The sequence below is a fragment of the Pteronotus mesoamericanus genome, unplaced genomic scaffold (assembly GCF_021234165.1).
Source record: "Pteronotus mesoamericanus isolate MK-2021 breed Mesoamerican mustached bat unplaced genomic scaffold, CSHL_Meso_final scaffold_705, whole genome shotgun sequence".
NCBI lineage: Eukaryota > Metazoa > Chordata > Mammalia > Chiroptera > Mormoopidae > Pteronotus > Pteronotus mesoamericanus.
Genome location: NW_026555326.1, coordinates 1,388,743 through 1,677,100, shown reverse-complemented (window position 1 = coordinate 1,677,100; position 288,358 = coordinate 1,388,743). Strand labels below are relative to the sequence as shown.

General features: G+C 38.0%; 1 protein-coding gene, 1 non-coding gene and 1 pseudogene across 2 annotated transcripts; 2 read left to right on the top strand and 1 right to left on the bottom strand.

Moving 5' to 3' along the window:
• Positions 1 to 17,096: 17,096 nt before the first annotated feature.
• LOC129062511 (U6 spliceosomal RNA) lies at positions 17,097 to 17,203 on the top strand. Its single transcript, XR_008528297.1, has one exon. It is a non-coding gene; the product is annotated as a U6 spliceosomal RNA (small nuclear RNA).
• A 31,391-nt stretch (positions 17,204 to 48,594) lies between these two features.
• On the bottom strand, positions 48,595 to 49,167 carry LOC129062049 (deoxyhypusine synthase-like; annotated as a pseudogene).
• Positions 49,168 to 112,175: 63,008 nt separating this feature from the next.
• On the top strand, positions 112,176 to 253,329 carry SYT14 (synaptotagmin 14). Its single transcript, XM_054563448.1, has 6 exons — positions 112,176 to 113,100; positions 116,927 to 117,142; positions 188,611 to 188,882; positions 192,764 to 193,213; positions 248,139 to 248,328; positions 252,126 to 253,329. Exons 1-6 carry the CDS (start codon positions 112,176 to 112,178, stop codon positions 252,437 to 252,439), a joined length of 2,367 nt encoding a protein of 788 aa, XP_054419423.1. The 3' UTR covers positions 252,440 to 253,329.
• Positions 253,330 to 288,358: the final 35,029 nt, after the last annotated feature.

Sequence of the window (288,358 nt, the reverse complement as noted above, 5' to 3'; positions counted from 1 at the left end):
CTCTGAGCCACACCGGCCAGGCAGTGTGCTCAGTGCTGTCGTGGAGCCACTGGTCCCAGGCCATCTCAGTGGTCCGGCCTTGGGACTGCTTGCATGTGTGTTCATTTATACACACATGTGCACACAATATCTACACTTACTTCTGTATCTACATATTGAAAACTGAATTTGCACCATGCCTCCGAATCTGGTCGGACACCACCGATTCCTTTTAGTTTTCTCCCTTTTCAGATCTCTGACTCCCTCCTCAGATAGTGAGACATGTGGCTCCCATTTTCCTCAGTGAACAACCCCTAATTGGTACAGACTTTCTTCTACTTAGACACAGTTAAAATTGCATATCAAAAAAATGAAATCACTTTTGAGTCTTCCTGCTATTTCAATAGGCATTTTTTTCTCTCTCAACATGGAAAGTAGAATTATTTGTTCCATATGTAGATGGGTTCCTAAAGTTGTGAAAATTTAGGTGACAGTCATAAGCCTACAGAACCCATGCTACAAAGAACTTGATATCCATAGAGTGTCCTGTGCCTATTGGCATATTGGTGCTGCTGTTTACCATCGAGCTTGTATATTATGCGGAAAGGAATGAGTCTATTTGCCTTGTTCAGAGATAGAAGGAGGAAGGAATGCTCATTACCCGCATCTTCTATTTCCGTATTTTTTTCCCTGTGAACTAGCTAATCTCTTGGCTTTCATGATCAGTATTCACCAGACTCCCAAATCTTCAGCTCTGGGCATCTGCTCACATGTGAGCCTAGATTTCAAGTCCACGATGTAGCCTGGGGAATACACATTTTAGTGAGCATCCATAGCGATTTTGATGAGGGTTTGTAGCCAGCTGACTGCCTCTTGCCTGCAGAGAACACTGAGGATTTCGGGTGTAAACAAAGTATGGCATTTGTTCCTGGCTCAGCACCTGGGAAAGAAAGTAAGCTCAGCAGTAGGTCCTGGCTCCTGAGTTACTTGCAAAGAGTTGAGTCTCTGGAATGGTTTCATTAAAAGGATGCCTTAACATCAGGTTTCTTGCACACACAAAATAAAGGAGAGAAGTGAGTCTACTGGACCTTGGATGATAATGCCTGAGCTGGAATTACACACCATCTTGCAGCAAGTGGTAATATGGTGCCTGCAGAAAATGGACAAAGGAATGGTTCCAGTCCTGGGAGAAGCTGGATTTATAGATAGGAAGAGGAACTTAGTAGAAAGAAAGGCTTTTACACTTTTTTTCCCTTTCCCATAGTAATAACTAGCTTAGCACTTTTTGTGGCGGGGGGGAAGCTTTGAATCATGAATGCTTCCTACAGCTGGCTGCAGCATGTGCAATATTCAAAAACATGAACTAGCTAATCAGAGAGAACCAGCAGCAGCTAAACAGCCCTCTGCTGGCTTCCAAAGGCTTATAATTGAGTGCAGATGGCTCCGGTGGCATGGGGAGTGTGTCCCTGCTGACTCCTCACACCCCAGAGGGCCAAGGGCGGCTCAGGAAGACGCTCAGTCCTGTTTGTACCCTCGTGGGGGCAAGGAGCCAGGCTGCCCAGGGGGCTTAGGGAAGGCAGGTGGTGGGAGAGCCTGCGGCCACCTGCTGCCCAGCCTTCTGCAGGCCACAGGAGTGCAGCTGCACACAGCAGTTCAGATTCGATGAGTGCAGGGTCTTCCGATTACAGAGGGCCTGGGGTGAGCGAGCGAGTTGCAAGCTCTTTATAGTCACCTGAAGTGCCTCACTGGGCAACCTGCAGGTGGCTGTGAGGTGCCAGAAGCTTGGGGGAGAGGAATGTAGTGGAAATGCATAGACTGCTCCCTTCGGGGAGCATCCTCCAAGGGGGGACGGAGCCTTCAGAGCTGGCCCACCCTCTCCCACTATGTCGTCTTCAATCTCTTTCCCGATTTCTCTCTCTGAAAGCACTTATGGTAATGATCTTCATCTCCACATTTCTACTCCAAACTTCTCACTGAAACAAGATTTTCTGGAAGCTTAGCTACAGTCAGCTCGAGTCAGTCAACTGGGTGTAGATACACAGATAATCCAAAATGGGTCTAGTTTTTGGAGGATGAAAGAACTCATTCTTTCCTTTGGGCCTTGACATTCCCTCCCAAGTGAACCCCATCACGTTCAGCTGGCAGAAAGTGTTTCTAAAAACTTGCATTTTTTCCTTCCTACAGCATGTGCTCTAACCAGAGTTGCACTAAATTCTATGCATTTTCCGTCCTGTTTCTGAAGCTGACCACACGTCCCTCTTCTCTTTCACGCTGGCTTGTTTCCATTTCCCCTCAATGAGGAGGACTTGCCTCGCCCGTGGGAAGGACGCGCCCCTGCTTGCAGTGCATGTGTTCCTGTGGTATCCCAGGCTCCCCAAACACCTCGGGCCATTGTTCCCGTGGGAGCGGAGGGCATGAGGGCACAGAGCTTCAGGCTTTGATTTAAAAAAAAAAAAAAGATGAGCTGACTCTCCCAATGGTTGAAATGTGTGCTCCAAGGAGTCGGGACTGAGAGAGCTGGTCGCCACAAGGGCTCGTGCACCAGCACTGGGAAAGCTGCTCCTGTCTCTGGTGCGCGGCTCTGCCCGGTCTCCCCTCACTGCTGGAGACACATCTGCACTTGCTTGTCTTCCTCAGGGGCCCGCCAGTCGGAGGGGACGGCACATTCCTAGGCTGCTCCCGGCCCTGCTGTCACGTTCCTCGGTCTCAGGCCTGTGCAGCTGGCTGTGACCCGGTAGGAACTGTAGCCTCGCCGACAGAGTGGGAAGGAAGGAATCTTTGCCACTTGGCTGACTTGGAAGCTGCACTGGTTTCCTGCCAATCAGTTCTCCCAACTGAGCCACGGCCAGAGCAGGCTACCTCCTGCCAAGTGAGGGAATGACACGGAGCCCAGTGTCCTGCGGCCCTGTCCTCACTGCCCTCTGCAGCCCTCCGTCTGTCCCCTGGGAGAGACGGCCGTGGGCTCACAGCCGGGGTTTGCCACAGATGTTCATGGGCTGATGCCTTCTGTCGTCCTCCATCGTTTTTCAAGGCTGGCACTGAGCTGGGTGGTGAGACCCACATCACCACCAACCTACTGCAGGTCCTCCTGGCTATTTCCCAGCTTTTTATAAAGCAGGGAGTGATTTCCACGACCCTGCCAGGGGCTGAGAGAGACAGCAGGAGACTTGCTATAGTTTGCTCTGTGTTTATCTCCTCCTTCCCTCATAACACAGCCCTGGACTTCATTGCGGTGGCACAATGCCCAGCTAAAACGCTACATTTTCCAGTCCTCCTTGCAGTAAGCTATGGCCAGGGAAATGCACACTAACCACTGGCAGACTTTTAGGAGAGCTCTTTAAACTGAGAGCAACCCGTTTTCCTCTTGTTCTTGCATTTTCCAGCTGAAGCTTCTGAGGACAGAAGTTCTGAGCATAGAAGACGTGGCACAGAAAGTCAGAGGAGCCTGTTTTCTGATCACATTCTGCACCTGCCATGCTGGTCCGGCACAGCCTCCCTTCGCATTCCTGTAGGAAAACCTAAATCCCCACACTGTTTAAGCCACGGAGGCCACGCCCCTACTGTTAGGATTCCTTACTGAAACAGAAGACAAATGCAATCAATGAGTCCTGAAGTCCATAGACTGCCTGTTTTTTCTTCTGTTCTCTGCAGAAACCAACAGAAAGACTGAACTTCAGGGATGATGCTTGACCATTTGGGGGCAGTGGGGAATGAGCACTAAGGTGTCTGTGACTTTGCACTGTCACTTCTGTCATCTCCAATCCACACTGGGGGCACAAAAATAAGGGGGGACAAAGTGTCCCCTCATAGGACTAATGGAAACTGATAGGAGCAGAAAAAGAACTGGCAAGAAAGCAGGCTTTAATTCTGAAAGCTGGTGACCCCTTTTTTCATCTCTTCAGCTACATTTTAAAGTAAAATTAGGAGATGGATCAGGATCCCCAGCTTCGTAGGAACTTAGAGGTCTTGTGATCCAACCTGTCGCTTGACCCGTGTGTTTCACCCGCACTGGTCGTCTCCAGCCTCTGCTTGAATGCACTCCAGGATGGGGCGCTCACTTGGGTTTTTTTCATCAGCTCTGATTGTTTCGAAACTTTGTAAAAACCTCCACCCATCAGAAAGTCAGGACACGTCAAGTGTTATTTTGGATTATTCTTGCTTATAACCTGCATTCTTTTCAAATGAGTAAAAAGGAAGTATTTGAGAGAGAATGCTTCAGAAAATAGCTGGGGGGATTTTTTTACTGAGCAATTTCCAGCTCCTATGAATGAGGAAGTTGGGAATTTTTTTAGTTATAACCACCAGGTGGCGCTGAAAACAAGAGCAGCAGCAGGCGCTTCAACCTGCCTCTGGCTGCCTCTGGGTGGCTGCAGTCCTGGCCTCTGAGCGGCAGGGACCCAGGTCTGCTTCTCGCTCTTTCTCTCTCTCCGACACATAGGAAATGTAAACATTTAAAGACAGATACAAAAGCTCGTGGGATAACTTCATTGTTTATAAGTTAATACCTTATAAAAATGATTCCACAGATGGTGTATTTATTTCAGGAAAAAATTTCTGTAGAGTAGTGAACACTGTTTTAAGAAATAGAAAGTCTTAAAAATAGGTGCAGTGTATAATTAAACTCACACGTAACTTTTAAAATTAACATTTCTAACATAAGCCCAAAGTTATATAATAACTTTCTGAATATCTTCCTTTGGAGATACCACCAAATTTGTATATGTGAGGCCCAAGCCAAGCGTTCCCCGGGCCCCCCTTCACCAAGCTGTGGCGACACCCTTTCCGCAGAGAGGAGGTTGGCCACGATGGCCAGTGACTCAGAATTCTGGTTGCTCGTCTGAACCTTCATTCTAGAGGAGTCAGAGATTATGCTGCAGAGATGGGAGCTTTCACTGTTGGGTACTTTCCTGGCCTCTCCTCCATTCACTTCTCCCAGGCCTAGCTTGCTGCTCAGTTCCTTCTTGCAACTGTCCACCTCTTCACCTGTGCTGGGGCCAGATGTCCTAACACTTCGGCCTCTTTGGTCCTCCCCTGGGGAACCGTATTAGCCAGGCCATGAGGCAGCAGGACACCATGGGGAAGGATTTCTTGAACGCCTACTGTGGACCAGGAACCATCATGGGTGCTTTACGCACGTCATCTCACAACAACCTTAAATGTAGCTGCTCAGAGAAACTAGGTAACTCTCCCAAAGTTAGATACCTAGTTAGTGGCCAAGGCCACATGTCAGGGCCAGCGGCTCGGGTGGCGATGAACCTGCGTGGGGATGTCTCCCTTTCATGTCTGGTCACTTTCATCGGCGCAGGCCTCTCAGCAGGAGTCTGCTCTCGAACTCCCATTCCACGTCTGTGTATGTAGATTAGGCCTTGATTAGCCTCTTTCCTGGTACAGTCCTGACTTTGGAAATTGATGACCTGGCTTTGATCCCACTTTTACCTTTTACCGAGCATGTGACGGTAGACAAGTTGCTTACCTTTGTCTTACCTCAGTTTGCCTATTTGTAAGGTAGAGATAACGATGTCTTTCTTGGGGAATGGTATTGTAAGAATGAAAGGAAGCCACATGAACCCTTGTAGAGCTCATAAGAGTTCCCTTCTTTCCCTTTCCCATGCATGCCCATTGATTTATTCATTCTACAAATATGTACTGAGTACCCATGATGTGCCAGGAATTCTTTTGGGCATTAGGACACAGCAGTGCATGAGGCAGACATGCCTCTGCACTCAGAGGGTTATGGTGCAGCCGGAACGGGGAGACAGAAAATAAACCATTAGAAGTTAGATAAAAATATGATTCCAGATGGTGGTAAATGCTGGAAGAAAATGAAGCAGGCCAGTGGACAGAGACCTCTGGCCGCCCTGTTTCCTTTACAAGGAATGCCCGGTCCCACTTCTACCTGTTAACTCTGCTCATCTTTCAAGGCCCCCTTCCAATGACCATCCCTGGGAAATCCTTACAGTTTATAATCAAATTTAATCATGCCCCCCTCTAGACTTTTCCATTGGTTGTCTAAATCAACCGCTGAGGCTGAGGACCACCACCTTATTCTCCAAACCACTGTCCACCCTCAAGAGAAGCTCCTTGGATACACTGAAGAGGGAAACTGATACTATCGCACCAAGCGACTACCCAATGTGCTGGTTCGCAAGAGGCAAATCCTCAGGATGGGCATGGGGGTGGGGGGCGAAAAGGGCCAGGAACCTCTCCAGGGGCCAAAGGAACAAACCTCCAAGCAAATAACAAACTAAATATCACACTGTGTATGCGAGCGGGGTGTGTGTGTGTGTTAGAGGCAGCGGTGAAGGCTGACAGGGGGGAAAACCTGTTTTCTAGCAGGTGGGATAATGGTTTTCTGTTTTTCTAAAAAGCCCAGGAAGGCCTCCTGTAGGAGGCTGATTTTCGGAGGCACCGGAATGCAGGCACCACGGGCCCCCAGGGGCCGAGTGAGTCTACCGGGCCCTCACAGCTCCCGGTGGGCCCTCAGCCACCTGCATCTCCCCTCGCTCTAGCACCACGGTGGCAGATTCGCCTTTTTCATTAGATCCTCGGAGTGTGAGCCCAGCTTCTCCCAGGGGTCCTAATCCCTTCCCAGAAAGTAGCCACCCTGCACCTCAGACATGGAGTTTTTGACTGTTCTTTTCCTTTCTATCTCCAGCCACATGGGGTGAGGCGGTGTTGACAGGAAGAGGATGGATGTGTGACACCTGTCACCAAACCCTTCGGAGCCACTGTGGGTGGGCCAGGAGAGGCTCCGGGTTGGTTCTATCTGTTACCAACCCTGAGGCGAAGATGCCATGTGGCTGCTCTGACATAGTGAGGCGTCCTGGTTGGAAAAGCAGTTTGAGGCTCCCGGGCACTGAAAGAAATCTCACTCGGCAGCCATCATTGCTAGGATGGCCCCTTCCCGCTGCAGGAGTCTGAACTAGGAGAAAATGCCAGCTGAGTCCTGTTCTTGCTCCTTCCGTGACAGAATTCCAGCTGCACTGTGACAGAAGTCTGGCTCTGCGAGGGAGGAGAGCATGACAGTTTCCTTAAATTCCATCAAAACAAAGCAGGCTGACTCACCAAGACACTAGCTTTTGCTCTGTTTTTATTTCTCTAGCTGTTCCTGCAAGACCCACCAAAAAGCGAACCAGTCCTTGGTGTTTCCTGGCTTGGGGAGCTTTGGGGGGCTTTGGGCGAAGCAGCCTTTTCCAGGCCAAGAGAACTTTGTTGGCTTGTCCTGAGGGTGGAGGACATTGAGGCCAGTGTTGGAGGAGAAGAGGCAGAAGCAGACAAGGAAGAAGGGTTCTGAGGGTTCCTTCTAGATGGAGGCATAGGGCCTTGCACACCCGCCTCCACCCAGCACACACTCCACGCCCTTCCCAACACTTGTCCGTATTTGAACTTTTTATCTTAGCCATCCTAGTGGGTGTGAAGCAGTATCTCATAGCAGTTTTAACTAGAATTTCCTTGATGATGTGTGACGTTGAACACCTTTCAGTGTTTTTATTAGCATTTGTATCTTCTTTTATGCTCGCAACTATTTTCTCAGGTAGGCAGGTCATTATCTCCATTTTACAGATGAGAAGAATGAGGCACAGGGAGGTGAAGTGCCTTACCCAAGGTGTGCAGCTGCTGAGGGTTCGACTAGCATATGAACTCTATCTGTCGGCTCTCCTGCCCCTCGGTAGACCACCAGGCTGCCTTTGCGTAAAGAGCAAGAGGCTTGGGGGCAACAAGGCTCACTGGCCAAAGGACTTCTAAGGAGAGGACTATCTAGTACTTGATTTTAAATAGTTTATGTTGTGGCATATAAATGTCTTCCATCTCCACATGTGAATGGAAAGGGGGCCAAGTCCTTTCATCTTTGGGTTAAAGCCAGGTGAAAATAAAGGAAGAGCCATAAGATGTAGGGCAGAGAACAAGAACTCGGCAGGGGCAGAAAGTTGGAGGCAGAGCTGAACCAAGATCATACAGCTCCCTCATAATTCACAGAAATTTGCAAGAGGGCTCTAGCTTTTGAATAATCCTGGCAGTTCAAACAAACCTTATCTGGATCTGGAAGGATGGGGAGACCCCAGCTGGGTTTCATTTATAAAACAGTTCAACAGAAGTATGGACAGATTTGTCTCCACCTCCTCCCCGCTCTACCCCCAGCCAATCCTTAGCCTCTTAATCCAAATGAACATGTGGTGCCAACGCCCGCTCTTTCCTCCTTCTCCCTTTGAATTAACACTGAACACACGGGCCTTTGTTTCTGACCTTGAAGAAACTGTAAAATCAGCACCAGTCTCCAAGATATTTCTCAAAGATGGGCCTATGAGAATTAGAGGGGTTAGAGGACACGCCATTCAGAAGCTTTCTTCCCTCAAATGCATCCCAGGAATCTTCTATTTACTCCCACAGCTCCTCTCTCCCTCTCTCCCTCTCTCTCCCCCCCCCACCTCCCCCCCCCTTCTCTCCCCCTTCCTGGTTCACTGCCAGACTGCCTGATGATTCTCTTTGATGTGAGAAGCCAAGGTAACAAGAAAGAAGAAGAAATGAGTCTGTGAATCAGGTGTATTTTCTGTGTTTCCATCCTGCATCCCCAGCATCCGGCTGCTGATTTATCAAGAAGATGGGGGATGGTTTAGGGATGATGGGCGTCCTCTGAGGAAGCAATGCCAGAGCACGATGAGCAGAAATGGTGAACAAGACACTGGCTGGAGGGGATCTCGGTCTCCCAGGCTGATTAGTTTGGGTGGGAGCCAAGAGAGGCAGAAACTTGCTCCAGCTCCAATCATCTTTCTTGCTATCTTTCCCCTGTGCAGATCCTAGAATAAAAATGAGATGAGCCTCAGAGCTCAAGGCAGCTAACTGGTCTGAGCACACCATAGCGGCTTCCCAATGCAGATGACTGTTATTAACGAACACATATGATTCATCTCTCCGTTTGGTCTGTAAGACACGTAAGGACAGGAGCTATGACCCTTTTTCTGTAATTCATGGAGTAACCCGTACAACACTGGGCCCAAAAGGTCACAGAGCAACTTGCTGAAGTGAATTGGCTTCAAAGTAGAAATGAACATAACTTTTATTTTTAAAATGAAGAGACTTTGTCTAATCTGCCAGCTGCGAAATGGAAGCCAGCTGAATCCAATTTGTTCTGATGCACAGAGAATATAAACAGGGAAGCCCATGATGAATTTTGGAGGTGGGACGTTCTATAAAATGTTGAAAACACGATGCTCATACAGACACATAGCTGAAGATTTATTTAACTCATTAGTGAGGGAACCAGCATGACGACAAAGCCAAATCAAAGGCAAATAGAAGAAACTTACAAATAAAAGAAAGGATGAGGAAGCAGGTTTGCAAAGTTAGATGAAACTGGTTAACGTAAGATCAGACTTTGGGGTTATATTTTCTTTTTGTCGGAATTCATTTGCATTTCTGCTGAATAAAAGTCATTTGCAACTTAGCAATCTTCTCAAGTTCACATCTCACTTTACAGAGTCTGGCCCTGACCACTAGTAAGTCTTGCTCAGTCACCCCCCTGAGCATCACACGATTCTTACTTAGGTGGGCTTGTTAGACAGTGCAATGACATGGCATTAAATGGCACATGAAAAACTTTTGGGTGATTTTTCTTAACAAACAGCTTCTCTCTTTATAAGATTTATAGGCCATTTGCCTGTACATAAAGTCACCGTACAAGGTCATGCATAGGGCCAGAAAACGGTTTTCAGAAGTTACATTACCCAAACTGCAACCCCGGCCTACCTCCCTCCCATTTTCACACCTCCCTCCATGATCCTCGGAAATAACCACCCACGTGGAATGAATCGACTTACCTCTCTCTGCCTGACTTATTTTAAGCCCTATGTTTATAAGCCACTATTTCCTATTATGAATGGGAGTTGTAGTTTTTAAAAAAATTTTTTTTTCTTACTTTTCTCCATAGGCCAAAAGCCGTTTCCCTGGATCCCACTCAAGCTTGGGCTGGCTGTGCCAATACCATCAACTACAATGACTATTTATAGACAAGCGGTATCTGACAGTGAGGGAATTGCTTGTTGAATGGCTTGGAGTACAGCCCTGCCCTATTGAACCAGGGTTAATAAACTCAGCCACGGGCCTTCGGAGGCCTCACTGTCCACCTCTGAGGGCAGGGCTTGCGAAGGGTTCAAACTGGCCTCCGTGGCCTTCTAGAAGGGGCAAAGGCAGGTGAGAGGATTAGCATTTGTAACTGTTATCGCTACCTGCTCCACCAGCCAGAGATTTTAAAACAGCGTTTTTCTTGTTCAGCCCCATTTGCTACGGTGAACTTTCCAGCCTCCTCAGAGTTCTCCCTGCTGGTTCTAGAGGATTCTGAGAAGCATTTCACATCTGTACACAAAATAGTCCTCTTGCTCCGGCTTGGTGGCTCAGTTGGTTGAAGCCTTGTCCTGTGAACTGAAAGGTCTCAAGTCTGATTCCCTGTCAGAGCACATGCCTAGGTTGTGGGTTCGGCCCTTGGTTGGGGCACATACAGGAGGAAGCCAATCGATGTTTCTCCCTCACATCGATGTTTCTCCCTCTGCCTCTCTCTCCCTTCCTCCTTCTCCCCATTTCTATCCTTCTCCCCTCTTCCCCTCTCTCTAAAGTCAATAAGCATTCTCAGGCGAGGATTAAAAAATAAAAATAAAAAATAAATAAAATAGCTTTCTGGGTTATCACCAGCATCCCCCATTTTCCCCGCACCTTGGCTTGCTGGGCTGTTCTGTCACGGAGATCAAGTATGCCAGGGAAGCCACCTGGAGCCCACCACGCACCGCCACGCATGCGCCAAGGGCACCAGCGCCAGGACCACAAATCACGTGTCCTGTCTAAGGCCTCCACGCCCCTGCCGGGTCTGTGGAACGACTCATTCAGTCTTAATGCCCTCCTGATCGCAGCCCTTCGGACTCAGGCAGCTGTCCTTTGTGCCCAGAGGGAGAATTTTCTGTGTGTCTCTGCTCTTCTCCCATGGACCCGGATTTGTGCAGCTCTGCCCTTTGCCCCTTAAGATGAACTCTTCCCTGGCAGGCCCCTGCCAGGCGTCTCCGAACTGCCCCGGATGTCTGAACCCAAGGTACGCAGTGCTTGGGTTCAGGCTGAGACCCTGTCACCCCTTCGAATGGATGTGACTGGGAAGACAGAACACCCCCATCAGCTCTGAGAGGCTCACAGGTACTTCCTTAAGGAAGCAGAGAAACACAAGGGACCATTTTCTTGGCCCTTTTGAATCACATCTTCAGGTTGAGCATTTGCTATTCAGGTAAAGAAGAAAGAGCGGGATGTTCAGAAAGAGAAACAGGACAGTGGAGACCTCGAGTCCCACCTCAGCTGAACCGTTAATGAACCGGGGCAAGGCATTTCTTCTCTCTGGCCTCGCGTTCCTTATATACAAAATCACAGTGGCACTCTGTCCACGTCAGAGCTCAGCAAACTTTCTGCATAAAGGGCCAGACAGTAAATGCCTTCGGCTTTGTGGGTATACAGTCTCCGTCATAACTACTCAACTGTGTGGTTGCCGCATGGAAGCAGCCGTAGGCAAAATGTGCTCGTGTTCCAATAGAACTTGACTTACAGAGACAGGCCATAGAGCGGATCTGACCCAGAGGCTATAGTTTGTCAACCTCAGGTCTAGGTAACCTCCAAAGTACCTTAAGTTTCACCAGTTCCTGAGGTTAGAAGTGGATGACTTTGATATCACACACATAATAAATGTAATATCCCAAATATAATAACACCAACAGTTTATTTTTTTGTTTTTAGATAACGTATTTTCTTTTTTCTTCTCCCATAATAAATTGAATTTCAGCAGCATTTAGCAAGAACCTGAATGTGCCAGGTGATGCTCTTGTAGTAGTGGAATCTACTAATATACATGATTAAATCATATAACTCAAGTTACTCACTGCATAGTGAAAGAGACATACGAGTAGTTACACAATCATAAAACATTACAATTATTGCCATAATTGTTCTGTAATTGATTATCAAAACCTAAATCAAGTTCCATTACATGCCAATTTCAGATGCTAGTGGGGCTCAGGTTCAAGGACATTGCAGCGTAATATGTGTCGGATAGACCAAAAATTGGGTGGCTCATCCGAAGTACATTCCTATGGGACCTGATGGTTGTGACTTCTCAGAGACGTCCTGACTCAGACCGTGACTGGTCTGCAGAGCAATGTCTAGACAGATTACATTTCAGGCCTGTGTCAGGGGGGCCAGCTGTGGTAAAAATCAGACTTTTATCCAATCGCAAAGGAAGGTGTAGCTTACAGAGCAGAACATGCGAGGAGAACTTCGGTTCTGCAATATGGCACCTGACATAGTGTGTGGATGGGAAACAGCAGGGTGAACTGCATTTTAACGTGCACAAGGCACAACCCCCAGCTCCGTAAAGCTTTGGACTTCTTTTTTAAAATTCACACCATCTTTATAATAATTTTATTTTATTTATTTTTTATTGACTGTATTGGGGTGACGTTGGTTAACAAAACCACATAGGTTTCAAGTGCACCACTGAACAAAACATCATCGACACACTGCATCGTGAGCCCCAAGCAAAGTCTCTTTCTTTCCTCCTATCCACACTTTGCCATCTTCTGTTTACCCCCACCTCCCTTTCCCTCTGCCTAACACCAGCCTGTTGTGAGTATCTATATGTTTTATATATATTTAACTACAATGAAATATATATATTTATTGTCTTGCTTAATCCCTTCACCTTCTTTCATCCAGCCCCGCAAACGGCCTCCCCTCGGACGGCTGTCAGTTACGTGGACGGCTGGTCCATGTAACTGTGCCTCTGTTTCTATTTTGTCTGTCAGTTTATTTTGTTCATTTGATTCCACATATAAGTGAGATCATTTGGTATTTTTCTTTCCCCAACTGGTTTATTTCACTTAGTATGAAAATCTCCAGGTCCATCCATTCTGTCACAAAAGGTAAGATTTCCTTCTTTTTTATGGCCAAATAGTATTCCATTGTGTAAAAGTACGACAGCTTTTTTATCCACTCACCTATTGATGGGCACTTGGGCTGTTTCCAGATCTTGGTTATTGTAAATAATGCTGCAATGGACATAGGGTACATATAGTCTTTTGAATTAGTTTTTGGGTTTCTTGGAATATATTCCCAAAAGTGGGATCACTGGGTCACAAGACAGTTCCATTTGTAAGTTTTTGAGGAAACTTCATACTGTTTTCCACAGCGGCTGCCCCAGTCTGCATCCCCACCGACAGTGCACAAGGGTTCCCTTTTCCCCACATCCTCGCCAGCACTTGTTGCTTATTGATTTATTAATGATAGCCATTCTGGCAGGCGTGAGGTGATATCTCATTGTGGTTTTAATTTGCATCTCTCTGATGATTAGTGATGTATTTCTTGTGAAATTTCTTTTTCAAGAGAGATGAAGTGTTAGTGGACAAAATGCTTAAGCCACAAGCAAGTTCTTGTGCCAAGAATTTGGTCTTTGACATTTTCATTTCTAAAATGTCATCATGACTTGATATATCCTTTCCATAAAATCTGCAATAAACTTAAAGTACTTTTGACATGTGGCTAGATGGCTCAGGAGGCTTATTTTAGTCAAGACGTGGATGCCATTGGAGGAGCAGTTATGCAGGCACTCCAAAAAACCCTCAATCCCTTTCCAGTTGCCCCTGGGATGTAGAACATTTTTGCAGGAGTAGATTTATGTTTTTCCTGTGTTATGGAACCACAGAAGCTTAGAATTTTACCAGAGCCCTTCATTTTATACACGCTGAAAGAAAGTTTAGAGAAGGGACATTAAGCACCTACTTAAGGTCACATAGTTAATACGAGATTCAAAATTAGAACCTTGGTCTTCTGATGTCAAACTTGAGCTCTCTGAGGCGCGATAAAAACTACACTTTACACTGTGACCCTGTGCACGTGCAAAAGCACACCTCCAATCTTAAATGCGTGTTTTCTCTTCTTTTCTGTTCGATCATTTCCTTTCTAAAAGTGCTGGTCATGACTCACTCAATTGACTTCACAGCCTACTAAAAGGTCTTGTTTCAGCTCTGTTTTTGGTAAATGCTAATGACAGGATTACTGACATGCTGTCTTGACCAGGCACGAAGCAAAAAAGAACGCTTTCTTGAACAGTGGGGAAAGATATTTCTTTTTGAAAGATGACATTTCTATGCCACTTTTCATAGGTGAGAAGAAAGAACTTGTGATTATTTGGTTTTCTTGGACAAAAAAAGTTTAAATGTGCATAAAGAGAGCCACAAATCTGTGAAATATTTTCAAACCATGTTTAAAACTCACTTTCTCAGGAATTCTTTCCAGACTAGGCTTACTGAGCTCTGACCCATTCAGTACTGACAAACATTTCTGTAGTACATTCAGATACTAATTCTAAACCTCATCCTCATCCTTTTCCTTTTAGGAAAATTGCAACAACAACAAAAATTCCCATTGGTGTCTAGGGGGCTCTCGCCCTGCTTATTCCCGAATCTGAGGGGGATGGCGTTTCCCCTGCGTGATGGAGAATCACGTATCGTCTCTACAGACCAAAATCCTGTACGTCTGAGTGCTGAAAACGTGATGGGAATGCAACAAAGATGTCAAAATCAAGCTGGTCCAGAATGAAACCTAGGCTTTCAAAAGATAATCAGATTTCCAATGCCATTTTAGAAACTCTTCAGCCTCTGAACAACAGAAGGCCAACCGGATTCAACCTCACTCTAATCCTCCTCCAGCCAAAGTCCTTCAGGGTTACTTCCAGCAAGGATCCCTTTGAATTTCACTTTGTGTTCTCAGCCACCAGGGCGGCAGGCGGTCTGGCAAGGGGTGAGGAGCACAAGGGGGAACCAGAAGCAAAAGGCTTCAAAAATCCTTGTCCTGGAGAATCGGGCTACAAATTGGAAAAATCACAGCCTGAAACTGTGGGCTCTCAGAAGACCTTACAGAAGGGCCCTCAGGCCTGACCTGTCTCCTTTCCCAGCTTGAAATGTTTTTTCCTAAAGTGGTTTCAGTTTCCTCCTCCAAGAGGCAGAGGCAGAAAAGAGGGAGCCAGGAAAGCGGGGCCAAACGCTCTTCTCAGCGGCTGCCCCAGCCGCGCCCTGACAACTGCGCTGATGGGAAAATGGCTCCTAATTAAATCACTTCATAAAAAGAGAACGTTTTCCGTCTGAATGCACTCCGCAGTTCTCGTGTTGGGTAATTTGTTGTCCTAATAAACTGGAGAGGTCAAAATCCAAGGGTGCAGCCAATGACAGTTTACAGAAACGGGGACCACGCTTTGGCAATGCCCTTGCCCTATTGAAGGAGCCCAGCAAAGCTGACAAACAGTTCCTTGGAATACTTCTGTTCCCTGGAGATCTGGGGGCTGAGATTTGTGTTTCCCTGTCTGTGGGTTTAGGATATTTCTATGTCCATGAGATGAAACAAAAACCAGGAAAAGCCCCTGTGCCTTTTGTTAACTGAAAAATAAACAGGGAGGGCCTCCCCTTTGTAGATCTTGCTGGGATCGGGCGTGGAAGGAGCATGTTGCTTCAGCTGTATTTGAACAGGAGCAGGGAAATCCTCCGTCTTCCTCTTCGTTCAGCTCAGCGGTGTGGTTTTCAGACAGCGGGAGCAGGGAGGCCACCCAGTGTGAGGCCGTGGACTCTGAAGTTAGACCAAGTGTCAGATCCAGCCTGGCACTTCCCAGCTGTGTGACCTTGGACAAATCGAGGCAATCTCCCTAAGCCTCGTCTGTCAAAAGACAATGTTTACCACCTCTTCAGGTGGTGGTGAAAGAGATTGCATTTGTGGAGCACAGAGTGTCTAGCAACAGAAAACCCTTAGTAAATGACATACACAGAGAGAGGCAGATACCTCTACTTTACAGATCAGAAAATTAAAGATTAGAGAAATTAAGCAGCTTGACCGAGGTTGTAAAACAGGTGAGTGGGAGGGTCAGGATTCTGTTTGAAACTAAGTTCAGACACCATGGTTTTTTTGTTGGTACAGATGGAAGCAAGCATTTAAATGCATACAATCTTAGTGGCTGAGAACTGAGCAGAACTGTTTCTCATATTCTTGTCTAAAGCAGGCTAATCCCTGTGTATGAAGCGTGTACTTCCTGAGGCCTATCTCGACAAGAATGAATGCCAGTACCCTTTGGTTTTGGGGCTGATTTTGCTCAAGGATTCCATTGTTTTTAGAGTGCCTGAGCCCATTTCTCTCTGAATTCTGGAACATTTGGTCTCGGGTTCCCTGTAGCCAGAATCTGCTGCTTCACTTTTCTTCTTTAGCATCTGAAAAAGATTTCTTCTCTTATTTCCTGAGACCCAAAAGAAAATTGGTGGTTCTGGCTCCCTGCCTCTGACCTCCACTTCTCTCTCAAGTTTCTGTTTTAGTTTGGCCTCAGGAAAATTCCACTGCAGCCTTCTACAGATGAATGCAGACTCTCTAATTACATTGGACCAATTTTTATAACCCTAACGGGGTTAGTCCCTGAGTTCCTGGGATCGTTAGATATCTTGGACCCATTCTTCTGAATGCAGGGGTCCCTTGGGGAGGCTAATTGGTAGCGGCCAGTCATCTGTCATGAGTCATTTCTGTTGTGCTGGAAAGTGGAAATTTATGGCTTTGATCAATATCTTTCCTTAGCGCTCTGCAATTTCTGGCTCCATTCTCTTGTTGGCACTTTAAAAGAGCAGCATTTCCTTCCTTTCTACTGGAATAAATCCCTCCTTGCTAAAGCTTCTCTGAGGACCTTGTCTGCAGAAGAAATCGGAAACTATACCATAATTTGGGGTGTGTTCAGTTCTCTTTCTCATTCTGTTTCCCTTCTTTCCTCCCTCCTTCCCTCTTATTTTTCTCTCCCTTCACTTCCCTTGTTCTCCTTTCCTCTCCCTCCCTTCTCCAATGCCCACTCTCTGTATTTCTCTGCTCCTCTCAATTCAATACATGTTGGTTAGGTACCCCATTGATCAGGCTAGATGACTGAGCACCTCAAAATGAGATGCTCTCTGCCTTCAAGGAACCCACAGCTTACAACATAGTAGAAATTTTTCCTAGAGTACCTTCTTTTTTTTCAAATTTATACTGAGGACTGAAATATCGAGATATCATTTAGAGTCAGTAAAGATTTTCTTATAGAAGTGCTCGCTTTGGCAGCACATATACTAAAATTGGAACGATACAGAGAAGATTAGCATGGCCCCTGCGCAAGGATGACACGCAAATTCGTGAAGCGTTCCATATTTTTCTGCTACCTAAATCCGGAGGGGGTCCCTATTAGCTCTCTGTGTCTGTGATTATATAGACTAACAGTTCCTAACCCTATCAGTCTATGACTCTTTTTTCATGTTAAATATTTTGCAACTGTCCCTTTTCCATGCTGGCATTAAATGAATAGAAAATATAACATTAAGTACCTAATTTAAAAAAGATCAATTTAATGTTTACACTGTATATGAAGAAGAAATAAAGGGAAAGCAACTTATAATAAAATGTAGTATCAGAATGTTAAAAAAAAGATTTTCTTATAAAAACTCAAACTCTTTGAAGATTATGTGTGAATCAATCATTCATGCATTAGTATGAATTCATTCAATACGATAGTTTTCTCTCTCATACCTAGTTACGCAGCTGCCCAACCAGAATAAAGATTCTAGTTGGAGGAGGAGGAGAGAATTTGGTATCATAAAACAATTTTGGAGGTTGGCAGCCTCAGAAAAGCACTTTGAACAGCAAAAGAGCACTGTTCATCAAGAAAGAGATTCCTTTCACCTGAGGCTTGCCAAATACTCAGTGACGGATGGTGATAATGTGGACCAAGGCTGAATCAGAGACTCTGAAGAGCGTATTTCTTCAGCTGTAAAACCCGTTGGTCCTATTCTCAGCAACAACAGGTAGGACCGGTTTACTGGACATCACCCTCCACTGGTCTGAAGCTCCAGGAGATCGGGTCACTCCCTGTCCTGTTCATAACTGTGTCCCCACTCACTGCCTCACACAGCACCTGGTCTGCATTTAGTAAGTGCTCTTAGGTACTTGTTGAGAGAATGAATGACTGAATGAATGAGTGAAGCGACAGGAGGATACAAACTGATATAGGAGGACGTATGAGGGGGAGTTACGTTAGGTTGACGGGCTTGGCTTACAAAGAGCAGCACAGAGGAGGTTTTTCAATAGTGTCCTCCTAGAGGACGATGGATGCTGTCTCTCTGAAGAGTTGTCACTCCTTGAATTCAGGGCCGCTGCCCAAACTTGCTCTACGGGGTTGTGTCCACCTAGAAGAGGGATGTGGTGGCTGTGCTATGTCCTTTAAGAGAAGTCTTCCCGCCCCCGGCTGGCATGGGGTGGAGACAAGTCGGTCTGAAGGCAGGGGAGAGACCAATTGTCCTTCAGTGGGCCCATTCAACCTGAGGTGCCAGAGTCGCCGTGTGCGACTGGCTGCATACTGATGACCTATTTTTCAGCTCCGAGTGACGGCAGGTGTGGTTAACTCAGCAGTCTTTCACCTTCTGCTCTATCACTGTCCCCTCTCCCAAGCTCAACTTAGAGATTGTTCCTTCCTTCCTGGTGTCCTTTTTTCCCTGGTCTCAAAAATAAAGAAATGTCATGCACCCGCCATACATCTCCCTCTCAGCAGCAGGTGGCAACTTCTGATTAGCGGGACAGCACAGGAGCAGTGGAAGGCGCCGTGGCAACACTCGCTGCTCCGCCTGGCAGCCCCGCCATCCCTCAGAGACCCGTGCTCTCTGTGTGTCAACAAGAAGCTGTCTGGGGAATATTCATGTAGCCGGGCTTAATGAATTCAGCTGTTTGCCAGTGCAGCAAATGGGGTTTTTCTGCCAGTGATATTAGGATCAAGCTGAGTAATAGGATGTGTCCATACTAGAGTCATGTTCATTTATTACTTTCTGTGGGAACACACAGATTAAGAGAATCACATTTTGCCTGACTCTGTAGCTGAGGGACCTGCTCGTTAAAAATTTCCACTCAAGCAACCTTGAGCTAAGGATTTGTATTCCAAAGAGCTGGAATTATTTCACTAAAAGTATTAACTTGCAAAGTAGAAGAATCCCACAAGCTCAGTGAGCACAAATGACTCTGCCTTATATACAATCTCTCCGGGGAAGCTAACCTTAGTGGACGAGAAAAGCTGTAGGTGTGCAGAGTAGACAACCCAGGGCAGTGGCTGACACGGGCCATCCTTCACCATCACGTCAGGTGGCTTTTTAAAATGACAACATAGGATTGACTTTAATTGCCTTTGAAGTTGCACAGGGAGCAAGAGCAGCCTTCTAAGTCATTGGGAGACACAGCCATTATGTGATTTCAGGAACTGAGGGGAAGGTTCTTTCAGTCCTATTCAGAAACCTCTCATCTGCTCAACTGATGACTAAATTCCCACCATTTCAGAATCATCCCTTGGCCGAACCATCACTAGGAAGCGTCACACGTTAAGCCGCTCAGACTTGTCCGTGCAGCCTGCACACAGCTGTCTGTGGGGGCCCTCGTAAACACTGTCAGCACGAATGATGCTTGTAAAACGCGTTCTTGTCAATGAGTTTTAATGGAAAGCTCTGGGATCTGGAGGAGAGGAAGGAGAATACAGACAAGGTGGAGAGGGGATGAGTAGCAGTTCCAGCAAGAAAAATTGGATTGGAAGATGAACTTTGCCTATTTCATGGTCTTACAAAGGAAAAGTAGCAGAAGCTACTTAACAAGCAGAAGTCCCAGTCTTTGTCACTATGGAGTTTACAAATCTAGAACACTTTTTTAAGGTGCATTTCATGCAGCTTAAACACTTGGTCTCTGCAAAACGGAAACGATGGGCTTAAAAGTGCTATCCTGGTCTATTTTCTTCCAGTGGGGAAGGAAAAAGCAGATGTGAAAGTGAAGGTTTTGTGAGAGCACACAGACCCACCCCTTCTCTTCCCAGCATAGCGCGAGGCAGCCCTGGGGAGGGGGTGTTGAAGCCTTCCCTGTTCCTCTGTGGGTCTGTCCAGCCACATCTGCCTGGGAAGGAGGCTCTCTTGGCACCAACTTGGCATTTGTAGCAGTCAGTTGTTTTTTTGTGATCTGGTGATGTTACCCATATTCCCTGAAAGACAATAAGGCAATTCCTTCAGCTCAGACCCCCATGTCAGCAAACACAGGAGCCTTCCACCAGACAAGCACTGCCCTCAGCCCAGCTCCAGTGCCTTCCCATTGTTCCCCAGATGCTGCTCTAGGGATCCGCTTGCTTTTTCTTCTTCACAGACGTTCCTCATATCTACTCTTCTCAGACCGCTTCTCTTCTCAAGACTAACTTCTGAGTAGATTATTAGCTCCTCAGCTATACTCTTCCTTGTTATCCTCAAACGCAAACACAAGGGCCTTTTGTGTTTTTAACCAGTTGCCAGGATGCAAAGATGTTACAAGCATGAGGTGAACACACAGGTTCCAGAGTTTTACTCAGTTCCCCTGGGCCAATCACCAAGTTACGCTCCCCAGTACCACTCGGTTCTTAGTTGTCTTTTCTTCTTAGCCCTGGACAGTCACATGATCCCACTTCATTGCCGTCTTCAGGCTGAAACCTTCCAAGTCTCTGTCTCTGATCTCAGTTCTTTCTCTGAGCATGAATCCTCCCCATCCAACTGCACAATCAACAGTCTTCATTCAGGACGAAGTCAGCATGTGCAAAGCAAAACCCATTAAGAGTTCCCTCAGAGTATGCTCTTCCACTTGACTCTCTTTACTGGCATGCGCATCCCCCTAATCACTTAAGCCCCAAATCTGGGAACCTTCCCAGCCAGCTTCTTCTCTTTCATCCCCATGCTCCCTTGCCTACATACAAAATCTTATACCTCCTCACCACCTCTGTTCCTGACCACGCCCTTCTCTACCGCTGTCCTGAGCCTCAAGCTCTCACTACCTCTCCCTTGCACTTTCAATAGTAAGAGTTACCCCTGCTCTGTCTTTGGCAAGGTTACCACAGAATGTTTCCCGAGAGGCAGATGTGTTGATGTCATCTTCATGATTAAAACCCTCAGCATGTAATCCAAGCGTCTCAGGGTGGTTTTTGAGGTAGGTGGTGAGGTGTCTTTGCTAACTCTTTGCCTTTATCTCCAGTGAAGACCCCCACCTGCTCCATTCCACATCCCCTGACAATCTTCAAGACCATCCACCCTTCTTTATACCTCTATGCCTTATTTATTATGTGCCTTCTGCCACTCACTAATCCTGATGTTAAGTCTCTTTTTTCCAGAAAACCTCCCTCTCTAGCAGGGAGGTCTGAAGTTCAATTTAGGGTAGAACAATAACTGTGACGTAGCTGGCCAATAGTTCAGGGAAATTCAACTGCCTTCCCAATCTAAGGCCCGTTATGGTAGTTTGGCGCAGCACAAGTGGCCTGGCCCTTTATTTCTAGAATAAATATAAATACAGTTTAGCTTAGCTAATATAAAGAGCTTATATAGATAAGGAAGCAATCTCTGGAGTCAGAATGCTCAGGTTCTAATTCTCATTACTTAACCCTTAGTTTCCTCATCTTTAACACTGGAATAACAGTAATGCCTATCCCATAATACATTGTGAAACTAAAGGAATTAATCATGCAAGTAAAATCCTAGATTTTAGAACAGTTCCTGGCAGAGAATAAATACTTGGTAAATGTTAGCTATTGATGTTGTTATTAGTAGCGGTAGTAATAATAATAGAATTCCGTTATTCCTATCAAATCATCAGGAGGATTTTACCCCATAAGTGTTGAAGAGATTATGGGGTGCCTGGGTAATTCGGCTGTCCTGTTTGCATTCTGGTTGGTGGCAGAAACTGATTGGCAGGTGCAGCGATGCAAATGAAAACACAACCCATTCCTCCGCGCCCCACCCTGCTTTATATTTTAGAAAGGGAGCTCAGAGCCTGGTAGATCTGGTGTTGGGTAAAGTACTTTCCGCCTGTTTAGGCGTAAGGCCGCCCGAGTCTCCAGAATTCAGCCAGAACTCAGGCTGCTCTGAATCACTTCAGGGTCCTGATCCTAATGCTAAGCTGTAGGCTATAATTTATGTCACTCTTGCCTCTGTGATCTCCTGTGACTCCAACGGCGACCTCCCACCCACAGGCAGACTCTGTTACATGCCTTTGGAAATGCTCTAGTTGCTGCCATTTGGATGGACATTGAGAAAACACCTTTTTAAAAAATCTAAAATATTTGCTTTGGTGGTTTTTTGTAGACACAGCCGAAAGGGACCCTTGGCAAGTAGGCTTAACTCAAACCACTGGGCAGAGAAAATACCCTGGAATTTGTCCTGACTTTATAAGAAGGGCCATATTTCTCAGCTGACTAGGAAGAGCCTTAAACAGGCAATAAAGGGAGGAAGGAAACTAACGAGACATCTCTTTCCTCACAAATAATGGGGGCTGTCCGTGCGGTCTGCAGCGGCTATAGCATCTTTTACACTTTGGTGACAATCAAATGCCTTGGAGAGAAGGGGAAAAAAATGAAAGAAAACCCAATAGAAGGCAAATAACACTGCCATCTATTAACAAATTATTATAGGCGGAGGCAGGCTTTAATGAGATTTTAACAAAAGAAATGTAGTTGCATTCCTCTGGGGCAAAGAGATTTTATTATGATGTGAATGACTGAGCGGGTAAGAGGCCCTCCCTCGGAGCTTCAGCAAAGAGGAAGCGTGTGAGCCCTGCGCCGCACTCCCGAGGACCACTGTTCCACAGGAAGTTTCAGTTTGGTACGTGGCCTGGTGAGCCAAGCGAGTCCTTAGGAAAATTGTTCTAGACCTTTGTGTTGTGATTCCAATACTTCATTGTCCTTTCTGGCTATCTTAAAGGGCATAAGGAATAAGAGATTCTTAAGTCAGAGGGTATAGCGACAGCCTTAATTTGGAAGAATGAGGCTGACTGGAGTCACGACCTGCCTGCCAGTGACCTTGTAAAACCACTGGGGTGTCAGAAGAGTAGGTGATGTGAGTCTAATGGTTCAAGAGAGGAAAGAAAAAATAGACTGCATAGAGTAGGTCAGAGGGAGGGAGGAAGAAGTGCAGTTCAGGAAGTCTGAGTGCACTCTGCTCGGACGTGCTCAAGGGCTTGCATGCAATGGGTTTTTCCTTTACTTCTCCCATCCCTTTCATTTGGCCAAGTGAAAACTTAGAGGTAGTCAATAGTACCAGGGAGAGGAATAACCATTTCAGTGCTAATATTTATGCTACCCAGGAATTTGTTTTGTTTGAAATTTGTGCTTCTGATGCCTCTCTAAGGGAAACTGAAGAACAGCTGGGACGATCTGACAGTGCCTGGACTATTAAATAGCATCATTCCTTAGGAAAGGGACACTGGGCCACAGACGGGCTGCGGAGGAAGGGCAAGTAAGTGGTCTCCCTCTGACAAAGGTTCTTTGCTTGATCAAACTTTAGTCAGGCGCCTGGACTTCTCCCTAACCCTGCCTGGGCATTATCCTTGTAAAGTCCTGTTTTAGCAAGAACCCCTGACCTTATATCTGATCAGATTCCTCATCTCCCTCCATCCCCCAGGTGATGTCTGGTTACCGTGACCTGTCATCAGCAAGGACCTCATTAGGTCAGTTTAGCCACAATCCCCCGACCCCTGCTGCTTCTCTTAGCCATTTTTCTTTCACTGACGCCCTCCCTGCTCCTCTAAATTCCCAGTGGCCCAGACAGTATTTGGGAGCTGAGCCTGGGTCTCTTCCCTTATGGCAATAGTCCAAACAAAGTCTGTTTTGGCCACTGTCCTGTCTGGCTCTGGTTTTCTTTGACCCCTACCTGATGAGGGGTCAGGGAGACTGATCTCTCAGCGGCTGGGGCACAGTGTAAGACTATTACCTCTTGTGGCAGGATGACAACCAGAATAGCTCTGTACTCTGCTGGTTATACTCCCCTTGAGACTAATGGCAGACACTGGCTGTTAAAATATTTAGTGTCCGATAATATATGATAAATGAGTAAGAAGTATAATAGCACTTCCCTTAATGGCTCACACTGTAGGAAAGAGATTTAATAGAATTGAGGATCAACTTAAAATGACATGGAAGATAAATCTCAGGAATGAATATATATATATATATATCTCCCTCCACCAAAAAACACCTGGAATTATTTTCTGGCAGGTGGACCCCTTGTAGTGCAGGCTTCCCTGACTAGGGGAGTGTTCCAGGAACCCATCTGAATCAGTGCACCAGCTGGCGTTGTTGTGAGATGCTGAGTTTGGCTTCAGTGAATTTTTCTGAAGACTCTTTCAATGTATTTGCCCATTTCGTGATGGGTGATTTACAAGTGCACCTGCCCACAATGTGCTGAGTGTTCAGCAGTTTTTGACCGAAAATGGCATGACCCCCGTGCCCCACCCTCCCTGTTCACCTGATCTCGCCCTGAGAGACTTTTTGTTTGTTTCCCCAAATTAAAAAATCCTCAAAGGGGAACATTTTGCTGATGTGGAAGAGGTGAAATAAAAAACAGCAAAAGCACTAAAAGGTATCAAAATCAACTAGTTCAAAACTATTTTGAGCAGTGGAAATAAACATCTCAGTAGGGATATTGCATCAAAGGGAGAGTGCTTTGAAGGTGACTGAAATTTAATCATGTAAGAATAAATACACACTTTTTTATAAATAAATTCTGTTCTTTGCAGGGTCCCTCCTCATATATATACACACATATATTTTTAATACAGAGAGCTCATTTTGTTAGAAAATAGTGCGATTGTCACTACTAACTGACATTTGTTAACTACTTACTCGAGGCCAGGGGCTGTTGTAAGTGTCTGCACCTGTTAACCCTATGCTTCCCATGCTATCTGTGATGATGAACCAGTATGTTTTAAAATTTTCCTGTCTCTCATAGACAAATACTTTTGTAGAGTTCAATAAAAGCTAATTACTAAAAAGTGATTTTTTTTAAAAACACAAAAGTTAAGCTCAGTTGAAGAGCCTAAATGTACTACTGATGTTTTTTAGGGGGGCACTCTTGCGTGTGTCGTAGGATAGCAACATTCTTGGCTTTTACCCACAAGGTGCCAGTATCATATCCTCCTGTCTTGAGCCCTTGCCAAATGTCCTCTGGAAGAAAAAATTGCCCCCAGTTGAGAATCACTGTTATAGAGAAAAAAAGAATATTAATAATAGTCTCATATTGTTACAGCTTCAGTTCAAAAAGGCTTCTGCATGTTTTAACTCAGCTGGAAAAAAGAAAAAGAAGGAAAGGATGAAAAGGTTAGTAGAGGAAAAGAGAGAGGGAAGAAAAAAAGGGAGGGGATGCAAAGGGCACACAGAGAGGGAGACAGGACAGGCGCTGGGCGAGGAAGGGAGGGCCAAACAGGTGTGTGTTAGTGGGCTCTCCCCTGAGAGCAGCCACATCTGCGTATCCTGCCCGCAGCCCCAAGTCCAAGTGTTCAGGTCTGAACTCAGCGGGTTTGCCCCTAAACATGCTCCTTCGTTGTCATTCCAATTTTTGTTACTGATCTCACCGTTCACCCAATCCCCCGCGTGTGGAAATACGTGTCTTCTTCAAAGGATACCTCCCAGCAGCCCTGAAACACTTAGGTATTAGGTTTGCCGACGCTATTTCTGTTCTTTCCCCCAGGGTTAAAGAGTCTCGCATGCACCTGATGTGAGTGCTAAGAGGGACCTCAGACCTGGTCCATCGCTTTCATTTCATGGATGAGGAGGCCGAAGCCCGTGGAGGTCTCGGGCGTGACCTTGGGGAGATTACTACCCTAAGTCTAGTTGCCTTGGCTGTAAAATGGGGACAGCACCACGAGCCTTGTAGGGTCGTTGTGAGCTGGCCCAGAGCCGACCTGTCACCATGTATCCCCTTGTCTCCTGGATCCTCGTGCTTATCCCAAGGCTCAGATTCCAGTGTGGAGGTGAAAGTCTGCACTTGGGCATCAGTTCTAGGCAGCTTTCTCTCTTCTAAGTTGTACCATGGATCGCCGTGTTGTGGAGATTGCAGTGCACTTGCCAAGCCATTAATAAACCGGATGCTTTTGTCCTTCACGGCTAATGGTTCTTATACACATTAGCTAATAGTTAGAGTGTAGAAGGAGAAAGAGGGTCATTGCAGGGTCGGAACTCCTGGCTCCATTGCTGGGTCAGAGTCTTCCTGCAGGGCTCTAAGCTTTTTCTCCTGGTCTGTAGCAAAGGCAAGCTTACATTCATAGATTAGCTCACCTGCAGGACTCCTCAGGGATTTTAAGCCATACACATCAATGCTTTCTAACCTCCCTCAAAGGTGGCCTACCACGGCAAACCTACTCATTTTACACTTAACAAAGAATGAAAAGGTGGGGGTTCTTTTGGCAATTTTTGTTTAGGGGCCCAGAACTGAAAACTAAAAATCAGTTATTCTAATTTTGTGAGAAGTAACTCATACATGTTAACCAAGTTAAATGAGTAAAGTCAGCCCAGGTAGGTTCACTTATATCTCTACTTAGCATTTTAAAAATAAAGTTTTAGTTCCAACCTCACCACCCCACCCCTGAGCCTTGGACAAGGTCTTTTCCTGGGCCTCACATCCCTCTTAGGAACAACGGGTGATTGGATCCGGACCAACGACACCCGTCCTACTCTCATGTTCTAGTTATATCCAGAAGTTAGTATTTGGGCCTAATTCCTTCAGGGTGTGTCTGTGATTCTGAGACATTTTGGGAGATGAGTGAGTCTAGAGGAAAAATCTAATAAATAAAAAGGGAGAAACTTGCCAGATGCAAAGTGGAAGTTAATTCCAGGCATATTAAATTATCATGAAACACATCTATCTACATTTATTAAGAGCAGGAAACTCAGCTCTGCTTGCCCAAAGCCTTCATTTCCAAAGCAGTAACAAATTATTCATTTCCTTCATAAGTTCTTTAGTCCTTGGGGTATTTAACACCCAGAGTTTGACTATATTATTACTTATTCTCAAAATGTGATAAAGCCAATACTAAATATTTTACACAAATGACAGTGGATATGGCTTATAAGTCCTCATTAATTTATTTTGCTTTTAGCATAATAGCTTAATACTTTACCATAGACATTTTTTTTAACCCAAAACAGAACTGATGTCTCAGATTTGCAGTATTTTTATAGATAGGTACCACTAACCACTTAACAAAAACATTCTTTTATGCAAATTTGTCAAAGATCATTCATATTAGAAAGCATTTTACTTTCTAAGGCACTTCAAAAAAAAAATAAGACTTTAAAACAAGCCATGTCACTAGCGATATACTCAGTTTTCTTCTGCTGCATAACATGTTACCACAAACTCTTGCTGCTTAAAGTAACAACTCTTTATTAGTTCTTTCCGGCTGTAGGCAAGAAGTCTGTATGAGCTCTACGGAGTTTTCTGCATAGAGTCTGACAAGGCCAAAATTAAGACGTTGGCCATGTGCCTCCTGTCTGGAGGATCTGGGGAAGAATTTGCTTCTAAGTTCATTTTGCTTGTTGGCAGAATTTAGCTCCTGTGGCTGTAAGACTAAGGTTCCACTTCCTTGCTGGTTATTGGCGGGAAGCAGCTAATAATGCAAGGCTGCTCACATCTTTGGTACATGACCCGTTCCTTCCTCAAGCCAGCCATGATGGAACGAGTCCCCTTCATGCTTTGAAGCTCCGTCAGCAGGAGACAACTCTCTGCTTTTAAAGGTTCACATAATGGGCAAGGCTCACCTGGGCAATCTCTCTATCTCAAGGTCAACCAACTGAGGACTTTAATTATATCTGCAAAATCCCTTCTCAGCATTTCCTGGATTAGTGTTTGACCGAAGAACTAGGGGACGAGAATCCTGAGCGGCCATTTTTAGAATTCTATTACATACTCTAAGACAATTAAGCAAACTACCTCATCTCTATAAGCCTTGGGTGTTTTAGAATCCTACTCTGATAGTTTTGATGACTACACAGTCCAAGGGTTTACACTTACTGTAATTTTACAGCATTAGCTAATTAAAAACAAAACTAAACTAAAAACAAACAAAACCCTCTCTGGCTGGGTCTACAAGATGTCAAAACATGAATGAAAAAGATTCAGACTTAATTATTATCAGTTTTACTCATGGCTATTTGTCTAGTCCTTATAACAGTACCTGACACAAAGTAAATGCTGATTAAACATAGTGTTTGCTGAATGAATGAATATATAGCACTAATTAGAGTCCTTTAGTGAACTCTTTATCAAGTGCTTACTGCACACAATGCATTTGTGTTGGGTTCAGTGAAGAATACAAAGAGTCATGAAGCTCCATCCTCACCTGTGGTAGTTGATTAGGCTTTGGTGTCCAGTTTTTTTCCTCAAACACTAGTCTAAATGCTGTTATGAAGAGATGCTTAGATGCAATTAACATTTAAATCTGGAGACATTAAAAAATATTAAGAGACTAGAATGGTGTTTACCAGGGTCTGAGCATGGGGGAAAAGGAGAGATGCTGGCTAAAGAGTACAAACTTCCAGTGATAAAATGAGTAACTTCTGGGGATGTAATGTACAGCGCAGTGATTACAGTTAATAATATAGTATTATATACTTGAAAGTTGCTGAGCAACTAGATCTTAAATGTTCTCACCACAAAATAGAAATGGTAATTATGTGACATGATGCAGGTGTTACTTAATGCTATGGTGGTAGTCATTTTGCAACATACAGGTGGATCATATCAACATGTTGTATACCTGAAACTTTCACAATGTTGTCTGTCAACTACATCTCAATAAAACTGGAAATTCAAACAAACAAAAACAAACACATAAACCAGCACACAATGAGTAAAGCAGATTACCCTCCATAATGTAGGTGGATATAGGGACAATGGAGCCAGCTGGGCTCTCTCACCGGATATCTGGGTGACCAGGACTCAGCAGCATTCTTACAACCATGATAAGGGCCCGCATGTGCAGAATCAAACCCTGTTACATAAACAATACTGTCATATGTTGGCACCCCGCCGGCTTTGTGTTTGCTTAGTGTACAAGGGAGTTGGAACTTGCCGCCAGCGTAGATCGCCCCACCCTGAAATAAAGGCCTGTCAGCCATCCTCACGGCTCTGCGTCTTTTCTTCCGGCCGCTCGAATCCCATGTTAACCTGCTGGGTCCTGAACGCTTGCAGGACAGTGGACCTCATCCAATCAGTTGAAGGTCGTAGAGAAAAGACTGCAGTTTCCAAGGAGGAGAGAATTCTATTTCCAGGCCTTCAGACTGAAGACTGCAACATCAACTCCTCTGCAGATTTCAGGCTTGCCAATCCCCAAAATTTCTTTACCCAAGTTCTTAAAATATATCACTTTCGCTATATGTATACATATGTAGAAACATCCTTTGGTTCCATTTCTCTGGAGAGCACTCACTAATACAGCACCCTTAGGAGGTTAGAATAATATTGGGAAGATTGAATAAATGGATGGGAATAAACTGTCTTAGGGTTAGGAGGATAAGTGGTCAAAGAGGGCTTTATGAGCAAAGTGGGATTTAATCTAGAGCTCAAAGAATGGATGAAAGATGAACAGATGGAAAAAAGAAAGGAGGGAGTTGCACATAGGTAGGCCTGTGGAGGTGGACAGAGAGTGGTCTGTTCTGGCTACGGAGAGAAGGACAGCCTTGCTGAAGAATCTTAAAGGATAGAGGGAAATTCTGTCAGAAAAGGAGCAGAGAGCCCTGGTAGGCCAGAGCAGCACGGAGCATAGAACACAGGCTACAAAGAACCTTAAAGATTCTTCCTTTAGACACACATCATTAAGTGCCTCCCCTGTGACAGGCTAGAGTGCACATCATCTTGCCCAAGCCTCTGATCTTGCAACAGGAAACTGAGATCCAGAGAGACTGTCCTCAGGTCACACAGGACATCAGTGGCAAGGCCTAGAGGAGAATGCAGTCTCCCCATGCCTCAGCCAGTGTCCTGGCTGCCCCATCTTTCTGCTTCCTACTTCTCCAGACTCACCTCCTACCTCTCCCTGTGCTCACTGCACTCCAACCACACCAGCTTTCTTGCTGTTTCTCAAATGCTCCAGATCCATTCCCACCTCAGAGCCATTGCACGTATTCCCTCTGCCTGGAAGGGTCTCACCTCGGGTTGTCACATGCTGGAGCCTTTTGACTCCGATCTAAACTCAGCTGTTGTCTTCTCATAAAGCCCTCCCAGACCACCAGCTCGAACGATGCCTCCTTCAGACCAGTCCTTGTTACCCTGATTGACTTTCTTTACAACACTCTTCAGTAGACAGGATCATTATTATTTTTTAACTTCTCAATTGTTTGTTTCCCCAATTAGAATGTAAGTCTCATGAGAGCAGGATTTGTTAACTCATGTGATTCATTCACTTTAACTCCGGCATCTTGAACAGTGAGTGTCTAGGATGCGTGTTCGGCACTCTCTGAGTATGAATTGAACAGACGAATGTTGAGTGTAGATCTCAATATGTCTTTGCCAAGTGATTGAAAGGGGAAAAGAGATAAAGAGAAACAAAGAGGTGCACTTGTGGGGTATGTATAGCAGGGGAGCCTACAGCCATCACATCTGGTCTCAGGGACTTGCTCTTTGCCTTCGTTGACGTTTTCTCCAAAGCAGGTGCCTCTAGATTACACTAAAGAGGTAACAGTTCTTGCTGGATAAAAAGCCCTAAAAGTACTGACTACAGCTGGTTACTCAAATTCCCCACAATGCTACTCGCACACCAAACTGCTCTCCCCAAGATGAAACATTGTGCTCCTCTCCTCCTGTCTCCCTCTTACCTGAGAAGTTGAAGACCCTCTAAAATGAACTCTCCCGCCCTGACCTGTGTAGCTCAGTTTGTTGAGCATTGTCTTGCAAAGTGAAAGATTGCTGGTTGATTCCCCGTCAGAACGCATGCCTAGGTTGCGGTTTCAGTCCCTAGTTGGGGCACGTCCGAGAGGCAACCAATCAATGTTTCTCACCCTCTCTTTTTCCCCTCTCTTCCCCTCTCTCTAAAAAAATTAAATAAAATCATTTTTAAAAATTAAAAAATAAAATGAACTCTCTTAGCGTCCCGTGTCTTGCTTCAGTTTTCTGTCTCCTTTATCCTCAACTCTTTTTATTTTTTTGGTAAGTAGAGTTTTATTGGAACAGAGTAATAGTCATTCCGGACAAGTTCTCTATACTGCTCTCGCACTACGATAGCAGAGTTGAGCAGTCATGACACACGCTTATATGACCTGCAAAGCCCAAATACGGCCCTTGCAAACAGAAAAAGTTTGCAAAACTCTGAATATTAATACACTAAGGAGTAAAATTTGAGGGCATTTTAACTGCCTTTATCACCAGCTCTCCATTGTCTTCGTTTTCCCCTTTATGTTCTCTTTCTGCCTTAAAGGAGTGCGCTCCTCTTCACTTGTTCTCTTCACCCCTTTCCAAGTGACCTTTCCACTCCCCTCCCCCTTCACGTTGCTGTCCGTGGATTCTCATTTAGGCACATCTCCCCATGTTGCTCTCTTGCTCTGATACCTTCCCCATCTCCTCAAACTCAAACTCCTGAGTAAGGCAGGCAAGGCCTTCCTGCTGGGCAAGGCCGGCTTACCTCTTCAACCTTATTTCTTCTGCCTCCTAGGCTTCAGCTGGTGTCAGAACATACAGGATATAACCAGTTGCCTGCAATTTTAATGGAGTGAAGTAGTTGGCCTGCAGCTGTGACATTAAAAGACATGGGACACAGGGAATCTGGTGCAAAGGCTGCTGGCGGAGAAAACGCTACCGCATCAGTTTGCCTGTTTTTCATGACCAGCTAAGTCACCCTGCAGAGTCTGAATCAGTTGACTTCTTCCTGTAAACCCTTCCTAGGGGCCTGTTTGTGTGTGGGTGTGTGACTGCATTACTGAGCTTACGAAGCCTTCCTTCCGTCTCCCCTGCCTTCCTTTCTTCCTTCCTCCCTTCTCCCTTTCCTTCCTTTCTTCCTTTGTCCCTATCCTAGCCCAAGGATACATTTTTTGATTTTAGAGAAAGAGGAAGCAGGTGGGGGCGCGGGGAAGAGAGAGCAAGAGAGACACTGATGTGAGAGAGAAACATCAATCGGTTGCCCCCCATATGCAGCCCTGACTGGAGGGGACCTGAGCCCACAGCCTAGGCATGCACCCTGACTGGGAATCAAATCCACGAATTTTAGGTGCGTGGGATGATGCTCCAAGCAACTGAGCCACATCGGCCAGGGCTACAAAGCCTTTCCAGTCAAGGACTTGGGCTTTCAGAACTGTCAATTATCTTAGGTCGGCCTAAGCCTCCCTTCCCCTTCATTAGCTACTGAATATGGCATCCCAAATATGCTGTTTTGGTACATTAATTACATTGAATTAAATGTACTCCAAAAACAGCAGGTTCCAGAAGGGCTCTCTGACCTCCCCTTTTCTTCCTGACAGCAGATCAAATGCCCATGTGTAAGATGCTGTCCCTACACCAGGAGGAAAAGACCATTCTTATTACCAGAGACGGGGAGTTGAGGCCGAGAGAAACCTGTACCAACAAGTCTTGTTACAAATAACTTGTATCTCTCTTTAGCCTCCTCATTTATTTTAGTTATTTTCCCATAGGTCCTACTCCTTGTTCAACCTAATATATAAACACTTAGGCCTAAATTCTCTTTTGTCTTCATTTTTCTGTGAAGATTCCCATGTTCATGTAGAAGATTAAATAGACTTTTTGTGCTTTTCTCCTGTTAATCTGTCTCATATCAACTTAACTCTTGGTCCCAGCTGCCCTAAGAGGGCAGAGGTAACGTTTTGCTTCTCTTAAACTACAGTGAAGAGCTCATAGTATAGAGAGAAATAGAGACATGCAAATGTCATTACTTCAGAAGAAGAACTGCTGTAATAAAGGTCTGTGCAATGTTATACACACTGAGGAAACATAGAGACAGTGCCTCTCATAGGCTGGGGAGGGCAGGGGAGGCTTCATGGAGGAGGTGTCAAGACACAGAAGCTACAACTTTGAGCTGAGGCTAGAGAGGGAAGTAGGTTTTCTAGACTGCAACGATGTCATCAATATAATTTGAGTATATACATAACTGCATGACAGAAAAATTTTTTAGTGCATTATTTTGGTCATACTGCATGCCATTTTACTCCTTTGACCTAAATGTCAACAGAGGTTTGCAAGCAAAAGCTAAAGGACCATTTACACAGTATATCAGGAGGAAGTTCTGAGTGAGACACTTTTAGGTCTTGTAAGCTGAGAAAACATGTTGCTAAATCTCTGCGAGCACATGCTGCTAAATCGCTGCGAGCCGAGTGGAAGAAAACACGGCAGGGCGCTAGGAGGAAGCCCAGGGCTGCCCTGACACTGCGGACGTTTGCGGCTGGAGCCTGAGTCATTCAGCGATTTTTTAGTCATCATGCTTTTTTGGAAAGAGCATATAATTTAACTGGAAGGACCCCATACACTTGTAAATTATAAGGCTATGATTAACCGCCCAGACAAGGAGGAAAGGTGTCTACTGTTAGAGGCTGGCTATGTAACTTTATTTAACAAAATGCTCTTGGTTCATTTGCAGGACTCAAGGTGAAAAGGAAGAACAGGAGCCATCAAACATGGCTTCTGGGTCAAACCAATTTTTTGCCAAAGTACAGCTGATGGCATCAGTAATATGCCGCTCAATTTATTGTCTAAGGTCATTGAGATGCCCTGTACATTCCTATTGTACAGGAATTCATCCTTCTATGAATTTCAATTTTTAAATTACTGATTCAAAATAAAATAAGCATTTAAACCATTTCTGACAATGATCCCATATTGCTTTTCAAAAGGGCTGTACTCACGGACCATGCCCCAGGCGCTGTCCTTGTATACCAGGCTCGCCCCAAGCTGGGCTGCACTCAGCTACTGCGGCGGAGGGAAGTTATAGTTAAGCGGATCTTAAAGGGTACCTCAACACTGGTTTAAAATGCATTCCTTTGATCACTGGAGTTATTTCTTTAAGCTGGCACAAAGCTACTGAAAGGTTTTTATGAGAAGGCCTGAGCAGTTCCATATGAATAGGGTGCCTTTGAACAGGTCACTGATTTGATCGTTTCTCCCTTTCTTTCGTTTATCTTCCATTGGAATCAACACATCCAGTCCTGGAGTTCTTCTTTCTTTCAAGGGGGCTCTGACATCTATCCATCCATGATTTTTATTCTTACTTCATCAGGATAGTTCAGGTCTTTAAAACTTATATCCTGTGCTACTACCATTGCCTCCCACAGGCCTCTCCACCATCTTTCCCATGGTGATAATCGTAATTTATTTACTGAGCAATCACTAGGAGCTAAGCAGACTTATTTAAAAACAACCTCATGAGGCAAATACTATAGATTCCATTTTACAGATGAGAAAACTAAAAACACATACAATTAAGATAATCACCAAACTTAACAACCTCTAAGCAGAAGAGAAGGTTTCGCCTGAGCCTGACCGATTCCCAAACCTGTGGCCATGCTGGAACACTTCTCTAGTGGGTGCTCTAACCCATCCTATGCATTTCCATACTCATTTTCAGGTCCTTGTCTCTCAGCGCCAAACCCACGTGTGGAGCTGGAGCGGAGACCCTGCGGCCTGCATCTGCTCTGCCAGCGGTCTCTGAGGGACTCAATCAATAGGGGCGCGCAAGAGAGAACCCAGGCTGGAACCTGTAAGCCTGTGAGAGCTTCAGTTCCTGTGAGCTTCATCCTGGCCGCAGCAGGTCCTTCCCATGAAAGCCATTACACTTGCTCAGCAGTTTTCCAACAGTTGTGGAATATGTCTCATCACATCCTCCCCAGAGTCTCCAGCATCTGCCAGCAGGCACCCCTTTTCCGAGGCTTGGGTCCCAGCTCCACAGAGCCCCTCCTCCTGGCTCAGAGACCCCTGCCTCCCCTCTCCTGCACTGGCCAGGCAGTATCTCTTCCCCAGGGCTGGAGTTTCAGCTCACAAGGGTGGCTCCTCTAGTTTCTATGATTTACCAATACCAGCCTCTTCCATTTGTTCCCGAAGCCCTCGGGCTGGTGGTACTTCCTGCTACTGCTCGCTTCAAAATAGCTTAGAGTTCTATATTTACCCTTTCAGGTACCTACTGACAAATTTATACCTCTTTCATTCTGGAGAAGCTGTTGCCAGGGAAAGCTTACTCTGGGAAGCAAGTGAACCTGAGGAAAGCAAGGAGTGAACCATCTTGGATGCTGTGTCGATCCACCCAGATACCCTCTTGCAGGGTCAAAGCAACCGGCTGCCAGCAGCTGGGAACAACAGCGGCTGATGTCTCAAGGCTGTGTCTCCATGGGGAAAGTGCCTTGAGCTTCAGGGAACTATCTCACCTAAGGCTACACCACTTGCCAGAGGTGGCATGGCCAATGACTGGCTGCATGAGGGGATATAAAGGCAAACCCCACCTTGCCTTATCGTGGCCTCCACGTTCCCTGCAGGATCCACAGAAGCCTCAAGAGCTACCTCACTGTGGGTCATTTTCCGCCTCTGCCCAATCGCGCTTCCCTCAGTTTCTTCCGTCTCCCTAGACTACTCCCAATAAACCTTCTGGAGGCAACTGACTGCTCAGATTTTTTCCCAGTGTCCCCAGAGGGCCAACCTAAATTAAAGAAGTGTGGCTCCAGGGTCTGCAGAGATTCAGATGGGCACCATGCTTGACCTTGGAGTGGTGGGGGCAAATAATGAGGGAAAAAACATTGTAGTTACAGGGTCATTTTATAACTGCAGTGCCACGAACCCAAAACAAAATGAAAACAGAGTACAGGATTACAATTCCTTAAAAATGGCTTCATACAGAGATGGTGTGGGTAGTCGTACTCCAGGAGCACCCAGGATATTTTTGTGGTTGTTTTTACTTACTTTCCAGCTCTAGCAAGTCAGGCTGCCTCGCTCCCGTGGGGCCCCTCTGAACGCACATGCCAAGCAGGCCCTGCCAAACAGCACGTCTTGTTTCTTCTTTTCCATTGCCAATAATTCCATAAATAAAAGGGAAAATGATGGGTGAAACTGCTGTTTAACTTCAATTCCTATTACATAGAAAAGCATTAACTTTTGGTGAAAAGGAGTAATTAAAAAATTTTAAAACCCTAAAAATGCCAATGAACAAAATAGTCATCTCCCATAACATTATATGTTTTAAAAAGTTGCTACTTGAGTTTTTCAAAGGCTTATTCATCGACCGATTTTCTTAGTCTGCAAATAAATATGTTTATAAATGTCATTAAAATTCTAAATTATATCTTGCAGTTTTGAAACAATGTTCAGTTAGTTTTTGATGAAAGGGAACTTATACAAAGAATAAAATATTCTTCAATTAGTAGCTTAGCTTATACTTTCAAAATGTCCCTGAGACATTTTTTTATTCAAGAGAATTGACTACTTTTGTTTTGTTTTCAGCATCATTTTAAATTATAACTACATTTTTTGGGGGGGAAATAAAAGTTCATTGTAACTAAATATCTGGCTATTAGATATTTGGTTATTGGAACAAATTCAGGATGAGGAATGTTTCATATGCCACTTAAAATGAATGACTTAATTGGGGAGAAGTCTCAATTAAATCTTAGATATAATGATAAGCTCTCATGCTTTAACTTGATATATTACTTGTGTCATTCTTAAAGACTTCAAATAGTGCTACAAAGCAGTCTAGTTTGTATTTTTAATACAGTCTGAATTTTGTTTGGATATATTTTACATATGCTTATTTATACAATGGATTATACACCCTGCAGTTTTCCATTTCAAATTTGATTATAAATATCTTCCAAGTAATAGTCTCTTATTTTTCTCTTTTCCATTCTTCCACATTTTCTCTTCACAATAAACTCTCTTTCTCTTTGCCTCCATGGACAGCACTGGAAAGACACGCTGAACAAGGGGGAGGAAGGAAGGGACGACAAGGAGCACAGGCAAGGGGCACAGGGGTCAGCGGGGTATTCTTGCCATCTAGCATCTCTTCGAACATTCAGAAAGGTGTGGAAAGGCAGCTGTTCTGCAAGCGTAACAAACTGAAAAGACTAAACACATGTCAGCATTGTTGAATTATTCTAACCAAGTGAAAACTAAATTTATGTACAAATACAAGATTAACATGATTACTTGTTAATAGGCTCCATACCAACTTAATCACATTAATATGATTAAATTAACATGATTATTGTCAATATGTACATAGCGACTATGCCTAGCTGCTAAGTAGTACATATAAGTAATTTGTTTGAACTGGGTTGGCTCCTTGAACTGTGTTTAACACCCTCTGATAATATATATGTGTGTGTGTGGATTGATTTAATTGTGTACGTGAACATTTATACTGCTCCTCAGTCTGCAGTGGATTTGAGGAGGCTTTCCAGAATCACATATAAAAGGAAAAAGAACAATTGAATTAAAAAAAAACAAAACACCCACTGTGTTGGTGTTTGCTGGCTACATAGCAACCAGCACCCTCTTCCTTTCTCCAACCACTACTATTTTTTTGTTTGGTTACACAACACTCCCCCATGTGGCTGTGAAAACTGGCCCTACTTCCAGGTCCAGGTTGATTGGTCTAAATCAATCAGGGCTAAGTCATCTCTCTTGCAACAATGAATGGCATTCTCTTGTTCACAGGTATAGATACAGACAATTTTAAAACATGGGCTCCAAATTGTTTGCAAGCCCAAGACTACACACACGTGACTCCCAGAACTGGCAGAACTGTTCTCAGAGAAGGGGAGATGTGTCACGCAATAGGGAGACATCTCAAAAGATTTGTTTCTCTAGTGTTTCCTCCTGAGACACTGAAAAAATAGTCTTCAGTACCTTTTTTTTTTTTTTTAAGAGAGAAGGGAAGGGAAGGAGAAAGAGAGGGAGAGAAACATCGATCGGGGATGGAACCCACAACCCAGGCATGTACCCTGACTGGGAATCAATCCTGAGGCCTGTTGCTTTGCAGGACGACAGTCAACCGACTGAGCCACACCAGTCAGGGCTCTTCAATACTTGCTAATACTTGCAAAGCTTCATTAGGTGTTAGATTCCTGAACTTAAAATCATCTATGGAGGGGAAAATATTCTGCATTTAAAAATCAGTCTTTATGGACTTACACTTTGCCTCTGTAAGAATCACTTGGAGGGGTTGCTTTTTAACATGTGGACCCTGCCTTCAAAGGTTCACATCATTGGATGTGAAGTGGAGCATGCGAATTTGTGTTTTTAACAATTCCCAGATTGTACTGATGCAGTGTTAAGGTGACACTTTGAGAAACACCTACAGAGGTCTTTTTTATCCTATGGTACAAAAAAATCTGATTTTTATTTTAGGAGTCAAGAAAACACATGACTTCATTAAGGCAGGTATTTAAAAGAAAGGCAGGTATTTAAAACCTTTTGGGGGACATTTTGCTTAATTCACTAGTTTGGATGGCCACCAGGGTACACTCCTCTGGGCAAGAGTTATGAGGTTGCTGCCAAAAGTTCTCAGTGAAAAATGCAGGTCAATGAGAGCATGGTACAATATGATCGTTAGCACAGCCGCCTCCTCACCCACTGGCCTAATCAATTTTCTGAGAAAGAGGTTCTTTATCTCTTATTAAGGAGAAGTCATCTATATATTTTTAATGCTCTGTATCTTTAAATGTACCACTGTTATAACAGTGACAGCGGACTTAATATTTCTTAAGGGAAGCGTAAGATACGTTATCATGAGACTCGGAAATGGCATCCATGGAGGTAAATATTTAAAAACTGAATCCATTGTTGCCTTAGCTTTATGATGAGTTAGCTTTCCAGTTCCTCTTTTTCCTGGTTCAGGTGATTTTAAGTTCAGGAATCTAACACCTAATGAAGCTTTGCAAATATTAGCAAGTGTTGAAGAGCCCTGACTGGTGTGGCTCAGTCGGTTGATTGTCGTCCTGCAAAGCAAAAGGCCTCAGGATTGATTCCCAGTCAGGGTACATGCCTGGGTTGTGGGTTCCATTCCCGATCGATATTTCTCTCCCTCTCTTTTCCCTTCCCTTCCCTTCTCTCTTAAAAAAAAAAAAAAAAAAAAGAAAAAGAGGTACTGAAGACTATTTTTTCAGTGTCTCAGGAGGAAACACTAGAGAAACAAATCTTTTGGGATGTCTCCCTATTCAATGACACAGTCCATGTTTGTTTGTTTGTTTGTTTGTTTTAAAAAGGTGAAATGACACATCAGTAGAATATTTTCTTCTCACTCTACATTCACATTCTTTTAGATACATGAAGTTGCAAAACTAATTATAACTTTGCTTTGACTTCTCCTCCCCTGGAAACATTTATAATGTACACCATTGTTTGTGTTGTTCAACCATTATTTTGTTTTTAACCTTGTTTAACCTCTGTTAAAACAAATAAAAATGTAGTTAACTTGAACTAATTGCCAAATTACATTAATGAAGAATATTCACAGTAACAATTTCATAGAGGTTATGTACAAGGATACAAAAGAAAAATAGAGGAAATAATCATCTCATTACACCGCAAAAGTTCAATGTACTACCTTGGTGAACTGAATTTACATTCTTGTTTCAAGTAGCAAGGCACACTGTGTCTGTGTCTTATTGCTGAGACCTCTCACTAAGGCTTCAATCTTTTTATTAACCTCACTGAGCTGTAGCGCATTTTTATTTGGGTATCCTGTTGGGACTTAATCATCCTCCATAAAATGGTTCTAATCCTTATGTTTCTGTGAATAGCTCTGTATTTTGGTCTCTTACTCTTATAACATTAGAACTATTTTTTTTTTCCTATCCTTAACCTGTATCTGTTTTGACACTGTACATATTAGTTAGGACTCTTTTGGTTGAAAATGATAAAGTTGAAACTCTATTTAGCTTAAGGAAAAAGAGGAATTTGCTGGAAGCATCCAGGGGTAATTCACAAAATCAAAAAAAGAGCTGTAGGAAGTAGAACAAGTCTAGGGACATCTGGAACTGGAACCAGCAAACTGGGCCACTAGAATGTGCTCTTTATATCTGAAAGATAGCTATAGTTTCTGGGTATTTTCCATAAGCTTTGGATGCCAGAGGACTTTATATCATGCACCAACAGCACAATGTGCATAAAGAAAAACTAAGTATGGCCTCCAATTTAAATTCAGCCAGTCTAAGGGAGGCATTCATATTGGTCTAGGTTGGGTCTTGTGCCTATTTCTTGGACCAATCACTGTGGCTGGTGGGATATTGTACTGGGTTTGGGATTGGCATTTCTATTAGTCCTTGTCCTCTAAGAAGCAGATGTCACCACAGGATTAAATGTATAAGGTTTTTATTGGGGGGAAATGTCTGTATGTCATGGAAATGGCTGGGAAGCCATCAGACCATGATGCAGTCTAACCCTGAGGAAAGGAAAGAGAGATAGGGCTGGGTTCAGGTTACTGGGCAGTGTATGGAAGGTTCAGCAAGGCTATCAGGTAGTTCTTGAGCCAAAGTTAGCTGAAAACAGAGCCCGTTGTCTCCCAGAAACTGACCTGCCTTGGAATTCCAGTCATACTCATCGCGGGAGCAGCCCGTGGGAGGTGTGGCCTCAGTGCAGGCTTGGAGGTGGATTTCAAAATGTGGTCCCTGGGCCCTTAGTCACCCGAGCCTTGTCACGACTGCAGCTCAGTCCTCTCCGGAATTATACGGCTCGAGTGGGCAGCTCTTCAAAAGAAGGGGTACATTTTTTCTAGACAGATGAAACAATAACCTCTAGTACAGTGAGTATTGTCAAAATTCTTCTAATACGCCTCTGCAATCCAACTCTTGTTTTTCATGCCCATTGCTGCTACCATTGTCCATACTTCCATTATCTTATTCTTGGACTAACAAAGCATCTTCTAATTAGTTTCTGCCTTCTTTCTTAACCAATCCTATTCTGCCTTATCATTTTATGACCACAACCTTACTGTGAACATATCACTTTCTTACTAAAAGCCTTCAAATTTTGGAGATAATCTCAAATTCTGAGAATAGCATTCAGAACCTTCTAATTTGACTCTTACTCTCCCTATGCAACTTTTGTATCTTGCAAATATTACCATCCCTCAAAACACTCCAAGCTTGTTTTAGAATCATAGAATCACAGGGGTGGAAAGTTTCTATATGAACATCAATTGTTCTTTACTTTAGTGTCTTGACCTTAGGGAGGGTATAGATGAAGCTCTGCAGATTAAAACAAAAGCATAAATGGAGAGGAGGGATATGCAAGACATGAGGGAAAGGGAAATAGAGATACATGGTGGGTTGGCGTGAAAAAAATCTAAGGTCTGGTCTATGTGATGAAACCAACATACAGTCCTTAGGTTTCAGAGAGCAGGTAGGTGGGATAAAATGAAGTCTACTGGGGGGCTGAGCTGTACGAGAAGAAGGGATGGAGAGAGTATGGGATGAGTTCTAGGAAGAGTCTTGTAGCAAGAAGAAAGACCACCTCAGAAAACATCATCCTCTTCAATTATCCTAAGGGCCCCCACCAACACAAGGTAACAAAAGGCAAGTGAATAAGAGGGGAAAGGGGTAAAAGGAAAGGAGGGATGGCAGCTTCCCAAATCTGCCATCCACCTAATGTTTTTGTTGACTAGGCCTGTTAGCATAATTCTGTTCCAATAGTGCGTACGTGTAGGGTATGATTACAGTCTGGTTTACAATGGTAAAAAATCCAATTACTTTATACACTAAACCAAGAGGGATTACCCGTAACAATAATAATCTGGGCACCAGGGCTCATAACAAGCCAAGATCTGTTTCTGTGCAGCTGCCACCCACTGGCTTTGGCTCTAACCCTTGCGATTACACAGAGCAAGTCTGATCCCTTTCCATCTGGCAACCATTCAAATATTTGAAAACAATTATCATGGAGTCTCTGAGTCATTTCTTTTTCAGACTAAACATTATCAGCTTTGTAACCTTTTCTCATAGAATATAATTGAAAATATCTTGCACAGAATTCACTTCAGGTATTTTCTTGCCAGAGCAGAGAAGAATGGGGTTACTGCTTTCTTTGTGATAGATAATAAAGCACCTAAAATTGCAGCCTAAAATTACATTAATAATGTTAGTAGGCCCCTTAGATATATAAATTAAAGCTACTCTCAGTGAAAACTCTAGGTCCTTTCTCTTTGTGCTGCTTGTGGCCTAGGTCTTCTCTATTCTGTTTTCATTCATTTATTCCAGGACTTTATCGAAGACTTCTCATTAATTAAGTACATTTTTACTAATGAGGAACCACTTGGAGCTGGCACTGGGAGTGAGAAATGTTTATCAGTACCGGGATCCTCTCCATTGCTTGACCCAGGGAAGCTGGATATGGCAGGATCCAGGCGCAGGGCTAATGGTTAGGTGAGTAAAATTTCAGGAGGCTCTCACTCTCAGGTGTGTGCACTTTCTGGACAGAGCCCTTCTCCAGTCCCCTCTGGAGTTTATTGCGTTGAGAACATAAATCAAGTAGATTAGTACAGGTGTTGGCCATTTTAACCGCAAAACAAAGTTTTAGAGTTAGTACTTTTATATTCTGCACAAATGACCCCAGGAACACATACTCATATTTGAGATAGACTGGGGTAATGATGGCCAGTATATGGTGCCTGGTCAGGGTGAGGGAGTTCAGAATCCAAGACTGGGTTTTTCCTAGCTCTTCCCATACAGTAAGAAGGGAGGGAAGAACATACCCATCCAACCTTTGCCCCCGGTTTGGAGGTATTTATACTCAGGGGTGTTCTTTGGGCTGTGGGTCTTTGATGTCACTGTCTAAATTTTTCTTTCAAATTATCCCCTGAATCCAGATTCTCCTCTTCTGCAGACAGGTAGCTCAGAACATTAAATGATTTCCCAGTGACCAGCACCAAAAGCAAAGCCCTGCATAGGAAACAGAGAGCTCTGGCAGTGATTATGTAACTAAGTCTCAGACATGAAAGGAGGCTACATCAAAAGGAAATGTTCCCTAACAGAGAACAGTTTAACACTTTCCAGAAAAACAAGGAGAAGAACAGGAAAAAGTGGACTGAATTCATACCTCCTCCCTTAGGTTGCTCGGTCTACCTCAAATCAAACCTATTGAAGGACCTGCCTCATTTTAACATTCTTCATGAAGGGAGAACAGGAAGATGAATGAAATGGGGTGACTAATTTAGGACTCAGTCTAGGGCCCTTTCAGTTATGAGGAGAGGTATTTGAATATAAAAATTTATATTTAAACTTTATAATGTATGTAAATGCAAAATGTCAGGAGAGTTCTTACTTCTGATTGGAGGAGGGGAGTTGGGGGACATCAAATCCAGGGGAGGAGCCCTTTGAAATTTTATTTTCAGAACTTAATTATATGCTTCTAATTTTAAATGTTATTTTTGCTAGGTGTGAAAAATTCAAAGACCACAGAATGATCAACTATAAAGTGAAAGTCTTTTCCATGTTCCTGGTCCCAGAGGAAACAACTGTTAACAGTTTGGTATATATCCATCCAACACTTCCTTGCCTTAAAAATGTTTTATTTCATATGTATTAGGTAGGGTTCTCCAAAGAAGCAGAGTCAATAGGAAATTTTATATATATAAATGGTCTGTCCAGAAGGTATCCAGCCATGTAATATGAAAAAGAGACATTTATTGAAGATGCCAGATACAAGAAATAATTGTCCATAAGACAATGACACCTCAGTCTCCTTCAAAGTAGGCACCTGGGGACCTGTCACTCTTCTCCCAGTCGCCATCGGTTGACCCATCATATTTTCCTGAATCTCATCAACAGTCTGAAATCTCTTCTCTTTCAAAGATAATTTTAGTTTTGGAAAAAGCCAGAAGTCACAGGGCACCAAATCTGGTCTGTAGTGGGGCTGAGTCACCTGGGTGATTTGATGTTTCATCAAAAAACTCTGCATGAGGCGTGATGCACGAGTAGGTGCATTGTTGTGATGAAGTTTCCAATCACCAGTTGTCCATAGCTGCAGCCTTCTGAATCATCTAAATAGTTTCTGTGAAGGAATGTGCAAGTTTAATGCAAAATTTGATGCAGATTTGTTGCTCTACTCACTCAGTCATTTTGAATACGATGGCCACATAGTACACATGCTCACTCAATGGCATCTACCGCCCCCCACTGACTAGTACAGTGAAGTCACCATTGTTCACACATGCGCATTCCAGTCCACTCTCTTTGGTTGTCAGGTTACACCAATGTTGCACCAACCATTCTTGTTACATTAACAATGACTGGAGTTTTTTCAGACAGACCTCATAGATAGATAGATAGATAGATAGATAGAACTGGCTTCCTTTTTTTTTTCTTTTAAATAAATCCCAATATCTGCAGTTAGCAAGCTGGAGATCAGGAGAGCTCATGGTGAAGTTCTAGTCCAAGAGCTGGGAGGCTGAAGTCCCAAGGAGAACTAGTATTTCAGTGTGAGTCTGAAGGCAAGAAAAGACTGATGCCCCAGTTCAAGACTCTTACTAAGCCTTTTGTTCTATTCAGGTCTTCAATTTATTAGATGAGGCATATTCATGTAAAGGCAATCCGCTTTACTTCATCTAACTATTCAAATGTTAATCTGATCCAGAAAGTTCCTCAAAGACATACCTGGAATAATTTCTTACCAAATAGCTGGGCACCCTGTGGCTCAGTTAATTTGATACATATCATCACAATGTATTTATTATAAGTAATAAATAGGCTCTAATTGTGTGAACTGACCTATAACTTATATGCATTATGGCATTGGCATTAAGAACATGAGCTTGAATGTCGCTGGGCCTAGGGTTGAGTTGTAACCTTGCTAAGTGACCAGATGGCTCTGAACCTTTATTTCCTCATTTGTCACACTGCTCTAATAACATGATATAACTTATAGAGTTGTGATGAGAATTAAGTAAAATGTTGCAATTAAAGTGCCTCATAGAGAATAAACCCTCCAAATGCTAGATTTTAAAAAAAATCTCAATAATTATCAGTATTTTTGTATATCAATAAATGTGGCTCTACTTTATCCATTTTTTGTAAATGCATAGCATTCTATTACAGGGATGAATCTTAGTTTATTTAACTGATTCCTACTGATGGACATTTAGGTTATTTCTAATTGTTTACTCTTCTAAATGAAAAAAAGATTGTTTTCCCAAATTATTTATTTAGGAGAAATTCATAAAATTAGGATGGCTGTGTCAAAAATAGACTACATATCTTTAATTTTGATTAATATTGCTACATTGGTCTTTAGAAATGTTATACCAATTTATCCCTGATATTCCCCTCCCACATCCCCACATTTGGGAGCATGCCCCCTTGCCTGTACCCTTGCCAAAATGAAGCCATAACAATCATTTAAATGTTTGCAATCGGATATCTGATAGAAGTCTCATTTGTTTTAATTAGCATTGCTTTCATAAATGGTAAACTTGAACAATTTCACATACAAATTGGCCTTAGTACTTTTTATGTGAATTGACTCTTCATATCGACAATCTCTTTTCTAGTGAATGCTAACATATTGTTTTCTTACTGATTCTAAGTGCTTTTTAAAATTCTCAACAACATAATATCTAAAACTTAGATGCTACTTAGTATATGTTACATGCTGTTCTTAATACTTTACGTGTACTTATTTATTTCTCAGAAATATCCTATAAAGTTGGCACAATTATTATTCTCACTTTACGGATGAAGAAACTGAGGCACATGCACATTAAATGCTCAAGATCTTGCAGCTGTTAAGTGGCGGAGCCAGTTGTTAGCAGGCATTTTGACTCATGAAGTAGTTAGGATCTCATACCCTACCCACTTTCTCTACTGCCTTCCAGCCCTTTGTCATATATGCTGCAAATATTTCTTTTCCTAATTTGTATTTATCTTTAAATTTTGTTTATAGTGTCTTTCTTCCAGACAGAAATTTTAAATTTTTATGTAGTCACATTTATCCTTCTTTTTAAATGATTTCTTGCTGATATTATTCTTAAATGACAAATAGAAATTTCCTCAGCACAGAAGATCTCTATCTTGCTCTGACTGGTGTGGCTCAGTGGATTGGGCATCATCCTGAGGATCAAAGGGTCACCGGTTGGATTCCCAGCTGTGCCACGTGCCCGGGCTGTGGGCCAGGTCCTTGACTCAGGGTGTGCGAGAGATAGCTGATAGATGTTTCTCTCCTTCTCTTTCTCTCTCCCTTCCCCTCCCTCTAAAAAATAAATAAATAAAATCTTAAAAGATAAAGGAAAAAGATCCGTATCTTCCACCTAAAGACAGAAAGATGATCATGGGCAAAAGGCAGGCATGCAGGAGTGAAAAGCAAGGCTCCTTCAGGATTAAGTGAGATGATCGGATGCATGACTTCTGGGAGACAAGCTCGAAAAGGTCATTTGGGACTAGATTCTCAAGAGCGTTGCATGTATGGATTTTATCCCGAGGGCAGTGGAAGTGGGAGCCACTTAACCTATGTTTTTTGTTTTAAATAGAAGTAAATCAACACAGGTATAGAATGATATAAAACAAAATAAAAATATTTTCCAATTGAGACTTCCATATACCTTGCATGTTCCCAAGAGGTAAGCTTCTTTTATATGCTTCTGTTTTTGGTTTTTGGGATTATCACCATAATTCTGAAGAATATACTTATAATTGTATATTTTTATTTCTAACTTTTGACAACACCTCTTGACTCCAGGTTATGAAAAGAGAAATTTGGCTCATGTATATTATTTCCTACCTTTTTCTCCATTAGCCCTCTATTTATTAATGGGAGAATATAAACATATACTCACCTGTTGCTCATTTATATCAATTAAAAATGTATAAAACTTTTACTTATTTTCCATCAATTTTTAAAAGTAACTTCTAATTCTCCCTTAGGTAAGATGACAGGCGTTACCACCAACAAACTATTTGTTTTCTTGTCTCCGCCCTTTGCCTCATTTCTTATCCTCCGATGGCTGTCTCCTACTTTGATGCTGTCAGGATTGACAACATTTACATTCTGTTCTGTAAATATTTCATGCTTTTCCAAACACCTTAGAACAAATACGTGGTATTTATAATATTAATGGTTAAATAAATATTACTTACTATAACCCAAGTTTATGATTAGAATCCTAAATTGGAAAATGTAATGCTATGTTGCTAAAACAGTGCTGCCCTAAAGAGAACGTCCCAAGTGTCAAGGTCAAGGTTCTTGTTTTAAACTCTGACAACTACTCAGAATCATGTCATGTTTGCTTTGCTTCACATGTCAACCAAATGGCTTCCTCCCTCTACAGTATCTAATTTCCTTTCTTTTTTTTTATTGAAAAAATGTCTTTTTAAAGATCTCTTGCTTTGGAGTAGATTAGTTGTTGAATGGAAAGAATTTTCTTCCTCAACATGTTCTTCAGACTTTCTGAGTATGTTGTTTTCTAGACCTGTTGCCCAAAGAGTCATCTATGATTTCTTTTCATTGTATTCATAGGTTAGTTTCACTGCTTCTTGGATCCATAGCTTCATCTTCCTTGGATTCTGTTCTTATTTTGTTGGGCAATATCATCAAATTAAATTTAAAAAATTAAATGTGCATGAGAGTAATGCATTTATTAAATAACTTAATTTTGTCTTCATTCTTTATTGAGTTTGATTGGATATGGAATTCTAGTCTGATAATCATTTTTTCCTCAGTAATTTTAGGCATTGCTCCATTCTTTTCTAACATCTTCTTTGTTGTTGAGATTTCTGATGCCAATTTGAATGTCATTTTTGAGAGGGAGTTGACTTTTTTGTTTTTATTTTCCTTTTTTCTGTCTCTGGAATTTTTATAATCTTCATTATCCTTGATATTCTGAAATTTGATGGGGAGTGTCTAGACAGGGTTTTTTTCATTCATCTTACTTAGCTCTTGGAGGCCACTTTCCATCTCAAGCCCAAAGGCTTTCATTAGATCTGGGAATTATTTTTCCATTGTTCTTTTAACTATTTGTGTTCCATATCCTCTATCCCTTCCCTTAGCTCTTATCAGCTAAACATAAGACTTTTAAGACTTATCTATGAATTTTAATATTTTTCTCATATTTGCCATTCATTTGCTAGTTTTTCTCTTCTAGCTCCTCTTCTTTCCTTCATATTCTGCTTGTGTTTTTTTGTTCAAACAGCTTTATTGAGAAATAATAGACATAAAATTGTAATGGACATAACTGTTTATATTTAAAGTGATTTGACAAGTTTTGACATGGGTATGCACTCATGAGACCACCACCACAATCTAGAAAAGGAACACATCTATCACCACCAGAAGCTTTCTTCTGCCCCTTTGTAAGCTCTCTCTCTTGCCCTTCCCTGGACCACCTTTCTTCTTTTGCCCCAATTACTCATTTGATTTATGTCACTCTAGATTACGTTGGTTGCATATTTTAGACTTTTATATAAAGGGAACTATAGCATGCATTCTTCTTTCTCTGACTTCTTTCACTTAGCTAAGTGAAAGCCCGTGACATAAGCTTATCTTAGCTTAGCATGTGAAGCCCGAGGGTCACTACTGGCGTTGAGATACTTGTTGCTGCGTCTTCCGCAGAGGTGAGTGCGGAATGCCGCCATCCTTGACCTTCAAGGATGTGTCAGTAGATTTCTCTGGGGAGGAGTGGGAGTGCCTGGACCCAGCTCAGCATTTTTTTTGTTTTGTTTTGTTTTTTCTGGACCACTGAGACCATTTATTCTAGCAGTGCCATGGACCAAGGAATGAAGAAGGGGCTGGGTCTGCAAATGAATAAATGGGGACGGGCCCTCCCTGGGGCCACAGCTGTTCAGTCCTTGTTCTTCTCATGCATGAAGGCATCTGCTTTCGGGGCAAAGGTTTCAGCCATGAGCAGGGGGAAGACCAGGGAAGCATCAGTAGAGACCTTGACAGGCTGTGCATCCACCTGGATCTTGCCCCAAGAGACAGCTTCATCCGGCTGGGCACCAGAGTGGGAGCCATCAAATTCCTGGGCCGTGTTGATGTAGACAGCATAGTCAGCCCCATTCAGCATGAGATTGGCATTTACAATGTGGTGCTTGATCACACCCTCGCCCAGGATGATCATGCCAGAGTGCTTGGCAAAGATGGCCTGGGTGTTGATGAGCCTTAGGTCCTCCACGATGTCCAGGACCAGGCCTAGGTTCTTGTAGGAATGGAAAAAGATCATGTCACCCAGCAAACCGTCTGTGAGTGCCGGGCTCAGTACCGGGCTGTGGTTCTCGGTCAGTGTAATACTCTCACTCTGAGTTGTTGATCTCCTTGCCAAGCCGGGCGATCATCTTAGAAGGCATCCACTTCACACCTCTGTGTTCTGCTCCAGCACCATCTGGTCAGCATATTTAGTTTGAGATTCATCCATGATGTTGTAGGTATCAAAAGTCCATTCCTTCTATTTGTCAAGTATTATTCCATTGTATGGATATGCCACAGTTTGCTTATCCATTTACGTATTAATGAATATTTCTGTTGTTTCAGTTTTTGGCAAATAAATCTGCCATGAATAGTCATGTACAAGTCTTTGTATGGACAAATGCTTTCTTTTCTCTTGGCTACATACCTAGGAGAGGTATGACTAGATCACATGGTAGGAATGTGTTTAATTTTTATGAAACTGCCAAACAGTTTCCAAAGTCCTGGTGGTACCATTTCCATTCCTTCTAATAACAATCATATTTTCAAATTTTAATAGGCTTCCTTGCTCTTAGATTTTTCTCTTTTCTCTCAATAGCACTATTGTTTAATGGTTTGTAATATCTCTTTGGAACTCTCTGAGTTTCACTTGGGATCATTTATCTAGTTGTTTACTTTGGTCCTTTTAAAATGTCTGGAGATTCTTGCCTCTCTATTCATATTTTAAAATAAAGGACCAGGTTAAAATAAGTATACAATGTATTAAAATATGGAGGATTTAATGTGGAGTGCCAACACTAGTAGCCTTAGTGCTTGTTAGGCAGATGTTCAGCTTCTTAGGAGTTCTCTGACTTTATCTTAGGTACAAATTCCACCTCTGGGATTAAGTTGGATAAATATTTAATAGTATAGGAATAAATTTGAAAAAGTATATTTTGGTTGGTGGATGAGTCTGAGTGGAGAAGAAAAAAGAGCTTAGCATCTGGAAAAGTACTTTCTTTATATAAACTGATAACAATAAGATGTAGTAGACAGAAAGTGGTAGAAGTAGCAGGTATCCTAATAAATAGCATATCTATTATTTTATATCATCTTTTTTATTGAAAGTTAAACAAAATATTTGTGATATGATTATAGGAGAGTAATTGGATTGCTTAGGAATTTAATAACATATATTTTAATATCTAATTTTGTAGTGTTTTTGAAATTCAGTGAGCATCTTCAGGAAATGAAAACTTCATCATAGCAATAGAAACATATATTATGCTTAGAGCCTTTCCTTACAAACCTTAGAATATCATGTAAAACTAAAAAATTGTATGTTTACAAATCATTGTCCTATAATTGATTGTTGGGGCCCATCTTCCTGAATCCTCAAAGATGTTCCATAATATCTTTAATAAATTGCTTCATTGTAAAGTAAAAGGACAAATAAACTTTTTAAATGTAAGAGCATGGCATGGCATACCATATTAAACTCTGAAAAATTTTCCTTTCATTTGAACAGTATGTGGTTAAGGAGGAAGAAATTTTATATTGGGAAAAAATAATTGGAAAGATGATAACGAAAGGGATGATTCTAGATAAGAGTTCTTTTAAGTTTCTATCACAGTTTTCAATGGTTATTTTATCTGGTTGTTGTGTAGATGAACATTTCAAAGTTTAAGAACTATTACTATAAAGGATCCATGAAACTAAACCTAGTATGATTTATTTATTCACTTAACAAAATTTTGAGTATCTAATTTCATACAAAGAATTATATTTGACATTTTGTATTTTATGAATGTAAGCAATTATATAAACTAAGGAAATCTGAATGACTTTTTCAGGAGAAGATGATTTTTTCATCTAACTCAGATTATCAATTTATTTTTCTTAAATGTAGAATCAATTTCCTTCCTGCATATGTACATCCTTGAGGCTTTGCCTCCTGCTTTGTGCATGCTTGGTGGCTGCATTTACTGGTGTGTGACGTATTTATGTCATTTAAAAGGTATGTGGCATATTTTTTTGACCTTTGAGTGAAAATTGTTATATAACTGTCACTTGTCAGTATCATGGGATGATCCAGCTGTGAAAAAAGGTTTTAAATATAATCAAGTACTCCTCCCTACAACAAAATAATATACTTCTTTGTTGTGCATAAGAACAGTTAGCTACTGTAGCTTGTATACTACTAAGCATGCACTTGGCGAGCATTTTGTGTTAAATTGGTCTACATGTTTGGAAGTTCTGTTCACTCCTCCATGGTGACAGGCCAGTATCATGCTATGTTGTAACTGTGTCAGCAAATCACAGTGTACTCCTCTATGCATTTAGCCAATATAAACAACTTCATGGACCCATAAGAAGTTATAACAGAGATTATACAAGAACACATCATATTTAGAGGAAAGGAAGGGAAGTGTAGGTGGCCCTGCATGAAAAGGCTCAGGAAATATAACGAAAATAAGTGTAGGGTAATACATTGGTGTCTGTGCCAAGGTTTTAGGTGACAAGGAAGAAAACTACCGTTTGACTTAAGCGAACAAAAACAAGTCTGGAATGCTCCATGTGTCGTTTTTTTTCTTAGTTATTATTGTGCTATTTATAGTGGAGTGATAAGTCTTGAGGAAAATAATTGCCAGAAGAAATGGGTGAGAATAAAAGATTATTCTTATTTATATTTTTATTTGTTTTTCTTCCCATTTCAATCTTTCATTATCTGCCCACAGCACGATGGACACATTTTTAACCACACCACGTCATCAGGTAGAGTATCTACACAGAGGAAATTACTACTGTTCTCCCCTCACCAGAAACATTATAGTTTACCCTACCAAGCACCCCTTAAGTAACAAAGACATTTCTTTGACAGTCTCTTCCTGAACATCACCATGCCATTTATATACTTCTAAGGCTGTGCTGTCTGATAAAACAGAAAATAACCACAGATGGCTAGTGACCACTGTATTGCACAGCACAGAGAAAGTTTTCATTACCACAGGCAATTCACCTGAAGAGCTCTGCTTTAAGGGAACCTTGGGGAAATGTGCTCAGGTAGAGTACCCTTGTAGTCATCGTTTAAGCGTTTTCTGTCCAAGTACCCCCTCTTGGGGACTGTTTTCCATTTCTCCAGTTCACCCATATACGCCCCATGGGGGCTGCTGTATTTTTCCATGGCCCTGTCATTGTTGGGTCAGAGGGATACCTGTCCATTGGCTGCATTTAGCTGGCCAATTTTAGTACCTGGCCTCCTGACTGGTCTGGAGTAGGGTGCCTTATTTAAGTAAAGATAGCCAATGACACCCCACGTTTTTGAAGTTTCTAGGCTTGGGGCCCAGAAAGTTGGCAAAATCTGTGAGCTGTAAAGCTTGGAATTTTTCAGTGGTCCTATTTTCCACCATATGGATAAAGTTAGCCTGTGGTGAGCAAGCAAAATGAAGCCAATGTAGAGAGAGAGGTAGAGATGAGGCAGAAAGTTATAGTAACAGCATGCAGGTTCCCAAGTCTACCTGATATTGAGCCCAACTTTATTTTTATACTTATTAAAAAAAAATAACATTCCATTTTTCCTTAAGCTAGTTCGGGTTGAGTTGTTCTCATTGGCAAAGCTACCGGAATAAATAACTAGCATTATATTCATTTCCATGACTTGATTTATGAAAGAAATCCAACGTTAATGGTTTTAACTAGATTTTTCATTAGATTCTTATATCCAGCTACATCTTCTTAGGTAGCTGGAACTGCTTAACAAAACTTAAAGTTTAAAATGTCTCTTTTGCTCAAAGACTCAAAATCCTTGGATAACATAATTTAACACCTACTAAATTTTCCAAAATATAGTTTTTTATTTTGATATAGGTACTTTTGGTAGAGGTTTTTATATATGCAATTATATATTGCTAGATTGTATTTTCTTCATTCTTGCAACTATACACATAGATTGCTAGATATTATTTCCTTTTAGTGACTTTGGTCAATTTTAAAAATCATTGGTTCCTTGAAAGTATATTGGGAACTTTAGTAACTTGGAACATACTTTTCCATCAAGATAGTATCACTATTAATGGTGGTAGATTAGTTTGTTTGGCACATGAAAACTACTTAACAGAAGAAGGTGAAATTACCACTTTCCCTTTGAGTTGGCCTTTCCACATGATTTGCCTTTAGTATTTTCTTTGTCCACTGATATTTCAGCAGTATTATGCAATAAATTAAGCTTTGTGGTCTTCCTGAAAATCAAACTATCATTTTAAATAATATTTCCATGAAATATTGAGCTGAAACTTGAAATACCAAAAACACATTTCCATTTCCTGGTCTCAGGGAAGGGAATTATTTTGACTTTTCAAAACTTTCTCTTTTCCCATTTTAGCTTCTAACTACCTCTATGACACATGACTGGAAAATTAGGTAATTGCTTGAGCTGTATGCTTGAAAACTGTTTTGAGAAATAATTAATTAATAGAGAACTAAAAATGAAGCAGTTCTTGAACATCCTCTAGTACATAAAGCAGTACAGACTAAAGATAGTTCACAGGAATAAGGTCAAAATTAGAAAAAAAATTGTGTCATTAGGTAGGATGTGTAGTTAATAAGATATAAAACATTTAATTTATAAATGATTGCTACTCCCCCAAATTAAAAGTATCAAACCAACAGCGTACTTTATAAATAGGATTGTACTTGTATAAGAAGCGAAATCTCAATTCCAAGTGGCTGCTAAGCAAACTCAGAAGCTATATGAAATGTTGGAAAGGTAAGTGAAGCCGTATGATATTGTGCAACACTAGTGTCCTAGAAATTTTCCCACTAATATTTGGAGAGCAAAGGGTTTTTTGTTTGTTTCTTTGTTTTCTTTTTAAAGGCAATTTTGGCAGAAAGAATTCTGCATTATAATCTGGGAAGGAAATGTCAACAATATAGAATAGCCTTGGCCTAAATTCCCAGATATGACAAGTTTGAAAGCTTAAGTTCACCTCGCACACAAACTAGTTCATGATATGAACCTGGGTTCTGAATGCTCACATAACTTGGTCACATATATAGTAATTTATGTAATTTGTGATGAAATAATAATTAAGTTTTTCTGACTTTCAACATTAAATTTTAAAGAGCCAGAAACCATAACCCAGATCTGTGGTTTTAAGTTTAAATCAATGCCTTGGAGTTCAAGACTGTTTTAAGGGAGGTTGCCTGGAAAAATATCTTGGCACTACACATATTTTACATGAATATCACAGATACTATTAGTAAACACACACACACAAACAGAGCTTTCCTAAAATATAGACATTTTAATATTTTCTGAGTAGAATCGTATTTCGATCCTTCCATAACACCTCTTGCTTTTAGCCAGCTTTCAGCACAGCACTTGATTCAATACTCACTGAACTAATGAAAATGATAAAGAAGGAAAGTCAACTGAACATAAACCGCGACAGAGGGAGAGATTATATAAAGGCAATGAAAGTTCTGCTCTAGATTTACAGTCCAACCTCACTTACATAAGTGCAAAATATTTTCTCTTTTGTGCTACTCCCCAATACAGCAGTTTTGCACCAGGAGTTAGCTTTTTGTTCACCAGGAAGAATCACTAGCTTCCTGTTCCTCAATGTTGTTCATGCCACTGATTGTCTAGGTCCTCAGAGAGTGAGCTGGGTACGAGGTTGAGCGGTTCAAGTCCCTCAGGTAAAAACTAAAGGGCCAATTTTTACTGTGTTCAAGGCTCAGCCTGTGACTGTTCATGATGCTCATAGGTTTGTGAAGTTGAAAAACCGGCATGTGGCATGCTTTTCAGGCCCATTGTCAAAACGTTTGTCTGATCTTTACTTTTGTATGGCCTTAAATGCGTGTTTCAAATGTGTAGACAAATGCCAACTCATATTTTCAAGGGGGAAAACCAAGCTCAGGGGAGTGGCAAGCCTCACCCGGAGCGAGGCTAAGGGGTGAGAGTGGCAGGAGACGGAGGAGAGGAGGCAAGGAGAGAGACAAGCTGCTGTCCTCAGGATCCCTCTCTCCGGTTTGCTCTTTGCCAGCGGGCTGTCCCTCCACCGCACGGCGGAGACCGGAGGCGAGGCAGGCAGAGCAAAACAAAAACAAAACAAAACAGACCTTCCGATTACAAAATCTCAGCGAGTCCCTGGGTGGGAATTCCAGAACCCAGTCTTCAGCAGAGGAGACCTGTCCATGGTCCTGACCACAGCCTTCTCCAGTCCCCTGCGGACTTCGGATGCACCCCGCACCCAAGAAGCGGGTCCCTCCGCGGTGGTCCAGGCCCAGGGAAGCCCCGGGCTGAGCGGGTCGCACCGCCCGCCCAGGCTCAGGGCACCTCCGGCGGGTCTCAGGTGCGGCTGCCAGGGCTTCTCGGACTGGGCACCTGTTTTGAATCACGGCGCGGGGCGCCCTGGGGGCGGTGGGGTGGGGGCGGGGCGGTGTCACGTGCGGCGGCGGCCTGGGAAGGTTCCATTTCTCCCGCAGCTCGTGCCCGCGGAGCTCGGGGCCCCTCCTCCGCCCCGCCCAGCCCTCCCCGCCCGCAGCCCCCCTCCTGGCCAAGCAGTCCGGAGATTGCGGGGCCGGCCCTGCCCCTCCCGCTGGCCGCCTCCGCGCGTCGTTCGCCCTCACGCCTGGCCGCCCGCGCCCCCGCGATCCAGTTGGTGCGGTCCATGGCCAGCACATCATGGCGATTGAGGGTAAGTGGAGGCCGACGACGGGGAGGGAGGAGGGTGAACGCTCCCGGAGCGGGGGCTCGGCGGAGCCCTGGAGGCCGCGGTACGGGGTGGGGCAGTCTCCTGGGGGCGGGGAGCGGGATCAAGAGGCGCAGGGGTCCCGACCACGTCCCGGCAGGCGGGTGGGCGGAGCGGCGCCGCGAATCGGCGCCGCGGATCCGGTAGACTCTGGCTTGCGGGCTTGGCCCTCGCGGGTCCTTTGGCCTCGGTCGGTGGCCCGGCGGGAGGGAGGAGCCGGTTCGGCTGGCAGGTGCTGGGCCAGGGCCGTCGCTTCTTCCTGGCGGCGCGTAGCGGGGATCCGGTGCGGTGTTGCAGACCTCGCGGGAGCTCTGGACCATAGGGTGTACCCGTTTCCGTTGACCTCGCTTCAGCTTCTGCAAACCATCCTCCTGCAATACCCGCCTTCCTACCAAACTGCTAGTCTAGTTTTGCTGCTGTCCCAATCCCAGCCCTCCTCAATCCTTGCTCTTGAGCGTTGGGCTGCACGCACTCTTCGTCCCTTTCCCTTCGGTTTGCTGTTGTGGGGGACCAGGAAAATTGCAGTGAGGTTAATTTCTTCTTCAAGCGGTTTTGTCCGCTAATATTCAAAACTGCTTTTTTCTCTAGAAAGGAGAAGTAAAAACATCTTTACAACAAATACACAGTCTTAGAATCCTGTGGACATTTCAGTTTATTTACTGTTATAGTGCCAACAGTACTCATGCTTGAAAAAAAAGCTTAATAAAGTTCCTAAAGAAGGTATTTGGCACTTAAGTGTATTTTTCCCTTGTTTCAAAAACGTGTAACTGGAATTAAGTGTCTATTCCACTTTTGTTTTGTTTTTGTGAAAATTAATATCACATGGTTAGGATACTTACGTGAAAGACCGCAACGTCTTCCAGCTCCTCTTAGATTAACTCAAACAATGAAAGTAGTTTGTAAAATTCACCGTGTGTATGTATGTCTGTTCATCTGTACAGGTGTACAAGGCACCTAATGGCTATGTCGTTATTAGCCTATATTTTATGTGCTCCTTTAAGTAAAACTTTTCAAAGCACTTTCCATTTCGGTGACCCACTAGTAGTATATATCTCGGGGGCTTCTTTTTGTCAGATCCTGTGGACTCCCGAAATTGCCTTAGCTGTGTGTTTACATTTATTTATTTGATTGATTGGACATTCACACAGTTTTAAATATCTACTTTAGCTAAAATTATGGAAAGTACCAGGAATAAGATTTACCTGTCATCTTTTAATAGTCTTGTTATCCAGATCAATAATTTCAGCCTTTTTTCCTCTCTATACTTTTTACTAGAATTTAAAAATCAAGAAGCCAAATGAAACGATTTATTTTTTGTACTTTGTTTCCCCAATTTGTGGTAGAATTTCTTTTGATGTGATAAAGGTAAAAAGGATTATGCAGAAGATGAGGAAGAATTAGCCAAATAGTATCCATATATGATTCTCTAACTTGTAATTTCTTAAAGTATTTTTCAGTTTTTCCTCTTTTTCTCGGCCCTTAGCAGTTAAATGTGATTGATTCCTTTTTCATATCAACTGATGCCATTTTGCTCTGCCTACAGCTACTTGGGTGCTTAAAGAACAAGATTGTTTAATTCCTATATTCTAGAGATTCTTCTGTGTTTGAGATACTCTTGTAAATAATGTCACACTTAAGCATAAGGTTTCAGAATACAAAGATCACAAACTGTCTTTCATAGTTTGGCAAAGGAACTATAGTTAATAACCAGTGTTTCAAATAAAGATGTCAGTTTAGGTTAATCTGAAAGCTGTTTTTCATGTACTAAAGCAAATTTTTTAATGCTGTGTTACGAAGCAATATGAGCTCTGGACCAGGACTTGGTACTGGGGATGTCTAAGAATATTAGGACTCCAAGAGGTCCTCTCGTCCAACATTCTTCCCAATGAAGTGGTTTGTAATATACCCAATTACTTCATTCACCTAATTCAGCAGACTCAGTGAGCACTACTTGTACTCAGTGTTCCGTGCTGGGCTGTATAAAAATGAATAAGACCACAGTCCTATCCTCAAGGAGCACTTGTTTTAGCGAGAAAGACAGATAATTATAACCATGCTATTACAATATAGTGTGAACCAAGAGATGGATCATCCTTCTTTTGTATAAAAACATTTAGTGGTATTGAGTTCATTGACTTGATATGCCAACAAACACTGAACAGTATATGTCAGTGTGAAACTATAATTCTTGTAGTTTGTAAAGTCTTTATTTGACCAGAAATCTGCTATTCAGTAATGTCTATTTATGTACTCATTCTGGTTCTGCTTTCTGGATCAATAAATTACAAGTCCACTATTCTCATGTGCGTGACATCCCTTCTCTCATGCAAATCCACATTATTTAAAACCTTAGGATAGAGCTGGTCTTTAATGATCTGGCCTGTGCCCTTCTTTCATCCAGCCCACATTCTTCTCTCTTTTCCATAAGAATATCAGAAGACTCCTTGAGAAAGTGTGTTGCTGAAGTAAAAATACTCATCTTTATTGTTGACTTGCTATATTTTAACTCTTAACTATTTAACCTCTCTGGGTAGCATTTTTAAAAATTACAAAAGAAGTTAGAATCTGTGTGTGCATATGTACGTACATATTATTCGTAATGCACCTTATAGTTAACCACATACTTTCACATATATTTTTAAAATCATCAGCACAGTTCTGAGATGCTCTTGAAGACTCGTTGTGACTCCAAGATTTCCAAGGCAGAATTTGGACTTCAAAAAGCCATTTGAAATACTGAATTAAAAAAAAACAACAGTGCAGACACAATATATTATTAGTCTTGAGGAAAAATATCACACTTTTTTTTGTGTCCCATGTTATTATTAGAAAGCTATCATTACATTGTAATAGGGGATAATATAATTAGAGAGTCACACCTATCCACAGTCTGGCAGAGTGAGGCAGTTTTTTGAATAGTTTATTTTTGGAGGATTTACAGTTCAGTTTGATCAGTGGATACTCTGGCTTTCAGCAGTAGTAAAATTTATGTTTCACAGAGATTTAGGATGTTTGGATATTAGGTAGATTTGTTCAGGGACCTCTGCAAGTACTTTTTAGTAATTTTTAATTTATTTAAGGTTTCTTATCTCATTCACTAAACAAAACTAGAAAAAAGTAAGGAACACTGGAGAAATAGTTGTATTTCATTTTTTGTTGTGTTAAGTAGTATTAGAATGCGACAGCACATGCCAGTGTGGAAAGCAGAACCTAGCTCTCTGACCTAGCCTGTTGAATAATATCTGCATTATTGCTTTTTCACAATTGAATACAATGTTAGTACATAGCCTATGTGTAGTAGTGTAGTAGAGGTCTTCATGGATTGATTTCCATTTAGGCTGACTTCATTCTTTCTGCCGCAAATCCTAGCTAGTTAATACCTAATTGAAAATGCCTACATAGGGTTGGACAAAATACTATAAATAAAACATTACAAGCTTTTGAATAAAATGATTGTATGTATACTTTGTGTATGTAGTAAAATCTTTATATGCATTTTTCGTATGTGGTAAAATCTTAATTCAAACCTGACAAATTGGAACCATTGATATGCCATTTTTTAGAAAGAGAAAATAGTGACAACACAGGAAGCTGTTATTAGGAATTTATTTTGAAACAAACTTCTAGGATCTGTATGTATATTCAAAAGAGTATCTTATCTTCACACTTTGAGGTCTGTATTAGAATGGGTATTTACAGTAATATTGTAAGTCATCAACAGGTAGAGGAATTTAATGAAATACTAAATTATCTTCAGTATTCTGACTTTACTAATGCAATAATGCATATTAGTAGTTTCAAAAATGACCTGGTGCAGCAATTAAAACACAAAGGTGTTCTCAGTTAACGAGAAAATTAAGTAGAGTACCTTTCTGTGAGCATATACTTATTCAGGGCTTTATGATATTATCTTAATGAGCTTCTAACACTCAAAAACATAATTAAAATACTGAATTAAAAAGTGGCTTAAAAGTGGGAAAACTGATTAATTTACTCATATGATAAAACTTAAACCTCTTAGAAAAAATTATCAAATAAATTTATAGGAACATAATGGATCAAAAGATAACTTATGGATCAAAAGTGTATGTTGCAAATTATAAAGTGCACTAAGATATTGTTTTGAGACGAGATATATTTAGTTATTTTATGTGATGTGGAAATGGTGAGTGTCTTAAAATTTAGGCTGTTATTGGGTAGGACTATCACAAATAAAACAAGTTTGTAAAAGTAAATATAGAAAATAATTCACGCCATTTTCACTCGACAATAATTACTTAGTATCAAAAAAAAAGTAAAGAAATTCCAATCTGAGAGGGAAATTCCCAGGGAGTTGGAAACCTGAATTTTTTTTTTTTTAAGAAAAATTCTAAAAAAAAGAGGACAAGTTAAGAGTGAAAAGATAAATGTTTTGGAATATTTACACAGGAGGGTGTTTGAAATTAAATAATTGATACTGTGGAAGGGAAGAAAACATACAGAGAGGGAGGTCTCTGTTTCCAGGGTAAATCTGAGTTTTCTCTGAATGTTGTGCTCTACTTAGGAGGAATGCAAAGGGAATTGACGTATTTTGGGTGCGCACCATGGGCCAGGCATCATCTCTCCATCATCTCGGTTGTGGACAGCAGGTGTCTTGGCACTCCTCCCTCTCTTGACTGTGGCAGGCACCTGTTTGGTTCAAGTATCTTTTTTCCCCACCAGTTGTGGACTTGGTTTCGGAATCATTCTCAACATCGCCCTCTACCCCCGTTCCACCAACTCCTTTTACAGAATTGGTATGCGAGATAAAAACTGTTTTCTATCCTGGGGAGGTTATTATTACTACTTCACAAATAGTTTAGTTATTTTTATTTTTTCATTACTCCAAAGGTTAAGTCACAAGCACAAGGTTTACAGAGACAATATTAGGTGATGCTGACTTTAAAATGGAAGAAACCATGGTATTTCTACAACACAGTGTTTTTTAATTAGGGACTAAAATTGGTGTTATTCCTTGAAGGACTTAATTAGGGACAAAACTAAAAAGTGTCTAGTGATTATTCACTGGTTTAAATGGGTTAAGTTGGTGGAAGTTAGCAGTATTAATAGAAAATATTTAAAATTTCATGCATCTTGTGTGCAGTGTAGGTGTCTGCTTAAGAATAAGCTGTAACAGCTTATCTGCGTAAGGTAGATAGTAATTTAAAAGCTGTGACTATGTTAATGCATGTGTTTTGGAGAGAGGTCTTTAGATGAGAGGGAATTTAAGATAGTTCGAAAGTAGCCTTACAGTGTTTGAGAAGAAATTAATAGAACCTGTAAACTGTAGTGATTTAGGCTAATGTTCAAAATAAACATGGTAGAAAAATAAGTCAGTTTTAAAAAGAACTCCTAGATCCAGTTTGAAGGGAATAAATTTTTGGGTTTAATTCCTTTTTTGTACCTCTGGCTGTATTTTGATGGGAATCCAACATCATACATATTTTCTTTCTGTAGACGTGGAAAAGTACATACTTCATAATAAGTCCCTCACCCCCCTTAAAAAATGCCCAGTTCTCAGGCACACTTCAGTATATGTGTGTTCAGATGCAAACACACACACGCACACATTCAGAGCACATGTCTGTGTGCCCACACACATTTATTTCCTCTTACACCATGTACTTAGGCCAACTGTAGAGGATTATGCCAATTTACATTATGTTCCTACATGGGTTTGCCTGAGGGAAAAGATGGTAACTTTGACTAAACTTGTTATTGTCTACCAATTTCTTATTTCCAAGTTGCTCAGATGATTATTTCAAGAGCGTTGCTACTGTTATCTCCAAGAATAGTTTTGAGAAATTTTATTTAAATTAACTTAAAGGGTTAGAAAACAATGGTACAATTTTTATTTTTTATAAGAATGAAGAAATATCAGTTTTTACTTTTTTACTCTGTTAAACCTAGTATTCAAAATATTTTTTCCTAACAATTAACTAGTAACCTTGGGCAACTTTACTTAACTTTTAGTGCTTTGATTTGTTTATCTATAATAAGCTAGGCAACTTTTTTTGAGTTCAAGAGTCTTATATCCCGCCATTCTTATATGGTCTCTAATTCTTCATTACCATTATGTCTTTGAAGTATATTTGATGTGTGAAAAATTATTCTTATACAAGAGTTAATTTTGTGGATGATTACATATTTTAGTGGAAGATGCATCTCTTTCTAAAAAGATTGACTAACTGATTATTTTAAGTAACCATTCTCTCAAATTGGTTTAGTCACTTCTTGGTTTTTGGAGGTTTCTCAAAAAACTAAAATTAAAACTACCATATGATCCAGCAACCTCTCTCCTGGGTATAATCTATCTAAAGGTAATGAAAACAGTATATTGCACATTTATTTAAATCTTATTCACAGTAGCTAAGATATGGAAACAACCTAAGCATCTGTCAGTAGCTGAATGGATAAAGAAGATGTGACACATATATGTGTTCAATGGAATGTTATTCGGACATGGAAAAGAGGGGAATTCTGCCATTCGCAGTAATGTGGATGGACCTTGAGCGCATTACTAAGTGAGATAAGTCGATGGAGAAAGACTTGTCAGATGGGTAGCACTCGTGTGTGGAATCTAAACAAAGCCAAACTCACATAAACAGAGAGTACCAAGCAGTGGTTACCAAGGGCTCGAGGGCACAGGAATTGGGGAGCTGTTGAAAGGGTATAAGCTTGCAACCAGTAGATAAATGAGTTCTGGAGATCAATGCACAGTATAGTGATTATAGACCACAATATTGTATTATAAACTTCAGAGAAGCTTAAGGAACTAGATCTTAATTGTTCCCATCACAAAAATGGTAATTATGTGACATTATCGAAGTATTACCTAATGTTAAGGTGGTAATCATATTGTAGTTATAACTGTATCAGATCAGCAGGTTGTATATCTTAAACTTATACAATGTTATATGTCAAATATAACTCAATAAAAATAATCATTCCCCTGTACGTTGGATATACATATTTGATTATGAGTGTATTAGATCACCACAATGTACACTTTAAATATCTTAGAATATTATCTGGTTAGTGTGCCTCAGTAGAGCTGAAATTTTTAAAAAATCGGTAATCATGTATTCTCCTTGTGCATTATACTCTTAAAATCAGACAACCACTTTTTAGATTACCGTCATATCTAAGTCAGGGTATGACTTGCCTTTTTCTTACAAATTGTACATTTTTCTTGGAAACATTTCAGATTTACTGTTAGACATTTTTAAAAAAGGCATAAAATTTGTAGCCTTTTGACTCCCAAACATATATATTAAAACATACATTTACTGTACAGAGTCCATATTTTTCTCTTACACTCTTTCTTCGGAAGGATTGAAGATAAAAAGAGCATTGATTTGAGTGTCTGACACTATAATAAAGTTCATTTAACTTTTGGAGAGTTATTTTTGTATTTTTAAAACTAAGGTTCTTTCCCCCCAAATTTTGCTTTATCGCCTGGCATTTCTTTATCTTTAATATGCCTTTTTATTTCAGTAATAATATTGATTGCTCTTGAATCTCCCATGTACATCAGTTTATCTTATAATCTCACTTATTGGTTAGAATTTTCAGAACAGATATCAAGAATAGTAGAATACACTCACTTTTTCTAGTTATGTGACTTTAGTGCGTACTTTGGCAGACTTGACAATTATCAATTGGCTCTAAATTTAAAATATACTAATTATTTGAGCTTTTTATTTTTGCAGTTCTTTTATTTGATATAGGTATATTGAATACTTTTAAAAGTGGGAGTTAGTTTTCATTGGCAGCCTGAAATGTGGAGAAATGTTGTAGAATATAATAGTATTTTAAAAAATATGATAGTATTTATTGTTACTGCTAATACTAAGCCTTATAAAAACTATGTAGTTACACTTAAGATTAGATGTGATAGTAAAACCTAACCAATTTATATTTAATATGGGGGAAAGTTTAGTTTTAATTACAGGCTTTAAAAAATGTAGCATTGTTACATGAATTAAGTGCATAACTCAAACTAAGCTCTGAGTGTTACCTTTTAGAGAGCAGGCCTTATGAGAAATATTTCTAAGCCTATACAAATATCAGTGATGGCATCAATATACATTATAGTTAAGTTATTGTTACTGCATGATCTTCTAAATTTCTTGAAGTTTGTTTCCTATAATTCGGTAAATATTTTCCTCCCAGTTATGTGACTAGTGTCTTCTCCATTTTAAAGATATGTGGTGTGTAGGTATAGTTCATTCTCGCCCTTCAGCAAGTGATCACTGGTTGCTTATTGGTAATAATCCAGTTAATAAGGTCTCACTGTATTTGCACTGAGGTTTGCAGAATAGTAATTCTTTTATAATCATAGGTAAGTTAGGAGCTTTTACTTGCTGAGTCTATATCCCTTATAACCAGTGATTATTCTGTAGTGTTGATAATAAAGAAGCAATGGCATTGTTACAGCCAAGTTAGAATGTAGCTCCAACCTAATTTAGTGATAGAAATACTGTTTTCTAGTTTTTTAGCTTGCTTCCCAGGTGACCTACTTTTCTTTTTTTTTTTAGTGGATATCATGGTTTTTATTTCTCATCTTACTGTTGTAAAATATTTCTTATAACATAACTGTTTATGATGAGCTTTATAATGAACTAAAATGATTAAATTGTTTAGTATTTTTATTATGCAGAGTTTAAACATAATTTACAGCATAATTATAAGATCATGGATATATAGGACACTACAAAATTTAATTCAGCTTACATTCATTAAAGTAGTGGCACTATGTTTCAGAGTGAAGGAAATACTATTTCTGTAGTAACCAATAATATTACTCTCATGATAAAGTAATTTTAGATAATTATGATAAAATAAATTTTCAGTTAAATGAGCTTTTACCATCATACTCTTTCTTTATAAATTTTGTCTTACCATTATAGATTTATAAGAGTGAGTAGCTGAAGAATGGGGAAAGGGTCGCGTTTCATTTTATGCGATGTGAGTATAGTGATAAAGTATAAAACATGTTTTTACAGGGTTGACGCTTCTATAATTACTTACCTGTATATATTAATGCTCAGACACAAACGTGGGTCCTCCCCTGCAGTGCTTCCTTCTAGGCGACTTGAAGAGGTGCTTAGGAAATGGTGTTATGTTTCTGCTCTTGGGAAGCTTGCCATTAAAAATAAATACTTGAATACAACTTCTTTATTCCAAGACTTTGTAAGATGTTAATTTTTTGCCTCAGGAAGATTCTCTATGTCAGGTTATATATCTGAGTATACCTATATCACTATGTATCACTATATATGTATACTCATATAGTGAAGTTTAAAGAGAAGAATTAGCAAACCCTTTTCCTGAGTTAATTTCTAGAAGCTAATTTAAGTGGTTCTTTTTAACAGTCAAAGTCAGATTATTTTCTGTTTTTAATTTCTAACAAAATTTTTTTTTACCAGGTGGAGAAAGAACCTGTGGAGTACATGAGCTTATCTGTATTAGAAAAGGTAAGTCAATGCTCTGCACGGATATTTGAACACAAAGTCAGCATTTTACAGTGTACGATAAATTTTAGTAATATGGCAGATAATTTGGACTTATAAAGTATGAAATTTAAGAAAAACTAATATTTTCTATTTGTATTATAGACATAAACATCCATAAAGTCCATATTGCTTTCATGTGGCAGTCGAGCGTTGCTACTTGTATTTAGCGTCGATGGGCTGTTAGAGCTGGTTTCCAGTGTATTGGCTGTTGGACGCGGTGAAGAGTGGAGGGTTTGATTTTTGTCCCCTTTCAGAATCTGGAATCCGAGTGCATGCTGATCGGCCACTGACTGCTGTTCTGTTACTGTACCCCATCAGAGTGATGTGAGGAGTTGTTGAAATTCAAATTGGGAACATGTCCAAAGACCATAACATCTTTTGATACCAACAACTGTCTTTGCTTCCTTAAAAGGAGCCACCTGACACCTGGGTGGCTCAACAAGGTGGCCCCAGGAAAGGTAATTCAGTTATTAGGTGGGAAGCAAGCAATTAGGCATTCTCTATATTTGGATGAGTCAGGAGAGGTTTGGGAGTTCGCATACTCATAAATAATCACAAATCTGTGATATGGTGTGAAGAAAGGAAAAGATATACCTGAGGAGGTCTGGGGAAGAAATCCTCATACATTTACTACTCTTTCCTTTTTTTAAACTCTTCTCCTTTCTTTTCCTTGTATCTGTCTTGAAAACTGACCTGGCCCCCTGAGCCTGGCCAGCCCTCCTCCCTAATATTTCACCCTGAGGAGGTTTGGTGTCCATGTGTGCGCGGCGTGAGGGTGATGGGCATGCCGGGGGGCGGTCAGTGTGTGTCCAGTGTGTCTTCCACAGGCCTGAAAAGCCTCAGCCTCGTCAGTGTCGGAGAAAAGCCCTTTTTAGGTGAATTTGACATGGCCATACTAGTTTAGCTATTGTCGCTGCTTGCAATTGCTGTTCATTTAAAAACACTCCATTCTCTTCTTATGAAAGCGTAGTTTACCTCTCTACCTCTTGTCTGCTCCCACAAAGGAGGAAACTGAAATCGGTTCCCTGAAATCTCACATTTAGGATTGTGAATTTCACACTATAACCATTGTTGATTTGTGCTTCTTAACTAAAATGAGGGAGAGAGGGGACAACTTTATACATTGTCCTTTCTCTTCATAAATTTTTTAGTCTTCTGTATCAATCCAGAATTAATAAAAATGTTTTGAATAATTTTATAGTTATTACCTGTCTCACTAAAACTTCTAAAACACAGAATTTATTTGACTGGACAACAAAAGGCACTATACAAATCAGTTGGAATCAAAAGCTATCAAAACTGGTGAGGTGAAGAAAGAATATGGACAAAAATAGGGACAGCTAGGAGGGAGGAAAATAAAAGGTGCCGAGGCCTTCTGTGGCTACAGTGGGCACAGGAAGCTGCAGTGGGGAAAATAGCACAGACGGGGATAGATGACGAGCACCTTCTTGCTGTGACTTGATGTTCTTTGTTGCTGTCTCCATTCCCGTCCACGTTGTTTGCAGACCACGCCTTGCCCAGGTATTAGTCCAGCCTTTCCACTTTCTTCCCCTTTTCTGTAGAATTCTAAATCTTTGATTAAAGTTAAAAAAAAAATTTATCACACTGTAGTCATGTCACGGAAAAGTGTCCTTATTCTAGAGGATGTTCCGTAAGTATTTGAATCTTTTCAAAATTAATGCTAACACTTCTGAATCTGAAGCTGGACTTTCATGGAGTAGAGCATATGAAGGTTACATAAAGTAGAATCATTGTAATTGGTCTCAAAGATTCTGGTAAAATGGCATCTCTGACATTATAGTCAATTTCTTTTCATTGGTGTGGCTGTTCCTTGTCCTCTTTGCTGGCTCCTCTCCTCTGTGAGACCTCTGCATATTGGATGGTAGCAGAGTTTGGTCCTGGGTTTGCTTCATTTTTCTATCTTTTCCCTCTGATTTTATCTGATTCCGTTGTTTTAAATGCCGCACACATTTATAAATCCAGCTCTGAGCTGTCCTTGAGCTCCCTGCTCTTAATGCAGTCTGCTTACTTGATATTACTGTCTGGAGGTCTGTTAGAATAACAACTTGACATTTCTAAAATGCATATGTTGAGACCTGGCTGGGTGGCTCAGTTGGGTGGAACCTGCTTCCTGCCTGTAAAATTTTTGTAGTTTGTCAGCCTTTTTTCATTTTGTCTTCTTTTCATCCCTTTCCGTTCAAGCTGGCGATGTTTCCGCTGGCATAATATTCTCAAAAAAGATTCTTGTGAGTCTCCTCGGTATGTCATGGAACTTTAGTTCATTAGACAAGATGCTCCTTCACAGGTCTTTCTTAGATAATTTCATCTCTGTTTTTGGCTTCTGCTGTGATGGCTGAGGGGAATCTGTGAGTCACATGTCTAATCTCTTCAGAGAGTCCTCTGCAGCACTGAATATCATGAACTTTTATTCATTTTGAGGCACTTGCAAAAGGTTGTCTGGCCGCCAGCTTATGTTCTAGATTTGCTTAATTGCTTATACATAATATAGGAAAAATATAAATAAGATACAGATAAGAAATATATAAATAATTATATATTCTTATTTCTCCTTTCTACAAAATGTGAAATACTATATATTTGTATTTTGCTTTAAAAAAATAAAACCTAACCATATATCCTAGAGTTAAGTTCAAATTAGTAGGTAAAGATCTCTCAGTCTTTCAGTTATCTGTATTGTACTACACTATGTTAAAAATACTATAGTTTATTCAACTAATTCTTTTTTAATTGTCCATTTTAAAAACCAGAACATTATTGTGTGACTAATCATTGGAATTCTTAAGATGAGCTGGATGTTGCACGCCTGCCCTTTTGGGTTTAGGTGTTGTTCTTTCATGGAGTCTGTGCCAGAATCTGTGGTACACAATTTTTAGGTGCTTCATTTAGCCAGTCCCAGTGGTATTTTGTCTTCTGGCCTGGACATTCCAGTTACTCTTTCTCCTCCGCTTGGCAGCGTAGCCACGCTGGCCACAGGTAGGCTTCCAAAGATGGCAGGCCTAGAGCCAGAGTGGTGGCACAGTGGGTACCCCTTACTGTGCGTCCAAATGACAATATTCTCATCAACTCGCTCCTGCTGTTCAGCTAATTTCTTACCAGTGGAAATTGCTTTGTTTTAAAACTTTTGCCACTAAAATAATGCCACACTGAATACCTTTCTGCATGTGGTATTGTGGTCTATTTTAAGGTAGATTCTGAAAAGTTGGGTTGCTGAGTTAAAGAGTGATGCATAATTGTATTAGAAATTGCAAAATTCCTGTTCTTATGTGTTGTACATTATGCATTCTTACCAGAAGTACATGAATTCACAGTTCTGCCAGCAGAGTGTGTCTTAAACTTTTGGATTTTTTTGGTTGTTAATCTGGTAAGTAAAAAAATTGTAGTTCAGTATCATTCAAATTTTCATTTCCTTATAAGTGACGTTGAGTATCAGATGTTTGCATGGTTTTATTCAAAAGACATTGAAAGAACGTGCTTCTTCCGAAATGTCTTTCCTATCAGTGTTCCATGGATTCTCATCCCCTGACATTTGCTGTAATTAGGATCTATCTAATCATAGAAGTTCATTTCAGAATATATTACATAGGGTGAGAAGGTAGGGAGTTAGTCTTTGTCCTCCGGCATTTTCATCTAAACACCCTTTGATAGTATATCAGATTATTTCACCTTCATTATGGAAAATGGGAAATTATAGACCTGAAGGCATGATACCCAGGACAGTGTGGGGAAGAGGTTGGGTCGGTGGGTGAAAAGCAGAAGTGAGACACTGTAGGATATTGCCCGGAATGGGCAGGTCTTAGATGCCAAGGGCAGTCTGACTAGAGGACGCTGAAGACAAATTGCATCTCTGCTGTAGGTTTACCATGCCTTGCTTGGCATTGTTTCTTCTTTTCCAAATATCGAGGAGAACGGAGCCCCTGGGTATTTTCATCTCTCTTTTGACTTGGTGTGAATAAGGGAGTCTAAAGTCTGAAGGGAAAGGCCAGGTTAGTAATGTGGTCCAACTAGTTGTGTGATACTGTAACTTCTGCAACACCTTCTCAACAATGTCTAAATCTAAGGCCCTAGAGTTGCAGGCAGGAGCTGGTCTTCTTGCTTGCTCTTTTGCTTGCTTTCTTGCTTTCCTTTTTTGAGTGGGCTCCTGCGACATTTTATTATGTCTCCAGTAACATTTTACTCCTTAGGGGAAGGGGTGATGGGCCCACAGGTTGCCACGCTGTGAAAGAGGAAGCAGCGGCAGGAAGGCAGCCAGTTTTGGAGTCATTCAGCGATCTCCCTGTGTCGTTGGTGGGAACCAAAAGTCTGGAGAATGAACAAAGTTCTTTTTTACCCTCTTCTTGTGTGTCTGTGTGTTCTTGTATATGTAATCTATTTAGCATATGATGATGTGCCAGGCACTGTTCTAGGTGCTGGAGATATTGCAGTGAATAGGACAACTTACCTGCTTTTCATTCTTGGGGCTTATTGGAAACAGGCAATAAACAAATAGAATAAGTCTCAATAGCTATAAATACTATGAATAAAATAGAACACAGTGGTGTGTGGGGAGAGGAGTCGGGGGGAGGGAAAGGGAGAGAGACTTCAGATAGAATATTCAGGTGAAGCCTCTTTGAGGCGAACATTTAAGCCAACATCTGCATGATGTGACATCCAGGAGAGGTCGTAGTTAGAGAAGAGGGCCATGGTGGGAAAAAGGCTTGGCATAGCTGAGGTAGCAGTGGGGAGCACGGAGAGTCTCACAAAACAAGGTGGGCGAGGGAGGAGGTATCCAGATCGTGTATAGACTGACCGGTCATGGTACAGGATTTGTGCTTAATTATAAACACAATGAGATCTAAAGAGGGTTTTAAGCAGGGGAGCGATGTGATTTGCTGCTCATACATGATTTGTAACGGGCCTAAAGTGCAAGTGAGGAGGCGCCTTAGGGAGCTATTGCAGGGGTCTAAGTAGGACGTGATGGGGCTTGGGTTACAGCGTCAGTTGTGATGCTGAGGAGCCCTTAGATTTAGGGTATATTTTGCAGGTAGAATTGACAAAGTTTGAAGATGGATTAGTGCTGGTGAGGGGGTGGAAGGGAAAGAGGATGCCTCAGGTTTTGGTATTGCTTTTGGATGGTGGTGCTACCTAAGTGCGAATGCAACGCCCAGTTTGTACAGCTGGTGGAGCAGGGCTGATGATACGTAGAAACCAGGTACTCTGGTTGGGGATGTGCTGACTCTGAGGTACCTATTTACTGAAGGTGTCAGGAAGACAGGTAGTTCGATACCTAAATATGGGATTCAACGGGAACGGTCGGGGTAGTAGGTATAAATTGGGGGCGGGGATATATCATTTTTAAAGTCATGAGATTAGTTGAGAACACCCAAGAGGTGAACTTAGGTAGAAAGAGATGACCAAGGAGAGCATTAACATGAATATAGATTTCATGTAAAAATTAAAGATATTTATGTTGGAGTTGCTGAAGATGAATAGTTTATTATCTTAATGAATTTATTATCTTTGGAATTAGTAAAAATTAATGATTGTCTTGCATTCTACTGGAGTAATTGTTTATTTTTCATTGACTCTTCACTAAAAGCGTCTTGCAGGAAGGAATAAGGGTTCTTGTTTGGTTTTAATATAGTTCGTTTAGAGGGTATGGTTTTGGCAGATAAAGGGTAAGCAAGAAAAGCTATAGTCTGTGTACTAAGAGAATAGAAGTGGTATAGGAAGGAACCTGTGGAATGATAGAGCCACTTTAAAAAGTAAAGCTACAGCAGCAGGTTTAGACCTCAGTAAAATTACGATGTTTGTAATATTTGTCTTACTTCTTTTCTTTAAAAGTGGAAGCTCTGATTTTTAAATGAAAGTAGTACTGCTTACATAGTTAATAATTGCATTCCCTTGCCCTTCCATGCTTCATACCAGTCCCCCTCCCCAGAGGCAACAGCTTTCAACCCTTTTTTTTTTCCTGCCTGCCTTTTTATTCTAAATGAAGTTTCTCTGCTGTTTCTTGATTTTAAAATCATTTCGACATCTCTTGCTCTCCTGCTGTGGTAGGTATAGTAGCACAGTGGGTAGGTACGGGGCTCTAGAGTCAGGACTGCTAGGTGTTCACAGTCTTTCTATCACCCGTGAACTCTGTGACCTTGGGCGGGTTACGGAGCCCTTATGTGTCCTGTCCTCAGTGTGTAGTTGTGCGGTTTTGTCTTCCTCATGTGTTGCCGTGAAGAGTAAGTGAGTTAATACACATGAAACGTATATCAGTACATTGGTTGTGTAAAACCAAGCAGTAAAAGTTAATAATAAAATTTAATAATTTTAATCCTTATGAAAATAATACAAATATTTTATCCTCCCCATGCATTTGTCCACATCCCATTTCCCCAGTACAGTGGTATTTCAATTTTGGTTAAGTCAGTTTTCAGGATTTACATTTTGATGATCAATACTATTTACAGTAAAGACATTATTATAGAGTAAATATATTTCGCTTTTTTTTTTGTACAATTTCACATCTGTTAAAATATCCTCTGTCTTTACTGTCTACTTTCAGACAGCCACCTCAGCTCCTCATTAATCAGAGTTCAGACTCCATGCCAGTTTCTCTGTCATTTCAGATTCTACTTCTGCCACCACCCTTCTTCTCATTGATGTGGAACTTCTGTATCATGTATCATTACTTCAGGTTTTTCAGCTTCCCTATAGAATAATTTGCCAACATAGGATATTACTTAAGGAACTGTTAGTTGCTGTACCAAGCAAACCCCCTAATAAGAATGACTTAACCATGATAAAGGTTTCCTTCTCACGGGGTAAAGCCTAAATCAGGTGTATCAAATTGCCACGGGACCCTCCGTTGGGCAGGGAGTGAGGGATCCAGTCTGCTTTTCCCTTGTGGCTCTGGCATCTTCAGTGTGTGGCTTCAGAGGTTGCTGGGTTCATCTGCATCAAGCAGGGGCGCACAAGAGGGCAGGGAAAAGGAGACCGTGCCCCGGAGATTACTGTGGACTAGGCCTGGAAGCAGGACAGATTGCCCAGCAGTCACATTTCATTAATAATTTGGTTGCACGACTACATCTCATCTCAGAACAAAATGGGAAATGTCAGTGAGCCAGTGGGCCCAAGACGTACAGTGAGTTCGTTCTCCCGCTTACCAGCTATTTCACCCTAATGTAATATGCCCACCTTCCCCTAGTCTTACATGTTCTGTTTGTCTTAATGGTCGTCATCTGGATAAATTCCCTCTAGGTGTAGTTGTGTAACTTAAAGGTGTGACATTCGTGAAATAATTTTAGTCCAGGTAGAAGAGGAGGGTGATATGGACAGATACAATAGTGGTGGGTCTGTTGTGCTTTGTTTTGGTGGGGAAGGAACTGTGAGTCCTCCGATTGTGTGCGTCTCTTTAGTCCCGCGGGACTCTGGCATTCTGCTGCTTTCCCCTTCCTCCGCCCGGCTGCCGAAAGACCGTCTCTCTTCTTGCCGTTTTTCTTTTCCAGAACCATGAGTTAGAAGCACTGCCCAACTACCCCTTGAAGCCATGCTTTGTCTCTTTAACTCACGGACTTTGAACTTCCCTCCCTGCGCTCTAATCTTCTCAATTATTTTTTTATTTTTTAATATTTTCAGATTCAGAATGGACTTACCAGTAGTTTCAGGTCAGCCTTTGGGCCCTTGCTGTCTTCCTCCTTCCGTCTCCTCAGCAGTTTGTCCTCACTTGTAACAAAATCGTTCCGTGGGGTTGCAGTGGGTGAGGGCAGCAGAGACTGGGCCCTACAGTGAGCAAGCTTTGTCCTTTTCCTAACGGTTCCTCTGAAATTGCAGCCTTCTCTGTGTTCAGGTTATTTTGAGGACATGGTTTTTATGTAGATTTACCTTTCCCTTCTTCTTTGTACAGTTTTGGGAGGAGAAATTGGGGAGGACATGGCTTCTATTTGCTTCAGAAATACGAGTGTCAAAGGTGTTGTGATGAACAAAAACGTTAATATTAACTCACTGTAAGGTCTTAAATATCTTTTCTCGTTTATTCTTCCTTTCTCTCTTTCACTCTCACTGTCATTCACACTTCTACTCTTTGAGACTTTGGGGGGAAATAAGAATATATTATTTTAAAAAGTTTAAAGTCTTGCCTTTAAACCTTAAAGTCATATTAAGTAATTAATCTACCTGAAATTAATGTGTGTGTGTATGTGTGAATGGTTAATATGTCCAACTCATATTAATTTGGTAGGTGGTGTCTAGATTGATGATACAGGACTCTCTATAGCTCTCTGTGTAATATATTTTATATACTCTAGATTTCATTACTGAATTGAGTTTACTTAGCACAGTTGACCCTTGACCAACTCAGGGGGTAGAGGTGCTGACCACCCATACAGTTGAAAATCAGCATGTAACTTAAGTATGTTCTCCACGTACACAAATTCCCAACCACAGATCAAAAATACAGTTGACCGTTGAACAACATGGGTTTGAACTGAGTCCATTAAACACAGGTTTTTAAAATCCACATGTAAGTGAACCTGTGCAGTTCAAACCTCGGTTGTTTAAGGGTCAGATCTACACACAATTCAATATATAATATGCCAATACAAATGACAATTTGTTTAGGAAAGTCTAGAAAAAATTCTTGTATTGGCTAGAGTATAAGAGACATAAATGGTGAAAAATATTTTTAACTTTAAAAATGAAAATGGCTATATTGAGTCCATGGGGGAAAATGTTGAGATGTTCACATTTATGACCTGCTGTGGTTTTTCTTGACTAGGAGAAAAATCCCTTATATAAACCAGTAAATTATAAACACCTGGTTGTACTTGAAAACTAGTAACCAACTTTTTTATCTTTTACCCCATTTGAACCAAAGACTGTATTTTTTTCCTATTACAGTTGTCCCAATTTTTCCCCCTCTTCCGGGCCAACGCCACCCCGCCCTGCTCCCACAACCAGTCCCACATCTTTGTCCATGGGTCATTCATACATGTTCTTTGACTACTTCCTTCCTCTTTCCACCATTCTCCCTCTCCCCTTCCTCTGGCAGCTGTCAGTCTGTTTCCTGTTTCCGTGTCTCTGGTTCTGTTTGTTACTTTATTTTGTTCATTAGATTCCTTTTATAAGTGAGATCACATGGTATTTATCTTTCACCAACAGGCTTATTTCACTTAGCATAATAGTCTCCAGTTCCATCCATGCTGTTGCAAAGGGTAGTAATTCCTTCTTCGTTCTTCTGCATAGTATTCGATTGTGTAAATGTACCACAGTTTTTTGATCCACCCATTTACTGCTGGACACTTAGGCTGTTTCCAGCACTTGACTATTACATATAGTGCTGCTATGAACATAGGGGTGCATAAGTTCTTTTGAATTTGGTGTTTCAGGGCTCATAGGGTATATTCCCAGCAGAGGAATCACTGGATCAAAGGGCCATTCCATTTTTAATTTTTTTGAGGAAATTTCATGCTGTTTTCCACAGTGACTGCACCAGTCTGCATTCCTGCCAACAGTGCATTAGGGTTCTCTTTTCTCCACATCCTCGCCAGCGCTTGTTTGTTGATTTATTAATGGTAGCCATTCTGACAGGTGTGAGGTGATACTCATTGTGGTTTTAATTTTCATCTTTCTGATGGCTAGTGATGTTGAGCATTTTTTCACATGTCAGTGGGCCATCTCTATGCCCTCCTTGGAGAAGTGTCTATTCAGGTCCTTTGCCCACTTTTTAATTGGATTATTTGTCCTCCTGGTGTTGAGATGTATGAGTTCTTTATGTATTTTGGAGATTAAACCCTTGTCTGATATGTTGGCAAATAGGTTCTCCCATACGATCGGTTCCCTTTTCATTTTGATGATGGTTTCTTTAGCCATGCAGAAGCTTTGTAATTTGATGTGGTCCTATTTGTTTATTTTTTCCCCTTATTTCCCTTGCCCTAGAGATAATATTGGCAAAAATGTTGCTATGTAAGATATCTGAAATTTTACTGCCTATGTTTTCTGGTAGGACTTTTATGGTATCATGATTTATATTTAAGTCTTTTATCCATTTTGAGTTTATTGTGGTGAATGGTGTAAGTTGGTGGTCTAGTTTCATTTTTTTGCATGTACTAGTTCAGTTCTCCCAACACCATTTATTGAAGAGGCTATTTTTATTCCTTTGTATTATTGTGCCCCCTTTGTCAAATATTAATTGACTGTAGAGACATGGGTTTATTTCTGGGCTCCCTGTTCTGTTCCATTGATCTTTGTGTCTGTTCTTGTGCCACTACCAGACTGCTTTGATTATGGTGGCCTTGTAGTATAGTTTGATATTGGGTACTGTGTTCCCTCCAACTTTGTTCTTCTTTCTCAAGATTGCTTTGGCCATTTGTGGCTTTTTTTGTGAACCGAAGATAGTCTTGAAGCTAATAGGTCACCTGCGGTTCTTTATGTGCTGCTCGTCACTAGCCCAGGTGACCTTTATGATTTCTTTCAAAAACGATCCTAAATAATAACTTAAACCTCATTAATTAACAAAGTAGGGATAGTTGTTATTACCCATCTGAGAGTAAAAACTTATATGATTGTTGACATAGGGTTATGCTTGGTGTAGGGGTAGGTTGCAAATTATGGGACTGGATTAGGCAGTGTCTGGTATCTGTTCAGTTCTGATAGTTTCTTATCCTAATGAAGTTATGGAGAGAGTAGAAGACAGAAGAAGTGAGAATGATTACAGTTTAACAGAGCTGAGGGTGAGGGGAACTGAATTTGGTGCTGCCTTTCCTAGCTATGACAATTAAAGTAATATTTCTGTATGGGTTATCATTTCTCCTTTGAGTTGGCTGATACGGCTTTGTGGATGGATGGTAATATAATTAAGTTTTCATCCCTTCTTGCCTGTGCCTGTAGCATCTTCCTTGTAGTTGGGTAGACAGATTTGTTTCTCTCTCTTCCTTCAGTGTATCCTGGACTTGTCTGTTTTTTGATGCTGTTTTTAGTGTCCCTTTTTTTGGGGAACATTAGGTATCTGAAAATGTAGATGATAATTTTGAATGTAGACCTTTATTGTACTCCCCAAAGCTATACATGTATAGGGGAATGAACTCTATTTTGACTTTTTGGGGGCTGGAGATGGGCAGGAACTTTTTGGTTAGTGACCAGACTTGACTTTTAAACCTTTTGTAGTGCTAATGATCTAGAGTAGAAGAACAGTAAGTATTTTTTCTTCTTCCTAGTATCTAGTGGAGCTAGTATTCAGTAGAAAGAATACAGGATTTGGAACCAGCAGACATGGCTTAAATTTTCTAATTTGTTTCATCCAGGCTCGGCAACGGGATAATTAAGTCACTAAATTATTTCCATCTCAATTTCCTTATACATAAAATGGTGATACAATTAGTGCTATCTGTACTAATCTCACAAGACTTTGTGAGGACCAAGCGAAATAAAGTATATGAAACCCTTTGTAGCTAGTACATTGGTATAGGCATGTTATTATTAGCCTATTGGAGTTAGGGTCACTCTTGATAGTTGTAGAATCATAGGGATGGGCCAGATGTATTCTGTATGTATAAATCTAGAGGGTATGTTCTGATTGCTTCTATTGCTCTTTCAGTGGTTTGGCATTTAGGATTTTGAATGTATGAGAATTACTAGTGAGTTGGTAACATGAGCCTTCCAAAATGTTTCAGTAATTTATTTAGATGATGGAATATGTATATAAGAAGCAAACTTGCTGATCTCTGAACAAGGAAATGGCTCCTAGAATGAAAAACTCTGACCACTAATCTTTGGAACTTGGCATAAAAGCAGACCTCGATGTTCAATTTCTCTGCAGATCCAGTAAAATCATTTTTCTATTGTTAGATCAGCACTCAAATGTGAAATACTAAAAATTTCGTAGAAATTGTAATTTTGTCCTATTTCTCTGCTTTATTTCTTTGTTCTGACTAAATAATATAAGTAATGTGTTCTTTATCTCAGCATATAATTTAGTTTGAATTTACTTTTAAAAAATATCAAGTGGTAATATAGGTCTCTCCATTTGTACTATTTTCAGTGTTTCTGGTTCTTAAGGTAGATATCTTTCCCTTTGATATAGTTCAGTGACTTCTAGACAGTGCTAAGGAGAGATTTCCTTGAACTGAGGGGACCAGGATATTTTTGCAGCTGTTTTGTTGGAGTACATTGTAAGCTTTTTATTTTTTCTGGCTCAAGAATTCCCAATTAGGTTGTGAATTTACAGAGCCTTGATGGGTAACAAAGAATAGGTCTTTTGCTACTATAATTAAAATGACATTTATGTTTACAGTTTAATAGAAGGCAGAAGTCATGGAGCTATATTTTCTGACTCAATCTCAGCTTCCATGAACTTCTTAATGAGAGGTTTATGTGCACCCAGAGGGAAAAAAAGCCTACCGCTTGTTATTTTTAGTTTTATATTCCAAATTGAGGCCGCTGTAAGTTCATATCAGCATTAAGCAAGGCAGACCCTCAGCATTTGAAGGGGGGTGGGTGGGTAAAGTTCCAGGGCTAAGGGGAGAGAATATACTTTGAAGGTCACAGGAGTAGGGAAGTGGGGAAGTCATGAAAATGGAGAGCAAAGTCACAAGGAAACCATTGTGAGAGCCAGTCCTGTCAAGTCTTGCCTTCCTCTGAAATACGTATGTCTAAAAGTACCATTCCCTCTCTCCTCCATTTATTTCTTTTTCTAAAGCCTGTATTAGTTGAAATTTTGTGAGTGTAAAACTGTGGTGTTTCGCAGAATGGTATCTGTGGAACAACTTCAGAACTTAAAGTTTGTTTCAGTATTTTCTAGCCCATATGCTGCATTTCATACTCTAATAATTGGCACTGGAAAAAGAAGTCCATTTATTGGTCCTAGGGCTGAAGGACCAGAATGTTTTTAACTGCCCAGCCCTTGGTCCAGGGGGAGTGCTCCATGCATATGTTTGCTCAGGATAGATGTTTCACCGATCAGAAGCTGAGATGCCCAGGATGGATGTACCTATTCTTTTTTAATCCTTGAGAGGAGCACTATGGGTGGATTCCTGATACTATCTTGAGAGAATTTATGACTTAAATACCAATCTCTACAGCCCCCTTTAATGATAAGAGTCCAGGTATTTTACAGAATATTGCCATTACCAATTCAGTTGGTTCCTCTCTTCTAACATTTTTTCCCATCAGGAGCAGGGTAGGAGAGAAGGCAGAATTTTCCTCTTATGGACCTGTTTCATCCTGAGACCCAGACAGAAGAGTGGAATATATGCTGATTAATATTAGCTTACATACTTACTTTACTTAAATGAATTTCATATATAAAAACATGTGGTTGGGTTTTTTGATCAATAAATTTAATTTTCTGGTTATTAATATTGGCCTGTGATCATTTTCAAGAGGAGGGAGATGTTGGCAGAGGACAGTTTCCATATATCAGCTGAAAAATGCTCTTTTTTCATCCTCTCTAACTTTTGGAGGTTTTTCCAACCTCCAAAGTTAGATAACCAAAACAAACCTTTAACAAATATATCCACAAAGTTTAAGTGATATATCTTGTGATATAACTTAGGTTTGCAGATGATTTCCCTAAAGAATTGGTTGTTCAACTCAGTGAATTTCTAATTACTGTAAAATGTGGACATCATTAAACATGTAAGTCTTTAATTCACTTGGAATTCATTTCATCCCACATTGTGAAGGAAGGATCTGGCCTTATGTTGATCTTTAACTGATTAGACAACTATACAAATACCAGTTATTGAATAATTCATTCTTTTCATGATAATTTAAGCATCACTATCATATTCTAAATTATTATACATATGTGGGTCAGTTTCTGTATTTAATTTTGTTGTTCACTGATGTGTCTTTTTTTAGAACCACTAGTACACGGCTTTTATTATTGTGGCTTTTGTTATCTGATAAAAAGGGCTTCTTGCATTAATGTTTATTTTAATCATTTCCTGGTTATTCTCTTATGTTTATTTTTCCAGGTGAACTTTGGAATCACTTTGTCAAGTATCCTCTTCTACAATTTATGTTCCACTTCATTCCCCTAAAATAATCCTAATGAGATTGAGTTAAATTCTTAAATACATTTATTTTCCTATTCAGAAACATGGCAGCCCTTTGTGTTTTCTCTGGTGTCTCCCAGTGGAACTGTATAGGCACGCACATTTCTTACTCTTACTGTTACTGCATTTTATTTTTTTATGTTAATGGGACTTTTTACTGATGTCTAGTTATTTTTGCATATAAAAGAATTATTGATCTATATATTTATTTTGGAATGACCAGGACTATAAATGAATGCATGGTTTAATTAGGGGAATGAAACAGCATGCTATAGTGTTTATTTAATATTTTTTGTTATAAGGTGTTGAGGGTGCTCAGAACCAACTCCTGTGTTTGATAATTTGCTAGAAGGACTCATGGGACTTAGCATTTACAGTTGACCCAGTTGACCCTTGAACAGCATGGGTTTGAACTGTGTGGATTCACTGATATGCAGATATTTTCCAATAAATATACAGCTGGCACTCCATGCTCTTGGATTTTGCATTCACAGATTCAACCAACCGGGGATTGAAAATGCTATTTTCTTCTGTTGTTGGGAATCCACAGATGTGGAGGGCTGACTGTATGCATTGTTCTGTGTGTGCCATTTTACAAAAGGACTTGAGCATCTGTGGATTTTGGTATTCAGGGGGTTCTGGAACCAATCCCCTCCAGATACTGAGAGGTGACTATAGTTGTTTTGGGGAATTCAGAAGTTGTATATGGGTTTTTGACTGCATTGTGGGAGTTTGGCATCTCTTACCCCCGTGTTGTTCAAAAGTCCACTGCGGTTTTACTCGTGGCTAAGATTTATTACAGTGATGTAATAAAGATACACAGTTCGGAAGATACACAGTTGGATTTTAAGGGAAAAATCCATGGGTAGAATCTGAGGAAGTTGATGTGCAGGCTTCCTTATGCTCTCCGCTCACATGAGGTGGTCACACAGAGGACATACTTCCCAAAGTGACAACAGAAAATTCAGCAACACACTGTGTGATGGTTCTTTTTGCCTGTTAGAAACTCCATTAAAGACTCAGAGCCTAAGGTTTTCTAGGGGACAGATTATGTAGAAACCTTTTATCTAGCTCGTAGCAAAATTCTAGATTCCCTGAAGGGAAACAGAGGTTCAGCATAAACCATAGTGTCTGCACAGTCGGCTCAGGGAACAACTCTGATCAGTTAACTGTTGATTGGGAACATTTTGAGAGCCATGTCCCCAGGTGCCATGAAGGGCCAACCTTGCAGTCAGGCCTTTCTAAGGATAAATCTTAGGCCTGCTGTGTTAACTCCTTTCTATACAGAAGGTCAGTGCCAAGGGGCATATTTTGAGGAATGATATATGAATCAAAAATCACTTTTTTTCATATGGATATCCAGTTGCTTCAGCATTATTTATTAAAAAGGCTATCCTTTCTCCATTGGAATATCTTTGTCCCTTTGTAGAAAATCAATAGGCCATATATTTATGGGTCTATTTTTGAACACTATCCAGCACCATTGGTCTATTTGCTTGCCTTGTTGCCATTACCAGACTATTTTGATTATTGTAACTTTATAATCAGCTTCTTTGTGAATTGAGGTATGTTAGACTATAACATTATATTAGTTTCAGGTGTACAACTTTATGATTGAATATATGAATATATATTGTGAAGCGATCACCACAACACCTCTAGTTAACATGCATCACCATGCATAGTTACACATTTTTCTTGTGGTAAGAACTTTTAAGATTTGCTCTCTTAGTAACTTTCAAGTATACAATACAGTATTATTAACTATAGTCACTGTGCTGCATAGTACAGCCACAGGACTTACTTATTTTATAACTGGGAATTTGTACCTTTTGACCACCTTTACTCATTTTGACCACTCCTATTCCTGCCTCTGGCAGCTACCAATATGTTCTCTGTATCTGTGAGTTCGGTTTTGTGTTTTGTTTTTGATTTTTAGGCTCCACATATAGTTATCATGCTATCCATTAGATTCCCCAGAACTCGCTCATCTTATAGCTTTAAGTTTGTACCCTTTGGCTGACATCTCCTCATTTTATCCAGCCCTCAGGCCCTGGCAACCACCATTCTATTTTCTATTTCTATGAATTTGGTTCTTTTAGATCCCACATATGAATATACGTGTGAGGTCATGTGGTATATGTTTTCCTGTCTGAATTTTCAGTTAGCTTAATGCCTTTAAGGTTCATCCATGTGTTACAAATGGAAAGATTTCATTCTTTTTTATGGCTGAGTAATATTCCTGTGTGTGTATGTATATATGTGTATCTGCATGTATACCACATTTTATTTATTCATTGATACTTAGATTGTTTCCATGTTTTGTCTATTGTAAATAATGATGCAGTGAACATGGGATACATACGAGGGGGGACCCAAAAAACCCAGAACTTATAAAAAATTGTGTATTTATTCTTACAGTTTAAACTTCAATCACCGTCAAAGTACTCTCCATTTGATGTGATACGCCTATTGAGACTTTTTTTTCCACTGCTCAAAGTAGTTTTTGAACTTGTCAGTTTTGATGCCTTTTAGTGCTTCTGCTGTTGTTTGTTTTCCCTCTTCTGCATAGACAAAACATTTCCCTTTGAGGGCTGTTTTCATCCAGAGAAACAAACAAGAGTCACTTGGCGTGAGATTGGGTGAATAGGGAGGGTGGGGCATGGGGTCAGAAAGTGCTGAACTCGCAGTGGTGTGGGCAGGTATGTTTGTGAATCACCCATCATGAAATGTGCAAATGAGCTGAAAGGTGAAGGGATTAAGAAGCACAAATTGGTAGTTACAGAATAGGCAGGGGGATGTTAAGAGCAACTGTAGGAAATGGATTTGCCAAAGAACTTATATGCATGATCCATGGACATGAACAAAGAAGCGGGGATCCCCAGAGGGAGTGGAAGGATGTTGGGTGGAGGGGGACAAAGGGAAAAAATTGGGTACAACTGGAATAGCATAATCAATTAAAAAATCTTCAAAAAATTCAGTGATGCCACATGCAGCCTCTCACAACACCACCAGCTGATAAACTGGTACTAGTGGGTTCCTGGAACACTCCCCTGGCAGGGGAAGCCTCTACTACAAGAGATCCGCCCTCCAGAAGATAATTTTGTTATTTTTTGTGGGGTCTCACCTTGTATATTTTTTTGAATTAGTGTTTTCCTTTAGTTCAGATAAATAGTTAGAAGTAGAATTGCTGGATCACATGGTAGTTTATTTTCATTTTTTTTGAGGAACTGCCATACTGTTTTATAGCAGCTGCGTCAGATTACAGAAACCTGGAGTTATTTTTGTGAGAAGGTTTTGAACTACACATTGAGGTGTCATTTTTTTTTTTTTAAAGATTTTATTTACTTATTTTTAAAGAGGGGATGAGAGGGAAACACCAATGTGTGGTTACCTCTTGTACACCCCCTACTGGGGACCTGCCTGCAACACAGGCATGTGCCCTGACCGGGAATAAAACTGATGACCTTTTGGTTTGGAGGCCAGTGCTCAGTCCACTGAGCCGCACCAGCCAGGGCACATTTAGGTTTTCAGTAGGACTGTTCAGGTTATCTATTTCTTCTTGAGTGAACTCTGATGGTCTTTAAAGGAATTTCTTCATTTCATTTGAGTTGCTGGATTTATTGACATGAAGTTGTCCACAATATTTCTCAGTCTATTAATATTGATAGTAATGTAATTTTTTCATTCCTGGTATTGGTTATTTCTGTCTTTATTTTTACCCTGGTAATTCCAGCTACAGATTTATCAGTTTTCTTGGTGTTTTCAAAGAGCTAGAGTTCATTGATTTTTCTCTAAATGTATGTCTGTTTTCTTTGTTTATTGATTTCTTCTGTAGACTTTATTATTTCCTCTCCTGTTTACTTTAGGTTTTATTTGCTGTTTTTTTAAACTTTTGCTTTCTTAAGGCTGATGCTTGAGATGTTGATTTGAAACCTTGTTTTCTAAAATAGGCATTCAATGCTATAGAATTTCCTTGAAGCACTGTTTTAGCTGCATCACACAAAATCTGTGTATTGTCATTTTCTTTCTTCGACTCATGGGTTATTTAAAAATGTGTTTTTACTTTCTAAATATTTGACTATTTTCCAGTTTATTTATGGGTTTGATTTCTAGTCAAATTCCGTAGTAGTTAGAAAATATGCAGTAAATGACTTGAGTCCTTTTAAATTTATTGAGATTTTTTTATAACTCAGAATATAGTATATCTTGGTAAATATTTGTGTGTGCGTAAATAAAAAGTTTATTCTACTGCTGCTTTGTGGAGTGTTTTTTATAAATATCAGTCATGTCAAGCTGATCAGTAGTGTTCCAGTCTTTTGTGTCCTTAGTGATTTTCTACTTGTTCTGTCAGTTATTGAGAGAGAGGGATGCTGAACTCTCCAGTGATAATTGTGATTTGCCTACTCCTTGCAGTTTTATTGTTTAATGTTTCACCTATATTGAAAATGTTATAAACATTTGAAGTTATTAAGTCCTCATTAATTTACCTCTGTCATAATAAAGCGACCCTTTCTTTTATATCTGGTGATATTCTTTACTTTGAAATGTACTTTCTGTGATACCAACAAAATACAGCTATTTCAGTTTTCTTTTGTTATTATTATGGTATCTTTTTCTTGTCATTTTACTTTATAACCTCTTTGTTAACTTTATATTTAATAGGTTTCTAGTAAATTGATCTGGCATTTTTATTCAGAAATTTACTCACAATTTCTTCTTAATTGGAATATTGAGACATTTACATTTAATGTAGTGTTTTATAATGGTTGGCTTCAGATACCTATCATTTTGCTATTTGTTTTCTGTTTGTTTTATCTTTTCTTCCTTTTTGTTTCTGTTTGCCTCCTCTTGGATTACTTTTTATTCTTCTGCTGCATCTAATTTTTAGCGTGTTATAACTTTTCATTATTTGGTGGCTTCATTATGATTATGGTATACACAGCTAAGGGTGGGGAGGTTAGGGGGTAGAGGGATTGAGCAGAAAAAGGAAAAAGGACTCATGGGCATGGACAACAGTGTGGTAATTACAGGGGGAGGGGGTTATAAGAGGACTAAATGGTAATGGAAAAATGCAATAAAATTTTTAAAAATGTGAAATTTTACTACCTCATGTATAGTATAAAAATAGTATAAAAAATAGTATATAAATTAATACTGTATATTTCTACCCAATTAAAAAAATGGGCAAAAGGAACTGAGTAGATACTTTTCCAAAGAGAACTTACAGATGTCCAGTAGACATATGAAAAGATGCTCAATGTCATTAATCATTAGAGAAATGCAAATAAAAACCACAACGAGATACCATCTTACACCTGTCAGAATGGTTATCATCAATAAATCAACAAACAACAAGTGCTGGCGAGGATGTGGAGAAAGGAGGGCCCTTTTGCACTGTAGGTGGGAATGCAGATGGTGAAGCCAGTGTGGAAAGCAGTATGGAGATACCTCAGTAAATTAAAAATTTACTGGGTCCTTTTGACCCAGTGATCCCACTTCTGGGAATGTATCTGAAGGAACCCAAAATACTAGTTTGAAAGAACACAAGCACCCCTGTGTTCATTGCAGTGTTGTTTACATCACCAAGATACGGAAGCAGCCCCAGTGTCCATCAGTAGAGTGGATAAAACAGCTATGGGACGTTTACACAATGGAATGCTACTCGGCCATAAAAATGATTTTACCCTTCGTGACAGTATGGATGGACTTGCATAACATTATGCTAAGTGAAATAAGCCAGAGAAAGACAAGTACCATATGATTTCACTCGTATGTGGAACCTAATGAACGAACTGAACTAACAAGAAAGATAGAGACGGACTCAGAGAGAGCAGGCTGACAGCTAAGTGGGGAGGAGGCTAGAGGGTGGAGGGACTGAGCAAAAAGGAAAAAGCACTCATGGACATGGACAACGGCGTGGGGAATGTGGGGTGGGGGAGGGAGGTATAAGGGACTAAATGGTAATGGAAAAAAATACAATAAAGATTAAATAAAAAAATAAAATGTGAAATAAAGCCATTAAAAAAAAATATTTCTATTCCTCCATCCCAGCCTTTGTGTTTTTGTTATATATTTTACTTCTACATATAATTTTCTATTACCATGTTATTATTGCTTTAAGTTGAATATCTCCCCCCTTTGTGTGGTAAAATATACATAATATAAAATTTACTGTTATAAAGACTTTTAAATGTACAGTTCACTGATAAGAAGTATATTCACCCTGTTGTGCACCACTATTTCCAGAATATTTTCATTACCTATTTAGTAGCTCCCAATTCCTCCTTTCCAAGCCCCTGGTCACCTATAAACTACTTTCTGTCTCTATATTTGCCTATTTTTAAATACCTGTGTAAATAGAATCATAAAGTATCTATCCTTTTGTATCTGGATTATTTCACATTACATAATATTTTTCAACTTCATCCATATTATAGCACGTATCAGAACTTCATTCTTTTTTTATGGCTGAATAAGATTCCATTGTAAATATATACTACATTTTGTTTATTATTCCTGTGTTAATGGGCACTTGGCATGTTTCCACCTTTTGGCTCTTGTGGATAATGTTGCTATAAACATTGGTAAAGATACCTGGTTGAGTACCTGTTTTCAAATTCTTTTGAGTACTACTTATGGAGTGGAATTCCTGAGTCAAATAATAATTCTCTGTTCACCTTTTGAGGTACCATCAAACTGTTTTCCACAGTGGCTGTACCCTTTTATAGTCTTACCAGCAATGCACAAAAGTTTAAATTTCTTCATAGCCCCACATACACTTCTTAGTTTCTGTTATTTTTTTGTAATAGCTATCTTAGTAGGTGTGAGGTAGTATTGCGGCTTTAATTTATATTCCCCTAATCATTAAACAATATTGAACATGGTTCCACATGCTTTTTAGCCATTTGTGTATCTTCTTCATAAAAATGTCCTAAGTATGTTGCCCATTTTTAAATTGTGTTTTCTCTCTTTTTGTTATTGGATTGTAGGGGTTCTTTATATATCTTGGGTTTTAAATCTCTTTTATATATTATTTCAAAATACTTTCTCCCATTCTGTGGGTTGTCCTTTCACTCTCTTACTAGTGTTCTTTGTTGCACAGAAGTTTTTAAAATTTAATTGAGTCCATTTTATCTATTTATTTTTATTTTGGTGCCCGTGTTCTTGGTGTTTTCTTAAAAACTCTTACCAAATCCTGATGGCATAGATTTGCCTCTGTATTTTCTTCCAAGAGTTCTACAGGTTTAGCTCTTAGTTTTATGTTTTTAATCTATTTTGAGTTAAGTTTTATATACAGGATGAAGTATGCATCCAGATGTATTCTTTTGCAGGTAGATATGCAGTTTTCCTAACACCAGTTGTTGATGAAAGTTTGCTTTCACCATTGGATGGTCCTGGTGCTCTTGGCAAAATGAATTGACTGTGTGTATATGGATTTCAGTTCTCTTCATTGATCTGATGGCTTACCTTATGCCAGTACCACACTGTTTTGATTATTGTGGCTCTGTAGCAAGTTATAAAGTTGGAGAATGTGGGTCTTCCAGCTTTGTTTTTCTTCAAGATTGTTTTTGCTCTTTGGAGTCCCTTGAAATTCCACATAAATTTTAGGATGTGTTTTTCTATATTTGCAAAAACAAACAAACAAATTGGTTAGGTTTTTGATACAGGCAGAGGTCATTGATTCTGTTGAGTGCTTTGGCAAGTATTGTAATCTTAGTATCAAGTACTTCAGTCCATGAACAGGAGACATCTTTCCATTTATTTCAATCTTTAATTTTTTTTAGTAGTGTTTTGTAATTTTCATTCTACAAGTCTTGCAATTTTTTTATTAAATTTGTTTCTAAGTATTTTAATCTTTTTTGATGCTATTCTAAATGGAGTTAATTTCTTTCTTCTCAGATTGTTGAATGCTAATGTGTAGAAATACAACTGATTTTTTTAGCATTAGCTTTGTATCCTGCAACTTTACTGAGATTTTGTTTATTAGCTTTAGCAATTTTGGATTTATTGGTGTTTTTTTAAGGGTTTTATTTGTATAAGATCATACGGTCTGCGAACAGATACTTTTAGTTCTTCTTTTCCAATTTGGATGCCTTTTGTCTCTTTTTCTTCCCTAGTTTCTCTGGCTAGATCTTCCAGTACTAAGATGAATCAAAGTGGCAACAGCAGGCATCGTTTTCCTGTTCCTGATCTTAAAAGGAAAGCTTTCAGTCTTTTATTATTGAGTATTATGCAAGCTGGGGGATATTCATATATGGCTTTTGTCATTTGGAGAAAGTATTTTGTATTCCTAGTTTGAGGCTTTTTTTAAAATCATGAAAATGTGTTGAATTATGTCAAATGCTTTTTTGGCATCAGTAGAGAGATGGTCATGTGTCCTTTCCCCTTCAGTCTGTTAATGTGATGTATCACATTGACTGATTTTAATATGTTGACAATTCTTGGAATAAATGCTACTTGGTCATAGTGTATACAGTTTTTTAATATGCTGCTGAATTTTGTTTGCTAGTATTTTGTTGAAGATTTTTGCATCAGTATTTTTAGGGACTTTTGGCCTGTAGTTTTCTTGTAGTGTCTTTGTCTGGCTTTGTTATCAGATGTAATGCTGGCTTCATAGAATGAGTTAGAAGTGTATCCTTCTCTTCTGCTGTTTTTGGCGTAGGGAAAGTTGGTGTTAATTATTCTTCAAATGTGTGCTGCAGTGCAGCGGGAAAGTCATGCAGTCCTGGTTTTCTTTGTTGAGAGGTTTTTGAATACTGATCCACTCTGCTTACTTGTTAACAGATCTCTTCACATTTACTGTTCCTTCCTAAATCTGGTGTTTCTAGCAATTTGTCTAGATGAAATTGAGATTATTAAACTTGTTGGTATACAATTGTTCATAATATTCTCTTGTAATTGTCTTTTTTCTGTAATGTTGGTAGTGATGTTTCCACTTTAATTTCAGATTTTGAATTTTCTCTTTGTTTTTAAGATCTTTTTAGATTTATTTTTAGAGGGGAAGGGAGGGAGAAAGAGAAGGAGCGGAACATCAGTGTGTGGTTGCCTTTTGCATGTCCCCAACTGGGGACTTGGTCTGCATCCCAGTCATGTGCCCTGACTGGGAATTGAACCAGTTACCCCCTGCTTCTCAGGCCAGCACTCAATCCACAGAGCTATAAGAACCAGGGGGTTTTTTTGTTTTCCCCCGTTAGTCAATCTAGTTAATGGTTTATCTGTTTTGTTGATCTTTTCAAACAACCGAATTTTGTTTTTATTAATATTCCTCTGTTTTGTTTTGTCTTTTTAGTCTCTATTTTGCTTATCTTTGCTCTGATCTTTGTTATTCCTTTTTCTGGCTTTGGTTTAGTCTGCTTTTCTTTTACTAGTGTCTTTAGATTTAAGGTTAGGTTATTGATCCTCTTTTTTTTTAATCCACACCCAAGGATATGTTTATTGATCTTAGACAGAGAGGAAGGAGGAGAGAAACATCAGTGTGAGAGAGAAACATCAATTGGTTGCCTCCTGTGTGTGCCCAACTGGTGTTCAAACCCGCAGCCTAGGTATGTGCACTGACCAGGGATTGAACCCACAGCTGCTTTTGGTGTATGAGATCACACTCTGAGCAATTGAGCCACCTGGCCAGGGCAAGATCCTCTTTTTTTAATTTATGTGTTTACAGCTATAACTTTCCCTCTTATCACTACTTTTGATATAGTCCATAAATTTTGACATATTTTTTTTAATTCATATTAGGGTATTTTCTAACTTCCCATGTGAATCACTGGTTGTTTAAAAATTTAATTCCCATTTATTTGTGTATTTTCCTGTTCCTTCCTGTTACTGATTTCTGGTTTCATTCCATTGTAGTTAGAGATCAGTTGTGTGATTCATTCTTTTAAAATTTATTGAGACTTAGTTTATGGCCTAAATGTATGGTATATCTTGAGAACATCACATACGCACTTGGGGAAAATGTGTATCCTCCTGTTACTGGGTGGAGTGGTTTGTGTAGCTTTGTTAGGTCTCACTGGCTTAGAGTTGGAATCTCCTGTGTCCTTATTGGTCTTCCATCTGGGTGCTGTATCCGTTATTGAAAGTGGATATAGAAAGCGATGTTTCTACTTTTGTAGAAGTATTTCTCCCTTGATTTCTTCCCATTTTTACTTCATATAATTTGCGACACTGTTGTTAGGTACACATATGTTTATAAGTCATACCTTTTCGCTCTACTGAACCATTTACTTAAATATTATGTCCTTCATTCTGAAGCCTCTTTTACCTAATAATGTGGCCAGTGACCTCAGCTCTCTTTTGGTCATTATAGCACGGCGTCTCTCTTCTGGCCTCCTACTTTTAACCTTTGTCTGTTTGTATTTAAGGTGAGTCTCTTGTAGACAGGATCATTTTAAAAATCCATTCTGCCAGTCTCTCCCTTTTAATTGGAGAGTTTAATTCATTTATATTTGAAGTAATTGCTTATACAGAAACATTTACTTCTGCCATTTAGGCATATGTTTTCCATATTTTAAACATTTTCTTCTTCAGTTCCTTCATTCCCACTTCTAAAAAATATTTAGTTTATCTTTTTGTAGTGTACCATCTTGATTCCCTTCTTTTCTCTTTTTTATATTTTTAAAGTTATTTGTTTTTACAATGGATATTACAATGATCATCTTAAACTTGCAACAAAGTAGTTAAATAATACCAACTTACTCTTAGTAGTATATAAACACCCTGCTTCTATACTGCTCTGTCCTTTCCCCTTTTAATTGTTATTGTTGCAGAATACATCTTCATGTATTGTATGCCCTTTAACTTAGATTATAATTATTGTTTTATGCATTTCTTTTTAAAATTACATGCAGTAATACTGGCTTTTACATTATATTTACTAGTGCTTTTAAAAATATTTTGTTTATTTTTAGAGAGAGGGGAAGTGAGGAAGAAAGAGAGGGAGAGAGGGAAAGAAACCCTGATTGGTTGCCTCTCGCATGCCCCCAGCCAGAGACCTGGCCTGCAACCCAGGAATGTACCCTGATGGGGAATTGAACCAGTGAACTTCTGGTCTGCAGCCCGTGCTCAATCCATTGAGCCCCAGCAGCCAGGGCATCCCCTCTTAATTCTTTGAGGGAGCCCCGATAGTTTCCTCACATGAACATCCCAAGCAGTCCTCAGCTCATGGATCACGGGGTGCAGACACCCAGAGTTCCCGCTCTGTACAGCTCCTTTTCCTCCGGTGCTCAGCCGTGTGGATTTTAGCCCCCTGACCTTTTTAACTCGGTTTTCCCTCTCCTCAGCTCAGGCAGATCGCTGGGCTCTGCTTTGGTTTCCTCTCTCTTTGCTGTTACTTGGAAACTTTCTCCAGGGAATGCCCTTTCCTTCCTATGTCTATTGTCTTGGTGCCATTGTTTTATACATTGTCTGATGTGTTAGTGTTTTTGGGTGCTAGGGTAAATCTTATCCCTGTTACTCTATTTTTATCAGAATCAACCAGACAAATCTCTCCGCCAACTAAGAGCAGACATGCACCACCACCCACAGAATCCAGGAGAGCTATCAGTCTGTCAGTCTTGTCTGTGTCCGGGCCTGTTAACTCTGTCTTCACTGGGTAAAGTGATGGTCGCAATGGGGTCATTTTTGGTATGTAAATAGACTACACAAAAACCTGAAGCAGAGGATTTCAGGGTAGAGGCTGGGACACTACTTTAAATTGATATGAATTGATAGGACAGGGTAGATTTATGAATCAAAAGTTTGAAAATGTCTTTAGATAGACAATTAGTTTTTGCTTAGGTTTAGCTGCCATAAGGAAGGGCATTCTCTTGCTTGCTGACATTTAACTTTTGAGTGGTTGTCTTAGAACAATACAGTTTGGTTTCTGAATGGGATTGTTTATTTTAAGTTGTAATATTCCAGAAATGTGATATGAATGTAGTTGCTTATGTTATTTTTCTTCACTTTAAAACTGAAATTTTAGTAATAGTAAAAGATAATGCTTATCCTATTTACTTAAAAGTTAAACATTTTATAATATTTTTTAAGCATGTTGGGGAAATTAGTGCACAGTTAACTGATAGGTATGTGGTGCCATCTAATGGCTAATATGAAAATCTGTTTAGTAAATGGCATAATGCGTAGCAGTTTGTTTATATGCTGATTAATTTTAACACTGAAATCATTGCTTTAAATGCCCAAGGTGCAATTTTATTTAAACACGTAGGCATATGTATATATACCTTTTATTTCCTTTTATAGTATTTATAATTTCAACTACAACAGTGTCTGATTTTCCATGACATATAAAGCATACATTTGCAATTATCATACTTTAAGTTATATTCAATATAAATTTTGCATAGAAAACCAATTATAATAAGCAAGTTGAGTTTACAAACCTTACAAACTGCTCTTTTTCTTTTTTTTCAGTTCCCATTTCCTCTTCCTAGTTCCAACATATACTTACAAATTAATGCAGTGCCGAACCTCACTTCTGTTGTAAACAGAGAATTCATCCTTCCTCTCTCCTTCCCTCTCTCCCTCTCTCCCTGTGTTTTTTATAAAATAGATCCAGACCATGGTAATGATTTATTAGATTGGCAATTTTTAAGTGGTTCTCCAGATGTTTGGATTTCTGTGGAGCCACTCCCGAGGCTGTCAGGGAGGTGACTCAGGTCAGGAAAATGAGCAGCTTAAAGGCCCTAGCAGCCCTGCAGTGAAGCAGAAGGCTGTTCAGCCTGGTGTTTCCTAACTGTGCTTCCCCAAGGAACTGTTGCTTTCCTTCGTTTAAAAAAATAACACCTTAAAACCCTGTTGACCTGGTGCTCTTTAGACCTTATTTTGGAAATTGTTCTACATTCCCTTTTTAAGAATAAAGGAGTAAGTATATACTGTTTGTTTTAATGGAATAAAATGTTTTGTATTTTATCAGGTCATATAATAATGCTGCATCATTCTCAAAAATTTAGAAAATTCAGAGAAAGACTTAGAAAATATATAAATCACATTTATAATTCCACAGATGGCAACTATTAATATTTAAAAGGTTACCATATAGTCTTTTTATATACACATATACATAAACAAAATGGTTATCATATTGTATAAATTGTTTCCTATCCAGATTTTTCACTTACCTGATATTATGGGTATTTACCCATATTATTGATCATTTTTTATTTTACTATTGTTTATATGACTCTTAATAATCATGTTATTCTGTTGTACAAACATACTATTCTTTAATAACCAACCTATGATTTCTGGATTTTAAATGTATAAGTTCTTGTACTGTTACTAATACTGCTTTAGTGAGTACAAAAATTTTATAATTTTGTAATGGCTCTGATTATTTCCTTAGGAAAAAATTCTGTTGCCAAAAAAGTCTTGGAAGTAGACTATCTGGGTCAAAGAATTATCCTAGTTTTCAGAGTCCTTTATGAAATACTTTACAGTTTACATTGATAATAATCTCATAAAAGGCTTTTAAATTTTTTTGGTTAAAAATTTTGTCAAAATGGTATGTTATTGTTTTACATTACATTTCTGATTTATTTGAGGTAATTTTTCATGTTTAATGATGATTTATAATTCTTTGGTGAATGTCCTTTGGAAATTACTCTTGTAGGTTTATTAACTTTTAATTTACAAATATTAAGGATATATTTATAGTGATAACTTTTTTTATATGTTAATTTTTGCCCTCTTTTTTAATTTTTAATTTTGATTTTGGCATATTTTGATACATAAGATTTTCATGTTTGTAATTATTTATTTTATAAGTTTTACCTAAAATTAAAATTTATTGGACTTAATTATTTTTCAAATAGCACATATTTTTCTGGTTATTAAAGAACTATAAATTTACTATCAAACATTTGGGAAATGGAGATTAAAAAAGAAATTTAAAACCACATGTGTTATCCCTGTTCCCAGGGAGCACAACACTATTTCTTGAATAACCAGCAAATTTATTTTTTTCTGCAGATACAAACTTTCTTTATCATATACCAAATTACTGTCTGCTAGGTTATATTTAATTTTCATATTGTTTCATTGTTTTGTCTTTTTAATATTGTCCTACTTAACTACAGTTAATATATTTTTTTATACTCTTTCTATTTTTGGCATGGCCGTTCAGTCCCCGTCTGCCCTGTCCCCCCAGCAGTCCCCGCGCTGTTGACCATGCCCCTGAGTCCTCTTTCTTCTTCGCTCAGTGCCTCCTCCCCACCCACTAGCTGTCATCTGTCCTAATTGTGAAATAGTCTCTATTTATTCCTTATCGTGAAATAATCTCCAAATCCATGGTTTAGTTTTTTAAAAAAACTTCTGAATCACTGGATCTACTTTAGTGTTTTTACACAGTTATAATGATATTTTTACTTCCGTTAATTTGTCTATTTTGAAAATTCTCAAAATTCCTTTATGAAGATGAACTTTCTAAATATCTTCATTACAATAATTTAGCCATTTGGGCAGTGTTTAAAATAGGACCTTCTTAGGCTTTCTCTCAAGCAGATTGTTAATCTCAGTCCTCAGAATTTTATACTTTTATAGCTTTTCTGATAGCCTGTTTCTGTCTTAATCCTCACAGTGTTTCTGTAACCAGTGTTTTGGATATCATTACAGGTCATTTTCTATATTCTCTAATCTGAGAGTTCTACATTATGAGGTCTAACTGATCTGTGTATACTATAACTTTGATAAATATCTTTTTGCCATTTCTCCTATAGTATAATTTCAGCCTTGGCTAAGGCTTTTAAATATATGTTTAGCGAATTTGTTTCTCTCTGTACCTTTTTAGTGTTCTCCATTTTATTTTGAAAGTCCATACTGCTTTAATAAGTATCTGATAGTGTAATAATAGAAAATTTAGTTTACACTTGTTAGCAACTTTACTGATACCTATTTAACATATTATACCATAATTTATTTTTAATATTTTCCTGACATATTTTACTAACCCATCATTTTCATTAACCTTTACTACTATTTGGTCCTGGTGGAGTAGTAACTTAATTTTGTTTTGATGTATTATTTCTTTAATATATTGAGGTCCCTCATGGGTCTGTCTTTTAATGAAGGAGCAACCATGCCCAACCTTGTGTTCCTAGGACCTTTTTCAAAATTAGTAACATATTCTCAATTCCTTCATCCAGGTTATTGGTAAAGGTATTAGGTAACAGTGTATAGAGTGATTTTCTTTAATCTCATTCTAGACATTGAGTTTTAGATGCAGTCTTAACATCCTTTTGTGCACATTCATTCTATGTACCTACCTGCCTGCTTTCCTTCCTATCTGTTACCCGCAATTGGTTATTTCGGATTCCCCAAGATATAAATCAAGAGGCAGAAGAGAGGGAAAGAAGGACCTCTGAACTGGGCTGGGGGTTGGCTCTGCTTAGTTGCTTTTATAAGCTGGGGACAAAGTGCACTTGCACATGGAATTTTCCAGATGGGGTGGGAAAAGCAAGTGGTTGGACCGTAGATAAAATTATGCTGTGTGTGTGTGTGTGTGTGTGTGTGTGTGTGTGTGTGTGTGTGTGAGAGAGAGAGAGAGAGAGAGAGAGAGAGAGCGCGCGCGCACGCGAGCGAGCAGGGAGTAGAGGGGTGGTGACATCCTTGTGGTTGGCTTATTAGTGTTTCTTCTTGCCACCTGGTGTCCTTGGGATCAGGGCTAGGGGCTGTGGGGAGGCACCAGCTCTTTAGTTTTTTTAAATCCAGTGTCTTGGGACCGTGGGCCCAGGTTCCTATGCCGTCTCCTATCTCTCTGTGTTCAGCACCAAGTCACATACACAGCTGTTTACTGTTTCCTGATTTTAACTTGCTGGGCTAGAAAAAGAATATTCAGTTAGAGAGGGAGTGACATGAATGCCCTTTTTGGCATTAGGCCTGATTGCCATTAGGGCAAATATGATAAAACAGCAAGATTGGCACAAGGCGAAGAATCAAAACTGGTTCTGTACCAGTGTGTGTCTGAGAGAGAGCCTAGGCGGTACGGCCTGCCATAAAGCCTCCTGACTTACCTGGGCTTTCACATCTTAACCTAGAATCTATACCCTATGTCCTAAGTTTGTTGATTAAATGGAAGTTTTGTTTTAGGGAAAATTGTGAGGTTTATTTAGGAAAGCTAGACATCATATGTTTTCCTTATCTGCATAAGTTATCATTCTTTTCACACAAAGAAATTAGTAAATTATCTTGACATTTTTCTGAGACATAAAAGTTGCTCCTTGGTATCACATGTTTTTCTAGATAATTGAAAATTGGTATTTTGAAAACTTGGACTCATATTTTCTCATACAGCTGCCACGATTGTTTTGAAAAAAATAACTGCTACTTACCTGCTTATTCATTTGCTTAACTTACTACTTATTTAAGAGAGGGGAAGGGAAAGGAGAAAGAGAGGGAGAGAAACATCAATGTGAGAAACATCGGTCAGTTGCCTCTTGTACACACCCCAACCAGGGACCGTACCCGCAACCCAGGCATGTGCCCTGAGCAGAAATCAAACTCTGGGGACCCTTCGCTCTGTGGGGTGATTCCCATCCAACTGAGCCACACCGGTCAGGGCACTGCTTTTTAAAATACGTTCACAAAATCAGTAAGTGCTCAGTAAATAATGAATCAGTAAGTAATGGATATTTTGTTAGATGATTGTGATATAATGCCATGGATTGGAATGTCTCCTTTATTGGAACTATAAGCATTAATGAAGTAAGTACAGAAAAAGCATTTTAAAAATTATTGTAGGATAACATGTGTGCGTTTATCCCTTTACAAGTTTGTGTATGTGAGACAACCTAAAAGGTCTAGTTCTCCATTCCCATCCTTATTTCTACCAGAGTGATCTTACCACTTCCATGCTTAAAATACTTTATTGAATCTGCACGGAATCCTTAACAATTTTTCCGAGGACTTTCATGGTTTTGCTCTTGCTTGATATCCAGCTTTCTCCCTTGACACTTTACACCTTTTATTCTAGTCCCTTAGTGTGTCATTATCTCTTGCCTCTGGGCCTTTTAATATAAATATTCTTTTTTTTTTTTTTGCTTTGTCCCTCGCCCTTTCTTATTTTAGAATCTTCTTACTTCAGTTTAGGAGTTACTTCCTCCAGTCAGCCTTCTCTCATTTCCCAAATCAAGGGTAAGTGCCCCTGTAGTATTTTATTGAGTCTGAGTTCAGGGACCAATTTGTTTTGTTCGGACTTTATTGCTTGATATTTATTGAATAACACTGTAAACTTAGTGTTTTTCAGACTTTTCCACTGAAAGAAAAGAACATCTATCCCGATGGGTATATAAAGATACCTGCTAAAAATTAGCATGAAAATTCTTAAAGATTTGTATTATATTTTTTAAATTTCAGCAAAACCTTTAAATTTTGTTTTTTATCACTTAAAATATAAAGACCTTTTCTTATTAGTTAAATTATATAATAATTCCTAAACCTCCAACTAAAATAGACCCTACTGAAAGTTGTGTCATGGTATCCCATCAAATTTATTTCTTTCAGTTTTATCAATCCATTGCTTTTCTTTTATGATTAACAGATTCTTCAGCTATGTGACCAATGCTGGTTTTGTTACCGTTGTTTTAGTTAACCTGCAACACCACTCCTTCTTTTATAAAGCAGTTTAAATTGAAATACGTTCTTATCTCAGCGGTTTGAAATTTGCATTTCCAATCTCTAAAGACCAAACACTCTGCTTTATACTTGATTCTGCTCCAGCACTGCCATGCTTGTTTACTGTTTGTTCAGTAGATCCATCTACAGCTGAAGTTGGAGGGAATGTCTTAGAGCTCTTTGGCAAAGCTTTTAGAATAACTTTTTTAAAAAATTCAAATATTTTTGCTTTCATGATGTCTTTGGGTATATATGTCAACAAAAATGGTAGAAAGACATCGCTTTTCACAATGGAGCTCCTTTCACCACTATCATGTGCTGGACCTGTTTAATGGTAATAAGAATACACAATATGCTTTTAAGATGGAAGGACTTATGATTGCATACGTATGTATTCAGATACAGTAAATCCGTATGTCTTAAACTATGCATTATTTTCAGCAAAGACCGTGTCTTCTCAGAATGGACCAAGTTTGGGGAGGAAAAGGTGTTTCTAAGGTGAGCAAAGGATATTATATTCATCAGGAAGAGAAGTAGTTAAGAGAGTGACATCAGCAAGATGATGGACTGACTAGAAGGTCACAACACTTATTCCCCCCAACTGCACAGCACCCCCCCCAGCACACACAAATGATTAAACAACTATGGATGAAAATAGTTCTAGGACAGCTCTGGAGTACAGTGAAGAAGGTACAGCAATCCAGTGGGTCATAAAAACTGAGAAAAGCCACATAGAAAAGCATAGGAAGCATTTTACTTGCATTACCTCATCCTCTAGTCCTGCAGAGCTTGTCACCAAGAGGGATTTCCTTGGCTATGACCTCTCTTTAGAGGGGAAGTCTCCAGCAACTTTGGCCACTAGTATCGAGGAACCCAGTAGCCCTTGCCCCCGCCACGGACACCTGCAGCTTTCACAACAGAGGACCTCCACAGTCTTTGCAACACAGACTTACGCTGAAGGTGCTGCCTGGAGTCCACCCCACCGTATCCCCCTGGAGCACACACCACTGTGTCCCACTACTGCTCAGGAACAGAGCCACTGCAGCACCCTCACATGTGGTCTGAAGCCATCTCTTCTCCCCACTCCCAGGCTGGAGCCAACATTATCCCTGTCACCCCACCCCCGATCCTGGTGCCACTGTATTAATGCCCCAGGTCCTAGCTTCACAACCATTCCTCATGCACCCAGACACAGGGGCTGCAGCTGATCTGCCTGTGCGGCACCCCAGGCCTTGACACTGCTGTGGGTGTGTCAGTACAGCTGTGCCTTGAACACCGTTTCCACCACTAGACTCATGTTAACACTCTGGTGTCAAGAGAGATCCTGTTGACCACAACTTCCTCCCACTGAGGATAAGGGCAGCAGAAGGACCCTAGCAGCATTTAAAATTATCCCATCAGAAGGGAAAGAAAATAAAAAAATAGTGAAAAAGTCTGTGGGATTTATGGGACACCATCATGGGAGCCAGTATGTGCATTATTGGAGTTCATATGGAGAAGGTGGTTGAGGGAGAGGACAGGGAGCTTTCCTAAATAATCATTAAAACCTTCCTTTTCTGAGGAGGGAGATAGACATCCCAATTCATGAAGCTGAAATATTCCCAAACAGGATAATGCGAAGAAGGCTTTATTGAAAGGCATTACAATCAAATTGTCAAAAGTCAAGGATAAAGAATTTTGAAAGCAGCAAGAGAAAACCAACTAGTCACATACAAGAGAGCCCTCATAGGGACTATGAGCACGTTTCTTAGCAGAAGCTTTACAGGCCAGCAGAGAGTAAGATGTTATATATTCAAGGAACTAAAAGAACTATCCTGCCAACCAAGAATACTATACCTGAAAAAAAAAATACTGTTTAAATACTGTTTAACCAGGAAAGTGAGATGGTCTTTTCCAAATAAGCAAAAACCAGAGATAATTAATCACCACTAGAACTGCTATATGAGAAATATTTAAGGAGTCCATAAAATTAAAATAAAATCTCACTAAACATCAACACAAAAGTATAGGAAAACATACATTAAATTTTGTTAATGGATACACAATATACAAAGCAAGCTCTGACTATAAGAATACAGCTGGGGGAGTAAAAGTGTAGAGGAATTTTTACATGCAATTTAAGTTGTCATCAACTTAAAGGATTATAACTACAAGATTTTTTATGCAAACTTCAAGCTAACTGCAGAGATAAAACCTGGAATAGATGCACACGGATAAAGAGAAATAACTAACAAAAAAATTATCAGATAACCAAGAAAGTCACCAAGAGAGGAAGAGAGGGACAAAGCATCTGTATAACAGGTAGAAAATAATTAACGAAATGGTCATAGTAAGCCCTTACCTATCAAAAATTACTTTTATTTAAATGGGTTATACTCATCAAGCAAAAGACAAAGAGTGGCTGAGGGATTAAAAAACAAGATGAAGCAGTATGCTACCAATAAGAGACTCACTTTAGATTTAAAGACACACATAATCTGAAGGTGAAGAGATGAAAAAACATTTTATGCAAATAATAACCGAAAGAATACAGGAATGGCTATACTTATATCAGACAAAAGAGAAGTTAAGTCAAAAACTCTCTTGACACAAATTATGTTATATAATGAAAAAGGACCAGTTTAACAGAGAGAAATAATCATTATAAATATATATATGCACCAAACATTAGATCACCTAAATATATATATAAAGTATGTATTGACAGATCTGAAATCAGAAATTGACAGCAATACAATAATAGTAGAGGACTTGAATATCCCACTTACAATAATGGGTAGAAAATCAATAAACAACTAACTTGAACAGTGGTATAAATCCAATGGATTTAACAGAGATATACAGAACATTAAACCCAACAGGGAAATAATTCACATTCTTCTCAAGCACACACAGGACATTCTCCAAGATAGATTGCATGTTAGGTGACAAAATAAGTCTTAAGAATTTTAATTAGATTGAAATGTCAGGTATCTTTTCTTACCACAATGGAATCAAACTAGAAATCAGTAATAGTAAGAAAATAAGAAAATTCACAAATACCTGGAAACTAAACAACACATTTTTTAACAACCTTTGCACCAAATAGGAAATCAAAAGGAGATTTTTAAAGTATCTCAAAACAAAAGAAAACAAAAAGACAACATACCAAATGAAACTTACTGGATACAGCAAAAGCAGTAAGAACTAGGAGGATTAAGTGATAAATGCCAGCCCTTAAAAGAGATGGAACTCAAAAAACCTAACTTTGCACTCCAAGGAACTAGAAAAAGACGAAAATATAAGCCCAAATTTAGCAGAATAAAGGAAAAAATAAAGATTAGAGCAGAAATTGAAAACAGAAGAACAATTGAACAATGGAAACAATAAAGTTAACAGTTGGTTTTTGAAAAGATAAAGATAAAAGAAAATTGACAAATCTTTAGCTGGAATAACAAAAAGAGAGAGAATGAAATAAATCAGAAATGAAAGAGGAGATATTACAACAGAGCCTCAGATGGTCATGACTAATATAAATAGTTATACACCTAAAAAGTGCATAACCAAGAAAAATGGTTAAATTTCTAGAAACGTACAGCCTATTTTGATAGGCTGAATCAAGAAAAAATAGAAAACCTGAACTGACCGATAACAAATAAGGATTTTGAATCAATAATAAAAAAATCTCCCAACAAAAAAACCCCCAAATCAAATGGGTTCATGGGTGAATTCTATATAAAATTTCAAAGAAGGATTAATATCAATTTTCTTACATCTTTCAATAAAAACAGAAGAGGGAACACTTCTAAACTCATTTTGTGAGGGCAGCAAGCCCCTGATACCGAACCAGAAAAAGACACTTCAAGAAAAGGAACAACAGGGCAATATTTTTGAGGAATGTTGGTGCAAACAACATTTAATCTTCAATAAAAATACTAGCAAACAGAACTCAACAACACATTAAAAGGATTCTGCACCATCACCAAGTGGGATTTAACCCAGGGATGCAAGGATGGTTTAACATACTCAAATCAATTAATGTAATACAGCACATTATCAAAATGGAGGAAAAAACTGAATGATGATCTCAATAGATGCAGAGGAGTATTTAATGAAGTCAATATTTATTTATAATTAAAATTTTCGAAAAGGGATAGAAGGAACTTAATTACACCACAATAAAGGCCATATTTATGTAGTCCATGGCCAACATCATAATGGGGAAAATGGAAAGTGAATTTTCTTCTAAGATTTGGTATAAGGTATAACAAGGAATCCCAATCTCACTAGTTCTTTTCAGCATATACTAGAAGCCCTAGCCACAGTCATTAGACAAGAAAAGGATTCAAATAAAAAAGGAAGAAGTTCCTCTTTTTGCAGATAACATGATCATGATCGTATGTGTAGAAAACTCTAATGACTCAACAACAAAACTGTTAGAACTAATAAGTAAATTGAATAAAGTTGTGGAATACAACATTAACATACAAAAATCAGTCATGTTTTTATACACACACACACGAACTGTTGAAGAACAAATTAGGAAAACAATCCTATTCACAGTAGCAACTGAAAGAATAAAATAATTAGGAATAACTTAACCAAAGAGATAAAAAGACTCTAAAAGTAGGTCATTGATGAAGGAAACTAATTAAGACACAGATAAATGGAAAGACATCCCCTGTTGATCGGTTAGAAGAATTAATATGGGTAAAATGCCCATACCATCCAAAGAGACGTACAAATTCAGGGGTATCCCTATCAAAATCCTAAAATTTTCTTGGAACCACAAGAGATTCCAAACAACCAAAGAAATTTTAAACTAGAAGAACAAAGCTGGAAGCATCATACCAACTGATTTCCACCTATATTACAAAGCTACATTAATCAAAACAGCATGATACAGCATTTAAAAAGGCATATAGACCATTGGGAAAATTAGAGAGCTCACAACTAAATTCATGCATCTGCAGTCAACTGTTTTTCAACAAGGATGCCAAGAGCAAATGAGGGTGAAGGATAGTCTTTTTAGTGGTAGTCTTGGGAAAATTGGAAATCTACATGCAGAGAAATAAACTAGGGTCCTTATGTTACAACTGTATATAAAAATTAAGTCAAAATGGATTAAAGACTTAACTGTAAGACATGAAACTGTAAAACTATTAGAAGAAAACATAGGGAAGAAGGTTAACATGGGTCTGGGGAATGATTTTTTTGGATATGACAACATAAGGTAATGAAAGCAAAGATAAAGAAGTGCGATTTCGTTAAACTAAAAAGCTTCTGCACAGCAAAGGAAACAATCAACAGAATGAAGATGCAGCCTATGGAATGGGAGAAAATATTTGCAAACCATATACTGATAGGGGGTTAATATCTAAAATATTATAACTGAAATCAACAAACAAGAAGTGCTGGCGAGGATGTGGAGAAAAGGGAACCCTAGTGTACTGTTGGCAGGAATGCAGACTGGTGCAGCCACTGTGGAAAACAGTAAGGAATTTCTTCAGAAAAACTACAAATTAAACTGCCTTTTGACCCAGTGATTACACTGCTGGGAATATACCCTAAGAATTCGAAAACACTGATTCAGAAGACCCTATGCAGCCCAATGTTCATAGCAGTGTTATTTACAATAGCCAAGTGCTAGAAACTGCCTAAGTGCCCATCAGTAGATGCGTGGATCAAAAATCCGTGGTACATTTACACAATGGAGTACTTCTCAGCAGAAGGAAAGAAGGAGCTCCTACCTTTCGTGACAGTGTGAATGGAACTGGAGACTATTATGCTAAGTGAAATAAGCCGGTTGGTGAAAGATAAATACCATATGATCTCACTTATGAGGAATCTAATAAGCAAAATAAACTAATAAGCTCACATAAACTAATAAAATAAACTCACATAGGAGAAATCTAATGAGCAAAATAAACTAATGAGCAAAATAGAACCAGAGACATGGAAACGTGGAACAGACTGACAGCGGCCACAGGGGAGGCGGGAGGAGGGCGATAGTGGGAAGAAGGGGAAGGGACTAGGCCCAGAACATGTCTGAATGGCCCGTGGACGTGGACAAGAGCATGGGGGTTGACTCGGGGCGGGGGCTGGGCTGGATGGAGGAGGGCGAAGGGGGAAAATTAAGACAACTGTAATAGAGTAACAAAAATAATATGTAACAACTGAACAGCAAAAAATATGATTTAGGATTTTTTGTTGCTGTTCCAGTATTGAATGAAATTTTAATTTATTACATGGTACTTAACAGAAATATTGGTTCAGTCAGGTTTGACATTTTATGCAAGTTGGGTAGAATTTGTTTGATCAACGTTGTCAGGTAACTTTCCCAAGAGAGCAGTTTTATTTCTGAAGTTCTAGACATCGCTGCCGTCAGTGCCTTCCCCTCTGTTGTCCCTTTAAGTTACTCAGCAATGGATTATATCACTTCTGAGTAAATGCTTTTTTGCCTTTAACTGATTTTTAAAATTAAAATTGAGTTAATGGCTATGTGTTATTTATTATGTTCCTTCCTTTGATTTGTACGCTGTCTTTCCAGCTTTGCATCATTTATATCATGTTGTGGAAATTTCAAGGTAGATTTTATTTATGGAAGTAGTCGAAATGTTCCAAAAGGAATTTTGACTATATCAAATTAACCTTTTATCTTTCTACATTGTTTCATGGAAATACTGATTAATTTACTATTTTATGTTCAAATAGAGCAAAACAAAGTGTGGAATTTTTCTGATAAGAATATCAGAAAAATATTTATGGCTTATTAAACAGAAAGAGCTTTTTTTTTTTTACTGTTTAAACAGTATTTATTTTATAATGGGCAGAAGTGAAAGTGTTTTTTAAAAAATAAAAGATGACTTCTTACATTGTTTACGTTTTATTCAAGAGATAGAATTGCATCTATTAAATGAATTATTAAAGTGTCCATGACATGTAGTTGGAGGACTAGTGTTTCATGCGCAGCAGGGCAAATCAGCAACACAGGCCTTCTAATGCAAAGTGTAAGTTGTTTCTTTTGATCCTTCCTTTTTAAAGTATTATCAGAAGCATAGGTACTTGTTATTTAAATTTGCATATACAATATAATGGATAGAATAGTTTTATAAAATTAATCTTATAATTTATAATTTTTATTTAGAGAATATTATACAAATAAATTAATATTGAAAAATATGTGGGCTTAATAAATATTTCCCTTATACTTATTTTTATGTATATCCTAATATTTTTAAATAAACTTTACATAGAAAATGTTCTTTTATAATAAAATGGCAAGTAGAATTTAGGTGAATTCTGTAATACTTTCAAGGCAATATGGATTTGCTCTTGTTTTTACTTTGTAAGACTATTCTTTTATCATTTTCTTTCTATGGTCAGTTTGTAGAAGTTAAAGTTAATTTTACTATTATTTAAGCTTCAATGTTGACAAAATAGTAGTTTTTAAACAAATTTATCTTTTCTAAATATATATATAGTTATTTCTAAATATAAAGATAACAGCGAAAGCCAGTTAAGTATACATAGCATACATAATATTAATACATAGCTAAACTTTGTTATTTTCTGGTGACATTACTGTACCTTGTACTCTGTTTTACTTTTCAGTATTGTCTTTAGATACTTCATCTAGAGAATCATAACACTCACAGAAACCTTACCTATATTTTTATTGAGCATTATTAGTAATGAACGTCAACTTACTGTTTTATAGTATGTTTTGTAATTTTTGTTTATTTTATTAACTTTTAGAACATGACATGTTAATAAGAATGTACCATTGATTTTGGTTTCTAAGCATAGTGCTAAAATTTATTGTAGAATATTTTGAAAGTCATCTCAAGTATAAAAATTATGATTCCAGTTAGATAATTTATATATTTATTTTGAGAAAGCTGAAATCATTTGCCATCTTTGAACATATATAAAAGATAAACTATAAAATATTTTTTCATAACATATGTAGCAGGCTATATTACTTTGATCACATAGCTTTCCCTTCCTTTTTATATTGCAGGTTGGCAGATAAGGAAGCAGTGTTGCTTGGTGTTTAAGACCATGGGCTCTGGAGAACCCAGCATGTCTGGGCTCCAATCCAGGTTCTATCATTTCCTAGATTTGTGACCTCAGACAAGCTAATTACCCTCTAGGCCTCAGTTTACTAATCTAAAGACTAAGATAATATATAGTACTTAACTGTCATGAAACTGTTTTGAGCATTAAAGTTTAAAATGGAAGAAAGTATAACTGCCTGGCAAATAGGGAGCAATAGGGATTAATATTTAACATTATGGCCTCAAGAGTCAGTGTGCCTGCATTCAAATCTAGATTGTATCACTAAAAGATACTTTTAAAAAGATCTCGAATTCTACTTTTCCTGAGTTTCAATACCCATACCTATAAAATTGGGTTGTATTGAAGTTGTAGCTGTGTGCTGTTAAAAGATTTTTGAAGGTCCTCCTTAAGTATTGTTTACTTGTCTGCATTGTATGATCTAGAATATTTGAAAAAAGTATGTTTATATGTTGGTAGATTAACCAGAATCTTGAAATATTTATGCTTCTTAAGCAGATTCATAATATAAATAAAATTTTGGGAGTAGATTTCCCTCTTGTCCTGGATGAAAATATATTTTATGCTAGTGAGGGCTAAGTTATACAACTTCAATTTTTTGATGTTGTTACGGCATTCATATCTTTAGTTTAACTTTTGTGTATTTCTGTTGCAGTTTTATGCACAAGTGGGATTTATCAAATGTTTTTATACTTAGAATTGTTACTGGCCAGCTTCTGGGATTATGTCATTTGAAGTAAATATTATTCTAATCGTGAGATAAGGATGAAAATAGGAGTCAAAAGCTTTTTAATATTTTTCTCTTAGAAAATACGTTATTTATTTTTTTGTCTACAACCATATTATCATTTAAAAATTGTAAGTATAAAATCTCAATGAATGCAGGGAATGAACATTTAGTCAGGAAGTGGATGAAATGGGAATTGTGTGAGTAGTATGTTTACATTAGACATCTTTCACCTTTTCCTAGTGGAGAAAGTTTTTTTTTTTTTAATTTGTCCACTGTCACAGTATATATTTATCTAAAATTTTGTCAAATAAGAGATTTACCATTAATACCATTAATAAAGCCTAGCACCTATCGTTTGCCGATTTGGCTTGTGTTAGTCAGTGAAGTCTTTGATGTGGAATAGAATAAGCAAAGGGAAAGCCCCCAGATACTTTTTGCCTAAGCGGACGTCAGCCGAGCCCTGCGCTCGCCCTTCCCTGTCTTTGCTGTCCACACTGAGACATTCTGCTGACATTTCTAATGTGACAGGTCAAACACTGAATTCATTATCTGCCTTTCTCCTCCTACTTCCCTCTCAGCCCCATTCCCTAATCTACGTGCCTTTCTTACATTTTTTCATTTGGTTAATTGTGTTACTATTTACTTATGCTAGGAACTTTAGATTTATCCTAAACCTCTCTTCATTCACATTCCCTGCTTTGGTTTATTATCAGTTTTCCTTGAACAGAGACTAGAATTCACCCTTCTGCCATCCCTGCTACCACTTGATTTAAGAACTCATATTTTTGTCACCATTCATTTCCTACTGTAGTTTAGTTTTCTAGTTGTTTTAAGCAAAATAGTTCAATAAATATAAAAGATTGAGGATGATATTGAAGGTTCTTTGACATTTTGGACCCTGCTTTCATTTCCAGTCACAGCTCCTCTGGTACATTGTTTTCTCTTTCTTGAACACACATCCCTTCATTTACAAGTGTTTATATGATGTCAGCTCTGGGGCATTGTCCTGGGTGCTTTGAGACTATGGAGGTAAGACAGCGGCTCCAGCAGTGGCTAGGAGTGTGTGTGTCCGTTGTTGCTGTGTCTTTGGCCGTGCGATTTCATCTGCCCTTTTACTGTTTCATAGAGCTCTATTAATTTTTAATGCCTGTGCAAGTGTCATGTCCTTTCTGAAGCATCCGTAGCTTCCCCAGGTAGCATTTCTTCTTTCTGTTCCAGTAATACTTTATGCTCATACCTCTGTTTCGGCACTTACCCTATTACACTTGTTTATAGTTGATCTTTCCTCTAGATTAAATTTAAAAATGGGAAGGAGGGAGACGAAAGAGGAACATAGAAATAAGGATTGAGGCAAGACGGGAAGGAGAGAAGGAAAATAGGAGAAGTGGACGGAGCAGTAGTTAAAAACGCAGACTCTGGAGCCAGGTAGGGTTTGAATCGTGACTCTTCTACTTGTTGGCTGGGTACATTATTTAATATATTTGTACCACAATTTATAATGGGGATAATACTAGTATAATTGTACAGATTGGAAGAGTTACATATGTAAGGTGTTAAAACAGTGAGTTGCACATAATATATGCTGTGTATGTTTGCTGCTGTTTTCATTAGCAGTAACTAGCTTTCTTAAGTGAGATGAGCTGTATTTTCTCTTTTAGTTTTCTAAGAAATGGGGGATTTTGAGGCTGCATATTCTCTAACCCTGTGTGTTCACTTAAGGCATCAAACTTCTGAGTGATAAAGGGGAGCTCCTGTACATATTTGCTATTCATAACATAATATTGAATATAGGTGTAGTGAGCATTTTGCTTTGTCATAATGTTTATTGAGCATTTTGCCTGTTCATACCAGGCCTTGTCTTGCTTCTAACCTCCCTATTTTTACAAATCCTGACAATTCTTCTGTTTTCATTCTTATCTCATCCTTTTGGGTTGATGCATATCACTGCTTTTGTCATATGCCTTATATCCTTTTATTAAAATACTGCTCTCTTTCATGATTATTCTTCAGCCTCAAAATGAGAGGGGCAGGGCATAGTCGTCTTCTTGTTTGGGTACCAAGAACTGTTCCTCGGCATCAGCCTGATACTCTTACAGCACTTCTACCGTTCCTGTCACCTCCTCTTCTCACTCTTCATTGTCCCTCTCTTACACTATCATTCTTTGCTTCACCCTCTATCACAATACTACTGACCCAACTTCCAATTGATATGGTGTCATATCATTTCTACACCTGGGATGAATGATCTTTACAAATAAAGAAAATCTAGGAGACTAAAGCACTCATCATTGACTGGTTGGTGACTTTATTTTAAAAAGTTAAATTCTAATTGTCATGGCTCTTCTGATTAAGAAAAGAGTCTTGAAGAAGATCACATTTTAGTTGCTGTTTGAGCAGTGGAGGAAGAAAGAGTATAGGTTGTAGAGGGTATTTGAAGCTTAGGATTTATTCTCAACTAACAGTTGAGTATTATATTTAAGGCACTGGGGACACAAAAATTTCGTTTCTGTTACCTCCCCATGATTGATGTAGTGACAAATAATGCAGATGTTGAAAGGAAAGAGAGTTGTTGAGGACTGGAGAAGTTGGAGAAGATTTTGTGTTGTCATGCTAAAAAATCTCTGTGGATGATTTCATGTATTCTTTTAAATAAAGTTTTGAAAAAATTTACATACTAGTTTTAGCGATGGGGGGGAGGAGAGACAGAGCGAGAGTTAGAGAAACATCGATTTGTCGTTCCACTTGTTTATGCATTCTCATGGCCTCATGCGTGTGCCCTGGCCTGAGAGGGAACCCACAGCCTTCGCATGTCAGGATGATGCTCTGACCAACTGAGTTGCTTGGTCAGGGCTGTATTCTTTTGAGATCATATTCTCCTGAGAATCTGATAGTTCATCATGACCAAGTTTCATGGAGTTTCTAGAGTATACAATGATCTCTTATTTCTGCACCTTCTCACATGCTGTTTCTTCTGCCTGGAATAGTGTTAACTCAGGCAATTCTTGTTAATTTTTAAAAAAGATTTTATTTCTTTATTTTTAGAGAGAGGAAGAGATGGAGAAAGAGAGAGAGAGATTGAAAAGAGAGAGAGAGAGAGATTGAAAATGTGTGGCTGCATTTTGCTTGCCCCCTGCTGGGGACCTGGTCTGCAACCCAGGCATGTGCCCTACACTGGGAATCGAACCAGCAACCCTTTGCTTCACAGGCCAGAGCTCAGTCCACTGAGCTTACACCAGCCAGGGCAATTCTAGCTAATTCTTAAAATATTATCAAAGAGGTCACTACTTTCAGAAAAGCTTACTTGATCTTTCAACACTGGGTTAAGTATATATCTACGGGTCTCATAGCTCCTGTTCTTCCCCAGCCATAGCCCTTGTTATGCCACGTTGTAACTGCTTTCACCAGACTGTTCATGGAAGACAGAAACTGTATATGATAATGTGTGGTGTATGTCTGCTGCTCAGATAATATGAGTTGGTTGAGAGGGTGAGTGGGATATGGTAGAGAGGAGACTTTCTCATTCTAGGCAAGGGGAAGAGACTGAACAAAAACAAGGTTCGTGGTAGTAACATGTAGCTGATTCTGAGGCAATGAGTAGAACCATTTGATTGGAGTGTAATATTGAAAAGAGAGGTTGGAGCTTTGAATGTCAAGTTAAGTCCAATGTTTATTTAATAAAAAAGGGCCATTGATGAGATAAAAATAAAAATACCTGGCTGGTATGGCTTGGTTGGAGCATTGTCCCGTAGACCAAAAGGTTGTGGGTTTGATTCCTGGTCAGGGCACATATGAGAAGGCAGCCAACCGATGTTTCTCTCCCACAGTGATCGATCTCTCTTTCTCTCTTTCTCTCTCTCTCTCTCTCTCTCTTTCCCCCCCGCCTCATTCTGTAGAAGCAATAAAAAAAAGTCCTTGAGGATTTAAAAAATAAATAATTATATACATTCTCACAAATTTGATTAAGTAATATACTTATGCATGGGAAATATATGTTTATTTTTGTAATTTTTGTGTTAAAATTTTTGTAATGCTCTTCAATGAACTAAACATAAAAATGCTTAATTTGTAGACTTTTGTCTTTTAAGACTATTCCAATGTGATTTCTAGGGAAACTTTTAGAAGAGTTGAATAAATGATGTTGAGTGAATTGAGCAACTCATTAAACTGTGAGGTTTGTTTTTCTTATAACCTAAACACTTGTGAACTATGATAGTTTAAAAATATAATTCAAATAAGACAGTAATCTAACATTTCTCTGGGGGTTTCCTTCTTATTTGTAGCTTAAAAAGGAATAAATGCTTACAGCTGTGGCTTTTTTTTTCTCTAGTATCTCCAGAGGCAGTTGGATTTTTGTCAGCTGTTGGGGTGTTTATTATCTTGATGCTGCTCCTTTTTCTCTATATTAATAAGAAGTTCTGTTTTGAAAATGTTGGCGGGTTTCCAGATCTCGGTTCAGGATACAGTACAAGGAAGAATTCACAAGATAAAATTTGTAAGTACCATCACTGCTTCTCTTGTTTGTTCTTTATATCTGTACTATCCTATTGTTTTATTAATATATAATAAATAGTTTGGTTTTTAACATACTGTAAAGTAACATTTGAGCCAGTATTCTGTGAGAGTAAAAGACTGGTAAGTATACTAGGTTTAGTTGTCTTTCTATTGCCCACAAATTGCTAATATACTGCATAAAGATAGGTTGATACTGTTAAAAGTAACTTTTATTTTTCATATATAAGGCTTACTCTTTAGGCTATAATATGAATAGGTACGCTTTAAGAAGAAGGCAGTATCTTATTGCTTTATATAGCTCAACTCTCTTATCTAAATAGTTCTCTAATTAGCTTTTTCCCCGTGTCCCTAGAAGGCTTTTGAAAGTATTCACCCTTTCCTTTACTTGCTGTTCAAATCTCAGCTGATGGACAGCTTCATCGTCTGGAGAAGGGTTGCTTGTTTGTTGTTTATGGACTTAGTGTGTCGTTAAAGTCTAGTCATAAGGGATCAGTGCTCCCTTTCCTACCTTGGCATCGTAGGCATCACATCACTTACTGTCCCTCGGTGCTCGGGAAGGCGAGGGGTCTAGTACTGTTCTTTCCCTTGTTGGAAAGTTTTCCTTGGAGTTATTTTAAAAAAAATTATTGAGTTCTTTGCTATTTCCAGTGGCTGGATTATATAAATGATAACAGAAGCAACTTGACCATTGTAAAGGCAAGGCATTCATTTAGAAAAATTGTGAGGAGCTATAGTGGAGAAAGTTTGCTTTTCTTGTGTATGTACATATGCTTTTTTTCTTCTGATACCTTAAAAAGGGATAGCCTCATTGTATATAAAAAATGTATTTGTTATTGAATTACATCTGTGACTTGCATTAGTAAACTGTAGGACTTTATAGTTTTGATTTATTTCTCATAATTCAGTCCTGCTTTTTGATCATTTGTTTAGAAGGAACTGGCTAAAGCTACCTCTTTGGGCAGCCTCCAGTAATTCTCTGGTTCAGCATTTCCGATATTTCTTTGGTCTAATGACCACTTTACATTCTTAAAAATTATTGAGGACCCCAGGGGGCTTTTGCTTATAAGTTGTATCTATTGATACGTAGTACATTAGAAGTTAAAGCTGAGAAGATTTAAAAATATTTTTTAACAATTTATTTATTTAAAAAACCAACAATAAACCTATTACATGTTAATATAAACAGTATTTTTAATTACAAAGTATAGTTGTTAAAACAAAAATATTGGTGAGAAGAGTGACACTGTTTTACATTTTTGGAAAATCTCTAATGACTGGCATAGAAGAGAGAAACAGCTGGGTTCTCATATCTGCTTCTGCATATAGTCTGTCGTACAGTCTCTGGAAAACTCCAGTGTTCATTTGTGAGCAAATGAAAATGAAAAAGTTCAATATTGTATCTTCTTACTAGTATTAGAGAAATAGTTTTGACCTTGAGGATCCGTTGGAAAGGTCTCAGGTACCTTCTTAATTTTTCTCAGCCTTGTTTTTCTTTTACCTATTAAATAGGAATAATAATGTTTACCTCCTATAATTATTATAAGATTAAATAAGGTAAAGTTAGACATACATTTCTCTGTAATATTTTCTTTATGTTAAATGATACTGGTAGTTTGTGAATAAGATAGGGTAGTTCCCCTATTAATAAATGAACTGGAAGCATATAATAAGAATCCTTTTTATACTTCTTCTTGCAGGTATAGAATTAAAAACCAATAGTATTTGAGGGGAAAATATTGTCTTGCTGCTGTTATGATAGCTATGGAGTGGGAAAATATGTCATTACATTTAAAGCAAGTGGTATGATTTTTGTTTGTTTCGGAAGAGTCTTTGCTTCAACGTATTTCTTCCAATGCATAATGCATTTACAGAAAGATTTTAAAAGTCACAATATGAAATACTAATATCAAGTTCATGAGTAGCAACATTTAAGTAAATGTTAAATTGAGATTCCAAAGTGGTTGATATTTTGAGAAGAGAAAATTTCATTATTGCACCTTGTAGGAACAAGGAAATAGAAAATGGCATTTTTCAGAAATTTTCAGCCGAATCTGCCTTCGGTGTCCTCTCTGGTGGACACCATCACTGATGCTGTGGAAGAGCTGACCACTGCTGTTGGGGAGGTCAGCTATGCTTTATCTGATGTGGTTGCTGAACAGGTCACAAGCATGATACATGGATTTCGCCCAGAAGAGGAAAGCTCTTCAGCAGCTGAAGTTGTAGATACTTCTAAGCAAGAGAATGCCACGTTACCAGAAGTCTCCAAAGACACCAGTTGTCAGAAAACACCATCCAATTCAGAGCACAGAACAAGTCAAAGAAGTTACACCAATACTTCAGCTTCACAGAGGCAAGGTCAAGGAGTAAGTGAAGAAAGAGCACTTAAACATGTTAATGGTAGGCAGCAGGCAGTGTCAGAGTGTCAAGGAACCAGTAACACGGGTGACTCTGTGGAAGGCCGCGTGAGTGACGGTGGGATATCACTGACGAAGCAGGATGCAAGGGCCGGAGTTGCCGGTCAAGAACTGGGACACACTGACAGATATAAAAGAACTGGATTGGGAGTTTCTGGTAATGGGAAGAGTGATTTAAAGGAGGTAAGGTATCAACAGATGCGAGAAAATCATTCAAAGAAAGCTGAGAAACATATTAAAAGTAAAGGGTCCAAAGGGAATGAGTGTTCAGGAAATGAATGCTCTGCAAAAGGTGTTTTGGCAAGTGGTAGACCTATGATACAGAAATCCATTACGAAAGAAGACATACATTCGGCACCGTCAGCTAATTCTAAAGATAAGTTACACGGAAAAATGAAAGAGCAAATAAGTTCAACAAAATGCTACAAAGGGAAAGGAGACATAAAAACAAAGAAAAATGAAGCCAATTCTGCCAAAAAAGGAACAGCAAAGAATAAAGATGAGAAATATTCTAAGATAAAACCAGAAAAAGGTGAGGTCTCCTTATGTGGGTTTGAGTGATAAAATTTCTCTTGATTTTTGAAATTAGGAAAATACAATCCAAATTTCTGAACTTTCCTATACATGCCTGTATATCTGTTTTGAACTTTCTTGAATCTTCTTACTAGGAAGACATTTTTAAAGTCATTCATTTTTTTCCTCACATCATTTCAAGAGTATTATGTTATTTGTATACCTCTTAAGTATTGCCCCTGGTCCCTGCGTTATTTGGCCTATTTTTCAGCAGCCTTAATTTCTCTTAATGTCTGTTTATTTTAAACCAGAAACTCCATGGTTTTCTTAAGTAGTATGCATCCTTTAATTGCAGTTTTTTCATGTGCATTTTAAAGTTTTATATTTTTGTAACTAACCCCTAAGTCCGTTGTACAGTGTTGCTCTTCAAATTTATCCCAGTAGGTATGTATACCAAGTGTTTTATATTTTTCCTTGAGAGCAATAGGTTTTATTTTATTGAGTAACATGCTTCAGGCTAAGAGTCTGTCCATTTAGCCATACTTTAAGAATTACATGATGGTTCTGTGTCTGCAGTGAGTACACATGAACAATGTATTATTATTTATGAGTTCTCTCTATAGCATTAAGATTCCAACTAAGCACTTATAATTTTCAACTACAATATTTGTAACAATTTTCAGAACAGTTAGTCAACAATTACTTGGTTTGTGTTGCAGAATTGCTTCCTACTGTTAGTAATTATTTCTGGCGATACCTTAATCATTTGCATTTATTGCTGATCTCATCACAAGGCCAAAAGTACACTGGCTTTTATTTATAAAATATGCCTCTGGAACTTTTCTATAAATTGAGATTCTCATAAAATAACAAAATATGAGTAATATTAGAAATGATGAAGACTTTTCAGTTCCGCTACATGACTTTATACAGAATAGGGATCTGCTGTTTATCAATTATATAAATGTATTTAAATGATATAATAGAGGCTGATCCAGGGTGAATGAGCTAACTAAAAAGGAACACCGGTTTTTGGAAATACAGCCAGCCCTCCATATCTACGAATTCTGTAACCATGGATTCAGCCAACCACAGATCAAGGAAAAAAAATGTTACATATATATATATATGTGTATATGTATGTATGTTATGTTGTCACTGACACGTACTATGTAGTTAGGCGTATGATGGTTGCATCTGTACTGAACATGCACAGACCTGTTTTCCTTCCCATTACTCCCTCAACAATATAGTATACCAAGTATTTACATAACATTTACAGTGTTATTAGGTGTTATAAGTAATCTAGAGATGATTTAAAGTATATAGGAGGATGTACAGAAGGGACTTGAGCATCCTTTGAGTTTGCAGAATTCATCTGCAAAAGGTTCTAGGACCAATCTCCTGTGGATACCAAAGATCAACTATGTCCATTTTGGAATCTACTCTTCTGGCAGCATGAATGTCAGATTCAGAGGTTTTTAGTAGCCTTGCTATTATTTGAAGTAGCAGAAATAAAGAAAGAAAAAGCAGAATAGTTTACATATTATTTTATTCAGAAAATAACAGAGTGCACACTAGTGATAAATACTTCACAAGTAGCAGTACAGAATTTTTAATTTTTTTTATTTGTTTTCATTAAGAAGCCTAAAGAACCCAAATACCTCTCAAATATTCGAGATTATCGTCAGTACTAAACTTAAACATGTTATGTTCTAAAAGTCATTTTAAAAATTATTTGATCCATACATTTTCCTTTCATGTACTCAACTGTGATATTACTAGTTCTTCTATTCTTGGTTCTGACATGGAGCTTATCAAATACAAAAAGAGGAGGAAGAGTTTCCTTCTCTATTTCTAAATGCAAGGCTGCATTAGGCAATATTTTGTAATAGGTGAAGTGTGACCGTGTAATTTCTAGTTACGGTCCACATGCTTTCCTGCTCCCTTAAGACCACCGCGATGGTATCCCCAGAAGTGCTGAAATTTCTGAATTTAGAACACAATTCCTATGTTCTTATTACTGTCCAGTAGAATTGCCTGTAATAATGGAAAAGTTTTGCATATTCATATTACTTGGCATAAGAACCACTAGCTACATGGGGCTGTTGAGCCCTTGAAATGTAGCCAGTAGCACTGGGCCACTGCATTTTAAATTTTATTATTTTTAATTGTTTAAGTAGCTGCATGTGGCTGGTGATTACAGGTTGGGCAATGCAGTATATGACATTGGCCATAGTCTTACCCTTTTATTACTATTTTACTGAATTAAAATGTGAGACTTAGACTAGTGGCACCCAAGGTCCCGTACCTCTGTCTTTAAACATTCAATTTTTATCCCATATTGTTAAATTACTCATCCTGCACCTCCCCACTTGAATTTCAAACCTTGATTTCTTTAGTGCAGATGATCTCAACTGAGTATAAAGAGAAGAGTATCTAGACTGAAGTCATAAATTCTACCTGCTGCGATCTCTTCATCCTTCTAGAGTTGATTTGTAATTCTAAGAGGTTGCACCTTGGTTTAAATACATCTCAGCATGTTGAAGTTTCAATAATTTTACCTTTTGAAAAGGTAATAACTAGTACTTTTAAAAATAAAAAAAAATTTACACCACCTAAACATTTTATGTGAAATACAGGTATATGTAAGGAAAATTTTCCTAATAATTTCACCACTTGCAGATAATGTGTTGTTTGTCATACATCTTTCCACACATTTTAGTATGTATATATAAGTACATACTGCATGTAGTGTGTATATATTGCATGTCGGGGGGGTGTGTGTATATTTTAAAATGAGACCATAAGTATGCCTTCTATCTTATAACTTTCTCTTTTCTTTTAATATAATGTTACAGTGATTCTTTCCTCGTGAATACTAGTAAATTCACCTCACTTTTAAAGACTGCATAGTATATTTTTGCATTGATACATCATAATCTATTTAGCCAAGACCCAATGATAGATGTTTAGGTTTTATTTTATTTTTGTTTTCTTTTGCTATTAAACACAGTGCAGTGAATTGTATCAAATATATATCTTCGCTCACCTGATAATTATTTTCTTAGGCTGAATTCTTAGAAATGGAATTGATAAATTCTTTGAAATGGATCAAACACTATGCAGATTTAAAAGCTTAATATGTATTACCAAACTGTTCTCTAGGAAAGTTTTACCAGTTATAATTTCACCACTAATACAGGGGTGGGCAAAAGTCAGTTTACAGTTGTAATACAAATAAATAATATAATAATAAATAAAACTTATGAATAAACTCTTTTTCATGCACTCCCGGCTGTAAACCTACTTTTGCCCACCCCTGTATAAGCGTGCCCATGTCTCATTGCTATCACTAGGAATTGTCAGTTTTAAAATTTTTGGCTAAGGTAATAATAATGAAGGTCTTTTGTAACATGAATTATTTGAATGAGGTCCATATATTTTGGCAATATTTATAACATTTTGTGTACTACTGATACTTATAAAAATTGTGTAAGATGGAAGCCCTATTTTCTTTCTGTGTAACATTGTAGGAGAATCCCTGTGACTGACATTACTTGTGTAATTAGAGTAAACAGATCAATCTTTTTCTATTAAAACAAAATGTAAATCTTGGGTTTTAAAAAGAATCTTGGGCTTTTTAAGTGAAAAGTTACACTTCCTTAAAACTGAAAATTCAGATTGTGTATTTGTATATATATGTTTATATATATTTGTATGTATATGGATATATATGACATATATGTGTTTATATGTATGTTGTATATATATAAAACTATAACAAATTCATCATCCTTTATTACATTAAAATTTTGATTTGCTCTCATTTTCGTTGCGAATAGATAATTCCTACATGGACAAAGATGAGCATGGTTCGTCCTCTGAAAGTGAAGATGAAGCATTGGGTAAATACCATGAGGCCTTATCCCGAACGCACAATTCCAGACTACCACTGGTGGATTCTAGACAAAAGAATTATACTTGGGAAACAAGACAAAAATATAGTCCTCTATCTGCAGAGTATGATGGATACAGTAGTGAAGCATCAATAGATGAAGGTAAGATAGATTGTTTCATTTTTTTAGTTGATGCAGTATAGTATTAGATGATTTATGCATAAAATGTAGGCATCTGTGATTGAACAATAAACAAGAGATAGCACATACAGTAGAGTCACATTTCTGGGAATATTATTTATTCAGATTCATATCTTTGGTCTCAAGACAAAAAACAAAACTAAAACCACAACACGGAAAAGCAAAACACTAAATAATTTAAGTTCAGTTGTAATTCTAGCTCTTTTTCCACAGTGAACATATGCCTAACAAGCATGACATGAAAGATGTGAATGTGCTGTTCTCTCCGATGAAATCGGTTCCTAACACAAGTTTTGGGAACTGATAGAGTCTAAATATCTCCCAATGTTGAATATGATCCCAGTGTGTAAATGTATGCTCTTTCATTCAGTATGGCCTCTAGACATGAGCCAGATACTTCCACGTGGCACACAGCAGAAGAAATGGCGATCTGTTTGTTCCATGTCGGAGGAAAAACTGTCAAGGTGGAGTTATTGAGGGCTGATACTGTATTATACTGTGTTTTAAGGATGATTTAAGGAATTTTCAAGGATTATCTTGTCTCTAATTGATTTTCGCCTTGTGTACAGACATTGACTTCAGACCTCAACTTGTGTGGAAAACATAAGTCTGCTCTCACATTTTGATACCTTTCTATAAGAGAAATAAAAGAGGCTTTACTAATTGATTAAAGCATATTTATCTTCACATTTAAGTAAGTTATTCATGTGCTTAATATATGATTACTCATACAGTAATTATTATCTTTATACCCTGATCTAAAGAGAAGAGCAGTATATCTTAGACAGCATTTTTATTAATATACCAAATCATCCTTAATTTTATAGCTGTGGTTTGTGTTTTAGGGCTTATTGCGGTTGATGACTTAAAGTCTTACCCCAGCACAAATTGTAGTCAAAGGAGCTACATCATCTTTTTTTGATTTGGCTTAATGTTAACTGAAGATTGATACACCCCCTTTTATTTCTACTGGTAACCAGGTATAATAAGAAATTAATCAAAAACTGAGTGATTACTATACAGAAAGATCATGAGATGCTAGGAGGGAAATAAAATAAGACATGGACTGTACTCTCAAAAGTACCTTTCTAGTACTAACAAAATAAGACATGTTTTTATTGTGCTCATAAAGATAACTAAATAATGCAAAGCTATCAAGCCAGTCCCCAGCTTATGTACAAGTACATGGATAGCAGAGCAGAAAGAGAATGGGTTTTGAAGCCTGAACCTTTTTCACAATCTGGCTGTGTGACTTAACATATTAGCTATGAAACTGTGGACAATATAGTTAGTTGTTTATAAGTTCGTTCTCTTGTCTCTAAAATGTGGATAATACCTTCATGATCGGGTTGTCATGAACATCGAATGATATATGTTGTAGTTTTCAGCGTAGTGTCAAGCAGCTAATAGGTACGCGATCAGTAAATGGCTCTTGGAGGTGAGGGCAGTGACAAGAGCAACGGTGATGAGCAAGCCCCGAGTTTGTGATTTGTGACCCTAGACGCTTCCTTTTCGTAGCTTCAATTTAGGACTTTCACCTTTTCCTGTTGATTTCTTCTTCCCCCTCACTCCCTGCCCTTCTCTGCTGACTTGTTTGCGTCTTCCCTGTGGTCCTGTTATCCTGGTGTGAGTCTGTGTCTGTGGCCAAAGCAGGGAGGAGAGAAGCCTAACCGCTGGCTCTCCTGTTCTTGCCCTAACGCTCACAGTGTCCTGCGATCACCTCTTTATTCACTTCGCCTGCACACATAGGACCCATCTGTACTCTGCTACCATTTTTACCCTAAATTATTTGATAAAACACCCAGGGTAGATTGATTTTAGGCATTCTGAAATTAGATTTTTTTATTTCATAAACATTTGTAGAAACCTTTTTATGTGCCACACCAGATACTGTGGATAAAATTGGAATAAACCGAACTTCTTTCAAAGAGCCCACATACGGGAGAAGGAAGACCATGAGTGTATGGGCAATTTAATGTGATAAACGGTCTGTTAGTTTCATGAAGAAAGCACTGTGGGAATACAGACGAGGAGGCGACTCAGACTTTGGGAGGTAGGGACGCGGTGTATCTAATGAACTCTTCACAGAATAGGCGACCTGGGCTTGAGTGAAAATGACTTTCAGCGACTGTGGAATAGTGATTGCATGAAAGCAGAAGAGAGTGTATTTCATTGTCTAATTAGGGCCTGTGTTTGGAGAATGGGCAGATAATAGGATTGAATGCCATGCTTAGGATATTGGATGTTGTCTTATAGGAAATAAAGAGTCCTGGGAGGTTTTTAAGCTGGACATTGTGGCACTTTTAGATCGCTATATTTAGACAAGATTATTTAACTGTTGTATCAGAAGATGAATTGGAAGCAGTAGCATCTGGAAGCAGGAAAGACCAGTTATGTAAACAGTGATGAGATCCTCGTTGGCAATGATTTTAGGGATACAGAGTTCATAGATTTAGGGGTGGTTTCAGTATGTCTTGGTGAATGACTGAATGTGTGTAATGAGTGAGGAATCAAGATTTTTAATTAGTTTAGAGAGAAGTAAGTTTGGGGGAGGAGATAACTTAGGTTGGGTCATGCTAAATTTAAAGTGTCCATGGAATATCCAGGTGGAGGTGGATATTGTTAATGTTAAAATTTTTTCATTGGGATGGGGGGATGGTCAAGTTATAATGTAGGTTATAGTAGACTAGAAGTTTTCTTTTTAATCATGGATTACTGCTGTTGAAAAATCAAAGGTCATTTTGAGCCCAAAATAGATTTAGTGGAGGGGAGGTAGAATAGGAAAATTTGATTGGAGAGAGAGGTTTCAGAGCTCAAGATCTTAGGGAAAAGCAATTTCACATGATAGTAAATTCTGAACATACCCAAAGATGCAGAAGTACTTACTAAATGCTAAAAGATTTTAAGGAAGGGAGTGAAATACCATCGATCAGGGAAGGTAGGAGAGAACATCAGAGAATATGGCATTTGTGTTCAGCTTTTAAGGATTGGTGAAAAGTCAGTGAATAGATTAAGTAGAGGTGTTTTAGAGGGAACTTCATAAACCCCAAAGTGAAAAGTGGTAAAGAGAAGCCTACCATGTATATATGGTCTGTCCAGAAGGTATCCAGCCATATAATATGAAAAATAGAGATATTTATTGAAGAAGATACAGAAACATTGTGCATAGGACAGCGTTGCCTCAGCCGTCTTCAAAGTAGGCAGCTTGGGACCTCACACAGTTCTCCCAATCACCATCAGCTGCCCCTTCATATTTTTCTGAATCTCACCGATGGTCTGAAATCTCTTCCCTTTCAAAGGTGATTTTAGTTTTGGGAAAAGCCAGAAGTCATAGGGCGCCAGATATGGGCTGTAGGGCGGCTGAGTCACCTGAGTGATACAATGTTTTTCCAGAAACCTCTGCACAAGATGTGTGATGCTTGAGCAGGTACAATGTTGTGAAGCTGCCATTCACCAGTTGCTCATAGCTGCGGCCTTCTGAATCACCAAATAGTTTCCGCAGAGGAATGTTCAAGCTTAATGCAAAATTAGGTGCAGATTCGTTGCTCTGCTCATTCAGTCATTTTGAATGCATTGGCCATGCAGGACACATGCTCACTGAATGGTGTCTACCGCTCCCCGCTGACTAGTACAGTGCAGTTGTCATTGACATGTGCATTCCAGCCCACTCTCTTTGGCTGCCAGGTTATATCGATGCTGGGCAAACCATTCTCCTGTTAACAATATTGGACATTTTTTCAACAGCAATATGTGAATATATATATGTATACACACGTATGTGTATGTGTGTATACATATAAAATGTATGTATGTAAGTTGGAGATAAAATGGAGAGATGAGGTCTAAAGGCTGGAGTGCCTCTCTGACTAAAGTTTGGATTTAGTTTATCCAGTGAGAACTCACTGACAGTTTTTCAACAAGGGACCATGATTAGGGATGTGCTTCTGAAAGATTAATTTAGCAACGGGGGGACTATTAAGAAAGGCACCAGTTAAGGAGGGTTTTGGAGTAGTCCGTGCAAAAAGTGGTAGAAATCTGAATTACAATAGTGGCAATAGGAATATAGGAGGTAAAATTTGCTGGATTGGGAACTGAATGTATTTGGACCACTAGAAGGAAGAACGTGTCATATATGATACTGGTTTCCAGCATGTATGGCTAGGACAGCGATTTTCAACCCTTTTCATCTCATGGCACACAAAGAATAATTACTGAAATTCTGTGGCACACCAAAAAACATGGTTTTTGCTGATCTGACAAAAATAGGTATAATTTTGATTCATTCACACCAGATGGTTTTTGTTGTGTTGGCTGTCGTAATTTTTTAATTCGACATTCTAAAGGAAAAGAGGTCCGTGCCCTTGACTAAGTAGTCAAGTGTTACGTGTTTACCAAATTCTGGTGCCACACCAGTGTGCCTTCTGTGGCGCGCTGGCTCAGAATCACTGGAGTAGGGAGGTGATGAGGTTAATAATGTAAATAGGAAATCCAGGGATCTGTTTTCTGTTGAAAGTGGGGGGGGCCTAGGAGGACATAAACGTGGTTCTATACAAATACTATACACACAAATGAATGGAGTTAGGGAGAGAAGTTTTCAGATCATATATACTTACAGAGTAGAAACCATGGGAATAGATGAAATTGATGTGGGAGAATATGGAGAGAAAAGATCAGAGAATCATTTCCTTTTATTAGCAGTAGAATTAAGGGTGTCACTAAAACAGAGAAGAGAAAGTAAAAGCAATAAAGTGGAATATCAGGAGAGTGTTGTATTTTACCACGGAAGGAGACTTGAATGCCTCAGAGATTGAAGAGGATGAGAATTCATATAAGCCCCTATCCTTGAGAAGTTGATCAGTTTCAATTTAAGTTTAAATTGGATAGAATAATAACTTACATTGAATGTTGTTAAGGAGAGAGTAACTGTTAAGAAAGTATACATTTGCTGCCTGTACTTTCTAACCACCTACCCTCTCCTTATTAACTTCCAGAGTCAAGAAAGAGAGGTAGTTGTAATCCAAGTGTTCATCTTCTCAGTCCAGCCCAAGAATAGTACCCAGACCTCACTAGTGCTGGTAAGGAGCCACTAGTCCATTTCTCAACAATGAATAATTCCAGTAGACAAGCTTTGCAAAGCCAATATTGGAAACATCTGCAGGAGCAAAGAAGGACCATGGAGGGCCTGGACAGAGATTAGGAGAGACCAGTGCAGCAGAACTTTCTGACCAGGAAGAACTATCATTTATCAAGCTCCAGTCTGCCCTGCTCTGCTGCTTTCTGTACACATCATCATATACAATCTTCACTGAAACTCATTATGGTAGATAAGATTATCCCTATTTTTAAAAAGATTTCATTTATTTTTAAAGAGAGGGGAAGGGAGGGAGGAGGAGAGGGAGGGAAACATCAGTGTGTGGTTGCCTCTCATGCGCCCCCTACTGGGGACCTGGCCTGCAGCCCAGGCATGTGCCCTGCCTGGGAATCAAACCAACAACCCTCTGGTTTGCAGGCCGGCACTCAGTCCACTGGGCCACACCAACTGGGGCAGATTATCCCTATTTACTCTAGTGAGAAGAAGTTTTTGGATTATTGAATACATGATTTTTAACCTAAGGTCACAGTAAGTTATAAATAAAACTGTACTTGTCCACTGCAAACCGAATGTTGTTTTAGCTTCTGTTAGGTCATCACTGCGCCTTTTGTATCCTCCTTAAGTGTATTTCATACATTGTTAAACCCTTTAGTTGGGTCCTTTAGAACAGTATATTTATTATAAGTCTGAAATGCAGGTGTTCTAGAAAAAGTAAGAAAATATGATGACATATGTATTGATCACCTTTTCTCCTCTAGGTGGCCATATTAACCTTCCATTTTGGGGAGCTACAAAAGGGGATGTTATCTGTAAGAAAATGTTCTAGGAAAAATAATTTATCAAATTTTCTTTGTTAATAATTTGAATTCATTTTTACTATGTTCTTAAAATTAAGAGCATTTTCTGATAATCATCTCTTTAGAAAGAATTAAATAATAGATTGTGAATATCTTATTTAAGTTGGTAAGGTAGACTAACCTCTGAAATTCCATTCATGCTAATTAATACTTTCCATTTTTATATTGGAGATGATTTTATATAAAGAGCAAATTTAGTATAAAATTATTAGCATGTCTTTCTATTATTTTATAGCTTTTCTTAGTTCACTATAGAGACTACCAAGTTGTATTTACATATTGTGGCATAGCAGTATTATTAAAAGCACATGATATTATTTTTGGGGTGAGTTAATTTAAAATTCTATTAAAAATAATTTTCAGCATTACTTGTGTATTAGCATATGTATGTACTTCATATGTATACACACACACTTGCCATTCTCTTATGTCTACTTCACAAGCTCTATAAGTTTTGATGTTACCTTAAAAGTAGGGGCATTAAAACATTTTTTATTCTTTTATTTAAATGTTACTTTTTAAGTAATTTAATAGTTGAATAGTTCTTTATGTTTATCTTTTCTTGAAGTGCATTTTAACTGCTTTCAAAGGTTCTATTAATTTCCACAATTTCTTTGTGAAGAAGGTAAGTACAAAAAACTTCCATATTTTTTAAAGATTCCTTTGATACAGAAAATGTTTAGTACCTTAAAATAGTGGAAGTTATATATATTACATAGTTTATTTATATTTTGTAAAACTCTTTGTTTGATTTTAGTTTTTGTCCGTGGACATTTACTCTCTGAAGAATTCTTTATTGTATATGTGTATGCACTTTAAATATGGTTGATTTGAAGAGAAGTTGATCTTGGAGACTTTCCCTGCATTTTTGTGTTTTGGAGATCTTTTTATGTGATAAGATCAATTGCTCCCAGTAGTGCAGAAGTCTTTTACAGTGCTACTTTTGCAGGCCATCTCTGTCCTATAAGATGAGATGTGTTTGTGCCGTTTAGATAAAGGTACAGCTTGCTGGGTTGAATGAATCAGAAAAACGTATCACCTGTGAACAGATACTCTGCCGTGAAAGTATAGTGCAGTGAGCACAAAGCACCTAAGTAAGAAGAAACAGGCATCCTCTCCTCCAGGTGTAAGATTTGGCAAGCTACCAACACAGCCTGTAGTTCAGCACCCACCTGAGCCAGGTGCCTTGTACCGTGCATGAAGTGCACAGGCATACACAGTGGCCCTGAGCATCTGTGTTTATACACTTCCGATCTCAAAGCATGTCGGTAAGATTGCTGAATTTTCCATGGTGGATCTATACACATCCTTCTCAGGTTTGGGGTTTTTTGTTGGGTTTTTTTTTTTTTGGTCTGAGGTAATGGGTAGCTGGAGTGATAGAAATTACATGACAGATATTAAATATATCTTTACTTGATTGGTTATAAACTGATACCCAGAGATGTGATTTTACTAAGATCATATAGTTCATTAGTGGTAAAAGTGAGGCTGTAAGTGTTTGTAACCAGAGAGGAGGTCCATGCTTTTAAAAAGAATTATTCAGTGAGAAACGAGTAGGTAAGATACACTATAAATTGAACATAGGCTGTATCCATTATTAGGGTTTGAGGCATATCTGGTAAGTGGAAGAATAATGCTAACAGCAATCTGGCAGTTCCTGGGACCTGATGCCTCACCTCCAGGTTTCTGTTTCCAAAGCCTATAGGAGGTCAGCCTCAGATACATTTAGAGCACATCACAGAGAGTAGCAAATGGACTGACAATAATCTTACTGCCTGAGGGCAGCAGCGGTAGTTTAAACTGATTTGAGTATTTGTATTTACTGTAAGTTCAAGCTTACCAACAAGGAAGGTCTCATAGGCAACTGTACCTAATGAGGGAGGCAGGTCTATTTGTACTCCCGGAGGTGTGATAATCTCTTAAAGGAGATAAAGTGGAAAACTCGAAGCTATTTCTAAAGACTGTGCTTAGCATGGCGGCCAGCTCTGGAACCCCAGAAAAACCCAAGATGAGGGGGCCCTCAAGCTGAGGGATGTTTTTTTAATGTGGCTAGAGTAACATTTATTTTTACTGTCTTTCAGGCACTACTGAAGTCTTTGTGTAGAGTATTTAATTTCCTCTTCACAAAAATCTTGTGATTTTATTCCTTATTTATCCAATTAATTATTCTTCCAATTAAAAAAAACAACCCAGCAGCTCAGACAGGAGCATTTGCATGCTCAAAGTCACGCAGCTCTAAGATGGGATGCAAATCCAGGTTCAACTGATTCCAGAGCTTAGGTACTTTACTATATCAGATACTCTCCTACCTAGTACAAGAATAAGGAAACTATGTTAATTTTTTTCTTTTAAGAATGCTCTCTCATTGTTCTAAGATAACTTCATGAAGACTTTGGCCATGTAGGAAAAGGAAGAAGCATACAACTATGAAATTCCTGGAGTTTTGGTCTCAAACTCAGATGTGAAGCACTTCTTGTGCCTTCTGTATTCAACAAAAAACTTGGGCAATGTTTCTGCAAGCTGTTCAGACCAATAAAACCATAGAGTTTGTATGCAGACTTCTTATCCTTGGAATCCAATACAGAAAGTTGGGCGGAATACTAGTGATATCTCACTTGACCTGCTAGACTTAGTCCCAAAAAGCCAGAAGGGGTTTATTGAGATAGCGCAAAATTCAGCATGACAGACTCTTGTTATTAATCACTTAGATAAGGGGAGAGACTTTTAAGAGTGGGTTCCCAAGAGAAGTATTCTGATTATCTAGGGTCTAGAATGAACCTCCTGTCACCTCGAGCTATCACAATAAGGATACCACAGCAAGAGCAAAAAGCATCTCTCAACAGGCAGCGTGCTACATATGCCTGCAGTGCTGCACTGTAGTTTCATCATTCTGTCTCAATATCTTCGCAGAAATCTTAACTGTAGACCTCTGCTTTAGATTACATGATAGAATATTTAGGAAGCCCCATCCAATGTTTTGTCTTTGTAACAGTCTCAGTATAATTAGAGGTATCACTATCAGTGGTACTCAAGTATAGTTTCAGGTGCAGTAAGAAGGCAGCTGTTGTGACTGTGGGAACATCCGGTAAGCGTAAACCACTGAACCAATAAAGAGCTGTGCCTTACTTTCTGATGGACTGGTAGGAATTTAAACACTAAATACAAAGAAGTGAATGGTTTTCACTCATGTTCATACCACCCAGAATCCCCCATCATTGATATTTTAGCATAGTTTTTTTCCAGAAATTTTGATGGCTGTCATTTAAAATAGTTTATGTAATAACACATTTTTCTTTAAAAATGTAACCTGAGAGAAAGCTAAATGTTTCCTTATCTTGAGTCTTTCCCCCTTTGCCCCAGGCAACCATTATTATATGTTTGGATAAGCAAAATTGACAAGCCTTTAATCAGACTCTTCAAGAAAAAAAGGAGGACCCAAATAAATAAAATCAGAAATGAAAGAGGAGAAGTTAAACCAATACCACAGATATACAAAAGATAGTACTAAGTTACTATGAACAACTATATGCCAAGAAATTGGACAACCTGGGCGAAATGAACAAATTTCTACACAAATTTCTAGAAACATACAAGCTTCCAAAACAGAATCAGGAAGAAGCAGAAAGCCTGAAAAGACTGTTAACAAAATAGTGAAATTGGAGCAGTAATCAAAAAACTCCTGGCACACAAAAGCCCTGGACCAGACTGCCTCACAGGCGAATTTTACCAAACATTTAAATAACTGACTACTGTCCTTCTCAAATTACTAAAAAGAAAAAAGATTCAAGACGTAGGAAGGCTCCCAAACTTTTATGAGGCCAGTATTATCCTAATTCCAAAACCAGGTAAAGATATAACAGAGAAAGAAAACTACAAGCCAATGTCTCTGGTGAACATAGATGTTAAAGTCCTAAAAAATATTGGGAATCTGAATCCAGCAATACATTAAAAAGATCATACACCATGACCAAATGGGATTCATCCTAGGGATACAAGTGTGTTACAATACTCGCAAATCAATAATCATAATGCACCACATAAACAAAATGAAAGATAAAAATCACATGATCATATCAACAGATGCTGATATAGCATTTGATAAAACCAGCACCCATTTATGATAAAACCACTCAGCAAAATGGGAATAGAGGGAGCATACCTCAACATAATAAAAGGCCATGCATGACAAACAGATTGCCAACATCATACTCAATGGGCAAAAACTAAAAGCTTTCCCCTTAAGATCAGGAACAGGATAAGGGTGTCTGCTTTCACCACTTTTATTCCACATAGTATTGGAAGTTCTAGCCACAGCGATCAGACAAGAAAAATAAATAAAAGTCATCCAAATTGGAAAGGAGGAAGTAAAACTCATTATTTGCATATGACATGATAGTATACATAGAAAACCCTATAGTCTCCACCAAAAGCTTCTGAACCTAGTAAGTTTAGCAAAATAGCAGGATACAGAGTCCATATTCAGAAATTGAGGGCACTTTTATACACCAACAATGAAATATCAGAAACAGAAACTAGGGGGAAAATCCCATTTCATGTCGCAACAAGATAAATAAAGTACCTAGGAATAAACTTAATCAAGGAGGTAAAAGACCTATACTCGGAGAACCACAGAACACTAAAGAAGGAAATTAAGGAAGATACAAATAAATGGAATCATATACCATGTTCATGGATTGAAAGAATTAACATCATTGAAATGTCCATACTACCCAAAGCAATGTATAGATTCAATGCAATCCCTATTAAAATACCAAGGTATATTTCACAGATCTAGAACAAATATTTCAAAATTTTATATGGAATGAGAACAACCCCAAGTAGCCCCAGCAATCTTGAGAAAGAAGTACAAAGCAGGGGGATCACAATACCTGATCTCAAACTACACTACAAGGCTCCTGTAATCAAAACAGTCTGGTACTGGCACAGGAATAGACACATAGATTAGTGGAACAGAATAGAGAGCCCAGAAATAAACCCATGTCTCTGTGGTCAATTAATATTTAACAAAGGGGACAGGAGCATAAAATGGAGTAAAAATAGTCTCTTCAATAAGTAGTGTTGGGAGATCTGGACAGGCACAGGCAAAAAAATGAAACTAGATCACCACCTTACACCATGCACCAGAATAAACTCAAGATGGATAAAAGACTTAAATATAAGCCAGGACATAGGCAAATGGGAAAAATTTCAGATATCCCATGTAGATATTTTTTTCACTGATACATCTCCTAGGACAAGGGAGACAAAGGGAAAAATAAACAAATGAGAATACATCAGAAAAAGAAGCTTCTGCACGGCTAAAGAAAATATCATCAAAATGAAAAGGAATCCAACTGTGTGAGAAAACACTTTTGCCTGAATTGTACAAGAATCCTAGGTAAAAAACAGTAAATGTCTCTCTTTTTTATATTACGTGGCTGGATACCTTCTGGACAGACCTCATAGTCCAGAAAATATTTTCCTACTCTATTGTAAAACCTTGTCAAAATGAAGATCTGTTTATTCAAAATAGTGCTAAGTACAAAGTAAATGCTTTCCCTGAACTAATTTGGTTTTTTGAAGTTCATTTATTTCTGAACCTTACATTTCAAATTAACATTTTAAAATTTGTAAATTTTAGTATAGTTTAAGGGAGAGTATATTCTGTGTGTGTGTGCATTTTTTGCATTCAGATAAATTGGACTTTTAAAACAGAATAATGCTACTAGCATTTTTGAAGGAATACTCTTTTTTTTCTGAAGTGAAGGCTTTGTTTTTTGTTTGTTTGTTTGTTTTTTGGGTTTTTTTCCTGAGGTGAAGGCTTTGAAAAAACCTTCCTCTAACAATTTCATGTCTCTGAAGTAATAGTAAAGCTATATTAATAAACCAAAAGGATTTTTACCAATTGATACAAGACTTCTCATCTTTCTGAACTTTGGTGTAGAATAGCATCAGGATGAGACCTACCATCTTAATGAAATGTTTTAAAGATCTCCTGGTGTGTTCTTACCACAAAACAACGAAGGGACACAATGAAACATATGGCGGTGATGGTTATGTTTATCACCTTGATTATTGTGGTAGTTTAATGGGCATAGACATGTGTCTAAGCGCATCAGATTGTGTACACTAAATATATGTAGTTTTTGGTATATCAATTATACCTTAAGAAAGCTGTTAAAAGTCAAAAATAGTAGGATAACATTTGAAGGAACCGTTTTGGTGGTGTATATATCAGTAATAACTAGTAGATTCTGTGTATGTGAATCCAAGGCAATACTGTAACCTGCTGAGCTTTCCAGCTAGGGCTATATTCGTTGTTCTTAATCACTAAGTTTTCTATTTCTGCAATGAATCAATTAATCTAACATTTATTTTTATTACTGTGGTGTTGTTATAGTGATCATTGTAGTTAAATGAGGATTCTAACTAATTTAGATCCACCATTATCTAGTCCTTTAAAACTGGAGTTTAGGTTAATAATGTTTTTTCACTGGACTTACTATGATTAGAAAGTTTTATGACAAGAATAAAGGTAGCATGTACTTTGCCAGATTTATCCTTGTTTGCCTGCCTAGGACCTGTCAAATAGTATAGCACATAGAAAGGTAAATGTTTATTGAATTAATGTAGCAAAAAATAAAAAATTACTTGGATTTTTCTCTAGCTTTAGGTGTAGTGTTTTCTCCCCTTCATTATTTATTCACCTTTTTTCTGTATAACCTAATTTGCAGAATTTAATGTAGATCATATAATTTTTAAAGATTTTGTTTATTTTTTAAAGAGAGGGGAATGGGAGGGAGGAAAAGAGAATCATCAATGTGAGAGAGAAACATCGATTGGTTGTGTCTCATGTATACGCCCCCAACTAGGGACCAAACCCTAGTCCCTATGCATGTGCCCTGACCAGGAACTAAACTGGCAACCTTTCCTTTTGCAGGAAGACGTACAACCAACTGAAACACACAGGTCGAAGCTATAGATCATATTTTCCATAGATGTCTCATTAAATATCCTGAAAATATTACAGATGTTTTAAAATACAAACATAGGTTGACTATAGCTCAAGAACTGGGAATGCAAGTTATATATGCAAGTTATGTATTATGCAAAATATAAATAACAAAAATGCATGGAGTTTTTCAGGTTAATATTTGTTTGCATGAGTGAAGTGTCCTTGGTGTCACGTTAGTGGCCACATCATCTTAGTTTGTCTCATTATTCGTACTATTAACTTTGACTTAAATGGTGTGCTTGCTAGTATTTTGCTCCATCTTAGAGGGTTTTTTTCCCCGTTTTGGATCAATTGATACATTGAGACTGTCCTGTTCTCCACTGTTTTTTATCTAATCACTGTTTTTAGCATTTTATTGATTACTTTTGCCTAAATCAATTATCACTATTTTTTAGCCTTAGTATTCATAGGTTTTTTATATTCAGTGTTATAATCCATTCCTGTTATTTTTCATTTGTATGTTCAAATCGCTCTAAATTTGGCTCTCGGTTGCTCATTCAGGCTGACCCCTGTGTTGTTTTGACATGCTCCAATCATACTTTGAGCACTTTCTTACTTTAAATACTTTTTGGCAGAAAATTTCTATATTCCTCTTGTGTTTTCCCTGCACAGCCCAAGAATCAATAATTTTGTAAAAGATTTAACAACAGTTTGTTGTCAATACTTTGAGAAGAGACTTACTTAATAAATGATGCTGGTATAACCTTTTATTTACCTGGAGAAAAAATAAAACTGGGCCTTCACCCTCTAAAAACAAAAACAATAACAAACACTAATTTTAGATGTACTAAAAGGTTAACCTACAAATGCCAAATCCAGAAGTTTCAAAACAACACAAAAACTTTGCAAAAAAATAAGTCTAGGAATTGGAAGACCTTTCTAACCCTCAGACCTTTCCAAATCCAGAAACTATAGAAAAAATTATAGAAATATTTAACCAGGTGCAGTAAAAGATTTTTGTATGGTAAAATACATAGTAAACAAGATCAGTAGAAAAATAATAGACTTAGGAGAAATATTTGAGACTATGCATTAATGTGTACAACATACCAGGAGGTCTTACTGATTAGCAGACAAAATATGGATCAGATTGTGAATGGACATTTCACATAAAAATATATTCATATGGCCCAAGAACATCTGAAAAGGAGCTAAGACACAGTAGAGTTCAGGGAAATGCCAATTAGAGTGGTGATGAGATTTCCACTTTTCTGTTGGAAATGTGAATCTACCTTAAATAGAAGGCAAAATCTATTAAGGTTTTTCCCACCATTGACTGACTTGCATGTCTTCTGAGAATCCATCCTGTAGAAATCAAAGCCTAGTGTGTGGATGCGTGTATGACAGTATTTCTTGTGGCTTTATTTGTAGTGGAAAAGCATGGAAAGTAAAGTGAATATACACATTGAGGGGAATGGTTGAGTAAGTTTTGTTTTCTCCTCATTAAGAAATAATTGATTGCAATGAAAAAAATGAATAAAACTGTAGTGGGGTTTTTTGTTTGTTTTTGAGAGAGAGTTCTATGAAGTAGTGTGCAGAGAGAAAAGCAAGATGCAAAAAATATTTTTTTTGCATGTGAAACATTCATAATAAAACATTATGTATTGCTAAGGTCTAGTGCTTTGAAGAAGAGAATTTGTTTAGTTCTCATATGACATTCCAGGGTGTGTAGGGTGGGGTCTGCTCAGTGATGTCAGGTGGGACCCTGACTAGTGGGGAAGCTCTACCATCTCCAGCGTATGGCTTCAGTCTCTGGGCTGTGGGTTGCTTTCCAGTACCTTACTTTTAATTAAGTGCCATGTTTCAGAAAGAAAGAGAGCATGGAGAGAAAGCCACTGTATATTTTAAAATGTCCAGAGTTGCCTGAATCATTTCTATCCTGCCAACCCCCTTGACCATACCTAGTCATATGGTCATACAGCCTCGTATGACACAGCCATGTGCCCTGTCCATATTGCCCGGTAGTCGTTGGGCCTCAAAGAAAGCAAAGGGAAGGGACATCTGGGGACACTAGCACTGTGCCACAAATTCCCCTAGCGACGTATGCATTCTCGCTCACATTGGTGTATGATTCTGTGAGCCTGGCAGAAGACAAAAAATATACTAGGCTGTCATCATGGAATACACCCTGCAGGTGGAGAGAAATGGAGAAGAGAGGGAGGGAGTTACATAAACAAGTTAACACTAGTGAATACAGAGAAGCTAAACAAAATAAAAACTCAACATAATCTAATTATGTTTATGTTTCATATAGATTATGTTTGTGTATGATGTATGACAAAATTCAAAAATTGGAAAAAAATACCAGCATGTATCATGTGTGTTAAATACCAAAACTTCCCTTAATGAGATTAGTTCTAGGAGATTAGAAACTATTGTTTAGCAAAATTCCATATATCTCTAAGCCCCAAGGATAAGATAACAAGAGAGAGAGATGCCTTGTTTTTTGTTTTTGGTTTTGTTTTTTTTTGTTGTTTTTTCGTGATGTTTATAAGTAAGCACAATGAATAACAATTGACACTATGAAATATTACAAGTTCTGTGACAAATGTTACAAATTAACATTTTTAACATTACAAAATGAACATTTTGAGACTAGGATAAACTGGAGATACTAATCAGGAAGAATCTTAATTACTAATGTGATAAATTCTTTTGACTAGTACCTAACAGAATTCTCCAAAAAGGTGATTGTAACAATCAGGTATCTGAGTAAGTAAGGTGATGATTTTTGAATGAATCATTTCTTCAGCAGTTTGCTGTGAAGATTATTGAGATGTAGAAAGAAAGTGACTAAGCCAATACATCATTCAGTTGTGTTGTTGATGATGATTTGGAAATTGCTGAATAGTACAGATGTTTGACATCAATGATGTTTTCAGCCTTACAATTTAATTGCTATGGGCAAACACAATTTTTTTTTTCAGTAAAAGTACAATGGCTACATTTATTATACCTTATCAAAAACTTGCAGTTAGTCCCTGGCCATTGTGGCTCGGTTGGAGCTTTGTCCTGTAACCAGAAGATTGCAGGTTCAATTCCTGGTCAGGGCACATACCTTGGTTGTGGGTTTAATACCCAGTTGGGGCACATACAGGAGGCAACTGATCAGTGTTTCTCTCCCACATCAATATTTCTCTCCCTTCCTTTCTCTCTCTAGAAGTGGTGAAATACTGTCCTCAGGATTAAAAAAACAAAACAAAACTGTGTGGTTATTCTTTACATCAAAGTAAAGAATAAATTTTGGGTTTTTTTGTACATTTTGTTCTTTTTGGCATGATTGATGTAGTTGATCAATATTAAATCTTTGTAATAACATTAAAAAGGGGTTCCTTGGTATTTTAAAATGTGTGGATAATGCCCATCTAAATAACTTTAATACATTTTTTTCCCTTACAAACATTGATGGCTATTAGGCTATTATATTTTGTTTTCTGCTAAATTCAGTATCAAATGTTAAACACAATTTACACTTGCAAAACTGCTAATAGTGAAAAGTAGTATTTTGAATAAGAAATCTGCTTTTCTGTAGGAGTGAATGTCCAATACTTGAGTGAATAGATTATGTTCCTTAAAAAATAAAACTTTAATTGAAAGCAGTGTGGAGTTACCTCAAAAACTTAAAAGTGGAACTGTCTCAGGACCCAGCAATTCCACTTCTGGGAATTTGTCTGAAGAAACCTGACACACTAAGTGAAAAGAATATGTGCACCCCTATGTTCATTAGAACATTATTCGCAATAGCCAAGATTTGGAAGCCACCCAAGTGACCGTCAGTAGATGAGTGGGTAAAAAAGCTGTGGTACATCTACACAATGGAATACTACTCAGCCATGAAAAAGAAGGAAATGTTACCCTTTGTGACAGCATGGATGGACCCGGGGAGCATTGTGCTAAGGCAAACAGGCCAAAGAAAGACAAGTGCCATATGATTCCACTCATATGTGGAATCTAATGAGCAAACTGAACTAACAAGCAAAATAGAGACAGACTCATAGATCGAGAGCAACAGGCTGACAGCTGTCAGGGGTGGGGGCCCAGAGAGGCGTGGAGGGATTGAACAAAAAAGAACAAAAAAGGAGAAAAGAACTCATGGACACAGACAACAGTGTGGTGATTGCTGGGGGAAGGGGGGTTAGGGAAAGGTGGACAAGGCTAGAGGGGGGATAAATGGTGATGGAAAGAGACTTGACTTGGGGTGGTGACCACACAGTATACAGTGTACAGATGATGTGTTGAATTGTGACCTGAAACCTGTATAATTTTGTTAACCGGTGTCACCCAGTAAACTCAATAAAAAGGAAAATAAAATTTGTGCATTTTCAGTTGAGTGAAATGACATAGATAATTGTCCTATAATTGAACTAGTTAGCCTATTAATTGGATATTTTTGTTTCTATTTTTTAAATGAATTTATTGGGGTGACATTGGTTAATAAAATTACCTAGGTTTTAGGTGTACGATTCTGTAATACATCATCTGTGTATTGTATTGCATCACCACTTACCCCTCCTTTACCCTGTTCTCTCTCCTCCAACCCCCTTCCCTCTGGTAATCCCCCATTATGCTGTTGTCTGTGTGCTATGAGGGGTTTTTTTTTCCCTTAATCCCTCCAGTCTCTTCACCGAGCCCCCGCAATCCCAGTCCCCTCTGACAGCGGTCAGTCTGTTCTCTGTACATATGAGTCTGTTTCTGTTTGGCTTGTTAGTTTATTTTGTTCATTAGATTCCACATATGAGTGAAATCATATGGTATTTGTTTTTCTCTACCTGGCTGATTTCAGAATCAACCATTTTTTACAGTAGCCTGGTTCTTTTTTGTGAGGAATGGTGTTTGGAAACCAAGATCTGGAAATGCTGGTTACTACTGGGGTGTCACTGCTCCTAAGCACTCTCGGTGGATACAGTCCATTCTGATAGCACCGATTTGGTGCCACAGGGTTCTTGCTCTCCTTCCTCTATTCTGAGTTTCTATTTCCATTCACCCACCGTAGGAGCTGTGGTTCCCAGCAGCATTCACATACTTACTTGCTCAGTCCTACAATATGCACAAAATAGTTTGGGAATTGTTATACAAGTATTATACTACTTTGAACAGTAAACCTATTAAATAAAATTCAAGAATTGTTTGCATTCCATTTATCCTTAGAATGCATCCTACTAAGGGTGTATAATGTATTCAAAAGCTATCTGGATTAATTCTTTTTATTTTCTTTATTGTGGTTATTTATTTGGTATAAATATAGTTCAGTTCATATTTTCATTTCATTTAGTGTTGGATTTTCCATTTTTTAATTTAATTATATTTTTGAATATGTAAAACATCAGTGTAGTTTAAAAGTAAAAGTTAAATAAAAAGGTATACTCAGATAAATCCCATTTCCTTCTGTATTTCCTCCACTTCATTCTCCCTTACCTGTATAGGTAACCACTTTCATTAGTTTCTGGTTTATCTTTCCTGTGTTTTGTTTCCAAAAATAAGCATACATTTTGTTATTTCCCCCTTGGTGTTATATAAAAGGTAGTATACTATATATAAGTATGTGTATATTTATAGATATATATTTTTTCATCTTTCTTAACGCACTTAATATATCTTAATAATCACTCCACGTGAGATCTTTTCTATATCTGCAGGTTACATTCTTGAATATACACCTAGCTTATTCAACCAATCTCCTACATATAGCGGAAATACCTTTCAGACTACTTTCTGTAGAATATCAATATCAATTCTTTTGAAAGACTAGTCATATCTGTTATTTTGTTTTCTTTTTACTTAATAGGATTGAGTCTCTTAACTATATCTTAAATGTTTAGCTTTACCTTGTCTGTGAAACACTTTATCTGTCCTTCCATTCTAAATGATAGCTTTGCTGGATAGAGTACTCTAGGTTGTAGGTCCTTGATTTTCATCACTTTGAATACTTCTTGCCAGTCTCTTCCAGCCTGCAAAGTTTCTTTTGCGAAATCAGCTGACCATCTTATGGGAACTCCTTTGTAGGTAACTCTCTGCTTTTCTCTTACTGCTTTTAAGATTCTTTCTTTAACCTTTGGCCTTTTAATTATGATGTATCTTGGTGTGGTCTTCTTTGGGTCCAACTTGTGTGGGACTCTCTGTGCTTCCTGGACTTTCCTTCACCAAATTAGGGAAATTTTCTTTCATTAGTTTTTCAAATGAGTTTTTAATTTCTTGCTCTTCATCTTCTTCTGGCACCCCTATGAGTCGGATGTTGGTATGTTTGGAGATGCCCCAGAGGCTCCCTATTATACTATCCTTGATTTTTTAAATTCTTTTTTCTTCTTGCTGTTGTGATTGAATGCTTATTTCTTTCTTATGTTCCAAATTGTTGATTTGAATCTTGGCTTCATCCACCCCACTGCTGGTTCCCTGTAGATTTTTCTTTATTTCACTGAATGTAACCTTCATTTCTTCCTGGGTCTTTTTTATGCTTTTGCCATACTCAATGTGTTCCTTGAGCATCCTGATCACCAGTGTTTTGAACTCTGCACCTGACAGAGTTCCTAACATTCATTGGTTATCTCCATTTCATTTAGTTTTTTCTCTGGGGTTCTGTTCCTTTCTTTCATTTCGGCCATATTTCTTTGTCTCCTCAATTAGTCAGCCTCCCTGTGCCTGTTTCTGGGTATTAGGTAGAGCTGCTTTGACTCCCTGTCTTAGTAGCATGGCCCATTGGAGAAAAAGCACCCGGAAATTGTGTGGGGTGGAGCGTTAGGTAATCGCCAGGGCAGAGCAACCCACTTCATGGCTTTGTAGCTCTGTGTAGGGGAGGGAGCGAGGGATCCTAGAGGGAACAGTGCTGCTTCCTGGCTTCTGGATGTTTGCTCAGCACTCTCCCTGTTTCGGGTCACTTCACTTACTCCCTGTATGCAACTGGTGCCCTTCCAGCTGTTGCCATGGTGCTGAATCCCAGAGGGCGTGGGTCTGTGTAATTTCTAAACTTGTGCAGGCCCTTTAAGTGGAGTCTCCTGAAAATCTGACAGTTTCTTCCACTGCCCCCACCCCCACTGGTTTTTATAGCTAGAAGTTATGGGGATTTATCTTCCTGGTTCTGGAACCCTGGGCTGTGTGGTCTGGCCTGGGGCTGGGATCCCTTGCTCCTGAGGTATCCTTCCCGGTTTTTATCCACTACACATGAACATGGGACCGCCCATTGCACTGCCTCTCCACGCCATACCACGCCTCTGCGTCTCTCCACCCATCTCCATCTCCCCACCTCCCGCCCATCTGGATGAACGTGGCTTCTTTAAGTTCTTGGCTGTTGGACTTCCATACAGCTCGATTTTCTGTGGGTCTAGGTGTTATTTGTTTCGAGGTCTATTTGTAATTTTTTCTGTAGTTGTATGAGAAGGCGAAACATGTCTACCTACGCCTCTGTCTTGACCAGGAGTCAGAAGATTTTTAAACAGAGTTACATGACCTGACATTTGTTCCAGGAAGATAACACTACAAAGTCTATAATGGATTAGACCTGTGAGAAATTAGAAGATAAGTTAACTGTTCAGCCAAGAAATTTTTAAAGTTTTATTTAGCAATAAAAAGAATATTGTAAAGTAGCTAAATGAAACAGTTCCTAGCATTCATTGGGCGGTTCTGTGGATTGTTTGTATAGAATGAGTACTTAAATGTTTAACTTCTGGCACCAATCTCATTAAAACTTAAAGCCATTAGCCATTTTTCTAACCCTGGTCTTATTGTCAGAACACCTTTTAGCACTCATGAAAGTAATTCATGTAGATAAGAGTACATTAAAAAAATCAACAGTCCTCTTATTTAGTTTACCTCCTCATTTTGGTACAGAATATATTTTCAGTAGTTTCCAGAGAAATATTGATATGGACTTGAGCTTTGTGAAGTGCTGTACTTACGAAGTATCTTTATTCTAAATGATTAATGGTTTGGCCAAGTATGGAATCCTAATTTGGAGATCATTTTCCCTTAGAACCTTGAGGACATTGCTCTGTTGTCTTCTTACTTCAGTGTTTCTGTAAGAAGCCTATTCCATTTTAGTTCTCTGTCATTTTTAGACGTTTTACTTTCTCTGGAAATTTTAGAATATACTTCTCCTCTATATTGTACAATTTTGTAATGATATACCTTGGGCACAGCTATATTTTAAGTATAGCCTGTGAGACCATTCTATTTTTCAGAAGAATCCTCCATTCTTCTTTTGGTTGGCATGTGGTATATACTTGTCTGCAAGCACGCTTGGAACTGAGTAATAAAAGGTAGCTGAACAACTCAGCTCTCCTCATACAGATTTGCACTTAATACTCTGTTTTCACTATAATGCCTCTCTCTCTCTTCCTATGCCTTTATGTCCCTTAATGGGATGCTTGGGTGCTTAGGGTGGAGATAGTTTGGGGTAGGGGATGTTGTTAATTTTTTATTATGCAGGCTTTTATTTGCCTTTTCTTGTTTTCAGCACATGCCTCTCCTACCACCTTCTATAGTACCCGAGCCTTTCTGGAGTTCTGTGGAGTGCCTTGGTTTGTTTCTCATTATATTCTGTCACTTGAGTCCGGAAATGAATACAGTGTAGACAAATTTAATTCAGATTTATTTTTAATTGTTACTATCTATGTGACACAATTAACTTTTCTGAGTCTAATCTGTTGGGAAAAAATAAGAGTTCATAAACTTGGAACTATCTAAAAAATTGAAACAACTTTTTTTATTGATATTTTATTAATCAAGAAGGCAAACTAGCTCATTTTTTTCCCCCTATCAGAATGTTACTCTTAAAAATTTAAATTGAGTTCCCAGTTGCCGTTGTCACTTCACCTTTGACAAACCTTCTAGAAACCGCTTCTAAACAAGGATATCTCTCTTGTTACAGAACGTTTAGGAACACCAGGTAAGTTTTTTGATGCTATAATTTAAAAACGATTTTGTCTAAGACTACATCAGATTTTGGTGAAAGTTCTGTAATTACACAGGTAGAGGCAACATTTGCTTATTTAAAATTACTTAAAACATTGATATAAATTAGACCCAAACCTTATTTTTATAAGTTTATGTTCTTTAACATACACTTGATGACATATTATTACAAAAGTTGTACTGACAAAGCATATGTCTCTCAAGAGCTTGCAGTGAAACCATGAGTAAAGCAATCTATGACATATGAAAGAAGATGAGAATTGGACCAACTAAAAACTAGTTGAGACCCCAAAAATATTCCACCACATTTTTTTTTGGTAGGTGGCATATTTAATGAGCAAGGGAACTTACTTATGAGGCTTGTCTTGGGCAACTGGAAGGCAAATAAATCTTTGCATCAGTGCCCCAGAATCTTTAAAGTCTATATAAGGTCTTAACTGATTTAGTCCTGTACACCATTCAGATGGTCTCAACAACACCTTACTCTCTCAAGGCTGAGCCTTTCAACAGCTCCCTCCATGGGAATGGTGGGCAGGAAATATTTACATTCCAAGGACAGGGAATATGATGAGGAGCTTTCAGTTGCCTGTGTCCAATTTGAGGGTCAACTCCTCTTGATTATCTTCTCCAACAGATATAAAAATTAAAAATTTCTCCACAATAAATATTAGGAACCCAAACAACCCAATTTTAACATGAATGAGAATAATTTAAGAATGGAGCATGACTATAATTGTACCTAATAAGAAAAACATTTAAATATTCAATAATAAATTATTGAGAAATCTTTGAGACAATATTGAAATTTTGCATTAACTAGATAGTACAATTTTTATTATAGAGCTAAAATAACTATAAAATGAGTCATTTTTTATTTATATATGACACTGAAAATAAAGACTGTGGTTAATTTAAAAAGAATCTTCTATTAACTCAAGTTTTCTGATTTTTAAAAAAAAATCCACCACATTTTTAAACCTGTGTTTCACGAATGAGTCCTGTGGATTGTTGGTAGCGATTTGCTCTGGAGTAAGATAAAGTGAGGGGTGGGAATAAAAATGAGGAAAACAGAGATATAGCTCCTTATCTGTTCTTTTATTGGTTTAAATAAGTTAGGTCCAATTTAAACAAAGGGTTCTGTAACTAGAAAGTTTTTTATTGAAAACCATTACTTAATAGTATTGATAGTTGAAATCAGAAGATTGAAGACAAACTTGAGAAGTAGTATAAACATATAAGTTAACCTTTCTTTGCATCTCTGTTGTTTAATACCTTCTCCAGTTAGCTAGTCCTTATTTCCCCCCATGGTTATCATGATTATTCCTGACTTTGTGCCTTTGTTGATATTGTGCCCTAATGTGGAACATCAGGGTCTCTTTCTGCCTGTTTATCTGTATTTTTCAAGGCCAAAGTTGAGGGCAGCTCCTGCCATGAAAATTCTCACTAACACTCTTACACATTGATTTTTTTCTTCTCAAAATTTTTGTAGATCTTGATTAAATTGCTTTGGGTTGTTCTTTTGTTCCATATAATAATTTATTTCGTTGTACTTCCGTGTGAATTTCCAGTTTCTCACATAGTACTCATCATGCACAAATTTAGTATCTCAAGTCATGAACCTGATTTTTCCCAGTAAAAAGCTCTGTTTACCTCATTATCATCAAACATTAATTGTGTTAATGATTTATATATTTGGATTTCTTGAGTGTGATTCTTTAACATGCTTTATGCTCTTCCTCATTTTGCATTCATCTTGACTTGCCCACAGAATATAATAAATTATTCATGTTTGAAAACTATACAGGGTCCAGCACAAATAACACCCCTTATTATTATAAAATCTTTTATTACAAAATCGTAAGCATGTGATTCCATAACATAACAATATCACACTCAAGCACACTATATGACATCTTAGATGAAATGTTCAAATTAAAACTATAAATTATTACACCCATATTATTACCCTACCAACTACACTAAAGCAGGCATTACTTCCCCCAAACCCTGTATTTCTCTTTCCCAGTAGGCTGACAACAGAATCCTTTTTTGCTATGTGGATTTCTTATGGCTCTTTAGGGGTAAAGAGGATCATCCTTCAAAATATATAGAATACGCACACTGCCCTTCCCTGTCTGCTCTCACATAAGCATTTGATCATTTTAGTTTGTGTGTCAGGACCTGTACCTACAACATGTTACAGGAATGTTTGGGGAAGATAGTTTATTTCTATATCAGGCTGATTTAATGGGGCTTTTCTTGGGATATTTCTTACTCGTGACTAGGGGCCCAAAGACGGAATGAGGACGTGATACTGCTAACGTCTCCACACCCCATCCTAAGTCTAGGGCTTACACCCACTGACAGCGTTCTGATCAGACACTTCCCTAAGTATTCGTTACGAGGCAGCCCAGAACGGGTCTGTTATTCCCCAATATCAGTCCCTTTCCCACATCCCACTCCCATCCCTTATCAAATAAAGAGACTGAGGAAGGGAAGGAGTTGGAGTTTGAAAGCAGGAAACGGTATAGCTCTTTTTCCCCACGCCACTTCACAGTGGGCACTTGAAATTCTTGGAGGTTGTGGCAATGTTTTTGAGGCGTCATGAGAAGGAGCGTGGAAAACAGAGGACGAAATAGGAGCTATGGAGGCAGGCATATTGGGCAACCAGCAAGCCCGTCGGTGCCCTAGCTCTTACGGTGATTGGGAGCATGGACTACTGACCTCAGGGGAGGGAAGCCTTGACTGCCCTATTCCGGGGAGGCCGGATGAAAGCGAACAAGTGAAGTATGCGCAGCACCTGGGAAGTAACGGCCGCATCAGCAACTAAAACTCGAATGAGGCTGGGGTACCTTCGTACCACCTGCAGGCAGCCAGTAAGGCAACCCTAGCAATTTTTGCAATTTCTTTCCTCTATATATCAGTAGTTAGAGTTGGAAGGGAGAAGGGGAAAAGATACTCCAAACCTGAGTTATTACCAAGGTGCTGGAGTAGAAGGAGGAGTAAAAGTGCCAGCCACATTTGTCTCCCACTCAGAGTTCTGTGCGCAAAAGCTTACTTGGCATGTGTGGGAGGGAGTAATTAAAGGTAATACTTAAAGTGCGTACTATGTAGCTGGCACTGTTTGAAGCTTATATATTAATTCATTCAGTCTTTTAACAGTTCTGTAAGCTGTGGATTGTTATTAACTCTGTTTTGTATTAGAAATTTAGATCTAGAAATGAGATTTGAGTTAGACCTGGGAAGGGAGTCTTTAAATTCTTCTAGCTTGAGATTCAGAAAGGGACTGGGAATGTCTATGAACTCTGCTGTAAGAGCAAATTAAGGGCAGAATAGGGAAATTTCAGTGTCATACAATGAAAACATAGAAATTAGAGTGAAAGGTAAGTTTTGTGTTGTTGTATTCCATCAAATTGAGACAGTTTAATAAACTTCTTACATATTTAAAAATCAATTAGACTCTGTTGTATATTTAAAAATATGTGATAAATATAAATATATACAGTATATAGTGAAAACTAGCTATGAATCTGTAATTAATGAAATACAGCATTAGAGTTACATAAAGCATATAATATTTAGTAATTTGGGAATGAATTTGGTGGTTAAGATTTGATAAATTTCCCGGTAATCTGAATGAGAGAAATTGTGTTTGTATGTGTGTACATATACATTGTCAAGTTTCTCTATTATATGGACATGAATAGGATCACATTAACATTAATGCTCAAATCTTAATGGTGCCAGTTTTAAATACTCATTCGCATGGAGACTCCAATGTCCAATGCCATGCATTTCCCATTCCTTCAACTATTTTAGGGGACTGTTAAGGGTGCTGTTGGGTAACACAGGTTAAGACAGATCACTACTTCCTTTTTGACCTGCATTGCTCTAAACTGTTCTTCTTCGGCCAGGTGTGCCACCCAGGCACATGCTCCCGTTGTCAGCACTGCCCTGAGCTGCACTGGTTGGTCTCTACCACCAGGGCACTCAGTAATCCCTGGGACAGGGCAATTCAGCATTCTTTTGCAAATGAGAAAAAGAATTCTTTTGTGTAATGTTTAGTTGGGGGAGTCCTCTGTCAGTGTTGTGGGCTCCAAAGTGTTAACCAATTTAAAGAAGCTGTTCCTTCGGCTCACATGCAGCGTGTTTTCTGCCGGGAGCATGACTGCACGGCCACAATTGTCGGGTAAGATAGGTTCCTTTACCAGCCATCAGCTTGCGTGAGGGTCTCTACTTTCCTCTGACTTCAGGCACTGTTGCTTAGAATGGTTTTCTGTGACAGCTGTTGCCTTCCCTTCCTACGAATGTCAAACGTCTCAGTGCTCCTTTCAGAAATTTGGATTGTCTTATTCATTTCATCCTCCAATATGCCAGACATGTTTATATGTAGTCTTAGCTTAAGGTGTTTTCCTGGGAAGCTTCTCACCCCTCTCACTTGTAAAATCAGTGGGTGGTTGGAGAATGAGAGGTTGAAACTTGGGGGATGGGGTTCATCTAATCCATCTATCAGCTGTACCTGAACCTCAGCTCTAGTCTAGTTTTGGCCTCTGTTATGTCTATATTAATGTTAATACTTTATATGGAACTTCCCTTTTTTTTTTCCTTAAGATAAATGGTTCAAGCCATCATGTGGTTGTGCAGGTTGATACTCAGCAATCCTATTAAGTGGGAGGCCTGGCTTCTGATCTTACCCTTTCTATAAACTGTTACTTTGGGCATGTCTCAGGCCTGTTGTGCTTCCTTTTACAGAAGTGATGGGGTTGGAAAATATGATATAATAAGGTTCATTCTAATTCTTATTCATTCTGATTCTTACATTATGAGCTCCTGTGTTCTGAACTAGAACCATTAAAATTCTATTTTATTGCCTTTATAATTTTCAGTATCATATGTCAAGTTATTTATGAAAAATAAATTGCTTATGTATATAGTTTATAGCCTATAATCATTCTTTTAGTTCTTTTTTTGTTGTCTGTTTTTTAAAAACTATTCGTTAGTCTCTGTCAAAATTAATGTGATATACTCTGCTCTTTGAACTCTAATGTTATACTACAAATATTCTCCAAAGAAGGCTTATAAATAAAGGGAAAACCTCTCAACTAATAATTTATTTATCTTTGAAGAGCATTAAAAATATTACTTTGCTGAAATTATGGGCAAGAAATATGGAAATTTAAAGGGAAATATCCTCTAAATAAAAGGGGAAAATTATCCATGGTCCATGCCACTATTATTGTTAGGTGAGATTGAGTTTCCTTTTTTAGAGTAGTTTTTCATTTGCCATTGCTGTTATAATTTTGAGTTTCTACTCATGAAAACTGATGCTAGAGAAACTTCTAACATCAGTCCATAGTTGAATTGCTTTAAAACTTTTTAAAATACTACTCTCTAATAGAATAGTTATTGGACAGATGTGGCTAACAGTGTTATCTATAAGCTCCTAATTAAATTCAGGGCTTTATCAATGAAGACATCTTTGATTTATCCACTCTATCATTTGAAATTTTGTTTACATTTTCCATCTCCACAAGAAAGCAGAAAAGATATGTTCTGTGTACCTAAACTAGATCTCTGCCTTCATCGAAAGGACTTCTGTGCCTTTACTGTGTTTCCTAAAGACCTGCCATTTAATCTTTTTTTTCCATCATCTCAGATGCCATTGAATCCTTTCTCGCGATCCCATTAATTTCATCCTTCATATTACTGCACCTTAACATTAATGGACTGTCATCGTAGAGGATATTATGTTTGATATGTCTGTAATATTGAATAGGACTAATATGAAATTTTCATAATTGAGCCAAGTTGTCCGAGCAGTGACGTTGTTTGTATCTAGAGGGTTTCTTTAAATGATGAGTCAAACTTAAAGCTTCTGAGATTAAAAATTGTCAAAATATATACATTTATTCTTACTTATGAGAATTTTAATCCAGAGGCTAATCAATTATGCATCACATTTCAAGTTATTGGTATTTACGTTTTGAGTAGCCTCAAAAAAAGACCTTTACAGAGTAAGACTCAGTTATCTTTCTCTTCTTACTTTTTAAAAAGCAAATACCATCTCGAAGGTGATAGAGACTAGAACCTGGTACGGTACATACTCAGGGCTATATCTTGACATACTTAGCTGATTAATCTCCATTTAAATTTGATAGACTCAAGTTTTTCTAGACCTAGGCCATTTCTAGACATATTACCAGTTACAGAAATTCAATAAAGTAGTTTTTTATTTAAGGAATTTAAATGAAATTAGCTTTACTGATATTATAGCCATAATTGAATTTCTGTGTAAAAACAGCTCTTAGATCCTTGATTTTATAATTTTACATACATTCTGGCTGTTGGCAAAACTTCATATAATCTATTGTTATATTGTGAGCTTTGCTGTTTCAGTCTTGTTCAGTTTTATGTGTTTCACTATTTAGAATTAATTTTCTAAAACTACTGTAGTTGCCTTATTTTTTCAGTTATCTCTTTTTTCAATAGTATAAAGATCTACTATACAGTAGCTTTGCCTTTTTGGCAAATCAATGCAGAAAGTATCAATTTGTCAAATAAAAAGAAAAATTAGATATACTTTATTCATGTTAAAGTCACACCCTAGCTTTTTTAAAGGCAGCTTTGACTTAGAGTTGCAAGCCTGAGGATATTGATTTGAATTATGCATGACTGTCTGGTGTGCAGTTGCATTAGCCTGCTAGATGGATAGCGTAAACATGATCTGAATTTTAAGTGCATGACAGTATATGAGTGGCAGGTTAAAAATAGAACTAATAACCAAGTGCATATTTGGGAATTTGATTTTTACAGTGTAAAACTATACAGGGATGATCTGTGCAAATGGTTGACTGCCTGTATAATAACTTCTTTTGCATTTTACAAATATAAAAGATGCTGTCTGATAAGTGTACTAGGTCAGTGATTTCTTTTCTAATTTGTTGAACTTTTAACAGTAGAAAACACAGTAATGTGCAAGTCAGTAAAGATCATCTTTCAGAGTTTATGAGATAATTGTTCGGGCATGCCATTTCTAATTTTTTTTTTAAATAGGAGGTTTTTTGTTGTTAGTTATAGCACCCTACCATCAGCCTGTCCATTTTGAATTCTAGAGTTGAGAATACCTGCCATTAAATATTGTAGTTTAAAATGGAATTTGACATTCTAGTCTCATAAAAACCTGTACCCTTCACTTCCATGAAAATTGGGAAATATGTCAATTAGAAACACAGTCCATATTCTTGACACCCTTATTTTATTTTACATTTCTAAATATAAATATCCTCTAAATCTGTGATAGCTCTTTAATTGTGAAAAGAATTGTTAGTTCTAGAGTTTGAGATTAAATGTTTTGGATGTTAAAGTATATGTGCTTGTATTATATGTGATGCATACATATATGAGGTCTGTCCAAAAAGTATCCAGCTATGCAAATATGAGAAAATAGACATTTATTGAAGAAGATATAAGATACAAGAAACATTGTATGTAGGAGCCTCAGTCCCCTTCAAAGTAGACATCTTGGGACTTCACACAGTTCTTCTAGTCTCCATCAGCTGTCCCTTCATGTTTTCCTGAATCTCATTGATAGTCTGAAATCTCTTCCCTTTCAAAGGTGATTTTAGTTTTGGGAAAAGCCAGAAGTCACAGGGTGCCAAATCTGGGCTATAGGGGGGCTAAGTCACCTGAGTGATTTGATGTTTCACCAAAAAACTCTGCAAAAGATGTGCATGAGCAGGCGTGTTGTCGTCATGAAGCTGCCAATCACCAGTTGCCCATAGCTGTGGCCGTCTGAAATATCCGAATAGTTTTCCCGGAGGAATGTTCAAGCTTAATGCAAAATTAGGTGCAGATTTGTTGCTCTGCTCATTCAGTCATTTTGAATAACACAGCCACACAGTACACATGCTTACTCAACGGTGTCTACTCCCCCCACTGACTAGTATAGTGAAGTCATTGTTCATGCATGCACATTGTGGTCCACTTTCCTTGGCTGCCAGGTTACATGGATGTCGTGCAAACCATTCTCATTATATCAACAATCGTTGAGCTTCCTGGATAGACCTCATATATTTGTGACTTCTGGTAAATCAACCCATTTTGTTTTTGCATTGACATTATGTTTCTTACTGATTCATAAGAACTCATGGAGTTCTTTGTTGTATGTTAATAAATATTTTTGAAGTTTTTAAAATATAATTAATAATGATTTTCCAATTCAAATTTAATATTATGTTAAGATTTTTCAGTTTTTCATTTATGGCTTTTGGATTTTATGTTATGTTTAGAAAGACCTTTCTTATTTGGAGGTTTGGAGATTTTTTAAATGTTTTCTTATAATATTTTTATGGCTTAATTTTTTACATATATAAATCTTTGACCCAGCTGGGATTTATTTTGAGACAAGGACTAAAGTAGAGGTCTAGCTTTCTTCTTCTCCACATTACTAACCATTTATCACTATGTTGTTTACTAAAAAAAAATGTAGTATTTTAACCACAGATTTGAAGTAGTCCTTTTATCATATAGTAAATTTCTTTTTGGACATTTTTCTACTTCTGAAATTCTGTTCTGATTACTTCTTCTCTTACAGTGTCTAGTGATATATTATAACATTGGGTTTTTGTTGTTGTTGTTCTTTTTTCCTGGTTATTCTTGTACATTAATTCTTCCAGATGAATTTTAGAGCAATTCTTGTGCTATTTTGTTTGGGATCACATTGACCTTCTTCTAACAAAGGTGTTTTCTTGATTTCTTTTTATTTCTGATATTAATTTCCAGTGTGAAGTTTTTCAGCATCTCTTCTTTCCATTTCAAAGTATCTTTGTATTTCTGTCTGTCATCTCTGTACTTTAGAAGTCAAACAATTCTCTTGTGCCTTTGTTACATTATCCATTTGGCCTCAGCTAGGATCATTTATCAGTAGTCATTTATCCTTTTTTATTGTACAACTTAATTCTTTCCACGGTCTACCTCCTTGTATTTTTAAATACTCTGGTTTCTCTACATGAACAATGTCCATCTTTCTAATCTTCTTCTGTGTTTTCAACTTAATTGAGGTAATATCATCCTAATCTCTTGAGTACTCAAGAGAATGTCAGTACTAAACCCTCTTTACTCATAAATTCTCTTTAAAAAGCTAGTTACCCACACCTCATATCTTCACTAGCCATCCATTATTTTCAGTCATTTGAAAGCTGGATTTTAACTCCCTCACTCAAGTGAAATTTTGAAAATTTCGTGTTGTTATTGTGCTAAAATGTACATAGCAAAAAAGTTACCCCCTAGAAGTAGGACTTCATATAAATGGAATCATACGATATTAGTCTTTGTGTGTCTGGTTTATTTTACCTAATGTAGTGTCTTTGAGATTCTTCCACATTGTACCACATATCAGAACCCTGTTTCTTTTTATGGCTGAATAATATTCCACTGTATGTATATACCACGTTTTGTTTATCCATTCATCCATCAGTGGACGCTTGGGTTGCCTCTGCCTTTAGACTCCTCTGACTAACGCTACTGTGAACAGTGGTGTGCAAGTATCTGTTTGATCTTTGCTTTCATTTCAGTTCTTTTGGGTATATACCAAGAAGTGAAATTGCTTGATTCTGTCTTTTTTTGTTTCATGTATTTTGGTGCTCTGTCATTAGATGCTTTATATGTTTACAATTGTTCTATCTTTCTGCTGGACTGAGCCTTTTATTATAAAATGCCCCTTTTTACTTCTAATAACTTTTTTTATTTGTTTTAAAGTTAACTTTTCTGAAGTCATTACAGCCACTTCTGTTTTCTTGTGGTGGTTTTTGCAAAGTATATCTTTTTCTAACTTTTTACTTTCCGTTTGTATCTTTTAATCCAAAATGTGTTTCCTTTAAACATGATATAGTTGGATCATATTTTTAAAATCCAGTCTGAAAATTTTACATTTTGATGTGTTATTTAATCCAATTATATTAATTATCATTGATATGGTTGGGGTTATTTCTATCATTTTATTGTTCTTTGAACTTCAGGTCTGTTGTTCTGCTGTTCCTCCTTCATTGCTTTTTTTGCATTATGAGATAGTTACAATACAGCATTTTAATTTCTTTAATCGTTTTTTTTACTATGGTATTTGAGTATTTTTTTAATTGGTTGCCTAGGGGTTTACTGTATACCTCTTAATTTATCCCAATCAGCTTTAGATTTATATTAGCCTAATTCCAGTGGTATGAAAATGTTATTCGCTTTCCAACTTTTCTGTATTACTTGAAATCATGTCATACCTGTTAATGTTACAAACCAAAGAATGCAGTTATAAATTATTATTTTACCATTTTAGTCATTTCCTTAGCCCAGTATAGTTTTTCTCCCACCTACCCCCTTTGTGTTATGACTAGTAAATACATTGTACATATATTACATTTCTCTATGTTTGTTATTGGCCCAGCAATATGTAATATGAATATTATACAAATAACTTTTTAAATAAGAGAGTAAGAAGAAAGTATAGATTTATATTGTTTTTTATAATTAATTACCTTTACCGTTACTATATATTTTCCTTGTGGATTCAAATTACCATCTGGGGTCACTTGCTTTCAGCCTGAAGAATTTCGTTTAGTTTTTTTGGGGTTTTTTTGTAAGGTAAATGTGCCAGCAACATACCCTCTCAATTTCTGTTTACCTGGGGAAGTCTTTATTTCACCTGTATTTTTCAAAGATAGCTTTGCTGGACATAGGATTACTGGTGACAGTTTTTTGTTTTTTTTTCCTTTGATCACTTTGAATGTGTAATTCCATTGTCTTCTGGCTTTTAAAGTTTTTTTTCCTAAAAGTCAGCCATTAATGTATTGGGTTCCATTACATGCGACAAGTCATTTTTCTGTTGCTGCTTTCAAAATTATCTCCTTGTCTTTGACCTACAGCATTTTTACTATGATGTGTGTTTGTATCCTGTTTGAAGTCTGTTGACCTTCCTGGATGAGCAGGTTATTGTTTTCCAGTAAATTTGTGGAGTATTCTGACATTACATCTTTGAACACTTTTTTTCTTTTTCCTCTCTTTCTGGTGTTTCTGTTACTCGTATATGGGGGTGCTTAATGGTTGCGCATTTCTCTAAGGCTCTCTTCATTTTTCTTTGTTCTTTTTTCTTCCAGTTCTTTGGTTTACATAATCTCTGTGACTCCATCTCCTGTTCACTCATTCCTCCCTCTGTCAGCTCACATTAGTGTTCAACCCATCTAGTGAAATTTTTATTTCAGTTATTGTAATTTGCAAGTCCATAATTTCTACTGCGTTGTTTTTGATAATTTCTACTCTTCAGTGATATTAGATGCTACATTCTAATCATACTTTGTTTTATTTAATCATGGTTTTCTTTTTTATAGTGGTTATTTTCATGTCTTTGTGATAAATCCAATATCCGGTTTCTCAATTTCTGTTGCCTCCTTTTTTACTGGTGTGTGATTTATACTTTCCTCTTTCTTTGCTTCATAATTTCTAGTTGAAAATTAGGCATTTTATATAAAATAGAAACTTTAGGTAGTGGTGACCTCCCCACCCCCAGCCTCACTCTGTGGCTTGTTTTTACTATTTCGTCATTTGGTTCCTTAGTGACTGACTTGTTTTCGCGAAGTCTGTTTCTCTGCCATAGTGTTCAGTCTCTGGTGTTGTTCCTTAGGAGCCACAGCTTTGCTGGATATAGGACAGCCAGTGGGTTGACAGTTGATAATTGAGTATGTCCACTGTCACCTGGTAGGGCTCTCTTCCTCTCTTTCCCTGGCCACACCTCTCTGTGAAACTCCAGTAATTTCCAGCTGATTGCTCAGGTGCTTGAAACAGTGCCTTGAAGCATAAATCCCTCTATAAAGTAATCCAGTCAAATTTTGCCTCTTTTCAAGGGACAGTTTCTGAAGTCAGTGTTTGATGTGTTTTTTGCTGGTTTTCTACTTTAAGGCATCTTCGTTTAGTTGTCTTACTCCCCTGTTCTCTCCTGAAAAATAGCTTGCCCACAGTTTACCCTGCATCTTTATTGAATCTGTAAATCTCCCATTGCTTTTCCTCACAGCCTCTTCTATTCCTGAGAATACCTTTAGGCTTGAACTTCTTCACTGTCTGTTGCAAAGAAATCCGTTCTTTTGGGAAGAGATTGGGAGTTGTTTTATGGCCTGTTTCTTTCCCCAGGCAACATCTCTGAGCAAGGCTTTGGAGACGGTAAATTTTTCTCTGACTGACAGACCAGCTGTAGGAGCTCTGTTCATTGGAGGGGAGGGAGCACCCTGGGTTTTTTTCGGCTTGCCTCCGCTGGTGTGGAGCTATGCCTGACAAGCCCAGGCAGAGGTGATCACAGCCGAATTATTCTCATCCCAGAGTTACAGGCCTCTCTTTCACGATTCGGGGCTGAGCAAAAGAAGGGAGCTCCGTCTGTTCATTGCACTTGCTGAGGACTTAGCCTCAGCCACAGGTAGCTGAGGACAGGATGAAAAATGCTGACATTTTGCGTCTCCCAGGAAAAAGCTTTCCATCTGGATGATGAGGAGATGCGGTGTCCCTTTTGGGGGGCTGCAGCAATTTGGAGTAGTCTCCACCTTGCTAAGCTGGGAGGAATGAGGGGAGGGGCAGCCTAGGGTCAAATACCATAGACTCTCAGGTTCATGAATCTTTGTAGGTATTACTGAGTTGATCTTTATTTGTTGTTCATTTCTGGACACTTTAAATGGTCTCTTGTAAAGAAAGAGTTTTCATCATTTTCACTGGAGAGTGAATCAGTAGACCTCCTTGTGCTGTCATACTGGAAGTTGGTCTTCTAGTAATTTGTTTTTTAAATTATATGCTTTAAGCATGTAGACAAATATTTTTATAATGATCATGTATTCTCTAGTTTTTTTAGATTCTAACATTTCACTCTATTCCAAGAACTTCTTATAAACAAGTTGGACATTAGATTTGAAGACCTCTCTATATAGTTTTATAGTCTATAATATGGTGTATATCATTCCCATGCATTTTTTATGTTTTGAATTTCTTACCCTTCGTTAACAGTGTGTAAGCAATTTTTACTAATCTTTTATGTATTCATCAGCCCTTGTAGTTGCCAAACTTCGGCATTTTTGGCAATCTACTAAATGATATTAAACATTGTGATGCAGTTCCTAGGTACAACAGATAAGACAAATAAAATTTGTAAAGATTTGAAAGGAAGAAATAAAATAGACATTGTTTGGAAATGTTATGATTGTCTGCCTAAAAGAGAAGCACACTGTACAGGCAAATTATTAGAAAAGATTTTATCTAGCAGCTTTGCTCATTGTTTCTAAAATATCTAAAAATTTGCCACTGCCTCAGACTAGGAACTCCTGTACGATGTTGAATAGTAGTAAGTGCTTCCTGTTCCTGTTTTAATGGGAATACTTCTAATGTTTCAGTTTATGAAGTTATCTGTATGTATTTGGAAGGTATCATTCATTGAGTTAAGAAAATTCCTTTCTGTTCCTCATTTTCTAAGATTATTTTGTTTAGTTTATTAATTAATGTTTAGTTTTATCCGTTGCTTTTTCTGATCTTATGAGATCACATGGTTTTAACTTTTATATGTTAATTTTAAGTTATATTAAAAGATATTCCTCTGTTCAATTCACCTTACGTTTCTGAGGTAGAATCAAATTTCTCTACTCTTTTGTTTTTCTAGGCTTTTTACAGCTGTGTTTCTAAAGGAGCTTACTGTAAACTTTTCCCTTCTCAGCTTGTCCTTGTTTGAGTTTTAGAATGAAATCAAGTTTCACAAAGTCATAAGAATGAGATAAACAAGTTTTGAGCTATTTTCTCTCATTTTTGTAGAACTTATATAAAATCATGGGTGTTTGTTCTCTAAATGTGTGGTAGAATCAGTCTGTAAAGTCGCCTTACCTTATGAAGTTTTTTTTCAGGTAGATTTTTATTGATTCAATACCTAAATGTGTGTGTAACTGATTTCTCTATACTTCTTGAGTTAATTTTGTACATTTTATTTTCCCAGGAATTTTCTATGTTTTCAGAATTATGGTTAAAAGTTATTAATAGTATTCTTTTCTTTGCTTACTCTTGTTAGGGCTTTTTACCCCCTTAGTTTTTCAAGGATCCTGGTTTAGCTTTATATCAATTCTCTCTATTGAATATATTTTAAAACTTTCCTTAGTGTTGTGTTCTTTATTATTTTCTTTGGACTTAACCTTTCTTTAATAAATATCCAAATGTATAGAAAATTTTCAAATGCTTTTAAAAAATCCTTTTTGGTTTCTGAGTTCTAAGTAGTTGTTTTGTGATCAGATAACAGAATTTATGTGATGTTAATTCTTCCCAATTGTTAAAAAACTTGTGTTTTATAGCTAATGTATTGGGGGTAGGTGCAGGTTGTTAGTGTTCAGTATATCCATCAAAAGAATATGTATTCTTAAATTTTTGGTTTCAAGGTTCTATAAATGTCCTTCAATCAAACCTACTGTGTTCAGACCTGCTGTATCCTTCCTAAATATTTTTCTGCTTTACCTTTTCATTATTAGGCGAGATGTCTTGAGTCTCTCATTATGATTGTGCATTTGCAAGACTTTGGGAATTCTGTTCACTTTTCTTTAAATATTTTAAAGTTATGGTTCAAGGGACTTTACATGTTTCAAGTTGATGTATTTCTGGTAAATCATCCCATGTGTTGTTATGCTGTAATAAATCTCTTTATCCTTTCCTTTTTATGCCTTTTGTAGGAGGGGCTCAAAAGCTATTTCATTTGCTGTACCAGTACAGTTTTTTTCTTTCTATAGTTATCAAGTATGTATATATTTTTTCTATGCTGCAATATTCAGCCTTTCTTTATTCTTAGTTCTCAGTATAGCTCATAAAACTGTAGTTCCTATATATTTGTTGCAAGTTATTATAATTGTGTTTGAATTTACTTCTGCCATGTTATTTTGTTGTATTCATCCCACTTTTTCTGTGCTGTTTTTCTTCCCTTCCTTGCCTTTGGCCTGATATAATTTTTAGGGGCATAATGTAGTGTGCAAAAATTTTTGATGGTCTTCACATTTGATGGTCCTCAGGGATGGGGATATTTCTAAGGATTCTACACAGCTTTATAAATTTAGAAACATTAAGAGAAAACAGTGTTTGCATTTAAGTTGAAATTACTTCTAAGATTTAGCATAATATATGTTAATATTTACTTACTGTAATTATTAATAACTATTTGTAAAACATCTGCAAATGTAGTGGTCACTTACATTACTTGATATAAACATCTTGTTGTTTTTCCCTTTTCCTCCTTGAAGCCTTACATGCAATCTTTTTTGCCTAGCTTTCCATCTCGTGTTGTACAGTCTTCATGCATTTAGTTGTAGAATTACAACCTGGATGGGCTCTTGAGAGTTATATGTTGTTATACAGGAAATTACACATCTCAAATACCAAAAGTAAAGCTTGGTTTGAGCAAATAAAGTTTTTTGTTGTTGTTGCTTAAGAAAGGAGATTTTGTAGTTTCCTTTATAAACCAGTACATCATTAACAATTTTCACTTTAAGAAAATTAATATATTATACCAGTTAAATGGAACTGTCCAATGTTATGGATACAAAGTAATTAAAAATGCAAAGTTGTTTGTTTTTTTTTAATTTTAAGGATCTTAGTGATCTAGCTCACTTTCTCCACTTTGTGTGCACAGGACCAGAGTTAAGTGCTAACTTAGTTTCTCAGAAACAGACCATAGAAGACTGTGGATTCAAACCCAAGGCCCCTCCTTCCCTTTTTGATGTTCCTTATTCTCCTTATCCCAGACATAGAGCCTTCATAAATTAGGTATTTTTCTGAATAGTGCCTAGCATAAGATATATACCAACATAAGTGTATGTTGTTTCCCATTTCCCGGGAGGAACAGACAGGTAAACCTGGAATTGTTCCGTGTTAAGTGGCCTGCGCTTTGTTAGATGTGGCACAGAGGAGGCCCATTAAAATCGGGTAGGTGTTTTTCTGTGTAGGTCTACATGATATTTTTCCCATACCACTCTTAACAGAACATGGCATGGGGCCTCTTGTGGCAGTCATGAGAGAAGCTGATTTAGGTGGATATATTTTCTCAGCTATTCAATTTAATTCAGCAAGAATAGTTGGAACGTAATTTTTCCCACACACTTTGGCTACAGTCCTTAGTAATAAGGAAAACAGGTATTAAACATGTCCTCTGAGTCCTGATAAGATTTTCAGAGATGTATTATTTTTCATTAAGCTAATTCTGATTTATAGTGAGTATTCCCCCTTTCTTTAACTGTTTTTATTTTCTTCTGTTTAGAAATTTTTCAGTCTTTCAGTAACTACAAAAGATTCTACCCCTCTAGAGATGGAGAAATTGAGGCATTATGAAGTTTAACTTGAAACTCTGTAGAATTTACTGTATCCAACTGAATTTTCATACACTGTATGTGTTGCTTATAAACTCAGGAGTTTTCCCTTAGTAAATCAGTAATTGCATATTGCGTAATAAAAGTAGTTATGTTTAACCAGACAATATGATCTTTAGGTCACAAGTCCTTATAGAAGGAAAAATATGTATTACTAGGTTGACATTTCTTAATTATAAAACTTAGAATATTTAAACATTCATTAAAAGGACATGCCTGTCCACACTTAATAGGTCACAAGAATACAATTTTTGTGAATTGTTATGTCCTGTGAAGAGAATGAAACTTATGATTTGTGTGTTTGTCTTAAAAAGTAAAATTACCTCTGTTAGGAAGTCACCTCAGCACCTCTTACATATTTACACTGTTTTAAAATGTAGGTCACAAACGGAGATGCTGAAAGTATTTCCTGTCAGCAGTCAAGTTTGATATTCAATTGCTGATTTTTTAAAGGGTGTTTTATTTAGTAAGTGGTTTTAATTTATTAAGAAAAATTAGATTGTTACAGTAAGAAAGAAAAAAGTATAGATAGAATGCGGTGATTTCTGACGTAGTCCAAATAATTCTTACTGGTAATTTTGCCTGATAATAAAAAATAATCTATTCCATTTCACAGTGTCTTTAAAAAAGATTTTATATGTTTTTAGAGAGAGGAGAAGGGAGGGAAAAAAGAGGGAGAGAACCGTCAGTGTTGTGCGAGAGAAACATCCATTGGTTGTTCCTTGCACACCCCAGCCCGGCAGGGGACCCTGCAACCCAGGCATGTGCCCTGACTGGGAATCAAACTGGCAACTTGGTGGTTTGCAGGATGACGCCCAGCCAACCTAACTGCACCAGTCAGGGCTGCAGTGTTGTTTCTGGTACAAGCCAACAGGTAATTTTGCACATTCTGTGTGTTCTCACAGATGAGGTTTTCTGAAAATTATTATGGGAGATAGATATATATGTATGTGTGAATGTTGCTATGATATGTTGTCTTTAATACAAGTAGAGGTTGTCATTACTGAAGATCTGAAAACCCAAGTTTATTTTGGGCTTCAGGTTTTACTTTGGACTCTCCAAATCACTGATGGACTGTTATATTGGTTTATTTTTTAATTTATTTTTAATTGATTTTTTAATTATTATTTTCTTGTTGTTGTTCAATTATAGTTGTCCCCATTTTCCCTCCATTACTCTCCCCTGCCCTACCCACCCCCACCTCCCACATTCAGTCAACACCCCCATCGTCCTTGTCCGTACGTCCTTTATGCATGTTCCTTGATGGCCTTTCCTCTTCTTTCCCCCACTATTCCCCTTCCCCCTCCCCTCTGGTTACTGCCAGTTTGTTCTTTATTTCCATGTCACTGGTTATATTTTGCTTGCTTATTTGTTTTGTTGATTAGGTTCCACTTGTAGGTGACATCATATGGTATTTGTCTTTCACCGCTTGGCTTATTTCACTTAGCATAATGCTCTCCAGTTCCATCCATGCTGTAGCAAAGGGTAGGAGCTCCTTCTTTCTTTCTGGTGTGTAGTAGTCCACTGTGTAAATGTACCACAGGTTTTTGATCCACTCATTTACTGATGGGCACTTAGGCTGTTTCCAGCACTTGACTCTTGTAAGTTGCCTTGCTATGAACATTGGGGTGCATAGGTTCCTTTGAATTGGTGTTTCAGGATTCCTAGGATATAATCCCAGCAGTGGAATTGCCAGGTCAAAAGGCAGTTCCATTTTTAGTTTTCTGAGGAAATTCCATACTGTTTTCCCCAGTGGCTCCACCAGTCTGCCTTCCCACCAACAGTGCACTAGGGTTCTCCACAGCCTTGCCAGCACTTGTTGGTTGTTGATTTATGATGGCCACTGTGACCAGTGTGAAGTGGTATCTCATTGTGTTTTTAATTTGTATCTCTCTCATGACTAGTGATGCTGAGCATCCTTTCAGAGAGGAAGGAAGAGAGAAACATGGATTCATTCTACTTATTTATGCATTCACTGGTTGCTTCTTATATGTGCACTGACCAGGAATTGAACCTTCAACCTTGGCATATTAAGATGATGCTCTAACCAACTTAGCTCCCCAGCCAGCCCAGGCTGGTGCCTTTTCTTTTTAATCCCTCTTTATTTTATACACTATGATTTTATGTCTCCTCAGATTTTTAAAATAATGCTTCAGTCCCCTGGCTTAATTTTAAAAATACGCACATACGCACTGTTTTTTTAAAGCATGAATAGTAGTACAAACCATTAGAAATTCATGGTGTCTAGATGGCTTGATTCCTGCCATGTCAGTTTTCTTGTGTTTGATGAGACACACAGAGCAGTTGTGGGAGAATGCCTGTCACTGGTATCCATGGTGACTCCAAAGATACTTTGGTACTCAGATGGATAGAGTAAGCCACAGTAATAGGTCTCATTATAAGGGCAAAATACATAAAAGGTTCATGCATATGCTTTTAATTAGTTTCCAAAAATAGCTAGAACTGGAGAAGATGCAGTGAAATAATATTTTTCACTGTTAGAAGTAGTATCAGCAGCATTTGAAATTTAATGATTGTCCTTTACTAAAGGAAGAGAGATGTACACTCAGAATCCTCTGAGTACTGTAGTTTCTCAGTCATAATTTGGACATGCGAGTACACACTGATGAAAGGAAGGGTTAGTTTCATATTGATAGAAATGTAGACTTTGCTTATCCTTTTTAATTCTTATCTCTCTTACACAACCTATTCACAATAGCATGCTTTAGGTTTTTCCTTGTAGATTCTTAGGTATTTCGGAAAATTTCTTTCTGTCTATACAATGTGTAAGAATGAGTCCTTGTGTCTTTATTTCAAAATGCAAATAAGACAGTAGCCAAAATTCCTATTGTTCAGATATATTAAATTTTCTTTTTTGAAACATTAAATTTGAATGAGTTAAAATAGGATTTAGGGAAAGTAGACTATAATAATTAAGTATTTTCTGTTAGGGAATTATTATGGAAAAAAGATTAATAACTCTTAAGACCCAATTCTGTAAAGATTTTCTTTTGAATTGCAATCTGTAAAGAATAATCTTGTATTGCATTGCAATTCAACACATTATTTCTTCCTGTTGCTATAGAAACTAATTCTTGTGCAGCTGTGATTGCTAATCAAAATTCTAACATTATACAACCTTTTTCCCTCTTAGTGCTTTATTTTATTTTTAGCTACAAAATAATAAATTTCAATGGTGAGTCAGTAGGGGTGGCCAAAACATTAATGCAAAAGATTTTTAAAAATTTGAGCCCTTTCCTGTGAAAATAAAGAGGTATTCTTATTGTATAGTTTCAATATGAATAAGAAGAAAACAAAGCCTTTTTGCTGAATTACAAAGGTCTATAATTGCTATATTACATCAACATTGTGAAGCACTTAACTGCTTTATAATCTTAAATTGCTACAATTTCAGCCATCTATTTTTGAAGTGCCTGGTTACTGGTGTTATAAAAATGAAAAAATAAAAAGTCCTCAGAATGCCTGAAGTCTTTTAACACAAAATGGGAAGGAAAACTGCCTTATTGTTTTATCCTCCAAAAATTGTGATCCTATTTCCAGTTTATGTCGTAAGTGAAAGCTAATTAGTTGTATTCATTCTTGTCTTTATTAGTATGTAACCACCGCCACCACCTTACCAAACTACACTGTTAACAACATCTAATGCAAGTCTATATGTATTTTACAGGCCAGGACTGAATTACATTTTTTGTCTTTCTAAGAACATTTGTTCTTTTCCATTTCATAAAACAAATATAAAAACTTCTCACCAAATTATTAATAGCAAAAAAATATAGTCTATAAATTCAACAGGACCTAAGCTGATTCTAAAATTAAATCTTTAGTATGTGTTATAGTATCATATATTATTGCATATGTAGCACTTAAAATTTTTTTTTCTGAATTGTGTAATCAAATAAGTCAATAAAAGCTGAGATTTATAATTTCAGATTATTGATTGATTTAAGTTATAACTTAGATGTGAAAAAAGCTATTTGTCTGTTATATGAATGAAATAATACACAATGGGAAATATAACAGACATGATTTAATATTGTTGTATTAATTTTTTACTTTCATCTACTGATGAGCATATGCTGATTGACAGGAACATGAAATTCCAGGAGCATATAAAACCTTGTAGACCTGAGAAGGTACCATATATTTAAAAGTTGCACTTGGAAATAAAAGCAGTCCTATTTTATTAGATTCGTTGCATCCCCGATGTCATTTGAATATTGTAAATCCCTGGTCACATATATCCCTCAAAGATAGCTGGTAATTTATTCTTTAAGCAATAGAATTCTATAGTTTTTTATTTTGTTAATTTTTAAATTATATTTTATTGATTATGCTATTACAATTGTCCTGATTTTTCCCCCTTTGCCCCTCTCCACTGAGCACCCCCCACTCCCTCAGGCACTGCCCCCTCACCATTGTGCATGTCCGTGGATCATGCGTATAAGTTCTTCGGCTACTCCATTTCCTGTGCTGTACTTTACATCCCCGTGGCTATTCTGTAACTACCTATTTGTACTTCTTAATCCCTTTACTTCTTCACTCATTCCCCTAAACCCCCCTCCAGTCTGGCAACCATCAAAAGCCCTCCGTATCCATGACTCTATCTCTGTTCTTGTTTGCCTAGTTTATTTTTTAAATTCAGTTATTGATAGATATGTATTTTTTCATTCATAATTATGATCTTTTTCTTAAATACGTCCCTTTAACATTTCATATAATAATGGTTTGGTGATAATGAACTCCTTGAGTTTTTTCTTGTCTGTAAAGCTCTTTATCTGACCTTCTATTCTAAATGATAGCTTTGCTGGCTAGACGAATCTTGGCTGTAGATCTCTGCTTTTCATGACTTTGAATATTTCCTGCCAAACCCTTCTAGCCTGTAAAGTTTCTTTTGAGAAGTCAGCTGATGGCCTTGTGGGAACCCCCTGTAGGTAACTAACTCCTTTTCTCTTGCTGCTTTTTTTTTAAGGATTTTATTTATTTTTAGAGAGGAGAAGGGAGGGAGAAAGAGAGGGAGAGAAACATCAATGTGTGGTTGTATCTCACATGCCCCCTGCTGGGGTCCTGGCCTATAATCCAGGCATGTGCCCTACACTGGAACTCAAACTGGCAACTCTTTGGTTTGCAGGCTGATGCTCAGTCCACTGAGCCACACCAGCTAGGGCTCTCTTGCTGCTTTTAAGATTCTCTCTTTATCTTTAATCTTTGGCATTTTAATTATAAAGTGTCTTGGAGTGGGCCTCTTTGCATCCATCTTGTTTGGGACTTCGTGTTTCCTGGACTTGCATGTCTATTTCCTTCACCAAATTAGGGAAATTTTCTTTCATTATTTTTTCAAACAGATTTCTAATTTCTTGTTTTTTCTCTTCTCCTTCTGGCACCACTATGATGTGAATGTTGGACTTCTTGAAGTCCCAGAGGCTGCTTTTACTACCCTCATTTTTTGGGATTCTTTTTTCTTTTTGTTGTCCTGATTAGTGGTTTTTTGCTTCCTTATGTTCCAACTCATCGATTTGATTCTTGACTTCATCCACTATACTGTTGTTTCCCTGTAAATTGTTCTTTATTAAAGTTAGTGAATCCTTTGTTTCTGACTGGGTCCTTTTTATGCTAGTGAGGTCCTCACTAAGTTCCTTGAGCATCCTTATAACCAGTGTTTTGAACTCTGCATCTGATAGATTTATTATCTCCATTTTGTTTAGCTCTTTTTCTCGAGTTTTGATCTGTTCTTTCATTTGGACCATGTTTCTTTGCCTCCTCATTTTGGCAGCCTCCCTGTGTTTGTTTCTGTGTATCACATAGAACTACTTTGACTCTGTGTCTTGGAGTATGGTCTGATATAGTAGGTGTCATGTGTGGGGTCCAGTGGCAACACCTCCCCTGTCACCCAAGCTGGGTACTCAAGGTGTGCCCTTTGTGTGGTCTGAGTACACCCTCCTCTTGTAGTTGAGCCTGGGTTGCTGTTGGCAGATCAATGGGAGGAATTTACCAAGGCCAGTCAGCTGCAAAGATTGGCTGTGACCCCCTTACCACCAACCTCTGCCTTCTGTAGAGCGTCAGCAGTGCAGGGGCAGGTTGGCGGTGCTCCAACGTGGTCTGTAGTTGTGAACTGGTTGCACTGGCCCTGGGGTTTCTCATGTGTTGCAGGCCAGGATCAGCCCCAACCTGTGTTTTGCCCGGGGCCACCCTGCCTGAGCTACAAAGCAATCTGAGATGGCTGCTACTTGTGCTGAGATTGGAGATTTCCTGGTGAAGCTAATATTGAGTCTAGGCTGGTAGCTGCTGGTGCTGGGCCTGGGGCTCACTGAGGCCAGGTGTTGCTAGTTTGATAGGATTTAGGAAGTTATACAGCATGAGCCAAGACCAGCCATTCATCTGGAACAGCAGCTTGAGTGGGCCCATAAGTTGGGAGGGGCAGAGTCTCTGAGGATTTCCAGGGCAGGTTGAATAGTGTTAGCCAGGTTGATGGAGTCTCATATGATACCAGCATGCCAGCTCTGTGGGGGGAGGGTTTAGCAAAGGGACAGTGGCCTCTGATCACCTTGATGCCTGGCACTTCAGTTTCTCCCAGTGTGCCACTGGTGCCCTTTAAGCTGCTCCCCTGGTGCTGGAGCTTGGCAGAAATGAGTCTGAGTAGGTCATTCTGTGTGTGGGCTAAGAGGAACTTGAGGCTCCAGGAGTCTCTTCCACTGCCTCAATCTCAGCCAGAAGTTGTGGGGGCATATCTTCCTGGCACTGGAATCCTGGGCTAGGGGGCTTCGTGTGGTGCTGGGACTCCACACTCCCAAGACATCCCTCCCAAATTTTTATCCACCAGACGTGGTTACAGGACAAGTCCATTCTGTCTCTGTGTCCCTCCTACCAGTCTAGATGGATGATGTGGTTTCTTTAATTCCATAGTTGTCAGACTTCCATTCAACTTGATTTCTGGTGATTTGAGTAATAGTTGTTGTATATTTCAGTTGTAATTTTGATGTTGTTGTGCAAAGAGGTGAGCCATGTCTGCCTGTGCTGCCATCTTGACCAGAAGTCCTCTTTATTTTTTAATGGAAATCTTTCTGATTTGTATTTTTATCCTTAGCTTAATTAAAGCTTTAGTAACAATTTACGGTCATGATTAATATTGACTACTAGAGAGAACCACAGTAAAAGTTGTAAATTAAGTTCCTTATACTAATATAGGTGGCATGGAGTATATTGCTAAATAACTCTGATATGGGCAATAATTTTATATCTTGCTTTTTGAAAAATTCCTGTTTGATTATATTACCACCTCTTTCTTACAAGTTAGAGCAAGGTGACAGTTTAACAGGGTGGAATTCCTGCACAATTAAACCAAAAACAAATTTAGAAATGCTGTTGCTTTTTTCAAGAACATTAAATAAAAAATGAAATATATCTGGGTTGAATTTATCCTTTCTCTAAGTCTTGCTTACCTAATAGGGTTATTGTATTAATTAATGCTAATATAACTATAATAATATTTACTATTACTGTAAAGCACTATGCTAAACGTTTAAAACAACTCAAGTAATCCTGAAAAATCCCAGTGAAATTGGTGCTATTACAACTCCTAATTCATAGATGAAGAAATACAGGCATCAAAGATGTAAATAAGTTGCCAATAGTTACACATTTAGTAAATGGCAGAAGTAGAGTTAGAACCAGGCTGTCTGATACCAGTACTTCTTATACAGTGAAGTATTGTTAAGTATTGCATAGATCATAAATTGATGTATAAGCATAAGGTGTTGATACAAACATAGGCATTTCTTTGTCAGCCTGCAACTCCTGCCCTATCATTCACATCGTTTATTAATAATGTTGGAGGAAGTATGCTACATTCTTTCAGAAATTTCTGTTAGGATGTTAACAGGTTACTTGGGTCTGAATTTTATAAAATCTTTTCTATATAAAGAAAATGCCCTCCAGAAAGCAATATATTTCTTCTAATTCTCCATAAGGTTTCCTTTGCTTAGATTTAATGACACCAACAGTATATCTTTGATGTTGACATGGGACTTAATTTGTGTATAGCAGTACCTACATGACATATTTATTTTTAAATATTGTAAAGCTTTATGTTTTATGTAATTTTCTTTCCCATAGGTTCATCCCTTTGGCAAACAACTTTAAGCATTTTGATAGAAAGCCTTCATCTTATTTATTCTGTGTTGTCTACAACTAACATTCTGGTAATCATAAAATATTTATTTATCTATTGAGACCTTACATGTAGAATTTGGGAATATTAATAGTCAGTTTCTCCATTAGAATCACAGAACAAGTAAGAGAAATACATATTTTTAAGAGCTCATTGAGATTTAAGTCACATGTTATAAAAATCACTCATGCAATCCAGTGGTTTTTAGTGTATTTACAGAGTTGTGCAGCCACCACCATAATGTAATTGTAGGACATTTCTCATCACCTTAAAAAGAAATATTGTACCCATTAACAGCCACTCTTCCATTCACTCCCCAGCCAAGGCAACTACTAATCTATTTTCTGTCTGTATATACATGGTGGGCCAAAGTAGGTTTACAGTTGTGAGTACAAGAAACACAACAGTAAACATCCATTTGCCCCTGACCCCCAGTATTTGCTTGTTCCATGCTTGTCTTGTAAACAGAATACAATAAGTGGCTTTTTATGACCACTTTCTGTTGTTCAGCATAATGTTTTCAAGGTTCTTTTATGTCATAGCATGTATCAGTACTACATTTTTTTATCGCCAAATTATATAGATAGATACATTTTATTTTTTCATTTATCACCTGATAGACAGTTGGGTTCTTTCTACTTTTTGACTATTATGAATAATGCTACTGTTAGCGTTTATGTACAAATCATTGTGTAGATGTATGTTTTCATTTTACTTAGGTACATACAAATGTAGGAGTGGAATTGAGTCATGTCATGATTCTATGTTTAATTTTTTGAGAAACTGCCAAATTATTTTTCAAAGTGGTTGTATGATTGTACATGCCCACCAGCAATGAATGAAAGCTCTAGATTTTTACAAATTACGAAAACTTATTATTAGAAGTGATATGTCTCTGTGATTTGGTAAAATATTTTTTAACCAAAGAATTATTTATAGTGCTGAGTACTATGGAAACTAGATATAGTATGTTAGTGCAAAGGATGGAATAGTTAAACAGAGCAGAAAAGGTTATGCTAGAAGTAGAGTCTTAGGTCTTGGAAACAAGGACATCCCTAGGTTGACATTGGAAATAAAGAACAACGTATTGAGCATCATGTGCAGTGTCAGTGGGGCATGATAATGCACATCTGTTTCAGGGGATCCTAAGTTGTCTGGCAAAGCTGATCCCGTGATTTTCAGATTCCAAATAGATCATGAAACCAATGGGTCTTGACAAACATTGTTTTTATCCTCACCCAAGGATGCGCATGCATGTATGTAGGTATGTATATATTTATTTATATAAGAGAGAAAGGGAAGGAGAAAGAGTGGGAGAGACACATTGATCAGTTGCCTCTCACACACGCCCTGACCAGAGGACCAAACACACAAACTAGGTGTGTGCCCTGACGGGAACTGAATCTGCAACCTTTTGGTTTACAGAATGATGCCCAACGAACTGAGCCACACCATCCAGGGCGATCTTGATAAACATTTCTAAAAAATGAAATTGGCCATAAAACATAATTTTTGCACATAGTAAGGATAAGCATTACTTAGTTCTCATGATTTAAAATATATATTTGTAAAATATGTTTATTTTGTGTGAATCGTGGTTCAAGAGTTTGAAATCCCCTGGTCTCGACTGTGCATTGAAGAACAAAAAGATGTGAGAACATGTTTCCCTAGTGTGTACACTAGAATTTTCAAGTGGTTGAATAGAATGTCAGAAAAAAGTTTTATTGACTCTCTTTGTGACACATGTATGAATGCTTAAAACTCTAGGAATATAACAATTTTTTAATCACTGATTTTTTTTAAGCTTAGTTGAATGACTTGTCAAACTATCTAGATCAGTATTTCTCAACTTTTTCCCATTATTGCCTCCCTACTGAGACAATTCTAATTTAATTTATATAACTCAATTAATTTAATTTGAATTTAATTCGTGGATAACAAAAAAATAACTACTAATTAAGATTTTGTCAGGTAGTTAAGTTTTGAGTAGTCACAATATTTGTAATATGTACAATTTTTGTTCTTGACTCCTGAGCTTATTTTAACCCCCTTGGGAGTAATGTAGCCCCATTAAGAATATGTGATCTAGCTTATATCTAATTTGTTTAAAATTACAATACTTGGATTTTCCAGGAAGAACTAACTTCTATAAGACTTGATTTTCTGATAATTAGAACACCAGGAAAAAATTTTAAGAAACAACTGTTTTCAGACATTGGACAATAGTAAGGGAAGACTGAGATCCACGAGAGAAAGCAAATCAATAAGGTATCATCTGTGGAGACCTCAGTTTATTGCCTGGAGACAGTTTCCTGACTGCAGTACAAGGAGGAGAAACCTAAATGGGCTCTGGAAATAGCTTGAGCTGAGAAGACAGAGATTGAAGAAGGAAGTTAGAATTTGTGGGGCAGTGCTGGAAAGGAGGAGCTGCACAAGATGAAGTTCCAGATATCTTCAGAGTGGTTCCTACAGGTTGTTGGCTGAGTTCTAATCTGTGCATGCCTGTGAAGTAATTACCCGTGGCTTGGAGGAACCACCAGAAAGCAGTAGGCAGAACAATTACCAGAACTTACGTGGGGTTGAAAACTGCATTCCTTGTAACCAGAATAGTGAGACTTTATAATACATGAGGTGTTGGGTCTAGTCCTCAGAAAGATCATACCTTAGTAGTGCAGCTAATTCATTAAAATAAATGATGCTCTGGACCCACTCTAACAAAGTTTTAGAAGTCTCAAGAGGATAAAACTTATCCTTAAAAGTTAACTGCATACCAGAACAACATTAAAACACTCTTTAGTGGAATACAACAAAACCTAGCATTCAACAATAAAACTTTCACAGTGCACAGCATCTAATTAATATTTGCTAGATAACCAAAGATGCAGGAAACCAGGACCCATAGTTGGTGACAAAGGGTGGGGACAATCAATAGAATAAGAAGCAGGAATAAAAAAGATGGTGGGCCCTTGCTGGTGTGGTTCAGTTCATTGGAGCATCAATCCATCCACTAAAATATTGGAGTTTTGATTCCCAGTCAGGGCACATACCTAGATTGCAGGTTTGCTCCCTGGTTGGGGTGCAGAAGGGAGGCAACCAATTGATGTTTCTGTCCCTTCTTCCCTCTCTAAAATCAATAAACATTTTTTAAATTTTTTTGAAAAGATAGTGGAATTAGCAAAGATCTTAAAACAGCTAATATCAACATTATAAATATGTTCAAGAATGTAAGAGAAAGTATAATGAAGAAATGAAACACATACAAGAGACCAAAGTTGAACTTGTAGACATGAAAAACACAATATCTGAAATGGAAAACATACTGGATGGGATTAATAGCAGATAGACTTTGAAGAATTAAGGATCAGTGAAATTGAAGAAATAGCAATAGATACAATCCAAAGTAGAACAGAGAAAAAAAGATTGAAAATGAAAAAAATGTTTGGTAATCTGTACAAAATTAGGTGCACTAACATATGTATAAGGGAGAAGGAGAACAAAGAAGTATTAGAAAATGAAGTGGCTGGAAATTTTCCATATTTGAAGAAAGCAGTTATTCTACAGACACTAGAAGGTCCATTAAGACTGAAACAGCCGGAGGAAAATGAAAAATTATAGGTGGATAAAGGTAAAAGGTGTTAGCAGACTTAGAAACTGCAAAAACTAGAAGATGATGGGATGACACCCTGAAAGTGCTGAAAGGAATTTCTAAAAAACTGTGATCTAGAATTCTACACCTGACAAGAAATTTTTTCACAAATAAAAAGGCAGTGTAAAGACTTTTTTTTCAGGCAAATAAGATGTTTAGGAATTTGTCTCAAGCAGACCTGAATTGCATTAAATATTAAAGGAAGTTCTTCAGGCAGAAGTAAAGTGATGATAGATGGAAATTTGGATCTGCAAAAAAGATTGTGAGTAAATATGGAAGTTTTTCTCAATGATAGTAGTGTATCATGGGAGGTATAAAATATGTCAAAGCAAAAGACAACACAAAGGGTGGGAAGAGAACCATTTTGTTGTAAGTTTTTTGTGTGATTTGAAATTATTTTCAGATAAACTGTTACAAGTTAAAGATACTATAAACCTGAGAAGGATCACGGGAAAATAAAACATAACTAGGGCTAACAAGTCAATATTGGAGAGCAGATGGAGTTATAAAAGTACGCAATCCAAAGTAACTCAGAAAAATAGGAAAGATACACAGCAAACAATTAGGACAAATAAAAGGCCAGTCACAGCAGGGTAGATTTACACTCCGCCATTACACAGAACAGAGATGGGCAAAATATGTTCCATGGGCCAAATTTGGCTCATAACCTGTTTTTGTATGGCCCGTGACCTAGAAATGATTTTCACAATTCTTTACATTGTGGAAACATATGCATAGCATACAACTTACCATTTTAAGTTTAAGGTTCAGTGACATTAAGTAAGTTCACATTGTTGGACACCCGTCATGCCTACCAATACTTTTTCATCATCCCAAATTGAAATGCTGTACCCATTAAACTATAGCCCCTTATTTCCCACTCCGCCAAGACCCTGCCGCTCACCATTATCCTTTCTCAGTCTATAAATTTGACTAGGTAACTCATATATGTGAAAGCATACAATATTTGTCCCTTTTGTTTGGCTCACTTCACTCAACATAATGTCTTTAAGATTCATTCATGTTGTAGCATGTGTCATAATGACATTCATTTTATGGTTGAATAATACTCTATTTTATGTATATACCAGATTTCTTTTTAGTTATAAATCATTATAAAACATGCCTGCAGAGAATATGTTGTAGATACTATATGTGGCTTACAAAATCTGAAATACTTACTATGTGGTCTGTTATAGAATGTGTCACTCCTGATGTAGAAAATTACATTAAACGTAAATGGTTTAAATATGTCTACAAGGCATAGATTGTAGGTGAGATTTAAAAAACAAAAGCAAGACTACATATAAAAACAAAAATCCAAATATATATTGTGTATGAGAAACCTGATTTCTTTTTTCTTTTTTTTGTTGTCTTAAATTTAATTTTATTTTTTCGTTGTTCAAGCACAGTTGTCTCTGCTCCCCCCCAACCCTCCCCTGCCCCACCCACACCCACCTCCCCCTCTCAGTCCTATCCCCCTTTGGCTTTCTCCATGGGTCCTTTATACATGTTTCTTGATGATCCTTCCCCTTTTTCCCCCATTACCTCCTCCCCCTCCCCTCTGGTTATTGTAAGTTTTTTGTTTATTTCAATGTCTCTATATTTTGCTTGCTTTGTTTTGTTGATTACATTACACTAATAGGTGAGACCATATGGTATTTAGATGGATAAAAGACTTAAATATAAGTTGTGACACCATAAAAGCGCTAGAGCTGAACATAGGCAGGAAAATCTCAGGTATTCCAAGCAGCAATATTTTCATACCAGTATGTCCCCTAGAGCAAGGGACATAAAGGAAAAGAATAAACAAATGGGATTTAATCAAAATAAAAAGCTTCTGCACAGCTAAAGAAAACATCAACAAGATGAAAGGGAACCAACCATATGGGAAAATATATTTGTCAGTGATATCTCAGACAAGGGTTTGATCTCCAAAATATATAAAGAACTCACATGACTCCACTCCAGGAAGACAAACAATCCAGTTTAAAAAAAAAGGGCAAAGAACCTGAACAGACACTTCCCTAAGGAAGACATACAGAGGGCCCAGAGATATTTGAAAAGATGCTCAACATCACTAGCCATCAGAGAAATGCAAATTAAAGCCACAATGAGATATCAGCTCACACTGGTCAGAATGGCCATCATTAAAACATCAACAAACAAAAAGTGCTGGCTAGGATGTGGAGAAGAGGGAAACCTACTCCGTGGTTGGCGGGAATGCAGAATGGGGAAACCTAATTTAAATATAAAGGCACAGCTAATTTAAAAAAGGATATACCATGCAGGCATGAATTCAAGGAAAGGTGAGATGGCTTTATTAATATTAGACAAAGAAGACTTTAGAACAAGGATTATTACTAGGCTCATAGAGGGACATTTTTCACAGTAAGAGTCAATTCATCAATGAGACATAATCCTAAATAACAGCTTCAATAAACTTGAAGCAAAGGAAAATAGGCATTCACAATTATATTTAGAGATTTCAGTCATTCTCTCTTGACAATGAGTAGGAAAATAGACAAAAATCAATAAGGATAAAGAATTGGGCAACAGAATCAACCAGTTCTTCTAATTGATACTGACAACACTCTGCACTAATAGAATACATTCTTTTCAAGTGCTCATAGGCATTCTCCAAAAACACCATATTTGGGGTCATTAAAAAAATCATTAAATGTAAAAATACTGAGGTCTTAAAGACTGTGTTCTCTGTCCACAGTGTAATTAAGTTATAAATCAGCTGTAGTAGGGTATCTGGAAAATCTGTGAATATTTGGCCATTAAAAATAACTTCCTAAATATGGGTCAAAGAATCAGAAAGGAAATCAGACTGTATTATGAACTGTATGAAAATGAAAGTACAATGTATCAACATTTGTGGAATGCAGCTGCAAGCAATGCTTAGGTGGAAGTTTATAACATTAATTGCTTATAGTGGAAAGCAAGGAAGGTGGAAAGTTTACCATGTAAACTTCTCCTTTAAGAAATTAGGAAATTAAAAAGTAATGTAAGTGTAAGAAAGGAAATAATGAAGATTGGAAATCAATGAGATAAGTAAAGAACCAACCAAAAAAAAATCAATGACGCCAAACACTGGTTCTTGGAAAATCAACATTTGTAAGCCTTTTTTTAATCCAGAAAAAAGAAGACGCAATTAATCAACATCAGGAATGAAATAGGTATATCATTGTGGAGCCTATGGACATAAGAGGATTATAGGAGATTATGAGTAACATTATACCTGTAGATTTTACCTAATGAAATAGATAAATTTCTTCATAGACACAAATAACCAAACTTCACTCAGGAAGAGGGTTAACTTCAGTTGCCTTATATTTATAGTTTAAAACCCTTCTGCAAAGAAAACTCTGGACTCAGAGAGCTTCATTGATGAATTCTACTAAACATATTTAAAGAAGAAATATATTTCTAATTCAGTACAAACTAAAAAAAAAGCGGGGGGGGAATATTTTCCAAGTCATTTTGAATCTAGTGCTAGAATTACCCTAACAGCTAAAACAGACAGGAAAATTATAAGACGGAAAAGAAAAAAGGAAAAGACCAGTGCTGCTCATGTATCTAAATACAAAGTCCTTTTAAAATGTTAGCAAATTAAACCCAGCAATAAAAAAGGGTAACTTATCATGATCAGGTAGAGTTCATCTTAGGAATGTAAATTTAGTTGAACATTGAGAGACCAATCACAGTGTGTTTATCCACATAACAGAATAAAGTAGAAAATAATCATCCACCCCACTTGATGGAGAAAAGCACTTGACAAAATTCAGTTCCACTAATGATAAAACCTTCCTGCATACTTTCTCAATCTGTGATTACAGGTAATAACAAAACATAACAAGGTAAAACAAAAATAAAATTACATTAGGTTAACACATGTTAGTGATGAAATATTGAATGCTTTTTTTTTAATCCAGTGTATGGCAAAAATTTCCACTTTTACTGCTTCTGTTCAGTGTTTTAATCAAGGGTCTAGCTAGTGCAATAAGACAAAGATGAGAAAAGTCATAGAGATGGGAAAGGAAAAAGTCAAACTATATTTGTAGATGACCGGATTATCTATGTAGAAATTTCTAAGATATCTACAATAGGATAACAAGTTAGTGAAAAGATATCAAAATATTTCTATATACTAGCAAAGCAGTTGAAAAGTATAATTTGAAAACCTTATTTATAGTAGCATGAAATTCTTAGGAATAAGAATAATTCTTAGGAATAATAATAAACTTACACTGAAAACTACAAAACATTACTGAAAGAATATAAAGAAGACTTAAATGTAGTGATATACCATATTCATTGATTGGAAGAGTCAATATTGTTAAGATACCTATCTCCCCAAAAAGAATAGTCAAAATATATGTGGGAAAGAACAGAGTTAAAGTACTTTTATTACCTGATTTCAAGATTTTGTATGAAGCTATAGTAACCAAGAAAGTGTGCTATTGGCAGAAGGCTAGACACATAGATCAGTGAAACAGAAGAGAGGGTCTAGAAAGCAGGCCCACACACGTATGACAATTATTTTCAGTAAGATGCCCAATCAAGAAAAGAAGCTTTCCATATTGAAAAATAATAAGCATCAAGCCTTTCCTCAAGCCATACACAAAAATTAATTCCAAATGGACTGTAAACCTATATGTAAAAGCTAAATATATATATATATTTATTTACTAGGACAAAACATAGAAAATCCTTGTGACTGAATCAGCAAAGATTTTATCGATGAGAATCAAAAACATGAATCATAAAAGAAAACTGGAATGACTGACTATTAAAATTAAAAACTTAGCTCTTCAGAAGGCACTAAGAAAATGAAAAGGCAAGCCACAGACTTGGGCAAAATATACATTTTATAAAGGACTGTATCCAGATTACACAAAGAACTCTTACAAGTCAATAAGAAGCAAACAACCTGATTAAAAATGTTGAATAGTTGAATGATGCGTCACCAGAGAAGATTTAAGAATGGCCAATACACACATGAAAAGATGCTCAAATCATTAGTGATTTAGGGAAATGCAAACTAAAACCACAATGAGATATCAGTACACAGGCAATGAAATGGTTAAAATTAAAAATACTGTCAGTACCAAATACTGGTCAGGATGTGGAACAAATGGAACTCTCATGCGCTACAAGTTTGAACGCAAAAAGGTGCAGCCACCTGTAAAACAATTTGAAAGGATAAATTGTAACTACAGTAAAATACAAAAGACTGTACTGTATGATTCCATTCATATGAAATTTTATAAATGGCATAACTGTTGTGAAAGAAAGCAAATCAGTGGTTGGCTTGTGGCTGGACTTGTGGGACGCAAAGCTCCATGAGCAAATTTACGGGCAATGGGGATGTGCTGTATCTCCTTTGTGGTGGTGATTATAGGGCTATACATTTGTCGAAACTCATTGGAATGTACATTGAAATGATGGATTTTATTCTCTGTAGGATATACCACATAAAGTAGGTTTAAAAAGTTGAAGATTTTACTAATTGGAATGCTCTTAACCAACCACCACAGGACAGGACAGGACAGCACTTGGAATTCCCCCAGTGCAGTTCTTTCCCCAACACCGATTGGCCTCTACTGTCTTTGTGCTCTTGCTACCTGGAAAGCCTTGGGTGGTCTGCCCCTGCACATGTACAACCAGCACTTAGCTGTGGACTCATGGGAGCTGTGGACAGACTTTTGCTACTCCCTTCCCTGCACAGTTGCTCAGAGCACAAGGGCTAACCCAATACCAGTTACTCCCTCATGCGTGAAAACAAATTCCTGGTTATTATTTCTCATCACTTAGGAACATTAAATATTTTCTGCAAGTAAAATTGAGTAGCGTTGAACACAAAAATAAAATGAGAAACAAAAATATTTATTGAAAGTAACATGGTAATTTTCGGCAGGCTTTCTTTCAGAATTCAACTAGCAGTTTAATTCGCCAGGAGACTCGTAGTCTTAGTATCGTTGAGCAACGTAAAAAGGAGAAATCCCAGTTACCACTGTTGATATTAAGTTCTCCTTATATTATTTCAAAGGTAACAAAATTCAGTTAAATTTAACCCTGGAATTTTCAATTTTGTAAGATTTTATGAGGAATACCAATCACCTTTTTTGTTTTGTTTGTGTTCTTTAGGATGATTCAGTGAATTATTATGGTAATGAATTTAAAATATCTGCTCTGTATATTTAAAATAAAATTAGCCTTTTAAAGGAACAATAGCAGGAATTTCCTCTTTCATCTCATTTAATTGTTTAGCCAATTTGTGAACATAACCCTGCACTATCCCCTGGAAGAAATTTTACATTATTTTCAGACTCATATTTGTAATATCTAGTCAGATTATTTTAACGACTCTTGTCAGACTTTTTCACATTTATTTTTGGGAAGGACTTTTTTAAATAATGTTTTCCTTATTCCCTTTTCCACACTGACTTATTTCTGTGACATGCTTTAATTAGAAGAGTTCTAAAATGTTGGGCAGCTTGAACATCCCTGAACACTAGCCACTTTTTTATTTCCTTAAAGTTTAAACAAAAAAATATAGCCTGAGTCCATGGTCCATGAATCCAGAAGTTGGAAGGCCTTGCCAGCCATATTTGGGTTACACTGAGGAAATACCTATGCAACAATTATTTTGCCCACTCAACAAAGTTTTTAAAACATTATACTGTGTTTTAAGCTTTGTATTGCTAGGCACTGCAGGTACAAAGAGGAAAAAGATAGTACCTGCTCTCTCAGGGAGCTCAGAATTCCTAGTATCAGAACAAATAATTGTGATATAGTGTAAATCAGGGGTGTCCAACCTTTTGGCGTCTCTGGGTCACACTGAAAGAAAAAGTTGTCTTGGGCCCCACGTTAAATACATTGTGACATATAACCACAAAAAAATCTCATGATGTTTTAAGTACATTTACGATTTTGTGTTGGACCACGTTCATATGCATCCTGGGCTGCGTGCGGCCCATGGGCCACAGGTTGAACAGCCCTGGAAATGGTAGAAGCAACAGGTGCTGTAGAAATAGTAGAAACACTTAGTCTGAGGTGCATGCTTCGATGTGTGTGTTGGGGCGGGGGGGTGGATATGTTTGGAGGAGGACGATGAATACAACTGGGAAGAATAGGAGAGAATGTATCTTTGAAATTTTTCAAAGAGGTGGCAGCTGATTGTTGAAGGACAGTGAGTAAAATTAGCTAAGTAAAGGGGAGGAGCAGGTGAAGGCTATCCCAGGCAGCGGAGAAGCATGTACCTATGGCAGCATGAAGGAGCATGGCACATTGAGGACACTGCTAATATATCACAATTAGTTTGAGAGGTTGTAAGAGTTCTGCGAAGAGGAAGGATTGAGCAGTGAAGCTGGAGAAGGGGAGTAGACAAGGGGGAGTAAATTCTCTCTGACCTTGGGACGAATATTTCACCTTACCTTTGGATCTTCAGGAACTTTATTGAAGAGGCAAGCCCTTGTATTTTCATAAGATTTAGTTCTCAATTCTGTCACCCATGCATATTTTACCAAGGCACTTCCTCTCTCAACTCTTCAGATACTAATAGTTTGCTGGCATACACAATAGGCTTAAGGAGACACAGTAGGGAATGTGGAGGTGGCCAGGGTCTCTGCAGAGCAGGTTGTGGCACAGAACAAGACTATTTTAGCGTTTCCCTGTGGCAGGACAGTAGGAGTATTGCTCTCCTTGTCTGGTGAAACTAACCTCTATTTTTGTTCTCTTTGGATTGTTCCGAAGAAAAAAGCATTTGCTAAATTAAAGCTATCTATCAAACACCAAGGCTGTCTGAATTTGCTTAATAAGAAGACTCCATCTGGAATGACAACTCCAGTTGCATTCATCTTCTAATTAAGTTTATGATAATCTGACATCATTTGTCAAGCCTACTAATTTTTGCAGTGGCCAAGCTAATGAAGATATTCACCAGACCCCCAGTATTTACATCTCTGATTGTAGACTGGCCTCTGCTTTTCCCTTGCGGTGTCTTGTTGCTAGAGAAAGGAAGCTCCACTGGTTTCCAGCTGTCCCTTCCTATACCAAATAGCCACTGCTTAGAAAGCCAAAGTGTGGCCAGTTGCTAAGAGTATACATTCTAATTGTAAACCCAAGAACTGGAAAAATAATAGCAAGGTGATTTTTAAGATCTGTTCTTAGGTATTTGATGTTACCTTATGCAATGATATATGGGTTTGTTTTTAAATTTCACTAATTGCTCATTGTATGTGTGTAGAAACTGATTTTTTATATTGGTCTCATATCCAGTGACCCTGCTCAGTTTGCTTCTAATTCTAACATACCCCTAAGTTATACTGGTATTTCAATATAACATTTGTTATCTGAGAGTAATGGACTTTCTTTCTTTCCTATCCTTTTACTTAATCTTTTTCTCAACTTACTGTACTGGCTAGCACCTCCAATACATTGTTAAGTAGAAGTGGTGATAATAGGCATTCTTGTCTTATTCCCTATCTCAGAGGTAAAGTTTTCAACATTTATTTCACTGTTAGATGTGGTATTTGCTGTGGGACTTTTAAAGACACCTTTTATGAAATAAAGGAAATTGTCTTTTAATCTCAGTTTGTGTGGAGATTTTATCATGAAAGGATAATAACTTTATCAAATGCCTGTGATTATCATATTTAATTTATTTAATTCTTTCAATGCAATGAATTAGATAAATTTTCTAATGATAAACCCACCTTGCATTCATAGAATAACTTTATGTTCCTAGTATAACCCAAGTTTGTTGTGATGTAGCACCCTGTTTATATGACTCTGGGTTTAGTTTGCTAATACTTCGTATAGAATTTTTAAATATTTTATTTTTAATTACAGTTGACTTACATTATTATATTAGTTTCAAGTGTATATCCCAGTGATTTGACAATACATAACTTACTAAGTGATCATCCTGATAAATCTTGCACACATCTGACACCATACGTAGTTATTAGAATATTAACTATATTCCCTATGCTGTACTTTATATCCCCATGACAATTCTGTAACAACCAATTTGTATTTTTTAAACCCTTCACCTTTTTTACCCAATCCCCCAAACCCCTACCCATCTCTCAACTGTCAAATTGTTCTCTGTATCTATGAGTCTATTTCTGTTCAACTTGTTCATGTATTTTAATTTTCAGACTCAATTGTTGATAGATTTGTATTTATTGTAGTGGTTTGGTAGTGCTGAACTCCTCTTTAGCTTTTTTCTTGTCTGGGAAGCTCTTTATCTGTCCTTCAATTCAAAGTGATAGCTTTGCTGGGTAGAGTAATCTGGGTTGTGGGTCCTCATTGTCTATCACTTAGGATATATCTTGCTAATCCCTTCTGGCCTGAAAAGTTTCTGTTGAGAAATCAACTGACAGTCTTATGGGAACTCCCTTGTATGTAACTAACAGCTTTTTTTCTTGCTGCTTTTAAGATTCTCTTTTCGTTTTTAACCTTTTGCATTTTAATTATGTGTCTCTTTGGGTTCATCTTGTTTGGGTCTCTCTGTGCTTACTGAACTGGTATGCCTGCTTCCTTCACCAAGTTAGGGAAATTTTCTGTCATTATTTCAAATAGGTTTTCCGTTTCTTACTCTTGTCTTCTTGCACCCCTGTGATGCAAATGTTGGTATACTTGAAGTTGTCTCGGAGGCTCCTAGTACTATCCTCATTTTGGGGGGGTTCTTGTTCTTACGGGGTGTTTCCAACTTCCTTATCTTCCAGATCTCTGATTTCATCCTCTGCTTCATCTATTCTAATGTTTATTCCTGTAATGTATTCTTCATATCAGTTAGCATATTCTTCCTTTCTGACTGGTTCTTTTTTGTGTTTTCTATCTCTGTTTTTATGTTTCCTATCTCTTTGTTGATATTCTCACTATTCATCTTCCCCTGAATTCCTTGGCCATCTTTATAACCAGTGTTTTGAATTCTGCATCTAGTAGATTGCTTGCTTCCATTTTATTTAGTTCTTTTTTTGGAGTTTTCTTCTTTTCTCTCAGTTGGGACATGTTTCTTTGTCTCCTCATTTTGGCAGGCTGACAGTGTTTGTTTCTATGTACTAGACAGAGCTGCTATGTCTCCCATGCTTGGTAGAGTGGCCTTAAGTAGTAGGTGTCCTGTAGTTAGGGGCCAGTAACACAGCCTCCCAATTCACCCAAGTAAGGCACTCCAGGTGCACCCGCCCACCCCGTGTGGACTGTGTACAGTATTCTACTGTCGTTGAGCCTTGATTGCTGTTGGCATGTAAATGGGGAAGATTTGCCTCCAGGCCAGTCAGCTGCAAGGACCGGCTGTGAACACCAGCCACCACAGAGGATTAGCTGTGTAAGGGCCCATCCCACTGAGCAGGACTTACTGCAGCGGGGCTCTGTGGCCCGCCTGCTTTGCCCGTTTAATATGTCACTGTGTAGGTGTTCGGGTGGTGGTGCTTCGATGTGGTCTGAAGCTGTCCACTGGGTGCACTGGTTCTGGAGCCCCCTGGGAGGTGCTGACCAAGGTCAGCCTCCATTTGTGTGCTGCCGAGGGCCGCAGCATAAGCTACAAAGTGATCTGCAGACCGTTGCTCCTTCTGCTGGGCTTGGAGGTTCCCAGGAGAGGCCAAGATGTGAACCATGGCTGGCTGCCACTGGTGCCAGGCCTTGGGATGCTTAGCAAGATGTAGTGGGCACACTGAGGCCAGATGCTACTTTTTTTGAGAGATTTTAGGAAAATCTGGGGCATAAGCCAAGACATGCCATTCTGGCTGGCAAGCCATATGGAAAGCCACTGGAAACGGCTCGGGTGGTGGCCTTAGGGAATCACCAGGCAGGGCAAACAGTATGAGCCTAGCTGATGTATACTCAGATGTGGCATCTGCCTGCCAGCTTTGGGGGGGGAAGGCTCATCAAAGGAACAGTGGCCCTTGCCAGCACTTCTATCTGGGAGAAAGCTGTCCCCCCGCTTGCCCTGATGCAGGACAATTCAGTTCCTCCCCATATATCTCTGGTGCCTTTCAAGCTGCTGCCTAAGCACTGGGGCTCACCGGGAGTTAGTCTGAGTAAGTCCATGCATGGGCCCTTTAAGAGGAACTGCCTGGGACTCTGGAAGCTCTTTGTCTCCTTCAGCCCCAACCCACACTGGCTTGAAGTTCTGGGAAGTCTTCTTCCTGGTATTGGAACACTGGATTAGGAAACCTAGTGGGCTGCGACCCCCTGCTCCTTGGGGGGACCTCTGCAGCAGAGAGATCCCTCCCAATTTTTATCCACCATATGTGGGTATGGGACCAGCCCGTTCCACGTCTCCAACCCTCCTACCCATTTCAGTGTGACTTCTTTAATTCCCTAGTTGCAGGCCTTCTATTCTGCTAGATTTCTGGTGCTTAGGAATGATGGTTGTTCTGTAGTTTAGTTGTAATTATTTGTATTATTTGTTTATTTTTAGAGAGAGGGGAATGGAAGGAGGAGGAGGAGAGGGAGAGAAACATCAATGTGTGGTTGCCTCTCGCACACCCCCAGCTGGGGACCTTGCCTGCAGCCCAGGCATGTGCCCTGACTGGGAAACGAACCAGCAACCCTTTTGGTCCACAGGCCAGCACTTAATCCACTGAGCCACACCAGCCAGGGCAGTTAAGTTGTAATTTTTGATGTGGTTGTGGGAGGAGGTGAATACTACATTTACCTGTGCTGCCATCTTGACTGGAAGCTATCTCTCTATAGAATTTGTATATCTATTGCTTTGCTAATACTTTGTATATAACTTTTATATCTGTGTTCACAAGGGGGATTGGCTTAGAGTCTTTTCTTATAAAATATTTTACAGACCCTGATGTCAAGGTTATGCTGGTATAAGTACAATTTCAGAAATACTTCCTTTTTTTTGAATTATCTGAAATATCTTGTGTAAGATTTGTGGTTTTTTTCTTCCTTAAATGGTAAATTCACCAGTGAAGCCATCTGTGCCTGGAATTTTCTTTGTTAGGAAGGTTTTAAAATATGCATTCAATTTCTGTAACAGATATAATAGTATATCATTTTCCTGTTTCTTCTTGAGTTTGTTTTGATAGGTTGTATTTCTCTAGGAATTTGTCTATATCACCTGATTTTCAAATTTATTTTGAGAAAGCATGAAGTTGTCTTTTTATGGAGATTTTTAAGAAAACATTCACAAAATTAACAAAAGTTAGGGAAGTATTACAGAGTACTTTTTACCCCTTTTGAGCCATTTGATGGTAAGCAGCCCCCTCACCTGCTGCTTCATCGCCCCCTCCAAATACTTTAATGTATATTTTCTACAAACAAGAATATTCTCCTAAATAACCACAATACAGTCATCAGAATTAAGTTATTAACATTGATATATCATTACTATCTAATCTTCAGAACTCATGTGTGGTCAACCAGTGTCCAGATAATTTCCATTATAGCAAAAGGATCTTGTGCACAATCATGCTTTGCATTTAGTTGTCACGTCTCCTTAGTCTCCTTCTGTCTAGAACAATTAATTCCTTAGTCTTTCTTTTTTTTTTGAAGGTTACAGGTGATTTATTTACAACATCTGAGTTTGTCTGGTGTTTTTCATGATCAGATTCAGGTGATGCATCCTTAGCTAGAATACCACGGAAGTGGTGCTGTATTCCTCTCATTGCATCTTGGGAGGTAAGGCACGATTCTGATTTGTCCCATTGGTCATAATATTCACTTTAATCTCCTCAGTAAAGAAGTTTATCTGCTAGGCTTCTCAGTTATAAGGTTACTCTTTGTAATTAATAAGTACTTTGTCAGAGTACTTATTAACTTTGTAGTTAATACAAAGTTAACTGGAGAGGTACTTTGTAACTATGTCTATAACCTATTCCTTAAAATTCTTTTTAAAATTTTCTTACTGTATTTTTTTTCCATTACCATTTAGTCTTCTTATAACCCCCTCCCCCAGCAGTCACCACGCTGTTGTCCATGTTCATGAGTCCTTTTTCCTTTTTGCTCAGTCCTCCACCCCCTAACCTACCCCAACCTGAGCTGTCAGCCTGCTCTCTATGAGTCTGTCTCTATTTTGCTTGTTAGTTCAGTCTGTTCATTAGATTCCACATATGAGTGAAATCATATGGTGTCTGTCTTTTTCTGACTGGCTTATTTCACTTAGCATAATGTTCTCCAGGTCCATCCGTACTGTCACAAATTGTAAAACTTTTTCATTTTTACAGTCGAATAGTAATTGAACTGTGTAAATGTCCCATTGTTATTTATTTCCTTTTACTCTTTTTTCCACTTTTTTATTGTTTATTCTTTAACAGTTGTCCCAATATTTTTCCCTTTTGTCCTCCCCCACCCATCCCACCCCTCTCCCCCACAGCCCATCCCCTTCTCCATTACCCATATCCAGGAGTCATTGATACCTGTTCTTTGTCTAATCCCTTTCCCTTCCTCCCACCATTCTCCTCCTTCCTCCCCGCCTACAGCTATCAGTCTCTTCCATGTTTCATGTCTCTGGTTCTGTTTTTCTCATTTGTTTATTTTGTCCATTAGATTCTAGTTATAAGTGAGGTCATATGGTATTTATCTTTTGCTGACTGGCTTATTTCACTTAGCATAATATTCTCCAGTTTCATCCATGCTGTTGCAAAAGGTAGGACTTCCTTCCTTCTTTTTGCTACGTAATATTCCATTGTGTAAATGTACCAGAGTTTCTTAATCCACTCATCTACTGATGGGCACTTGGGCTATTACCCATCACTTGGCTATTGTATATAGCGCTGCAATGAGCATTGGGGAGCGTAAGTTTTTTTGACTTGGTGATACGGAATTCTTGGGGTATATTCCCAGCAGTAGAATCACTGGGTTAAAAGGCAGTTTCATATTTAATTTTTTGAAGAAGTTCCATACTGCTTTCCACAGTGACTGCACCAGTCTGCATTCCCACTAACAGAGCACTAGGGTTCCCTTTTCTCCACATCCTCACCAGCACATGTTGCTTGTTAATTTATTAATGATAACCATTCTGATACGTGTGAGGTGATATCTCATTGTGGTTTTAATTTGCATCTCTCTGATGGCTAGTGATGAGCATCTTTTCACATGTCTATGTATGTCCTCTGTGGAGAAGTGTCCATTCAGGTCCTTTGTCCATGTTTTAATTGGATTGTTTGTCTTCCTGGCATTGATTCCTATGAGTTCTTTATATAATTTGGAGATTTAACCCTCGTCCAATGTAGGCAAATAAGTTCTCCCATATAGTGGGTTCCCTTTTCATTTTGATGATTTTTTTTTTAGCTGTGCAGAAGCTATTTAATTTGATGTAGTCCCCTTTGTTCATTTTTTCCTTTATTTCACTTGCTTTAGGAGATATAGTCAAAAAAATATTGCTGTGTAGGACGTCTGAAATTTTACTGCCTATGTTTTCCACTGGACTTTTATGGTATCATGGCTTATGTTTAAGTCCTGTATCCATTTTGAGTTTATTCTGGTGCAGTGTGTAAGTTGGTGGTCTTGTTTCATTTTTTGACATGTACTAGTCCAGTTCTCCCAACACTATATTGAAGAGACTGTTTTTACTCCATTGTATGCGCATGCCCCCTTTGTTGAATATTAATTGACCATAGGACATGAGTTTATTTCTGGGCTCTCTATTCTGTTCCACTGATCTTTGTGTCTGTTCTTATGCCAGTACCAGACTGTCTTGATTACAGTGGCCTTGTAGTATAATTTAATATCAGATATTGTGATCCCTCCAACTTCGTTCTCCTTTCTCAGGATTGGTTTGGCTGTTGAAGGTCTTTTTTGGTTCTATATAAATTTTTGGAATATTTGTTCTAGATCTGTAAAATGTGTCATTGGCATTTTAATAGGAATTACATTGAATCTATAGATTGCTTTGGGTAGTATGTACATTTTAATGATGTTAGTTCTTCCAATCCATGAACACGGTGTATGCTTACATTTATTTGTATCTTCCTTAACTTCTTTTTTCAGTTTTCTGAGTGCAGTTCTTTTATATCCTTAGTTAAATTTATTCCTAGGTACTTTATCTTTCTTGTTATAGTAATAGAATTTTTTCTTAGTTTCTCTTTCTGATAATTAACTGTTGATGTACAAGAATTCCATCAATCTGAATAATGACTTGGTATCCTGCTGCTTTGCTGAATTCACTTATTACATCAGGTAGTTTTTTGAAGGAGACTATGGGGTTTTCTATGTACACTATCACGTCGTCTGCGAATAATGACAGTTTTACTTCCTTCTTTCCAGTTTGGATGACTTTATTTATTTTTCTTTTCTAATTGCTGTGGCTAGAACTTCAAATACTATGTTGAATAAGAGTAGTGAAAGTGGGCACCCTTGTCTTGTTTCTGACCTTAAGGGAAATGCTTTTAGTTTTTGCCCATTGAGTAAGATGTTGGCAGTCTGTTTCTCATATGTGGCCTTTATTATATTGACGTATGCTCCCCATAATCCCATTTTGCTGAGTGTTTTTATCATAAATGGGTGCTGGTTTTTATCAAATGCTTTTTTAGCATCTGTTGATGTGACCATATGATTTTTGTCTTTTATTTTATGTAATGTATTATGTTTATTGATTTGTGAATGTTACGCCATCTTGCATCCCTGGGAAAAATCCTACTCGATCATGGTGTATGATCTTTTTAATGTATTTCTGGATCTGGATTGCCAATATTTTGTTGGAGAATTTAGTATCTGTTCATCGGTGATATTGGCCTATAATTTTCTTTGTTGTGTCTTTACCTGGTTTTGGAATTAGGATAATAGTGACCGCCTTAAAAAAAAAAAAGTCATTTTAATGAAATTCCTATTCCGTGTACATTTGAGTGTTTTTCACTTTGAAGAGTAAAATGCAAAAGTAAAGAGTAAAGGGAGGTATTATTATTTTCAAAACTTTGAGTATTTTTATAATTTATATACGTTTATATATTATTATATGTAATAGATAACTTGTACATTTTAAAGTGATTTGTATATTCCAATTCACAGCTTTAAAATTGTTTCTCTCAAATCCAGAAACAGTAGTGAAGTCTACCTAGAGAGCCTCCTTAGCATCTTTAAATATCAGTGACCCTCTTTGGGTAACTTATACTTTAGTCTTTGGAGCACAGTTACACTAAACATAAACAAGAGGCAGGTGACTGGAGGTCAGCTGTGTAAATACCCTAGTTCGCAGGCAACTAGAGAGGGATCTGATATAAAAATAATAATAAACCAAAGGAAGTAAGGTGTAACATTATTACCAGAAATTATATTATGTTGCTCGTATCAAAAGGAAGTTCAGAGAAGGATTATTATAGTTTAACAGCTATGGGAAAAAGAGTCACTGAGAGAGAAGATACTTTAATAAAGGTGAAATCTTTATTGTCACATTGAAGGATAAGGAAGACCAGAGCTTGATCATGTTGGCTTTTCCAGCCAACATCCTTTAGTTTCCTCCTTCCTGTACCCTGTATTCTTCAGCCATCTACTTTTTTTTTTGCTTTTGTTTCATGTGTGTGTATTTTTATACTCCCAATTAGCATATAAACTTTTGTAAAGGATGTGGTGAGTCATTTTTTTACTTTCCTTTTTCCAGTTTTATTGAGATGTAATTGATATATATCACTATATTAGTCCAAAGTATACAACATAATGATTTATGTATGTATTGCAAAGTGATTAGTTCAATAAGTTTAGTTAACATAACATCAAGCATCTCACATACTTATAATTTTTCTTCTGATAAGAACTGTTAAGATCTACTCTCTCAGCAACTTCCACGTATTGTTAACCATAGTCACTGTGCTATGCGTCACGCGCCCAGGACTTACTTATCTTATACCTGAAGTTTATACCTTTTGACCAGCTTCATCCATTACTCTTATCCCCCACCTCTGGCAACTACTAATCTGCTCTCAGTATCTACAAGCTCAGTTTTGTTTTGTTTTTAAGATATCACATTTAAGTGACATCATGCAGTATCTATTTTTATCTTTTCTGACTTCATACAGTATTTATCTTTATCTTTTCTGCCTAATTTTACAGATGTGTATGCCGCATTTTCTTTCTTTATTCATCTGTCACTGAACACTTTGGCTGCTTCCATGTCTTGGCTATTACAAATAATACTGCGATGAACATGGGGATACAGATATCTTTTCAAGATAGTGATTTCATTCCCTTAAGATAAATACCCAGAAGTGGAATAGTTGGATCATATGGTAGCTCTGTTTTTAGAGAAACCTTCATACTATTTTCCATAGGAGCTTTATCAGTTTACATTCCCCCCAAGAGTGCACAAGGGTTCCCTTTTCTCCACATTTTAGCTAGCATTTGTGACTTCTCATCTTTTAGATAATAGTCATTCTAAGTGAGATGATAATCATTGTAGTTCCGATCTGCATTTTACTGATAATTAGTGATATAGAACATCTTTTTTTATTTACCTGTTAGCCAATTGGATGTCTTCTTCGGAAAAATGTCTATTCAGTTCATCAGCCTATTTTTAAACCATATCGTTTGTTTTCTTTGCCATTGAGTTGTATGAATTCTTCGTGTATTTTGGATATAACCTGTTACCCATTGTATGGTTTGCAAATATTTTCTCCCATTCAATAGGTTGCCTTTTCATTTTGTTGCTGGTTTCATTGCTATGCAAGAGCTTTATGTTATGGGGTAGTTTCACTTGATGATCCTTTGCAGCAACATATTGTCAAGACACTGTTTTCTTCTAGGGGTTTTATTGCTACAAGTATTATGTCCAAGTCTTTAACCAATTTTGCATTAATTTTTGTATATGGTATAAGATAATAGTTGAATTCCATTGTTTTGCACGTGGCTGTTCAGTTTTCTCAACACCATTTATTAAAGAGACTATTGTTCTTCATTGTATATGCTCAGCTCCTTTGTTGTAAATTAATTGACCATATATGTATGGATTTATTTCTTGGCTCTCCATTCTGTTCTCTTTATGTGTCTGTTTTTATGCCAATACTGTACTGTTTTAAATACTATAGCTATTTAATATAGTTGGAAATCAAGAAGCGTGGTACTTTTGGCTTTGTTCTTTTTCAAGATTTTTTTTTTTTTTTTTTTTTGTGGCTATTTGGAGTCTTCTGTGGCTCCATACAAATTTTAGGTGTTTTTTTTCTATTTCTGTGAAAAAAACCTTTGGAATTTTGATAGTGATTGCATTGAATCTGTAAATCGGTTTGGGTAGTGTGAATATTTTAAAACTATTAATTGTTCCAGTCCATGAGCATGGAATAGCTTTCCATTTATTAATATTATTTATAGTTTCTTTTATCATTGTCTTTTATTTTTTGGCATATAGGTCTTTGACCCCCCACTTCATTAAATTTCTTTCTAGATATTTTATTTATTTTTTGTTGCAATCGTAAATGAGATTTTTAAAAATAATTTTCTGATAATGTATAAAAATTTAAGTGATTTTTATACTTTTTTTTGTATTATGTATTTTTGCTGAATTCACTGATTAGTTCTAATAATTTGTGTGTGTGGGTGGGTGTGTGTGGAGTCTTTAGGGTTTTTTATATATAATATTATATTATCTACAAATAGAGACAGTTTTATTTCTCCCTTTCCTATTTGGGTGCCTTTTTTTTTCTCTCTTGACTAATCGTTCTGCCTAGGACTCCCAGTACTTTGATGAACAAAGTGATGAGAGTTGGACTCCATGTGTTCCTGTTCTTTTGAGGAAGAGCTTTCAGCTTTTTGACATTGAGTGTGGTGTATCGGCTATGGGTCTGTCATATGTGGCCTTTATAATGTTGATGTATGTTTCTTCTGTATCCAGTGTTTTTTAATATTGTTGAATTCAGTTTGCTTATATTTTGTTGAATGTTTTTACAGAGATATTGGCCTGCAATTCTTTTTTCTTGTAATGTTCTTATATGCTATGGTATCATGGTAATGCTGGCCTAGTAAAATGAGTTTTTAAGTATTCCCTTCTCTCTGTCTTTTATGATAGTTTGAGAATTGTTACTAAATATTCTTTAAGCATTTGGCAGAATTTACCAGTGAAGCCATCTGGTCCTGGACTTTTGTTTGTTGGTAGGTTTTGTTTTTTTTTTTATTACTGATTCAATCTCCTTACTAGTAACTGTTTAGATTTTCTATTTTTTCCTGATTTAGTCTTGGTAGATTGTATGTTTCTAGAAATTTACCCATTTCTTCTAGTTCCAATTTGTTAGCATTTAATTATTCATAGTAGTCTTTTATGATTCTTGGTATTTATGGTATCAGTTGTAATTTCTTTCATTTCTAATTTTATTTTTTGAGTCTTCTCTCATTTTTTTCACGGTCTGTGGCATCTACTTTTTTCCCAAATAGGTATGAACAGTGAAACTGACCCCATCACAGCTTTAATTTAATGGCTTCTGATTAATCTAAGCCAATTATGACAATCCCATTCTCCCTGTTAGAGGTGGGTTTAGAAAAAGACATGTGACCCAGTTTTATCCAGTGATACCTGTTGGTAATATGCTGAGAGACTTCTGGGAAAGATAACCTGTCTTCAGAAAAAAACAGACAAAAAACAGTAAATGAAAAGGTCATATGCTGACTTCTAGAACCACTGCATTAAGGAAATTTTAATTGACTTTATGTTACAGTAAATTTTAATGATATCAAAACTACTGGTAGAGAATATATTTGGAAACAACATAAAATCAACTTGGATTTTTTGTTACTCTGTCATTTTAAAAAACAAATAGGGACTTACTTGTCTCAAGCATCAAGAAATTTGAGTATAGGTCCTTAGCATTGTTTCAGGTACTCACACGACTTTGCTGCTGCTGCAGCCTTAGCTTTCCTTCTCACGCCTGTTCCTTTGCGGCTCCTGGAGGGCTGCTGCACCTCCGGGCGGGAGGAAGGGGAGGGGCCATTTGGCGAGAGGACGTGCCAGCTGAGTCCGCTTGCTTTTGTCAGGAAAGCAGAAGCTTTTCTGGAGCCCCATCTTGAAATCTGGGACATTGTGTTTTATTGTCAACTATTCTCAGTGTATCTGTTTAACCTATCCTATCTTCTCAAATTTAGCTTCAGCTGTATTAATTGGGTAACTTTTCTATTTTTTATTAAACTCTTCATGTTTAATAAACTAAAGTTAGTGTGTTATTCTCACTAGGTAAGACATTTAGTTTGTTTTTTCCAAAATTGGGGCTTCTGAGCAAATATGTAAATTTGTGCTAAGTCCATACAAACTAATATTTTTCATTTGAACCAGGAATTGTAATAATTTAAAAATGAGTTTTAAGAGTTCTTATGTAAAGTTTTTCTATCTGAGAAGAACAGATGACCTATTGGAACATCTGAACTGAACTCCTCTATAAGAATCGTAATACAAACTGTCTTTTTTCCAGGGTCCCTTTTGAGAAAGGAGATTCGTAGTCCATTAAAGAAAAACAGAGCAGCATTTAAATTTAGTATGATACTGCATTCAGGGTTTATCTGCATGGACTTAGCTGTTCTTAGGTTGTAAGCTGAGCTCTGTTTCCTTACATCCCCCTCCTGCCGCCACCTCTGTCCTCTTCACAGACGTGTTTGTTCTCAGTCATTAAGATAAATCATGGATGTAAAAATTTACAGGATAATGTAAGAGTGAAAGAAAATGTGTTTTCAAATTAACTGCTGGAGGTGGAGATGCCTGCTGCAGACAAGGTGGAGCCGCACTGTAGACGAGTGCAGACCAGACTGGAGCGGGGCCAGCGGGGCCTCCTGATAATGATAATGCACTGGGAACGGGACGGAACGCAGCCTTCAGCCTTTGCCGATCCGTGGGGATTAGGCCTCGATCCACAGGGCTCTTCACGCGAGCATTCTGGATCTAGGATAAATGTGGGAAGTAGTTTCTGACCCTGTTAAACTGAGTGGTAATTTAAGTTCATCTCAGTAATTGAAGAAAATAAATGAAGTTTTTATGTGTGTGTTTACCTACAATATTTTTACCTGCTGTGGCTAAAGAGGCCACAGATCCTAAGGGAGTAGATAAAGTGTGTGTATGCTTCAGGACTGTTCTGAAAGAAAGAACTGAATGAATAAGCTATTTCACTAATACTCATCACTCTCCCATTTTTTATGCCATATAAAAGGATATCTCTTAGCATTAATATATGAGAGTATATTTTATTTTTCCTGACATTACTGTGCAGGAGGAGAAGAGTGGGAAATAAGCTTAGTTTATTTCTTCATCTGAACTAAAGAAGAATAAAATCTATCAGTTATATTGCCACAGAATTTTTAATCAGTTTTTTAAAAGTTATTGACAGTTATTGTGGACTGTACTGCATGTTGAGGCTACTTGAAAACAGTGACCAGATTCTTGATCATTATCAGGAAACTGCATTCAGAGAATGAGAAGAACACCCCCACTGGATGAATTGCAGCCACCGCCATATCAGGATGACAGTGGTTCTCCCCATCTCTCATGTACACCCTCAGAAATTGGGGACAGTAAATGTGAATTTTCCCACTGCAGCAACAGTCCAAGATGCTCATATAGCAAGTGCCCGAGTGAAGGAAGCACAGGTCATGGAATAGAAACTTTTCATAACAAAGGATGTGAAGAAGATGTTCCAAGTGACAGCACCGCAGTCCTGAGCCCCGAAGTAAGTAAAAGCACACAGAACTTTTTAAATGATTGTTATTGGGAGAATAATAATCCTGCACTTCTCCTCGTGGTAAGAAGGTTTTATCGCTGTCTTGTCCTTTGTGGCATAATTGTGCCAGTTTCTATCCTAGATTTAATCTTTATCCAGCTGATTTGCCAGGGTGTTCCAACCCGTCTGCAGCTCCCTCTGCCCCCAAAAGACAGTGGGTAGCTAAAAGGGAGAGGAAAACACAGCCTGTTGAAAATTTATCTTCGCCCAAGTTTCAACCTCAAGATAGATTTTTTTTTTTAACTTTTAACATTTTAAACAAAGCATTCTGGAATTATTTACCTGTTTTTTTCTACATTGAATTTTCTATTTGTGTTTGTGTCTTTTTAAAAATATTTTATTTTGGGTATTTTTTACTCTTGGTAAGCTACCCATTAATATTTTACAAAATAACATTTTCACATTTTCCCATCATAGAACAGGGAAGAGAGAAGTCATACTCAGCTTTACTAATAACATTGGAATTCATGGCATAATGCATTCAGAGTGGCTGAGTGGTTGTGTACTAAGTTATTTACTTTGTTGTTGTTATTGGCACCGCTACAGATGCCCCATTTCCTCCCCTTTGCCTGCTTCTCCCACCCCCCAAGCTATTTCCTCTTTTGGAGCAAAAATGTGAAAATGACACCAAAAATAGGGGCAGTACACATTTGAAGTCTTCCTGTGTTAAAAAAGGATTTTTTAAAAATATTTCTATAAAGATAAAAATTATCAAGGTAGTCTAGAGGTTTTATAAGGTAATATTTACTTTTAAATATTACTTTCTTTAGATTGCAGATTTTTACAACTTCTGTCCTAGACAACATTTTGCAAAGCTGTAGCGTGTCATCATTCTTACTGGGTGAATTTTCATCTCCTACCAAAATTTCAAATACAAAACAAGAAGTACGAGGATGAAGGGGAGGTCAGTTACACACTTAGGATAGGCTACCTGTGGTACAGGTGGCCAGACCACACTGCGTGAGTCCTGCTTCCTGTAACGCCCATATGTCCTGTCTCGCCCTTTCTGCTCCGTCAGCCTCCCCCAGTTACATGTGGAAACAAGGACAAGCGTTGAGATAGCAGCAGGGTTCCCAGGACCAGAAACACATAACTTATTTTAGGGGAGCAGTACAGAGGCAAGTACTCCTGGTCAGCGGTGAACCTTGCCAGTTAACCTGCTAAGTAGGCATAGGTTCTATCTGCATTTCTTTCATGGAACACATGGGTGACAGAGCTGTCAGCCCAGAGGTGACGTGGTCATGGCCTTGGGCTTTCCATGCCTTTTCATAGGTAATACTCATCTGTTATTCATGATCTGTTTTCTGCTTATTGTTATCTATGTTTGACATATCTTACAAGTTATTAATTTAGTTAACATTTATACTTAACACATTGTCAAAATTCTGTCTATCTCTGTAGAGTTAATTTCGTTATTCATTATCTATAGTTAAGACAGCCTGTGAGTTTTGCCCGTATTTCAGAAGCTGTTAACTTGCTATCTGTGTTAACACTTCTTACAAATCTCCCCTGTCCTGCCTAGTTTTGTGTCTTCTACAGCAGAATAGACTATATTCAAGCAATAGAGCAAATAAATGCACATTGCATAAATATTCAGATCCTAATAGCCTGTTAGTACAAAATTCACTCTTGTGCTTTTAAGTTTATTTTACTTCCCACTATCCCTCTATTGGACATTAGTCCAATACAAAATTTTTGCTTTCCTGTTGCTTTAATTCAGGATTTGGCTACCTCTTAGTGCCTCTCCACATTACACCACTGAACGGGGAAGGGAGTGAGGGTTGAGAAGAACTCCTTGGCGTGGCGTTCATAAACTCTGTTGATGACCTCTGGCTAGGCAAAGTTCAAAACTTTAGGACACCTTGAAAGGAAGAACTATTTTCTAATTGCCAATTGGCAGAATGCAAATATTAATGTGTAAAGGTCCCATTCTCTTAACCCGTGGTTTTGTGAGAATTGTCAGAATGCCAAGGGAAAAATTAGGAAGGCACCAGGAGAAACACAACTCAAAGCGAGCTATCTAGAACCTTATAAAAGCTTTTATTTTATTGCCTTGAAAATCTTAGCTGTCATGACACTATTTTAGAAAATATTTAATTGAAATATCAAAGCCATATAATTAATCATCTTTAATTATCATTATGAAGTGGCATGCTTTAAAACATTTTGCTCTAAACTATAAATTTTTTCACAGAGTAAAAATGCATTTACTCTGATTGAATTCTATGGTATTAGAAACCCATTCTTCTATGAGACTGTTTCCTCTGCCAAGTGTTCTTCGTTTGTCCTCTTTTTTCTGTATAACCAAGTGAGTCGTGGTAAATAAATGTGTAATATTTATAAGATCAAAAACTTGGATCTTTTTGATTCTCTACTGCATCCCTCCCACCTAAGCTAGGGCTTGGCACACAGTAGTGTAATAGGGTAAGTATTAAGCTCTTAGAACTGGAGTCAAATACAATGGGTAAAACCCACAGAAGATGACCTGGTCTTTCATTAACGAGTGTTCAGGGTGAGTAGGTGGCTCTGCTCTACAACATCATTCAGGGGCCCAGTTCCTTCTTTTTGTCACTCTTTCATCCCTACGGTGTTGTTCTAGACCACGTGTTACACAGTCTACACCGACTCACACATCCTGTCTCAGTATCCGCTCTTCTGTGGAAAGTGTGGGAAAGAGAAAGAGAAGGGCAAGTAATTTCTCCTATAAACCTGATGTGTACATTCTATACATTACCTCTGTTTGCCTCCTATTGGCCAAAGCTGAGTCTCATGTTCATCCAGCTATTAGGAAAATTGAGAATTACAGTCTTCTGCTAGACACTGTGTCTCTGGCTAAAACTCAGGTTGTTCTTTTGAGAAGTGCAAAAAAGAGGAGATTGGTGGTCAGTAGTAGTGACTACTTACTAGTAAGTAAGACATTAAATAAAAGTTAAGAAAAATTTAGAAAATTATAACAATGGTTCACATTTTAAAATGAAAAACATTTAATATTTATTAAAATACTTGAAAGGGCCGGTGGTATAGTTGAAAGGTCAGCGACCTGGGTTCAGCGCTGTCAATAACTAGCTGAAACTCTGGTTACATTCCAGATAGTTACACTGGCAGGAATTTGAGACAATTCCAGGTAAAATGGGTACAGTTTCTTTTCATAGCATAATTAAAATGAACAGATTGCATCTTTCTTGAACTTTTGTAATGTGTATCATTCTGCCATTTTCAGTAGTAATCAGTATCAGAAATAATACGTAGTTTTAAATTCAGATTAAAAATTAAGTAGTATATGTTACAGAAAATATTTGGCTGCAAATATTTTGAGGCCTTTGTATTTATACTTTCATATTTCACATTTCCATTGATTTTCAAGCCTAAATGTGTTTATGTTATGTTATAGAAGGAGTGTTTTACAACAAACTCTGAAAAAAGGACCAGTTTTTCAATAGCATAATAGTTTTATTTATGTTCTTTTGTTGTCCAGGCTAATGTTGAGCTGTCAGTTGCATTGTTTATATTGAAAGTAAAAGTTAGTCGTTTCCTACACCTTGAAGTACATATTTTCAATTCTCATTATAAAAACATGTCCCAACTTTCTCAAAATTGTGAATGTTAAATTCTGTCTTTCTATACGTTTTTGAGTTTAGCTCATTACTTACAACTACTGTGGCCCTGTAGAGTAGCTTCTGATTGCAGTAGACTGTTAATTACTGTTTCTTTGTGTTATCAAATCAAAACAGTTCTCCCATCATCCTCCTAAAGAAATACCAGGTTTTTATTTACATGCCAGATTAAATAATAGAGTTAAAACTGAAAATGTTTCAATTTGCTTTTCTTAGGATATGTCAGCTCAAGGATCATCTTCGCAGCTTCCTAAACCTTTTGATCCTGAGCCAGAAGCTAAATATGGCACACTGGATGTGACTTTTGACTATGACTCACAAGAACAGAAGCTTCTGGTAACAGTGACAGCTGTCACAGATATCCCAACATATAACAGGACAGGTGGCAACTCATGGCAAGTACACCTTGTTCTTCTACCTATAAAGAAACAGAGAGCAAAAACCAGCATCCAGAGAGGACCATGCCCTGTCTTCACAGAAACATTCAAATTTAACCATGTTGAATCGGAGATGATTGGAAATTATGCAGTTCGATTTAGACTGTATGGTGTACACCGCATGAAAAAAGAAAAGATTGTGGGGGAAAAGATTTTTTATTTAACAAAATTGAATCTTCAAGGGAAAATGTCATTACCTGTGATATTGGAACCGTCTTACAATCATTCTGTGAGTATCTGATCAAATAGACCACATACAGTTTAAGTTCATGGTATGCACAATTTTAATATAACAAACCCAGCAACCTTTTTATTCTATTTTGTACATAGTAATCATGCCTTTACAAAATTTCTAAGCTCTGAATAGGTAGGTGTAAATTTTTCTCACCTATAAAAGTTGCCTTTGAAGATTATATATGATTTATGTATTTTAACCTTCTCAAGAGTCTAGCTCAGTATCTTAAACACTTGTTCCGTTGTTAAACATTTATTAGATGGTTGATTATGACATCATCTGAACTCCTTATAGAATATATTGTTTTCTTTCCAGGCTAAAACTAAGTGATATTAAGAGCTAACTAGCTCCTTTGATACTATTTGCCCGTGTAGAAGATGTATTGCTGCCTCGGTCATGACTGCTATGAAATAGTTTTTAAAGGTTGAAAAACAATGGCCTTGTTATGTTTTCCACCCTTTTAAATGAAGGTTTTGTAGTATTTCTGGGAGAATACTTAAATTTAGTTCTATGAGCTGTTCTGCCTTTCCTCTTTTTTCTCTAGGTTCTGATCATATAAAACTATGTGTGTTTGTGTGTCTCTCTTTATCTCTCTCTCTCCCTGTATTTTTAACTAAATTCCCACAAGGCATTGCAGATCACCAGAGAGCTGCACTGTTTATTTCAACCAGGGAGATGCATTATGCCACATAGTTACTTAGATTATGAGAAAATCTGTGGTATGCTGTAAATGTAAATTATGAATTATATTTACTCATCTATTATACTGACAAAAAACATTTTTATATTATAAATATACAGATTTCAGAATAGATTAATATTTTAAAATAATGGTGTGATATTTTAAGGTTGTTTTTAAACTTTTAAGTGTGTAAACATAAGTCCGAGATTAGAGTCTCATTGAATTTATACCATTCAGCATTAGATCATATTGGACTGTCATTCACAATAGAAGCCCATACCATTTTAGCTACTGATCACTCAGACTGAATAATGAGAAAGTTTAAAAATCATATTAAGAATGGAAGAGTATTCAATTGACCTTCACTTTTTTTCTCTCCTCTGATAAATTGATTTCATTTTTTTAAAGGCATTTCCTGTAACTGCCAATTTTGAAATTTAAAATTGTAACAAGTTACCAGTTTTCCTACTAAAGACTAAATATCCTACAAACCCATAGGGCTATACTATATTTACTATCACTTTTTGGTTTTTTAAATTTTTAAATGTTGAAGTGTTTGTGGTTGATTACTTGTCTCTTTAGTTACATAGGTCCCTAACTAGGGAGCATTTTGCCCAAGAGTTGTTACATCAAGAGCCAGGATTTAGATAAGAGCAGATGATTTGGATAAGATTTTGGACTTTGAGATGATGAGATTTAAATTCATGTGTCTGGTCTTTTTACTTTGAACTGATAATATAGTAGGATGAGACTTTTAGGAGTATTAGACTAGGGTGAATACATTTTACATGTTGGATGTATGTGAACCAAGGGGTCCAGAGGGCATACTGTGGCAGGCAGAATTCTAAAATGGTCCCCATGACCTTCATCCCCTAGTATTACTCCTGTGGTTATGTTATGTTACATGGCAAAGAGATTTTGAAGATGTAATTAAGGTGATTAGTCAGTTGACATTAAGATAATATATTATCTGGGTGAGCCTAACCCAGTGATGTGAACCCTTTAAAAGCAAAGAATTTCTCTTGATTGGTAGCAGAAAAAAGTGATGTAAAGCATGAGTGGGATTCAACACAAAGTTCTCTGTTGCTATGGTGGACTGAGTCATGGTAGAAGGACCAAAGAGCAGCCTCTAGGAGCTGAGGGGAGGCCTCTAAGAGCTCTGGCCAGCTGCCAGCAAGACTGGAGGGACCTCAGTTCTATGACTGTAAGGAACTGAATTTGGCCAGCACCTGAGTGAACTTGGAAGAAGATTCTTCCCCCACAGGCTCTAGATAAGAGCCCAGCTGAGCCAACACCTTGATCATGGCCTTGTAAGACCCTTAGCAGAAAACCCAATTGAACACACCCAGACTTTTGACCTACAGAAACAGTGAAATAATAAATGGGTATTTTTAAACCTATGAGGTTTGAAGTAAATTATTACACATCAGTACAATACTAACACAGACTTCTGGTGAAGATGGAAACATAGGTAGCTGTGCTTGCCTCCTTACACAACCGTAGAAAGAATTACAACCAGATCTCAAAATTAATAACACTCAGAACTGTCAGAAAATCAAGCTGTGTGGAAGTTTGACAACCAAGAATTTAAAGAAGACATTCATCCAGATGGGCAAGAGGGGCAAGAGCCGCAGAGATGGGCAGAGAGGCGGTGTGGAGTGGAAAGACAGTAGCTGTGGCGTGGAATGAATGGGAGGGATACCGCGGGAATGAGCTATCCCAGCCCCAGGACAGGCCACACAGCTCAGGGTTCCAGTACTAGGAAGATAGATCCCCTCTACCTCTGGCTGTAAAAATGAGTGGGGCTTGGAGTCGTGGAAGAAACTGCCAGATTTTCACCAGCTAAAGGGCTGGCATAGACTTAAAACGTATGCAAACCCACCCACTCCAGGATTCAGCATCGTAGCAGCAGCTGGAAGGGCACCAGTCACACATAGGTAGGGAGGGAAGTTACTGGAAACAGGGTGAGTGCCAGGAAAACTGCTAGAAGCCAGGTGGCAGCATTGTCCCCTCTGCAAACCCTCCCCACACAGCCACAAAGTGATCGAGTGGTTGCTCCACCCTGGCAGTTACCTAAGGCTCTGCCCCACATGATTTACCGGTGCCTTTTCTGCTATGGGCCATGCTATGAAGACGGGGAGTAGAAGCAGCTCTACCTAATATACAGAAACGAACATAGGGTGGCTGCTAAATTGAGGAGACAAAGAAAAATGAAAGAACAGAACAAACCCCCAGAAAAAGAACTAAGGGAAACAGAGATAGGCAACCTATTAGATGCAGAGTTCAAAACACTTGTTATCAGGATGTCAGAGAACTTCTTGAATATGACAAAAAAATAAAGGAAGAAATGAAGGTAACGTAAGTGAAAGAAAGAATAATCCACAGGAAACCAACAGAGAAGGGAAGGAAGCCAGGATTCAGATCAACGATTTGAAACATAAGGAAGAGAGAAACATTCAACTAGAACAAAAAGAAGGAACAAGAATTCAAAAAAAGTGAGGACAGATTTAGGAACCTCTGGGACATCTCCAAATGTACCAATATTGGAATCATAGGGATGCCAGAAGGAGAAGAGGAGGAGTAAGAAATTGAAAACTTACTTGAAAAAATAATGAAAGAAAACTTCCCTAATTTGGTAAAGGAAATAGACATATAAGTCTAGGAAGCAAAGAGAGTCCCAAACAAGTGGACCCAAAGAGAAGCACACCAAGACACATCATAATTAAACGGCCAAAGGTTTAAGATAAAGGGAGAATCTTAAAAGCAGCAAGAGAAAAACAGAGTTACCTACAAAGGAGTTCCCATAAGACTATCAGCAACTTTCTCAAAAGGTACTTTGCAGGCAAGAAGGGACTGGCAAGAAGTATTCAAAGTGATGGAAATAAGGAACAAACTGACAGTGACCAGAGGGGAGAAGGGTGGGGAAAGAAGGGAAAGGATCAACTCAAAGAACATGTATAAAGGACCCATGGACAAAGACAACTGGGGGGAAGATTGAAAGTGGAACGTGGGGTGTGGGTAGGGCAGGGGAGGGAATGGGGACAACTGTAATTGAACAACAATTAAAAAAAAAAAAAGCAAGGACCTACAACCTAGATTACTCTATCCAACAAAGCTATCATTTAGAATCGAAGGGCAGATAAAGTGCTTCCCAAACAAGGTAAAGCTAAAGGAATTCATCATCACCAAGCCATTACTACATGAACCATAAAAGGGACTTACTTAAGAAAAAGAAGATCAAAACCATGAACATTAAAAAGGTAACAGATTCACAACTATCAACAACTGAATCTAAATAAACAAGCAAACCAAGCAAATAACCAGAACAGGGACAGGGTAACAGATACGGAGATCATTTAGAGGGTTATCAACTGGGAGGGGGAAGGGGAGGAAAAGGGAAGTGGTGCAGGGATTAAGAAGCATAATTGCTAGGAACAAAATAGGTGGGAAAGGTAAGAATAGTGTAGGAAATGGAAAAGCCAAGAACTTAAATGCACAACCCATGGACATGAACTAAGGGGAAGATTGCTGGAGGGAATGGGGGTACCACCTGAGGGTGGCAAAGGGGGAAAAATTGGGACAACTGTAATAGCATCATCAGTAAAGTATACTTAAAAAATTAAAAATGAAAGGTTTTGAATTCCAAAACAGCAAAAGAAAAAGAAAACTAATACAGCCCACAGGGCCTAAAATATATTACTGTCTAGCTCTTTACAGAAAAAGTTTGCTGACCTCTGCACTAGACAGCTAGGAATTGAAATTGAATATCAGATGTGCAAATCACTTCTTTGTTGAAGCAAATACTCAGAAAACATTCTGTAAATCTATTTTTCACCTTGGTGGGATGTTCTTTACAAATTCATGAAGTTTCCAGCAAAATACCTTTATAAAACTATAAACATATAAATCAAATCTGCAGATATTCCCTATTTATTCTTTTTCTTCATGGTTGCTCCCTCAGCTTTAACTTAGAGAAACATCATTTATTTTAAAAATAATCTCTGTGAGGAAGAAATATTTATGTAAAATGCTATTTTATTTCATTTTCTTCTATTAACTTTATATAAAGTAAAATGGATTTTTAAATAAAAAGCTACAGTTTGATTCCATTTTTTATAAAGTTATTTCTGTTCCTACTGTTTGTACATATGTATGGAATTACATCTGCAAGATGTTTATTTAATGACAAGTTATAAAGTTTAAGATGATTTTTAATTTCTATCTTTGTTCATTTCTGTATTATTTGGATAATTTATGATAACCATTTGTCAGTTTAAAGACAAAATGGGAGTCAGAAATGGTCAGGGAATTTGGACCCTGGTCAGTTTAGTGAAAATGAATATACAGATGAGTTCCCAGCTAGATTTTTTTTTTTTTTAGGGTAAGCAAAGGAATAAGAGGAAAGATAAGGCTTTGTGGAAAACTTAAGTTTTGTGAAGTTCTAATGAGGGAGGGTTCTTAATATGTGCCTAGATATCTGTATTTTATTAAACCTGGTTCCATATTTTATGTCTATGTAAATGCAGAGAAGTTACAGGAAGTAGACATGGGAATGGATGGGATTGTCTCAAGAGTGAGAAGAGTAGATCCTCAGAACACTTGATTTAAAGATTGAAGAAAGGGAGGGGTAGGGTAGGAAGAGAGAGGTAGTAAAATGTCGAAAAGAAAACCAAGAATGAAGTTATAAAGGAAGATGTAATCAACTTTGTCAAATGCCACCTATGGAACCAGTACTGAAAACTGTGTGTTGCATTTAGGATATGGGGGCAATGGGTAGCCTTAGAAGGACCAACTTTGCTGAGGTGCAGGGCCCAGATTCCCTGCTAGACTGGCAATCATGTAGACAACTTTTCTACTAAATTTGGCTATGAAAACAGGACGAGGGGACAGTGTTTGGAAAGCAGGGTTTCTGGCAATGTTTTTCAGGTTAGGAGAGACTTGGGCATGCTTAAATGCTAAGCAAATGATAAAATAAAAAGATGGAGTATAAGCTATAGCAGAGGTAATTGAAGAAAGATATTAACTGATGTGTCTGGGATGAACAGAGAGAAGCAAAAATGTTTTCAAGGATTTATTTCGATTGTGGACTATGAAGTTTAAGTGGAATAGAGAGAGAGGTGAAGCTAGAAAGAGACTGATAGGCGGCGGGGGAGTAAGAACGTTGGTGGACTGAAAGTCCCAAAGATGTCAAGGAACACATGTGGGAAGAACAGTTGAAGAAGAAGTAGGGAAAGTTAGGAGACTATGGTTAGAAAGGAGAATATTTTAACTTTAATGAGATGAGCTGACAAGGGTCCAGAGTGTGGTGGTGGAATTGGGCATCAGAGGTGAAGTAAAAGATAAAATCACTGGAGATGAATAAGTTGGTCCGGAAAGGCGAGCATCTTGGGTGGATTATCCATATGGATATTGAAGTCACGAAAGATGGCAGAAATTGAAATATAAAACAAGACTGAATCAAGGGTCATTGTTCTCAAAGAATAAAGAAGAAATGTTCAGGGAATGAAGATGAAATTTTGGGGACAAAATGTTTATGTGGGCAGGATGACGTGAGTCTTAAAGGAAAATAATTATTCTTTTCCACAGTTTTAAAGGAGCAGTGTTTGAAAAAGCAACAGAGAACTTTGCTCCCTGATCTTGAAACTGTTCGGGAATGAGGGAATACTAAGCAGGATGAAAAGTCTGCAGAGGATGGCGTATCCTCAGGGAAGAATTGGGTTTCAATTAAAACAAGGTATTGGAGGTTTAGAGAAGAAACTAAAGTTGTGGAGGAGTTTATCATAGATCAGAAGTGCCAAAGGCATCGTGAAAAGGTTCTGAAAAGGAGGAACATAATGGAAGTTTGTGTTAGTGAAGAGGTACAGAGAATAACAGAATGAATGTTAAAGATAGGGCCAGTATCAGGGATTTGTCTTCATTTACATAATTCCAAAATGTCATTGGTATTTTGAAAGTGATTGCATTGAACCTGTTGATTGCTTTCGGTAGTGTGGTCATTTTAATGGTGTTAATCCTTAACAATCCATAAGAGCAGCATATCCTGCCATTTATTTGTGTTCTCTTAAATTTCTTTCTTCAGCGTCTTACACTTTTCAGAGTATTGGTTTGTCACCTCCTTAGTTAAAATTATTACTAGGAATTTTATTCTTTTTGATACAACTGTAAATCTGGTTTTCTTAGTTTCTTCTGAATGTTTATTGTTAGTGTATGGGAATATGATGGATTTCTTTATATTAATTTTTTCTCCTGCTACTTTACTGAATTCTTTTGTTAATTCTGTTAACTCTTGATGGATTCTTCAGGGTCTTCTATATATATAGTATCATGCCACCTGCAAATAGTGACAGTTTACTTCATCCTTTTCAATTTGGATGTCTTTTATTTCTTTTTCTGTCTGATTGCTATGGCTAGGACTTCCAGTGCTGTATTGGGTAATAGTGGTGAGAGTGAGTGTCCAAATGTCAATTCCAATCATAATTTGACTCTTAAAATCTCAGATTTTATTTAAAGCCTAATTTAAATCCCACCTCTGTAGAAATGTGTTCAATTATTTCTAGTATAATTTAGCTGATCTTAATCTCTCTTTGTGTACCAAATATTTAGTCCTGATTACCGCTTTATAAATACTGAATGGATCAATGTGTGAATGAGTGCGTATGATACATACTATTTCTAAGTTATTGCTTCTGGTGGGCTTTTTTTGTAATTAATTTTGCTTTCTTTTTTATCAGACTTGTTCTATGTCTCTCTTTTAGATTTTAAGCTCTTTAAGAACAGAATGTATGTGTTTTACTTATATGGTATTTTTCATAGAACCTAGAACACAGGTATTCAGTGAACACTTGTTAAATTGATTTGTCAAGATGTTCGGATAAACTTGATCATTTTAAAATTTTAAGTTATACACACACACACACACACACACAAAATTACCTGATAGGTACCAGTATCTTTAAAAACAGTCCTATTAGGAATCTTCTTTGACCTGGATCAAATAAGTATGCATCTCAAGGTAAATAAGAACACATCAGGAATCATTTTATTTTTAAATAATTGATGAATTAGGGACAGATACGCTTTATTATTTCATGCTCAAGCGTGTGTAATGCCACAGTGTCCTAAGAGTGACCAAGCTTCCGCAAGACTGACTGCAGTGTTGATCTTCTTTTCATAACTTGTAATTTCAACTTTTAATTTCTAAAATCCTTGTATCTCAAAAATAGCCTATTTTTATGTTAATAGGTTGAATTAATTTAGTTTGATTTTAGTACTATTACTTTTATTTCTGAGAGGTAGATTATTGCTTCTCCCTATAATTGAAATATGTATCCCTCTATGAATCATACTTTAAGCTACATTAGCGAATACCATTTAAAACTTAGCTTCACCTATTTTAACATTCCCTATAATTCACATACTACCATTATCAATAAAGATCTACATTTTTCTAAATGTAGATTACATTTCATCATAAAACAATGTAAAATGAATACTTCATGGTAAACTAATGATCACAGATAAAAATGACTGCATGATGGAGAAGCTGCATGTGCGCAATTCAGTTCCCTAGACAACAACAGTAATGAGTCATGGCTCACTTATTTAAAACCAGTTACAGACTTATTTAGAGACAGTTACTCAAAGGGAAATTAAGGGAGCATATGTTATTGGTAGAGAGGAATAACTAATCTTCCAAGAAGGATTGTTATCAGATAAATCTTTCAATGAAAGAGGCTGAATTAGAGCAAAATGAAGCTTTTTGTGTGTAGATTAGATTCTTAGTTTGCAGAACAAAAAGAAGTCAACTTTAAATGTTAAGTATCAAGAAATTTTAAAAAATGGAAGAAATTGAGTGAGGAAACTGAAAAGTTTGTGACTAAAACTTTTAATATTTAGTGCAGAGAATAAAAAACTGCAACCGACTTAATGGCATTCTTTTAGCTGAACGATCCAAGTGCTAATCTATAAACTACCAAATACTACTCTATACATTTTGTTTAGTGTATAGTACTTTTTTACAAAAATAAATCAGCAAATTAAAAGATAAGCTTAAAGTACTGGTATTATTTTCCTCTTCTGCTGTATCTTATTTTATGCAATTAACTTTTCCAAGATTCAGATTTCAGTTGGTTGTAATTCAAATGAGATTAACCAAAACTTCATGGAGAAAGAGTACTATTTGATCATTTTAGACTAAAGATAAGTAAATTTGGGTGCAATGAATAGCATCTGTAATTAAGGACATTAAAATGCTTTAAAATAGAGCAAGAGAGGATAAAATAGTATTCTTTACAGAAATATGGGGAGATACATAACATTCAAAGTCTAAATATTGACCACTATTTAAAAAATTGTTCCTTTGGACGGTCTAATTGGTGAACATCCTGACCGCGTGCTGTCTTCATTATTATTACCAACAGCTGGGAAATTACATACATATATTTTTAAAGAAGCACTTTCAGTACCATCAGCAGTTCACTTTCTTCTGGATTGTTTCACAATAATAGAATAGTTGTATCCAGTTTGCTTCTTATTTATTATCTTACTTACTATTTAGTGGACAGGTGATAATTAATGAACAATAACATTGAATGAGGTTGACCTTGAGGTCTGCCCTTTAAAAATAAAAGAAATAACAAAGTGAAGCAATTTTAATTTTTTTGTCATTTCCCCCATCATGTTAATATTAAATAACAGGGCAGTATCCAGTGGGCAAATGTGTTTAAAAAATCCAAATCCTTAATTCCAGGATTTTCACAGTTAAAATCTTGAGAGAATTTAAAATAGTAGGTTCTTCTTTGGAAAATTATTAAAGTGGTACTATTTTTGAAAAATGCTAGATACGGAAAAGTATTTTATCAGAATATATTTTATAAACCAACCAGTCGTAATAACATTGTTTATTTTTATCTGAATTAATAATATGTGGGACATTTCTTCCAAAAGAATTGTAGTTATATCTTCTGCAACATTTGTTTTGAGATTGGCAGGGTTTAGTACTACTTTTCCAGAGTAATGCTTATTTAGGCATGCAGCAAGAGTTTAGAGAACTAATACCGATTACAAAATAAAACAAGTTTTTTCTCTAGATAATTAGAAATTTAATTTAGAAAAGAAGCAGTTTTACACTTGATGTGTTTATGTTCTTATGGTGATCTATGAGATTAAGGATGACTGAACCAGAACATCCTAAATAGGTAAGATATAGCCTTTATAAACAAGAACAAGCCTAGGACAAAGAAACTTTTTTTTATATATTATCATTATTGATTGATTTTAGGAGGAGAGAGGAAGGGAGGGAGAGAGACAGAGAGAGAGAAACATCGATTTATTGTTCCACTTAGTTATGCATTCACTGGTTAATTCTTTAGGTACCCTGACTAGGGATCAAACTCGCAACTTCGGCGTATGGGGACACTGTTCTAACCAACTGAGCTATCTAGCCAGGGCCAAAGGAAATCTTTTATTAGTGGCTTTTCAGTCCCATCATCACATTCGGTCTGTAGATTCTGTAGGGACATGTAATGAGACAGAAATAAGTATCTACTTGAAAGTTACATTTTACTTTATTCAGGGCAAAAAATACTTGTGGTCATAAAATAACCGTATATGATAACCCTGTATATAAATTTCTGATGCTGTTTATATTAAGCAGACAGATGGTAGATTTCTATTACTGAAAATGACATAGACCTGTGAGTACCATGTGTGCTCATTCACTACCAAGAGCTCCTGTGCTAGCCAAATACATTTTTACGTATTGATCAGGAAAAGGTCTGTTCTGCTGAAAAGGCTAATTCTCCATAGCAGACACTTCAATGATTGGGATAGTAATGCCACCTGACTTAAGTTTATCAGGTCCTTGAATAACATCTGTCGTTTCATTCAGTGTCATTTTGTTACATCGTTGATGAGATACTGTAGGAATTTAACTCTTGTTTATGTCAATTATCATATGATAAAATTGGTTTTGTTATACATTGTTTTGCTTCAAGTCATAGGACCTACTAACATTAAGGGAGGATTTACCGTACTTACTTCACAAGGTTGTAATCATTAAAAGTAATGAGCTATGTGAAAATTTTCGTAGACTAGAAATATTAGCTGTACGTAAGGTCAAGGTGGTGGCACAGGTAAACATGGCTTATGTCCTTGCATGCTCACATCAAAATCACAACTAAACTATAGGACAACTGTCAGTCAGAACTGTCAGGAATCTAGTTGAATGGGAGTCTGACTACAGAATGAAAGAAACCATGTCCATCCAGACTGGTAGGAAGGGCAGAGACATGAAATCAGCTGGTTCCACATCCACGTGTGTGGAGAATAAAAATTTGGGAGGAATATCTCAGGAGCAAGGAGTCACAACACACAGCAGGCACCCCAGCCCAGGATCAGTGCCAGGAGGAGAAGTCGCCACAACTTCTGGCTGCAAAAGCCAGTGGGGATTGAGTCGGTGGAAAAACTGCTGGAGTCCTAAGCAGTTCCCTTAAAAAAAAAACAAAAACCCCTCTGACCTCCAGCACTGGGGTAGCATCTTGAAAGGTACAAGTGGTATGCAGGAAGGAACTGAAGTGTCTGGCATCAAGGCAACAGCTGTAGGATGGCTTCCTCCCAGACAGAAAGGTGGGGAGAGGCCATCGTCTTTCTTCTGAACCCTCCCCTCACAGCAACAGAGCTGGCAGGTGGGTCTCATATCTGAGACTCCATCAACCTAAACACTGTTTTCCCTGCAGTGGTGATCCCCTGAGACTCCTTCCCACCCAACTTAAAGGCCCACCCAAGCTGCTAATAGTGACTTTTCCATATGAATAGCTGGTCTTGGCTCATGCTTCGCAACTTCTTAAATTCTGTCAATCAATAGCTAGCCTCAGTAAGTCTCCAGGCTCTGTACCTCTTGCTAAGTGGCCCCAGGCCCAGTACTAGCAGCAGCCAGCCTACACTCGCAGCTTTGCTTCCCCTGAGAATGTCCAAGCCAAGCACAAGTAGCAGCCATCTCAGATTGCTTTATAGCTCATGCAAGGTGCTACTGGGCAGAACACAGGTGGAGGCTGACCTTGGCCTGTACCACCTGGGAAACCCCAGGGCCTGTGCATCCAGTGGACAGTTACATGTCAGAACACCACCACCGTGCCCCTGCACAGCTAATCCTCCTGGGAAGGCTGATGTTCGTGGTCGGTGGTCATGGCCAGTCCTTGCAGCTGACTGGCCTGGGTAAATCCCTCCCATTGCCCTGTCAGAGCAATCAAGGCTCAACTACAAGAGGAGGGTTTATTCAGCCACACAAAGAGTGCACCTCAAGTATCCAGCTTCGGTGATAGACCCTCGTGCCACTAGACCCTACAGGACACCTACTGCATTAGGCCACACTACCAAGACATGGAGTCAGAGCAGCTCTTCCTAATACATCAAACAGAGACAGGGATGCTGCCAATGAGGAGACAAAGAAACATGGCTCAAATGAAAGAACAGATCAAAACTCCAGAAAAACAACTAAAAATGGAGATAAACAGTCAGGTGCAGAGTCCAAAATACTGGTTTAATCGTATGAGTTCTTTATTTTGAAGATCAAACCCTTGTCCACTGTATCATTGGCCGATATGTTCTCCCATATACTCAGTCCCTTTTCATTTTGATGATGGTTTCTTTAGCCATGTAGAAGCTTTTAAATTTGATATAGTCCTATTTATTTTTTTCCTTTATTTCCTTTGTCCTGGGAGATATATGTCAGCAAAAATACTGCTATGTGGGATATCTGAAATTTTACTGCCTATGTTTTCCTCTAGGACTTCTATGGTGTCATGACATATTTATATCTTTTATCCATTTTGAGTTTATTGTGGGTTGTGGTATAAGTTGGTGGTCTAGTTTCATTTTTTTTTGCATGTGCCAGTCCAGTTCTCTCAACACCATTTATTGAATAGGCGATTTTTACCCCATTTTATGCTCATGCCCCCTTTGTTAAATATTAATTGACCATAGAACCTTGGGCTTATTTCTGGGTTCTCTAATCTGTTCCATTGATCTAAGTGTCTGTTCTTATGCCAGTACCAGACTGTTGATTACAGTGGCCTTGTAGTATAGTTTGATATCAGGTACTGTGATCCCTCCTACTTTGTTCTTTCTCAAGATTGCTGAGGCTATTTGGCGTCTTTCATGTTTCCATATAAATCTTTGAAATATTTGTTCTAGATCTGTGAAATATACCATTGGTGTTTTAATAGGAATTGTGCTGAGTCTATAGATTGTTTTGGGTAGTATGGACATTTTAATGATGTTAGTTCTTCCAATCCATGAACACGGTGTATGCTTTCATTTATTTGTATCTTCCTTAATTTTTTTTTCAGTGTTCTCAGTTTTCCAAGCATAGGTCTTTTACTTCCTTGGTTAAATTTTTTCCTAGGTACTTTATTTTCCCAGTAGTAAATAAGATTATTTTTCCTAGTTTCTCTTTCTGATATTTCATTGTTCTCCAAAATATATAAAGAACTCATACAACTCAACACGGAAGGAAAACAATCCAATTAAAAAATGGGCAAAGGACCTGAATAGACACTTCTACAAGGAGGACATACAGGTGGCCCATAGACATATGAAAAGATGCTCAACATCACTAGCCATCAGAGCAAATTAAAACCACAATGAGGTATCACCTCACACCTGTCTAAATGGCCATCGTTAATAAAAAAAAACAATAAGTGCTGGCAAGAATGGGGAGAAAAGGGAAAGCTAGTACAATGTTGATGGGAATGCAGACTGGTGCAGCCACTGTGGAAACAGTATGGAATCTCCTCAAAAAACTAAAAATGGAACTGCCTTTTGACACATTGATTCCGCTGCTGGGAACATACCCTAAAATTCTGAATCACCAAGTCCAAAGAACTTGTGCACCCTTGTGTTTAAAGCAGTGCTATTTATAATAGCCAAGTGCTGGAAACAGACTACGTGTGCATCAGTAGATGACAAGATCAAAAAACTGGTACATTTACACAGTGGAATACTACACAGCAGAAAGAAAGAAGGAACTCCTACTTTTTGTGACAGCATGGATAGAACTGAAGAATATGATGCTAAGTGAAATAAGCCAGTCACTGAAAGAGAAATACCATATGATCTCACTTATAAGAGGACTCTTATGAACAAAATAAACTAATAAACAAAATAGAACTGCAGGGAGTCATGGAAACATGGGACAGACTGACAGTGACCAGAGGGGAGAGTGTGGATAATGGTGGAAAGAAGAGGAATGGACTTGTCAAAGAACATGTATGAATGATTCATGGACATGGATAACAATATGGGAATTGACTGTGGGAACAGGGGATGAGATGGGCAGATGAGGGCACAGGGTGAAAAATTGGGACAACTGTAATAAAATAACAATAAAAATGATTTAGAAAACACTATAAGGATGCTCAAGGTACTTAGTGGGAACCTCAACTGCATAAAAAAGATCCAGTCAGAAACAAAGAATACAGTAATTGAAAAAAAAGAACAGTTTACAGGGAAACAACAGTAGAGTGGATGAAGCTGAGAATTATATCAATGATTTGGAAGATAAGGAACCAAAAACTAACCAATCAGAACAACAAGAAGAAAAAAGAATCCAAAAAAATGAGGATAGCATAAGCTTCCTCAGGAACAACTTCAAGCATCCCGATACTCACACCATAGGGCTGCCAAAATAAAAAGAGAAAGAGCAAGAACTTGGAAATCTATTTGAAAAAATAATGAAAGAAAACGTTCCTAATTTGGTAAAGATATAGACATACACATCCAGGAAGCACAGAGAATCCCAAACAAGATGGATGCAAAGTGGCCCACTCTAAGACACATCACAATTAAAATGCCAAAGGTTAAAGATAAAGAAAGAATCTTAAAAGCAGCAAGAGAAAAACAGTTAGTTACCTACAGGGGAATTCCTATAAGATTGTCAGCTGATTTCTCAAAAGAAACTTTGCAGGCTAGAAGGGATCAGCAAGAAATACTCAAAAGTCATGAAAAGCAGAGACCTACAGCCAAGAGGGCTCTACCCAGCAAAGCTATCATGTAGAATCACAGAGCAGATAAGAGTTTCCCAGACAAGAAAAAACTAAAGGAGTTCATCATCACCAAACCATTATTACATGAAATGTTAAAGGGACTAACTTACACAAAAGATGTTCAAAAGTACAAACAATAAAATGGCAATAAATACATATGTATCAACAATTGAATCAGAAAACAAATGAAGCAAACAAGAAGAACAGAGACAGTATCATGGATATGAAGGTTTTGATGGTTGCTGGATTGGAGGGGGGTTTGGGGGAATGAATGAAGAGGTGAGGGGATTGAGAAGTACAAATACATAGTTACAGAATAGCCGTGGAGATGTAAAGTGCAGTACAGGAAATGGAGTAGCCAAAGAACTTAACACACATGGACCCATGAACATGAACAATGGTGTGGGATTGCAGACCAAGTGCCCATTAATAGAGGAGTGGATCAAAAAACTATGGTACATTTACACAATGGAATACTATGCAGCAGAAAGAAAGAAAAAGCTGCTACCTTTCTCAACAGCATGGATGGAACTGGAGAGCATTATGCTAAGCGAAATAAGCCAGGGGATGAAAGACAAATACCATATGATCTTACCTATAAGTGAAACCTAATCAACAAAATGAACAAGCAACAAAAATATAAACAGCAACATTGAAAAAAAAAACAAACTGACAGTAACAAGAGGGAAAGAGGGGTGGGGGGTAATGGGGAAAAGGAGGGGCAGGGACAGATCAAGCAACATGTATAAAGGACCCATGGACAAAGCCAAAGTGGGGAAGGACTTGAGGGTGGGAGGTAGGAGGGGTGGAATGGAGACAAATTTATTTGAACAATAAAAAAATAAAAAATAAAAACAAGAGAGCAGCAGGGCTTAATCCAACAGTACAAAAGTTTATTTCCAGCAATGCAAGCACCTGGCAATTCAGTCCTTGAATGCTTTTAAAGCACCAATTTTTAGAAATATATTTTGAGTAATTATTAAGTCTGAATTAAAATTTTAAATTAAAAAAAATTTTAATTTTCCATTACCATAGATACTTTTACTCTTTCCCCCAACCTCTGCAGTCACCACACTGTTGTTCGTGTCCATGAGCCCTTCATCCTTTTTTTCCGATGCTGCCACCCCCTAACCTCTCCGCCCCCAAGCTGGCAGCCTGCTCTCTATCCATGAGTTTGTCTCTTACGTTTCTTGTTAGTTCAGTTTGTTCATTAGATTCCACATATGAGTAAAATCATATGGTATTGGTCTGTTCTCTGACTGGCTTACTTCACTTAACATAATGTTCTCCAGGTCCATTCATGCTGTTGCAAAGAGTAAAAATTTCTTCTTTTTTTACTACCAAGTAGTATTCCATCGTGTAAATGCCCCATAGTTGTTTTATCCACTCATCTACTGATGGACACTTTGGGCTGCTTCTATATCTTGATGACTGTAAATAATGCTACAGTGAACATATGGGTGCTTATAATCTTTGAAGTTACTGTCTTGGGCTTCTGCAGTTCTGTTACTTTCAGACATATGGAGTAATTCCTATTATATTAGCAAAATATATCAAGCATCTTAGGCTAAGTTGTTCTAAGATAACAAACCCTGAAACTTTTAATGGCTTATAAACAACTAAGGTTTGTTTCTCACTTGTGCTGCATGTCCACTGCAGGTCAATTTCAGCTCTGTTCCGTGTGATCTTCACTCTGAGGTCCACACTGACGGGGGAGGTGCTTTCTAAAACTTTGCTGGTTGTCAGACAGAGGATGTAGCAAATTAATCATTGTCCCTTAAAGCTTCTGTCCAAAATTGACATTGCCCCTTCCACTGACATTTCAGTGTCTAAAGCAGGGATTGGCAAACTTTTTCCATATGGTGCCAGAGTTCATTTTTTTTTTAGGCTTTGTAGGCCACCTGTGGTCTCCATTGCATATTCTTTTTTTTTTCTTTTTAATATCATTTTGAAGAATATAAAACCATTCTTAGCTGTTTAAAACAAAACAGGCCACAAGCAGCATTCAGTTTGAGCATGTCATTTGCTGACTTCTGGTCTAAAGTTATGTGATGTCCAGAACGAGGGGCCGTGAATAATTGTAAACAATATTCCATACAAAGAATTGCTAGAACTAATATTATCTGTAGATTAACATTATTTATAATTTACTTAACAGCAGTTTGTAAATAAAGTTTTGCTTTTATAGTATAAAAATTTGCTCTCTTGGAGCATACATTTTCTTGTAAATCTTAAGGAGTAATAAATTTGCATAGCAAAGTCTTTTCTAAATACTTAGCTTTGTCCAGTTATTGCAATTCCTGATTCCACGTTCTTAATTTATAAAAATATTATTGGACTTGGGAAACTTAAATATGTGACAGATTTTAGTATACATTAAACAAGTTTGCCTGAGCTGGCACCAGAAGAAAATGCAAAGAACGGTTTGTTTATCCTCATAATTAAAGATAATGGATTAACCACATGCATTTATTTCTTCTTCCTGCAACTTCTACTAAAATAATAGTACCATAGTTTACCGAAATAAATACACACACATGCACACAAATATACACATTCACGGGTATACCCACAAGGTCACGGAGAACTGGAATGAGGGCATTAGCAGATGTGAGACGTCGGTTTCCGGACGGCATTGTGGACAGAGGGTGGCAGCTGCTGAGAACAATGGAAGCCTAGTGAAAAGTGCATGTGAAGAGAAAGAGGAGAAAACCAGTCTGATCCTCAGGACCACACCTGCTTCTGGGGAGAGTGGAGGATACCAGGAGTCGGCATTGGAAGGGAGAGTCACGAAAAGGCTATAAAATGTATTGTTGTGACTAATAGTGGCAGGTTTGTGACTAGACCTCGGTCAGTAAATATCATAGGCTTCTTCTCTGAAAAAACTCAGTGATTCTAAGCAGAGACCACCTCATACTTATGTTAAAGATTCCTCAGGGAAATTGCCTGGTCCCCATCTAATCACACTTACAGTCATCAGTGAACAAACTGTTTAAAAGTTGAAGGGTCTTGGGTGGGCTTTTTAGGGATACATTCGTAATTGTGACTCAGGAGACACTAAGGGGAAACCTCCAGCAGGAAAGAGAAAACCCAGAATAAAGAAACATTTTTTTTTAATTACTCTCCAGGATGAGTATATAAAGCAGAGATGAAAATTATAAACTAATCTAATTAGTCATTTTCAGGAAAAACATTGATAGGATATTGTAAAATATAATACCTTATATGGTATATAAGATCTAGTTGTTTTTTTTTTTAAAAAAAAAGAGTACTCTGAAAAAGGAACAGTCAGAAGAAAGGGCTTCTGTAAATTACAAATACAATGGCCTAAATAAAACATAGTAGAAGAGTCAGTGCAGGGATTGGCAAAGTGTGGCCGTGGTCAAGTCCGGCTCGCCGCCTGTTTTGTAGATAAAGTTTTATGGCAACACAGCTATGTCCACTTGTTTACATATTGTCTATGTCCGCTTTTGTACTACCTCAGCGGAGTGAGGTGCGATGAGATGATATTGCTCGCGAAGCCAAAAATATTTACAGAAACAATTTGCTGACCCTTAGTCACAAGATAGAAATGAGAAAAACCTTCAGACACAGAAAATGAAGAGTAGAAAAAAAATAGATGAAAAGACAAAAAAAAGACAATGCAGGAAGATTTATAATACATTCCTCAGAGGTGACTCATAAAGAAAACAGGGAAGGAAGTTGCATTATAATACAAGAATCAGATAAAATAATCAAAATTGGAACAGACTCATAGATGCAGAGAACTTACCAACAGTTGTCAGAGGGGATGGGTGAAGGGGGCTGGGTGAAAAAGGTAAAGGTAGTAAGCAGTACAAACTGGAAGTGACAGAACAGTCACAGAGGTGTAGATTACAGCGTAGGAAATGCAGTTAGTAGTATCGTCGTAACTGTGTATGGGCCAGGTGGGGACTTGAAGCAGCGGGGGTCCACTCTGCAATGCACGTGATTTTCTGACCACTTTGCTGTACATCTGAAACTAATACAGAATGATAGTGAATGTAAAGTGTAATTGAAAAAAAGACAAGAAAATTTACCAAAGCTAAATAAAGGACCCAAACAATAAATGAAAAAGTCTGGACGTAGCCACACCGTTGTGAAATTTCAGAACACCAAGGGTAAAGAGAAATTCCTGAAAGTCCCCAAGTAACATTAAAATGAATGAAAATTAGATTGGCATCAGAATTCTCAACTACAGAGGTAGATGCTAGAGGACAATGAAGCTAAGGCTTCAAAACAGCCAGGGTCAAGTTATTTTCACTCTGTAAAGTGCTTTGCATGCATTGTCTCCTTATTCCCTCATCACAACAATCATGGGTATAATTATTTTTTTCCCATTTTACAGATGAGAAAAATATCTTTTAGTGAGTGACTATCCCAAAGTCACTGTGTTACATTTGATGACTTGGTAACCTATAAGTCTCCCAACCCTTTCCGGTGTCTCCCCTGTCCTTCGGAGGAGTATATTTCCCAGACTCCCAGGTTCCAAACACTGGCCAGGCTCCCCCAGGTAAATGCACTCCGGCCGGATTCAGAAGGTGAGAGTGGAGCAGACGCCCTCTTCCTTCTGCTTCAGGGCAGGGACAGTCAAGGAAAGATGTCTTTCCCCTCCAGCAACATGCCAATAGCTACTTTTCGGCTTCCTGGATGCTAAGAGGTGATTGTGGTAGCAGTGATGACTTTCTGATCCCTTGATCAAACTGAAATAATTAACTCACAATGTATCTCTCCACCTTCTTGGTAAATGTAGTAGCTCCTTTTGTGGGTCAGTGTTTCCGGGTTCTTTCTAGGAGTCGTTCCTGCAGGCCCAGCTTGACCCTGTCCCTCCAGCTCTTCCAGCAATTTTGTAAGTACCTGATGCCTGAATGAAACCTCTTCCTTCTACCTAATGCGATTTCTGGTTCCTTCACGGAACCGTGACTGACACAGTTCACAGGGAAGGCTTAGTATTAATGCTGGAGTAAGAGATCTGTGATTTTTTCAGGTTTTTAAATTTATGTCAGGGCAGTTCATGCTATACAAGGACACTGTCAATTATAACTAAGGTTTGATTCTAGGTCAAATAGTTTTTCATGTAATTTCTGAGAATAATTTCATTAGTAAAGGAAGAGAAAGAGAAGTAACATTCAATTACCTTGTGCTGGGTACAGTTTTAAGCACTTGATGTATATTAATTCATTCAATCCTCACAATTATCTCTAATAATAGTTATTTTTAGCCTTAATTTATAGCTGAGAAAACAGGCATAGAAAGGTTGACGGAATCGCGCAGGGTCACACACTTAGAAGTTGCAGAGTAGGGATTTTAATTCATCGACCTCCACAGTCTGTGCTGTTAGCGATTCTGGACTTTATTTCTCCTTACGTCTTTAGATGACTGAATTTGACCTAAAAGAAAGTTGGATTTGTCTAGAAATGTTGTTGATAAGATCAACTTCAAAATATCACTATGTCTTTACTCCCATATAACTTAATCTTATTAGATGTAAAAACCTCAGAAGCTCTAAAATGTCAAGATTGTGACTTTTAGGAAGAAGAATCCAACATAAAATGTATCCAGAAATGAAAACTAAAAGTTCTTTTTGTGATAATCAGCATTGGCATTCTGCTGAGAATGTACCATAACCAAAATAATTTCATGAAACAGTGCTGGGCTCCTCTTTGTTACTCTGTACCCTTTCTCTTTAAATGTTTATACATTTTGAAACTGTTACATTTCTTGGGCGTTTCTTTCATTTCATTCTGTATCTTGATGATTCTGAACCCAAGAATGTATTGTGAAATATGTTAACTCATTAGCAATCTTAAAATCTCACAGCTCAGATCAGTTTAACAGTTTACTAAATTGTGTTGGTTACACACATAAAATTAAAGGCATTTGATGATATGTTCCTTAGTGAAAGGGGCTCTCAGAACAGAGGGCTGAATGTTTAAAATGGAAAAGATGATAAAGTGGGTTTTTACTGGTAGCCCTCCCCCACCACACACACCTAATGAACATGTGTACCTGTATTTATGTCAAAAGTTCATTAACAGGTCAATGTTTGACAGTTTGGGTTAAGGCTAAATATTACAAAAGTACCAAAGATTCAAAGGGAATTTAGGCACTGTGTAGACTTTATTTTTATTGGATAATAAGATAGGCATATTTCCCATCCCCACCCTCACTCCCCTGGCAGGGGCTCACGCAGTCTGGAAACGGGCACCTCAGGGAGTCGATAAGGAGACCCCCCCATTGAAAAATCCAGCTGCAGAAGCGGCTGTGTGTGTGTGTGTGTCTCTGTCTGTGTGTGTGGTTGCTGACGGCTGCTGAAAACTTCCCCTTAGAGTCCATTGGCCAGGGTTTGCTCACATGCTCACGGCCCCTGCAAGGGAGACTGGAAGTATAAGCGCCTAGTATTTCAGTGTCCAAAGTGAGAGAAGAGCTCTTCCAGCAAGACGTAGAGGATGGGAATGGCTGTTGAGTGGGCAACCAGCCGTGTTCACCATGGCTTACAATCAGGGATTTTGGTAGCAAACTTCAAGTGTATATGTTCATGAGTTCGCATTTGTGCTTTGAAAAATCTTCTGGAAGAATGTATATAAAATGAATGATTTCTCCTTTAAATTTCTCTCCTCTTTCCAAGTATACATTTTATATTTAAAAGCTATTATGGTAATTAATCTCAAAGTAGATTTATGAATGTAGTCTCTTCACTAGTGAACAGCTGTCTTATACAGTTAGAGCAAGCAAAAATTTACAACTCACATATAGTACTTTTTTTCCCTTCACTCTAATATATTTTTATTTTTTCTAATAAGAACTTGACTTTTTTTTAACCTTTGGGTTAATTTGTTTCATACTTCTACATACATATTAGAAATGCCACTCCAAGAAATGAATATTTAAAATATAAACTTAAAAGCTAAAATATTTCTTCTGAAACAGATCTACCACCTATCCTTCTTCTTTCCTACAGTTTAAAAACAGAATTTCTCCATGACTTGTATCAAAATCTCCTGGAATACTTTTTAACCAGATCTAGCGAATCATAACCACTGGGAAGCAGCCTTGAAATCTTTCTTTTAAATAAATTTCCCAAGTGATCATTGAATAAACTAAAATTTCAAGACCATTCGTATAAAAATGTTTTCCCAAAAAATATTGTGGATGTGAGTGAGCTGAGGGATATAGGAACTATATAGGTAAGTTCAGAGAATGCATTTTTGCCTGTTTTCTATGTTTCATCAGATGTTTGGATTCAGTTTATTTAAACAAGTTTATTGTAGCACGGAGATGTTAGAACTAGATTTTCATAAGTTGACAAATTCAGCATTTCCTGGGCCTCATTAGCAACACAAATTTGGGAAAATAAACCAAGTGGCCCAGTAAGAGTCCTCCAGGCCATCTTTAGAGTATAGTCCCACCTGGCCTTTCCTGAAATTCACACTGTAAAGTGACATAGGTAGGGAATGAAAATAGCATTTAAAAATTTGTTCTAAAGCAGTGTACCTCATGACAAAATGATAAAAAAGGCATTGCTGTTCCTGTAGCTATTAGTATTTCATTTCCTGGGAACTGCTTTGAATGCTCTTATGAGGATGTGTACCAAACAACAGTAATAACATCATGTGTAATAACTCAGGTAGCTAGAGAATTCACTGTGAGTTAAGACTCTTAGAAATATCCTTCTATATTCTTACTTTAATGAACATATAAATCACTTTTTGCTATTTCATTTGTCATTAAATTATTCATAACATTCAAAACTTAACTCAGAACTAGTCTTCAAATACTTTGTTTTACAACACAAGAGAATTGTCATTGTCATTGTGAAGTTGAAGAAATGAAATTTGAAACTCAAGGTGTTCATAAATTTAAACTAAAATCATCATTGTCCTACTGCCTTAGTGAGAGTGTTTTTAAGAATATAATTAGTATAAAGAAGTTACACAGTACCTGGGACTTAGTTAAGCACTCAACAAATATTAGTTGTACTTAATTTTTTCTTCTTCATCATCAGCATCACTGCTGTTCTACATTAATGCTACCATCCACCACTACCGCTTTCACCTTTTAGCTTTTAAAAAAAATAGTGTAATTTGGTTTCCTTTTGGTGGGAATCCACAGTTAATTATCTTCACAATCCATTTATCCCTGTTAACATTGTATATGGATAATTTTTTCAAAAAATATTTTTCACTTTTGATATGGATAGTCTTATTAGTATAGAAGTAGAACTTACATAAAACAAAATATAAATTTTTGGAGTTTTAGTTTTACACTAGTATAGACCATACTATTTTTTATGGCTTATACCACTTTTTCTTAGATGCAAGACATATGAAATATTTATTCCCCTTTTGAGTATTATCGTTCTATTATTATGTGTGTGTATCATACATTGCATACATATTTACATGTTGTTTTCTTTTTCAGATATTTAGTACTATATGTTCTTGGGGCATTCAAAATAGCCAGGGGGAGTAGAGTTATAAAGAAGTGTCAGTGAAATGATAGTAAAAAATAGGAAGAGAAGTTTCCTTTTTAGAAAATTTCACACTCTCATTTAATTCATTGAGATTACCCATGAAAAGCCGGAGATTACATTGAGTAAATATTCGCATCAGTTAGATTCTATCAGCTTCAAGTGAATGCAAACTGTAATGCACTAGACACGATCCAGAGGGTGGGTCTGTCTTCAGGCATGGCTTGCTCCAGTGACTCAGTAGTATTGCTAAGGTCCTGGTTTCTCTCTCTTTCTACTCCCTTCCACCACCCTGTCTTCTGTGTATCAACTTCATAATCATGTATCACATAGCGGCACCCTTGAAACTTTTTGTGTCTCACTAAGTTACATGCCCACCCCCATCCCAGAACCAGTCACTGCTGCTCCAGGGATGGGCTGCACTGGTGAGCTTAAGCCCTAGACCTGGGCAATGGATCCCCTCCCAAAGGACATCCGATAAGAGATGGAAAGGAAAACCTTAACTACTGGAAGGAAGTGATGATTGGCTGCTAAGGAGATAACCAACTAATATCAATATAATGTTTATTTAAATGTCTTTTTAAAAACCCATTAAAACTTTCGTGATTGGCCATACCATGGGTGAAATCCTATTTTAATCAATTTGAAGATACCTCAGAGTCAAACATGCAATATTTTTGCTGTGTGTAATGTGCTCCCATGTATAATGTGCACCCACGTTTTTGATCTAAACTTTCAGAGAAAAAAACCTTTGTTTTAATCTTTTAATTCAATTTTTTATTTATATTTAGAAACAAAACTGATTATTGTATTCCAGGATATTACTTTGTATATGGATATTGTTATTGCTTCCTAGAGTTACACTTTTAAGGCATGAGCATAAATAAAAGAATAAAAACTATTTATATAGATACAGAATTAGTACTACCCATGTATAATGCGTAGCCTTATTTTTCCCTCAGAAATTTGGGCAAAAAGTGCTCATGATACACGGCAAAATACTGTACTTTTCTGTGCATCCCATTAGGAATCTTGAATTTTATGTTTCACACAATTAGTGTCTTTCTGATACGCTTAATTGGTTCTGAGCTAAATCCAAAAAATTGTGATTCTCGGTCCTGATTACACCAGTATGACTTGAGGAGTTTTTAAAATAAAAATGAATAGTCCCCCAGTTAGACCTGTTGAATCAAAGGCTGGAAGGAATTGGAGCAGAGTGTCTGTATCTTTAAAAAGTTCTGCAGCAGCCTCTAGCGCCTGAGCAGCCTTGATTCTTTGCCCTATGGAATCTGCCTTATTTCCATCTTTGTTGAGATAAAATTGACATATAACACTGTGTACGTTTAAAACGTATTTACATTGTGATGATCTGGTTCTCATATAGAGTGAAAGGCTTACCGCAGGAAGGTTAGTTAACACATCCTTTACCTCACCTACTCACCGTCCTGTTGTTATGGTGAGAACATTAGAGCTCTACTCTCAGAGCAGTTTTCAGTATACAGGACAATATTTAACAGCAGTCACCATGCTCTACTTTAGGTCCCTGGGACTTACTCATTTTATAACTACAAGTTTTTCCCCTTCAACCAGCATCTCTGCGTTTCCCTTAACCCACCTACTCTTCTGAGTTCAATGTTTTTCGGTTCCACATGGAAGAGAGATTATACAGCACTTGAACTGTTTCACCCAACATAACATCCCCAAGGTCCATGTGTGGTATCCCAGCAGGATTTCCTTCATTTTTAAGGCTGTACAAATATTTCTCTGTGTGTGACATTTTCTTTATCCATTCGTCTTTAGACATCTAAGTTGTTTCCCTGTCTTGGCTGTTGTGAATAATGCTGCATTGAACACGGGTGTGCAAATATCTCTTCAGGATAGTGATACTGTCTTTTTCAAATACAGCCCCAAAAGTGGAATCATAGGGTAGTTCCATTTTTAATATTTTTTGAAGAACTTCCATGCTGTTTCCTGTAATGGCTGCACCACTTTACGTTCCCGCCATCAGTGCGCCAGGGTTCCCTTGTCTCTTACAATATCTGTTCTATCAGGTGTGAGGTGATATTTCATTGTGCTTTTGATTTGTACTTCCCTGAAGATTAGTGATGTTGAGCATCTTCTTGTAACTCAAGAAACTTTTCTATTTCCCTCTAATTCTTTGATCCATTGGTTGTTTAGGAGAGTGTTGTTTAATTTCCATGTGTTTGTGAATCTTCCAGTTTTCTCTTATTAATTTCAAGTCTTGTCTTTGTATTCAGAGCAGATACTTGGTATGATTTCAGTCTTCTTTAATTTGCTAAAACATGTTTTGTGGCCTAACATATGGTCTATTCTAGAAATGTTCCATATGCACTTGAGAAGAATGCATGTTCTCCTATTGTTGGATAGAATATTCTATGTATGTCTGTTCTATTTGGTGCAGATCTGCTCTTTTCGTATTGATTCTTTGTCTGAATGATCTGTACATTGTTGACATTGGGTGTGAAAAGTCCCCAATTATTATTGTATTGTTGTTAATCTCTCCTTTTGCTGTTAGTTTTTGTTTTATATTTAGGTGCTCTGATGTTGGGCACATAGATATTTATAAGTGTTATAGCTTCTTGGTGGTTTGACTCCTTTATCATTATATAATGACCTTTTTGTCTCTTTTAATCACTCATTTAGTTCGAGGATCATCTCATTATTAATATCATTATTAACTTTATAAATAGTATTGTCAAATTGTATCCAGTCAACATGTCTTCTTTTGAAAACTTAGCAAACACTTTTTAAAGGTGCCTTTAGGAGACTTGAAAATTCTGCACTTCTCTTGCGGGTATGTTGCTAGTCAAATTGATTTCTGTTCTAGGTTTTAATTTTTTTTGAATTTCCTAACCCTGAAAATTTAAACAGCAGGCTATTTCACACATTTATTTCATGGGATATTTAAGGGTATTGTTAGATTGTAAATTACAAGGATAATTGGGACTAGTAATTGAGCGTAACTGAGATTAATTGTAGTATGGGGTAACTAGAATTAATCTTTTTGCTTAAGTAAACTGCAAAGAAAACTAGATGAAACATGTAAAAATATCCTACGCATTTAAGAAGTAATAAAATTTTGAGAAATTACCAGGTTTAATTCTAGAGAAAACACTGGAACCCAAAAAGATAAACAAACACAGCCCTAAAGCCACTTTTGCCTTGAAGGCGTTTGTCAAACCCGATGATAAATTTTGTTATTTATGTGATTGTTTATTTGGCTCTGTTTAAGTCTACCATCTTGCCATTTATTTCCTATATATTCCATCTACATTCCCTTTTCTTCATTTTGTCTGTCTTCTTTTGGAATAACTGAATATTTTGTGATTTCATTGTCTCTTTTATTGACTTATAACATGTATCTCTTTGTCTTGTTGTTGTTGATGAGGATAATGTTTTATTAGTTGCTGCTTTGGGCTTTATAGCTTACATCTTTAACTTATAATGCACAGTCCACTTTATCTATAGACTAAGAACCATAAAATAATTTTATATTTCTTCTTGCAGTCTATGTGCTATTGTTGTCATATACTTTATTTCTGTATGAATCCCACAGTGCATTGTTATTATGTTTTGCTGTAAATAGTCAGATACGTTTTAAAGAGATTTAAAACATAAAAAAAAGTTTTTTATGTTTACTTACATGTCTGCCATTTCTACTACTCTTGATTCCTTTATATAGAGTCAGATTTCCATATGTTACTGTTTTTCTTTATTCCTGAAGACATCTTTTAAATTTATTTTAGTGCTAATATGCTTATGACAGATTCTTTCACTTTTTGTGTCTTTAAAAAGTCATTTTCACACTGTGTCTGGTGTGGCTCAGTGGATTGAGTGCCGGCCTGTGAACCGAAAGGCCACCAGTTCCAGTCCCAGTCAGAGCGCATGCTTGGGCTGCAGGCCAGGTTCCCGGTTGGGGGCATGCATCCCTCCCTTCCCCTCTCTCTGAAAATAAATTTTAAAAAAATTTTTTTAAGTCTATTTTGCCTTTGTTTTGGAAAGGTATTTTGCTGAATATAGTAGTTTAGGTTGATCGTTATTTTCTCTAAGCTTTAAAAAACATTACTCCATTATTCCAACTTACATTGTTTTCGACAAAGCGTCTTTTATCATTCTTTGTTGCTCTGTGTGTAACGTCTTATTTTACTTTGGCCACTTTAAAGATCGTTTCTTCTTGTTTAAGCAACTTAATTGCTATGTGCCTTGGTGTAATTTTATTTATGGTTTTTAGGGGGTTTTTTACTTAGAGTTTGTGAAGCTTCTTGGAGGTACAGGTTTACAGTTTCAATTGAATTTGAATGCTTTTTGTCACTATTTTTTCAAATACAAATTTTGGCCCATCTGCCACATTTCTGAGACTACAGTTACGCATGTATCAGACCACTGACCATTTCAAGTTATTCCACAGGTTTCTCTCTTTTCTCTCTGGCTTGATTTTGGATGTTTTCTGTTGCTGTGCCTTCAGGTTTATTCATCCTTTCTTCTGCAGTGTCGTTTATGTTGGTAATCAAATCCAGTGTATTTCATCTGAGTTGTATTTTTCCATTTCTAGAATTAAATTTGGGTCTCTTTTGTATCTTATTTCTCTCTCCTTAGCATGGTTATGCTTTTTTTCCTATTGTCTTGAACTCTGGAGTTTACAGTAGCCGCTCCTTATCCACAGGGAACTATTCTGAGACCCCCAGAGGATACCTGAAACCATAGATAGTACCAAAACCCTAAGCAACTTCTTCAGCTCTGCTGGAAATACGGCAGCAGCTCCTTCCTCGGCAGACTAAGCCTCTCTAGTGATTATGTTTTTTAGTTCAAACTTATTATTGAATCTGTGTAACCATCCGTTTCTTGCAGTAAATGGCTTGGTGTCACTCGTTTTAGGGGATCACTTGTTGAAGTCTTTGTATAGGCTCAGTGCTTTTAGGCACAACGTGTTGCCATTAATTAGAACACATTTTCTGTTCATGACTTCTACCCACGAACTTAATGCCTTTTCCATCTTAACTAAGCACTGTCAGCCACTGTGACTGTAATGTTGGTAGTTTGAAGTACAACAGCAAAACTAGCACAGATTTCTTTTTCCTTCTCTACAGTCTCACAAAAGATTTGTTCTTACCATAGATCTTAACAACCTCAGCGTAAGATTTTTTTCTTTCCTTATTAAGTTAAGAAATTTCACCTTTGTACTTAAAAAAAAGAATTTAATGGCTTCTCTTTGTCATATCTGATGCCAAAGCAGCATCACTACTCTTGCCTTTGGGGCCAATGTTAAGTAAAATAAGGGTCCCTTGAACACAAGCACTATGATACCATGACAGCGGATCTGATAACTAAAACAGCTACTAACTGGTTAGTGGTGCGGAGCAGAACAGCATGGACGTGCTGGGCAAAGCGATGGTTCACGTCCCAGGTCGGACTGAGTGGGAGAGCATGGGATTGCATTATGCTACTCAAAACAGCACACAATTTTAAACTTATAAATTGTTTATTTCTGGATTTTTTTATTTAATATCTTCAGGTGGCAGTTGACTGCAGGCAGCTGAAACCATGGAAAATGAAACTGTGGATAAGGGGGGACTGCTATATTTATCATAGCTGTTTTAATGTTCTTTTCTGTAAATCTGTGTAATTTCTGGGTCTGTCAGTTGACTTTTTCCCTTCTTATGTATTGTATTGTACTATTTTCCTTCTTTCTTTGCATGCTTGATAATTTTTTATTAAATGCCAAACATTGTGGGTTTTACATTGTTAGATGCTGAATGCTTTTGTCCTTAAACATTTTTGAGCTTTGATTTTGGATGCAATCAGGTTACTTGAAAACAATTCAGTCCTTTTGAGGTTAGCTTTTAAAAGTTTTACAGTACAAAACCAGAGGTTCTTTATAGTCCAGGACAGTGGTGTCCAACCTTTTAGTATCTCTGCGCCACACTGGAAGAAGAGTTGTCTTGGGCCACACACTAAATACATTGTGACCTGTAATCACAAAAAAATCTCATAAGGTTTTGAGTAAATTTACGATTTTGTGTTGGGCTGCATTCACAGCCATCCTAGTCTGCATGCGACCTGTGAGCCGGGCCGCAGGTTCGATCCCCCTGGTCAAGGGCTAATTGAGTCCCACATCTCAGGAAGTATCCTTCTAATCACTCAGCCCAGTACCTCATATATTTATGAATTTCCCCACTTGGCTTCACAGAATATGAATTACTCCCAGGCTTGTGTGAGTTCTCCCAATTGGTCTGCCTGATTCTTTCCAGCGCTTCCCTCTTTGGTTACAGGTAGTTTCCTCACACGCATACACTAATCAAAACTCAGCCGAAGATTGCAGTGTATTTTTTGAAGATCGCTGGATCTTTCAAGAGCTCTTTGGGCTGTTCTTGACTTTCTGATACTTTCCCGTGTTAATCTTGGTTACCAGGCCTCCCGAGATGTTCTGCGCTGCTCCCCCAGGCTCTCTCTGAGTTCTCCCTGTCTACACTGCAGCCCAGAATCTTCCTTTAAGCAGTAATTTGCACTGTCCTGCACTGCCGCTTGTCGGATATATGAAAACCATTGTCTCATTCATTTTGTTTGGTTTTTTAAACCCATTTATACCAATAGTTAACCCAGTTTCTGTTGCTCTATTATGACTGAAAGTAGAAGTTACAAATTAAATTTCAAATTCATAAGAAAATTGGTAAGAAGCACAGTGGAACACTTCCTGGTGATTGAAATACTATGCATATCGGTTGGGAGGTTGTTACCCAGAAATGTATACATTTACCAAATTCATTATACTGTACACTTGAAGTTGCTACACTAATCTCATTGTATATACACAGTCCTTCAATAAGGTTGATTTTCAAAAATCAAAAATAAGGCAGAAAAGAATATAGAACAGATAGTAAAAATAGAAAGCACAAAGAACATGATAGATGTGTCCGTGATAACATTATATGTAAATGGACTAAATACTGTAAAGATATTCATATGGATTTTTTTAAAACTCTGTTGTTTAAGAGAAAAATATTTAAAACAGAAGGTTCCTGTTCACTGTGAAGAGGCTGATAAAATTTAACCTACTTCTCACTGACAAGGTAGCCTGCCAGTTTAATGGATATTGACAGTGAAGGACTTTATTATTCTTGACATAGTAGGCAGCATTTGCATCAACATATTTGCATCAGTTTCCCTGTCCTCAAGATCAGTGGGGGTAATACAGGTCATATGGGGGGCCTCTGCTCCACATGGTCACTCATAGGTCCGTTTTTATTTTATCAAGTTGCTCTACCACATACCCCTAGGATAGGGACCACCAAACTGACTCCGTAAAGGGCCAGATAGCAAATGTTAAGTGCATCCACAGTTAGCATTTTGCCAGCTAGTCAAGTACATTGAACAGACAGAGCAGTAAGGAAGTTTAAGGCCAGAACATGATTGTAGTGATGGATCCTGAAGTATAAACCTGATGGGGAAGTGAGGACAGGAAGGGACCAATGAACAGAAAGTATAGTGTTGAGAAACTGGAGGTGCAGTCATTGCAGTGGTTTTGCCAGAGTACTGGCTCAGTTAGATGACAATGGAAAAGACGTTGCGCCTAGCACCTAGGACTTTTATGTAGTAATTTTGATGAAGACATAATCAAAACCTGTGGTAATTCTGAGATCCAAAAAATAATGAGACCAGGAGGAGAATATCATTGGAAACAAAAGCATCAAATAACTTAACGTCCAGGAGTGCAAGAAGGGTCATTTATGTGGAAATCTAATTCACTTTAAATCAGAGAGGTTAGGGTGAAGGGAAGGCTGTGAGCCAGGTGGAAACCTTCAGCAAATGAACGGGTCTGCTTACATGATGAGTAGCTGAAAACATTGCTGTGGGAAAAGAGGGTGGTGCACACAGTCAGATGGCGGGAGCTTCAGGCTGAACCGTGTTCTACAGAAACGTTTCAGGGATTATGAAAGTATATGCTGCAAAATGCTAGAAAAGTAAATTCGTGTCAGTATCATAGACAGGTTTGAGGGGACTTCATCCTATCCATAATTTTCATCAGCTCCCTCTGCTAGCCCCCTCAAGGAATGCCGGCAGCTCTGAAGAGGAGCAGGGAGAGGGCCCCTCGTTGGGGAGGGGTGTGCACGGGACGCAGCCTCCAGTCCCCCAGGGCCCCCCTGCTGCTCCTCCCCCGCCAGCGTCCCGGCCCGGCCTCCTCCCGCCAGTGCTCTCCCTGCAGCTGCTTTCCCATGGCCTTCCTCAGTAGACGTTTTGGGGTCTGTTGGTCCCACGTTACGGAGGGAAGAAGTGTAAGATTGAAGATTTGGATAAAGCCAGCGTTATAGAGATCCTTGGAAACCAGAAGAGAGATTTAGGCTTGTTAGTAAGAAATGACTGAGGGACTAAGAATCCTGAGTGCTTGTCCATTTCCTGTGGCATAACTGGGTATGAAACTTTGAGAAACGTGTTTCGCCCCCAGGCCTGCCTTCTGCCATGTCTGAGGTAGCATATTAGGTAAAATATGTGGATTTGAACCATGTTTTACACAAATGCTTCTGGAATTCAACAAATGTTTACTTCAAAGTTCTTTTAAAATTAGAGTGTAATGCAGGATTGTAAAAAAATTAATATAAACACATACCAGGTCCTAAATTTTAATCCATTGGAAAATACATGCTAGCTCACGCCATGTAATCTTTTTTCCCCATAGAGTCACTAACCAAGCTGCTTCTGCTTTATCTATGTACTTAAATTTTTTTATAATTATGTCCTTGCTTAGGATAGTATAGCTTAGTATTTATACATTGCTGAATTTGGTCCTATCTATGACTGCCCACACCAGTTTAACAATTTTACTGAGTTGATGCATCATAGTCAATACTATTTAGTGCTTTTGCTATGATACAGTAATGAGGTAGTTTTAAAGTTTTAATGATTTGTGTAAATTCAGGGTAATACATTCTTTAAATGTAAGTAATTCTTAGATACAAAAATACTAATAATTGTTAGTTAAGTTTAAGTGATTTAACTTGAAAAGTTTCTTTAGTTTTCTATAACTTTGTCTTTCACTTTTCTTGGTCAGTTAAATGGATTAATATTCTGACATTGGAAGACAAGGTAATTCACAAACTTACCAGGACTTTATTAATATTTACATGACGCAAAACACAAACACTGGATGCCAAACTAATCTATGACTGCAGCTGTCACCTGTAACCTTAATATCAAACTTCTATTTTTTATCAAAATAGCCTGTTATAAATTATAACTGAATAATAAATGTATACCAATGTAATTACTATACTTACCTCTTTAATGTCTTTGAGCTTGGAAAATGGTTTTATTTTTTTCCAAAATGTTACTAAAGATTTTTGAAACCACCAAATTGAATTATCTTTGAAGTTTTTTCTAAAATAATACTATTCTGAAACAGGGAGCCCTTAAATAATTGTTGATAACAGCCTTATTAAGATGTAATTCACATACCATGAAATTTTTTACTCTTTAAAGTATACAGTAATGGCTTTTGGAATATCCACGGAGTTGTGTTATCATCACCATTATCTTAATTCCAGAACATTTTTATCGCCCAAAAATAAAATCCTATACCTATTAGCAATCAAGGCACCTGGAAACCACATCTGCTTTCTGTCTCTTTGGTTTTGCCTCTATATGAATGAATGAAATGCAATTTCTGTTTTTTTGTGTGTCTAGATTCTTTCATTTAAAGTAATGTTTTCAAGGTTGATCCCATGTTTGGCATGTATCCACACTTCATGCCTTTTTCAGGGTTAACGATATTTCGTTGTATGGATATACAGCACTGTGTTTATACATTCATCATTTGATAGTCATTTGGATTGTTTGCATTCTTGGCTATTATGAATAACGGTGCTGTGGACGTTTGTGTGCAGTTGTGTGGACATACAAGGTCTGTCTGGAAAAAGACCAGCCATTATTAATATAACAAAAATGGTTTGCACAACATCGATATAACCTGGCAGCCAAGGAAAGTGGACTAGAATGCGCCTGCATGAATACGACTTCACTATACTAGTCAGTGAGTAGGGTTAGGTGCCGTTGAGTGAACACATGTACTGTGTGGCCATCTTACTCAGAATGATTGAACAAGTAGAGCAACGAATCTGCATCAAATTTTGCGTTAAGCTTGAACATTCCTCCACGAAAACTGTTTGGGTGATTCAGAAGGCCACAGCTATGGGCAAGTGGTGATCAGCAAGTTTGTCACAACAAAGTGCTGGCGCGTGTGTCACATCTCGTGCAGAGTTTTTTGGTGAAACATCAAATTACCCAGGTTACTCAACCCCCCTACAGCCCAGATTTGGCGCCCTGCAACTTCTGGCTTTTCCCAATACTAAAATCACCTCTGAAAGGGGAGAGATTTCAGACCATCAGTGAGACTCTGAAAAATATGACGGGGCAGCTGATGGAGATTGGGAGAATTGTGTGAGGTCCCAAGGTGCCTATATTGAAAGGGACTGAGGTGTCATTGTCCTATTTGCAGTGTTTCTTGTATCTTGTATCTTTTCCAATGCCTCTTTTTTTATTACATGGCTGGGTACTATCTGGACAGACCTCGTATGCTTTCATTTCTTGCAGGGGTATCCGACCCACAGCCTGCAGGCTGCCTGCAGCCCAGGATGGCTATGAATGCAGCCCAGCACAAACTTGTGAATTTACTTAAAATCTTTATTTTTGCTCATCAGTTTTTGTTAGTGTTTGTGTATTTAATGTCTGGCCCAAGACAACTCTTCTTCCAATGTGGCCTAGAGATGCCAGAAGGTTGGACGCCCCTGCTAGAGTATCGGCCTATACTCTGGAATTGATGGTAACTCTATACTTAACATTTTTAGAAGCTACCAAAGAGATTTTAAAGTGGCTGCATTATTTTACCATCTTACCAGCAATGCATTAGAGTTCCAGTTTCTGCAGACACTGTTCAGTGCTTGGTACTGTCTGGTTTTTGTTTTGTTTTGTTTCGTTTTTTAGCCATCCTTGTGGGTGTGAAGTGATTTTGATTTGCATCTCCCTGCTGATTAATGATGCTGAGCATGTTTTCATGTGTGTGATGGTGACTGGCGGTGTCTAACAGGTCTTTGAGGCTCTCTTCCTTTTTTCCTTTTGACTTTAAATTATTTTTTAAAATTAGAGTTGTGATACAATATTATATTAGTTTCAAGTGTACAACCAGTGATTAGACATTATCTAATTTACTAAGTTATCACCCAGTAAATCCTGTACCCATTGACACCATACATAGTTATTACAATATTGATGACTGTATTTTTATGCTGTATTTTACATCTTTGTGACTATTATGTAACTATGAATTTGTAATTCCTAATCCCTTTGCTTTTTCACCCATTCCCCAGCCTCCCTCGCATCTTAAAGAAGACCCTTTAGCGTTTCATGTAATACTGATTTAGTCGTGATGAACTCCTTTAGGTTTTTCTTGTCTGAGAAGCTCTTTATCTGTTCTTCAGTTCTAAGTGATAGTTTTGCTGAATTGAGCCTGTTTCCTTCACCAAGTTAGGGAAGTTTTCTGTCATTTTTTCCACAAAATAAGTTTATTAAAATAGGTTTTCAGTTTCTTGTTCTGTCTTTTCTCCTTCTGGTACCCCCATGACACAAATGTTGGTATTCTTGAAGTTGTCCCAGAGGCTCCTTTTACCATCCTCATTTTTTATTTGGATTCTTTTTTCTGTTCTGACTGGGTGTTTTTCCACTTCCTTATCTTCCCTTATCTCTAGTTTGATCCTCTGCTGCTTCTACTCTACTGTTGATTCCCTATAGTATATTTTCATTTCAGTTCATGTATTCTTCCTTTCTGACTGGTCCTTTTTTTTATGTTTTCTAGTTCCAATTTTATGTTTCCTATTTCTCTATTAATGTCCTCACTAAGCTTGTCTACTCTTCTCCCAAGTTCATTGAGCATCTTAATAATGTTTTGAACTCTGCATCTGGTAGATTGCTTGTCTCCATTTTGTTTAGTTCCTTTTCTGGAATTTTATTCTGTTCTCCCATTCAGGACATGTTTCTTTGTCTCCTCATTTTGGCAGCCTCCCTGTGTTTGTTTCCATGTATTAGGTAGAGCTGCCATGTCTCCCAGGCTTGACAGAATGGCCTTAAGTAGTAGGTGTTCTGTAGGTAGAGTCCGGTGGCACAGCCTCCCTGGTCACCCAAGCTGGGAACTCCAGGTGTGTGCTGTGTGTGGACTGTGTACACCCTTCTGTTGTAGTTGAACCTTCATTGCTATTGGCACATTAATGAGAGGGATTTACCCCTAGGCCTATTGGCTGTAAGGACTTACTGTGACCACCGTGGAGGATCAATTGTACAGGAGCCCACCCCACAGAGCAGGACTTGCTTCAGTGGGGCTCTCGTGCCCATGAGTTGAGCCCAGAATGTGTTGCTTGTAGAGGTGGCTCTGCAGTCTCTGGGAGGTGCAGGCCAAGGCCAGCCATCACCTGTGTCCTGCTTGGAGCTAGGTGGCATGAGCTACAAGGCAATCTGCAGGTGGCTGCTACTTGTGCTGGGCTTGGAGGTACCCAGGAGAGGCCAAACTACAAACCAAGGCCAGCTGCTGCGAGTGCTGGGCCTGGGGCCACTGGGAAAGAAGTATGGGGCTTGCCAAGGGCAGGTGCTGCTTGTTTGAGAGATTTTAGAAAGTCTGAAGCATGAGCCAGGACAGACCATTCATATGGAAAAGCCACTGGGAACAGCTTGGGTGGGTCCACAGATTCAGTGCAGGGACCCTTTGCTTCTTAGGGGTCTCTCCACAACCAAATTACTCCTCCCAATTTTTATCCGCCAAATGTGGGAGTGGAACCAGCCTGTTCCATATCTCCTCCTCTCCTACCAGTCTCTTGGTGGCTTCTTTATATCCTTAGTTGTAGGACTTCTGTTCATCTAGATATCAGGTGGTTCTAAATGATGGTTGTTCTGTAGTTTAGTTGTAATTTTGATCTTTGTGGCAGGATTCAGGGGCCACGTTTACTATGCTACCATCTTGATGGATACCCCCACTCTTTTCTTAATCATTTTTTATTTCTAAACAGACTGGACTGGATAATCTCAGTGGGTCTATCTCCAAATTCACTGATTCATTCTGCCCATTCAGAATGATGTGCTCTTGACCCCTCTACTGAATTTCTTATTTCAGTTATTATACTTTTCAACTCCAGAATTTCTGTTTTTTAAATAATTTTTATCTCTTTATGAATATTCTTTATTTGGTGAGACATTTAATTCTTTAGACATGATTTCCTTTGGGCATTTGAACATGTTTTTAAAAGATGATTTAAAGTCTTATCAATTAAGTCCAATATCTGAGATTACTTGGGACAGTTTCTGTTGACTGCTTTTTCTCCTCAGTATGAGGTATATTTTTTCTGTTTCTTTTCATAGCTTGTGTTTTTGTGGAAAACTAGATATTTTAAAATATTATAATGTTTCAGTTCTGGAAATCATTGTTGTTTTTGCTCTTTGGTGATTCTTATGGGTTAATTCTGTAAGATTTGTTTTATTTGTAATACACAGTCACTGAAAGTCTCTGTTCAGTTAGATTAGTTGTCAGCTAATGATCGGACAGAAATTTCCCTAAATGCCTGTATCTGGGCCTTTGCCAAGGGGCTCGGGCTCTGTGTGTTTGGGACATGCTTCTAGTACCCCAGTGGCAAGTTTACCACTGTGCCTTTGCTTTCCCTTCATGTATGCGCAGAGCCTCAAGGTCAGCCAGAGGTGAGAGTTTAGGGCCTTTTCAGGTATTTCTTAGGCATGTGCATAGCCTTAAACATGTGCATGGATGTCATGTATTAGAGTTTATCAAAGCCCCCTATGAACCTCTCATTCCCAAGATTTTCCTCTTAAGTTTTTAGGTCAACCTCTTGTTAGCCCAACTGATGCTTTTTCATCAGGTGGCTGTGATGTTAAGCAGTTGCCTAAAGATATAGCTGCATTATACACATATATCAAAGTCTGAATAAGGTCGAAAATAAAGCCTGAGAAGGAAGCTTTTCAAAGAGCTGTCATACAAGTCAAGTAATGACATTTCTCTGGAAATCAGGCTTTGGGGAAGCTCCAAACCCTTTCTTACCCCTCTAGTGTCTGCTAGGAAGCTGGTTTTCACAGCCACCTATGCCTGTGAGGCTGTTGGTTTTCAAGGCTGCCTTGAAATTGGGGAGAGAAGGAATGGAATAAGGGAAATTAAAAATGCCACAAAGCCTGTTTTTCTTACAGGCACTGTCATTTTTCTTGAATAAACACTTCTTAGATTATTGTAAGTTTTGATTAATTCAGAGTTATGAAAAAGTTGATTTTGACAATTTTTTTGCCAGTGTTCTAGTTGCTTTTATGGAGGAGATTTTCAGAGGTACTTACTTCACCATTCTGTTCTTACATATTTTTGAGTAGAGGTATGTCACCTTCAAAGCCAGTTTTATAGAAGTCTAGTTTACCGGTGTCCCATGTCTTTTTCTTGGCACGGAGATTGGTGACACAAAGCGTAGTAAACTGATTCAAATGATCATGTGATGAAGTGAGACCTAAAAAATATTATCAGAAGAGAGCTACAAGGCCAAAGGTTCAGAATCTAAAGTAAGTAACAAATTAAGTGGACAAGGAGGATGACCCAATTGAGCGCCAGCTCTCCCCCATCAGTTGCGTCCCCCGTTTCCCACTTCATCCATCCAGGGCGGAGCGCATGGAGGGCGGTGGGCAGGAAGCCTCAGAATGGAGAAAAGCTAGCGAGCGTGCTATTGCATTATAAAAATAAAGTTGTCTTATAGTGATCTATTTTCAAAGCACTTACCGTACGTTAGTTCATGTAATCTTATAACTGGGCATGACATGAAAAATGAGCCTCTCAATAGCTAAGTTACCCAGAGACTTGGGGCTAACAATAAGTAGTGTTTCTCTTAGCTCTTCTGACTTCTTGTCAATGACACTTTGCCGTACTAACTGACAAGACTATTAGAGGAGTTCTCGTAGTAAGGATGAAACAATCAATTTTGAGGTGATTTCTGGAGGAAAATCACCAGGTTGTGTCTAGTTGGATATGTGAGATTAAGAGAGAGAAGATGTCCAAGATTTCTAGCATTGAAAGTATAATTTTACACTTTGCAACTAGCCACAATACAAATGCTTTCCTAATGTGGGGAAATAAAGATCGAGTTTCTGTTAATTCAGTGAAAGAATCAGGGAAATAATTACTGAAGATTTAATTTAAGGCAAAAATGTATATATTTTGCCAATTTCCACAAGGTGTCAGTAGCACTTTAAATAATAGCACTTGTAGCAGTTGTTTGGAATGGGGCATCTAAAATTTGTTAAGTATTACGCAGTTTGTGAGTGTATTATTATGTTTATTTGTTCCACCATCAGACTTCAGTGTCTTAACAAATTTCATATATTATTTAGAGCTACATTCAGTATTTTGCCATCCGCATTATTATTGCCTTCCAGGCCACTGTAGGGTTACTTAACTGTAATAATAAAGTTTTGACTTTTCAGAAGACACGAAATATGTTGGAGAAACTAGGGCAGCAGGGGGCAGCACAGTCTCTCAGTGTTTAAATTTTGGTTTCCGAACATAAATTTTGGCCACTGAGAAACAGGCTCTGAAGAGTGTGGGGCATGGGTTTTTTCCATTTTTTTCAAGCACTCACACTCTTTATTTCAAATGAAATATTATTTGTAACCCAACATGTAAAACAGATGAAAGTGAGACTTTACTAAGAGAAATCTGATTTTACAGTATTTATAATGTAAAACAGTGAAATTCATAGAGCTGTTTTGATGAACAAAAATTTGGAATAAAATGTGTGAGATAGTACTGTTTTTATCTTCCTTTCACACACAGATAAGGAAATTGGGTCTCAAGGAAATTTTAAAATATGTACAAGGTTACACAGATGGCAAAATAGCAGAGCTTACGTATAAAGCCAACTGTCCCCTTGACTGGTGTGACTCGGTTGGTGGGACGATCGTCCCACCAAGTGAAAAGTCACTGGTTTGATCCCTGGTCAGGGCACAGGCCTGGGTTGTGGGTCTGGCCCCTGGGCGGGCCGTGTAAGGGAACAGATCGGTATTTCTCTCTCGCATCGATGTTTCACTCCCTCTCTTTTCTTCCTCCCTTCCTTGTCTCTCTAAAAGTAAATAACTAAAATGTTGTCATAATATTATAAAGTAAATAAAAAGTCCTCCATGGAAGGAATTTCCCGAATAAGAAACTTTAAAAAAAAAACAACTGTCTCACTCCAACGCACAGGCACCTATGATTACACAGTCACCGATAATAGGTGTTCGTCTTAACTCCAGGCCTAAAACGTGATTCAATTTATTTTTTTTAATTATACAGTGTATAGAAAAACTCTGATTCACACAGATAAGGAGTTCACAAATGGTAACTATTATTGTAAACAGTTTGCCCTGCAATCTCCAAAGAGTTCTCAATTCAATGAAGTGGCAGGTGAATCTTTAGTTCAAAATAGAAACGGTAATGGATTGAATCTGCAATACAAAAAGTAAATGCGCTAGTGTTCTCAAATGGGTTAGCAAGTGGTATAACGATGAAGGAAGCAGGCAGTTACGCTGTTTTCAGATAAAGAAACTAAAGCGTAGGGGCGCTGTGTGCCCGGCCCAAAGCCCCAGCCCAGGGACTGCCAGACACTGGTAGTCTGGCCCCAGAGTTCGCTTTCCTCTCCAGTGTGTTATACTGCCTCTATTTTAATACTCATTTGTGTGCATATTATTATTGTAGTTTTTAAATAGTTAAAACTATGTTTTAAAAATGAAATGTGCCCATTCCACTAACTACAGTTAGAAAACCAGTAACCTGTATATAATAGAATATAACCCAAAACATAGAAGGCATTTAAAAATAAATTCGGTCTATTATTTTTTAATTGTCATTCTATTATTTTTCCAGTAATAAACATGTATAAATAAAATATATATTAATAAAGTATATATACTTATTACTGGAATATATATATATAAAATATATATATATTTTTTTAAAGACAGTAGCAAATTATCTCAGTTAAATTAAAGGGGACACTTAAGACATTTGGGATACACCAACTTACTCAGATACCGTAACAATAGGACAACTATGATTCTAGAACTCAATAAGCTTAGTGATCAATTTTTTAAAGCTCTCACCGTCCCCAGATGTACCTTGTACACGTAAGGGCAGTTCTGGGGTGCAGAGTCTCTACTACCTGCAACCCAATATGTGTTGCCAGTGACTCAGCTCAAAGAAAGAAAGCTTTTGCAATTTTCAAAAATGCGATAGACCAGTGAGAAGACAGGGAAGTTAGCCACATTACTTTTGAAAGAGAAGTCATAGTTCTTAATATGTGCTACAGCGGCTAGGTTATAAAAATCTTACACAATTACTGTAACATGTTTCTAGATCTCCAAGATTGATTGTCATAAATCAGATATTTGTAAAGTGTTATGTTTTGCTGCAGCATAAACGTTGCAGTTCTTGGCACAAGATGTAAATTGTACACAAAGACAAACGACAAGTACTACCTCAAGAGGAGACCTGTACCCCTGACAGCAAAGTGGATTGTGACCCTGCCCAAGCACTTGGTTGCGCCGCATGTTTGGCCTTACGTTATTTTTCTCAGGCATGGATCTGGGCATGGGACTCCCCGGTTCAAAATGCTACTCTTGCTTTCCACTGCCTATAGAGAAAGCCCAGGTTTTCTTACCACCACAGTTCACACCTTCACAATCTAGGGTTTTCATTCACTAATATTTATTAAGCACCTGCTGAGTGATAGGCACTGTACTAATTCAGGGGCATACAAAGACAACAGAAACAAAGGTTCTGCTCTCAAGTGACTTACAGTATAGGAGGAAACACAAAGTAAAGGTTACATGCAATGTGGTAAGTCTCTGATAGAAACGTTCCCTAGTGAGTGAAATTTGGCTTCATCCTTCCTTTGTAGCTACATTTTCCACCTCTCTCCCCACACATACCCGCCACATCAGATCAATTTACATGTAAAATGTGCTATCTACTTTTGGGCCTTAGCTTATCCTCCCTGTCTGAAATGTCCATCCCTTTGCCTATTGAAATCCTTTTAGGCCACTTCGAATGTCTCTCTTCTCAGGAATATAGTTCCTAATATCCCAAAGTTAATCACATCCAGTTTTATTCTCCCATAAAACCTGTCACGGCATTTTTATCACTGTCTGCTTTGAAATCAATTTACATCTTCCTTAGGACAGTGCCTTGTGCAGAACAGACATTCCATAAAGTTTTATCCTGCCGAGTTTCCAAATAGCTATTTTGTTTCTATTCCATCCTGTTTCCTTCAGTGTGATAAACCGTGTATTGTCTATTAATTACTTTTTTGCTACTAATCTGAACTCTGGTCACAAATTAAATTACAACCCAGTTGTGAGATCAATATGAGTGTTTCTAAAATTTATTCAACTGAGAATATAAATACTAGGTACAAGTGTGTAATGGACACTTCATTTTCTCCCAGTATGCTCTCACTGCTACTTTTGCCTTAAATGGCATCCTTTTTTGTTCAGGTAGCCAAACCTAGACTATTAGGATTTCCAAAGAAAAGATTACTCCCCCTTGAAGATGAACTCACCTTTAAAAAATGTAGGCATAAAGAAATGATCCATCATGAATGACAGCAGACCCAAAAGATAAGTATATTGGCATCTCTAGGACATGAATTAATAGCACATTGTGAAAGAGATTATAAAATAAATGTGCTTTAAATGAATAAAGAGCTAAAAGAATAAAGAGCACAAGAAAAAAACATGACAATATGGGAAAAGAGACAGATTTAAATAATTACCATATGGAACTTCAAGAATGAAAAATGGAATTCTTAAAAATAGAATCAATGAAAAATATGAATAAAGGGTATGGAGAATGGAGGGTGGAATGAGAATGTTAAGTATACTTTTTTGCAGTTTTTAAAATATTTTATTGATTATGCTATTACAGTTGTCCTAATTTTTTTCCCCTTCACCCCCCTCAAACAAGCATTTTACCCCCGGCCCCACTCCCTCAGGCAGCCCTCTCAGCATTGTTCGTGTCCTTGAGTAGCGTCCTACACCGCATTTTACATCCCTGTGGCTATTCTGTAAGTATCTGTACCTCTGAATCCCGTCGCCTCTTCACCCATTCCACGTCACCTTCAACCCATTCTGGCAACATTCAGAATACACTCCGTGTACCCATAATTCTGTCTCTGTCCTTCTTTGCTTAGTTTATTCTTTAGATTCAATTTGTTGATAGATGTGTAGTCTTTTCCATTTTATTGTTCATAGTTTTGATTTATTTTTTTTCTTAAATGAGTCCCTTTGACATGTCATATAATAATGCTTTGGTGATGATGAACTCCTTTAGATTTTTCTTGTTTGGGAAGCTCTTTATCTTCCCTCCAATTCTAAATGATAGCTTTGCTGGATAGAGGAATCTTGGCTGTAGGCCCCTGCTTCATGACTTTGAATATTTTTTGCCAGTCCCTTCTAGCCTGCCAAATTTCTTTTGAGAAATTAGCTGACAGTCTTATGGGAACTCCCTATAGGTAACTAACTTCTTTTCTCTTGCTGCTTTAAAGACTTATCTTAATCTTTAGCATTTTAATTATGATGTGACTTGGAGTGGGCCTCTTAGCATCCATCTTGTTTGGGACTCTTTGTGCTTTTTGGACTTGCATATCTATTTCCTTCACCAAATTAGGGAAGTTTTCTTTCAATATTTTTTTCCACGTAGATTTCCAATTTCTTACTCTTTCTCCTCTCCTTCTGGCACCCTGTTGAAGTGAATGTTGGACCTCTTGAAGTTGTCCCAGAGGCTGCTTATACTGTCCTCATTTGGGGGGTAATTTTTTCTTCTTGTTATGACTGGTTGTTTTTTAACTTCCTTGTGTTCCATATCATTGATTTGAGTCTCGATTTCATCCAACCTACTGTTGTTTCCCTTGAAATTGTTCTTTGTTTCAATTAGTGTATCCTCATTTCTGACTGGGTCCTTTTTCTGCTGTTGAGGTGCTCACTAAGTTCCTTAAGTATCCTTATAACCAGTGTTTTGAACTCTGCATCTGATAGATTTCTTATCTCCATTTTGTTTAGCTCTTTTTCCGGTGTTTTGATCTGTTCTTTCATTTGGGCCATGTTTCTTTGCCTCCTCATTTTGGCAGCCTCCCTGTATTTGTTTCTATGTATTAGGCAGAGCTGCTTTCACCCTCTGTCTTGGTAGTGTGGCCTCAGGTATAAGGTGTCCTGTAGGGTCCAGGGGCACAGCCTCCCCTATCACCCAAGCTGGGTATATAAGGTGCACCCTTCATGTGGGCTGAGTACACCTTCCTCTAGTAGTTGAGCCTTGGTTGCTGTTGGCAGATGAATGGGAGGGATTTACCGAGGCCAATCAGCTGCAAAGACTGGCTGTGACCCTTGACCACCAACCCCTGCCGCCTGTGAGGATCAGCAGTGCAGGGGCAGGGTGGTGGTGCTCCAGTGTGGTCTGTTGCTATGAACTGGTTGCACTGGTCCTGGGGTTTCCCATATGGTGCAGGCCAAGGTCAGCCCCCACTGGTGTTTTCCAGGGGCCAACCTGCCTGAGCTATAAAGCAATCTGAGATGGCTGCCACTTGTGCTGGGCTTGGAGATTCCCAGGAGAAGCAAAGCTGTGAATCTAGGCTGGCTGCTGCTAGTGCTGGGCCCGGGGCTCACTGAGGCCACCTGATGTTTATTTGATAGGATTTAGGAAGTCGTTCAGCAGGAGCCAAGACCAGCCCTTCGTGTGGAAAAGCAGCTTGAGTGGGCCCCTAATTTGCATGGGACAGAGTCTCTGGGGGATCTCCGAGTCAAACAGTGTTAGCCAGGTTGATGGAGTCTCAGATACGACACCAGCTTCCCAGCTCTGTGGGGAGAGGGTTTAGAAAAGGGACAGTGGCCTATGCTCAACTTGATGCCAGACACCTCAGTTCCTCCCTGTGTGCCACTGGTGCCTTTCAAGCTCCTACTCCAGTGCCAGAGCTCAGTGGGAGTGAGTCTCAGTAGGTGAGTTCGTGTGGGTTCTTTAAGAGGAACTGCTTGGGTCTCCAGAGGTTTCTCCCACTGACTAAATCCCCGCTGGGTTTTGCAGCCAGAAGTGGTGGGGAGTTGTCTTCCTGGCACCGGAGCCCTGGGCTGCGGGGCCTGGTGTGGGGCTGGGCCTCCTCTCTCCTGAGATGTCCCTCCTGAACTGTTATCCACCACATGTCAACCTGCAACCGGCCTGTCACGTGTTTACGTGAAATATTAAAGAGACTTTTTTAAGAAAAAGAAGATCACAACTATGAACATTAAAAATGACAACAAACTCACAACTATCAACAACTGAATCTAAAAAATAAAAACAAAAACAAACTAAGCAAACAACAAAAACAGGAACAGAATCATGGGTATGGGGATCATTTGGAGGTCTATCCCCTGAGAGAGGGGAGGGGGAAAATGAGGCAAACAGGGCAGGGAATAAGAAGCATAATTCTTAGGAACAAAATAGACAGGGAGATGTTAAGAATAGTACAGGAAAGGGAGAAGCCAAAGAACTTACATGCACCACCCGTGGACATGAACTAAGCAGGGAGATTGCAGGAAGGAAGGGGGGTACTGGGCAAAAGGGGGCAAAGGGAAAAAAATTGGACAAATGTAACAGCATAATCAAGAAAATATACTTTTTAAAAAAAGGCATTACCATCAAAGAAATTCAATCAGTAGTCCACAAGATTCTCATGAAAGAGAAAAATGGAAGATGGTTGAGTTTCAAAGGGAAGTTTTAACCAACATCAATGAATATATAACGGTCCTAGAAAAATACGTATTTGATGAAAGATATATACATATGTATATGTGTTTATATATGTTTGTACATGTGCATATGTGTATTTTTTACTGAATTCAATTTAACAATGTTTAATTTGGGATTCTGCATGTTTACAGGAAAGATTTGTTTATCATTTTTTTCTTGTGTTCTTGTCTAGTTGATGTCACAATTACACAATTTTTTTCTTAAGATTTTATTTATTTTTAGAGAGAGAGGAAGGGAGGGAAAAAGAGAGAGAAACATTAATGCATGAAAAAAACATCAGTTGGTTGCCTCTCACATGCCTCTAACAGGTGACCTGGCCCACAACCCAGGCAAGTGCCCTGACTGGGAATCCAACCAATGACCTTTCAGTTTGCAGGACAACATCCAACTCACTGAGCCACACCAGCCAGGGCAAAATTATACAAATCTCAAAAGAAAAATTGGGTACTTTTGCTTTCTTCATCCTCTGAAATAGTTTATATAGCATAGGAGTTATTTGAGAGTGGGGGAAAATTTTATAAACTTTATAAACTGATGTCATGGGCATGTATGCAGAAACACCAATTAAATATGTTCATATTGAGTACAGTGAAAAAATCATCTGTGCATGTATATGCATACATACATATACTGATATGTAAATACACAGATTTTGATCAGAGCAGGAAATTTCTATCACCATATCTACATGACTTTGTAGTCAGATATTGACACTATAAAATATTGTTTTTATTTGTTTTACAATTGTTTTCATATCTTAAATCTTCTCATCAATATGTTAAGCTTTTAGTGTTAATATGAAAAAACTTTATTTATGAAAGCGAAAGTGAGAATTTTCTACTTTTTTTCCACTCTCTGCTACCTGAATGTCCCAGCTCTGTTCACTGAACCGCCTTTTCCTCTTCCTTGGCCCTCGCAAGGCTAATGAATGCAGACCAAATCCAGCAAAGAGTTTGAGGAAAATAGCCACAATCGGAGCAATGGCAGTGACGCTGGCGGCTCCCTAGTGACATGGCTGAGGGTCCTTACTGAAGGCCAAGGGGGAAATGCAGCAGCAAACAATTCCATTGATGGGCTCCGTAATAAACATCTGGTTTTTTCTGGCCTAGTACCTGTATCTTCATGTGGCCACAGTATCCAGATTTTGCTTGGGAGCCAGCCTGCCCTGGTGCTTCTAATGAAGCGACTTTATTCCAAAACCCTGGAATTAAATCTCATGAACTCTAACTAGCCAGTTCTGGGGTTGTGGTGAGAGCAATCAGGATGCTGTCTTCCTTCTTACAACACTCAGAGCTGCTAGAAACTGTGCAGCAACTCGGAGGAAAGAGTCTACCTGAGATCAAAGCCATGTTTGGGAACCTAACTTGAGAAATGGAGGAGAACTGGTTCCTCGGGACGCGGGCTTAGGACTGGGTCGATGCGTCCTGAAGCTCTCTCTCTTCCAACTGTTGTGTCCCATAAGCCCATGAATCCCGTGCCACTTAAGCCAGTTAAAATCGGCTGTTCTGTTGTTTGCAACCTCAAGTATCCTGAATCCTACCACGCGCTGAAATTGAAACTCTCCAGCCAGCCCCTGCTCACTCCCGTAAGTTACCTTTTAGGGTCAGCTGGTGCTTTGACCCTCCCAAAATACAGACAAGCCCTCCTTTACACTGAACTGGGGAGGGAGTGGGCCGGATGGGGGACGAGATTTGGAGCAGGTACCCTGTTCTTGCTTTCTCTTCCCTGAAATCGCCTCTGGTTGCCGTCCCCTTGCCTCCGATCGCTGCTGAGTGCTTAGGTTAGGAGAGGGCCTGTGGAGCAGCGCTGCTGCTGGAGAGAAGACTCGCCATTAGGGCAGCACCTGCACTGCACCAGGTGACTTCCCTCTGGTGACACGTCTGCGCCCTCCATGTCCTCATCGCCCCATTTTCAGAAAAGTCTAACAGAAGCATTTCACATATACCCATTTTCACTGTTGAATTTATTTTCACTGTGGCTGGAGAATACCTTCCAGCCACAGTGAAAATAAATTCAACAGAAACGGGTCAAATATATAGCAATTGTCATTGTACTGTTCAGTTTTTCCTTAAAACTATTGAGTATAAGTGGTTACACATAAGATGGAATCAGGTTAATTTTAATAAAAGTCCAGACATTTACTTAATAGGAATTCTGTTGTATTTTTAATCTTATGTTTTCCTCTCCATATTTACCAGTTCCCACCTAATTTTAACCTATTCACACCATACTGATTATTCTTATGGTAAACATGATATAGAGTTCCTTCATTTCTCTGAATAATTAGTTTTTTCCATTTTCATACAATACTCCTTCACCCTAGGGCAGAGGACTCAGGGGGAAGGAGAGGAAGTATTAAAAAAATTATGTTAGATGGGAAGAAAATTTACTTTGGGGAGCCTGTAGGACTGTTCCTTGAAGTAGACCTAATTATGATTGGGATTTGTTTGGCTTTGGTTTAATCACCTGCAGTCACTGCCACCTAGGCGAGCCCCAGTTATAAATTAATGATGGGTCTGCAGAGAGATGAGATAGATTCCTGAATGCACGCCAGGGGGAGCAGCCTGCCCTGAGGAACAGTCAGAGGAAGGGTGCCCCTGGAGTATCTCGCATCTGTATTTAATTTGTCTTTACTCCAGTTGCTCTATTTATGGAGGTTTTTCTTGCTGTCTTGGTCGTGCTCAGTGATCTTCTCAGACGGCCACAGCTGTGCCACTCTTAGGCAGTTACACTGATGGCAGGGAAAGGACATGAGAGTAACACATTTTCTAAGGTCTAAAAATTCAGAATGCACTCTTTTAGACCATAGTTTGTTTTTCCCGTTACACACTATTATGTTTCAGCAGGGCTTACTAAAACAGAATGTGATCGCCAAGGAGCTTCTCACGCTTGCTCTTTGCTGGGTTTGAAGGCCAGAAAGGCCTTTCCCAGCACTCTCTTGGGACCTCACTTTGTTGCTGAAAATTGGCAATATTGAAACTGGAAAAGTTAGTGTGCGTGCTGCCTGTCACTACCAGAACCAGTAAGCAGAGACAAGGATGGAATTTATGGGCACTTTATTCAGATGCCAGCCATCTGAGAAGAAGGCAGGCTATGTACCCAAAAACCTGTCTTAATATCTCAAACTGACCTTTTTACAAGGAGAAGAGAGTAGGTAAGGGGTTTGGAATTCAGGGAAAAGGTTAATCAGATAAAAGCTGCAGTCCTGTGACTTTTCTAGCACCCTTTCATCTGCTGGCCAGTGATTCTTTATCTGCGTCCTGGGCAGCAGACGTCTCTCCCTGGAGCACAATGGCTCAGATACCATCTTGATGACTTGCAGTCCTTCTGAGGCACAAAGGTGGAAATGCTCGCAGGCCTCCTGGAGTCAGGGTAGGTCCAGTCATGCATTCCCGTTCCTGGAACAGCAGCGTTCTGTATGCATTGATCACTAAGCCTATAGCTTAAAGCTAAAAAAAATTTTAACTCTTGAACAGCCTCATCAATATAATGTCTGTGTTGATAAGAAAATATTAGATTCACATCTTATCTGATAATAGGTTAATGTGAAAAGTAGGATATTATGAAAAATGTGTTTCACAGTATTCTGACAGATGCTGCTAGTATAATAGCCTAACAGCAAGTGCGCCAAATGTGCACAAGCATGTTTTTTGACACTATTTTCATAAGTGATGATATATCCTAATTGAAACTTACTAAAATTGTTTTCTCCTCCAACTGTCATGAAAACATACCAGGCTCTGTGTTTTGGGTACCCCTGATTTATGAGCATAAGGTATATATTCTCATTGGCTTTCTCCTCTGTGGTTCAGAGTTAAATTTGAAAATATGAGATTTTATCCCTCTGTTAGTCCAGTGTGTTAATTCAATTCCCGAGTATGTATCAATTCTTCTTTATTTATATAGCCAACAGTAGATTCAAACTTGAAGGTTTGTATAAAACATTTTTTGAAATGTAAAATTTGTTAAATTTGAAAATCTGTTATAAGAAAATGTGTTTTAATCTTTTTATTTAACTCATGGAGTGAATCCCTTTAGGAATCTTCCAGGAAAGTCCTAATTATGTATTTTTATCATTGTCTGTTAATTTGTATACATTGTACCCTTGTATCATGTAATTCTTTCATTAAACTTTTTCTCTTATGAAGCCCAACACGCATTAGAAAAGTGTAAAAAAACAAAAATTCACTACCCCTCTAACTACCTACCATCCAGGCCAAGAAATAAAACATCAGGAACCCCAGAAGTCCTCAGCATGCCTTCCCAGTCACTCTTCCTTCTCTTCCCACCTCTAGAAGTAACCACAATTTTGACTTTTATACTAACTGCTTCCCTGCTATCTTTATAGTTTCACCAGATATTCATGGTTCTGAAATACTACAGTTTAGTTTTGCCTGGTCTTTGGTTTTTGGTTTCATTCTTCCTATTGTTGTGAAATTTACATAAGATGGATTATATAGCTAAGTGTTTTTTGGGGTTCAGCATTATTCACTCAAAGTCATGTTTGTAAGTGTTGTTAGTTTTTTTGCTGTATAGTGTATATATACAGTAGGTACAGTATAGTTGCTGTATTGTATGACCTCACCACAGATTATTTATCCAGTCTGCTGTCTGGGCCCATTATAAATAATGCTGATATGGACATTCCTTCATATGTCACTAGAGAAGCATTGCACATATTTCTGATGAATATATTTTTTGACAAGTCATACACATGTATTTTTAACATTTTAAAAGCCATGTTACTTTACCGCTAGAGGAATATGAGCGTTCCCATTGCTTTGTGTCCTCATCACACAATTTTTTTAGCCCATTTATTTGTTGTGTGGTGTGACCTCAATTGTTTTAATTTCCATTTCCTTGAATACTAATGAAGTTGGACATCATTTTCATACATTTATTGGCCATTCTTTTATGAAATTGCTAGTTCAGTTGTCTGGCTGTTTTTATACTATGTTTTTTTCTTACTGATTTATAGGTGTTCTTTACATATTCTGGATTTGAACTAATTATGGAAATATTTGTATTACAGAACTCTTCTCCCATGGGTTTGTTTGCCTTTTCATCATCCTGCAAATCTCTGTGGAAGATCAAAAATTCTTGATTTTCATGTTACTGGATTCACCAAACTTTTGTTTTATGATTAATGCTTTTGTGTCCTCTTGAGCAATCCTTTCCCTACCCAGAAATCATAAATACAGCCCCCTATGTTAATTTATAGACTTATTATTTTAACTTTTACATTTAGATCCAGAATTGAAATTTGGGTATGATTTGAGGCAGGGGTTGTCATTTATTTCTATGTGGATAACCAGTTGCCTACCACTATATATTAAAAAGATTATCCTTTCCCCACTGCCTGGCGTTTCACATTCGTTGTAAATTAAGTGTCTATATATGCATAGATTAATTTGTGGGCTTTCTATTCTCTTAGTCTGTTCTACATTGTTTTTTGTCACTGTCTTAAATAATACAGCTTTATAACAGTTTTGAGATAGGTAAACATTGCTGACCTCCTCACACAACCACATCAAAATTACAACTAAAATGTAGAACAACCATCACTCAGAACAGTCAGAAATAGAGTTGAATGGAAGTCTCACAACTATAGAAGTAAAGAAACCACATCCGTCCAGACTAATAGGAGGGGCAGAAACATGGAACAGGCTGGCCCCACATCCATGTGTGGTGGATTTAAATTCAGGAAAGATATATCAGGAACGAGGAGTCCCAGACCCAGACCAGGACCCTAGCCCAGGGTTCCAGTGCCAGGGAGGTAAGATACCATAACTTATGGCTGCAAACACCAGCAGGGATTGAGTCAGTGGAAGAAAGTTCTGGAGTCCCAAGCAGTTCCTCTTAAAGAACCCACTCACAGACCTAATCAGACACTCCCTTTGAGCTCCAGCACCAGGGAAGCAGCTTGAAAGGCACCAGTAGCATACAAGGAGGAACTGAAGTGTCTGGCATCAAAGCAGGAGCTAGGGGACTGCTTTCTCCCAGGCAGAAAGGTTGACAGAAGCCATTGTCCCTTTTCTGAACCCTCCCCTCACAGAGCCACAGAGCTGGTAGGCTCGTGCCATATCTGAGACTCCATCAACCAGGCTAACACTGACCCACCCTGGATATCCCGAGACTCCATCCCACTCAGCACAGAGGCCCACCCAAGCTGTTTTTCCTTATGAATGGCTGGTCTTGGCTCATGTTTCGTAGCTTCCTAAATCCTTTCAAAAAAGCAACAGCCAGCTTCAGTGAGCCCCCAGGCCCCTGAACTACTTGCTGAGTGGCCCCAGACGTGGCACTAGCAGCAGCCAGCCTAGATTCATAGCTTGGCTTCACCTGGGAATCTCCAAGCCCAGCACAAGTAGCAGACAACTCAGATTGCTTTATAGCTCAGGCAGGGTCTCCTGGGCAAAACACAGGTGGGGTTGACCTTGGCCTGCACCACATGGGAAACACAGGGCCTGCACACCAGAGCCAGTGGACAGCTACAGACCACACAGAGCACTACCACCCTGCTTCTGCCCAGCTGATCGTCCACAGAGGGTATAGTCTGGTGGTCAGTGGGCACAGCCAGTCCTTGAAGCTAACTGGCCTGGGTAAATCCCTCCCATTGACTTGCCAGCAGCAATCAAGGCTCAACTATAGGAAGAGGGTATACTCATCCCACATGAAAGGCACACCTCAAGTACACAGCTTGGGTGAAAGGGGAGGCTGTGCCACTGGACCTTACAGGACTCCTACTACATGAGGCCACACTACCAGTACATGGAGTCATAACAGCTCTACCTAATACACCAAAACAAACACCACAAGGCTGCCAAAACAAGGAGACAAAGAAACATGGCCCAAATGAAAGCTCAAAACTCCAGAAAAATAACTAAACAAAATGGAGATAAGAAATCCATAAGAGGCAGAGTTCAAAACACTGTTTAAGGATGCTTAAGGAACTTAGTGAGGACCTCAACTGCATAAAAAAGATCCAGTTAGAAACGAAGGGTACACTAATTGAAACAAAGAACAATTTACAAGGAAACCATCATAGAATGGATGAAACTGAGAATCAAATCAATGATTTAGAACATAAGAAAGCCAAAAAAACAACCAATCATAACAAAAAGAAGAAAAAAGAACCCCCAAAATGAGGACAGTATAAGCAGCCTCTGGGACAACTTCAAGAGGTCCAACATTCACTTCAAAAGGGTGCCAGAAGGAGAGGAGAAAGAGTAAGAAATTGGAAATCTACGTGAATAAAAAAATTGAAAGGAAACTTCCCTAATTTGGTGAAGGAAATAGACATGCAGGTCCAGGAAGCACACAGAGGCCCGAACAAGATGGATGCAAAGAGGCCCACCCTAAGACACATCATAGTTAAAATGCCAGAGATTAAAGATAAAAATAAAATCTTAAAAGCAGCAAGAGAAAAGGAGACAGTTACCTACAAAGGAGTTCCCATAAGACTGTCAGCTGATTTCTCAAAAGAAACTTGGCAGGCTAGAAGGGATTGGCAAAGAATATTCAAAACAGCCAAGATTGCTCTATCCATTATAGCTATCATTTAGAATCAAAGGGCAGATGAAGAGCTTCTCCGACAAGAAAAAACTAAAGGAGTTCATCATCATCAAACCATTATTATATGAAATGTTAAAGGGACTTGTTTAAGAAAAGAAGATCAAAACTATGAATAATAAAATGGCAATAAATGCATATCTAACAACAGTTGAATCTAAAAAAACAAACTAAGCAACAAGAAGAACAGGGACAGAATCATGGATATGGAGAGCATTTTGATGGTTGCCAAATGAAAAGGGGATATGGGAGAATGGGTGAAGAGGTGAGGGGATTAATAGGTAGTTACAGAACAGCCAATTGCATGTAAAGTTTGGTGTAGGAAAGAAGTAGCCAAAGAACCTATATGCATGATCCATGGTCATGAACAAAGGTGTGTGTATTGCCTGAGGGAATGAGGTATGCTGGGTGGAGGGAGGAAAAGAGTAAAAACTGAGATAACTGTAAGAGCATAATCAATAAAGTATAATTAAAAATATAAATTTTGATACTAGAGCAGGGTCTTCTATCTTATATACTAATTTATTTTTTTATTGTGGTAAGACATTTACCATCTCCCTTTAACAAATTTTAAATGTATAATACAGAATCATGCAATAAATGTCTATGACTAGTTTATTTCACTTAATAATGTCCTCCAGTTTCATCCATGTTGTTATCATGGAGATATTTCCTTCTTTTTTAAAGCTGAATAATATTCCATTTAATGTGTATTCCACATATATTTTAAAATTAGTTTGTTGAGTTCTACAAACCTGTTGAGATTTTTATTGTGATTACATTTAATCTATCGAGCAATTTAGAGAGATTATTATAAAATTGAGCCATTTAGTATATCAACTAGTATATGTAGCACTTTTACATTTCTCTCACTAATATTTACAGTTTTCTGTATAGAGGCCTTTTAATATCATTTATTATAGTTATTCATAGATATTTTATATTTCATACTCTAATAAATCCTATCTTTAAATTTTATTTTCAGATTTGTTACTGGCATTGAGAAATGTTTAGATTTAAAAGTTTTACCTTCTTATGTAACTAACTCATCCGTGAACAGCTGTTCATGCTATTGTTTTTACCTTTTTATGGTCTATAGGATATGTAGTAATGTCTCCTTTTTCATTACTGGTATGTGGTTTAAACCATAAATTCTCTTTTCTCTTTTTCTGCTTAATAGCAAAAAGAGTCTTAATGCTGGACTCTCCAACATTTATCTGTTTTTATTAGTGTTTTCAGGTAACTTATTTTCATTATGATTTAGTTACCCATAGGCTGTTTAGAACTATATCCTTAATTTCCCAATATATAGGAACTGTTTCTATAGAAGATGGCTTATATTTCTAGTTGATTAAAAATCATTCTGAATGATTCCCGTTATTTGAAATCCATTGTTATTTGCTTTATTTTTGTGTATTTTTATAAGAATTCCACTGTGAGCCTGAGAAAATGTATATTCTGTAAGATACGGTGTTCTGTATATTACCATTAGGTGAATTTCCTTATCGTGATATTCAGATCTTCTACATCCTTTTCCTGTATTTGTCTGCATGTTTGGTCAGTTACTGAAACAAGTATGCTGAAGTCTCTACTGGTTGTGAATTTATCTGTTTCTAGTTATGGCATTTTTTAGGTTTCTGTATTTTGAACCCATGTTATTAATGCATGCAAATATGGAATTATTTTATCTTCCTGGTAAATTGAAAGTTTTATCACTATTGAGTGTATTTCTTCATCTCTAAGTAATGGTTATTGCCTTAAAGATAACCTTCACTAATACTAACATTACTATACCAGTTTTCCTTTTTTTTTCCGTAGTTTTTTCCCATCCTTTTCTTTTCAACTGTCTATCTCTGTGTTTTACATAATGGTTTATAAATAGAAAATTATTTTATCTTATTTATTTAATGAAAGTGTGCCAATCTTTGTCTTTAAAGATATTGTTAAGACATTTACATTTAATGTAATTGAGTGTAAATATCTCTGTCTTTTAAGGTCAATAAGGCTTTATACAACAATTTTTCACATTAAGAAGTTCACTAACATCCATGAGTTTAAGAATCTCTGTTTTGTATGTAAATATCTTGGGATTTATAAAACCTCATCCCCTGTTATTTCTTTGACTGCTGTATGATGAAAAGAGATCCAGAGACTAAAATATACTGAGAACATTTCTAATCTAGAGTTTTGCTTGCAACTCTTATCTTTATTGTGGTTTACTTGACTAATTCCAATAAACACGGCATTAACAGTGTATCTTATACAAAATGCTATACAGATTTCACTTTTGGTTACAGGGTTGTGACTCCCAAGTGAGCGTGTCAGAAGTGTCCTGTAGTGGAAGCACATCTTCCTGTCAGTCGCTTGAACATGGCTCAGTTCCAGAAATTCTCATTGGCTTACTTTATAACGCTACTACTGGAAGGCTCTCAGCAGAAGTCATAAAAGGCAGCCACTTCAAAAACTTGGCAGCAAACAGACCACCCAGTGAGTGAAAAATATTTTTCAAAATTCTAATGTTTTCTGCACGTATGGGGATCTCAGTGTTAGGGACTTCAATCCTATCATTTAGTCTTAACCGATCAGAATGAAATGGTGTAATAATCATCAGCTAATCTGTTTCATTTTTTCTATTTCCAGTCATTTGGGAAGTAGAAAAATTCGAAATTCAAAACATTAATTGTAAGGTGTCAAGACTTTTAATTTTTCTAATGTCAACAGAATAAATTCTCCCTATCACGGCCATTATGTTCTAATGCCAGAAAGAAGTTACAGGGTCTTTTAAAGTTAACTATTCCATAAGTATGATCAGGAATATGTATGGTTATTGCTGTTAACTGAAGATTGATATTGTGCTTTCTGTCTGCATGCAGAACTATAAACTAATGTATAAATTTCTATATTTTTCCTTCTTTTCTCCCTTAACAGTTTAACAAGAAACTGTTTTTTCACATTTTTCTTCCTTTAAAATTATAAATCAGTACTGCCACCAGTGTCTTCTTAAGTGGAATGTACTTTGGCGTAACCAGGACAAACAAAATAAGGAATATTTTTATATTTACCCTAAATACTAGGAAGGGAAAGCTAGATGGTATACCTCTGCCCTGTCTCTATGCCTCTCACTCTTGTTTCCTTATCTCTCTCCCAGCTCAAAGGGTGGAGGTAAGTTATAGGAGTACAGAGAAATTGTCACCCAGTGTATGCCCAGAATTATTTGTTGATATCTGTGGAAATGAGCTCAGAAGGTAGCAGCTTCTTTGTACTTGTCTAAAGTAAAGCTGTTAATGTCCTAAACTAAACATTTGAAAGGAAATTTTAAGTAATAATGGCCACCTTAAATTTGTTTAAAGATTTCTCTCAGACTTACTTAAAGCAATCTTTTACTCCAAGTATCAGATAATTCTTGAAGGAGGGGAAACTTTTTCCACCCTTGAAATAAATTAACTTCTAAATGTCCTAAAACTTTTTTTTTCAACCAAAATGAGAAGTCATATATACAAATTTGGTTTGCCCTAAGTGGTATTGGAAACCTTGCTTCTTAGGTACATCATGAAATGTATCTATCCCTAAATTAAAAGTCAGAAGGCCAAAATTATGTTTCTATTTCTACCCTTGGACAGGTGACCTATCTCCCTTACGTCTGTTTACTTATACATAAGATTAAGGTTGTGTCTCTCACAGGGAACTGTGAGACTCAAATCAGATAAAGGAGCATAAAAGAAGGAGGGACTTACTGTCCCCTTTCTCTTTTCAGAAGGAAATAATCAGAGGGAGGAAAGAAAAACAGCTACTTGGTTATCTTCATTATTGCGTACTTAGAATGCGCACTCTAACGGCCTGGGAAGTAACTTAAATGAGCAAAATGTGTAGATGAAAGATAAGGCGCCTGGTGAGGCCTGTGACAAATGGGCCAGTGTACACCCAGCATTTAGATATTCAGAGTGAAAAAAGTTTTTAAAATTGTAACAAATAAGATGCTTTTGGAGTTGCGTGTAGCCACAAGCTCAGTTTGCCATTCATTCTTGCTTTAGCTAATAGTTTAATTTTTGACAAACATTTCACTTGAGATTCTAAAAAATAGTGAAATGAAAATAGTTTGCCTTTGTGTCCCTGTTCCACCATTTTGATAGAAAGAGAAATCACTAATCAGAACTAAAATGAAGGGAACGGGGTAGAGGCAGGGCTGATAATAAACAGGGTAAGAGATTAGCAGCCACAACAAAAAGGAAAACTTTCTGAATTTAAAGAGTAAGTTAAAGAAATAGCCATTATTTTAGAATTAGATCTTCAGTATTAGTATGTTCAGTTAAATATAAGTCAACATTAAAATTAGTTATATGGAACATTTATAAAGTAAAATATTAGACAGTTTTATCAGTTCATCTTATACTGTATATATTATGTAAGATTGTGACCCTTTGTACATACCTAGGTACTAAGTTTTGAACTGTGGTATAGACTGAGTAATACAATTTTTACCCAAAGAAACAATAGCAATGTTCAAGAGCAAAATTTTTGGTAGTTCTCTTTTGTTTTTCATAACTTAATTTTATATTGTATTGAGAGTAATAAGAAATTTAAAATATTAAATATTGCATGGATAAACTTAAAAATTTAGAATAGTAATAAGAATTATCCTATAATGACTTTTATTGAGTCTCATATAGTCTGATAATTTGCATGATTCTATGTTCAATGTGCTTTAGACCAAGAGGATATCATTATAAAGATGCCCCCCTTAAAACAGTGTGATTTTTGTTTAACATTACACAAAGACCTTAAAAATTCTCCTTTCATGAATTTTACCCAACAACCCTTTTGTTCACCCTCTACCTGAATTAGAATGCTAAAGTTTTGTGTTCTTCCACTCCAGTGAACAGTGTTTCCTCTTTAATTCTAACCTTTGACCCTCTTTCACCCAACAATTGACATCTGGTCATTATTTCTTTTACTGCTTTCCACCCCCTGTTGTCAGATGGACTGTTCTGTTGTCTAAAACACTTGATAGGTGGACAGGTTTATATAATCCGAGGTGAGTTCCTGTAGAGGCTAATTGGATGTTGTCTTTTCATGCAAAAACAAAATACCCTAAAACTTGCCAGCAGTGAAGCTGTCCACCATGTTGGTTTCAAAAAAATGCACATTTACTATCTGTGGTACTTTAAATAAAACTAACTTAGAATTTATCTCTGATTATGGATGATGGTATTCAGAGTATAAAATAAGCAAAACTTTTTAAATTTAAGGTTTTATTTTTTCATTCATTATATTTTGATTCATACAACAGAAGTTACTTCATGAGAAATATTGCAATTTTCATTAAAATTAATTGAAATTTTGATATGAAGTACACATGATGGATCAACATGCTGAAGATCATTTGCATGAGTCAAAAGAATTTAGAAACACAGTTGTATGAAGAGAGGGTTTATCTCCCAAATAATCAGGCAAAGACCTGTCATGTTTCACTTTGTACACTAAACATCACATCAACTTTTTTTATAATTCATGAAAATAGTTAAGATACCGTACTTAAAATTTGGCATTGAATTGTGTCAAAAGGAATCCTATAGTGTTTATTTTGACTATCCAAAAAGCACATTAAATGTACTGTTGCATGAAACCAGGAGAAAGTTTTACTTGATTTGCTGAACTTTGAGCCCTTAATGCATTTGGCGTCATTTTGGTCCTTAACTGGTTTTAAAATATAATTAAAAACCACATCCATGCAGAGATTTTTTTGACATTTCATCCTAAGCTGTTTTGATGTCATCTTTGCATTCTTGTCTTCCTCTTATCCTCTCTACCATTTGCCTTCATTTCTATTTGTTTGTTTATTCTTATTCTCTGAAAACACAGTGGAATGCTTTACAGTGTTGTGGCTAATTGAGCTTGCTAAGTGTTTATTAATGCTATGATGTCCTGCTTAGTGAAGCTAAACGGGGATGGGATGGGCGGGGTGGTCGTGGGAGGTCAAGGAGTGGGTGGGAGGGTGGAGGAAGGATTATGAGGTATACCTTTAAATTCTAATCATAATGTAGAAATAGTGAGGTTAAGATGCTAGTGCCCCCAAAAGATTTGTGCCTACTTAGCATTCTCTGTACCTGTCACATTTTACAAGCACCTACATCAAAATGGAATTAGTTGAATTTCCATTAAACATGGTATACACCATATCCTTATAAAATACAAATACTTAATCTTCTCAGCAGATGTTACAAAAAAGATGTTTTGAGTTGATTTCAAATGATATTTGTGGTATGTTGTTTTTTTTTCCCCTATAGATACATATGTTAAATTAACTCTACTGAATTCCATGGGTCAAGAAATGTCTAAATGCAAGACATCCATCCGCAGAGGGCAGCCAAACCCAGTATACAAGGAAACTTTTGTATTTCAAGTGGCCCTATTTCAGCTTTCTGACGTGACACTTATACTGTCTGTGTATAACAAACGCAGCATGAAAAGAAAAGAGATGATCGGCTGGATTGCTTTAGGTCTGAACAGCTCCGGAGAAGAGGAGCTCAATCACTGGACTGAAATGAAAGAGTCGAAAGGACAGCAAGTTTGCAGATGGCACGCGTTGCTGGAGTCATGATGGTCAGAACAAGATTTGCAGCCCCAGGCGCCATTATTTCCAGGGACAGCGTTCCTGTGTTTACCTAGCCACCATTAGAAGAGTTATTCTTTGAAGAATCATCTTCAGCATTCCACCAAAATGTTTTAAGTTCTGTGGTAGAATATCTAATACTGACATAAGTGAAGAAAGGCTATATCTCCAGTAGAGCTTGTTTGGGAAGATGAAAAACTAATATTGTCACTGTTAAATTAACAGTCCTCTGGAGCTTTCAGAACATGCTTTTGGGTTGAAGTTAATTTTACTTTAGCAAAAGAGCCAGTCATTTATTCTATCAAAAATCAAAATTATAAATGATGTTTTAATGAGAATTTTAGTTGCAACACTATTTGAGTATCACACTACATATAATCCGTAAAACATTTTGACTGGCTTGTACCTGATGTTTGAAATGTGCTTTCATATGAGAAAGTAGTTCTCCAGCTCTATTGTAAGTCATAGCTGATGGTGAAGGGTTTCAGTCACATTGAAAATTGTTTTATTTCTGATGTTTTTCCTTTATGCACTTAGTTTCTTCATGCCTCCGTTCTTCTCAGTAGCACTAAATCTGAGTGCAAGCAAGATTTCATTGTCGTAAAGGTATTTTTTAATGTTATTTTTAAAACTCATTACTTCATTTGCCTCTGCTTTTGCCTGATCCAAAGAGACCAAGTCACTGTACTGGTCCCTTGCAAGTCTTCTAGACAGGTTGTACTGTAGAACTATGTAACTTTCTGTTGAAAGCACTTCCTGTATTCTTGTATTCCAATGTAGGAAGCTAATAGAACAGGACCTTACATTAAAATTTCTTTCAATGGTCGACTCTTTAAAGTTGTAGTAATGTGCAAATGCATTTTTTACAAACTAAAAAATATAGTAGATAAGCTGTAGAAAATTGAAAACAATTTAAGTTAAAGAAAATTTTAATGATCTGCTCTGAGTGTTTAGTAACCAGCACTGCATAAAGCAGGTAGCATTCAAATAAATTCTTCTCTCTCTAAATCTTCACTCTTACTTCAGTTTGTATTTGTGATACAAAGACTCTCCAGTTCTCAGTTTGAACCAGAACATCATGTTCAAAATAGTCCTGAGATTCCTTATGAAGTTTCTAGAGACTTGTGGCTAGATTTTATGAAATTCACAGATGCGTTCAACGTGATGTCATCCTGTGCCTTTCATGTCAGTTACATCTGCTCATACAGCTTGAAAGTTGTATTTGCAAAATTAGGCCTTCGATTTTTATAAAGGAAAGATTCCTCCGAACAGTATCACAAGCTCTTTATTTCCTCTGAAGTATGTAAAATGTGCTGTTTTTTTTTAAATCACATGGCATTTTCATTTGTTGCTTTTATATTTAGGAACTCTTATTAATCAGGAATATTATAAGCTGTTTTCTTTATAATTTTGCTTGTTATTCAGTATATAATTTTATGCATATACTTTATTGAGTATGTTTTGTAGATATGAAAAATAATTTTTTCTTTCTAATTTCTAGTTAAACTAAACAAACTATTTGCCAATTACTAAAAAGAAGTGTATCGTTTTTCCTAGTCCCAACTAATTACTATATATTATTGTAAGCTAGGACTTGTTACTATCATAATAACAAAACCATGCATAAATATTATTTCAACTGGGCTGTACGGAAAGGCCTTAAAAGAAATCCAAAAGGACAGTAAACTCCTAATATATTTTAGATTTAAAAAAATGGCAGCTCTCTGCATTCACACACATGAATTGTGAGGTAAAATACAAATGTGATATTGGATGACATGAGGCTGAAGAATAAATGTTATAGAGTCCATTAAAGGAAAAAGTTCAGTCTTTTATTGTTACATTAATCAGCTTTTTCCAGCATTTTTTATAAGTGATTTAAGTTATAAAGTTAGAACATAAATCAAATGGCCTATCTCATGGAAGTATTTTCAGCAGCAGTATGGAACAAGAACCTTGAGAGGGTTGTATAGGTTTTACTGAGAAATTAGATTTAGGCATCTGATGCTACAAGTATCGGTTCTGGCTTTGGAACAACCGGCTGCATTGCTAACTGGACTCTTCCTAATAAAAAGAGTCATCGGTATTATTTGTAGCTGTAACAAAGCCTAATTACACCATTGTAAAACCAGCTTGGTGCTTTTTTCCTTCAGCAAGGACAAGATTTAGGTAGCTGTTACTGTTAAATCTATCTTTCTTTAGACTATGCCCAGAACTGTGTGTGTATGCTCTGATATGTCTTTGGGGATTTGCCTGGTGTAAGTATCAAATCCAATATTGCCTAAAAATTAATTAACAATCTTAAAAACTTTCAAGAAGGACCCTCTCTCCACCCCTGCTACCAAATCCTCAAAGATTATGAATTAAGTGTATGTGTATCTGTGTACATGTGTGGATGCTGCACACATACACACAGTCATGCATGTGTGTAAAAATGAAGTTGCCCTGGCTTTTTCAGATAACTAAATAGAAAAACATTTATCAGGTTTGTAGATTATTTTTCTCCTCTATGTATAATTGACTAGAAATTATATTTGGTTTGAGGTGCTATTTGCTGCCATTCTCCTCCTCACATAGCAAAATATGTATCTTTTTTGTCCTATGGATTGACACAACTTAGAGTAATTACTCCCAAAAGTTTGTCTATTCTTTTAGAAAAAGATTAGAAAAGGCTCAAGAGACCCACTTCACTCTACTGAATCTAATGTACAAGGCAGTACAACTGCTCTTTTGTGTGCTTGAATTTGCATGAAGGCTTAAAGGCAAAATCTTATATCTCAGTAATTATAGGAAATAGGGGCCCACTGGTGGGTAGCAGGTGTTTGTCTCAGAAACCTGAGAAAGATAACCCACTTTCTTATTGTTTTCTTAAAATCCCCTAAGTTTTATAATAAAAGGAGATAGTCCAAATACAGCAATTGACTGGCATTCTTGTAATTCCTGAGCCTGGAATTACAGGCCTTTATTTGTCTCCCAAATGAACTACAAAATGTAGTTATTTATTACTGCCCAGGAAACCAAGTGTACTGCAAATCAGCAAAGAATTGTAGTGTAATATCCTTATACCTTTCAGAAGTTTTCTTCTACGGTCTTGTGTATTCTGTACTCTCCACATTTTATATGAAATCCATTTGCATATTTTCTTACTGTGCATCCAGAGAGTTCTCAGTAATGTTATATTTAGTTACAAAAACAACAAATTGGACCACAATTTTAAAAAAGAACAACCAATGAGAAAATACCTAAATTACTCTGATGAATGTCCATGTGCTGAAGTGTAGGGCCTTGTCAGGCAGCTTCATCCAGCCTAGCACAGATACCTAGGGCTATATTTTAAATTATTTTCTTGATATCATCATAATTTTTCTTTCACTTTTCAATTGAATCAGAAATGTAATCAGTGCTTGCAAAGTAAGATAGCACCAGTAGGGAAAGAGGTCATAGAATTGTGGGTGTTCTTCTAGATGAGTTGGAGACCAATTGATATCAGAGTTTTTCAAGTGAACCGAGAGATAGGCTCTTTGAAGGTACAAATTTCAGATGAATTAAGAGCACTAGTCACCAATAAATTTTGTAGAAGGTCTTTATCCAGATATGAAGAAATAACACAAATCCACTTGTATAAAATGGTCACTTTCATGCATAGACTACATAGGCAATTTATAGAAATTGTTCTCATTGATAGTTATATTATTTCACATTGATAATTATTATACAAAACTCTATTTTTCCCCATTCACTGTCCCCATTTCTTCCATGGCCATCAGTATCACCGTCCCCAGCCAAACTCCATATTGAGCACAAAGTTGAACATGATGTGGAGCATTTTAAAAAATCTTTAAAACATCATGTGTCCACCAAAATGCATAATAACAATTATGGTAACTGCTATAATTAACTAAGATCTAGCACAGAAATTTTACTTTGATTCTTCCAACAATACTGTGAGGTAAGTCATATTATCAACATTGTAGAGATGAAGAAACTACAGCATAGAGGTTAAGCAGACTTGCTCAAGGTCGTCCAGCAAGTAAGCAGGAGAACTGCAGTTGAATGCAGGTATAAGTTACCCTAAAACCCGTACCATGCAGCTGCCTCCCTCTTTAGTAGCTGCAAGAAAAACAGAACTGCAGTATATTCATCAGTAACCCCTCCCACCTCAATTTAATGGCAGAACTTGAAAAAAGAGAGAGAGAGAAACAGAGCTTAGGAAAGAGAAATGCAAGACAGAGAAGAAAAGATGATTTGAGATTGGTTTTGCCCTCAGGACACATGGTACTTTTGTGTGTTTAATATTCATGGATTTTGATATTTCAAAGGCTTGGTGATCTAACTTACTCTGCCAGTTTAGCCTATACTTGTATTCTGAAAGTGTAATTAATCAGTTTATTTTACTTCTTGTATATTTTTGGAAATCCAGGATGTTTTAATCATAGGTGATCACCTTTCTGCCCTATGAAGTGGATATAGCTCATATCCATTAACCTGTATCTTGCCCGTATCAACAGTGAGAGGAGAGACTCTTGGGCTGTCATTGCAATTTATTTGTTTCTTCTGTGCCCTTTATTAAGATTTAACTGGATTACAGCTAATTTTATTGCATATGTTTTTCTTTTCCCCTTAATAGTACTTAATGCCTTGTCTTATTATCTTTATGTGCCCCTCACTCATACTAGGCACATGATATATACTGAATTGAGCTAAATCCCCTATGGAAGAAATCAATAGTGTTACATAAGTGTCACTTTTTATGAATTTTGTGTAATGCATGGATTTATTTATTCCTTCATTTCACATATAAGAGTACCTACTGTGTGCCATGTTGTTATTCTAAGGGCTACAGATACTGAGGTAATAAATTGGACCCTCTTTTTCCTCATGGAGCTTGCATTCTAAGGTAGGAAAATCGCACACAATGATACAGGTTTAGTTAGTTGGGAAGTACAACATGGAGTTCAGAAAAATCTTTCTGGAGAAGATAACCCCTGAGTTGATTCTCAACAAATACAGATTAGACTCCTATCGGGAACATATTCTGTCCAAGCGCAAAATTTAAAGCAGTGGTTCCCAAACTGTAATTTATTTAAGAATTACTCTGAGAGCTTAATTTGTATTCCAAAGCCTCATCTCCACAAATTTTATTTCATTTGCTCTGGGGTGGAGCCCAAGAATCTACATTTTATTAAGCTCCCCAAGAAGTCTGAGATTTATTGGGATAGAATATTGAGCTCATTATATAGCAGTTATTGATAGCAGTGTTCCAGTACACATAGATTAGATCTTTAAGTGTGATCGTGAAAAATAAGAGTGAGATTAAGACTAGGATTGTGCTGTTGATTTTACTTGTGCTTCCTTAAACAGAAAGCTATTTAATGAAAACATTAAAAGGGCTAGTTAGTTATGAGTTCCTGCATATTTGCATTCAACATAACTTTCCCAAAGTGTTCCTTGGTGTAATAGTCTTTCATGTTGGTTTTATGATTCCTGAAGATTCTTCTAGATGATTATTCAAATAATTTCCTTCCAAACTGTCTTTACAATGATAGATACAAGGTAAAGGGAGAGTCTGAGGAGATATTTATCTAGTATATCTCTGTCCGTAATCTAAATGAAATAGCACCACCCTTTCAGTGAATGTGGGGTGGCATTTTTCATTCTCTGCAGAGTAAGCTTTCTAGCCTTTTGTCGTCGTCAATGGCTCCATTGTCATTACAGTCTTCAGATGAACCTCATTCCTGGGTCCTTCACTAGGAACACCAATGTTTCTATCGCCTCTGCTCTCATCTCTATTTCCTTGATTGCTTTGCTCTTTCTTAGGGTCTTTTATTTCTAACAGCAAGTTAATACTGCAGCCCCAGGTCCTCTTCTTTCTCTAAAACTAAAGGCTGTGGGCAGGGTTGATCTGAGTTTCTGTTTTCCCTCATCTCAAGGGTAGCCATACCTCCTCCCGGGTGTAGTAGTTTACATTTCGAAAGGTCCTTTTTCCAACAAAAAGCTGTGATTAGCACACTGAAAAATGAGGTGATTTGAGTATTGGAAATGACATGGTTCTGGAACGAGACTGTTTTTGTGACTGCTGCTGTATCATTGTGTTTGGCCTGGGTATAGCTTGAGAGCTGGTTAATGCGATCTTAATTTGAAAAGAGTTCAACAGACTGGAATTATTGGTGCATCATCAAAAATGAATGTGAGAATCCTGTTCTTTTCTCTCCTGGTTTGGACAAGCATGTATCTCTTTTTAAATGTTCCTTCTTTCTCCTTCCCTGCCTCTTTTACCCACTCCCATGCATATGCATTCACACTAGATGCTAGACTTCATCAAGGCTGAATAATGCCTGTCCAAAAGCGAAGCCCTGGCTTTTTTCTCGTAACCACATGGACCGGACAGCAGGGAGGACCAGAGGGGTTTTCTCCAAGATGAGAGGGAGAGAGCAAACCATGATACTCTAGTTGGGGGGTGGTTGCTTTCTCAGTGTCTTTGCCCTTACCCCGAATGGTGTGGAGGGCCGTGGTGTCATGTTGTGCGGGTTGGAAGCAGACAGGAAAATTCGATTATTGATCTAACAAAAGATCAATACTTTTGACATGATTTTATTACAGAATGTCAAGCTCTTCTTTGCACATAAAAATTTCTAAATAAATAATTAAGAGAACAAAGTCACTGCTGTGGCAGTAGTTGTGCAGGATTTTTGACCTGACTGCCATGTCAGTTTGACAGTCTATGTCTTAAATTGTCCTATTATTTTAGGGCCCTTCTCACCCGTTTCTTTATTGCTCTGGTTACTATTTGATATTTGAGTTTGTCCTTCAAATATTAGTCCTACTGTAAAAAGAAAAACCTTAACACCTTCCTGTTTATTTAACCTTTGATCAGTTGCTCACCTGACACTGTTTGAAATGAATACTCACTAGATGAAATATTGATATAATACTCCATTACACACTGCAAAAATAATTTTCTAAAATTTGTTAATATATCGATATTGCTAGAATGCTTATTTCCGTAAGTCTAAGCAGTTCATATGAATACGACTATTTTGTTTAATGAGAAAATGGGAATTTCCCTTATCTCTGAGATTTGTTTCCCTTGCCTTTCACATCTGGGTGAAGGGGGCTGACTGTGAACCTCTTCCCAACACTCATTTGTCAGTTCTGAGGGTGCTCACCTCCTCCTCGTGGTATTTTCAGTGACAATCACAGTTTTTGTGCCCTCAGGGTAGGTTCTCCCCAGTGATTCCTGTTCATAGCCCTCATTAATGTTGCTGAAAGAAATACGGGAGCACCCACAGGAGAAAAGATCCCTGAAGTGTAAAGAATGAGTGTCTTAGGGCCGCGCGCGGTATAGGGTGGCAGCTTTAATACCTAAATGTGAAGTAAGCTCCTTGGAAATGAGAGTGTAGGTGCTTATGTCCAAAATTGTCTCCTTTTTTGTCTTCTCTCTTCCCTATTTAGCTTGCACACTTTTTTTTTAATTTTGTGAGAAAGCCTTTTAAAAACCTGGTTTTAAAATTTTCAAATGTTCTTAACCAGGCAATATCATAAGGAGGAAACCGAAGTCTACACCACAGAAGAACCATAGGACAGCCTTTTGGGGGGAGGGAGGGCCTGTTTTTGTTTGGGGCAGACTTTTGGATAAATACTGGGAATATTTACAACATTCTATAATTATGTCACATTTATTTTATGGGGGAGATCAGGGTAGCTTTTGCATACAAATTGGCTCTCTTACTATTTAAGTATTTTTAAACAATTATTTGAAGCACAGCTAGAAAATAATGGTGATACTTGAAACACTATTTTGAAATGACAAATATTTAAGAAAATTTTCAGTCATAGCTTGCATTACAAAATTAATTTAGGATTGTTCTGCATAACTATTGAGATGACTTTTATTTTTATAGTGAAAATAGTAGAGTGGCAATAATTTTGAGGAATATTTGAAGCTGTCATAGAGGGACAGACAAACTTTGGATTTTTACTAGAATTTTGAAATATGAAGTATATCAATATCCTCAGTTCACTTAATCTTGATGAACAGTTATGTGAGTTTTAAGGGTCTTGATAAATGTTGGGATCTATTCTTTTTCTAAAACTCATATCTATTACTGTTCAGAACTCTTGCATTATGTTTTATTTCTCAATGTACTATGGAAAATTCAGTTAGTGGAATCTTTTATTCAATATCCCTTTACTTTTCTCTTTCCTTTTTCTCCCTCCCTCCCTCCATATTCTCCCTCCCTTCCTTTCTTCCTATTTCATTTCTTGAGGCAAGAGGCTTCCTTAATAATATAGTTTCTACAGAGCTTTCTTACTTATTTTTCTAATAATGGATTTAACAGTGTGATGAAGTTTAAATGCTCTGTGAGCAAAACTCTTAAACCATCTGAAGAAATGCACTCCTGTTTACCATTTCCCTTGGTCTTAAACTGTCTCCGACATATTTTCCAGTGACTCTACAACATTAATGGATCTTATTGATATAAATGTCTGTATGGTTATCAATAGTGTTGTGTTATTGTCACATACTAATATGCATTTTGGTCAAAATTATAAACAGATGTGTGTGAAACAACTCATTTTATAGAATGATCATGTATCTAATCATTTTCATATAATTGGAAATGTGCTATATGTTGCATTTTATTCTCATATCTACTTTTCTACTATCTCGATACACCGATTGTCTCGGTGCCCTTTTCCTTTTGTATAATTGTATTACAAAAAGAAATTACTTACCTCTGTGTAAACAACGTGAAAACTGTTTAAATTGCTAATCCAAGGAGATTTTAATGGCAGTTTAATTTTCCAGAAAATAAATTTTTGCGTGAGTTAAAAGTTACTTTTCTTTACCTTTCTGTAACAAATCCCTCCACACTTTAGTACGCACAGGAATGGGTAAGCGTCTGATTTCTGATAATGATACACAAAAATCAGCCCTAATTTATATCATTGATAAATAAATATTAATATGATTGCAAATAAAATACTTTTGATTGCATAGCGAACATCAAATGGATATACGTAAATGCTATCAGGATCTCAAGTTTGAAAAGAATCATTTAAATATGCTGTGAGATACTGTTATCAAAATGATTGGGTCACATTATTTTCCTTAATTCTAAATCAAATCTTACTGCCAAAGAAGATAGAATACAAATTTAAACATTTTAAAATAATAATCTTTTCAGTTAATAAACCAAGACTGAAATTAAGTAGCTTTAAAATGTTTTGTGGAATATGAATATGTATACAGTGTTATCTAGCTTGCTCTTCTATTTAATATGATTTTGTTATAATTCGTGTTGGTATTGTGATTCTGTTTAAAACAAAATCATTTTCTATTTGGCAATACTAGCTTGTTGCTTTTTAATTCTTTCTTATTTGGTAGCTATTAATGTTGTTTCCCGAAGACCTTGAGTTTAGATACTTTTTCATATTTCATTACCTTCATTACCATTTTATTTCCAGCGGCAAACACTTACAACAACAGACTTAGCGAGTACTGTTTCCCATACTGTAAAGAATTTAAACTTTCGGTGCTCTAAAATTGACAGAAATTAAAGTCGCTACGTTATCTATTCTCTGCCTTTGAATCCTTAGTTCCATAAATCAGCCAGAAGCCATTTTTTATTTTATTTTTTAATTATATTGTATTGATTATGCTATTATAGTTATCCCAGTTTTTCCCCCTTTGTCCACTCCACCCAGCATACCCAACTCCCTCAGGCAGTCCGCACACCTTTGTTTATGCCCAGGGGTCATGCTTATGTTTTTTGGCTACTCAATTAGCTATACTGTACATCCCCATGGCTGTTCTGTAGCCACCATTTGTATTTCTTAACCCCCTCACCTCTTCACCCATCCCTCCATGCCCCCATCCCATCCAGCAACCATCAAAACGCTCTCCGTATCCATGATTCTGTCTCTGTCCTTGTTTGCTTAGTTTGTTTTTTAGATCCGATTGTTGATAGATACGCATTTATTGCCATTTCATTGTTCATAGTTTTGATCTTAAATCCCTTTAACATTTCATATAATAATGGTTTGGTGATGGTGAACTCCTTTTAGTTTTTGCCTTCTCTGGGAAGCTTTTTATCTGCTCTTTGATTCTAAATGATAGCTTTGCTGGGTAGACGAATTTTGGCTCTAGGACCCCACTTTTCATGACTTTGAATATTTCTTGCCAATCCCTTCTAGCCTGCCAAGTTTCTTTTGAGAAATCAGCTGACAGTCTTATGGGAATGCCCCTGCAGGTAACTAATTGCTTTTAAGATTATATCTTTATCTTTAACCTTTGGTATTTTAATGAAGAATTTGGAAATCGAGTTGAAAAAGTAATGACAGAAAACTTTCTTATTTCATTATTTCCTTCACCCTAATTTGGTGAAGAAAGTAGACATTCAAGTCCAGGAAGCACAGAGAGTCCCAAACAAGATGGATATAAAGAAGCCTATTCCAGAGCCCATTTTTAGTTAATGTTTTTTAGAGTAGAACACCAGTAACCAATTCGTCTAGTTTAATTATTTTGTCTTTGTAAGAAGTGTCTGTACTGAAACACAATGAAAACATGGAACACTTCTTAACATAAACAGGTTCATAATTTAATCTCCAACTAAGTTTAAGGGATTTATATTTCTTCCCAGTACTTGCCACTGAATTCTTCCTTTCTCTCAAACATTTTGGGCTTTCCTTATTAAGGTATTTGAGTTTGAAGGAGCAAAATAATACTTACTTAGGAGCTTACTCCAAAAAAAGTCACATTCATCTGGGTCATGGCTTAGTGTCTTTCACAAAATTACAGTAGATACAAAGTGAAATTTCAGCAAAAAAGTAAGTACATCTGCATTCTAACTAGTAAATCATTATCATTTTTATTGTTTACAAACAATTTAGCTATTTGTTCACACCATGTTATATGCTTAATATTGTTTTAATTGCAAATTGAGTATAAATCCTTTGATCTCCAATATGCAAAATAATATTTAAGTCAACTTTTCCTTTCCATAGACAAAATATTCCATGTTTCCCATTTGAAGATAAAGCCATTTTCAATTTTAAAAGGTCTCAGTAAAATACTAAAAATTTTGTTTGATTAATACTTTATAATGAATTATAATAGTATAATAATACAGTAAATTCCTCTATATGACTAAATGTCAAATGGAGACATTATATAAGGATCTTATAAGCTTATAAGTAAGAAGAAAAAAATTAAGGCTTATTTTCAGTTGGAATAAGAAAAATATATCAAAAGGAAAACCTTTCAAACAATACTTTTAATAGGTGATAGAAACTGCTCGCTCTCTACCAAAATCTCTTTCCCTCTTCCTCTTGGTCATATGGCTAGCTTATATTTCTCAGCCTCTCTTGAAATTAGGTATGGCCATATGACTGAGTTCTATGCAACGGAATGTGAGCAGAGGTGGTATGCACCAATTTTAAGGAGATGTCTTAAGAACTTTCCACCAGCTGGGTATGGAGGAAAGCGAAAGCTGAGGGAAAGGCAGAGCCACAGGTTGGCAAGATCCTGAGTAACTGAGTCACGTCACAGAAAAGAGACAGCCAGATATCATCCATCTTGGAATGTAAACATAAGAAAGCCTTATATTTTAGCCATTACACATATTAGACACCATTTATTACTGCAAACAATGGAAACTAAAACTACTGGGACCTTCCACTGGGGTTCTGCGAGCGTGGAAACCTCCAGTCTGTTAGGCTGGCGTAGCGGCTGCGGGAGGAGTCGTACAGCGGGCTGGAAGACCAAACGCCGATGCGAGGCGTTTGATACAGGAGTTGTCTGTTACACTTGGAAGGCGGTCACTGTGACTCCCGAACCTGTAGTTTAGGGGAAGTGGATGGAAGAAGCCAGGCAACAGGTTATTTGATATGTTTTTGCTACAAGATATTACAAGAAAGCAGTAAAACTCAGTCAAGAAGCAAATGGTTTTCAAGCAGTTACTGAAGGGAATGGAGAGAGCCCAGAGATTTAAAGGCCTTAGGGGTATGAAAAGTCTGCTTCTGAAATTGCATACCTGGAGCCTATATAATTTTGTTAACCAATGTCACCCCAATGCATTCCATAAAAAACTTAAAAATGTAAAAAAAGAAAATCAGCTTCTGAACCCCAAAGAGCAAGACTGAAGACTAAAAGGAATTTTGAATCGGAAAAGCCTATGTATTGAGTGCTCAACTAAACAAAGGGACACAACCATGCGGCAAAGGTCAGACTTTTTAGTGTTGCCTCTTATTTCAGAGGAACTCAAGGTAAACCTGATTCTTATGAAGGAAGCTGTGAATGTAGTATAGCCCCCAAGAAGGAACCGATTCTCGGCACAGACTTCAAATGAAGATGCAGCACGTAATGGACAAGGCACACCTTCCCAAAGTTAGAGCAGGGCACTGCTGAGAATAATGGATGAGGAAGTTCCCCTTAGAGAACAGGTCCAGGGTAAGTCATCTCCTCTACCAGGAGAAGCTGGAGTTCTCACCACCAGAAATCAATGACTGCGGTATGGTTCTCATTCTTCCCCTTTTCCAATGAGTGCGACTATCCACTTCCTGCTCTACATTGTATATTTTGTGGAAGTTCGGGTGCAGGCACCTTCTCTTTAAAGTCCCAGGTCACTGTACTTGATGGAAAGGAGAGCGTATTACCAGAGAGAAGGGACTTTGAAAAGACTGCAGTAATTGGATGAGACTTGAGGTTGCCTTTCTTAGGTCGAATGTAAGTTATTTAACAAAAACTTTGTTCTCTTTTTGGACACGTGCTAGACTACATTTCCCAGCCTCTCTCGCAAAACTTTATGGCAACATGACCAAGTTCTAGCCAACTGGAATGTAAGTGGTAGTGATATATTCTGTGTCATTTCTAGGTCAAGTGCCTCCATCGGTCTCTTTCCACGATCATTAGCTTGTCGCAGATAATGACAAGTGCCCAAGGGGATGGTGGAGCCACAAGATGAAAGGAGCCTAGATTCCTAAATCATTGCTTGGAAATCATCATCGTACAGCCAATAATAGCTTCTTCAGCATGTTACATGAGCAAAAAGTATACTTCTTTGTATTTGAGCTATACGCATAAGATACTTGCAGCCTATTTTGTTCGTGTAGCATCTACCTTACGCCTAGGTAAATTCATGGATTCCAAGCTAGTAACTGAAAGAAGCGTGGAAGGCACTATAGCCGAAAGGCCCAAATTTCTCTACTGGGTGAAGAAGGAGAAGGTCCGACACCTGACTGTTTGGGGGCAAAACCAAAGAAAGGTAGATCTCGTGAACACCAGCTGCCAGCACTACTTGACACAGTTATTTTTAGGAATTGGTTGTAAGGCGGTTAGATTCAAAATACTTGACTCTCCAACTTGACCGAACTAAGAGAAGTGAGTCTATGAACCGAGAGATGAAATGAAATGAGGTAATGAGCTGAAAGAGAAGCAACTAAAACTTAAGCTTCAAACTGAGAGAAGGAATTGAAGCAGTAAGGATATCGGAGGGTTACAGGGCAAGGAGAGAGAGAAAGCAAGCTGTGAACTCTTAACTCAGCAGAGGTGAGACAAGAACAGCAGAAATACAAGAGACAAGATGACTGCCACACTGGGAGTTTAATAAGGCTGATCTATTAGGGAATAAGAATCAGGAGAGGAAATCGATTAAGAAGCTACTTTTGAGATCCGGATAGATGTTTAAAAGCATTAAGTGACTAGATATTAGGTGGGTGAATAATGTTTTTTTAAAAATGAGCTTGGCGGAAGAGGGCGAAGGAAGAGTTTCTGGGGCATAATGCCTGTTCAGGAGACGTTCAGGAGAGAGGATGGAATTAGAGCGGACTGACGAAGCAGGTAGTGAGGAGTGGAGCCATGGAATAAAGGAGTCCAGGGAAGCAGCCAGGTTTTTAAGAGTTGGTTTTAGCTGTGCTGACTTTGAAATGATACTTGGTGGGAAATGTCCATGGATCGGGAATGAAGAACTGACATTGAGGGGAGAGGTAAAGACTCTGGGAACCATGTAAAGCCCTAGAATGACTAAGTCACAGGAGCCAAGAGCCAACACATCCTCTCACTGGAATGTGAGTTCCCTGATGGCAGAAACCGTCTGCTTTGTTCACAGCTGCGTCACCAATGCCTAGAACAGAATCCAGGGCATAGCAGGGACTCATCGCGTCTTGTGACCCTGCCATGTACTCGCTTAGGAGTTCGGGGAGGTTTTTTTAATTCTTTGGGATTGTCTATGCAGACAATGATGTCATCTGCAAACAAAGATAGTTTTATTTTTACCTTCCCAGTGTGTGTGTGTTTTATTTCCTTTTCTTTCTTTATTGGACTAGCTCAGACTTGCAGTACAACAGCAAATGGGAGGAGTTACGGAGACATCATTGTCTTGTTCCCAGTCTCAGAGGGACAGCATCCAGTGTCTTACTGTTAAGTATTGAGTTGCTTGGCCGAAAAGTTCAGTTGGTTTTTCCATAAGATGGCTCTAGTAACACTTAGTTGTCTTTAACTTCTTTTGAAACAATTTTGTTAGATTGTATTGCGACAGCTCTCATAACATGCATTTTTAAAAAAATTATCAATATTGGTGAATTTTTGTGTACACATTTTAATATTGAAGATGGAAGAAAATAGGCAACGTTTCCAGTATATTATGCTTTATTATTTCAAGAAACATAAAAATGCATTTGAAAAACACACACACAAAAAGAGGTTTGTGCAGTGTACAGAGAAGGTGCTGTGACTTATCAAACGTGTCAAAAGTGGCTTGCAAAGTTTCATGCTGGAGATTTCTCGCTGGATGATATGCCACAGTAGGGTTGACCAGATGAAGTTGATAGCAATCAAATTGAGACATTAGTCAAGAACAATCAACGTTATACCACACAGGAGACAGCCCACATACTCAAAATATTCAAATCAATAAAGGTATTGGTGAAAATGAAAAATGTGTCTTTCATTTTACAGAAAAAACTATATGGACTTTTTGACCAACCCAATATGTTAGCTGTAGGCTTTTTGTAGATGTTCTTTATCAAGTTGTGGAAATTCTCTTTTATTCCTAGTTTTCTGAGAATATTATTTAATATATACCTAAATATAGAATTTGCTGAGTTTATTATGAATAGGTGTTGAATTTTGTCAAATGCTTTTTCTGCATCGAATGATAGTGATCATATGATTTTTCTTCTTTAGCTATTGAAGGAATGGATGACACTGATTGATTTTCTAATGTTGATTCAGCCTTGCAAACCTGGAAAAAATGTCACCTGGTCATGGCTTGTAATTCTTGTTATATATTGTACTCTATTAATATTTTGTTGAGGGTTTTTGCATCTATGTCTATAAGAAATATTGGTCTATAGTTTATTTCTTTGTAATTGGTTTTAGTATTGGAATAATGCTGACCTTAAATGTTTGCTAAACTGTTTTTGTGAAATCATCTGGATCCGGTATTTTCTTTTTTCTTTTTTGAAGGTTTTTAATTATTGATTCAATTTTTAATAGATTAAGACCTATTCTGATTACCACTTTCCTTTTGTTTGAATTTTGGTAGTTTGTGTCTTTCAAGGAATTTGTCCATTTTGTCTATCAGATTTGTGGGCCAGAGTTGTTAATAGTATCCCATTATTATCCTTTTAATGTGCATGGAGTCAGTAGTGATGGCCTTTCTCTCATTTGATATTGGTCATTTGTGTCTTCTTTTTCTTTTTCTTTTCATTGATATGTTTTCTAAGGCCATCTTTTGGTTTTGCTGATTTCCTATTTTTAATCTCATTGATTTCAGTTTAATTTTTTTTTTTTTATCCTGCTTGCTTTAGGCTTACTTTGGTCTTCTTTCTTTGGTTTCCTGTGGTGGAAACCTAGGTGATTGATTATAGATCTTCCTTTTTTTTTTTTCCTAATATATGCATTAAAGCTGTATATTTTCCTCTAAACACTGCTTTCTCCATATTCCAGTTGTATTTTTCATTTTTACTTATATATTTTGAAATTTCTCCTGAGACTTCTTCTTTGGCCCATGTATCATTTAGAAGCATGTTGTTTAATTTCCAAATCCAAAAGAGTATTTCAGTTTGCTCAGCTTTTTCTTGTTTTATGGATATGAGAGACAATTTCCAAGTTCTGCATGTTGGAGCTGAAACAAAAAGTGCTTGAGAAGTTTTTTAATCACTTGAGCTTATTTCCTTATGTGGAGATATGACTTGGCACAGTGTTAGGAGTCTGAAGTGGCTTGACTGGGGCTTAGTTATCTAGTCCTTCCTTAATAAGTGTTTGCATAATCTTTTCCTGCTTAATGAAAGGAAACTCATTAGCTTTAGCACAGTAACTTCACATTCTTGAGGGACATTATTAAATCATCCATCTTTATTCTTAATAATACTAATAATTTCAATAAATCATATTTTTCCAGACTTCCTATATTCTCTAGAATCTGGATCCTTTTGAACTATTTTAACACCATCCTAACATGTGAACTCTAAGCTGCTACCCACTTGTCTGTTGAGGGGCAGAGCGTAAGGGCTTACTTTATGTCTCTGCATGTAATACCACTTATCTTACTTTTCCTTTATTTTTGAATAACAAAATGACTGTGAGGATTCAATGTTAATTATTTACAGGCTTTTAAACAAAACTTTTATTTAAACAAAACAAAAATTTTGAGAATTACTTTTAACCACTAGGCAGTATTTTGCTACTTAACCTATACAATACAGGAGTTCACCTTAAATTAGTTTCACATTTTGTTAACTGGAAGTTGCCATATATTGCATACCATACATGCATATACTACCCAAAGAATTTGAAAGCAACAAAAAATGTTGAACTTCAGTGAAGAAATTTTTAAATGAATCAGATGTACACTGGAATATTTATTATGAGTATAACTTTGCAAGTGATAAGATTTCAGACTAGATGTGTGTGTGTGTGTAAGTCTTTTTTGTGGAAATCTTTATTTTTTTAGAGGACTTTAAATATAATCTGGATCTATACTATATGTTTTGCAATATCAATTTTTATTTGCCTCTTTTATAAAAGTACAGTAGAATATCAAAGGAAACCTTTTTACTTGGGCTTTGATTTATTTACCAAGTAATTATTAAACACCTACTATGTGTTACAGACTGTATTAACCTAATAATATTTGGTTCTTTCCCAAGTGTAGTCTGGTGGAGGGAATCAGACCTGAAAACAAAACAAGGCAAAAAAAGTGTTAAAAGTGCAATATATTGTAGAAGCTATGCCAGTGGTACCAAAGGCTCACACATGCCATAGTGGTGGGTTCTTCTTTGGGATGGGAGCACATCAGAAAGAATTTAACAAGGACCTAATACATGAGTACAGTCTAGAAAAAGGCATATACTCACATATTTTCTAGGGAATTGGGAAGAGAGAGGTTGCAGATTGAACACAGGCATGAAGAAATAGGCAGCGTGCCTCTTTATGAGAACCATAAGTCATTTATCATGGGCGGAGCATAGCACGTGAGGGCCGTAGGGTGGAAGATAATGCTGGAGAGAGAGGCAAGGAATGGACCACAGCTTTGTTAGCCTTGCTCAGAGATTCACATTTACCAGTAGGCAGTGAAGAATCCCTGAGGAGTTTCAGACTAGACAGTAACATGATGTGACTTCATTTTATTAAGACTGTTCTTGCAGTAATTTGGAGGATAGGTTTAAGCAAAGGGAAAAACTGGAAGCAGAACCTCCTATAATTCAGCCATCCAAGGAGTCTGGGTGAGAAGTGTTGGGGGCTTGAACGAAGGTCATGGCAGAAGGAACGCAGAAAAAGAGAAAGAAATGCTCCAGAAGACAGAACAGGCCTTTCTGACTGACTAGATGTGGAGGATTAGAGAGAGGTCTGGGAAGATAGCCAGTTTCAGGTTTGGGCAGTTGGACAGAGGATGTTGCTTCTACGAAGCGAGGGAGAACAGGCTGAGCCTCTCTGAAGGACGAGATACTGAGCAAGTTTGTGTCCGGTGCCTGCGGGGGTGTCCCAGGGAAGATTTCCAATAGGTTTTACATATGAAGGCCTGAAGCACAGAAGAAAAGCTGAGCTAATTCAAATAATTTGGAGTCTGGATAAATGGAGTTGGTTATATAGCCATAGCATATAGTATAACCTATATATGTTATATAGGTGAATATTAAAGATCATTTAAGCAAACTAAACCCAATGGGAATATAGTGCAGATGATAGCTAACACTCCTACCACTCTTAAAATAGGGACTATTATAAAATAATTAGAAGATATTTCAAATAAATTAAGTGACACCTAAAAAGCTCTCTCTAGAATGTAAAGAGCTACCATAATTAGTGTTAATGCTCACTTAAGTTGCTGTTGTCCCTCTTCCAATTAAATCATTAGGAATTAGTTCTTTTTCTTTCCATCTTTTTTTGTTTTGTATGTATTTTTAATTTTGTTTTTAGGTAGTTTCTACCACTAATGTTCTATGAATATTGGGTGGCGAGCAATATAACTATTAAAAAAATAATGAAAATTCTATGAGCTGCTGAAAGTAAAAGGTTGACCCATATAAAATAATAGAACTGATTTGAAAGCAAATATTTACACATTGCAATGAGCACTGTACTTTGATAGTCTCCTACCCATCCATTTAAACAATACTGCCTTATTGTTCAGACATTATTTTCAGAGTCTCTATAGCAGCCATATAAGAAAAATATTTCATTGTTTTATAGTCAAAACTCATTTTAAACAAAAATAAGCACTATTCTCTCTCTTTTAAAAACTTTTTTATTATGGGAAGTTTAAAACATATGCAAAGTAAACAGAATAGAAAAAAAGAACTTTAATGTATCGCTCACCCAGATTTAATAGTTAACATTTTGTCATTCTTATACAATATTATCTATCTCTTACTCCCTACTCCCCCTTAATTTTCATCTATTATTTTTTAGTTTTTAAGGTAAATTTTACATACGTCAGAATGCACAAATATTAGCTATACAATTCTGACAAATAGATAGGCCCTTGTAACCCACACCTCTATTGTGACAGACATTTTCATTTACCAAGACTATTTCCATGTGTCCCTTCTTAGTTGCACCCCAAAGCCACCACTACTCAGTGTATTTATTCATCTTATATTAATTTTGCCCATTCTAGAATTTCAAATAAATGGACTCATATTGTATATACTCTTTATGTCCAGCTTCTTTTGCTCAGCATAAAATCTTTGAGATTCATTTGTGTTGTTTCATGTATCAACACTTCCTTCTTTTTTTGACTGGATAATATCTCATTGTATGGAATGGATATATCACAATTTGTTCCAGTTTTCTATTGGTCCGTAACAAATCATTCCAAATTAAGCAGCATTAAAAAGCTGACAGCCATTAGTTTCACTCATGAACCTACACTTTGTGTATGGTAAGGGGGGACGGCCTCTCACTCTTTTATATGACATCAACGAGGTGACTCAAAGATTGGCTAGGCCAACTCGCTTGATGGCTAGGGGTTGGGATCCTCTGAAGACTCATTCCTGTGCCTTGTGGCTAGTGCTGGCTGTCAGCTGGGACCTCAGCTGGGGTCTTGGCTTCCTTATAGCTTGGGCAGCTGGGCTCCAAGAACAACACAGAAGTGTAGAGCATTTTTATGACCAAGCCTCAGAGATCACTGAGCATCACTTGCTTCACATTGTATTGGCCATCGCAGCCATAAAGTTCTGCCTCGGTGGAGAGCATAGACCCCATGACTCAGAAGGAGTTCCAGTGTAAGAACGTGTTCCGGTAGCCATCTTTGGACAATATTTTCTGCCACAGACTCATTTCTGGCCATAGAGTTAATGTCTTTCCCACATACAAAACCCCTCCTCCAAGCGCCCTAAGACTCTCACTATTATGACAACTCACAGTTCAGAATCTCATCCTGGCAATCAGGTCTCAAGTGTGGGCGGGGCTCCTCGGGAGCAGTTCCTTGAGTTCAGCCTTGAGTAGAGTGCTGGAGAACTGTGAACTAAACAGACAAGTTACCTACTCAACATGCACCCATCATGCAATGATACAAGGAGGAGGATAACCACTGTAAACCCTACTGTTCTAAAAGATTTCTGCCCTCTGAGTATTCCGTCCTTTGTATGAAACTCAGCCCATGTTTGCAGCTGAGTGGTTTTACCAGACTACTTTCTGCCCATAAAAGTTTAGGGATCCAATGGCTCCTTTTCATTTTGTAATGCCTTTGTTGAAGTAGTTTAAGTATTATTTTAGAGAAAAACTGACAGATTTTCCACCTATATACATTATGTGGGACATCCTTAAGAGCGTAGCTACAGTCCCTCAGCTTTCTGTCCTAGCTTTAAGGCATAAACCTATTTTTAAAGTCATATGGTCTTCTCTTTTCATTGATTCTTCGGTTGACTCAATTTGGCTGTTGAATTTTCTAGATAATAAATCTTTAACACTGTCCAGATTATCAGTAAGCTATAGGAAATTTTAAAAGGTGAAAACTAATTGGTTATTCATATTATTCAAGGTTTTTTTCATAGTAATTTCTTGAAAACCATTAATGGATGGTCGTCATTACCTACTCATTGCCAGTACAAACACAATCACTTTGCTCCCAATAAAATTATTTCCAAGTCTGCCTTGATTCTGATTTTGTTCTAAATGGTTCTCTCTTTGACAGCCATAGAGTGAAGTGTCTTGAAGGGGAAATTGCTTCATAGATAGTTTTAAAGTAAAATGCCTGCCAAAATGGATTGATTGGGGGTCTGAATGCAGCAATATTAATATTAAGTGAAGAAGATATCTTCCATGAAAACCTTTGGGTGAAATAATATACTGTATATGAGTCACAAGACTATATTCAAAGTGTCAATGGGGGTTCATGGTTTGAAAATGAAATGCTAACTAAAATAATGCCAAATGCACTAGAAACTATAGAAATGGGCTTGAGGCATACAAGAAAAAGAAAAATCATTTGGATTACCCAAGGCTTTTTAGTCTTCATTTCTTGAAAGCCATTAGTGGCTGGTCATCATTACCTGCTCATTGACACTACACACATAATCACTTTGTTCCACAAGTAAAGCCATTTCTGATTTTATTCTTTATTTTGATTTTTTTTCTAAATGGATTTCTCTTTGACAGCAACAGCAGGGACTATCTTGGAGGATATTTGAAAGAGGGAGGAATAAGAAAAAAATCTCAGTTTTCTCTGTTCTTCTCAAGCTTTCATGTGCTTAAGATTCACCTGGGGAGGGAGGCGTGTTAAAAAATACAGGTTTTCAGGCTTCATCCTCCCAGGTGTCCCAAAGATCAATTAGATTTATCTCGTGAGCCAACAGAATTACTCTTGGCTGGATCTATGCATCAGTTTTTCTCAACTTATAGAATTACTCTTCCTGGTTCGTTCCTCTGAAAATTCTTTAAATATTTCTTCTGAAGTAGCCTGAACCTGGGGCTAATTCCTGAGGTAACATATAAACTCCAGGTGCAGAACCTACTCTCCAACATCTTCAAGCCTTACCGGGGGAGTTTAACTTTTTGGCGTCTCTGCACCACACTAGAAGGAGAGTTGCCTTGGGCCACACATTAAATACATTGCGACATATGATCACACACACACAAAACCTCATAGTGTTTTAAGTAAATTTACGATTTTGTTTTGGGCCACATTCACAGCCATCCTGGGCTGCCTGCGGCCTGAGGGCCACAGGTTGGACACCCCTGCAAATGAATGCATAGTCTCTAGAGGTCTAGAAAATGTTACCTGGCTTTAATGTTTATTGTAGACCTAAAATACATTTATTGTACACTGAATATTGTTTTACAATTTTTTCAGTAATTTATATGTTCTTTGAATATGTTTGTTCATAGCAGAACATTTGATTTGGGCAAGAATTTCTCTTTACCCCTCACTGCTAGGACCTTTTTGGACCGAGCCTAGTTCATTGGTACCGAAGTGTGGATTTAGTTAGTTTAAATTCCATCGAATGGCTATGCATGCACTGATTTACATGAGGACTGAGGAGCAAGAATAAACTGTCACCCACTGAGGTTTAAGAATAAAATAATATTTCTGATGAACTGGGACAAACCCAGATCAAGTCTGGGTCACAAGAAATAGTAATGAGATCCCTAAGAGTGAAAGGGGATCTTCTAATCATCTGTTGCTAAATAATAACCTCAAAACTTAATCCCCGATAACAAAAAAAAAATACCATTTCTTTTGCTTACAAATCTATGGGTCAGGAATTGGGGCAAGGCGCAGAGAGAATGGCTTGTCTATAGGCTCCATGATGTTCGAGGTCTCAGCTGGGACTGTCCCAATGTTTTGGAGCTGGAACTGCCCCTGGTCTCTCTGTCTGTCTGTCTGTCTGTCTGTCTGTCTGTCTGTCTCTCTGTCTGTCTCTCTCTGCACACAGCCTCTGACCGTCGTCCAAGCATGGCAGCCTCAGGGATGCAGACTTCTTACACAACAGCCAGGGCTCTGACACAAGTGTTCTAAGGCTTCTTATGACCCAGCCTCAGAAGTCCCAGGTTGTCACTTCTGCTACATTCTATTAGTCAAGTAGGTCACTAAGGCCAACCCAGATTCCAGGAGAAGGAAAGAGACTTTGCCTATCAATGGAAGGAGTAGCAAGGAATTTACAGCCATCTCTGCAGTTGGTCCTCTGGCTGCAACTACTGCATTCATCCCACATGAGAAATGCGCTTACCGACTCTCCCGGCTCCCCAAAGGCTCAACCCATTTTAGCACTGACCCAAAGGTCAGCATCTCACCATTTGGATAAAGCTCCTCAATGCAATTCCTTAAATACAGTTCCTATGGATCTGAAGACCCACACACACAAAAAAGATACAAGTTCTCTGCCTTTCCCACAAACTCAATAACCAATGATGTCACGAGAGTGTGGAAGAGCAATAAACACTGCCATTCACAGAGGGGGATGGGCCCTGGCCAGAGTCGCTCAGGGGGTTGGGTGTCGCCCCACAAGCTAAAGGTCAGCGGCTTGATTCCCAGTCAGGGCACATGCCTGGGTTCCCAGTTGGGTCCCGGGTTGGGGCACATACAGAAGGCAGCCAATCGATGTTTCTCTCTCACATCGATATTTCTCTCCTCTTTTTCTCCCTCTAAAAATAAATAAATAAAATCTTTAAAAAACAGATGCAAGACTTAAATATATATATGCTCCAGTTACCTGTGCTGTGTAACTAACTACTCAGAATAACAATCGTTTGTGTTGCTCATAAATCTGTGGGTCTGGAATTCAGACATTGCACAGCAGGATATCTACATGGAGCAGGTTATCTACTCCATGATGTTGGGATTCTCAGACAGTAGGAGCTGAGCTGGAGACTAGAACAGGGAGGAAGTAGCTTGAGTACCCTTATAGTGTAGTGACTTCAAGGTAGTCAAACTTTTAAAACTGGTCACTCAGAGCTCCGAATGAGTATACTCGACCCAGGCAGAAGCTGCAAGGCTTCTTATGACCTAGCTTCAAAAGTCCTGGAATGTCACTTCTGCCTCATTCCATTTGTCAAGCAAGTCACTTATAGCCAACCCAGATTCAAGGAGAAGGAAATTAGACTCCATTTCTTAATAGGAAGGGTAACGGAGAATTTGCAGCCATTCAAGAAATCTACTTCTGTACTATGATTTCATTATTCGGAACATGAGCAATTTCCTATATCCCAACACCAAACCATAGCACATAGTTTGGGAGCAAAGGGAAAGTAAAATGGATGATTGAATATAACCAAGAAAAAATTTCAGTCTTTGGAAAGGTGAAAATTTAGCCACATATTAGGTTTCATATTTGGATTCTTTTAGATTCGCAAAACCTTTCTCAAATATATTTAGACACAAGGTGTCAGCACAACCTTGAGCTTAATTAATTCTCATAAAAATAGCCAGATAATTTGCTAAGGAAGATTCGGTCTAAAGATGCAATGTAGCTTAGTTTGTCTGTTTCGTGTTAGGCATTCTGCTTAGTTATTTAGCACTGATCATTTTAAATGCTGTAATATAAACTCAAAGGGGTGCTCAAAAATAATATTAAGACAAAGCACAAAGCCATAGGAAAGCAATAAAACTTATCTAATGGGATCACATAATAAGTCATATGGATTTTACAGAAACAATTTATATGGTAGTAAACCCCTAATATGATGTGAACAATGTGTAAAGTTTACTGTTGTTTTTCTGCCTAATTAGAAGCCATGCATCTCAGACTATTAATAATAAAAAGCTATTTCTACAAATGTATGTTAATACATTATCACTAACGTACCTGCTCAGGCTCAAACAGAATCCAAGCAACTGTTTTTAATAGGAAGTTGAAGAGCACATTTTTCAAGATTGCCACTCCTTATAATAGAAATTTATTTATCTGTATCTTTCCACTGACTGACAGAATTACTGACTTGCTTTGCCTACAGCACTTAGGAATACTGGGGGCATTACATATTGATAAAAGGGTCAATTCATCACAAAGATACAATAATCCCAAATGTGTATGCACTAACAGCCGAATCTTCGCATTCATCCTCAGTTAGTTTCCTAGGACAAATTTGCTGGATCCAAGTATGTACATTTTAAAACTTCTGATTAATCACACCCTATTGCCTTCCAGAAAGGTCTTATCAATTTTTCCTCCTAGCCAGGAACATATGAAAGATGCCTGCCTCCCTTTATTTTTACCAATATCAGATGATCATTCCATCTAAAATAGGTGCTAAAGTGCAGGGGTTTTGTGTTGTTTTTTTTTTTAAGTATGGATTCCTGTATCTGCAGTTGAAAATAATGAGACTGATGTTATTTGTAGGTAAACCTAGTGCTTGAAAAATGATAAAGAGCGGTTCATAGTTTTTCTTTAAAATTTGACAGGGAGTAGTCATTTCAAACAAATGTGTATGTGTGTTTTTCAAGGCCCAAGTCAGTAAGTTCTCTCTGCATAGCCTATGAGTATTTCTATCACTAATTGCCCCATTATTTTATAACTATCAAATTATATGTTTTGCCTGATACTTTGTGACCTTCCTTAAGGGCAGGGATTTTTGTCCTATATGTGTTTGAGTTATTTTGCAATTACAGAGTCTGATATAGTAACCATTCAATAAATGTTTGGTGAGAGAAGGCTGGAATAAAGGAAGAAATGAGAGAGGGAAGGAGATGTAAACTTCAACTTGGCCTTATTTACTGTATCTCAAACTTCAGTTAGCATCATCCTATTAAAAGGGGTTAACTGTATTCCTTATTTTTTAAATTAATTTATTAGCTTCTAAATCAGTCAAGTACAGTGAAATCCATATAGACTGCATCATAGATGCCTGCCTAGAGCCCACTGGAAAATTCTGTCTTCTCTAAATTTTTTTTTATAAAGAATAGCTGATAATCTCCATTTCATGGTAGTGAGAATCTGGACTGCTTAACAATTGTCAGAATGCTGTATGTGAACTTTTTCGACCCATATATAAAGGATTTACATGCCTTTTGTTCCTGGTTGACTACAGAATTAGGTTTTGTTTTATTAAAATGAGGATAAAAATTTTATTACAATTAAAACTTTATATTTGTGTAAAACACTTTAAAGGCTAATTAAATGAGGATTCCATTTGTCTGAAACTTCTGTTTAACCAGAACTTTGCTGGGCATTCACAATGATGGCTGTAAAGCATGCAGTGTTTTGAAATACATTCTGAATTATTGAGGATTTAATTATACTTAATATAGGTTTATATGTCATATTTAAATAATTTGAAAATTGATGTTGCATGCAGAATCAGCAATGATTTTAGACCTGTAGTTGATTTCAGAGATTATCAAATTCAACTACATCATTGTACACATAAGCAAAGTAAGGTCCCAGATAGGTTGAGTCAGCTGTCCAAAGTCACACAGCTCGTTAATATCACAGTACTGAACCCCAGCTGATTACCATATCCATTGGCCAGATTGACCATTTCTTTCTTAGAAGATAGATTTTTCTGTAATAATATGAAAAATAGTAATAGGCCAAAAGGTCAATCACGTAGAAAATATCAGACCTCCATGATAAAGACAAAGTAAGTTAATATCCTAAGTTCTGAATAGTTTAAAATGGAATCTGTCAGAATTAACTCTTCAGGCTAAGATTCTCCTTATCTTTTTATAACTCTATTTTGGTACAACACTAAGCATGTGGTACCTACTTGCTACCTAACAATGAAGAATGATAAGAATTAACAAGAAGTAACTCGATCCTCATTCTCCTCCACGTTAATGATCAAGTTGAGCATCTTTATCTCATTAATATCTTACTGTGAAATCCCTTGACACCTGAAAAGACTAGCAATTTATTTATAAGAATATGGCACCTGATCATGAAGCTTTCTGCCAGCAGACATTTTTCAAAGAGTTTTCTTTCTGCTGGAGTAAATATCATATTTTTAATTATTCATAATGTTTCTCCTGTTTTACCACAAGCTTCCTCAGAGGACAGAAGTGCATTAAGGCGCTTCTGTTGCTATAAGAATGTGAAGTGTGAATAGAATATATACATGCATATATATTTTAGAATTTCATTGTTATTCTGGGCAAACAAAATTAAACATGACTTGCAAATGCTACCATCAGAAACAACAAAAGGTATAAGGTGATGCAACAGAATTTATATTACATGCACACCAGAAAACCTAAGTGAAAAATACTCATAGTTGAAAAAACTGGAAAGATTTCACATTCTTAACAGCTATATTAGGGAGGTAAAAAAAAATGTGCGCATGCCTGTAAGTATGACCAGAAGAGCTTTATTTAGATTTATGCTAAAGAGATACAATTGCGAGCATCTTCTATACAAGCTAAGTTTGGTAACCTTCCTTTTCTCATAAGGAATACTGACTAGTTAAAAAAAAGAGATAAGCTCTCCTTATTATAAGGTTACCTGGAACCATTAGGTTACTATCTTACAAATGCCGAAGTTGAAAGTAGTCCTACAGGCTATTCTTTCAGGTTCATTAAAGAATAATTTACATTCAATAGAAATCATCCTTTTTAGTGAATAGAGTACAGCCCTGTGAGTTTCAGAAAATGCTCACAGTCACATAACCACCACTACAATCAGAAAACACAGCACCTCCCTTTCCCCAGAATTTTCCTCATGCTTCTGTTTGTTTGTCTTTCCCCACGTTCAATCCTTCAGCGCCGTCAGCCTTTGTTCTGCACTTGTGCCTTCTGAGAGTGTCTCGTCAGTGGAACCATGCAGTCTTTAGCCTGGTGAAGCCAGCTTCTTTCACTTAGCAGAATGCATGTGAGATTCACCCACATGTGTCACCTGCCGTTTGTTCCTTTTGATAGCTGAGCACTGTCCCATAGTGTGGATGTATCCCTCACCACCTAATGGCCATTTCTTTTGTTCCTAGTTTGGGGCGATTAGAAATAAAACAGCTATAAGCATTCATGTACAATTTTTGTGCATGTGAACGTAAATTGTTATTTATCTTGGGTAAATATCTCAGGATGGGATTATAGGATCATATGGTAAGTAGATGTTTAACTTTATTAAAAACTCCTAAACTGTTTTCCAAAGGGTAACATTTTGCATTTCCACCAGCAAGGTATGAAAGATCAGGTTGCTTTGCATCCTTGCCAGCACTTGGCATTGAAAGGTGGTTTTGTTTGTTTGTTTGTTTACATTAGCCATTCTAATAGGTGTGGAGTGGTAACACATTGTGGTTTTAATTTGCATTTCCTTAATGACTAATAATGTCGAACATCTTTTAATATGCATATTTGCCATTTGTATATCTTCTTGGGTGTGGTGTATGGTCAATCTTTTGACTATTTTCTTAATGTGTTATTTGTTTCTCTGTTTTTGAGGGTTTTCAAAAAGTTCTTTGTATGCGTAGTATGATTACCAGTCCTCTAGCAGATACATGTTTTGTAAATTCTTTCTCTCAGTCTGTGACTTTCTTTTTATATTTTTCACAGTGTTTTTAAAGAGTAGAGGTATTTAGTTTTGTTTCTGCAGGCTTTTTGGGAAGGTTTTTTTTTTTTTTTTTTTTTTTTTTTGCCTATGGGTGTCCAATTTCTAACGCCATTTCTTAAAAAGTGTCTTTTCTCCATTGAATTGCCTGCTCACTTCTGTCAAAAATCTATTGACCATGACACAGAGGGTCCATTTCTGCACTCTGTATTCCGTTGCATTGGTTTTTATGTCTATTCTTTCACCAAATACTACGCTGTCTTAATTAATATAGCTTGATAGTAAGTCTTGAAATCAGGTAGTGTGAGTCCTCCAACATTTCCTATGTCGGTCAACAGGGAGTCATGAGAAATGTGAGTAAAATGGAGGATGCATAGCAATCTATAAATATTCAAATTTAATTTTTAAAACTTTGCGTAGGCCAACAATCCATTTCTGCAGGCTGCGTTTGTCTAGAGGGGAGATTTCCTGTCGGACTTTCTGAGGGTCACGAGCCCTTGCAGACTCTCTCTCAGCCCTCACAGCAGCCAGGGCTCGACCTCAGCAGCATTTACCAATTTGCCCAAAATGGAAGGGAGCCGTGCGGTACACGGCCCATCCCCAGCAAGGGCCTCAGGCGCTCCACAGATCACCCTTAAAGGACGAAGTCACAGTTCCCATTGCTTACTGATGTTTGAGTTTCTGTAATTGAGGGAAAAGACATTAAATTCACATTCAGAGATGAGGCTTAAAATGCAAGTACCCTTGAACAACATGGGTCCATTTATACACAGATTTTTTTTTTCAATAAATATACAGTCAGCCCTCTGTATTTCCATGTTTTGCATCTGCGGATTTAACCAACTGTGGATTTTTGACCTGTGGTTGGGAATCCATGGATGTGGGGGGTTGAATGTATGCATTATTCTATGCCGTTTTATATGAGGGACTTGCGTATCTGTGGATTTGGGTACTTGTTGGGATCCCAGAACGAATCCCCCATGGACACCGATGGATGACTGTAGTTAAGTTTTGGGGGAGCAAATGTTTTAGATGGATTTTCAGCTGTGTGGAGGTTGGCACCCCTAACCCTCATATTATTCATGGGTCAACTGTAGCTATTTCTTTCAAGGCTAAACATAAACTTACCATGTGATCCAGTAGTTCTACTCCTAGATATCTGCTCAAGAAAAATGAAAACATGTCCACACTAAGACCAACATGTGAATGTTCATAGCAGCATTGTTCATAATAGCCAGAAAGTGGAAACAACCCAAATGTCCACCAACTAGTGAATGGACAAACCAAATGTAGTATAGCTGCACAATGGAGTACTACTCAGTAATTAAAAAAAAAAAAAAAAAAGTTCACGGCTGCTATCCCATCTCAAAAGCATTATGCTAAATGAAAGAAACCAGACACAAACACTACATACTGTAAGATTTCATTTATATGAAATATCTTGAAGAAGCAGATCCGTAGAGACAGCAAGTAGACCATTGGTTGTCTGGGGCTGACACTGGCTACAGGGACGAGTGACAAGTTCACTGCAATTAGCCACACTCTGTCACGCTCAGAACTAGCATAGGTGGCTAGTTACAGAGCTTACCCTCTCGTCTGGGGAGAGGATAAAGACAGCAGAAAGGCTGTGGGTGAAGGTGGAAGGGACAGGGAAAGGCACAGCAGAGGGATTAAGAACTTGCACAGCTGGAGCTTGCTTCCTGTTCTGGCCCCAACACTTATTAACCTTTGGCAAGATATTTATCTTCTTTAAATCTCTATTGCCCCTCTGTGAAATAATGTCCATCACAGAACTGCATATTGTGAAAACACAATGAGATAGTCCATGTGAAGTCCCTAGCAGAGAGCCCAGCCCATGAAAAGAGCTTTTAAAATCACCTATTATTATTTAAAATACTTTACCCAGGGTAATTCATGTAGCGCTTCTTCTTTTTTTTTTTTTTTTAAATGTCTTAGAAAACATACTTATGTTAGGGAAGATGGTAGAACATTCCTATACATTTTTAGATAAAACCCCAGGAGATGCGGTCATTCTTTGCTGTTAGAAGATACTTCAGAATAAAAATTAAGAACTGCTGCTAGAAATTACTTTAAGGATGGCTAGAGATTTGGTTTAATTTAGCTGGTGGATTATATACATGGTAACAACGTCATCAAGCTTGTCTGGCCTGTCACCTCTTAAGAAGGGCTTGTCCCTATAACTCTTTGCTGTAGGTCAAATATATATTGAACATTTAGTATGAGTGTTAGAGGTTGACTTGTGTACCCAAAAAATCCCTATGTGAAATCTTAAACCCTAGTATCTCAGAATATGACCTCGTTTGGAAATAGGGTTGTTGCAGATATAATTAGATAAGGTAAGGCCATTACGGGGGACCGTAATCCAATATGGCATATGTCCTTATAAAAAAGGGACATTGAGACACAGATGCACAGAGAGCGCCTTGTGAAGATGAAGGCAGAGGTTGGGGTGATACTTCCACAAGCCAAAGAACACCGAAAATTGCCAGCCAGGCAAGCCCAGGGCTCGGTGTGGAGCCGATCCTCTCTCACAGCCCTCATAAGGCACGAACCCTGTCAACACCTTGATCTCAGACTTCTAGGCTCCGCAACTGTGAGAAAATAATTTTCTGTTGCTTAAGCCACCCCGTTGGTGGTCCTTCCTCATGGCAACCCTGGCAAACTCATAAAGTGCGCAATGTGCTTTTTCTATTAAGTGATCGGCTATTCCCCGGATGACTTTCTTTTTGTTACAAACCTTTCCCAGGGTGTCAGCTTTTAGTATATCTTCTAACATAATTGCATCATCAATTGAATTAAATTCCTCTTGAGTTACATTTCTATAGTTGCATACAGAAAGTTGTGGGGGGAGATAGCAGAGAAAGAAAATGTAATTACTGATTTTTTTTAAGGTAGAATGAATACATTTACTTTTATAGTAGAGAGTGGAAGGGCTCAGAGCCACTAAGACTTTCCAGTTGCCTGCCTTATTTGATTTTCTAACTAATTCGAGTCCTTTCTGTTTACATTTGGTTTTCTTCGAAAATAAATTGTACATAGTTGTGTACTGATTGCGTAAGATCTGTACACTAAGGTAAGGGTAAGCCTGCCTCCCATTTAAAATGTTTCTCACTGGCAAACTGCTAAGGGTCTCACTAGACAAGACTATCCTAAGACATATGTATTACACAGAAGTTCAAGTGGTTTCGGTATCTCTGAATACAACTGAAAAATGTGTACCTAGCACAGAAGAAATTTCTAATCACTGCTATGTCTGTGTCTTGATGCACAGCAAACCATGGATGTCTCTAGAACACATGAGCTATCTCAATGTGCACATCTAGAATATCTCTAAAATAGGGGCCAGAAAAAATGTATTGTTCTTAGTATTAAGAACTTCAATCCTGATACTTGAATCTATACATTCAAAGTAGAGTTGAGAACTCTGATACAGTTGTGCAGATAAAAACGTATTTCCTTTTATTATCTGGATGTTGCAGGCAAACATAGGAATATATTAGCACGAATTATTATCCACAGAATTGACTCAGTTTTCCATTTCATTTTGCTGATGTAAACATGGCCTACAGCATTGAGTGAGGAATATTTCTAGCAACGACTGGCATTTAAAACCTAGGTAAAAAGTTATTTGTATCTAATGGCCATACATAACAAATAACAACAGTGCTTCCTTACTCTTACGTGGCTTTGAACACACAGGCATTTCCCTCTGCATTATCTGATTTGATCTGCTCAGATTTTTTTTTTTTTTTGAGATGGTTACTGGTGAGAAAAATGAGGAACCCAGACGTCAAGGAATTTGATGGAGATTACACAATTTAGGACTCGTGACTCCTGGTTCAGTGTTCTTTCCACTGCATCGAGGGTTCTTAAGCTTTTTGTGCCATGAGCTCACTCATTGGGAATCTGCAGAAGCCTTTGGACTGCTTCTCAGAAAAATGCTTGTAATTGTATTTTTAAAAGCACCATAGGATTACAAAGGAAACCAGTTATATTAAAATACAAATATCAAAATATTTAATATGTTTAATTCAGTATACATATGCTTCTTTATTAATGCATTAAATATCAAGATACAGTAGCAAATCTAATCACTGCCACAATTCCAAAGTAGTGATGAGTATAAATGATATTTTGAGATATCTACAACAACTGGAATGAGATAGGCAAATATCTGTGATTTCTCTTGGTTAGGAAGTCACTGGTATTGCAACATGTAAGACATTGGGAGTTCTCAATAAATAGAAATCCAAACAGAAGGTGGCATTAGAGCTTTGAATTGAAAAAACTGTTTCGTCGGTTTCTGGAGTGATTCAGGAACTCTGGCTGGTCTCTGAATAATGAGAATGACCTTGAGAAGCTTGATATTGGGCTGGGCTGCCGGGTGCCGTCACCCAACAGTCTGGAGCCCAAGCTGAGTGACGTGCATCGTAGAATCTGAGGGCTCCATAAGTAAATGCTGAATAAATGGCATGTGTTCATTCAATAAAGCTCATCTGCTGAGAACAGGGAACTGGGTACACCTTCCTCAGCAGCTTGATCCTATCTTCAGATATTTAAAAGGCAGTCATAAAAATCCAGACAGAGATCAACAGGAAATAAAATTGCATTATTCAAGAAAAAGCTATTCATCTTGATTACTGGATCAGACCTTCAAGGCAGGGACATATATTCTACTTCTAGTCATGCCATTGGGTCTCTTAATAATCTTGGTCAATCCGTGTGTGTGTGTGTGTGTGTGTGTGTGTGTGTTTATATTTTTAGACTTTACTTTTTAGAACAGCTTTAAATTTACAGAAAAAATGGTGACGATAGTACAGAGAGTTCTATATATCTTGCCCTCAGTTTCCCCTGTTATTATTGTATGATAGTATGGTATGCCTGTTACAATCAGTGAACCAGTATTGATACATTATAGTTAACTAAAGTCCATACTTCAGTCAGTTTTCCTTAGTTTCCACTTAATGTCCTTTTTCTGTTCCAGGATCCTACATTACAATTAGTCACCCCTTAGACTCCTGACTGTGACGGTTTCTCAGACTTTCCTTGTTTTTGACGATCTTGACAGTTTTAAGGAGTACTGGTGAGGTTTTTTGTAAAGCGTTCCTTAGCTGGGATTTATCTGATGTTTTTCTCATGATCAGACTGAAGTTATGGGCTCGGGGGAAGAAGGCCATTTCTTCAGAGGTAAAGTGCCATTTTCAATACATCGTATCAAGAGCACAAGCTAGCAACATGACTAATGACTGTTGATGTTGACCTAGTTCACCTGGGTGAGGCGGTGTTTGTCAGGTTACTTCACAGCAGAGTTATTCGTTTTTCCTCCTGCCAATTCACTTTTTACATTTCTGTAATTAATTAGTAAAGAGAAACTCATTCCCAGAAAGCACGGTAATCTAGTCCTTTATATGAGTGTGGATCTAGAAGAGATTCAGGGGAATTTTTTAGTCCAGTCCCTGGGCCCAAGCCATCCTGCACAGATGGTTTCTGGCTGGCCTACTTTTAAAGATAAAAAAAGGAAGGGGACTCCACAGTCAAAGAGTTCTGAACTCTTGGAAACTGATGTTCTATGGCCCAAGCAACAAATTAGTAGAATGTCCTATATGCTTAGGTATGTGCATAGCTCCAAGGCATTTACACCATCCTAAATAATTTCTGGAACAAGATGTATACATAAATAAATATATGAGTGGAGAGACAAATGACTGTATAAAATATTAGGCAATATAATATGGTGGGTAACGATATGAAAAAAAATGTAGTGGCTATGAACACAGTCTTTGGACCGATGATCCAAGTTGGCCTGCCGTGTCACCCCCTTGAAGCCTATGACTCTAGAGGAGTCACGTCGGCTTTCTAAACCTCAGTTCCCTTAGCTGTATAACGGGGATAATCATACCGCCCTATTAAAAGTCATACAAACCGCCCGGGCAGGTGTCGTTCAGTCCGTTGGAGCGTCCTTCCGTAACTGAAAGGTTGTGGCCTTGAACCTGGGTCCAGGCATGGGGCGCATGCTACCGGGGTTGAGGCGCGTTTGATCCCTGGTCGGAGCATGGATCATGCGCAGCTAGCGCGCGTACAGGATGCAACCAAGCGATGCTTCTTTCTTGCACCGATGTTTCTCTGTCTCTCGGAAAGCAATGGAAAAAAAAATGTCCTCAGGTGAGGATTCAAAAAAAAAAGTTCCACAAATCAACACATGGAAAGCACATGGCGTGGGTAGGCCCTCGGTACACTCGGTATTGTTACTACACAGGGACAGACGATGTGATCCCACTGTAGACTCACTCCAGCAGGCGCTGTTTTAGACGGATTTTTCTCGGCCGAAACCCAGTGTAGAGAATGCACACCTCCAGCTTCCCACCTTCCTCCACGCCTTCTTTTGTGTTTTTTGTTTTGTTTAATCAATGAACTTCTTTACCGCCTTCCTCTTCCCTTAGACCGCGCGTGCCTCCACGCCACTCCCCACTGCCAAGCTCCCGTTACGTGGTATTTCTGAAGCGGCAGAACGTGGTAGTGACGGTAAGAATTCCTCCTCCCGCCTAAGTCAGATGGCGGCAGGGAGCTGGAGGGAGGGCGGAATAGTTCTGCGTTTGTTTGGTTCGTTTTTGGTTCGTTTTAAGTGGTTGCTTTGCTGATCCTATTACCATAAAGGGTAATGATATTTGGGAATAAACGCCTTTGAATAGAAATAAGAACCAGAACTGTGGGCTCTAAAGCTCGTGTTAAAAATAGCCTGTAGTTTTCAACTCTGCCTACGAAGCCCGTTCCTAGACGGAGACGCAGGTAGGTCTTCAGCGAGCGGAGCGAAGGCCTGGGGGCCTGTCCACCGCGAAGGGGAACCGCGCGCCAGAGCAAAGCAACTTCTCTGTGGTCGCTCCAGTTCCACCTCCAGCACCGCCGCAGGGGTCCTCTGATGCGGGCAAAGACACTTTTGTTTCAAAGCCAAGTAACCAGAGTAATAAATGTTCAATTCTTAAATCAAATTGATTTAAAAATGGAAACGAAAATGAGAACATTTGGGTCTGGTTTGAGAATTTTGTTTCTTGAGACACAGATACTCTTCTGCGGACCATCCCTTGTGACGTGCTCCACTGTAACAGGCAGGCCACCCAGGGATCCGGTTAAAGCCCAGAAATAAGCAAGACTGAACCGTAAGGAAACAGGAGAAGAGGCTGCAGCGCAGGAGGAGAATTCGGACCCTGGTATCCGAGACGTTGTGCATTTCATTACCCAGGAGACCGGTCAAACTGAAGCCCTGAAACCTCAGCACAAATGGCTGCCAAACCCCGGTTCCAGGGAACTAAGAAAAAACAGACAACTATGCAAGCAAGGAGTCTGCTCAAAACACCCAGCCTCTGATCCAGGAGGACCAGATCCTAGGCCTGCAAGCCAAGACATTACAACTGATGTGAGCAGCTGTTCTGGTGCCAATCGTGGCCTCAGATTTATTGCTTCCATGGTTAAGGTCACAGGCTAAGGCGTTCTCCAGATTTTGCTATTGAACCCAGACACCACCGCCCCTCCTGCCTCCCCCATCACGCACCAGGAGTCTGTTAGGGCAGAACTGCACAAATGGGAAACACCCATCAAATGCAGCAGGAATATTAACTTCACTCGGAAGCCTTTATATGCCATTACTTTAGAAAGAATTCCTTGTTAGTCCTACCATTAAACAATTAAATTGTCAGAGATGAATTCTGTGCATGTGTGTGTGGAGTGTGCGCGTGTGATTTCCCCGCTCAGGTGATGTCTGCGGCAGGCCTCCCTCTCTCTCTCTCCCTCTCTCTCTCTCCTCTCTCCCCCTCCCCACCCCAATTGTATGTGTTTCCTTTTACATTGTTGAAAATAAATACTTCTTCCTGATGGCATGAGCAGTTTTTGTTATGAACTTTGATGTGCCTGCACATTTTATACCGCTCAGAAGACAGGAATACAAAATGAAATGCTCAGAGAGGAATTTGT

Bases quoted from the DNA above. Each gene is read 5' to 3' on its own strand.
- SYT14 (XM_054563448.1), top strand. From the start codon at position 112,176: ATGGCATTTTTCAGAAATTTTCAGCCGAATCTGCCTTCGGTGTCCTCT. The intron at 117,143-188,610 runs GTAAGATAGATT...GATCATTATCAG, and splicing joins TGAAGCATCAATAGATGAAG to GAAACTGCATTCAGAGAATG. The intron at 248,329-252,125 runs GTGAGTGAAAAA...TTTCCCCTATAG, and splicing joins GGCAGCAAACAGACCACCCA to ATACATATGTTAAATTAACT.